Source organism: Ochotona curzoniae, unplaced genomic scaffold (genome assembly GCF_017591425.1).
Source record: "Ochotona curzoniae isolate NIBS_2020 unplaced genomic scaffold, NIBS_Ocur_1.0 contig_4148, whole genome shotgun sequence".
Taxonomy (NCBI): Eukaryota; Metazoa; Chordata; class Mammalia; order Lagomorpha; family Ochotonidae; genus Ochotona; species Ochotona curzoniae.
Window position 1 is genome coordinate 650,396 of NW_024466146.1, and position 288,358 is coordinate 938,753.

General features: G+C 45.6%; 4 protein-coding genes and 4 non-coding genes across 10 annotated transcripts; 7 read left to right on the forward strand and 1 right to left on the reverse strand.

The window, feature by feature from the left end:
- Positions 1–22,192: 22,192 nt before the first annotated feature.
- On the forward strand, positions 22,193–24,828 carry FZD7 (frizzled class receptor 7). Its single transcript, XM_040984403.1, has one exon. The coding sequence runs from the start codon at positions 22,564–22,566 to the stop codon at positions 24,286–24,288; it is 1,725 nt and encodes a 574-aa protein (XP_040840337.1). The 5' UTR covers positions 22,193–22,563; the 3' UTR covers positions 24,289–24,828.
- Positions 24,829–64,541: 39,713 nt separating this feature from the next.
- KIAA2012 (KIAA2012 ortholog) lies at positions 64,542–186,333 on the forward strand. Its single transcript, XM_040984387.1, has 22 exons — positions 64,542–64,625; positions 65,790–66,074; positions 83,682–83,841; positions 85,811–85,966; positions 89,907–90,049; positions 91,182–91,344; positions 92,255–92,397; positions 94,783–94,951; positions 98,543–98,686; positions 103,651–103,827; positions 121,429–121,497; positions 127,088–127,164; positions 141,014–141,151; positions 150,476–150,545; positions 173,698–173,782; positions 175,363–175,504; positions 177,496–177,607; positions 179,278–179,609; positions 182,728–182,948; positions 183,434–183,606; positions 184,378–184,594; positions 186,195–186,333. The coding sequence occupies exons 1-22, from the start codon at positions 64,542–64,544 to the stop codon at positions 186,331–186,333; spliced, it is 3,399 nt and encodes a 1,132-aa protein (XP_040840321.1).
- Positions 186,334–188,934: 2,601 nt separating this feature from the next.
- On the reverse strand, positions 188,935–217,624 carry SUMO1 (small ubiquitin like modifier 1). The gene is made up of 5 exons (XM_040984450.1): positions 217,450–217,624; positions 200,023–200,097; positions 197,635–197,712; positions 194,038–194,109; positions 188,935–189,742 (listed from the first exon to the last, which is right to left on the reverse strand). Exons 1-5 carry the CDS (start codon positions 217,459–217,461, stop codon positions 189,674–189,676), a joined length of 306 nt encoding a protein of 101 aa, XP_040840384.1. The 5' UTR covers positions 217,462–217,624; the 3' UTR covers positions 188,935–189,673.
- A 17,815-nt stretch (positions 217,625–235,439) lies between these two features.
- NOP58 (NOP58 ribonucleoprotein) lies at positions 235,440–266,272 on the forward strand. 3 transcript variants are annotated; one of them, XM_040984452.1, is made up of 15 exons: positions 235,440–235,657; positions 242,638–242,714; positions 244,525–244,577; positions 250,247–250,368; positions 252,109–252,245; positions 255,467–255,531; positions 256,619–256,753; positions 257,358–257,503; positions 257,986–258,112; positions 259,516–259,679; positions 261,305–261,439; positions 261,753–261,814; positions 263,738–263,889; positions 265,106–265,245; positions 265,754–266,272. In XM_040984452.1, the coding sequence occupies exons 1-15, from the start codon at positions 235,613–235,615 to the stop codon at positions 265,802–265,804; spliced, it is 1,611 nt and encodes a 536-aa protein (XP_040840386.1). In that variant the 5' UTR covers positions 235,440–235,612; the 3' UTR covers positions 265,805–266,272. The 3 variants fall into 3 exon arrangements, with proteins under 3 accessions (XP_040840386.1, XP_040840385.1, XP_040840387.1); XM_040984451.1 differs by having other exon boundaries at positions 263,738–263,871; XM_040984453.1 differs by lacking the exons at positions 235,440–235,657; positions 242,638–242,714; positions 244,525–244,577 and adding an exon at positions 244,590–244,902 and having other exon boundaries at positions 263,738–263,871.
- LOC121159460 lies at positions 244,063–244,148 on the forward strand. Its single transcript, XR_005884376.1, has one exon. It is a non-coding gene; the product is annotated as a small nucleolar RNA SNORD70 (small nucleolar RNA).
- On the forward strand, positions 244,681–244,767 carry LOC121159459. Its single transcript, XR_005884375.1, has one exon. It is a non-coding gene; the product is annotated as a small nucleolar RNA SNORD70 (small nucleolar RNA).
- Positions 257,561–257,646, forward strand: LOC121159462. Its single transcript, XR_005884378.1, has one exon. It is a non-coding gene; the product is annotated as a small nucleolar RNA SNORD11B (small nucleolar RNA).
- On the forward strand, positions 258,249–258,332 carry LOC121159461. The gene has a single exon (XR_005884377.1). It is a non-coding gene; the product is annotated as a small nucleolar RNA SNORD11 (small nucleolar RNA).
- Positions 266,273–288,358: the final 22,086 nt, after the last annotated feature.

The following is a 288,358-nucleotide window of genomic DNA, read 5'->3' on the forward strand; positions in this document are numbered from 1 at the left end:
GTAAAATCTAAGCATCACTTCCCATCCGCTTGTAGCTCCAAAGTACCATTTGGAGCTTTGAGAATAAACAAGACTCAAGAATCTCTCTTGTCTTCCCTTACTACAATGTCTAGCTCTCTCTCTTTTATACAATTTATTTTTGTTTCATTTAAAAGACAGAGAGATAAAAGGAATTGTTCTTCCATTGGCTGGTTCACTCCCCAAATGCTCACCTTGACCAGGCCAAACTCAGAAACCCAAAACTGAATCAGAGTTTAACACATGGATAGCAGAGATCCAAGTACTCGAACCATCATTTGCTGCCTCCAACAATGAGCATTCATTAGCAGGGAATTGGATAGGAAGGGGACTAGCCAGGACTTTAACCAGACACCCCAGTATAGGATATGGGTATCCCAAGTGGTGACATAACTGCCAAGTCCACCCCCAATGTTGAGTTCTTAAACAACTATGCCTTTCATTTTTACGGACATCTGTTGTTTGTGTCTGCTCAGCATCCAGTCCCCTCTCTCTAGTCAGAGCTCCTCCTTTGCCTTTGGGAAACAGTCACTCCCCAATGGATGTAATCACAGTGCATCTTTTATACCATTCCTAGCTAGGCTAGGTCAGAAACACCACATCAGAATTTCAATCTGTTTTTTTAAGGCTAGGAAGGTTATTATTATTATCTGAAGAGCAGAGAAAGAAAACATACTCCCATCTGCAAGCTTATTCCCCAAATGTCTTTAATGACTAGGGCTAGACTAGGGCCAAAGCCAAGAAATAATCCATGTATCCCATATGGATGGAAGGAACCCAATTGCCTGAGCTATCTGAGCTCTCTGCATTCCAGAGTTGTATATTAGCGGAAACTAGAGTTAGGAGCTAGAGTCAGGAATTGAACCTCAAGAACTCTGGGATAGGGGATTGTAAGCATCTGAATTGGTGTCTTAGCCTCTAGGCTAAATGTCCACTCCCTGCAGTTTCAAATTTGAATGGTCTTCAAGTGATCAGAAATCTACTGAAACTATAGAAGGTGAAGAGGTCCTGCAGCTCTCATTCCTGTGCCCTCTCAGCCTGTATTTGCTGCTTTCCTTTATTTCTATGAGCTACCAGTATAAACTTACAGTAAATATGTTTTTGTTTAAAATAACTAGAGCTAGCTTCTGTTGCTTGCAATGGAAGTCCTCTAACTGCTACACACATACCTTCCAAAAAAGAAAAAAAAAAAAGTCCAGGTCACTAAACTAGGAAACTAAAATAGAAATTTTGGAGGAAAAAAAAAGTCTTCAAGATCTAATCCAATTCTTTTTCTTCTCAGACTATCTGACCCACAGAAGCACAGTGGCTTGACTAAAATCCTACCATTGGGTGGTCAAAGTCAAACTTGGCACCAGGAGGCCCAGCTTCATATCTAGAAAAGCTTCTGCTTTTCCACTCTATTTCCTATCCTCAGATCTATGCTTCTAAGGTTATTGCCATGGCTACTTTTGTGTTACACCAGGGGAATTGAATAGGTGAGACAGAAGACATATAAAAGAATTTTTAAATATTTGTGGAAAAATAGAATTTAAAGATGTTTATTTAGATGCAAAACATTTTTGACACACATATGTACAAATTATGGCTTTTCCTAATTCACATTTTCATAAACTTTATAAAGACCTCTCATACACAGATTTTACATTTTTTGCAACCAAAAAAATTTTTTATTTTCATTTTCCATGAACTTTTTGAGCTACCCTTATATTAAGGACATTAAGCCTAAAATATTTACTACCTAGCCCATTACAGAAAAAGTTCTCTAATACCTGCCATTTCCCATAAATAAATGAATAAGGGTGCTTGTGTTCCAATAAACCTTCACTCCTTGTCTGTAACTCTGCCTTGCCAATAAAAATAAAGAAACTTTATTGATAGGCACTGACATGTTAACTTTATAAAATTTCCAAGTTTCTCAAAGAAAAATTCTTCCGATTTTGTATAAAGATTTGAAAATGTACACACCATGAACTATATAAAAACATGTGGCAAACAGAATTTGACCTACAGGGTACAATGTACCCACCCTTGGTTCACATCAGTTTGAGTTATAATTTCTGCTGCTTACAGTTAAGTGTGACCTGATACAATACAGTCACCCATGTATTTGCTGATTGTTCTCTATGTATGAGGCATATAACTAGGAGTAACAAACAATTCAACTCCTTCCCCTACCCATGAACTTCACAACCTAGTTAGGGATTCAAGGGCCTCCACAGTAATCACCACCATTATTAAGCACCTATTCCAGGTGCTACCCACGTTGCCCTTTAGATGAGTTATGTCATTTGTTCTTCACTAACAATGCTATAAAATGACTTATTCCCATGTGACAGATGAGGATCGTGAGATTCAAAGAGAACCTGTACCTGGATCCAAGTCAGTTGACCAGCAAGTAGTAGAACAAAGACTTGCCATCAAGTTGGGCTACTATGAAACCTGGGGTTCCAACCCCTGTGCCAAGGGAACTCTCTCCAGTGGGCCAGTTGGGACTCCCATCCATGCCAGCTTCCCATTGTCCTTCACCTGTCCCTCTCATCCAGTCTTCCACCCACAGCAGGATACACAGAAACACTGCTCTCACTATCCCAGGTCATCTACTCTCTACCTTCTCCTTCTGCTCACTCACCTTGTGTTTAGGGTATAAGATTTTGATTGTTACTTGTCTTTTCCTGATTGCTCGGTCTTTAAGCTACACATCAGCATCAGCTTCTTGGCAGTACTTAGAGGCAAATCGGCAGTGAATTCCAGTCTAGTCAAAGTTTAAGACTGAAGGAGACAGCAGACAAAGCAAGATGCGATTCAGAACCAAAACATGCAAGGTCTGGGCCCAAAGATAAACTCAGACAATAGTTAAGGGGGCCATAGACATTGTAACATATGAGAGCATTTGGGAAACACACTGAGTCCTCCTCAATATGGAGAAAAGGTAAGGCGGGGAGCGGGGGAGAATTACATCCATTCACTTATTCAGAGACAGGCAGAGTTCCCATTCACTGCTTCACTCTCCAAATGGCTAGGGCTGGCTGAATTGGGAACCAGGAATTTAACACAGGTCTCCCATGTGAGCAACAAGGGCCCATCTATTTGAGACATCATTTACTGCCTCCAGAGTCTATATTAACAGGAAGCAAGAATAGTTTTGTTTGTATGTGAGATTTTTTTTCTTATTGGAGAGGCAGATTTACAGAATGGGGAGACAAAGATCTTCCATCCATTGGTTCACTCCCCAAGTGGCCACAACGGCCAGAACTGAGCCAATTTGAAGCCAGGAGCTTCTTTCACATTTCCTTGCCGGTGAAGGGTCCCAAGGCTTTGGGATATCCTTTACTGCTTTCCCAGGCCACAGGCAGGGAGCTGGATGGGAATTGGAGCAGCCAGGCGACACCCATATGGGATCCTGGCACATGCCACTTGGCCATCATGCTGGGCCCAGAAGGCAGGAATAGGAATAAGAAGACAGCTATCAAATACAGGTATCCTAATACAGAGCATCTTATACACTATGCTAACTGGCCTTTAAAAAAAAGTATTTGATAACAAAGCACAGCCAATTTAGACTGATAGAAAATTAATTATGTGAACATCTTGATAAGAGGACTGTCAGTAAGCATTGAATCCAAATAAATATAGAATGCAGACTAAATCTCTGAAGAAACAAACTAGATGCAAATCAGAATGTATACTCTACAAACCCAAACAAATTTTAAAAATCAGAGCAGTACCAAAAATTGGGAGTCCAAAAGAATGAAAGCACTAAATCATTTTATAACTCAGAAAGAAGTCCATCCAAACCACTCACTCAGCATTTCCATCAATTTTTTTTTAAAGATTTATTTTATTTTTATTGGAAAGGCAGATGTACAGAGAGGAAAGACAGAGAGGAAGATCTTCCATCCAATGATTCACTCCCCAAGTGAGCGCAACGGCCGATGCTATGCCAGGGTCCAAAGCCAGGAGCCTCTTCCGGGTCTCCCATGTGGGTGCAGGTTCCCAAAGCCTTGGGCCATCCTCAACTGCTTTCCCAGGCCACAGGCAGGAAGCTGGATGGGAAGCGGGGCTGCCGGGATTAGAACCTGTGCCCATATGGGATCCCAGGCGTGCAAGGCAAGGACCTTAACCACTGCGCCACCACGCCAGGCCCTCCATCAATTTTTATTACCTATTGTATCTTTCTAGTGCTGCAGGACAGTGGTGAAGCCACTGCTTATGACACTGACATCTCACATCACAGCGATGGCTTAAATTCTGGCTATTTCACTCCTGATGCAGATACCTGTTAATGCACCTGGGAAGGCTGCAAAAGATGACCCAAGTCTTTGGTCCTAGCTCCTGGCTTCAGCTTGGCCCAGCCCGAGCCATCGCTACCATTTAGGGAATGAATAACTGAATATAAGATCTTTTTCTCCCTTGTTGTTGCTCTCCTTTTGAAAGAAATAAATGTTAAAAAGAGAAGAGGGCATTGTGGCACAATGGGTAAAGCCACTGCCAGTATGCCATATGGAAGTGGGTTCAAGTCTTGACTGCTCCACTTGTAGTACAGTTCCCTGCTAATCTGCCTGGATCCCTGCACTAACATGGAAGACCAGAAGGAACTCCTGACACCTCACTGTGGCCTGGTATCACAGTTGTGGCCTACTGTCACCAGTTATGCCCCCGCCCCCAGCAGTTGTGACCATTTGGGGAGTAAACCAGCAAATAGATCTGTCTTTCCCCTTCTCTCCACAACTCTGCCTTTCAAAAACAAAATAAAAAGCAAGAAATATATCTTCTCATTCAGGACCCAATATTTGAAGTTTATTAATTTCACCTAAGTTTCTTTCTTGTATTAAATTCAGGTAAAACCAAGCCTATTATCTTAATATTTTAATATTTCAAATGTATGCATACTATGATCATGGTACTATGAAATTAGAGAAAGGGGTTTGGAATACATATATCAAGTATAATACACTGGTTATTTTTGGACAGTAATAGCAAAATGGTTAGCTTTTTAAAGATTTATTTATTTGAAAGACAGAGGGACCGAGAAAAAGATGAAGAGATATTCCATCCCCCGTTCTACTTCCCAAATGCCCACGACAGTCCATGCTGTGTTAAGCCAAAGCTGAGAGCCAGGAACTCCATCCAGGTTTCCAATGTGGGTGACAGGAGCCGAAGTGCTTGAGTTATCATCTGCTGCCTCACCAGAGCATTAGTAGGGAGCTGGATCAGAGGCAGAGGAACCTGGACTTGAACCAGCACTCTGATATGAGATGCTGGCATCCCAAGCAATGACATAACCCTCTGTGCCACAGTACCTGCTCCAGCTAATTCGTCCATGTGTGCCAAGTACTGTGTTATATTCCTTACCGTGTTTCTACACATTTATTTGTTCAAACACTATCAAGAGGTACATACTATCAGCACACCATTTTTCAGATGAGGAAAATAAGGCAAAAGACTGCTTGTTGGAATTACACAAAAGGTCAGTGGGAGTAGTAAGAGCCAAATCTGGGAATTCAGGTTCCAGAGTATGTGTTCCTAATCACCACCCAGTACAGCTTCTCTGCACAAGGGTGCACACATCATTTGTGGCTTTCCTTGTACATGAATGCTTAATTGAGGAGATGTGTCTTTTTTAAGTCATTACCAGGAACCATGCTTTGGTATACTGAGCAAAGCTACTGCCTGTGATGCTGGCATACCATATGGATGTCAGTTTGTACCCCAGCTGCTCCACTTCTGATCCAGCTCCATGCTAGGGGCCTGGGAATAGCAGAGGGAGATGGCCAAGTGTTCAGGCCCATGCTACCCACATGGGAGATCTCGGTGAGGTTTCTGGCACATGCAAAAAATTCTGGTTTCAGCCTTGCCTTGCCCTGGCTGTTAAGGTCATTTGGGGAGTGAATTAGTAGATGAAAGATCTCTCTTGCTTTCTCCCTCTCTTTATCTTTCAAATATATATAAGTAAATCTTAAAAAAAAAAAAAAGTAAAGACATTACTAATAAAACCAAAGCACTCCTTTTTGGAAAACAAGATAACTAATCTCAGATATTGCCAGCCCAAGAGAGTGGAATCCAAACCATCCTGCCTTCCCGTCTAATCTAGGCCAACTTCTTGGAACAGGTATGATTGTGACACGGTGGGGGGTGGCGGTGGTGCTGGTAGCAGAGGAAGCTTTCACAGGATTAACTCCATAACAACCAGCCCAGGCTTTGGAATAATAGATGGACAAAACAGGAACAATGATCGTTGCAAAAGAGCGATTAGAGATTTGAATCAACCTATCTGTGTTTTATTGGCCATGGGCAGATTAGCCTGAGGAAACAAGCATGCTAACCATCACCTCTGGGAGAGAAGAAATTGTGCAATAAAACATGAGGTCCCAGAGGGCACAGGCATAGGCTGCCAACCATCCTGTACCCACAACCTGCACACATGACTGAGTGCTACATAGAAGGCTGATGGTGATGAACATCTCCCAGGATGATGGAGGAACAGCTGTTGGTGGCACCTGGGGATGGCACTGACCTACAAGTCCCCATCTCTCTTGCCAAGATTCTAAAGTTCTCTTGTCATTGTCCCTTATTCACCAAAAGAATGACTAAAGGGAAGAAGGAGAGGAAATGTCTAGCCCCAGAAAGAGAGGGACAAAGCAAGTTAATAAATAAAACAAGAGCCTGAAGGGAAGAGCTGCTTTGTCAGAATATAAATATTTCCCTTCCCCTTTTATCTTTAATGTAGTGTGAGAAGCTTATTAAAGAGAAACGCGGCATGGTCCCCGGGGCCGGCGCACCAGCCTCTCGGGGAGCTGCCTGCAGAATGGCTGGCCCAGCACTAGCCTACCGGTGTAAGCTCAAAGTGCCCCAGCAATCAGGAAGGGAAGCCGTTGTGGTCATTAGGATGCTTATCTGGATGGGCCGGGTGTCAGGTTATGTTAATGGCTGGCAGATGCTGAGAGACAGAGCAAGACTGTGCAAAGGTTTGGGCCGCATTCTGGGACTCCCGCTTTTCTCTCCATTCTGTTGGCAAAGACAACATCCAGATTCAGACAAAGGGGAATTTGTCCAACAGGGCAGAGCTGCATACCTCCCATCTCCCAGAAGATAGCCAGCATGGGCAGTCCCACAGCCACCAGAATCCTGCAGCACAGGAGATGTCAACCTCTTAACAGCCCTGCAAAGAAGCTGATTCACTGAGAGTCTGCATTGAGCACAGGCTGGCTGGCACAAAGTCTTGCCCATGCCAGGTGCCCCAGGAGTTTGAAAGCCAAGAGGCAGGGACTGCATAAGGCTGGTATACTACCCAATCTGCTGGGCCTGGTCTATGTGACTTCAAATGAATGAATGAACACATATATTTGAACACAAGGGAGGTTTTTTTTTCTCCAGAGGATCTTCATTGTTAGCCAAGATTTGGTTTCTGCCCAGCCTGGGGGCTGTCACATGGTTACCAACCCTTTGGAAATAGTCAGCCATAGGATTATGCAGGGATAAGCCAGTCGCCAGGTGCTGCCCTGGGTGCTCTCATGTCTACCTGTCACATACCTATGCCGTTCTGTCCTCAGCCCCCAAGGTAAGTAGTGGACAGGAGAGACTTTTTCAAATCTGAAATTCCAGCTCTTTTTCTTTTCTTTTTTTTAAAGATTTATTTTATTTTTGTTGCAAAGTCAGATATACAGAGAGGAGGGAGAGACAGAGAGGAAGATCTTCTGTCTGTGGATTCACTCCCTAACTGACCACAACGGCCGGAGCAGTGCTGATCCGAAGCTAGGAGCCAGGAGCTCTTCCGGGTCTCCCATTTGGGTGCACAGTCTCAAGGCTTTGGGCCATCCACGTCTGCTTTCCCAGGCCACAAGCAGGGAGCTAGATGAGAAGTAGAGCAGCCAGGATTAGAACTGGTGCTCATATGGGATCCCAATGCGTTCAAAGTGAGGACTTTAGCAGCTAGACCATCGCGCTGGCCCTTCCAGCTCTTTTTTCTAACAGGATTAGGATATTGCTTTATTCTTTCTCTTCACGAGGTCAGCCTCCACATCAGACCCCTACGCACCAATATAAACATTCCTGCTACAGAATCTTCTGCACACACACACACACCATTTTCTGCTGTCTGTCCTGCCCATTTGGACATCCTTTTGGATTCCATTCTCACACTTTTTGCCTTTTCTATTAGCCCCATCAGGTTGGGATAAAGACTAGGCCACAAACCAGAGGGCTCCAGTCACTGCTATTTCACTGTGTTCCCTGCTTTCAGGACCAATGCCGTCAAAGGGCTGTGTCTATGTTATGGCAAGTGTGGGGTGCGCTGGTGGTGAGCCACTCCCCCAGGGAATACTGCACCCAGCTTCGAAGTAGTGCCTCCTAGTTGTTCACAATCCCTGATTTATTATTCCATCTCCTGCTTAAGCCCCACCCAGCTTCCCTCTGCTGCAGCCTGCATTTACTTTGGGGGCTTGGAACCTTGAGAGGGCCTGTTTCCAGGATTCTCACCAACGGTGTGGAGGGGGAGGCTGGGGGCAGGCTGGCATGCAGGTGTCTGAGGGGCGGCTGCGTGGGAGCAGGATTAAATGCATACTGTGCAGATCAATGGAAGCCTCAGGGAGGCCAATTTCAGTTCAATATGATGAAGGACTTTCTGACAATTAAAGCTGTCCAAACCATTCCATGGGAACCTTTACAGAGAGCCGCATCTGCAGGGTTTCAGGCAGAGGTGAGATCTTTCCAGGCAAAGAAGCTCAAGAGCCCACGACACAAAACCCAACAGGTGTCCAGTGTAGCCAAGTGTCCTCTCCAAGTTCAAATCCCAGCCCTCACAGATACTAGCACCATATAGCAGCTGAATTAGCCTCTCTAAGTCTTCAGTTTAGCATCTTAAAAAAAAATGTAAATGAAGACAGAGAACACAGGCACCATAGTGGGCAATTATGAGGGTTTTTAAATGTTAATCAAAAAGCAGCTGGGTTTTTTTCAACAGTAGGATGGTACCCTAAGCCTTTGGGTACCAAAAGCCATTACTGGGTTCTAGAAATTATCAAAGAGAGGCCACCAATGTTCTCCTTCTATGATCTAGAACAACAATCTTGTAATTAATTGGTTTGGGTGTATTAAAAAGTCATCTGGCAGGGCGTGGCACGGTAGCCTAGTGGCTAAAGCCTTGCACACACCGGGATCCCACATGGGCGCTGGTTCTAATCCCTGCAGCCCTGCTTCCCATCTGGCTCTCTGCTTATGGCCTGGGAAAGCAGTCAAGGATGGCCCAAAACTTTGAGACTGTGCACCCACATGGGAGACCTGAAAGAGGCTCCTGGCTCCTGGCTTCGGATTGGCACAGCTCCAGCCATTGTGGCCATTTGGGGAGTGAATCCACAGACAGAAGATCTTCTTCTCTGTCACTCCCTCCTTTGTGTATATCTGACTTTCCACTAAAAAAATAAATCTTAAAAAAAAAAAAAAAGAACAAGTCATCCGGCAGCCTTTATTCAAAGGGATCAGGAACTAGGATCACCAAAGACCATGCATTGGGGTCTGCAGCCAAGGCTGGCTCCTGTAATTGTTATTTTACATACACACATAATCACACACTGCAGTGTCTACGCGCTCAGAAATTAGGATGAGGAAACCTATGTTAAACCGACAAATTTAACTGCATAAGGTAAGGAAGCAGAAAGCAGTAATTTATGTATACAACAAATAAACACCCTATGCAAACATTCTTGGAAATACAAATAGCATTTGGACATGGACATTGTCTGCTGGGGACTTGCCAGGTAGCAAAGAACTGCTACCAACCCTCCCACCTTACTAAAGTGTGCAGTGTAAATCTAGAAATGTTCTGATGTTCACAGACTCTGCAAATCTAGAATGTTCTTAACGGGGGAGGGGATGGATGTCGAATTAGCTTGTGATACAAATGAAATGGTCAGCGTAATAATTCAAACAAGGTTGAAAGATGATGGTGTTGAGTCATGTTAAAGGATTTAAGGGAGACTTAACTCTGTTCCCTCTTTTGCATCAGAAGTTACATTGGTGAATTCTGGGTACCTATCGCCCATGAAAGACAGCAAAAGGTGTTTTATGTTGGTTGGTTGGTTGGTTGGTTGATTGATTGGTTGATTTTGTCCTCCCCCCCACTTTTATACCTAGCACAATCTTTGGTTCTGAAAACCCTGTGACTAAAGGATATTTCTCCTTTGGGTGTCAGCATCCAGAACACGGAAAGCTAACCTTCCACTCAACAGCCTCTGTGGCCTGCAACAATTCATAACATCCAGCGGCTATCCATCATTATAGTCCATCATTAGAGACATTCAGATAAAAATGCAACTTTGCTTTGTCCCTGCCTTTCCTGCAGCCAAGCTACAGCATGCATGCTGAGAGCCTTCTGAGGAAGCAGCTCAGCTGCCACCTGCCTAGGTCTAACAGCCAGCTTTCCACTGTCAGCAGTAATGATTATTCTTTATTGAGCACTTACAGCATCGCTGGTACCAAGTCCATGATCATATCCCACTTGATCTTCACAGTCCCAAAAAGCAGGTGCTGTAAAAGGTTATCACCCATTTTATAGATGAATAAACGAGGTCCATAAATGTAAAGTTGCTCATCCGAAGTTCCTTAACCAACAAGCCACTGAACCAGGATTGAAATCCACAAAACCTGGGCTCTCAGACATGCCTCTACAGAAAACGGAGCAGGGTGGCCAGGATACTAAAAAATAAGAGCTTTCAAAAATGGCCACCAGAGAAACTCCTGTACCACTCCTCTCAGCCCACTGAGAAGTGTGACACAGGCACTGGGGGAGGTGGCCTCCACACCTGGCCCAGCCTCCCACTAGCATACTGGCCCTTTCCCACCCTCTGGGACAGCTGGCTGCAGACCAGTGCCAACTCAAGCAGGGCCCTCCCATGGAGGCTTCCATGGAAAACACAAGCTTGCCCCATCTGTTTGCTCTAAATTTCTTCCCCCTTCTTCCTTTTCCACAACTATTTTCTCTTCAAAGCAAGAACTGGCTTACACGGATTTGTTCTTTTACTTAGCACCTGTGTGCCCTTGGGCCTGGCCAGATCTTGGTTTCCCCAGCTGTACAAGTTGGACGAAATAAAGCGTAGCCACCTTAGAGGGTTGCTTCTGAAGATAAAGATGCAAGGAACCCAGGTGGAGGATCTAGCACTAGCCCTGCTCCTGGGCCACACTTGCAAGATGGTAGCTACTAACACAAATAGTTCCAGCTCTGACGGACATACACTGGCTGACTCTGTACCACTCAGCTGGCAGCCCCAGCCCTGGGTGCCCAAACCCCACAAGGCCAATATGGTCCTCAGAACAAGGGCTTTAGAACAACAGGCCGGACTGGTGTCTCTACAGCCAGGGGAAGAGGAGGAGTGAAGTTTCGCAGGGAAACCAAAGGCCCGTTTGCTGGAGTGACAAGTCTGTCGCCTGCTTACGTTTATCTCTCCTCTGAATCTTCCTGGCTGTTTTTAAAACTGCCCCCTCCTCCATTTTGGTGGCACTTCACAAGTTTGTCCGACGACCAGCCCACACATCCAAGGCGCTCCCCTGCAGCCAGCCCTGGGCAGGGGAGTAGAGGAGGGAGTGTCAGGGAGGCAGTCCTGAACCCTCTTCTCATGCTATCCTGACAAGGCCCAGCTGTGAAGATGGCCTGTGACCCACCAACCACAAACAGGGAGAGCACCAATTCACCAGCTTTCTCATGGGGCTGGCAGACACTCATCTCTCTTGGCCTTCCACAGTCATCTGAAGTGAGCAGGAAGTACAGAAAATATAAACAGGCCACTATGGGCAAGGCTCTTGGATAAAGTAGAGGCCCAGGAGGCTAAACCTGAGAATCCCAGTTCCAGTTCTTTCTGTAAGCCTTTTGACAAACCATTTCACCATCCTGGGTTGTGGTTGTCTTTTTTTTTTTTCCCCACCTCTAAAATAAAGGGAAAGCATTACTGAAATCTGAGATTTCACCTGAAAAATAAATCCCTGAACTACATTTTTTAATGCTTACTGATTCATTTTTATTTCTTTGATTCACACCCAAATGGCCACAAATGACCAGGTGTGGGCCAGGCTCAAATCAGGAGCCAGGAATTCCATCCAGTCTCCGCTATGTGTAGCCCGGACTCCAGGAGTTGAGCCAGCATCTGCTGCTTTCCACTTGCCTTAGCAGGAAGCTTGGATGGGAAGTGGAGATGAGAGTGGATCCTGGGAAACCTAAGCGGCAGGACTTAGCATGCAGCACCACAAAACCTGGCCCATACTTCAACTCCAAGCCTCCTTTCTCACTCCCAGGAGATGCTGGCTCCTAGCCCAGGGCCAAACACCTTCAGTCAATCATTTTGAGACAGACTTGAAGTAATCACACACAAAAAAGAAAGATTCAAGTATCAGTCAATCGCAGGGGCATACATTACCAGCATCTCCTAGAGTATTGCACACAGGGCATGCTGCAAATGCATTGTTTGCAAGTAAACAAAGGCCATGCGGGTAAAACTTGAACTGCGCCCTATTAATTCACTCAAATCAGTCTTGGAGCATTCACTCTGCTTCTCATTGCAGTGTTACTGCACCGGGCTTTAAACACCTGTGACCACTTCTCAACAAAGTATAATTGGAGATGGAGGTAGGGAATTAGATGCAGAAAGAGTTCTCAAAAGGTTAATGAGAACTTGGTTAGCAAATAAAGGCTTTTCTGAGGTGGCATGGTAAGCTAAGCCTCTGCCTGTAACACCGGCATGCCCTATGGATGCCAGTTTGAGTCTCAGTCCCAGGTATTTCACTTTTGATCCAGTTCCCTCATTATGGCTTAGAAAAGCAGCAGAGGCTGGCACAACTCCAGGTCTCTGCCCCTACATGGGAGACCTGGAAGAAGCTCCTGGTTTCTATTAGGCCCACCTCCAGCCATTGCAACCATTTGGGGAATGAATCGGTGAATGGAAGATCTCCCTCTCCTTCTCTCTTGGTAACTCTGCCTTGCCAATAAAAATACGAAAAAAAAAATTTAAGATTTTTTATTAACAAAACAAAGATTTCTCATTCACTCTCTTTCCCCGCCTTCCTCCTACTCCACCATGCCCTGACTTCTGATAGCCAGTTTTTTTTTTTGTTTTGTTTTGTTTTGTTTTTTTTTTATGAAAGTCGCCTTAACCAGCCTTACACAGTCAAGGTCAAAATTCACACCTTCCAGCGGAGGATCCAGATAAACTGGGCAGGTAAGACTCCAGGCAAAAGAAGGTTGCAGCCAAGACCTCTCTCTTCACCGCCCCCTCAACTCCACTTCAGGCTGCCACTTCGCTCAGGGACCCCACCAGGTGGCTCTGGCCTCAGGTGAAGCCGTTCTCAAATTAAATCACAAAAAGGGACTGGCAGTCTGTAATGATCTGTGTTTATTTAGTAAATGGGTTGATTGCCCTCATTTGGGCAGATGAAGGGTTCATTTCCCAACGCAGAGCGAACTGATTTCTTGAAGGGCCACCCCAGATAATTAAGAGGAAAAAACAAAATTCAAACACCTCCCCCACCCCCCAGCCCACCCACCCGCCCCTTCCCAGCCACTTTGGCCTTTCACTGGCCTCCCTGCCAGGTAGCCACAGGCCGGGGGTTCACCGAGGCTGGCAGGAAGGATTTGGTAAACAAAGGCTTAGGAATTCTTTAGGTGCCTTTAACTGACATCTGGCAAATTCGAGATCAAGTAACAGTTTCTCCTCCTCCTTCCACTACCCCCTCGCCAGCTTTGAAAGGCAAATGTTTTTGAGGTTTGTGTTTTCTCCCATTCATGGAGGTTTTAATCAAGTGGAGTCAAACCACTTTGTCTACACCTTAATTGAAGGGCCTAGCTCTAGAGTTCAACATGCTATTTGTAATAATAGGGGAAGATGCAGGCAGAGGAAGAGAGAAGGGGGAAAGGGGGCTAAGTGGAAATGTGAGAGGGGAGACAAGAGACAGGCAAGTGGCCCTCAAGGGTACATTCCAAGTGGGACCAGCAAGCAAACCGCAGCCTCTGAGTCCAGTTCAGGCTTGGAACTGCCCAGGCCCCAGCGGCACTAGGAAGAGACCAGATGGCAAACAACTAGCAAATCCCCACTGGGAGAAGTCTTCACCAGGCAAGGAACTCCTGCACTAAGCCAGGGGCTATCACAGAGCCAGCCCCCTGGGCCCACAGAGCTGAGCCAGCCTGCACAAGAGGCTCAGTGGCTGGGCCGAGGTTGTAGATGTCCTCTGCTGCTCCCGCCCCCGCACCCCGCCGTGCCTGAACCTTCTACCACTGGAGCCTCTCTGAACACAAATGCCCCAGGGGCCCATCTTGCAACAAACAGACTTACACACAATAGGCAATCCGGGAAGACTTGGTCCGTATCTCTCCCAAAGTGATACTCATACTTTCACCTTGTCTTCTCACCAGCTATTTCAGATCCTGGCTGCATTTTAGATTCACCTGAGGAACTTTTAACAGACTCTCCCTGAGTGAGGCCCAGGAAGTGGGTTTTGGGAATTAAAGTCTACCACCACCCTCATCTGGGTTACCTTACATACTGCATCCTTGGAGCCACTGAATTGAGTCTGTAACCCAGGCTTATGTCAGAGTGATGCACCATTTCCACCTGTTTGGCTTGTTTATCACTCATGATCCCAGGGTCTTTTGTTTCTAACTAGTCTTTCGTCATGCTGCATCTCTGCAAGTTATATTTCATCTGATTGGTGAGTTGCATGATTTGACTCAGAAAAGCACGAAACTTCAAGAACCTTGCAAGTGAGCTGGTGAAAGAAACTGAATGTTGATGACTATCTACTGTGTGCCAGGCACACTATGACAAAATAGAATGAGGTTTTGCTGTAAAGCATAGCAACATTGAGAATTCTGTTGGCTTAGATAAGACAGTAATTCAATCTCATATTAAAGAGTCCATGGTAGGCTAGCAAATGTGAGGGAACCAGGATCCTTCTAATATTTGCCCCATTACTGACTTCCCATGGCCAGAACACAGTGATTGCCATCAGGGAGAGTAGAAAATGGGATCTTAGATCCCAGCACAACAGCCTAGTGGCTAAAGCCTCACCTTGCATCCACTGGGATCCCATATGGACGCCAGTTCGTATCCCGGTTGCTCCACTTCCCATTCATCTCCCTGCTTGTGGTCTGGGAAAGCAGTAGAGGAATGTCCAAAGCCTTGGGATCCACATGGGAGACCCAGAAGAGGCTCTTGGTTCCTGGCTCCTGCCTTAGGATCAGCTCAGTTCTGCCATTGTGTCCACTTAGGGAGTGAACCAGCAGATGGAAGATCTTTTTCTCTGTCTCTCCTCTCTGTAAATCTGCCTTTCCAATAAAAAAAAAATACATTTTAAAAAAGAAAAAAAAAATTGGATCTTTATTCCAGACAGTCACATGTCAAGCTAAAGACTGGCAGCCTGTATCACTTTAGAAAAAGAGGAACATGATGTTGGAGGCCCCAGCCACGCTTCTGTGGCACACTGAGCACTTGATACAGGGTTCCTGGACCTTTAGAGGTCATTCTTGTCTTGCAATACTTTGGCAATCACAATTGGCTCAACATCAACTATGGTTCTGAAGCAAATTTCCTGATTCATGACTCTTAGAAAAAGAGGAACATGATGGAGGGGCTGCCTGCCTGAGCCTTGTTGGTCAGCCCTGCATGAACGCCTCTCTCAGCTGAGAGCTGATCCTTTAACTCAGCCTCCTGAAGCTGTGAGCCAGCTGCTCCCCCCAGGGTGGGGTTAGGGAGACTCAGAAAACACTTATGTTTTCACCCTCTTTTAGACTTGGCACTGTGGTTGATAAGGTTCTCTTTAGTTCTAGCAATAGGCAGTCAGGCAGCTTCTCTTATGAGGGTGGGAGGATTCTGAGGAAGACAGCTAGGAGACAGCTCCTATGGTCCGGACCTTTTGCCTTCTGCTTTTGAAACAAGCATTCCTTCTCTCCTTACCTCATTCTTCTCCCTCACCCTCTCCTTCCTCCTTTCCTCTGCTATCTTGTTTTTCCCTCTATTTCTGAGACCATCACCTTATTGCTCTCCACTCATGATACCTTAGCCTCCCAGTTCTCATGACTCCCAAGCTGCTTTTGCTTCCTGGCTTCTGCTTCCTCCCTTCTCCAATTTCTGAGCTTCCGCAAGTCAATTATATACCCAGATCCCCAAATAAAAGTATCTAATAAGGTGACCACTCCGTGTCCAGCAGACACACTGTGGGAGGAACAGCTGTTCCATTTCAGGATAGTCACTGTGAACTTGTAGCAACCCAACATCACATCATTCAACCAGCTCCACTCTTGTAACACACACACACACACACACACACACACAATTTTACTTCCGTATGGTTCTTATTATTTCCATCCTTGAGTTCAAAATATAATTAAGTAGAGCAAGGGACCGTATGCTGGACTTCAAGGCACTCAACAAAGTAGCTGTGACATGATGCCTTGCTTTGGAACATAGTTGGGATCAGTGGTTTCTAAACCTGATTAATTCACAAGAATCATCTAGTGACTTTTACAAATTACACCCCATCCCCCAGTCTCATGCCAGAGATTTTAACAGAACAGGTAAGAAAGGGGATCAGCCTTCCTAAATTTCCTTTTCTTCCTTCCTCCTTTCTCTCCCCTCTCTCCTTCTCAGGTTCTCCTAATGATCAGCTTTAGCTCCCATCTGTACTCTTCTAGAAGGTTCCTGGGGGCTTTCATCACTATTGAGAGCATGGTTCCTGCAGTTTCTCCTGGTGCTTTGCTGACTGCCATAGCCTATCAATATCCTCTTATAGGAAAAGCCTGGTATATCATCAAAACTCTACCTGCCCCACATCCCCTAATTTCCAGATTTCCACCAGAACTATTTCTACAGTAGGAATTAAATTGTCCCTTGGGAAACTAGAGAAAATAAACAGACTCTTCCAAGTGTAGTGTTTGAAACCTCTATAGATACACACTATTCAGGGGATCATGACTAACCTGACTTGATATCCCAAATCTGGAAATTCTAGTCCATCATTACAATTTTGTAAGGCTTTTGATTAGACATGGCGCAGGCACGGAGCTGGGCTTCCATCTGCCTTCCCATAAGGATACTGGTTCAAGACGCAGCTGCTCCATTTTCCATCCAGCTCCCTGCTTGTGGCCTTGATAAGCAGTAAAAGATTGCCCGTGGCCTTTGGACCCTGCACACATGTGGTAGACCCACAAGAAACTACTGGCTCCTGGCTTCTGATCAGTTCTGCTTTGGCAGTTACAGCCACTTGGAGAGTAAACCAATGAAAGGAAGACCTTTCTTTCTGTCTATCCCTCTCTCTGTAAATCTGCCTTTCTAAAGTAATCTGAAGAAGATAATCTCTAAAAATCCAAAGGTGTTTCTGAGCCAAGTGTTTGGGGAACTGGTTATGTGCATCTTTTACAAATTCCGAGTTCAGTGATATTACATGGGCATGAAATTGGCCTTACACCACAGGAACTGGCAGATGTAAAGATCAGGGCCTCTTTCCTAGAGAACTGATGGTAAACATTTATGAATACAACACTGTTAAACAAATAAATAAATAACAGCTTTAGCAAAGAGCCAGAGCCACAAATTCCAAGGCTAACTTGGCCTTTAGTTTTATTTCCACGCTTTGCATCCATGTAACCATACAGGAATCTGACCATGTATGTAACCATACAGGTGATTTTTTTTTTCTCAAGGACCACAAAGTATATTGTAAGTACTATGCCATGAATTCTCACAACACACTGGAGGAATAAGGCACACACTGGAGGGGAATGAGGGAGGTTAAGTGACTCACCAGGGCCAGAACATGCACATGGATGGTAAAAAGCAGAACAAAACTAGTTTGCATTCACCTCCTCTGTAGGTGTGAGCAGTGTGGTGAGGCAGGTTAATCTGTTGTTTCGGACATCCACAGACTATATCACAGTGCCTGAGATGGAGTCCTGTTTGCTTCTGTCTCTGATCCAGCTTCCTACTAATGTACCTTAGAGGCGGCAGGTAAAGGCCCAAGTAATTGGGTTCCTGCCAGTCACAAGAACAGGATGGAGTTCTTATTTCCCAGCTTTGGCTGGCCCAGCCCCAGTTTTGCAAACATTTGAGGAATGAACCCACGGATGACAGCATTTCTCCCACTACCTACTACCTGTAATGTAGTCACTCTACTACCTGTGTGTCTGTCTTCCCCTGCCCCCGTTATCACACCGCCTTTCAGATGCCATATCATGAGTTGCTTCATGAGAGGCTCACATGGCAAGGAACTGATTTGACTGATAACTGTCCATATCCTTGAAGCAACTGTAGATCCAATCAACATCACCGCGCTCTGTGACAGACCAAGCAGGAGGCCCCAGCTAAGGACACACCTTCCTGACATACAGAAACTATGGGATACTAACTATTCATTGTTTTAAGATCCCAGACTTCCAGTTGTTACACTATAATCCATTTTTAACAAAATGCTCAACAATAAAGAGGTCAACAGATCTAGTGGCCAGAACCTACTAAACAAAGCATCTCTATAGAAAGGGACCCATACTCCTCCAGTAATGAAAACATGGCTCTCCCGGTCTTCAATCTGGACACTTCAGACATTCAGAAAACTTCAAGCTGTTTTGGGGATAAGAATGTTCCCCTCCCAAGGAATGATCAACACCCTACAAAACAATGAGCTCCAATTAGTGGCAACCTGCCATTAATTGACTGAACATTCCAAGTCCTCAAGGTCAAAATGGTCTGGTAAGGGAGGCTGGAATGAGAAGCCCTGTTAAAAGCTAAACTTTCTGGTCATACATGAGTCATTCTTGCAGCTTAAGAGTTTCATTACCACCACACAATTGTGGCACTAAGGAGGTGACCATTTTCAAATCTGACCTGACATCAGAATGTAGATAAACCTGGGATGTGGCCAAAATAAGTAGCATTTGGAAAACCGGAGCCAATGAATACCAACACTTTTCTGTGGAACTCTATGAACAGATGTGAAGAAATAAAGGCCTATGTTATTTTAAAGGGCAGGGAGGACTGGAAGTTTTTTGCTGCAGACAGTTACAAAATTTTCCACCCTGGGCTCTCCAAAGAAGACAGGAATGAGTGGCTTTGGGGGCTGGGTGTGGTAGGCATTGCTTGGAAATAAAGAATTCAGCAGATCCTGGACAGAGAGCACACCAATGTGGCTACATCTGTTGTGGAGCTGCAAACACACTATTTAGCCCCTTATACTGTGAATTGACTTGTTATGATATATTCTCCTTCTTTATGCCTTGAAATCACAGCATTCTATTCCACGCAAAGCATGGATAGCTATGGTACCCACTCACAATCAGCAAAGTCTAATTTGGGGTAGTAATTTTACATGAAGGTTTAGGGGGAAAAACCATCTTTGAAAACAAAACAATCTAAAACAATTTCTCTTAGTGCATATATTTGTGACATTTACCATCTGGGATGGGGTTTCTGTATCCTCTGTGCAGATTTTTTTTTTAAAAAAATATCTCATTCATTGTACTTTTAAAGGCTCTCTTTTCTCTTAGTCCCCTTACACTTAACAGCGGTGGGCTTTGGGCTGCAGCATGAGGAGTCCCCGTTCATCAGCTACACTGGTTGTCATTGCACTAGAGACAGCATTTTAGCTGTCAGTTTTCGTTTTATTGACGACAGTGCTCGCCATGTCTCCCTCCCTAAGCAGAGATAACTTAGATCAGTGGCCTGATGAATAAGCACGAAAATCTGATTCAGAAAGGGTGACTACCCTGAGGCTCACGGGGAGAGAAAAGGAACTTGAGGCTCTACCATACACACTCGCAAGGACAAAGCAAAGGGGCCGCATTGTCTTTTAAACAGCCCCCTCTCACAAAATAGCAACGCTCCCTGAGGTTAGGGAACCAAGGTGATAGTTAAAGGAAAGTGGGGTGGGGGGATCCCGTATTACTACTCCTTCATATGACCTTGAGGCAGACATCCCCTCTCCTCCCCCGCAAAAAAACAGTCTGAGACTGAGGGGAAAGTGATGCACGGGAGTGAGAAGGACACTGTTCTGTTTGGGAGAGGGCGAGGAGGCCAGCAGTCTGGCAACCTCGCTGGATTCAAAGCCTGAAGCTCTGTGGATGGATCGGCAGGAGTGGGAAGCGACAAAGAACCGTCAAGTGGGCAGGCTGCCCAGCAGACGTCAGGGATCACAGAAGACAGAGGAAATTCGAGTCTGCTATGGAGGGAACTCCGATGAACACGGTTGAGATTCCAGAATCAGAAGCCGCGCACTGGGGTCGGCAACCTCAGCCGCCGCCCGACTCGGTCAGAAGCTCCTGGGACCCTCGCCAGAAGAAAGAATGGAAAGCAAGGGGTTCTACAGAGAAAGAGCGGCGGCGGGGGCTAGCTTTTCTTCCCCACCCCGATTCTTCCTCAGCACATCACTTACGTAACTTGCCTGCAAGGGATTCCTGGCATCCCCTGCTGCCCCCCCAAAAAGGGGAGAAGCCCCCTCGCCACTTCCGACCCCGCCAGCGCGTGAGCGCCCCCGAGCACAGTGCAGGAGGCAGATTTGTTCGAGAACAAAAGAACGCTTGCCAATCAGGACGCGCTCCCGGGAACAAGGGGGAACCCCTCTTCGGGGATTTGGAAACACTTTTCTTCTTCCCTTGAGCGATCGTACTGGTGTCTGACACACGCATGGCAACTTTTCTGGGCAGATTCCAAATGCTAAATCAGACTCTTCTCCTTCAACGAAACGGGCTCCCCACAGGCCGCAGGCCCGCAGAAGTTAAGGAGCACCGGGCCACCTCAGAGGCTGTGGGAGGCGGTGCGGAGTGTTCCGAGCACTCGGGCTCAGGTTATTTTCATAACTCCCCCCCACCCCACCCCCCGCGCCGTCTCGGTCTCCTTCTGCCGCGCTCCGGCCACATCAGCGCGGCAGACGCTGGGCCCGGCCGCGCGTGCGGGCGGAGCGGCCTAGGACCCGGGCCCCCCCTTCCCGGCTCTCTCCTGGAGGGTCTGCACTTCCTGCTGCTTTCCCGCGGCCCCCTCGGCCAACTCCGGTTTCTCCTCTGAGGCCGCCCCTCCTCCCCTCTACAACTCGGAGAGGAGGAGGGGAGAGGGGACCGCGGCCTCACGCGGTCTGTTTGGGTTTGGGGTGGAGCGGGGTAGGGGGCTAAAAAGCCATTCTCAAGACGCGCCCCCTTCACATCCCGTCTCGAACCGCACCCTTAGGATTCCGCTGCCCCGAGCCCCCCTCGGCCAAAGCCCACGTTTTCAGCCGGGACCGGGACTGAGGTGACTCCGGGTTCCAGTAGTTCCCCGACCCAGGCGCGGCGTTCTTCTCAGCTCTCCCAGGCAAAAACCCTGTGGCGAACGATCCCTTCTGCCCAGGAGTGTGTATTCAGTGCAGTTAAAAGAGGGACAAATCTTTCACGTAAACTCTCCTTCTGGTGCGTTTTTCTCCCCCTGAGTGAATTCAGGGTAAAAGTTTTTTCCAACTTTTCCCTCCCGGTCCCCCGCCCCTCCCCTCAGGAATCCGCCCAGAGCACCGCAGTCACCGTCCCCACCCCGTTCCCTCGCCCGCCCCTTCCGACTTCCACCCAATCCGGAGGCGACTCCAGAGAAAACAAAGACTGCCATTGGGCTTCTAGGGGGCGCGGGCACCGCCCCCCGGAGTGGTTTGTGAATGGGGGGAGGGGAGGGGGCGGGTCAGCCGAGTCCCGCGAGCCCGACGCTTCTTCAGGCCACCGGCGCGGCTCCCAGGCGTTACTCGGCGCTCCTTCTCGGCGGCCGGCGGCGGCGGGCGGGCGTCGGGACTCCCGAGGGCCAGAGCTGCGCGAGGCCGGAGAGGCCGAGCTCAGGCTGCGGGCGCAGGGGGCCCTCGCTGCTTCAGACGCCGACGGACTGCGCTCCCCCACACGAGTCGCCGGACTCCAGGCTCTGAGGCGCCGGTGGGACTCCGCGAGAGCCAGCCGGTGGGGCTGAAACTTGGGGCCGAAGAAGGGCGCGGGGCGTGGAGGAGGAGGAGGAGGAGGAGGCGGCGGCGGGGAGCCGAGCCTCGAGGCGAGGAGGCGGAGCAGCACCTCCGAGGCGGCGGCGGAGACGACGGCGGCGGCGGCGCCGGCCCGGGCCTGGTGGGGGCCGGACTTGGTGCGGGGGGCGTGCGCGTCACTGTGCACTGGGGCCGGGGGGGGTGTCGAGAGACTTGGGCAAACTTTGAAGGGGAGCCGGAGACGCTTGTTGCTCCTCGCCGCGGAGAAAGAAGCCGCACCGTTACGTCTCGGCAGAGAAGGCCGGGCCGCCCCCTCCAGCTCCGCGCCCCCTGCCCAAACCGACGAGTTTGGGGGACCCCCGGCGTCGCGCGGGTGCCGGGCGGAGGCGGCTGCGGCGTCCCCGCGGCTGGCGGGCCTCGCCCCCGCGACGCAGGCACCCCAGCGGCAGCGCCCTCGGCTCCGCGCCGCCCACGGCCCGGCCCCGGCGCCTGGAGGACTCTCATGCGCCGGGCGCGGCGGCGCCTCTCCGCAGCCAAGCCTCTCCCAGCCGCCTCGTCTCACTCCCTAGACTGAGAGCGTTGCTGCACTCGGGGCCGGCGATGCGGGGCTCCGGCGCGGCCGTGTCACGTTCGTCCCCGGGCCTGTGCGCCCTGCTGCTGGCGCTGCTGGGCGCTCTGCCCGCGGGCGCCGGGGCGCAGCCCTACCACGGCGAGAAGGGCATCTCGGTGCCGGACCACGGCTTCTGCCAGCCCATCTCCATCCCGCTGTGCACGGACATCGCCTACAACCAGACCATCCTGCCCAACCTGCTGGGCCACACGAACCAAGAGGACGCGGGCCTCGAGGTGCACCAGTTCTACCCGCTGGTGAAGGTGCAGTGCTCGCCTGAGCTGCGCTTCTTTCTGTGTTCCATGTACGCTCCCGTGTGCACCGTGCTCGACCAGGCCATCCCGCCGTGCCGCTCTCTGTGCGAGCGTGCTCGCCAGGGCTGCGAGGCGCTCATGAACAAGTTCGGCTTCCAGTGGCCCGAGCGGCTGCGCTGCGAGAACTTCCCGGTGCACGGCGCCGGCGAGATCTGCGTGGGCCAGAACACGTCCGACGGCTCCGGGGGCCCGGGCGGCGGCCCCACCGCCTATCCTACCGCACCCTACCTGCCGGACCTGCCCTTCACCGCGCTGCCCCCAGGGGCTGCGGACGGCAGGGGCCGCTCCTCCTTTCCTTTCTCGTGTCCCCGCCAGCTCAAAGTGCCGCCCTACCTGGGCTACCGCTTCCTGGGTGAGCGCGATTGTGGCGCCCCGTGCGAGCCGGGCCGTGCCAATGGCCTCATGTACTTCAAGGAGGAGGAGAGGCGCTTCGCCCGCCTCTGGGTGGGTGTGTGGTCCGTTCTATGCTGCGCCTCAACGCTCTTCACCGTGCTCACCTACCTAGTGGACATGCGACGCTTCAGCTACCCAGAGCGGCCCATTATCTTCCTGTCGGGCTGCTACTTCATGGTGGCCGTGGCGCACGTGGCGGGCTTCTTGCTGGAGGACCGCGCCGTGTGCGTGGAGCGCTTCTCGGAGGATGGCTACCGCACGGTGGCGCAGGGCACCAAGAAGGAGGGCTGCACCATCCTCTTCATGGTGCTCTACTTCTTCGGCATGGCCAGCTCCATCTGGTGGGTCATCCTGTCCCTCACCTGGTTCCTAGCGGCCGGCATGAAGTGGGGCCACGAGGCCATCGAGGCCAACTCACAGTACTTCCACTTGGCCGCGTGGGCCGTGCCCGCCATCAAGACCATCACCATCCTGGCCATGGGACAGGTGGACGGGGACCTGCTCAGCGGGGTGTGTTACGTGGGCCTGTCGAGCGTGGACGCACTGCGGGGCTTTGTGCTGGCGCCGCTCTTTGTCTACCTGTTCATTGGCACGTCCTTCCTGCTGGCGGGCTTCGTGTCGCTCTTCCGCATCCGCACCATCATGAAGCACGACGGCACCAAGACCGAGAAGCTAGAGAAGCTCATGGTGCGCATCGGCGTATTCAGCGTGCTCTACACCGTGCCCGCCACCATCGTGCTCGCCTGCTACTTCTATGAGCAGGCCTTCCGCGAGCACTGGGAGCGCACCTGGCTCCTGCAGACGTGCAAGAGCTACGCCGTGCCCTGCCCGCCCGGCCACTTCCCGCCCATGAGCCCCGACTTCACGGTCTTCATGATCAAGTACCTGATGACCATGATCGTAGGCATCACCACCGGCTTCTGGATCTGGTCGGGCAAAACCCTGCAGTCGTGGCGCCGCTTCTACCACAGACTCAGCCACAGCAGCAAGGGGGAGACTGCGGTATGAGCCCCGGCCCCTCCCCCGCCCGCCTCCCCCGGAGGGGGAGGGAGACTGCTGCTGGGGGCTTGTTTGGGTCACCCCTCGCCCCTAAACCCCCAGCCCAGAGAAGTGACCTGGGTGGGAGTTATTTACAGATTTGGGGGAGGGAGTTTGGAGGGGTTGGGGTAGGAGTAGGAGTTGGAAGGGAGACCTAGGTGGAAAGTGGTTTGGACAAAAAAAAAAAAAACACTTGTGGCCAAGACTGAGGAAGACGATGATGATGGCGATGAGGCCTCTGATGCTGTGAATGGTGAACGGTATGGCCGGCCTGGGCCTCAGCAGACTGACACTAGTAGAGACTTGTGGGGTTCCCGGCTGCGGGCCCAGCGGGGCCCAGGGCTGTCCCCCGCTGCAAGGCAAGTGGCCTGTCCTCACTGCGGTGAGGCCTGGGGGAGAGGCGCAGCCCCCGCCCTGGCCGGCTGCTTTGTTGAGAAGAGGGAGGGCCTCCTGCAGCGTTCTTGTCAGGCGGTGGTCAAACCATAATCTCTTTTCACTGGGGCCAAACTGGAGCCCAGATGGGTTAATTTCCAGGGTCAGGCATTACCCTCTGTCCCTGCCCGCCCCCTCCCGCCTGTCTGTGCTCCCCGACTCCTTTCAAGTCTTGTAAACCGAGAATGTGAAAGTACTGGGAGGCCTGCCTGGCGGAATCCTAATGTGAAGATGCGAAGGAAATGACAAGAAGGTCTCAGGACGAGCCCGGGGTAACGGAGTGCTTGGGGACATTCTGCTACTTTGTCATCTTTTGGGGAAAGGCAGGAGACTGAAAAGAGGGTGTTTTATTTCCTTTAGGACCCTGAAAAGATGTGGTGACTTGTTGCTTTTCAAAACAGGAATGCATTTCTCCCCCCAACCCCCACTCCTGTCTTTGTTGTAAGAGACAAAAGAGGAAACCAAAGTGTCTCCCTGTGGAAAGGCGTAACTGTGAAGACCGCAACTTTTACAGGCAAAGCAGCGCAAACCTGAGGTTTCCCTTTGGTTGTTAATTTGGTTGAGATAAACATTCCTTTTTAAGGAAAAGTGAAGGACGGTGTGCGTCCACACCCGGTTCAGCCAGAGGTTCTGACTTGGCTGAAGGAAACCTAAGGACGTTTTATTGTTTGTTTTAAGTCAGTTTAATTCAGAACACATGATCCAACAAGCTCTGCTCACATGTTCAGGGAAATCTGCCCCTTCGTTTCTTCCTGCTATAAGCCTACGTGTAGGTTTTCCAATTCCCCCCCCCCTTTCTGATTTGGATCCTTCAAGATAAAAGGAAAAGCATCATGCCCTTCAGCATCATAATCAAAGAAAAGATTTTCTTAAAAAAAAAAAAAGAAAAAAAGCTAGGGAATCAGTTTATCTATTTTATCCTGGTTTCATAAATCTGTTTATAGAACATTGAGTGTGTGTGAGAGTGTGTGTGTGTGTGTGTGTGTGGACCCCGCCTGCCTCTGCAGTTGGATGGATGTAACTGCTGCAGAAATGCTGGCAAACAGAGACGAAAGTTTGAACCCGGGACCCGTTTTTTATAAAAAGTCATTAGAAGAAGGTAAACTTCAAAGTGATCCTAGAGTTCTTTGAAATGTGCTGGGAGACTTAAAATTTATTCATCTTAAATCATGTACTTTCTTTCTTGGTAGTAGAACTCAGATTCTTTTGCATAATGGTGTCAATCTGAGCAGAGAATCATGGGAGTTAACCTTCCCCCCCACCTTTGACACTACCCTCCAATCTTGCAGGGCTATCCTGTTTCTTAAATGCCAAATCAGAGGGTACTGCCTACGGAACAAGTTACTTGCGGTACGGAGCGCTCAGTTGAGTGGAGCTGCTTCCATATTCAGCAGAGAAAATGGTCTTGTGTTTCAAAGATTTTCATAACTGTCTCGTGTCAGAATTTTTAAACTCCCGCTACACCAGTTTTTATCAGCTTTTGCGTTATATCTCTTAAGGTGCATGTGAAATTTGTAAAATAGAGACAAGTGCAGTATGTATATTTTGTAAATCTCCCATTTTTGTAAGAAGATATATATTGTATTTATACGTTTTTACTTTGGAGTTTTGTTTTGCCTTTGAAAGTCTACAATGAAGCCCCACTTTATCACGTGTACAGATCACAAATAAAAAATTTTTTAAATACAAAGTGAACGTTTATTCAGTTTGTTAGTGAACCGAACTTTGTGTTCTGGAAGGAAGGCATGGAAGGACACTACTGGGTGTGTCCCCCAAGAAAAGGACATAAAAGGATGGTATTGATTGTTGAGGTCTTTTCTCTCTGCCTCTTAAAGCTCAGAGCTTAATGAATGCCTGGACTGTCCTTTATTTTATTTTACTTTTTATGTTGTAGATGTTTCCTGTCTCCCTGCACACCACCCCACCACACACACCCCTAACACCCCTAAGCCTTTTCACATCCTGCCTATTGAAAGTACTGAATAAGCATCCCTTTTAGATGCTGTCTGATCTGCGTGTTTACCACCCTTTGGAGAGGGAGTCTGTATTTGAAAGAGGATTTAAAGACGTTTTTGCTATTTTCTGCTTTTCAGGTGTTGTTTTTTTCCTTGGGGAGAATTCTGTGGGTTTTTTTTTGTTTTGTTTTGTGACTGATTGTTTTTGTATTGTTTTTGTGTCCTAACGTGCCTTATCTAAATTGTTAGCTCAGGTGATGGTAGAGGTTTCCTGAGAAGCATTTTTTAGCTCAAGGCTTCACTCTACCTTCTAGGTAAGCTGAACCAGAGGGCAGGCAGCTCCTTGGGATGGCGGTGACTCAGCAGCTGGGCAGGAATAGACTCCACGCCTGACCCTGGCATGGCCTCAGAAGCCACTGACGCTGCCGTGTCCTCTTGTAGAAGAGGCTAACTTTGGAATCAGATTGGGCAGGGAACCACGGCACTGTCCAGGCGTCTGATACTAAAGCAGTCCCTCGGGGAACTGCTCAAGGCATTTGAATACTGGGCAATTTTCTGTCAGCCTTAGGAGCACGGTATTCACCCAGGAGCCTATGTGTCCCACGGCCTCTTGCCATGGTTTCCCTTGCGCCACGTCGACTGGAAGTTTCTGGATTTTAAAGCACAGCAGAACACAGTCCTGGTTTTGTTTTAATTAACAGGCGCACACACCCGGCTGGCATGCTTCACAACCGCGTGCAAAGAAAACCAGCAGCCCTGCACTTCTGTCCAGGAGGGGGAAGCCACAGGGCCAAGAAGCCCTGGGTTTCTTGAAGATTCCCTGGGTTTCCAACATCACAAAGGCTGAGAAGTCATTGTACCCTAGCAAGAGTGTGGCATCAAGGAAGGGAGGGAAAAAAAACAATAACCTCACTTTAGGTTTTGTGGGGTTTATTCAGTTTTTGCTCATAAAATGACACCTTTTAGTCCGGGAACACTGCTTATGTTTGCTTTTAAAGCAGGTGGGAAGTTCCCAAAGGGTTGCTGTTGTTTTATTTTCTTGCAAATGAACTACTGAAGGTACTCAGGCCCTTCCTCTGGGAGCTACAGGGTGCTCACTCAGACAGCAGGTCAGTGTGCCACAGGGGGAACAAAGCCAGCCTCTGAATCAATTGCCATCCCCTGTGTTTTGTAAGAGAAACGTGATCAGTATAATTCCCTTCCCATCGAGGTGAGCTCTCAGACAGGCAATCCTCATCTAAGCATTCTAGAAGATCCGGGATTTTTTTTTTTTTTAAGCACTTGCATCTCGGGCAGAAAATAGGTGTGGAACAGTGTTTGTGAAAGGGCATGTGTAAAGTTTAAGAAAAACATTGGCAAGAGTTTGGTGTTAATCCCCAGATAAGAAGCTGAAACACTTGTGAAAAATTTCTGCAGTTTACAAAACAAAAGCAGTCTACACAGCAACCCCCTATGGGACACCTAATCTTTTTAAGTTAGGTAGGTGAGAAATCTTGGCAAAAAAAAAATAATAATAATAAAAAGAATGTCCTGTTAACATCTAATCTTTTTAAGTTAGGTAGGTGAGAAATCTTGGCAAATAAATAAATAAATAAATAAAAAGAATGTCCTGTTAACATCTTATCATGAAACAAATAGCTTTTCAGAATGTGCTTGATATACACAGTGATATTAGAACTCCTCTGGGTTGGACCACAGTGGTCTAACAGCTGTAGGTTTGAGCCCTGTAATTATGCTGGGAAAAATCTCTCCTAACTCTGCCATCTTTAATTTCACTGAAAAGGCAGGTAGCTATTTATAGATGGTATATTTTTATATATGCATATGTGGATGGTGAATAGCAGTCCACAGGGCTCCAGGAAATCCTAGAAGGGACCCAAACCACGCCAGTGTGGACTTAAATAAACAAGTCTAGGTCTGTGCTCTTACTTTCTCCTTAGCGGCATTGAACTGATTTCATAAAAACTTGATTTTTCAGTTCTTCTCCATTTGTGACATTTCTTATATCTGAATCTATATTCCTCACATTTCATGCAAAGAAAATAGTTTTAAAGAGTAGGTTTAGAATGGTAGCTCTTTGATAAACCACACTCTATGCCTCCTATTAATATGTGTGTGTTGGGAGAGGCATATAGCCATGCAGAATTTTCTCAATTAGTGCTTCAGTGATGGGAAATGGGGAAGTTGGACCAAGATAACGCTGGCTTATTCTAAGTGAACCTGTTCAACAAGACCAAGGCACCACTACACAGAAGGCCCTCTGAAAGAGACCCAAAGGACGACAGATGAAAGGAAAGAGACCAAATCCACGAAGTAACTCTCGTCGTAGTTCAGAGTGAGGAAGGCATTCCCTGGGGAGGAAAAAAGCAAGTACCTCCACCGCAAGACAGAACCTGGCAAGTATCATATTTAAGTACACACACCATTGGCATGATATTCCCAGGAATTGGGTGGCATTTATTGTTTTTCAAAGCCCCTTTCACAGTCTCTGTTTTCCTCTAGCCTCACAGTTAGCCCAAGCCTGAAATGGGGAGTCATCTGTGCTTTAAAGATAACGGGGCTGTGAGAGGCAAGATTCAGTGGCGCGGGTGGAGGCAACAGTGAGCCTCCTGCCCTGGGTCTGAACCCAGGGTGGGGCCTGGAATCTGCGGGCCAGGGCTCCTGCCCAAGCTGCTGGGCAGGTGCAGCAAATGGGACGACCCATCCAGCAATGAAGAGGTGTCTAGCAAGAAGGTGCTCCCAAGATCCCAGGTTCTAAAAATCCAGTAGGCTCTATGCCCTGGTAAGGCAAAGGCCTCCCGTGGACCCCAGCACCAGTGTTGCAGGCAGTCCCAAGTGGGGGACCTCCAGCTCTCGGCAAATCCCTGTCAAAGCTCTCATCAAATCCCTGGTTGCTTGTCTTCTTCCCCCTGTATAGGTCAGTAAGGTCCACTCTCCAGTTGGCCAACCCAGTGGATGCTCAGTGAAGGAAAAGGAACTTTACTACTGGCCTCTGCAAGTCCAGCTCAAGGGCAAAGTCACCACTGGGCTACTGTCTGCTGAAGCCAAAGCTTGGTGTGTGGCCCTGTCTGCCTGGCTACACCTCCCTCTGCCGGCTCTTGCAGCAAGTGTATTCCCCCAGCTGATAGATCATTTCCCTCAAAACCCAGGGCCTCTCACTAACAGGGATCTTCTCAGGTTGTCTCCAGGACTGTGGCTGTATCTTAGCCAGGTGTGGCCACAGCCTCCTTAGCTCAGCATCTCTGTTGCTAGGGAATTTAGCACCAAATCTGCACTTGTATTGGCTGAAGTGATAGCACAGAGGTTTGGGGTTAGCAGCAGTGATTCTCTCTCACTCTCCCTCTTTAAAAGATGTATTTATTTTTATTGGAAAGTCAGATTTACAGAGAGAAGAAGAGACAGAGAAAGATCCTCCTGGTTCACTCCCTAAGTGGCCACAATGGCCAGTGCTGAGCCAATCTGAAGCCAGGAGTCAGGAGCCTCCTCCGGGTCTCCCATGTGGGTGCTGGGTCCCAAGGCCCTGAGCCATCCTCTACTGCCCTCCCAGGCTTTAAGCAGAGAGCTGGAAGGGAAGTGACAAACCAGGATTAGAACCAGCACCCCCATGGGACTCTAGCGCATGCAAGGCAAGGACCCCAGCCACTAGGACTACCATGTGGGGCCCAGGAGCAGTGATTCTCAAAGCAAGAGCTTTTCTAGGATCCTAAACCTTTTTCCCCGAAGACTTCCTGGCCACAATGTAGATATTGTGCTGGGAGCTATAACGGTGGTTCTGCTTCACTTTGGAGAATCCTTTAGGGAGCTCAAGTTCACCTCTTCAGCTGGCTTCCCTTAACACTCCCACCTGCAATGCTCCTTACACTGCAGTTCCGGTACCAGCTTCAGCCCAGATTTTGAGCAGGGGTCTCTAAGAGGTTAATGAATCAGGAGCCAGAAAGGACATTTAGGAGGCAGGGACAAAAAAGGATGAGGAACTAATGTTCCCTGCAACCCACTCGTAAAGACAGGTGTTCAAGTGATCCCACCCAGTGCTACCCAATGTCCTTAGGAAAGGTGATCCCAAGAATTCAGCTGGGCCTAGCAGATTCCAGGAGACAAATTAATCAAAGGAAAAAGTGGGTGGGGGACTGTATGGTGGGACAGGGAATAGGAATTATTAGCAACAATGGAAGAATGGTAGCATAACCAAGTGCCAATTTTACTTTTCCAATTTCCAAGGGGAACACAAATGACACCCAGCATTTCATTCTAGTTTCCAGGAGTGGAGTAGCCGCAAAGAGGGGTGGCTGGCTCCCTGAATGACTGACTTGCTGCTTTGTTTTTTGTGCTTTTTTTAACTTGCTTAGTTTTTAAAAGTTTTGAATGGCTTTGCAATGGCTATAGACAAGTCTTAGAGCTAAAATCCTGAATAACCTCCAGCTCCAGCAGGTGGATTCTCGAGGCTCTGCAATGAGCCAGATGCCAAGCAAGCCCTGTCTTGAGCACAGTGGCTGCTGGGACCTGGTGTCCTGGGATTGTACCAGGACTGCATACAACAAACAGTGCACCTTGCTGGCTGGGCTCACAAGAGATGCGTGAGGAGGGTACGATAACTTTGTGCTTCACAAACTCTTTCTTCACAGCATTCTCAGGAACTGGCAAATGGGCAAGCAACGTCTTTGTCACATCTCGACAATGAGGAAACCAGGTCTGTGAGGCTAAAAGCAGCACTGTTCTGTCACAAGGAAACCCTGGCCAAGCCACAGGGAGGGATCCACCCAGGTGTTTGGTCATCTTTTCCTGCAGAGCAGCAGGATTTGAAGATGTGTCAGAGGCACCTCCGGGGGCACTCCAGCTACACAAGGTGACCTGGAAAGCAGCGAACTCTAGCCTGTGCCCCTAATCACCATGCCACAAACATTTGCTGAGGTCTTAATGTCTTCCATTCTCTATTATTCTTTTTAATTTACCCCAGAACCATTCCAAAAAAGATGGAAATGATTTACATCAGAACAGAGTGGAGTTCACGAGGAAATTTTCAGTGCTAGTCCCCAGGAAGTATTTTGGGTTTTTTGTTTGTTTTTTTCTTAGTGAGAAGCACAAGACTCATAAATGCTGTTTAAATTCTGAGACCCAAACATGGCTTGTTGCTTAGCTGGCCCCCGAGGTCTGGTAGTAGAACGAGCTTGGGGAGATGATTCCCAGATGCCCCTGCCATTTTTGAGGGATTGGCCTAGAGTCCCTGGGAATCTTCATCCCCATTCCTCTGGTTCTGTCCCTGCTGGTTGCTGCCCTAAAGCCCAAGGCAGTCTCCCAAGGCTAGGCCAGGGGCTCAGCAGGAAAGTTCATGCAGCTGGCACATCAGGGCAGGCTGCCTTCCCCCTGGAGGATCAATGGAGTGGGAACAGGAGGCAAATGAACCCCAGCCCCACAGAAACCTGTCTCCAGTGCATGACAGAAACCATTATTGTTCTCACTTCACAATCTCTCAGGAGGAACTTCTGGGATCCTAACCAGCCTGTGAGTCAGACATTGGCTTAACAGCTTAAGAGGGAGCTTTGTGAGTGGCCTGCCCTATGCACCCTTCTAATAAGCCCCAGTTTACAGAATTGGCCACTGAGGCACAGAGAAATTTGTGTGGCCTTTAGGAAGCAGAATGAGGAATGGGAACTGTATTAGATCTGCTTCCCCTCTTTAGTCAACAAGGAAACCCTTTTAGGGAAAGAGTAAAGAGTTTTAAGAATAGAGTTAGGGCCCGGCGCGGTGGCGCAGTAGTTAAGGTCCTTGCCTTGCACACCAGGGATCCCATATGGGCGCCGGTTCTAGTCCTGGCAGCCCCACTTCTCATCCAGCTCCCTGCCTGTGGCCTGGGAAAGCAGTCGAGGACGGCCCAAAGTCCAAAGTTTTGGGACCCTGCACCCGCGTGGGAGACCCGGAAGAGGCTCCTGGCTTTGGATCAGTATAGCATCAGCCGTTGTGCTCACTTGGGGAGTGAATCATCGGACGGAAGATCTTCCTCTCTGTCTCTCCTCTCTGTATATCTGCCTTTCCAATAAAAATAAAAAAATAAATCTCTAAAAAAAAAGAAGAATAGAGATAAATCTACCTATTTTGCCACTCCTACTCTAAGAATTCATACTCTCTGAAAACCACACTTTCTATTGTCATCTCAAAAATAATAACAAATCAGGAAATAATTTCAGGCAATTCAACCAGAAATCCAGTGCATTTGCAGAGAGGAGGAGCATTATCTTTTCTCCTGAGGCCATGGTGACACAGCGTCTTGTCCCCAGGCCCTAAGCATGTCCCCCTTCTGCATTTATGCTTTTGCAGGCTTATGGATGTTCACTACATGGTAACTGGGCTTCCAAGAAAGGGAAATTTTCAGGCACAGGGGACTCTTAGCAGAAATTGGTAAGCCAGAAACCAAAAGGTTTGCCTGGTTCAACTGTCTACTGATTTGCTGATTAAAAACTGATGTTGGCTACCATCACGGGGAACTAGACTTTGCTCTTCAGTTCATCCAGAGCTGAAGGGAGCTGTGTCAGCTTAGGAACTCTAGATCCACACAAATCAAATCATGCACAGAAGAAGTGGAAATCTGGTGGGGTGCATAGTGTGTCTGCATATCCATGTGTGTGCAGACTGTTTTAAACACAAAAAGATGTGCCCAATGTAATAGCCTATTGGACAAATCCTTACCTTGCATATACCAGGATCTCATATGGGTGCCAGTGCATATCCTGGCTGCCCCACTTCCCATTCAGTTCCCTGCTTGTGGCCTGGGAAAGCAGCAGAGGATGGATGGTCCAAAGCCTTAGGACCCTATGCCCACATGGGAGACCCAGAAGTTCCTGGCTCCTGGCTTCAGATCACCTCAGCTCTGGCCATTGAGGTCACTTGGGGAGGAGTGAACCAATAAACAGAAGATCTTTTCCTCTGTCTTTCATTTTCTGAGTAAATCTGACTTTCCAATAAAGATAAATAAATAAATCTTTAAAATAAATGAGTCAACACAAGGAGTCTTGGGTGAAGGGAGGAGGTATAGCCCAAGCTGAATTTTGCTGATCTCACAGCGGTAAAAGGGGAAAAATACAAAAAAAGCAAAATTTTGATTTTAAAATCTTTCTTGTTTCATCCAAGATTCTTACACAAGCATGCATCAGTCCATTCTGTCAGTTCCCCTATCAACACTGAAATGAAATTGCACAGTTACAGCTGTTACTATTTGAAAGGCAAAGTGACAGAAGGAAAGAAAGAGGCAGAGAGAAAAGAAGGGATAGAAGAAGGGAGAAAGAGAGAGAGATGACTTTCACTGGCTCATTCCCCAAATTCTTGCAACAGCCAGGGCTGGGCCAGGTTAAAGCCAGGAGCCAGGATCTCCATCAGCCACAAGGGTGGCAGGGACCCAAGCATCTGAGCCATCTTTTGTTGCTTTCCCAGGTGCATTAGCAGGAAGCTGCAGAAGTCAGGACTTGAACCAGCACTCTGATATGGGGTGCCAGCATCACAAGCGGTGGCTTAAATGGCTGCAATTTAACAGCAGCCCCTACATTTCTTCTTCTTACCTATTTGATTTGTTAAAAAAAAAAAAATGAGAAAACTTAACCCAGATACAGCTATTTTCACTATTATTTGCATTTTCCATTTCCAAAGATATTTGAATTAGTAAGCAGCACTCTGTTCGGGAAACTCAGTGCCACACCAATTTGCCACCAGCACGGCTAGCGTTCGGACTAGCATGCATATGCCAGGGCTTCTTGTAGCGATCTCCAGAAACCAAATGGTTTGATAAAGCCAGAGGGGCCTCAGGAAAGGAGAACAAATGTTTTCAACCAAACCATCCTCTCAAGTCACAGAGAAGCATCATTTTACTGTCACCCTAAGGGACTGAAAAAGAAGACTAACAGCTTGACTTGGTGAATTCCCCACCTGGAGTCCACTGAGGAGAGTTCCCTCTACAGAGTGGATTCATGTTTCAGTTAAGGGAGGAATCATTTCACTGTAGGAGTTAAGTGAGGCATGGAGGAAATTCAGTTAGTCCACCTCTGATGAGAGGAAGGCAACATATAATTCCCCCATTCACCTAGTGGTTTTTGGTCTACAAGTATACAAAATGTTTGCTTCGGATAACCAAGTCCCCTTTCAGTGCAAGTCCTCCTATTAGACATTTATAACTGCCCAAGTTGGTCTCCCAGGATTACTGAAATCTGTCTGAGCAGTTGAAGTAACTACCAAAAAAGAATCCAAAATCTTACCACTGCTGTTCAATCAGAATGTTACCTATATGCCCTTGTATTATCTTTAATGACAAGACACAATTTCTCCTAGACAGAACACCAGATTTGGATAATTTGGAACATTCAACAGCTTCTGCCTCCAAGACAGTGATTGCAAGGGTCTGTCTCTTAACCCTGGCTATTTGATTTGTAAAATGAAAGAACTAAACCTAGCTACAGTCTTTTGCCTGGGATCAGCCTTCAAGAAACATAGTAGAGCCAGCCTCACTTTCTTTGGGGACACATCTTGTCACCTAAAGATTCTGGAGATATTTCCTCTAACCTAGGCATCCTTCTTAACCTGCTACTGTGAATCAAGAAAAAGGAAGCACAACGAAGGAATGTGGTTTTTAAAAAATCAAAGAAAAACCCCAGTGAGGAAATAGAGCACACATGATAGTGAGAGACAGCTGAATGGAGCTTTGTTCCAGAGCACTTTTATTCAATCATTCTTTTGACGACTATTAATTGACTTCCCATCATTCCTCTTATTCCCTGAACCACAGAGTTACAGTAAGTGGTAGCATTCATAGGGAGTTCTGATGTACCAGAAACATATGTAATGTGTGTGCTAAGCACACTGCACAACTTACTTATTTCTCTCAACCACTATGAGATAATGCTGGTCTTAATACTGTTCTGCCCCTTTTAAAGATTGGGAAACCTTGGTCCAGTGTGATGGCTCAATGGCTAAATCCTCACCTTACAAGCGCCAGCATCTCATATGGGCACCAGTTCATGTCCCAGCTGCTCCACTTTCCCATCCAGCTTCCTACTTATGGTCTGTGAAAGCAGTGGAGGATGGCCCAAAGCCTTGAGACCCTGCACTGTGGGATCAGCTCAACTCTGGTTGTTGCAGCCACTTGGGGAATGAACCAGCAAATGATTTTTCTATGTCTCCTTCTCTCTGAAAATCTGCCTTTCCAATAAAAATAATTTTAAAAGACAGACACTAACACATTAAGTAACTTGCCAAGGACCCCTTGATTTCAACACTGTATAGCATCCCTATTCTTGATATTTCTTCCCAACTATGACTACTGAATTGTTGGTATCCAAAGAATGACCTTGTTTCAGTGATCAGTTCTCCTTGTGATTCAGATCTGTTTATTCCAAGTCATGTGTTACTTGTTAGTGGAAAATTAGATCCTGCTTTTTCCTGACCTATGTTTAAAGTGTGCTAGTCAGAACACCGGGGTGTTACTGCAGGGGTGACAGAGTGTCAGCCACTACTGACAGACAGGAGGATCTCAAGATGGTTCGGGTTTGGTTTCTTTCCTATTTCTTTCTCAGGAGTCCCAGGGGAGCCTGATAGAAGACCTTCACTCCAACCCTGGGGCAAACTGACTCCAGAAGGGCAGGGGCCAAGTCCAGATGACTCACTTGTCTGTGCTTTCCCACTGTCTCCCTCCCCAAGTCCAGTCTCCAATTGGCCCCTGAAGATGGGGAAGATGACAGACACCCTAAGGAGCTTGGGGGTTGCTTGGAAACACTTCTTCCAAGAGTGAAACAAGAGATCACTTGCAGTTGGGGAGACATCTTCAACTCAGCTGTTGAATTGATGGTGCTAAGCTGGTCAAAGAACACCCCACAGTCTATTTGGGCTCCTGCACTCCACAACTTGGGTGCAAGAACAGATATGCTGAAAACTCTGTCAGGGCTGTGGGCAGGCAGCTCACCAACAGAGATAGAAAAGATGGTTCCTTCTAAGACACTTGTATCAGGGGACAGGAGGCAGGTTCTGAGCCAAAAAGACAGTTATGCTATTCCCAATCCTGTCAAGAGTGTGCTGGTTGGTTCCCCCGTGTCCCGTGCAACTCTGTAAGCTCTTGGTGTTTAAGAGGCATGGACTGCTGGAACAAGGTGAATGGTGTGGGGTCTGACAGCTTGGTGCAATCTACTTTCTCTGCCAGAAAAAATCATTCATCCTTGACTCTATTTGCGCCCTCTACTCCTACCTTCAGTCAACCACATTAGAGTCTGGATTCTATCCCCTCAAATCCCCTCCTGTGTAGATCACTGTCATGGTCCCTAACTGATCTTGCTCCTTCTATTTTAGTTCATTCTCTAATTCATCCTATACTCATGCAGAAAGAGATCATGAAAATGTGACTAGGACCAAATTTCCTCCATGTTTAAAATCTCAAAGCATGGAAGTTGGCATGGTTGGCTCATCTGCATGCACTGGCATATCATAGGCACTTGTTTGTATCCTGGCTACTACAGCTCTCTGGCCTGGGAACAGTGGTGGGTGGTCCAGGTCCTTGGGCCCCTGCACCTATGTGGCAGACCCAGATGAAGCTTCTGGCTTGAGATTTGCTTAGTTCCAACCATTGTGGCCATTTAGAGAGCAAACCAGTTGTTGGAAGATTCTCCTCTCTCTCTCTCTTTCTCTCTCTCTGTTTTTCCTTCTCTCTGTAAATTTGCCTTTCAGAAAAAAAATGTCTTATAAAAAAAAAACAACCTTAAGCATGGCCCATAAATCTTCCATGATTTCTTTCTAGTCATCCAGCCTCCTCTTCTACAATTCGTCCAAGGTGGAGAGCACTCTTGGTGCTGATCAGTTACAGTTGCCCTTCTCTTCATGTGTCAAACAAGCTCATTTTTTTGGATGAAAGGGAGAATTTGTAGCTGTTTTAACTGTGGAAAACTAATTAAGCTCCTTGCTGGATGTACTCCAGCTCTCTTGCTCCCTATGGAAATGGGTGAGAATGTAAGTCCAAACGCAAATCAAAGAGAAATCTAGACCTCTGATCCTCTTGCATCATTATAGGAAAACTAAAGGGTTTCAAGAAGGGGCGCTACTGGACATACAAACTCAAAAGTGAAACCAAAAGATTAAGTTTTGTTAGTGCCTAGAGAGCAGTGATGGGTCTCACGATTAGTTTTGATGGATTCCCCCTAAATTTCATGTCCTTTCCAGATCCTTGGAATGTGATCTGGTACAGAAAAAGGAACACTGACGATGTAATCATTTGAATTGAGGTTATATGGAAGCAGAGAGGCCCTTAATCCCATGCTCTTGGACTGGGAGGACACCACATGACAACAGAGACAGTCTGGAGTGATGCATCTACATGGCAGGGGGCACCAACCAACCACAGGAAACAAGGAAGAGACAGGCATGCTTTTCGCCTGCTTTCAGCAACAGCAGGGTCCCACTGACACCCTGGCTTCAGATTCCCTGGACTGTCACGGAATAAGTGTGTATGGCCTGTAATTACCCTCACTTGTGGTAATTTGTTACATCAGTCCCAGGAAAGTAATACATTCAGTACATTTTTGGAGGGGGTGGATACATAAGGGAGTGAACAAATGGGTCATCTGTGCAAACTTATTTGGAACCAAGTATTAGCACTCTTAGAAATGTGATGTACAGATAAGTATGATTTAAAGCTAAAATCACTCTCTCCAGCCCCAGGATACCATAACTGTATTAGAGCTGAACATATGGTCGAAACTCCAAATACCAGCAGAGAAGGTAGAAGCTCTGTTATCCACAGAGTTGGGGAACATAACAAAAAGCGCAGAGATTCTTCTCAAGAAATCCTCGATCTTTTGGGATCAGTTCCCAGGGGAAAAAAATATAAGTACTGGCACCCCCAAACCCACACCCAGTATTTGTAGGGGGGGTTGGTTCCAGGCCCTAATACTCTTGAAGATCTGAAGCTGCTTTGAGCCTGGCACAATGCCCTAATTAGCTAATCCTACCCTTGCAAACACCAAGATCCCACATGGGCACTGGTTCCTGTCCTGGCTACTCCACTTCCTATCCACCTCCATGCTTGATCTGAGAAAGCAGTAGAGGATGGCCCAAAGCCCTGGAACCCTGCACCCTCGTTGGAAACTCAGAAGAAACTCCTGGCTCCTGGCTTTGGATTGGCTCTGCTCTGGCTGCTGCAGCTATTTGGGGAATGAACCAGCAGATGGAGGGTATTTTTCTTTGTCTCTTCTTCTGTTATAAATCTGTCTTTCCAATAAAAAAATGATAAAATAAATCTTTTAAGAAAAATTTGAAGTTGTTCAATCCTTGTATAAAATATAAATACCCTATATAAAATAGGATAGTATTTGCAAGTATTTGCATGTAACCTACATACATCCTCTCTTACACTTTACATCATTACAGATGACTTTTAATACCTGATATGATATAACTGCTATGTAAACAGCCATTATACTATATTGTTTAGGGACTGACATCCAAAAGCCCAAATATAGTCAATTATAGATGCAATTTTTTTTTCGATTATTTTTAGTCCAAAGTAGGTTGAACTCATAGAGGTGGTGGAACTCATACAGGGCTGATACTGTGAGTAGAGCGAAATGAACAGATTGTATCTAACACTTTCTGCCTCTCACTCCCACCACACAAAACTCATTGAATCAAGATTAAGAATTCCCAAATTTGAGGACAGATTTTTGGTGCAGTAGGTAAAGCTACTGTTTGTGACACCAGCATTCCATAAGGGCACCAATTAGAATCCCAGCTGCTTTACTTCGGATCTAACTCTGTTACTGTGCCTGGGAAAGCAGCTGCAAAGGACCCAAGTGGGTTTCCTAAAAGATCTAGAATTCTTTAAGAATCTCTGCGCTTTTTGTTCTGTTCCCCAGCTCTGTGGAAACAGACCTATCTTCTCTGCTGGTGTTTAGAGTTTCAACTGTTTGTTCAGCTCTAATACAGTTACAGGATTCTGGGGCTAGAGAGTGATTTTAGCTTTAAATCATATTTACCTATACATCACATTTCTAAGAGTGCTAATACTTGGCTCCAAATAATTTTGCACAGATGACCCATTCATTTATTACCACCAGCATGGGAGACCCAGATAGAGTTCCAGGCTCCCAGCTTTGGTTTTGACCAGCCCTGGGCTTTGAGGCCATTTGGAGAGTGAACCATTTGTTGGACAATCTCTGGCTCTCCCCACCTCCTTCTATAACTCTGCCTTTCAAATAAATAAATCTTAAACAAGAAGAAAAAAAAATGGCTGATTACAAGATAACTGGTAGAATACTGAATATTTTCACCTTTTCTATTGACTTCCTGAAAACAGAAAATAGATATTAAGTTGCTTCTGCTTTTGAAGTCTGGCCACATTACAACATGAAGCCCTCATGCTTTGGAATAAGCTCCAATGGCTCAACAGGGAATGATGCTGAATGACAAGGGGACCCAGGCCTAGACACGCAGGGGCTTGAATTCCAAATCCTGCTTCCCCATTTAATTCTTTTGTTCTTTCTCTGTGTTCTATTCACTCCCAGCCCATCAAATGTGGACGCTTTTAGGGTCAGAGGGTAGGTTAATGAGATAATGCCAGTAAAGCACTTTGCTCCAAGGAAAGGGCTCCTATGTAAACATGAGATATGATTGGACATTGTCAGGCTTCAGCTGTGCCTAAACCCAGTCATGGTAGTGAGTCCTCTTCCTTATCTACTGTTTGGCCAAATTGGGCCCTTTCTCTAAGACAGAGAGTGTGGGAGGTCTTCTGTTGGCTGGCGTGGGGACTCTGATAAGTGGCCCCTATCACCTCCCCTTGAGCAGTGCAAACAGATAATTTGACTGCGTTTGATGAAAGGCGGGTCCTTTGCTAACAGTGGGTCTCCAGGCACTTTGTGTGTATGTACTGAGCCAGTAATCTTCAGGGAAGGCTTTCTTTACTGGGTGTGTTCACTTCAATGTAAATTCAATATGAAAATTTATCAACAGGAAAATCAAGCTCACATCAAGTTTGAGTACTGTGCCTTCCTATTAGCTCTTAGGAATGATTTCCCCTCTATTTCTAGTATTCTTGGCCAATTAAAAAAAAAGGGGAGGAAAATATGATACCACTGATCTCCAAAGACATTGGTTTCAGAACTTATTAAAAGAAACAAAAGGAAAAGACTAACTTCTGTAATTAATAAATGGCCAACATACCATCAAACAGAAATATTTCAAACTAAGATACCCTCTTTTAAAAAAGGCAAAAACCAAATAAACAAAAACAACAACAAAAGAATTGCTTGAATTGTATACCAATTTGCAGATATTTTTTAAATCTCAAAGCAATCTTTTTTTCATTGTCACTACTGACAAGGACAGAGTAAACTGAGAGAAGCCACAAGCAGCAGCAATAATTCTAATCAGGGAGGAGATGACCCAGAATCGTCAGCCAGCCCCTTAAGGAATCCCACTGCAAAGGAGAATTCAGCCACAATTACGCACCCTCGAGCCCCCCAAGGGTAGCTGACATAGATGTTGGTTAGCGCTCAGCAGTAACTCAAACCACGTTTCATGTTTCACCAAGTTTCGGCAGTCACTTTTTCTAACCCAAAGGCTGGCCTTTCCAGGACTGTTGCATCCTAATCATGTTGAGTATGAAAACTCACTTCCTTCCTTCCTAAACATAGATAGACCAACTGTTGTGTGAGTAACACATTCTATTATCGGCAGGATCTGTATCTACACCCTTTTGTGACAGATCTCCATACTGTTGGAAGATGAACTGCACCTTGGGAAGAAGAAACAGTTTTTGAAGTGTGAGAGAGAGAGGGAAGGAGGTGGATAATTGTAGGTGATTACATTTGGAAGTTCCTATTTCAGACAAGTTTGGAAGGCATAGGTATGATCCACTCATAGTCTTGCCACTTCTCTTTCTCCTTCCAGTGGACGAAATATTTAACAGTTACTCAGAACCACTTTAAATGACCACCAAGTCTAGCCTTTATGCTCTACGTATTTATATCACAAGCTAAAGTATGAAGGTGAGATTGTTTTTAAAGATTTATTTATTTGAGAGGCGGAGTTACAGAGAGAGGAGAGACAGAGAGAAGTCTTCTATCTATCTTCTGGTTCACTCTCCAAATGGCCACAATGGCTGAGGTTGGACCAGGCCAAAGTCAGGATCCGGGAGTTTCTTCTGGTCTCTCAGGTGGGTGCAGGGTCGCAAGGACTTTGCCCATCCTCTGTTACTTTTCCTAGCATTTGCAGAAAGCTGGATCAGAAGTGGAGCAGCCAAGTCTGGAACCTGCAACTATATGGGAAGCCAGCAGCACAGGTGAAGGCTTAGCCACCTGAGCCATGGTGAGATGTTCCAAATCTTTTCCTCTCTAAGTACTGTGTACTAGCAACACCCATGCCTCATGAAAATGGAGTAAGGATGAAGGAAAAACCACCCCAGGAGGCTTCAAAAATGACATACATTGATGTTTAAATATGCCTTTAACATGTACCAAAAATTGTTCTGATTGCAGGAGAAAATTAATTAAAGTAGATGAAAAGCTTCTAATCAGATTTATTCTATCTGATCACATAATGAGATCTGGCTTTCAGGCCATTCTAACACATTTATTTGAAAAGGAAGAGAGATCATTGTTTATTGGAATGGCAACAATTTAGGTCTCTTTAATTGACTCCTGGTGTGAGTACCTTGATGCCTGCTGTTCTCTAAGAGGTCTTATAGAAAGTTTCCAGAAAAAGTTCACATTCCAGGGCCAACTTTGGAATCTACTTTCCACTGCAACTCAAGTCAGTCATCACCCCTATTAACAGCTGCCAGTTTCCACAGGGAGCCTCACCAACCACCTCCCTTGTCCTGGTACAAGGGACCAGGTGTGGAATTCAGCACTGAGCTGGCCCATCATGATAATGGAGCATATTTCTAAAATCCTACGTTCCCAAGGTCACCAAAGATTGTGACTCTAACAGTGATGGCTTGGAATCAGCATTGACATCCTGAAATTAAGTGAGCCAGAGTGAGGCAGCAACGAAGTGGGAGGAGCTCAAAATATGTCTCCTCCCGGTGCTCCCAAATGCCCCAAAGTAGTATTGCAGTTGCTTGCAAAAATTAAGTACATTTCATAGGAACTTAGTAAGGCATAAAGTAAAGCCATCCATAACCTCCAGTTTTGAAGTTCCTCAATACTCCAAGTTCCAATAAACTGACATTTTCTTTATGGGAAACTTGAGGGGAACAGACAGGTAGAGACTGAAAGTCCTGAACAGAAAGTGGAGATTGTAAAGTCTGATTCAGTCCTGAAATCCTAACTGATGTGTGCCCACACCTTCTCCCTCTCTCCCCCTTCCCTTGGTGTGTAATTGTGACTGAATTCTCCTTTGCAGTGGGTTTTCCTAAACGATCTGGGTGATAATTCTGGCTTATCTTCACCCTGATGAGGATTATTGCTGCTGCTATTTGCAGCTCCTCTCAGTACACTCTGTCAGTGGTGAGAATGAAAAAAAAAAAAGATCGGTAGATGGGAATTTCAATAAGTTCATGTGAAAATGTAACTGAGGGCCTGGCACAGTAGCCTAGTGGCTAAAGTCCTCACCTCGCATGCACTGTAATCACATATGGGCACCTATTGTAATCACGGCAGCCCTGCCCATCTAGCTCCCTGCTTGTGGCCTGGGAAAGCAGTCAAGGACGGCCCAAACCCTTGGGATTCTACACCCATACAGGAGACCCAGAAGAAGCTCCTGGCTCCTGGCTTTGGATCAGTTCAGCTCTGGCTTTTGAGGCCACTTGGAGAGTGAATCATCAGACAGAAGATCTTCCTCTCTGTCTCTCCTCTCTGTGTATCTGATAAAATAAAATAAATTTAAAAAAAAGAAAATGCAATTAAAATATAAATTTCATTTTTTTAGCATAAGTTTTATCAAGTTCAAGATGTTTGGGGGTTTATTTTTTAATATTTTTTAAAATTTTTATTTCAAAGTCAGATTTTACAAAAAGAGAAGCAGAGATACAGAAGGTCTTCCATCTGCTAATTCACTCTCCAAATGGCCACAATGGCCAGAGCTGAGCTGATCTGAAGGTGGGAGCCAGGAACTTCTGGGTCTGCCATGTGGGCACAGGGTCCCAAGGACTTGGACCATCCTCTGCTGCTTTTCCCAGGTCATAAGCAGAGTCAGGGATGCTGGCACCATAGGGTGGAGGATTAGCTTCCTGAAGCATGATGCCATCCCAAGATGTTTTTCTGAGCTATAACATCAGTTACTTTATCCATTCATAAGGAATGGAGGGTTCTGGGCCTGGCATGGTAGCCTAGAGGATAAAGTCATCACTTTACTTGTGCTGGGATCCCATATGAACACCTGTTCTAATCCCAGAAGCCCCAGTTCCCATCCAGCTCCCTGCTTGTGGCCTGGGGAGGCAGTCAAGGACAGCTAACAGCCTTTGCGAACCTGCACCCACGTGAGAGACCAGTAAGAGGCTCCAGGTTCCTGGCTTCAGATCAGCAAAGCTCTGGCTTTTGAAGCCACTTGGGCAGTGAATCAGTGGATGGAAAATCTTCCTCTTTGTCTCTCCTACTCTCTGTATATTCAACTTTTCAATAAAAATAAAATAAATCTTTAAAAAAATATTGTACCATAAAATTCAAAATTTCAAAATAAGACTTTAACAACAACAAAAAAGGAAATTGCCTCTGATTTTTTTATGTACGGAGGATTAGTAGTGTATTTCCATAGTCAGAGAAGTAAAAGCATTTAGAAGTAAATTCAGTGCTTCTGTAAACTAATTGTAATCATGTTCTTAATGAAGACAATAAAAAGAGGTGTTATTTAAAAAAAATAAAATAAAATAATGGAGGGTCCTGGGAATTTTATTTATTTGTTTGTTTGTTTGCTATTTTAAGCTAAAGAATCAAAAGGAAGCCAAAGGAGCCAACTCAGGATCATAATGTAAATGCCTCATTCTTTCCTATAGAAACCCTCACATATTACCCTTGTTTGAGAAGCGAGCAGGGGCACCATCATGGTGAGGAAGAACTCTCTGGTGACACCTACCCAGATGTATTACTGCTAAGCTTTGTCTAACATTCTTAAAACATTCTCTTTCAAAAACAAGGTTATCATTGTTTGGCCTTGTGGAAAGTCAACAAGCAAAATGCCTTGAGCCCACCAAAACCTGTTGCCATGACCTCTGCTCTTGACTGTTTTACTTCGGCTTGGACTGCAACATCCCACCTCTTGGTAGCCATTGCTTTGATTGTGTGTCATCTTCAGGATTGCACTGATAAAGCCATGCATCCTCTCCTGTGACAATTTTGAAAAATTCCTTCAGGGTCTTGAGCCCATCTGTTGAAACTTTCCATGGAAAGCACTCCTTTGCACTGCAACTGACATGAGTACTACAACACTGGTACCCATGGAACAGAAAGCTTGCCCCACTTTAATTTTTCATACAGAACTCCGTAAGCTGAATCAAGTGAAATGTCTGTGGTGTTGGTTATTGTTTCCTCTGTAAATCATGAGTCCTCTTCAATTAGAGCATGAATAATATTTTTTTCTCTGTAAATTGATGCATGGTTGGGATGCTACCAAAGATTTAATCTTTAACATTGTCTTATCTTTTCTAAGTTAACCTTTTTTCAACTGTTGATTTTGGTACTAGTTTGGGGAACATGCCATTGTTTCCATAAACTTTTTGTATAATATTGATGATTTTCCCTATTCTTCCACCCAGTCTCCATTGTCAATATGATCATTGCTTTGACTTCAATTTTAACACAATTCACACTGCTCAGACAGGGGCTATTTTAAAACTGTTATGTTATTTTTCTATTCTTTTTTTTTTAAATAAAAGCTTTTTTTTTCATGTTTATTTTATTTGAAAGGCAAAGTTAGAGATGAGAGGAGAGGAGAAAGAGAGAAGGAAGGGAGGCAGAAAGAGAGAAAGAAAGAGATATCTTCCATCCAGTGGATTTCCTAAATGGCTGTAACAGCTGGGTCTGGGTCAGGCTGAAGCCAGGAGCATGGGGCTCCCTCCAGGTTTCCCATGTGAATGTAGGGGCACGAGCACTTGGGTCATTCTCCGCTGTTTTCCCAGATGCATCAGCAAGAAACTCAAGGGAAATAGTGTTGCTGAGACTCAAACTTGTGCCTATATGGGATGCCAGTGTTACACGTGGCCGCCTAATCTGTCAGGCTACAACACAAACCCATGAACTCTTACTCTTTGTACTGCCTCACACTAGCTATTGTTCAAACATGCTATAACAAATTAGCATGAGTTTATTTTGGTGAAAAAGATCCATGCATGCTTTTTGTAATATATACTTTTCCATAAACTTTTTTCCAATATTTATTTATTTATTTATTTATTTATTTATTTATTGGAAAGGCAGATATACAGAGAGAAGGAGAGAAAGTTCTTCCATCTGCTGGTTCACTTCCCAAGTGACTACAATGGCCAGAGCTGAGCCAATCCAAAACTAGGAACCAAGAGTTTCTTCTAGGTCTCCTACACGGATGCAAGGCTCCAAGGTTTTAGGTCATCCTTGACTGCTTTCCCAGGCCACAAGCATGGAAGTAGGTGGGAAGTGGAGCAGCCGGGACACATACTGGTGCCTATATTGGATCCCAGGGGATATAAGGTGAAGATTTAGCCACTGAGCCATCCTACCAGCCCTTCCATAAACATTTTGAAGACCCCACTTATAATAAGTGCTTTGTTTTTCTGTGGCACATACTATGCCTTGACTAACCCTTGCAACTACCTTGCAAGGCTAACAGTATTATTCTATTATGGAAAATGATTTCCCTAGGGATTATATAACTGGTCTAGAATCCTGGGGCAGTTTAGCAAGTAGTTAAGTCTGACTCAGTCTACTGCCATCCCAGAGCACCACGGATCAGTCAAGCCAATTGGGGACCGCAGTGGCAGCCAATTATCCCTCAGCCAATTATCCCTCTCAAAATCATTCTCTATTTCCTATAGCTCACTCACTCACTCACTCATCATTCACTCTCTTATTCTTCTCTCTCAGGGACCTCCTCCTCCTTGTTTTGTTTTGTTTTCTTTTTCCTCTCCAAATCACCACCAAACAACTGTCAGAACACACATCCCTAGTTGTCCCACTTCCATCAGTTAAAGATGAAACAGGAACCCCCCAAAATTTTTTTGAAAGAGAGAAAGCAAAGTCTTCTATACACTGGTTCACTCCCTGCCCACAACAGCAAGGCTGGGCCAGGTCAAAGTCAGAAGCTAGGAACTCAAAACTGGGTCTCCCAGGTGAGTGGCACGGGCCTAACCACCTGAGTCATGACTTGCTGCCTGACAAGTGTGCATTAGTAAAAAGCCTGAATAAACAATGGAGCCAGGACTCAAACCGAGGCCAGGATGGGATATGGACATCCCAAGCAACACCTGAAGAGCAAGGCCAAATGCCCACCTCCACTACCTTCTTAAAGCACAAAGCCCATTTCATAGTCCTCTTATTGGCTCACAAGCTGCAATTGCTCTGGTTTCTATCTACTCACCCATACTCATCTCTCCCTACCTTTTCCTGGCCTATGTCCTCCAGCCACACTGCCCTCCATCCAGCAATCAAATTCACCAGGCTCTCCCTCATCTTGAGGATTCATTCTAGGAATGCTGTTCCCACTGTCTTCTTCCCCTAGCCACACAGGTTTCTTATCTGTGTATGGGTCTTACTTAGAATGGCATATATAAATAAAGATGTATTTATTTTATTGGAAAGGCAGTTAGAGAAGGGAAGAGATAAATAGAAAGCTCTTCCATCTGCTGCTTCACTTCCCAAATGGCCACAATGATTCAAACTGATCCAATCGAAAGCCAGGTACCAGAAGCCCCTTATTGGTCTCCTAAAATTGTGCAGAGTCCCAAAGCTTTGGACCATCCTCCACTGCTTTCCCAGGCCATAAACAAGGAGCTGAATGGGAAGTGGAGCAGCTCAAACACTAACTGGTAGCCATATGGAATGCTGGCGTATGCAGGTGGAGGATTAGCCAACTGAACCATCGTGCCAGCCCTAATTCCACACATTTTTATTTTTTCTTTGTATACTGTCTGTTACTCTATCCAGGCTCCTAGCATAGAATCCAGCACATACTGTATGTCCCAAAAATATTTGTCAAATGACAACAGGCTACCTCCATGAATCATTTTATTTCTCTTGACACTATGGCTACAACAACCAAAATTAAGCATATCTGATGTATTCTTTCAAAAATGCCAATATACAGAAAGGCCAATATGTAATTAAAGGAAAAAACTCATGTCTGGTGACAGAAAGTAAAAATTTCAGAAATATACTTCTTTGGGACCAGCATTGTTTCTGCAATGTTTTAATGATGAGTTTGTGTCAAGTAGCCCTGGGGACTCTGAACTCTCGAAGAGCTGTAAAAAGGTTTTGCTTATATTTTATATCCAAAACACAGCACTAGTGCCTGACATGACCTGATCCATAAATGTTAGGAAGGCAGGAAAGGACAAAAGGAGAAAAGAAAAAAGGTAGAGATGGTGGGAGGAATCTCCAACTTCTAAAAAACGGTGGTAATTGGGAATGGGTGAAAAACAACACAAAAAGTGCAGATCTGGGATACTTGCTTTGCATCTCTACAAGGATTGGGATCCAGGAAGCAAATACCAAGACAGGAACAGAGGTGCACAAGATTTACTGGGGGAAAACACCTGTAGAGAAAACAGAGGGAAGCAGGGAGAGCATCTGGCTAGACACAGTTTGACCCACACAGGAAGGAAGGCAGGAACCACAGTCAGCTGGAAGTCTCTGAGATGGCAATGTACATGGTCCTAATGAAGTTTTACAAGGCCACCAGGAGTCCTTGAACCATCACCCATCAGAGGAGTCCCACATCTGAGGCATCTCCAAAGATAGCATCTGCCTGCTGCAGTACCTCAGTCATCCATCAGGTGCAGCCCAGTGGAAAGCTTCCTCTCAAGACAAACGCCTCAATAAATTTCAGGCTCCAACACTCCAGTCAATTTTGTTCCTCACATCTGGAAACCTATGAGGTGCTTTTTCATGGACACACACCCTGTCTCTTCTCTTTGCCTATCCCCATGTCATTCCTTTATCTTCAGCATCCATCAGAAGGCCACATGCTCCTCTGCTCTGTTCTGCACAATCTTTAAGGGGGCCATCACCCCTGAATTTTCAGAGTATTTTCCTCCATATTCTTAGAGTATTATCCCACATCTGCACACCTCCTATCTCGCATTATTTTCTTACAACCCTTTCTTCTTCGCACTGTGAGTGTTGGATGCAACATGCTCTGGTACAAAACCCCTGAAAACTATTCTAGAAGAGTACCAGTGTGGGGATGGAGTTTGTTCACTCCATTTATTTACTTCTTCTGAGCACTGGAATTTGAGCCTAAATACTCAGGTTGGGCCTCATTTAGAGATCTGCTTTATTCCTTTTATTCTCAGACCTTTATTTGTTTACATTTCAACATTTCTAAAATTGGGATGCTGCTTATAACTTATGTTAAAAGAAATTTGCCACCTGCTGGCAAGAGAGTAAGTTGAGACAGAGTTATTGTTATCTGCCCATGGGAGGACTTAGCAAGGCGTATTTACAATAAGTGAAGCAAATATTTATTGCTGAAGGCATGACTGCCCTTTCATGTCTTCTAGCAAAACAACAGCAAAGCACATCAGGGGACACTGGAGAAGAACTGTCAGACCATAAAATGGGCACTGTAATTATGTGCAATAAAAATTGATGGCTATCTCAGGAGAAATAGCAGAATTTAAAAAATTTGGTATAATCAACTCACTAATTTGCAAAGTCACCTTCGGGTACCAAACATTGTTCAGAAGCTTTCTGGGTGACTTTCAAAAGAAGCTGTTTGCCTTCTAGAAATGAATAATCTAATTAAGGGAAGGACAGAACTTCAAGTTTCAGAAAAAGGAGAAATACAAATAAAACGCCGGGATCTACAATTTGCCTAACAATTAGACTGCCTTACCCAGAACTCTGAGGCAGTGCAGATCACTAGCCCTGGGGATGAAAGACAGACTCCCCAGGATGCTCTGCCACTGCCCACAAATTCCCAAGAATTCATAGGCTGAAACTGAAACAGGCTGATTCTCAAACACTGAAGGGAGGAGAAAGAATATATGGGTAAAGACATTTAAAAGGGGGACATTTGGCATAGAGGTTAAGATGCTGCTAGAAACACACACATCCCACATCAGAGTGCCTGGATTCAAATCTTGGCTCTGCTCCCAATTCCAGCTTCCGCCTGACGTGCCTGCTAAGAGGTAGCAGGTGATGGCTAAAGTGAGTATGTCCAGCCACCCATGTGGGTGGCTTAGACTAAGTCCCAGGCTCCTAGTTATGGCCTGGCCCAACCTCAGCTGCTGTGGGCATTTAAGAAATCCAGCAAGTGGAAGAAGCTCTCTGTCTTTTCTGCCCTTCAAATAAACAGAAATAAAACTTTTAATATAACATTTTCAGTCTTCCTATTTATTATAATGGTGGGCCTCCCCTTCAAAAATGTTATTAAATTAGCATATATTTAAAAATCAGTAACAATTTCAAAATTGAGGAACTCGGGTAGATTGGTTTTTCAACTTTCGATTTTAGATTGATTCCAAAAGGATTTGTTAAGAATAATGAAATCTGGCCCTACGCCATAGCCTAGTGGCTAACATCCTCGCTTTGCATGTGCTGGAATCCCATATGGGCACTGGTTCATATCCCAGTTGCTCCACTTTCCATCCAGCTCCCTGCCTGTGGCCTGGGAAGGCAGTTGAAGACAGCCCAAAAACCTTGGGGCCCTTCACCTGAGTAAGAGACCTGGAGGAAGCTCCTGGCTCCTGACTCCAAATCAGCTCAGCTTCAGCTGTTGTGAATTCTGTGTCATTTACAGCATTGACTTGCCAATGCTCAGTATATGTATCACAATCCCATCTTCCTGGCCTGGCTATAGAAGACATCACTAATCATCCATGGGACTCTACAGCCTAGGACCCCACAAACTGATTCCCAACCAAACATTCAAGGCAGCCTCTGCCATCAAGCAGGATTCAGTGAATCTGAAGCCTATTTGCCATTGCTATGCCATATTTTTATATAGACTTTAATTCCAAGAAATATATAAGGGGTTCTAACATTTAGGGTTTTTTTATCAACCCCCAAAATTAGTGAAAAGTCACAATAGTACAGCCAAAAGAACAGTTTGGGGATCAATCTGGAATTCTTTTGGCAGAATCTGGAATTTGGAAGTCTATTGTTTTATATTGCTTTGGATGACTCCATCATGTTAGTAACCACAAAAAGTTCCTTGTTTATATACTTATGTAAACTTTAAGTACCATGACTTTCTCCATTGATATATTCAGGAGATGTTCTGTTATTGACTATTTTACTAATGAAAATAGCTGTGAAATTTCATAAAATTTAATGCTCTAACCAAGAGTTCTGTCTTTATTCTTTTGATCTTTAAACAGCATGCTATCCTTTGTTGGGAAAGGTAAGAATCACTTTCTTCTTAGAGACCAAGCTCAAAATGAGTTCCCCGTTTCAGAATACATCGAAATTTCCTGTGTTACATCATCAAGATTCCCCTGTGAGAGAAGTGCAAAGTATTCTTGTGATCAAGCCACGTCCTCTGTTACGTGGGTTCAAGCTGCCATTGTCTTACTTTACCTTACCAGACTGAGAGCTTCTTGAACCATTATTTACTTACTGATCCATTTTTTGAAGATTTTTTTTTTTTATAGTAAAGTCAGATACACAGAGAGGAGGAGAGAGGAAGATCTTCCGTCTGATTCACTCCCCAAGTGATCGCAACAGCTGGTACTGTGCCGATCTGAAGCCAGGAGCCAGGAATTTCTTCCAGGTCCCCCATGCGGGTGCAGGGTCCCAAGGCATTGGGCCATCCTCGACCACTTTCCCAGACCACAAGCAGGGAGCTGAATGGGAAGCAGGGCTGTTGGGATTAGAACTAGCACCCATATGGGATCCCAGCGCTTTCAAGGTGAGGACTTTAGCCATTAGGCCACCGCACCGGGCCCTTGTAGATCCATTTTTAATAATAATTTTAAAAATTTGATTGATTAAGACTCACTTGGGAAGGACTCAAAGGGGAAACAAAATATTCCTCAGGTCCTATAAGCTCTCATATTGATGCTACTTTGTAAATTGGCTCCTGTAACATATCTGACCAGCATGTGATGGTACACCAACACCAGTCTTTACCCTGTTACACAGACAAGCCTGGGGGTAAAATTCAGAGACACCATCCCAGCAGTGGGTCTCTGCTTGCTTCCACAGCTCAGCTCAGCTTCCCAAGCAAAGCAGTCACAAGCCCTGTCTCTCAACTGTTGACTTTCTCATGGCATCTCAGCACCACAGCCCAGCTCTTGGGAAGCAGGCTTGAGAACACCCACACAGGGCAGATAGCCAAACCCAAAGCCAAGAGTTCCTACCAATGGGACCATGGACAGCTAGACCCAAAGTCAAGAGCTCCTTCTAATGGGATTGTGGATAGCCAGGCCCAAAGTCAAAATTCCTATTAATGAGACATTTTCATTTCCTCACTATACTCTACACTTAGATTTTTGTTAGTATAAACACATGAGATAAAACTTTTCTTTAAAAAAAAAATGACAAGGAGTGGTTGTTTCGCTGAGAAGTGAAGACAACTGCATCCCATATTAGAGTGGTGTGTTTGTTGCTGAAATCTGGCTACTGAATTCTGGCTTCTTGCTAACAGATCCTGGGAGGCAGTGGTGATGGCTCAAGTAATCGGGTGGGAGACTTGAACTCGCTTCCTAGCTCCTGGCTTCAGCCCCAGCCCTGTCCTAGCCACTGCTCAGAATTGTAGAGTGAATCAATGAATGCGAGTATTCTCTCTCTCAAGTAAGTTTTTAAAAATTCAATAAAATCAAATTTAAAAGGCAGACTGAATTAAATGGGTTGACACAGGTGAAGTGAGAGTGAAGCCTGCTTCTTCCTCACTTCTGCTTGGTTGCTCTCCATTGTATTTATTCCCCCAGACAAAACAAGAAAACTCAGAGATTCCCAGTGAGAGACTTCCCATCTTTGTGAGACAGAGAAGCTAAACAGTCCACGGAGAACTGCTTTTTCCTGCAATTCTCAGCCAATCTGGAGCTGCTGAGACTTCTCGGGGAAGGCTGGAACAGCCGCCAGACTCCTGAAGTCTTAAGGCAGGCTGGCTCCTTCCCCGGCTTGTTGCTGAGTGCAGACAAGCCTTCCCACAATATGGATTTCGTTGTCAGAACTCTCAGCTCAGCACTGCCCCTTGTCAGAGCACACAGCCACAGTTCCATCAGAGATCAGCCCCGGAGACAGACAGTCATGAATCACAAATACTCATGGATTTCTGCCGAACAAAGAACGCCAGCTCTAGGAAACTTTCTGGCCCTAGTCTTAACTCTTATCCAGTGGAAAAGCAGGTAATTTCCCAGTAGCCTTGTTTAAAAAAAAAAAGCCACAAAAAATAACAGTGCAAGGATCACACAAGGCAGGTGTTTTCAACCGACCTCACTTGATCTTCTTACGTCCACGAAATGCTATTTTTCATACCAGCTGCATCTTGAACACCGAGTTAAGATGGTGATTAGTAGTGGTGGTGGGCATCTCAGTAGGAGCTTTCTTAAGAAGAAAGGGCTTTGATTGAGCCAATGAAAGCTGTTGCCAGGGAACCAGATGCCATGAACAGGCCACTCCAGCAGCGCAAGAATACAAGCCGGGAGTGCTGGACTGAGCATTAAGTGTACTTGGCAGCTGAGTCCTACAAGGCCTGTTAACCCTTTGTGCACCTAGCTGTGTCTAGACAGTGAGTCAAGAGAAGGATTATCGTAAAAATCTGAAAAGTCATGCAGACTCCTGCTTTGGTTGCTACCCCTGGAACACACCGTTTCAATGACAACCTCCCTGCTTGACTAATATGTCCCCTGGGCACCTGCTGCTGGCATGCAAAGTGAGTATGAGCCAGGGCTGGCTGGGGGCTCAAGGCTCTAAGGAGGGCGCTGTTTGTGTCTGATCATGCTTGCAGTGACACTCAACTTGTAGCTGAGTATTATCTGGTCTTTTGGCTCCTGGTTATCCAGGTAGTTCTGCTCTGTGACATAAGGGACAAATACTTTTTATTTTTGTTAAAACAAACAAACAGACAAATTTATCTGTTCGAAAGGTAAAGTTACAGTAAGAGAGAGGCATCTTTCATTCACTGGTTCACTTCCCAAATGGCCACAACAGCCAGAGCTGTTTGAAGCCAGGAGCCAGGTCTCCCAAGAGTTCAAGCTCTTGAGCAATCCTCCACTGCTTCCCCAGGTCATTACCAGGGAAATGGATTGGGAGTGGAGCAGCCAGCTATAAACCAGAGCCTACATAGGATTCTGGCTTTGCAGGTGGTGGCTTAATCAGCTATGCCACAACATCAGCCCCCAATATCTCCTTTTTCCTAGAATATGTACTTTTAAAAATCATCTTTTAAAAAAAAGCAGAGTTACAGAGAGAATCAAAGGGAGAGGGAGAGAGGAAGGGAGAAAGAGAGAGAAATTTCAATCTCTGGTTCACTCCTCAAATGGCCACAGCGACCAGGGCTGAGTCAGGCCAAAGCCAAGAACTTTTTCCAGGTCTGCCATGTGGGTGCAGCATTCCAAGCACTTGAGCCATCCTTCACTGCTCTCCCAGGCCACAAGCAGGAAGGTGGATCAGAAGTAGAAAAGCTGGAAATTGAACTGGTACTGTAGGCAGAGGCTTAGTCTGCTATGCCAAGGTGTTGACAAGCTCCTGGCTTCAGACCCAGCCCAGCTCGGGCCACTGTGAACAAGAAGGTTAAGAATTCTCTGTCTCTGTCATCTCTAACCCTCAAATTTCTTAATGAGCAGTAAGTCTGAATAGATAACATAATGGCAAAAAAAAAAAAAAAAAAAGAAAAGAAAAAGCGTTCAAATCACTAATCATTAGAGGGATATAAAAAAAAGTGAGGGGGCCCGGCGCGGTGGCGCAAGTGGTTAAGGTCCTCGCCATGCACGCCCGGGATCCCATATGGGCGCCGGTTCTAATCCTGGAGGCCCCGCTTCCCTTCCAGCTCCCTGCTTGTGGCCTGGGAAAGCAGTCGAGGACGGCCCAAAGCCCAAAGCTTTGGGAACCTGCACCCGCGTGGGAGACCCGGAAGAGGCTCCTGGCTTCGGATTGGCATAGCATCGGCCGTTGCGCTCACTTAGGGAGTGAATCATCGGATGGAAGATCTTCCTCTCTGTCTCTCCTCTCTGTATATCTGCCTTTCCAATGAAAAAATAATAAAAATAAATCTTTTTAAAAAAAAGTGAGTTATCACTTTAGTTAGAATGATTTTTATGAAAAAAAGCCACTGTGGAAAATGATATGAAGATTCCTGTAAAAGTAAATAGAATTACCATATGATTTCACTATGAGTATAAATTCAAGGGAAAACAAATCATTCTGCCAGAAAAACGTCTGCTACTCCATGTTTATTGCAGCATTATTCACAATAGGCAACAAAAGAAACAACCCACTGATGAATGAATGGATAAAGAAAATGTGGTACATATACAATTGACAGAATATCATTCAGCCATAAAGGGGATGAAATTCTGTCATGGATATACCTGGTGGCTATTATGCAAAGAGAAACAAGCCAACATAGAAATACAAATATAGTCTCACATAGGTGTGGAATTCAAAAAGTTGATCTGGGACTGGTATTGTGAGGTGGTGGGTTAAGTCACTCTTGTGACCCTGGCATCCCACAAGGAACTTCAGTTTGAGTCCCAGTTGCTCCACTTCCCATCCAGCTCCCCGCTGATACGTGGAAGATGGCTCAAGTGCTCGGGCCTCTGCCACCCATGTGGGAGGCCAAAATGGAATTGCTAGCTCCTGGATGTAGCCTAGTCCAGCTCTGACTATTGCTGTCATTTGGGAAGTGAACCAATAGATGAAAGATCTCTCTCTCCCCGTCTCTCTGATGAATGAATAAGTGCATTTTTTTCTGAAGTTTTAAAATTTGATCTTTTCAAAGCTGAGAGTAGAATAGTGGTGGGAGCAGCATTGTGGCATGAGTTAAGCTGCTGCCTACTGTGCCAGTATCCCCTATAGGTGCCAGCTCATGTCTTGGCTACTCCACTTCCAATCCCGCTCCCTGCTAATGCACTTGGGAAAGCAATAAAGATGGTCCAAGTCCTTGGACCCCTGCTCCCACATGGGAGACCTGGATGAAGCTCCTGCCTATCTCCTGGCTTTGAACTGTCCCAGTTGCGGTTGTTGCAACCATCTAGGGAGTAAACCAGTAGACAGAAGACCTCTCTGTCTTTCCTTCTCTTTGTAATTCTTTCAAATAAATAAACAAATCTTAAGAGACAGAGAGATTGAGAGAAAAAATGATGCTTATCAGAGGCTGGAGAAAGTAGAGGGGAGGGCAGGATAAAACAAAATAGATATAGTTTGATAGAAGACAGTTCTGACATTCTAAGACACAGTACAATGACTATAGATAACAATAATGTTCTACATTTTTTAAAAGAAAGCAAAAAATTATTTGAATATTTTCAATATAAAGAGATAACTGATTGAGGAGCTAGATATCACTGGCTTAAACATCACACCATATATACAAATATCAAAGTACCACATGGGCCTGGCACGATGGCTCAGTGACTAAAATCCTCTCCTTGCACACACCAGGATCCTATATGGGCACCAGTCTGGATCCTGGATGCTCCACTCACTTCCAACTCCGTACTTGTGGCCTGAGAAAGCAGTCAGGAACAGCCCAAAGCCTTGGGACCTGCACCCATACAGGAGACCTGGAAGAAGCTCCTATTCGCTTCGGGTCGACTGGTTCAGTTTCAGCTATTGCAACCACTTGGGGAGTGATTCAGAGGATAGAAGATCTTCCTTTCCGTCTCTTCTCTGTAAATCTGACTTTCCAATTTAAATAAATCTTAAAAAAAAAAAAAAAGAATCCATGCAGTCGCAATGAATGACATCTGCTTGGACAGTCCCTGCCCCTGATGGTGCCTATACAAGCTTGCCACTTTTACCAGCCAGATGGTGATTAATTTTCCCTGTGTTATGAAAGAGCCAAGAATGTATGACTTTCATTTCTTCTACACACTCTCTCTCCACTGTAAATGTAAAGGTTTGCAATTACAGTGAGTGCTCTACTAATACAATGAACTGTTCAGCAAAGGCATAATTAAATATTTTAGATTCCCAAAGTAAATCCTTCAGAAAGATCTAAAATAAAGAAACTTCCAGTTCTGTCCTGAACGAGACAGGCCATGTGGCCATAATCTACACATAAGGAGAAAAATTAAACAGGGAGTAAAGGCTGACATTTCTCCTGTGCTATGATTCTAGAATATTCCTTATTATTTTTTGCATTTTCTTTCCTTACACTTGACTTTGGCCACATGAAAAGCTAACAGTACTTTCTAAATAGACCACATACTTATCTTTAGCAAATCTGTGTTTCTTTCAACAAGTTAAAAGGCTTGTATCTTCCTCATTTTTAGTATTTGCATCTTCTGAATCTTTGTATATTGAGCCTTGGATTGGTGGCAGTCTTTAGTTTATGGCTGAAAATTTTGTATTAGAGGCAAATTACCAGCTACTAAAATGGGCCTTAACTTAATTCTCTTCTTCCAAGCATTTTTTCTTCTCTCTCTACTTTATATATCTAATTATTTATTTTTTATACTCAAGAGGCAAAGCAAGAGAAAGAGAGACACAGAGAGAAGGAGAGAGAATCTTTCATCCATTGGCCCACAGCAGCCAGAACTGAGCCAGGTCAAAGCCAGACCCTGGAACTCCATCCAGATCTCCCATGTGGGTAGCTGGGGCCCCACAACTTGAGCCATCATCTGCTGCCTCTCAGGCACATTAGCAGGAAGCTGGATGGGAAGCAGCGGAGCTGAAAAGGGGCCCTGATTTGGGGTGCAGGTGGGCGTCAGGAATGCTCCAAGTGGCAGCTCAATCTGCTGCACCCACCCCTCCACAGTTCTTTCACACCATCTCAAACACAATTATGTGCCTCTCTAGGTGTGCTAACAAGCAAACAGTAAATATTCATTCAGTTGTTACTTCTACAAAGGGTGCAATAGGGAGATAACAAGAATTATAAACCACAGTCCCTACATTCCAAGTAATTGGAGGGTATAATATACAAGCAAATGCAAAGACTCAAGATGCTACAGCTTATTATACCCATGTCTCATATTATAAAATGGTTATGCTTTAGGCCTGGCGTGCTGGTCTAGTGTCTAAAGTTCTCACCTTGCACGTGCAGGGATCCCATATGGTTCTAATCCCGGCAGCCCTGCTTCCCACCCAGCTCCCTGCTTGTGGCCTGGGAAAGTAGTCAAGGACGGCCCAAAGCCTTGGGACACTGCACTCATGTAGAAGACCCAGAAGAAGCTCCTGGTTCCTGGCTTCAGATCAGTTCAGCTCTGGCTTTTAAGGCCACTTGGAGAGTGAATCAGTGGAGAGAAGATCTTTCTCTGTGCTTCTCTTCCTCTCTGTAAATCTACCTTTTCCAATAAAAATAAATAAATCTTAAAAAAAAAAAAGGTCATGTTTTGACTCTCCCAAATAACTTGTCTTTATATGAGATAACTACTAGTCTCACTCTACTTTCCCTGTAATGCAAGAGGATAGATGAATACAGGAGCAGGCACTGTGATATGCAAGGTTGATCCTACTAGAGGTACCTACATCCATATTGGGGTGTCGGTTGGAGTTCTGGCTCCTCCACTTTGAATCCAGCTTTAAGCTAATGTATCCTGAGAAGCAGCAGATGATGACTCAAAAGGTTGGGCCTGTGCTACTCATGTGGCAGACCCAGATACAGTTCCAGATTCTTGTCTTCTACCTTGTCCAGGCCTGGCTGTCGTGTTTCTTTCTTCTCTCTCTTTCTCTTTCTCTCTCTCCCCTCTTGTTCTACCTCTCAAGTAGATGCAAATAAGCAAAATATACTTTTTCTGAAAAAAAAAAAAAGATAAAAACCATTTCTGGGCTTCCCTTGCAATAAGATTTTGCAAGGTAAAATGAAGTGACGGAGTGTTTGGAGGTGGCAACATAGCTAGGTCAAGGAGCCAGTGCCCTGTGACCAGCTTAGAGACTGAAAGTGCTGCCATGGTAGCCACAGTTACGGCTGCCTTCTGACATCAGAGGAGCAGCCATGATGGAGCTCCTTATGGAAGCTCACTGCTCTACTGTAGATGTGTACTGGGCAACAGGCTGGAAGTAGAAACAGAATGAGATTAGGTCCCTTTTCATCTCCAGTCCCCTGAGTGATTTTGTGTAAATCAATTAAACCTTCTAGGTACTGATCTTTGGATAGCTAGAGCTACATGAATGACTCCTGTTAAAGATTTTCCCCCCAAATAATAGGATTACTAGAAAATATAGTCACACTTTTTCTTAAATGAGGAAGAGAATGTGACACCTGCCCAAGGACCCCTTCTACAGAGTGGCATCCAGTTACCAAGCAAGGGGAAACAAGGGGGAAATTCCAGAATGCACTAGGGATGTGGCCATTGAATAGCATCAATTTTTTTGTGCTTGTTTCATGTGGTTTCTATTTATTTACAGACTGCCATGGTTATTCATGATGCTCTACAAACCATGAAAGCAAGGTCTCCACCCTATAGAATTTACAGTGCAATTTAAACAGACACACTGCATGGGCTGACAGGTCAGACATGCCAGGGGATGGTGTTGGTGTTGTATAACATGGGTGTGGAGGGTTTTTTCTTGAGTTATAAATACTTTCCAGTTACAAGGGCCTTTCATCTGGGCTCCCCAAGCACTTTAGAATAGCAATAACCTCGATTGCTTTCTAAATGCACTTTCCATAAACTGTTGTGGCGACTGAGTAAATGCTTTTAAATGTCTATTAATTGATCTGTGGATCTGTTCATTGTCTGTATTAAACAGCAAGGATGTAAACACGATGGCTGTCCAGAGATTACAACCCCACAGAGGCTGGGTAGCCTGGCCACAGCCTTGGGAGGTTCAGAGGGATGCCCGGGTATTTTCCCAGGAGAGATGCTCACTTAGAATGATCACTTCCTGGAGCCCTGCTTCCTCACTTATGGGAAAGTTAACATTTCAAAGTCAAGTGAACTCAGGGAAAGAATTTCCAGCCAGGACACTGGAGTCATTCCTCAGCTAATGGTTCTCATTCAGATCCAGTCACTTCATCAAGTTCTTAGGCTGCTTTACTTTCTTAAGCACCATCTTCTTTCTGTCTCCCTCTCTTCTTTCTTCTTTCCTTCTTTTTTTTTAAAGAAAAAAAAAACTTTTTAATGTTCATTTTATTTGAAAGGCATAGAGACAAAGACAGATCTCCTATCATCTGGTCCACTCCCCAGTTGCATATCACAGCTAGGGCTGAGCCATGCCAAAGCCACAGAACTCAATCTGAGTCTCCCACATGGATGGTAGGGATCCAAGTGCTTGAGTCATCATCCACTGCCTCCCAGGGTGCATATTAGCAGGAAGCTGGATCAGAAGCAGGGGTTCTGAGACTGCATCCTAGGGAATCCACTAAGGGAAACAGGTGTCTCAAGTGGTTCAGCCTATTACACAGTAACACTTATCCTTTGGGCAGGATCTTAACCACTCTGAGCAGTGGCATTTTTTTATTATTATTTTTTTAAAAGATTTATTTTTATTATTTTCGTATTGGAAAGGCGGATATACAGAGAGGAGAGACAGAGAGGAAGATCTTCCGTCCGTCCGATGATTCACTTCCCAAATGAGCGCAACGGCCGATGCTATGCCGGTCCAAAGCCAGGAGCCTCTTCCGGGTCTCCCACGCGGGTGCAGGGTCCCAAAGCTTTGGGCCGTCCTCGACTGCTTTCCCAGGCCACAGGCAGGGAGCTGGAAGGGAAGCGGGGCTGCCAGGACTAGAACCGGCGCCCATATGGAATACCGGGCGTTCAAGGCGAGGACCTTAACCACTTGCGCCACCGCACCGGGCCCTTTTTTTTTTTTTTTTATTGAGCAGTGGCATTTTCAAAATGGCAATATTTATACCTCCTTGTAGATGGTGTGGAGTTTTCACTTATATTCTCACTCAAAGCCCACTTCGCAAATTATTATATTTAATCCATTTGACAAACTGGTTCAAGTCTGGCCCAAGTTGAAAATCCAGGGAGTTTACCCTGAGGTTTTGAGATGAGCATCTTACCTATCCCACATCCATCAGCTTCCAACCTGGAGGGGCTAATGTGGTGGTATAGCAAGGTTAAATTCTCCATATTCAGCACTGGCATCCTATATGGGCACTGATTCATGTCCCAGTTGCTCCACTTCTGATCCAGCTCCCTACTAATGGGCTGGGAAAGCAGCAAAGGATGGTTCAAGACCTTGGGCTCCCTCAACCTGCATGGGAGACTCAGACAAAGTTTCTGGTTTTGAATTGGCTCAGCTCTGGCCATTGAGTTCTTTTGGGGAGTGAAAAAATAGATGGAAGATTTCTCTCTCTCTCTCTCTTTCTTTCTTTCTCAATCTCTCTGTCTTTGTAAATCAGCCATTTCAATAAAAATAAATCTTAAAAACATAAAAATCCCTTTAAACAACTATCTAGAATTTCATCCCTGTTCTGCTTATTTTTTTTATTTATTTATTTTTTATTTTTTTAAAGATTTATTTTTATTATTTTTTATTGGAAAGGCGGATATACAGAGAGGAGATACAGAGAGGAAGATCTTCCGTCCGATGATTCACTCCCCAAGTGAGCCGCAACGGGCCGATACTATGCCGATCCGAAGCCAGGAGCCTCTTCCGGGTCTCCCACATGGGTGCAGGGTCCCAAAGCTTTGGGCCGTCCTCAGCTGCTTTCCCAGGCCACAGGCAGGGAGCTGGAAGGGAAGTGGGGCTGCCGGGATTAGAACCGGCGCCCATATGGGATCCCAGGGCGTGCAAGGCGAGGACCTAACCACTTGCGCCACCGCGCCGGGCCCATCCCTGTTCTGCTTAAAAGATCCCTCCTGAAGAGGAACATCCTTGATGTTTCAACAGGGGAGATGTGATCTCTGGGGTCTTGACCAACACACCTGTCTCTCTCTTCCCATCTATGTCCATATGATCCATGGTGACCATATCAGAAGACCCTGGAAAATGATTTGGACTATACATTTATGGAATTTGGTCTCATCTGCTGTGAGGAAGTCATTCCATGATAATGCTGTGGTTCTGAAGTACTAAATTTAGTTTTTTGCTATATATTTGTGGAAATGTTTCCTGGATGGGGTGTGTGTGTGTGTGTGTAAAGTTACTGTTTTAGTGGTAGGCATTGCAGTCAGCAGATTAAGCCACTGCTTGTGACCCCTGCAACCCATAATTGGAGTGCCAATTTTTGAGTCCCAGGTATTCTGCTTTTAATCCAGTTTCTTGCCAATGCGCCTGGGAAGCAGCAGATGATGGCTTGAGGGCTTGAGTTTCTACCACCCACAGGGGAAACCTGGATGGAGTTCAGGCCTCCTGGCTTCAGCCTGGCCCAGCCCTAACTGTTGCAGCCATTTGGGAGAGTGAACCAGCAGACGAAAGATCTCTTTCCTGTCACTCTGCCTTTCACATATTTTTCAAAATCCCATTTTAATCATTTCAAGGTCACAGTTTAATTGGCATTAAGTGCATCTACATTGTTGTGAATCCATCTCTCAAACTTGTTCATCTTCCCATATCAAAACTCCCACCAATTAAACACTGTCAAACATGTCCTGCCCCCAGTCCCTGGCAACCAGCAATCTGCTTTCTCTCTTGATGAATTCGGCTTCTTAAAGTACCTCACATAAGTGGAATCACATAGTATCTGTCCTTTTGTGCCTGGCTTATTTCTCTGAGCATACTGACTTCAAGGTTCAGCCATGCTAGAACACCTGTCTGAATTCCCTTCTACTCTTCAAGCTGAATGATATTCTATCGGAGGCAGGTACATTCTACTCATTTGTCAGCGGATTTGCATGTTGCTTTCACATCTTAGCTCTTGCGAGTGATGTGCTACTAGACATCTATTTTTATTGGAAAGTCAGATTTGCAGAGAGAAGGAGATACAGAAAGATCTTTCGTCCACTAGTTCACTCCCGAAGTGGCTGTAATGGCCAGAATTGAGCCAGTCAATTCAAAGCCAGGAGCCTGGAGCCTTTTTTCAGGTCTCTCACACGGGTGCAGGGTCCCAAGGCTTTGGGCCATCCTCCACTGCTTTCCCAGGCCACAAGCAGGAAGCTGGATGGGAAGTGGAACATCTGGACACAAACTTGTGTCCATATGGGATCCTGTCACACGCAAGGCGAAGACTTCAGCCACTCAGCTACTGTGCTGGGTCCTCTGCTTTCCCTTCTTTCTGGACAACAGTCAGAAGCAGAACAACCGGATCATACAACTCTATGCCTAATTTTTCAGCAACTGCCATACATGTGCTAAGGAGGCTCCACAACTTTACAACCCTGCCTAGAGTGCCCAAGGGCTCCCATTCCTTCACATTCTCAGTGACACTTGGGTTTCCTGTTAGCCATCTTCACTGTTGGGAAGCAGTATCTCATGGGGCCTCTGCATTTTCTGTGTGGATTTCCCACAACAAATGCAATGTCATTTTACAGCGTGATCTCTATCCTTCCTCAGTGGTTGAGCCTGCCCCTCAGCAAATGGATCTATAAGCAGCTATGTACTTCCTCACAGGGGCCAAAAGGGGGCACTCTCATGAGGCTGCCATGGTAGGTGAAATTGGGAGTTTGCTTTTCCAGGTCAAAGGAGGGTTCTGGGATCACTGACCTTCTTCCCTGTGCCTCTCACAGTGTCCACATCAAAGAGGACCACAGAGCCTAGGCCACAGCAGTAGACAACACAGAGGATGATATCATGAATTACATTTAGCAGCCTGGGCCTCCATTAGAGGACAGCTTAAATTCTAACAACCCAAACACCACCCACCTATACTTCCAAGGTGCCCTCCCCTAAGCTTTCTCCCTTCCCCCACAAATCAGGGATGAGAGCTGCCCAATAGAGAACCAAAGAGAACTGGAGATCTCAACTCAGGTAAAGCAACAATGACATAATGAAGCATTACTAAAGACTTGTCTAGACCAGTGGGGGTGAAGCTGGGAATGCCCAGCTGAGGGAGATACCACAGGAGATCTGAGGTGACCCACATGATGTTCACAGCTAGCTGGCAATGACAATAGAGAAGGCAAGGCATTCTAAAAGCAAGATGAGCACAAGAACAGAACAAACCCGCTTCCTCCTGCCAACAGCCCCCACGACCAGGACTTGCAATAGGAGCCTAGTCCCTTCAGCAGTGTCCCTTAGGCCACACTCCCACACCCCTGGCTGCTTTGGCTTGGCTTTGGCTGGGTTGCAGGCCTTGGTGGCCCTGGGCTGCCATAGCAACCAGGAAACAACCACCTCTCACAATGAAGAGGTTGGTGCTGTGGCACCGGATCTGTAGACGCACGCGGCCCCGTAGCAGAGCAACCAGTGCCCAGGAACAACAGGGGCCCATGGGTGGGGAGTGAGAAGCCGCCCCAGAGCAGCCTCTGTGGAGCTCAGGGAGGCCAGGGATGTGGTTTCTGTTTTCTCTCCACAAAGATCCACACTGTCTAAGTTGTGAGGCTGGTTGTTTTTCAGAAATTGCTGTCAGGTGAGTATGTGTGTATGTGTGTGTGTCAGGGGACAGGAGGGGGATGTCTTCCATAAAAAAGGCCCAGTGTTTGTGGTCTCCTCGAGCTTGCTGCTGAGTTGTGGAAACCTTGAGGTGTGACCAGTGTTCAGCTGTCAGGACCAAGATGAAGTATCCTTGACAAGGGGTGGTCGCAGGCGAAGCATGTTGCCGCTCTCCCTCCTGAGCCGGGGACATGGGAAGTTGGTCCAGAACAAACAGAAGCTAGAAGTCTACTTGGAACCGGAGGTGAGTCTTACAGCTGACTAAAGGCACGCTTTGTGGGTGGGGGTGTGGGAATCATCTGTTTTTTTCCCACTTGGGGATCAGCCTGTGTGTCTTGGTTTGTGCTGTTAGGGAGCAACAAGGCTCTCTCGTAGCTTTTCTGTCCTCTTTCATGAAATTGCCACCTACCTTCTTTCTTTCTCTGGTTGCTAACTTCTGTGGACCTCTGTTGGGACAGAAGGAGACTTCAGATCATCTGGAATTGGGACGGTTTGGTTCAAGACCAGAATTCCCACCTGGGTTCTGGGCAAGCAAATGGCTGTTTGGCTTGCTGAAATCGTGTTCTGTGGTTGAAATGCTGTGTGTGTTCATGCCATTTCGATGGCTTCCTTGAACTTTCTGGAATTCAACCCACAGGACTCATATTTTATACAGGCCAAAGAAAATCTCATTCTAGAAGATTTTAAAGAGGTGGCAAAATTACCTTGTTGTACTGGAATTTTATTTCTTTGACTCCTGCCAGGAATAAGAAATCCATTGGGGGTATTTTGCAAATTTGGGGGTCATACAGAGATTTCCATTGTCATGGTAGTTTGTAGTGTTATTTGACCTTTTCTGTGTTAAAAGATATATAAAGTTTCAAAGGCGTTCTCTCTGGCCAAAGGCATTTACTTACTTATAAGAAATGTAGTTACTTTATAGGCTCACAAATAGCCAAATTAGGTAATGTAACATAGCATGTGGAATGTATAGAAATTCTCCCTGTGTTCAGCTAAAGTCGTGGTGGGCTGGAATAGTTTCCCTCTATTTAAACTGCCAGCTAGTTCGGGTCTAATTTCAAAGTTATCAGCTGCCCTTGATAATTCTGATTACTTACTTGCATACCAGCACACTTTAACTGGCCTGTAACCCCACTCCACCCCAGCTGAACCTCAGGCACGAATGGCTCTCCAGAAAGCTGTAAGCAGCCAAATGGAACTGTGCCCTGGGTTCTATGAATTTTGAGATGTGGAGACAAAAGTTAACTGCTTGAGTAGAGCCGTTATGTTCCATCACACCTTGTGAACAACTCAGAAAAAACCAGGAGCTAGAAAAAAAAAAAAGGCATCCAACACTTCGCACAAGCAGACTTTGCTCTGGCAGAGTCTCCTGTGGGGGCTCAGTCCAAGTGGTGTCTCCTCCTTACAGGATTACTTGAATTGGAAATCCCCAGAAGACTATGTCCTGGCCAGCAGACCTCAGGATGAGGACCATGCCAACCAGCACTGCTGGAGCCTCTTTCTTCCTAAAACATTCAGCACTAGGAAGGGGGCCTTGATCCTCTATTCAGAAGGGTTGGCCCTGTCGGCATGGACACGCAACAGGAGGAGCAGAGGACTCTCCCACCCCAAAGGCCCCAGGAAGAGGCCTGATCTTGAACTGCACACACTCCACGACCTCAAAGAGGCCATCCTGGCATATGGAAGAAAGCAGGTAAGCAGAGCAGGGTCTCGGGTTTGGAGGAAGCATGGGCCCGTGTCTGCACATCCACTTGTGGCTTGGGTACAACTTGTTAGACCTAGCCCTCTATTTCTTCCACAGGGTCCTTCTTTTGGCCATATATGCCACACACCCTTGTCACCAGGATTAAATGAGACAGTGAATGTCAAGGGGCACTGAAAAGCATCAAGCACTGGGTCATCACCACCTTGTGTTTTTCCTTCAGTCTCCAGACAGATTTAGGCCAGCAAACATTTCCTCAAAACCCTGAAATCCTGCCTCCCAGCCGCAAACATCACCATGCACCTCTGGTGGTCTTGGCTTTGTGGTGAGGAGGGAGACATCATTTTAAATATTTACCTCAAGACAGTCAATGTCTGCAGGATAAGCTAATGACTTTTCCCACTCTGAATTTAATGCAAAGGACAAACTCCTGTGTTCGTTTTTCTGACTCACGCTTCCTTGTGCCTCATGGGATCCCTCCCACTGCCACTTAGTGTAACCGCATGTCCTAGCTTCCCCAAAGGCCATAAGACCATCTAAGAAGATAGGTCACTCTAAATCTAGGTTAGAGATGGAAAGTCATTCCCTAGTTTGAAACTGTCTGCTGCCTATTCATTCTGCCCAGGATAAAGCCACAAGCTTCTGACCCCCAGCCATTCATACAGTGGCTTTCTCCTCCACATCTAGTCACGTGTGCCACTGTTGCCAACACCACTTCAACCATGGACTCCTTCAGCTTTTTGCATGTGACTAGTTCATTCCCTGATATCCCACACCCTTTCCTGACCATCCTCTTTCATAACTTCATATGGTTGTCAAACTCTTGTTCACCCTTCAAAACACAGCTCAAACATCATCTCCTCATTGAAACTTTCTGCATTTCCCAAGTTCCCTCCTCTGCGCCAGTTCCATGTCATCATGCATTCAGATTTAGTTCTTCAATCATCTGTTTTTCACAATGGAATAACATCACCTTCAGGGCAGGGAGCATGTCTAAATCATTGCCAGAAAATAGTGGGTATACATGTATGTCTATAGAATAAATGAACTAATCCTACAGGATACTTCCAATGTTTCTTTATTTTTATAGACATTTTAAACTATTTCTTTTCCTTTTATTGGAAAAGCAAAAACAGAGATATAAATGGAGAGAGATCTACCATCCACTGTTCCACATCCCAAATGCCTACAACAGCTAAGGCTAGACCAGGTTGAAGACAGGCAAACAGAACTCCACATGGATTTTTCATGTGGGTGTCAGGGACCCAAGTACGTGAGGCACCATATTTTACCTTCTAGGGTGAACATTAGCAGGAAACCAGACTGAAAGTGGGGTAGACAGGACTCGAACTAAAAGACTCTAATATGAAATGCTGACATCAGAAGCACTAATTTAAGCAATGGATCATACACTTGCTCCTCCATGCTTCTTAAATTGTATTCCAGTATTATTATGGAGAAATTTATCATCTACTCTCACCCTAGGCAAAGGTTTCCACATTTCAAAATAGAGACACTTGAGACCACAACAAAATGCCAAATTGTCTTTTGTCTTAAAAATCAAATATTCTTTTTTGTTTTTTAATTCAGGACCACTCGTGTGGCACAACACATTAAGATGCTGTCTGTGTTGCTAGCATCCCACATAGGTGCTGGCTCAAGTCCCGGCTACTCCACTCTTGATCCAGGTTCCTACTAACGTTTCCTAGAAAAGCAATGAAGATAGACTAAGTCCTTGGGGCCATCCAGAAGAATCTCCTGGCTCCTAGCTTCAGCCTGGCACAGTCCCTGCTGTTGTGCTCAAACGCCAGGGCTGGGCTAGGCTGACGCTAGATCTTCCAGATGGTTGCAGGGGCCCAAGCATTTGCAATACCTTCCACTGCCTTTCTAGAAGCATAAATAGCTCTGGCTTAAAATAGGTTTGTTTGTTTGTTGTTTGCCCCTTCTGCAGAAACAGAGGTGCTAAGTGACTTGCCCTAGGCCAAAAAGCTGGTAAATGCCAGGATTCAAACCTGGAATCTAGCATTCCTTGCATTTTACCTTATTGTTGTTGGACTTGGAAGTAGTTCTAATGGCTCCAGATCACTCTGACTGATCTCAGCCTGTCAGCTCTCAGAGCCTTCCTGTGCTCGCTAATGGGGCTAACCACAGCTACATATAATTCCACAAATCTGTGTGCCAACTACCTTGAGACTGAATTCATCAATGGGACCTCTGGCGAGAGTGGAGAAGGAAAGGGGGAAAACCAGAATGTTTCCCCTTCTTACTCTGCTGCAAGTGACAAGTGCATCCACCTTTCTTCTGAGGTTCAGGTCCCCACAGACAGGCCCAGTATGTCCCCCGAATCCTCCCTCTGTCCTCATGGGAGACTCCAGCTCCCCAGTGTTATAGATCTCAGTGTTGCTTCACCCTCTGGTGCCTGAATATGCCAATCCCCAGTGTAACCAATTCTCTAAATACCTTCTGTGTTTCAACATGTAGAGTGGTTTTTGTTTTCCTGCTGGACACTGACTGATAGGTAAGTTAACTTCCTGCTTAGCGTAGGAGTATCTTCCACAACTCTCAGATACTTGTCTAGGTGCCTACAGGCTTTGGACAAAGGGGAATCTTACTTGTTTATATAGTAGATGAGTCCATTTTTTTAGGACAGCTTCGTTTTTGGTTTGCTTTAGTTTCCATGAAAATAAGTTCTTCTCTTCCCTTGGTTCCACCCATTAGATTATTAGCTCAAATTTGTATAAAACAGATGCCATAGTCTAAGGGTATGGGAAGTGAAATGGCATCGAACCAGAAAGGAAATGTTTGTAATAGTAACAGGATAGGCCTTTAAAACTAGGGGGTATAGATTAAAAGAGAGGGGCAAGAATTTAGTAACAGCAGTCAGGTCACTGTTTGGGACAGCTGCATCAAACAGTGGAATCCCTGGGTTGAAGTCCCTGTTCTATTTCCTATTCTAACTTCCTACTAGTATGCTAATACACTGGATCTACCCCACCTCTGGCTTTGGTGAGCATCTGGGGGCTGACTCAGCTGATGAAAGATTAATTGTTTGTCTGTCTCTCTCTCTGTGTCTGTCTCTCTCTCTGTCTTTCACTAAATAAATAAGGAGGCAAAGCAATTCAAAAGGAATGGAAAGCATCAGGTAGTTTGTGAAGATGAAAATCACAGACTGGCAAAGAATTTTTAAAATCCTAACACTCAGAGCTGGGAGGGCAGTGGGGAAAGCCAAGCTTCACAGATTAAAAGCACAAAATCACATGATGTTTCTGGAGGGCGGTTTGGCAAAATCCTAAGAAGGGTTGGTGCTCTTTGATTTAGCATTCAACTGCTGTGAACTTGCCTTAGGAAACAGATTTATGCCCAGGAACATTCACTAGAGGATTATTTATTACTATGCAAAACACTGAAAACAATAAATGTCCAACAATGGAACACCAATTAAATGAATTGCTCACATAATAGATTTTGGGTCAGGCAATAAAGTCATGTATTAGTCATAAGTAATGCAAGAAAATATACAGAATGTATTTTCTTAATCCAGTTACAAAAGAGTATTCATATAATAAAAATACAATTGTTCACTAGCAGTTTTTGAGCAGTTAATATATTTCTGCTACTTTTTCTGGTGTTTACCAAATATAATTCATTTATATTTTCCCACAATCATGGGGAACAGTTACTGTTAGAAGTCCCATTATAAACCTAAGGAAACTCAAACACAGATAGGTTGAGGAACTCACTCAAGATTATCCAGCCAAGTAGATCATTGTATCAGAATTCAAGACCATATATCACAGAAAACATCACCTCTCAATACAATTTCAATTTTTAAAAAATTAAACATTTTACTAAGGATACATACCTCCATTTTAACTGTGGTTTAAACCATGGTGGTTGGGATTATAAATCATGTTTTTACTTATATATTTATTTTTTATCAAACATAAATTTTTAAAGCCATGGAATTTAATTTTTTTACTTACTTGAGAGGTAGAGAGAAAAAGGGGGGGGAGGAAGAAAAAGAAAGACAGACCTCCCCCACACTGATTCACTCTCCAATTGACCACAAGGGGCCAGGAATTAAGTACAGGTCTCCCACATGGATGGTGGAGACCCAAGTACTTAATCCATCATCTGCCTCCTCCCAAGGAGTGCCTTAACAGGAAGCTGGACTTGGGAGTGGAGCTGAGACTCAAACCCAAGCATTTCAATATGGGGTGTGGGCCTCCCAAGTGGCAGCTCAACCACTCCATACATAACATGTTCACCCAAGCTATGGGATTTTAAAAATAAAATAAAATCCTACCTCTTTGAAGAAGATAGAGTGAAAGGTAAAAGCATGAGGAAGGAAAACAGAATAACAAACAGTATGAAATGGAGCCTACCAAAAACAACACCATCTGTTTCTCAAAGCCAATATTTCTTTGTCCCAAAAGCATAGTGCAAGTGTTAAAAAGTTCCCTACTGAAACTATGGAGGGAGGAAGGGGAATATATCATGGAAAATAATAATTAAAAATAATAATTCTTAAAAAGCCCTCTTACCCACAGTAAAAAACAAACAAAAAGGCCAAAATGGGAAGGAGAAGCCAGAAAGCCAGAGCAGAGGAGGGCCAACCAACATAGTAGTGCTGCTCTGGCTGGATGGTGAAGCAGGAAGCAGGAATCAGGCAGAACTCAGGCTTGGGTCAGAACTCAGGCTGGGAGAACACAGGCTGCCACAAAGAGAGGCAAGCCAGTGTTCCCCACGTCCCACAGCACCTCCAGACAGCTGTGTGGACCTGGCAGCATGCATCTGGCCACTCTTAAACTCACTTGATGGCCCCGCTTCTTAATCAGCAGAGATACACGTCAAGTTTAGAGATCAGACGTCAGACTTGTCAGGCTTCTGGACAGATACGTTGATGGTAGTGGGTCAGTTTTTTAGGGAAAAAGGAACTTTTTCAACACTGTCAAAGTTATTATCCTTCTTGTTGATACCCTTAGTTCACTCACCTTTCCATTAGTGAGAAATCAAATGGTGATAAAACCTAGATAGTCATCCTATGGGTTCTTTTCTAAGTGAGAGTCTCAGCCATACTCTTAAAGTATAGCAGAAACATAATGTGTTTCTCAATCAGAAACACCAAATAATCTTCACATTGTTACAGTATTTTTTGCTCTCATATTTTTATTTGTTTTTAAAACTAATTGCTTATTTGAAAGACAGAGACAAGAGAGAGAGGGAGATAGAGAGGTTGATCTTCCTTCCATTAGCTCAGTCCAAAATGCCTACAACAGCTGGACTTAGCACAGCCAAAACCAGAAGCTAAGATCTTCATTATATATTGCTTCCCAAGCACATTAGCAGGAGGCTGGATCAGAACAGAAGCCTGATTCCCTCTAGGAACTCTGATGTGGATGCTGGCATGCCTAGCAAGAACTTAACCAGCTGCCTCATAATGCCAACCCCTGCTAATCTTAGTATTTTATAAATATAGTAGTATTTCCTAAACGTCTTTCTTAATCCACTTGAAGCTACTGCAATGGAATACCACAATTTGAGGTAATTTTTAAAGGACAGACATTTGTTTAACTTACAGTTTCAGAGACTTGGGAATGCAGGGTCGTGACACGGCATCTGCTGAGCATCTGGCAAGGCCTTCTGGCTGGATCATAACACAGTAGAGGGCGTCACACAGCAAAGCAAAGGAAGTGTATCAGCTCAGGTCTCTGTTTTTCTTCCTGTAAAAGCATGAAAGTCATCATGGACTCCCTATCCCCATGACCTCATCTAACCCTAATAGCCCCCCAAAGGCTCCATGTACAAATGTCGTTAACATATGAATTTGGGAATTGAGTTTCCAACGCATGAACTTGTGAGGCACACATTCAAACCATAAGTTCAACACTGATAAAATACTACATTAAAAATACTTCGTTTTAAAATTCAACTAATAAGGCATGCCACTTCTCCATTCTGTTGAAGAAGAAATAGGGTTTAGGTAACTATAGTGGATATCCACCCAGGTTGTATTGCTACTGCCATCCTCATTATAAAGTAAGCTACATTTAAGAACTGCGCTAGCTTGTTTCACAGCATAGTTCCCCACTCATTCTGCACTGTCTAATTTCTCCCTACATCTTAATACTAAACACATTTATCCTTTTGGTTGATGTCTCAAGCCAAGATCCTCAGGTTATTATTTTATCAAAAAAATATTATCAGGAGCATAAATATATCTTTTGAATTTAGCTCATTTTTCCAACCTATATATTGACTCATCACACAAAATAGAAAATACAGAAATGTATGAAAAACAAATTAACAAATTATCAATTATGTTTATAAAGATTAGGAGGAATAAGTTTCTTTGAAAGTATTTCTCAAATTGCCCCCTATTCAGCAGACAGTATTCCTAAGACATGAGAAATGCTATGACAACCATTAACCAAGGGTTAAGTGAGTGCCAAGGTAGCAAAGAGGAGAAAGGGTGACACTGTCAGGTCAAAGGGAATGTCACTAATTGCTAATGCTGGTAAATGCCAGGCATTTCTCTGCACCTCATTCAGTCTGCATGGGCCTATGAGCTAGGTGCAAGCCCTACCTCCATTCCATAGCACAAACTGGGGCTTGACAAGAACTCATTTGCCTCAAGTGCACACATATGCAGTGCAGCAGGAATTAGAATGCAGGCAAATGATTCCCAAGCTCCATGCTCAACCCCTAGGAAGTATGGTTGTGAAGACCCTAAATGCCTCAGAAAATAAAAAAGTATTTCTCCACTCCCAGTAACACGTTTTTCTTTAAGATTTATTTATTTTTATTGGAAAAGCGGATATACAGAGAGGAGAGACAGAGAGGAAGACCTTCCATCCGTTGGTTCATTCCCTTAGCGGCCACAATGGCCAGAGCTGAGCCAATCCAAAGCCAGGAGCTTCCTCCAGGTCTCCCACACAGGTGCAGGCCCCAAGGCTCTGGGCTGTCCTCAACTGCTTTCCCAGGCCACAAGCAGGGAGCTGGATGGGAAGTGGGGCCACCGAGATTAGAACCGGTGCCCATATGGGATCCTGGCGCATGCAAGGCAAGAACCTCAACCACTACACTATCGCACCGGGCCCAATAACACATGTTTTTACAAAGTGGACTGGGGTCTTCCAACATATCTCTCAAATACTTCATAATTCTAAAAAAGCAAATCGGGTTTTCATTAAAATCAATCTGAGCTATGGGTAGCATTTGCATGGTAAGCTGTATATATGACCCAGCAGGCTTGATTTTGAAGGCTTTGTGTTCTTTATCTATTGATTTCCTGATATAACTAACAAATAATAATTTTAACAATGGCTAACATATATGTAGAATTTTCCATGTATTGCTTATTATATCAGTGGTCTAAGCCCTTCGATGTATTGGCTCATTTAATCCTTACATCAGCTTTATAAATATGTACTTTAAAAATTTTCATTGTAAGCACACCATATGTTGGCATTAAGTATGTTCACAATGTTACACAACCTTTGCTACCAGCCACTTTCAGACATTTTTCATTTTCCAGAACCAAGAGTCTCTACCCTTTAAACACACTAACTTCCAAATCCCCCTTCATCCCAGGCTCTGGCAACCACTTTTCTGCGCCTGTGCATCTGACTGCTCTAAGTACTTGGCATGAGTGGACTCATACAATGTCTATTCTTCGGAGACTGGCTTATGTCTCTAAAGTATCTGTCTTCAAAGTTCATTCATGCTGCACCATGTTTCACAATGTCTTTCCTTTTTAAAGCTGAATAATATTCCCATGTGTGTAAATTGGGCTGCTGTAACTTTTTGGCTCTTGTGACTTAATGCCCTAGGAGCGTGGGTGGACAAGTATCCGTTGGCATCCTTACTCTTAGTTCTTTTGTATTTTTCTGCAGGAATGAAGTGACTAAGATCACAGGGCAATTCTATTTTTAAGACTTTCAGGAGCCACTAGGTTGCTTTCCAAAGCAGTTTTACTATCTTGCATCCCCACCAGCAATACACAGGGGCTCCAATTTTTCCACATCTTCATACTTGTTATTTTCTGAGTTCTTTCTTGCTTTAAATTTTGCAGTAGCCAATCTACGAGTGTGAAGTGGTCTCTCATCATGGTTTTGATTTGCATTTCCCTATTGACAAATGACAATGACCATCTTTTCATGTGCTTATTGGTCATTTATGTCTGCATTTTTTGAGAAATATTGGTTCAAAACCTTCATTTTTAAAAAAGATTTATTTATTTTTATTGCAAAGTCAGATATACAGATAGGAGGAGAGACAGAGAGGAAGATCTTCCATCCGATGATTCACTCCCCAATGACCTCAACAGCTGGCACTGCGCCAATCCAAAGCCAGGAGCCAGGAGTTTTCTCTAGGTCTCACACATGGATGCAGGGTCCCAAGGCTTTGGATCAACCTCAACTGCTTTCCCAGGCCACAAGCAGGGAACTGGATGGGAAGTGGAGCTGCCAGGATTAGAACCAGCGCCCATGTGGGATCCCAGCGCTTTCAAGGCGAGGACTTTGGCTGCCAGGCTATGGCACTGGGCCCTTCATTTGTTTTTAAATTAGATTGTTTTGTTGCTATTGAGTTATAGGAATTTTGAACTATTATAAATACTAATCTTTTAAATGGTTTATTTTCATTTTTATAAAAATGAGATCAAGAAAGATATCTTTCATCTTCAGGTTTACTCCCCAAATATCCATCAGCAGCCAGGTCTGAACTAGGTGGAAGCCAATAGCCTGGAATTCTGTTTCCCATGTGAGTGACAGGGACCTAAGTAATTAAGCCATCACCTGATGTATTCCAGAACTCAAAACCATGCACCCCTATATGGAATGCAGTCACCCCAGAGGCATCTTAACATTGTATCAAATGCCTCTTACATATTAATCTTTTATAGATATAGACTTTCAAACAGCTTCACCCCTTCTACGGGTTATCATTTTACTCTGTTGACTGTATTCTTTGAAACAGAAAAGTTTATAATTTTTATGAATTTCACTTTTTTTCTGCTTGTTGTTTTGGTGTCACACCCGAGAAATGTTGCCCTTAAGTTTTATATTCTAGCTCTTATATTTAATTCTTTGTTCCACTTTGAGCTAATTTTTTTAAAAAAGATTTATTTAGTTGAAAGTTACACAGAGAGGGAGAGATCTTCCATCTACTGCTTTAATCCTTAAATTAATGGCCAGGGCTGAGCAAGGCTGAAGCCAGAAGCCTGATCTGATTCTCCCACGTGGGTCTAGAGGTCCAAGCCCTTGAGTCATATTCTGCCACTTTCCCCTCACCATTAGCAGGGAGTTGGATTAGGAGTGGGACAGCTGGGATACAAACCAGTGCTCACATGGAATACTGGAGGTGGCAGTACCCACTACACCACAATGCCAGCCCCCCATATTTTGAATTAATTTGTATGTATGTTGTAAGGGTCCAATTTCATATTTTACATATAAGGAATATACTCTTGTCAACCTCGTATGACAGAAAAAGACACTGAGGTATGCATGGGTGAAGCGATTTCACCAACGTCACGCAGCTATAAACCATGAAGACAAACCCGGGCGGACTGCGTTCTTAAAGGAAACGGGGTTTCATTTCAGCTATTGGCAATTCTGGCCCTTGAGCCTTTATGTCTGTGACACACAGCGGTTCAAGTCTTTGAAGCTGATGGGTTTAGTCAGGAATCAAGCCTCATTACAACATTGCCTTAACGAGACAAACGCAAGCCATTTCGTGAGGCACTTCTTTATGGGCCGGAAGCAGGAGCGCACGGTCGCCGAGGGTATCTCGTAGGAGAGGGATCCTCTTTCACAGACATGAAGCCCACGCGGAAGGGCTGGCTGGGAGACGCCATGTTGGCATAATGCTGAACCTCCTCAGGAGGAAGCCTTTTCTGGCTCCACCGCTGCCAGCGGCCTCACAACAACCCCCTCGCCCCCTGCCCCCACGCTACTCCAATTACACTCACCTGGCAGACGCCAGGGCTGGCTCCTGTCACACCTGCACAGGTGTGACAACAATGAGCCGCCGTCCCTCTCAGTTCTGAGGCCTTTGCCAGACCTCAGGAAGCCCGCCAGCTCCGTTCCCCGCGGCTTCCCGGCGGCAGCCAGCGCCTCGGGGCCCCGGGTGGGGAGAGGCCCCCGCCCCGACGGGGTCCTCCTCTCAGCGGAGGAGCCGCGAGGGGCAGCGGGGACAGGAACCGCCAGGGCGAGGCTCTCACCTCTCCAGTGCCGGAGCGCAGTCTGGCGAGGAAGGCGGGAAGATATCCCCATGCACTTGACTCGAGGAGCCTCGACCTGAGAGAAGCTGGGCTGCCATCTTGGAACGCGCTGTGCAAATGTAGAGAAGATGAGAGCTTGTGACTGTTCTGACCAAAAAAAAAAGTCTAAAGCGGCTTCCAGGAGGGGCTACGTGAGGCATGGACAGCAGGTCAGCAGGTCAGGGTGATTAGGCACTCGGGGCGGGGCAGGGGGGTGGGGATGGGGGAGAAGGCTGCCACTGAAAACACGTGAAGAAGCAACTGAAGGGTGATTGGTGGGGGGTACTGCTGCACGTCCTGGAATGTGTGTGTGTCTCTCTGTCCACCTCTCTGCTTGACCCCTGCGCACAAAGCTTGGGCCAACCTCTGCAGTCAGGGGACAGCTGGTCTTCCAGGCCTTCCTGGGCACTCTGGCACAGGGCCACTCCCTGTCTGCTGGGAGTGAACGCAGTGCCGCCCCCTTCCATCCTGCCAGTTCCCCGGGCAAAGAACGGTGTTGGAGACCCCATAAGGCAGCACATACAGTGGAATGTGGCTCCCAGGTCACTCTCCAGGCTAATTACTCCGGTGAATAATCCGAGAAGAAACCTGTAGCTGGAGGTGACTGACAAAGGCCAAGGTGAGCCTGAGCAATTCGCGCCCATCGGCTTCAGTCAGCCTCCTTCCTGCGACTTGCCTGTTCCAGAAACTCTCTGGCTCTCCTCTGTCTCCTTTTATGTTTTAGAGTAACATTTGAGCAGAGGGTGGGTGAAAGAAAACCAGGTGGTTGTAAACATGTTTTCTGTTGATAAAGGTAACCTTAGCTGTGTTGCTGAAATCTAATTTCATAACAAAGAATCACCTGTAATCTTATAGCCAGTGTCGGCACTTTGTTTTGTCCCAGTGTTTCCACTGTGGTTATGCATAAGTTAAACACACTTTTGTGAGGTTGTGACTGTAACATACATGCCATCTTAGATCTGGTCTTTTTCCACTTGAAATATCACTTAACATTAGAATGAATAAATAGATTTGCCCCTGTTTCCCAAGAGCTTTGCCTTCTCCAATGTGATGTGACTCTACTTACCAATTTCACAAGCAGTTTTTGAGTTGAGAGAAACCTTTGAGACTGGAGAAAAATGAGAAAGCACAAAACAAAGAAAAAGAAGCCATAATGGGCAGAATAATGTATCACTACCACCACAATTAGCTACTTCCTAATCCTTGGAATTTGTGACTGTTAGTTACATGGCAAAGAAAAGGTCGATGGAAGATGAATAAGGCTATATCAATTACAGGCCTGAACCTGGCTCAATGATCTGAGTTTATTTGGATAGGCCCAGGGCAATGACAGAGATCCTTTAAAGTAGAAGAACCAAAGAGAGAGCAGCATGAGAAGCTTCAACCCAGTGTTGGCAGCTGTGGAGATGGGGGATGAGGACAAGGAGCATAGACTGCCAGTGAACACTGCAAGAGGGCAGGGACTGACTTCCCCTGGGGCCCTTGGAAGGAACACAGATCTACCAATACCTCGGTTCTAGCCCAGTGAGACCCTCTCCAAATACCAAGTATGTAGTACACTTCAATTACTATCCAGGGGGACTGGTTGCCCAAGACTGATACCCAGGGATGTCCAAGTTCCATCTATCAGATAGCACTGCATTTGCATAGAACCTAGGCTCCCGTTTATGTGAAAGCATTTCTAGATGACTTATAATGCCTGGTATAAATGCTCTGGAACAGACACAATTGCTAAAACAAAATATTTTCCACCTGTGTTTGGGTGAATTTCCAACTGCAAAACCCATGGGTATGGAAGCCTGACCAACTGGTTTGTTACAGCAGTGACAGGAAATGAATATGAGGAATCTTCTGAAAGTTCATGGAAAATGCACATTATTAAGGAAGTATTTTTGAGTTTCCCTTTTTTTTAATACCAAAGTAAGCTTATCATTTTTATTCATTTTTCCATGAGCTGGCTAAAGCACCCTTTTAGAGAATACAAAATCAGCTTTCAGACTCAGCAACAACATATGGACAAAGCCCAAACTCCAGGCCAAGAAATTCTTTAACTCTGATTGAACACCCCCTGCACCATTGAATAAGCTACCCAGTCAAGCTGCAGGAACAAGCTGATGCATATGCAGAGACAGGTCAGTTGAAAAAAGCTTGGCAGGAAAGAAACAAGATTCTGCTTCACCTAGAAGAGGCTTTAGGGGATCTTAGTCCTCAGCTTAGTCCCAGGGCCTAATGCAATGCCTGATGAACAGAAAGCTCCTGCCAAATATTTATTGTGTGAAAAAGGGAAGGCTGTGGAAGTGTCACTTAGCTTCCTTGTCCTCTCTACAGTCCTCACTTTTATTTCCTCTGGAAAAAATTCAAGACTACGTGGGGGCCAAATTGTCCGGATTCTTTGTCCTTGAAGTGCTGACCACATAAATTGTCAAGATAGCAACAGATGCTCCATGTTTGAATATCAAGTATTCATTTAATTTATAAATTCCTAAAAAGCAAAACCCATTGAAAAATTGGTTTTGTGTTCTTTTATCTGATACTCATTTTATTTCTTAATCATTCCTCTGTCTCCTCCATCACTTTTTGTCCAGTGCTTCTTCCACAGCTCTTGAATCTGGAGCTGCTCACCTCTTCAAATTCACATGCTGCAGCTCAAAGCAAGAGGCTTCATGACTGTCAGCAATTACCAGTGGCTTAAGTCAAGCATCAGCACATAGCTTCCTGGCCAAATCTTGCTCACCATTTTTTTGTGCAAATAGTTTTACTGGAATACAAGCATGATTATTTGTTTACCCATTGTTTGTAAGTATTGTTGCACTACAGGGATAGGTTGAGTAGTTAAAATAAAAGTCACAAGGCCTGCAAAATCCGAAGTATTCATTATTGAGGCAGATGTTGTGGTACAGCAAATTAAACCACAACTTGTGGTTCTAGCATCCCATACTAAAATGTGGATTTGAGTCCCAGCTACTCCATTTCCAATCCAGCTTCCTGCTAATATGTCTAGGAAGGCAGTGGAAGATGGTCCAAGGACTTGGGCCTCTTCCAGGGGGAATACCAGGATGGAGTTCCTGGCTTTAGTCCATTCTTGGTTATTGTGTGGCCACTTGGGGACAGAATCAATGAATGAAAAATCTCTCTTTCTCATTCTATCTCTCCTGCTCTCTGTGTTAACATGTCTTGAGTAAATAAATCTTTTAAGTAATATTACCTAGTTCCTAAAGATCGCCAAACCCTGATTTATACAATAAAGAGATTTAATTATCTCTAGGGTAGTATTCTCTTTTTTCTTGTTACTGTAACAAAATGCACGAGACAGACTAACTTTATAAGGCAAAGAGGTTTGCTTATTAGCTCACCATTTCTAGATCCAAGGGCACAATGCAAGCATCAGCTCAGCTCTGGTGAGACCTTCATGATAAATGGCAGGAAAGCATGACAGAGAATGGTCACTGTGCCTAACAAGAGGCCTGAGAAGCTCGGAAGCTAAAGTACCCTATGTCTCCCATTGACCTGATGGCTTCACATTGGAATCCCTTTCATAAAGATCCTCCCACCACTGCCACTCTGAGGACCAAGCCTAAGGACCTGCCACATCCATCCCAGAGTTTGGAGACAGGGCTATCATGCTTGACCAGTTGGCATCCAAAGTCATAGAGGACTTGAGTTCTGTCCATTTCCTCCACCATCCTTGGAATGTTATAATTTTCCCCCTGGATTCTTAGTGCATGCTGACATGATGGCTCTCAGGCTTTCAGAGACCCTGTTTGGGTTCAGAGCAGGAAGGAGCTAGCAAGACATCCTTGCACAGCTGCCCCTTGTCAAAGAAGCAAGGATGCCCCAGCAGCTCCTTAAGTCTCATGGGTCACAACTAGGTCATGTTGTCCCTTCCAGCAACCATGGAGTCTGGGAAAGCCAGTGTCTGGGATATCATAAAACTGGGAGATCTGTTATCAAAAGGAAGTGAGGATAAGGCATGTTGTGGCAGTAACATAGTCTCCTACGCACTGACTAGGGGGATAGAGAAAAATTCCAACATCTTTTGACCGCCTCCTATGTGCTAAGTATTGAATATGCGCTTTACATCCCTTAGCTAATTGAATCCATCCACTGTGGACATTAAGTGAAATTGGAGAGTAGTGAAGTTGCTTAAGGACACATACCCCACCACGGTGGGATTGATCTCACAGCCTCTGCTCAGTCTTCTCACTGGGTTCTCCTGGCATCTCACTGGGAGCGTGGGAAATGAGAAAACACTTCCATGTGTATGAGAAAGATAGGGAGGGAAGGCCAGAAGGAGGGAAAGACAGATTGAAAAGGGGATTTAAAGGGCTTGGGGAACATTAAATTTATTTTGGTGCAAGAATTTTTGATATCTGTACGTAGCTTCTTTTTCGTAATAGGTGTTTTCTGTGAACTTTTTGAAGACCTTTCATATTTCATGTATACGATCAAAAAGCACCACGATGCAAGGAGTCTGTAATGCAGATAGTAATATCATTTTGGCAATTGACAAGGGGTGAGGCTAGCATTAGAACTACTCATTCAGTAGGGCATGGAGTTCTGAGTGATGCGCAGACCCTGTTATGTGTCGGACTGTATGAAATCAGACTCTTCTGGTTTTTGTTACAAAATTCACAGATTTCCCCCACCTTAGCTGCTTTTTTAGAGAGAGATTCTGAAAGGTCCCAAGGCTCATCCCAGATCCTGAAGTCTCTATGAGGCAGAACAGGCCTCAAATCCAAACATGCTGGTCCTTTCCAGGCTTTCTTACCAGACTTCCTACTTCTCTCTCTTGCTCACACTTTCTGGATGTACTTGGTGTTCCTGCTCTGTGCACTTTTAGGCTCTGCAGGCCTTTAAGCCAGCATAGATTTGGTAACTATGGATTGGTTTTCAGCATGTCAGAGCCATCGAAGCCCTGAATTAACCAATCCTGGAACTCACCACCCTTTGGTCCTCCTGCTATAGCCCATAATCAATCACCTTTTTCATTGCTTCAGCTTGTTGATTCATGTCTTACTGCATCCCAGCATGTGAGGAAATGCTAGCCTCTCCAGCCTTATAGTATCTATCATCTGGGTCACCTTACTGAGGCCCATGCTTTGAAATCATTTTTGCTTCTGGCTCTGATGTCAAGCTGGTTCATGGGGTTAAGTCCTGGTCCATTGATGGAATGACAAGTTCTGGAAGGTTAGGAAGGCTTGCACTAATACAGATTTTGAAGCCCTGGATTCCAGTTCCAACCCCTCAACTGACCAGCTGAACCTTTTACTCTGTTATGCTTTGAATGTGTCCTCCCAAGTTCATGTGCTGGAATTTAATCCAACACAGCAGAGGACCTTTGAAAGATGTTTGGTCCATGACAGCTTTGCTCTCGTAACTGAAGAATGCTGTTGCTATAGGAGTGATTTCTGATGGAAGGATGTGCTTCACCCATTCCTTGTGTAAGTGTGTGTACATGTGTTTGCATGTATACTCTTGTCCTACCTCCTACCATTGGATAACACAGTCCAAATGCCCTCCCTTCATTCAGACCCCTTGATCTTGGACTGTCCAGTCTACAAAATCAAGGATGAAATCAATCTGTGTTCATTCTGCTATAGTAGGAAATAACAGACTAAGCTCTCCTCTATATTCCCAGTCTATGTTATAGCCTTGGGGGGGGGGGGTGCTTAACCAAGCGTAATGAAAATGAGTTTTAGCTCTTGTGCCAGTTCCTGCTTGCAGATCACTTCCATGCAGTTTCAGAGAATGTGTGCTGCATGTTTCCATGATGTGAAGTGCAAAAACAGGAAAAGTAGTGCATGGTGCTAGAAACCCAGATAGTGACTGTGAGGTGGCTGCGAGAACACTGGAAGGGGCATGAGGGGGCTTCTGGGCTGAGAAAGTGTTTTCTGTGCTGGTTACAAAGCTATATGCAATTGTTCTCCCTTTCTCAAATTTACCTCTAGCTCTGTGCATGTTCTGATTTATAAATTATGCCTTAATTTAAAAAAATTTAGGAGCTGGCACTGTGTTGTAATATGTTAAGCTGCTGCCTGTATTACTGGTGTTCTGGTGTTCCAGTTCAAGTGTTAGCTGCTACAGTTCTGACCCAGTTCCCTGCTAATGTGCCTAGGAAGGCATCAGAACATGACTTAAGTCCTTGGGCCCCTGCACCCATGTAGGGGACCGAAAAGAAGGTCTTGGCTCTCAGCTTCAGATTGTCCCAGCTTTGGCTATTGAAGCCATTTGGGGAGTGAACCAGTAGATGGAAGAGTTCTCTCTCATGCTATAACTCTGCCTTTCAAATAAAAGTAAATAAATCTTAACTCCATTCTTAAATAGCTGCAACAGCCAGAGCTGTGCTGATCCAAAACCAGGAGCCAGGAGCTTCTCCTGGATCTCCCACATGGATGCAGGGGCCCAAGGCTGAACCATCCTCAATTACTTTCACAGGCCACAAGCAGAGAGCTGAACTGAAAGTAAGACAACCAGAACACAAACCAGCACCCCCACATGACATACTGGCTCTTTAGCGGAAGATTAGTTTGCTGAACCACCACACTTGCCCCTAAAAGTTTTACAGGGAAAAGAGATTCAGATCATGTTTCATTCAGCAGCCAAGAATGCTATGATGGATTAGTGATGTCTGCCATTAGCAAGCAGACAGGTGAGAGGTGTCAACATAGGTACTGTATGCTTGCCATTTTTATGCTTAGCCAATTAGCCCATGGATTTCTGCGTCACTTAAGTGGTGGTATTAATTCAGTCCATTCTAAAGGATTACAAAGAGGTATAGGTTCTAAGGATAGTGTAAATCCTTAGCCACATGTAAAATGTTATTATTCACAGTGACTCCCCACAATGTCATGGCCAGTGGGGTAGGGTCCCCCAAAATTCTTTGCAGTTGAAATGAAGAGCAACAGGGCCAGTTAGTCTCAACATGCCAGGTTTTCCCTGAACACAGACATGGTTGTCTGTTGTGTTATTATTCATCTTACAAACATTTGAGTGCCAACATGCATACTGGCTTTCCCATTGCCCTCCAGGGCCATCTTTGAGGGCACTAAAATCATTTCCACAGGCATTTATCCTGCCTTAAGGGTTTATCTCAAGATGGGGGTCTGGAATTTTTCATTTCTTCTTCTCCTTCCAATTACAAATCTGTAGGGGCCTTTCAGAGCTTCACTCTGTGGACTCTTGGTTTATGTCTGTTAGCTGAGACTATTTTTGGTGCCTTCTGGCACCTTCCAGGACTTTCTGGGTTACTGTTGAGGATTGTGCTACCCACCCCCCCATCATTGGGACACTCAAGGCTCAGCAGTGATGCTGTTTCCTGACCGATGTCCCTACAGAGGGAGGAGGACAGAGCCTGGCAACCGCACCTCTACTTCCAAAGCCAGCCAGACAGCCAGGCCCGGCGGCAGATCCAGCCTGGGTATTCAGCCAAGAGATACCTCCGAAACCTCTTGCGGGCATGGCCCCCAAACACCATGTACAAGTTCCAGTGTGCAGGTCAGTGGGGAAAGCAGGGCAGGGGGGCCCTGAGCCATCCTACCTCACATTCTGGTGCAAGACAATACTTCCTACCAAGGACTGAAACATCAAGATTTCAGACTCAGTTTGGGGTTAAAGCAAGGTCAAGGTCCCCATACCTGGTCACTTCATAAACCTCTATCACTGTTCTTGCCCCTTTCCTATTCCCCATCCTTGGGGAAGAAGGACAGTCTAGCATCTTGTTTTCACTCCCTCTTTCCAGACTCCACACCTGAACCTTAGAGTATTCTTCCCATCATCTTTCCCCAGTCAGAGGCCTCAGGGGTCTTTCAGCTCAGTCTCACCTTTTAGGAGATGAAAGAAAAAGAAGTCCAATGAAGCAAAGTGAATTGTATCCAGGGTCATCCAGCCAAAAGTAGAACTGGAACCAAAACCCAGAGCCCTCCCACACCCACAGCTCAACATCGCCGCAGCATTCCCTAGTTCTCTCCATTCAAGGTGATCTCAGGTCTTCCAGGAAGTGGCAGTGTTAACATTTCCTGCTAGGGACTCTGCAGCACAACCCACATGAGAAATGGACACCACTCTGTTGAACGGAGACCCCAGATGCTCTCCGCAAAATGAAAACAGGAAGTGGTTGGGAATTAGAGCTGCCAGATTTAGCACAGGTACAACCATACCCACCCCCAGTAACACTTGCAATGTTTAGAACATACTTCTACCAGAAAAGTATTCATTGTTGACCTGGAATTCAAATGTAACTGGGCACTCTGTGTTTTATTTGGCAAACCTACTGGGGATGAGAATGGGGGAGAAGTAAGGTTTTCCAGTACTGGCTTGGTTGTTTGCCATTTCTTCAGCACCAACAAATAGGCAGGACCACAGGAAATAAATAATCCTCTCCCAGTCACTGGTGACTTGAAACAAAATGAGACCTGGGCTTGTCTGTCAGTCCCACAATGATCAGCAGCTCCATTTATTTAACCCTTATGAGGGAGAACCTCTTAAGCAAACATGTGCTTACCTTGGGTGTGGTAAATGGTGAATGTGCCACTGCTCCCACAGAATGGGCCCAATGACTTCAACAATGGAGGCCCTTAATGGCATCAGTAAAATCTCAGACCCCCTGCATGAGAATCTTGTGGCCCCTTCCGTAGAAAACATGTATCCTAATGCATGGTTTAAGAAAAGACTTCCATGTATGCATTCTCAGGCTTCTTAACATCCTTCGTCTCCAGAGCCCCTGTTGAAGGTGAGGTCCTCAGGCTGGGGTCCAGTGGCCCTTGCCTCCCTCTCCCGCCATAACTCAGAGCTCACTGCCTTGTGATGCTGTTGTGTTCCCTGACCCTCCTTTTCATTCCCAGGGTGAGTCCTTCCCACCCTTCAAGGCCACCATGTCTTTGACAAGGGCTTCTCTGACAACACCAGTCTAGAATGAGCTCCTATTTCCCGGCTCTGTATCATGCAGATGTTCAGGGTAAAAAAGTTGAGCCTGGTGCTTTGTCTCTGTAGTAGGCTATGAGTGTGTTGTATCTCTCCTACTGCCTGTAGGAGAGAGACCCATTGATAAGTCCTCTGCAAATACCTGGAAGATGGCGCAATTGAAAAGGCTGTTGACCAGGAGCCAAGAAAAAAAAGTGGATCCACCCACCCTCACTGGTGTCTCCTGTGAAGTGGGTGAGCCTCGCTCCCACCCCACATGGAGCAGCTATGTGTCTTCCTCCAGAAAGAGCCACTGCTCAGAAATGGTGATGTAGGAGCAGCACGCAAGTGGCACAGGACCAGAAATGCCCAAGGTGGTAGAGGGAGAAGCATCTATGGGTTCTATTTGATTTTTTTCCCCATCCATCCCATATTCTAATTGTCTCTCTTATTGAGTGCTATCCAAAGCCAAGGCTAGTACAGGTGGGAATCCTTGTCGTTATTGCCAAGACCTCTAGGTTAACAACCGGTGTTTCTCCAAGTAACTCCTGACATATCTCTTCAGGATACATCAAGGACTCTGTGCTGCTCCAGGACAGTCAACCTAATGTACCAAAGAATCTCATACCTCAACAAGATCTTTCAGGTGTACCCCCAAAATACTACCTCCTGCCTGTCTTCCCTCCACTTTGGAGCCAAGAAGGAAAATCTCTTAAACAAGGTACATGTTGATCTTATGACAAGTTCTCAAATATTTGTACTATTTTTTAACAATGTATTTATGTATTTGAAAGAGTCACAGAGAGAGAGGGGGTGGGCAGAGAGAGAGAGAGATCTTCCATCTGCTGATTCATTGCTAATGGCTAGGGCTGGGCCAGGCAGAAGCTGAGAGCCTGAAGCTTCTTCGGAGTATCCCAGTAGCTACAAAGGCCCAGTCATTTGGGCCATCTGCTGCTGCTTTCCCAGGTGCATTAGCAGGAAGCTGAATCTGGAGTGGCTGGATTCCAGCTGCCACCCATATGGGATGCCAGTACCATAGGCAGCAGCTTTACATACTATGCCTCAGTGCTGGTCCCTGGATTTTTAAAAATTAGTATTTTTTAAATGTTTATTACAGAGGTGGGGAGGTTGCAGACCCATGTGGGCCTCTGATTAGGGTGGAAAGGGTTGGAAGAGGGGGAAGATGAGTAAGAGAAATGTTTCTGTCTTCCCTCCCATGTCCATGGGATGGGGGTGTTGGGGGATAGAAGAAGTTATGCCACTCCTTGTTGTCAGACTACATTAATGCCAGGTGTTCCCTGGATTTTTTTGAAGTTGTATTTATTCAAATGAAAGGCAGAGTGACAAAGGGAAACATGTTTTTCCATTTGCTGAATCACTCTCTAAATGGCCATAGCCAATATCAGACTAGGCGGGAACTAGGATCCCAGAATTCCTTGTGGGTCTCCCACATGAATAGCAGGAACCGAAGCTATTGGACCACCCTCTACTCCCTTTGCAGGCACATTACCTGGAAACTGGTTGGGAAAAGTCAAACCAATACTTTAATATGAAATGTGAGCAAGCAGCAACTTAACCAAATATGCCACAACACCTGCTCTAGAGTTTACATTTTTAATATCTTAAATTAAATAGGAGTTCCCCCAAATTAGGTCGAGTCTGGATTTCATGTTCCTCATCTGTAAAGTGAGAGGATTGGTTAGTCTAGCACTGTGCAATAGTACTTTCTGCAATGATGGAGTATTTTATCATTACCATTCAATATAGTAGGAATTTAGCTTCATTTAGCTTTTGAACACTTAAAAATATAGCTTATGCAACTATCTGTGAAACTGAATTTTTAAATTAATTTATATTTAAATAGCCACATGAGGCTAATGGTGCTCTGCAGGACAGCTCTGGTCTAGATGAGATGTTAGATAATTTCTTAGTCTTTTCCTCTTCATTATTCTTTAATCCTATGATTTTTATGGCAATATTATGTGAAAAGTTTTCTGACTTTGAAGCCAGATATCTGTAGCAATGGCATTCTCTCATTTACAAAATGTAAGATCTTGAGGAAGTCACTAAACCACCTTAAGTTTCTGTTTATCTACTGTGTCGATCTTGGGAACTTGTAGCATTAAAAGCCAGAGTTACTTTGGGGAAAGAGAGGAGGAAATCACTGGAAAGGACAAAGCTGAAAGCATTGGCTGTTAGCATAGCCTTGAGAAAAGAAAAAAACAGGGATTAGCATAATATAGAAGTAATCTTTATGGAATGAATAAGGAATTTTCTAAAAACCATGGTAGTGCTTGATCAAGCCTAGTCTTTGGTGGGGAGAGTCAGGTCAGAATTAGGAGAGGATCTGGCTAGGTGAAGGAATAAAGAACATGGCAAGTCCTCAGAGCTTGGTGCCAGCAAGCACTCCAGCCAACATGTGTGGTGTGAATTGTGACTCTGGCCCCAGCACTGTCTGTCCATGTGAAGGATGCTGGCCAGGCAGTCATAGTTTTCTTTCTAAGTTAATGCTCCCATCTGTACATCCGTCTTTATGCACTTGGCTGGTGTGGATCATCAGCTCTTGAAGCCAGTTGATGCTGGGCTCCTGAAGAAATCAAATGGCCTCATTGGGTTGTCCCTGTGTGAGAAGCTGCTGCCCTTCCCCAGATGGCACACTGTCTGCCCATTGCCTTATCTCCTCTTTCTTTGCAAAATTACTGTCTCCAGTTAATATCCTTAAATGTTGATGCCTTAGGATTCCAACACACCATTGAGGTTAGCACTGCCTATGTTTCTGCAGCTGGTCAAACACTGCCTGTCTTATGGACCAAATGGTGACATATACCAAGGTCACAATCAGGCCGTAGACAGCCATGGTGAATCCCATGGTCACCAACACAGGAGCCTGGGTTGTGTGACCTCCCTAAGCCTCAGATGCCTTGTCTATAAAATAAAACGAACACTCCCACCTTTACCTCAAGGGCTGTATGTGGGAGTAAAGCAGAATGATGTGCCATACCTGGCACATAGTAAGTGCTCAATAAACATTAATTACAGACCTTCCTAGCTTGTGGCTTATAAGCATAATTACTAGCTAATTGCAGCGCCCAATTGTCCATGATCACAGGGGCCAAAGACATGAAGTTTTAAAGAAGTAAAAGAAGCTGAACCAAGAAGCTGTAACTGGAACCCTGTCTGGTTGGCATTGATTTTAACTTTATAGCCCCTTGACTTCTCTCTCCTTTCCAGATACTTAATCTCGAGAAGTAGGAAGAGTCCTGGCTTCAAATCCCAGATCTCCTAACCATGTGATGTTGGCCAGGTCACTTCCGTTCCACTCTGTACACCTGCAAAATGTCAGTAATGAGATCTGGATTCCTTATTTGGATGATCTGAATCCATATTTGAGATAGAAAGAAACTGTCTTATGGTCCTCTTTCTACAACCCTGTTTTTATGAAGCATGAACAAATGAGCCCAGTGATGTTTACTGATGAAAAAAACTATCAAAGTTTGAGAAGTCTATCTCCCCTTGGCTAGAGCCAAAGAGCAAATTGTTTCTCCATTTTCCCCTGCTCCTAACACTCTCTTCCTCCAGCCTGAGATGCATTTGGTTCCCAATGCATCTGTCAAGGAATGGTAGACCTGGAGTCTGATGGACCCCAGAGGATCATTATGTAGTACCTTACAAGGTCTTTAGTGCTGGACACAGGACTTGGAGCCCTTGTGGGGGCAGGCCCAATGTGACCCTGGGCCAGCTCAGATTGAGGGATCCCCCATGCCTGCATCTCTCCTACCAGTTCTCTTGGCAAGACTTCCAACCCAGAGAAACCTTGAGCAGCCAGCAGGGGGATGGAGAGAGAAGGGGTGAGAAGGAGGAAGAAAGGCTACGAGGAGCAAGGAGGTCCGTGTGTGAGCATTGGAGGCTAGACAGAACACCCAGGTGGGCATGATAAAGAGGGCAGTGTGGGAGGAGGCTGGCTGGGGGAGAGGAGGAGGAGCTCCTGGCAGCCCAGTGCTCCCTCCCCATGACTTCCAGAGCCCCCAGTTGACAGCAACCTACTGGGAGCAGAGATGCCCCTAGAGCTTGGCTGCCAACAACAGCAGGTTTGCCACACTGTCTCAGCCCCAAATCCACCCTGAGTGAGTGCTGAAAATAGCTGCAGGACCCCTTCAGCCATCGATGAAAGATTTGCTAACCACACTAGAGTCATCTGTTGACTCAGATCCTCCCTGAGGGCTGCCAACGAAGGAGTTGCGTTGAGGCCCGCCTTGCTGCTGCATTAGGCAGAGGTTTCTCCACCAGCAAGCAGCCTGCAGCAGACTGGGCCATCCCAACAAAACTCAGCAACCCTCACAGTAGGCAAAGGACTGTCACATTCACATCCTATTTGAGCTCCAGAAAACTCTGCAAGGAAACAAGGGCCGGCGGTCAGTGTGCCCATTTTACAGATGAGGAAACTCTCTGAGAGAGACCCACCCATGAGTCTCTTGATCCCCCACTGCGGCCCTGCCTCCACTCCAATCCTTCCAGCCCCAGCTGCCACTTCCATGCAGGTGCTTTCAGAAACAGCAGGCAATAGAAGGAAAGGAACAAGGATCTTTAGCTCAGAGAAGCAAGCAGGGAGGCAGCTTGGAGGCAGCAACAGCACTGAGCTGAGCTACTGTTCACCTTTGCAGGTCACCAGGGTCTGCAGGAAGGGGAAGCTGGGTATGGAGGATGCATGGAGCAGGACTCTGGCGCTGACAACCACAGCAGTCAGGGGCCCTCCAGGCTGCCACTGAGGAAGCAGCCCCAGCAGGAAGAGGCACCCCGAGCCAAGGTACTGCATCCAGCATCTGTCATGCTCTTCTTGGCTTCAGGTGGGATTCTCTCTGCCTTTGCCATTTCCTGGGGTATCCAGAGATAAGAAAGGAGATGGGATCCCTCAGACCCCCATCTCCTAAAGTGTCATCTGTGAAACCTTGGCACTGTTCTTTGCTAAAGGGACCTCACAGATTTTGGGGAAATGCTGCCTTCTGCATGTTCCTTCCAAGAAGTCTCTGTGCATGTTTAGATATGGAGTCCCTCAAAAAGATTCTGGGGGTAACATCAGTAGCTTGATTTGTTTAACTTGGGACTTTCCAGAATGACTTACCCCAAACACCACCCTGACTCTTCATCCCATGTGGGCCACTGCTGTGGTCTTATCCAGGGAAAAGAACTGTTGGCCTTAAGCTTGGAAAAGATAGATTTGAATCCTGTTTTATTTACCAGTTGTGATGAGCCTGCACAAGAAACCTAGCTTTGAGCATGAATGACCTTTTCTGCAGAAGTAGAGCTGTTGTGACATACAAAGGGACTTCAAGACACTCAAGGAATTCAAAGATAGATTTGTTTGGGTGCCAAAAAATTGATATCCATGTATTTTTGTATATCTCATAAAGTTACCATGAGAACTAAAAGAGTTAAAATGTGGAAAGGCTTCATGAACTGCAAAATGTTTGTTGTATGTGTGGGCATGTGTGTGGATATGCAAGATAAGTTGTTCATGAAACAAAAAATGTGAACTTGCTTGACTCATGAGAAGGTCCTGTGCTGAGCAGAGCAGGAATAGAACAACCACATGGTTGATGGGGAGAGGAGGAAGACGTTTTATGATGGATGACAACAATGAGACCAGCATTTCATTTTGATTTAAAAATCATTTTTGCAAGAAAGCATTATAGGTCAGGTATGATTAAATGTCATTCTTTCTAGCAGCAGTGTAGGAAGTGTTTTATTGTAATAAATAACATCAAAGATCTTGCTATGGTATGTTTGCTATGGTATGCTTGCTTGTCTTCTTCCAAGGCTGTGAAAGCCATTTCACCCCTTGGAACCACAGGTCTAGCCATGAGGGATGACCATGAATGGCACCTGAGTGCTCTGTTTCTGGCCCTCTGTTTACAGCATTGTGTATCTGTTGTTTCTAGGACACGTCAGGAGCATCCCAGGAAAGCCACAATGAAAAGCCCCAGCAGAACTCCAGAACAGCCTCCAGCCAGGCACACATCCATCATTCTTGGCTCCTGGGCCCCACGTCCCATATTACATACTATGGAGGTGCCTTTCCCAGTCGGAAGGCAGAGCTTAGGGGTAAGGAGCCCTGTGTCTCACACTGTGATCTGGGAAAACCTACTAGTGCAGAGTCCATCTAAGAATGCTGAGATATGCTGAACATCACTTCCTTGGGCTGCTCACCTTAGACAGTAACAGAGTCCAGGGTCTGGCGCAGGCTAATTCTCTGCCTGCTGCGCCAGCATCCCATATGGGCACTATTTAAGATCCAGCTGTTCCACTTCCAATCCAGCTTCCTGCTAATGGCCTCAGAAAGCAGAAGAGGAGGATGGTCCAAGGTTTTGAGCCCCTGAACCCACGTGGGAGATCTGGAAGAATCTCCTGGCTCCCAGCTTTAAATCAGCCCACCTCTGGCCATTGCAACCATTTGGGGACTGAACCAAAAGACCTCTCTCTCTCTCTCTCTCTGTAACTTTAACTTTCAAGTAAAATGAAATAATAAAAATAAATCTTAAAAAAAAGGAAGTAACAGAGTCTGAATGGGCTTGGGAATGGGACTCCGTCAGTCTCCACCTTGCTTCATGCTTCACCTTGCCCATTCTTCAACCTTACTGCCTGGGTTCCAGTTATTCTCCTACTTCCTAGCTGCGAGCTTGGGCAAACTACTTCTGTGAAGGTATTGTGGGAATTGACCAAGTCAATACATATAAAATATTTTGTATAATTCTTTCCCCTATATCTGTCTCTTCATACATTTTTTTTATTATTATCATTCTCTCCATCATCTGACTCAGCTAATAAGAACACAAATGTCATGAGACCGGGAGTCCCTGTGCAGCTGTCCCAGCCAAAGCCACCACTGTCTGTGCTCTAGGAACTCTGCGTGCCTTTCTTCCCATCAGCCAAAAAGGGATCTAAGTTGAGTGTCAACTTCTTCCCCCTCCAGACCTGCAGCTAATAAGTTCTCCTTCCCATCCTTTTTCCACAGACAGAAAAGAGATTGTACAACTCCGCAAGACCAGAAGTGGCCCCCTGTTAGAGGAGCCCACAGCTGAAAAATTCCATTTCCCTCCCATAGCATCTGCCACTGGTTTGGAGAAGCACACCCCAGGGGAAGTAAAGAAGAAAAAGGTATGTGTGAGAGAATGGGTGTGACTTATGCCCCCTAGACACACAATCATACAGAGGGATGTCTCAAAAGAGAACGTGCTTCTCCAGCTTCTCAACTGGCTGGTGGAGCTCGCATAGAGCTGCAGTCATTTGCTTGAAGTTAACAAAATGGCAAAGAATAAGGATCTGGGCTGTCCCTAATTCCACGTTAAAGCCTATGTGCTTATCATACTCTCTTGTGGCAACAAAATCCTTTGTTCTGCTGAGGGGTTGGGAAGATCTGTAAACAGGCAAGGACAACACCATTCAAGTTTGTAAGCAACTGTCCTGGTCAAGCAAGGTTTTGTTCAATCACAGAGTCCTTGGGAAGCACAGGGTAAATTCTCCAAGTTTCCTAACCCCCTACTTCTTAGAGATCTGCTGAATTATCTCTGGCCTACTTCTCCCTTGAAATTCTGCAAGAGTCTTTAGTAGCTTAGAGACATCAGGGGTGAATAGAAGCAAGCAGGGGTGCTGGACTCTTTTGCCCCACAGCAACTGTATGAACATGAACAGAACCTCTTGCACCCCTGAGCCATGGTGTCCTTGTCTGCACTCAAGTTATGCCAACCTCCTAGAGCTGACAGGAAGCTGAGAAGAGGCCATGGGTGTTTAGGAAAGCATTTTATGTCTGTTGGAGAGCTACGGCACTGGCAATGAATCGTTAGAATTCTCATCATCCCAAGTGTCTCTGAAGGAGCCTCAGGTACTCCAGGAGGTTTAGGCACCAACCAGTACAGGAGGTTGCTTTCAGTGTGTTCAGCATTTTCCCAGAGTTCCTGTATTTGAGCTAATCTGAGTCTTTTCATCACATCAGAAATGTCCTTTGGGCCAGAAATAAAATGCAGACCTGACTTGCCAGAACCGGCATGGGCCTAAAAAAAGCCCTCCTCCTCATACCTGGGCCATCCCCGAACAGAGCCAAGCTCACAGGAGAGGCATCCCTCCCCTCAACCCAGGGATACGGTGCCCGAGGAAAGCATCATTTTCCACTGTATTAAAACTCTATGTCAAGTTTTAATTAGAATTAAGAAATTAAGGCGTGGCTTGTGAGTCATACCTCACACAAATCGTCTGAGATTCCGCACAGACTTCTCAAAGCAAACCTTGTTCAAGAAAACACACAAGGTCAGCATTCAAGGAAGGGCATTTAGTGGGCAGCTGGCACCTGGGCAGTGAAGGTCTCCAAGAACATAAAGATCCTATGTGCATATGTTTGGTTAATCATTTTTCTTAATATCTCCAAATTACAAATATTAGCCAGTTTTATTTGGTTGAATTTCCTTCCTCCATCAACTTTAAACACACACAATGCTAATGTGTGTTTCTGATCACTTTTTTTTTTCTTTTTGGGCACTGAAAAAGTAGAGATGGTTTTATGTTTTCCTTCTGTGAAATGCAGCTCTTTGAAACCTAGCACACATACACATTTCATAAAGCAATGTTCATGTGTTTGAAGGTGCCAATAAGAGAAATTTTCAGCCACTTCTAAATGATTAGTAACAGGAAGTATACTATCTCTAATGGCTGTCTATCTTTCTCTATTACAAATCCATATACATTGTATGTGTGTGTGTGTGTGTGTGTGTGTGTGTGTGTGTGTGTGTAGGGACAGAACAAAATCTTGGCCAAACTAATTGCTGATTTTGACACACAGTGCTTCTGTTTCAGCTGTGTTCATATAGCAAGTGAGGAGAAGCTTAGCTTTGTTGCCAGTGGCTGTTTTGGCTGTTAAACCAACAAGAAAGGAGACTCTCAAAGTTTATGTACTTATCACTTGTGGCAACAATAATCCAAGTTCCAAATACTATTGTAATTATGAATACGAACTCAGTTACTCCTCTCCACAGTCTTGTGAGGCAGGCATTATGCTCACTCCTGCTTCACAGAGGAAGGGCAAAGGGCCTGGAGAAGTGAGCAAATCCGGACTCATCTAGTTTCAGCCACTTCTTACCTTAACAGCTGCATGTCAGAGTTCCGCACTTGGCTTGTTGCCACTCACCAACAGAGGCTGTGATTTCTCACTTTGAGTACACATAGCTGGGATCAGCTGTGTCTTTTTTTCCACCTTTTGTCCATTTCCCTGGCTGCAGGAAAAAGGCTCTCTACCCTTTCAAGACCATTAGATTGATCATGTTGGTAAGGCACAGAGGAATCAGAGGCCTGAGTAACACAGGACCTATGCCATGCTCCCAGTAGACCAAGCAGCCCCACCAAAGCCAGATGCAGGTTCCCAACTTGCCAAGTTCTACTTCTTCCAGCTGCTCCTGGTGTAGAGGATATGATAAGACTGAGTATCATTTACTACTTGTGAGCAGTGGGGTTTTGATACCTGACATATTGGTTTTGTATTTCAATTTTTTCCAGGTGCCCAAAGCTTTGAAATTACCTCCTATCTCTGAAGACCCATGCAAGGTCCTATTGCCTTTGAGGAACCAGCTTAAATCCCTTGAACCCCCAATAGAACTCTTCATTTTTCCAGTGGAGATCCACTTCCACACCCGACACCCACCAAAAGACAAAGCCGTAAGAAGAGGTAAGTCCCCTGTGAATGGGTGTCCCCCTGGGGAAACTCAAGTGGTCCAGAAAGGACTGAGATTTGGGGTCCTGCCAATCCATGCTGCTCGTAAATCATGGCTCACCTTCCCTAGATTCTTCTCAGATAATGTTCCGAAGGAAGGGGAAAAAAGGGTAGGATAAAGAAATAGATCTACTCTGGTCACATTCACTTCCATTTTTAAAACAAAGGGCTTGTTTTGATTTGAGAGATTGATTCACGGGGACACAAAGAGAGGAAACGACAGAGAGGTCTTACATCCACTGGTGTATTCTCCAAATGGCTGCAATAGAGAACTGGGCCAGTCTGGGAGCCAGAGGACTCTTCAGGGTCTCCCACATGGGCACAGAGACCGAAGAATCTGGGCCATCCTCCACTGCCCACCCTACTATGTTAACAGGGAGTTAGATCAAGAGTGGAGCTGCCAGAACTCAAATCAGTGCCCACATGGAATGCCAGCACCACAGGTAGGGGCCCAATGTGCAATGCCATGGCACCAATCCCCCACTTCCATTCTTAAAAATATTTTTTTGAACTTTTTATTAACCAGTACTATTTGCTGAGCTGTGAAAGAGAAAGGAAAATAGGCATACACATAAATGAATTTGGCGCACTGTGAATATGAAAACGGTGCAAGAATATTTCGGTCATCATGAACCAGATTCCCACACACACAAAAAATAAAGTAGGAAACAAGACCACTATCCCTGAAATACAAGCCAGTTAAGGGTTGGGGGCGGCAAATGTTGGCAGACATCTGGGATTATTTCACTGCTATAAGTAAGCAATGAATTTAGCTGAATTTTCTGACAACTAAGGTGAAAAGGATATTTGGATTTTCATTTTATGAAACAAAGATTAAAAAAAAAAAAAGCTGGTCCAAAGCATCATTTTCCTGCTGTTCTTCTGTAAGGGGTCAACACTACAGTAGTTATCAGGGTAAAGAGATTTTGTATTTCCAAGTGAGTTTCTAAGATATTTGGGGCACAAGCAGAATCAGTTCCAAAGGGGAACTTGGAGAGGCTTTCTCAACAAGGCCTCACCTTGTGTCACAGGAGAAATGGTTTCTGACTTTCCTGTGTCATTCAATCCAAAGTACCTTTTTCTGAAATACATCCTTGAGCCTTGCATTCTCTGAGAACTCAAAGGCAAAAGATGACTTCAGTTACCAGGGCAGTCTAGTAAAATTTTCTAGAAGCTTCAACAAAAATTGTCACTGAAATTTTAAGAGCTTTGACTCTTGGAAATCACACACACAGCCGTTTCATCTGCAGCTGCTTGACATTCTCTCTCTCTGAAAACTGTGCCTGACTAGGGTAAGAGCAGTCCATGGACAGGGCTCGAAGAGAAGAAACACTCCACATCTTGGTTGTTGGGCACAAGTTTACATCCATCAAAACTCTGCGAGCTAAACTCTTCAGATCTGTGCGTTTCATTCTGAGTTTACCTTTCAGAAAACTTGGTCAGACCTTTAAAAGAAGCACCATGGTGCTTTAACGTGTACACCTTGTTAGTGTCCTAGTATGAGGAAGCCCACAGATCCATCAGGAGCCTGCTGCCACTGAAAAGGCAGTTTGTTAATCACAGCCCAGGAAGATGGGGCTTGCCACACCAGGCAAAGTCACATGGGGCAGCATCAGGCTCTGTTAGCTGGAGAAGGGAAGGAGAACCTGGGTGAGGGCCTTGGTGATAGTTTTAGCAGAAGGAATAGGTGAGGCAGGGAATATAAACTAAGCCAGGTTAGAGTTGGCATATGGTATGGCTGTGGTTCTCTGGTACAGATCCTGGGGTGATTGGCATACAGGGGTATCAGCCCAGAAATGTAACTGTTATTATTGAGGAGGTAGCTGATGATGAGGGACTCTAGATTGGTTGATTGGTGTTTACATGTGTGCTCATAGATGAGTCATCTCCTATCTCTAGGAGTTGGCTCCCGTGGGTAAGGGGGGTGAGTGGAGGGAGGGGCAGAGGACCACAGTCACCTCAGGGTCAGTTAAATTCCAGATGTGAAAACATCACGATGAAACAGATGTCATATGGAGATAAGGCTATTCACAAGACTGGGTTAAATCTAATTTTTTTTTTAGATTAATTGATTTTTATTGCAAAGTCATCTGACAGAGAGAGAGACAGAAATATCTTCCGTCTGATGATTCACTCCCCAAGTGACTGCAATGGCCGGTGCCAGGAGCTCAGATCCTCTTCCTGGTCTCCCACACGGGTGCAGGGTCCCAAGGCTTTGGGTCATCCTCAACTGCTTTCCCAGACCACAAACAGGGAGCTGGATGGAAAGCAAAGCTGCTGGGATTAGAACTGGTGCCCATAAGGGATCCTGGTGTGTTCAAGGCAAGGACTTTAGCAGCTAGGCCATAACACTGGGCCCAAATTACTGTTTTTGACACTGGTGTTATGGCACAGTGGGGTCAGTCCCTGCATATGAATTCCTATTTTTCCTTCACATTCCATGTGGGTTCCACTTCTGATCCAGCTCCATGCCTGGGAGGACAGCAGAGAATGACCCAATGGCTTGGGCTTCTGCTCTCCATTTGGGAGATCCAGGTGGAATTCCTCACTCCCAAACAGCGGATAAAGAATCTCTCTCTCTCTCCTTCTCCTTCTCCCTCTCCCTCTCCCCCCAACTCTATGGCTGGCATTATGGCATGGTAGATAAAACTGTAGCTCACAATGCCAGCATTCTGTATGGGTATATGTTCATGTCCTGGCTGTTTCACTTCTAATCCAGCGCCCTGTTAATAGCCTGAGGAAAGCAGTGGAAAATGGCCTAAGTGTTTGGGCCCTGCCACCCACATGGAAAACCTGGAAGAAGTTCCTGGCTCTTGACCCAGTGCTGCCCATTGCAGCCTTGTTTTCCATGATGACTTTTACATGAATGTCACAAGATCCTCATGAACCAGATATTTTATTTTCTGAAGTTTTAATTTTTCTCTTTTTTAAAAGCTTTTTAAATTTTTATTTGAAAGGCAGATTTAAAGAGAGAACAAGAAAGACACAGAGAGATCTTCCATCTGTTGATCCGCTCCCCAAATGGCTATAGTGGCTGAAACTAGGCAGTCTGAACCCAGGAACCAGGAGCTGCCTCCAGTTCTTCCACATGGCTATAGGATCCCAGAGCTTTGGAGTATATTCCGCTGCTTTTCCAGACCATAAGCAGGAATCTGGATCAGAAGTGGAGCAGCCAGGAAACAACCTGGCTCCCATATTGGGATGCTGGTGGCACAGTGTGAGGCTTACTCCGCTAAACCATGGTGCCAACCCAAACCAGATTCTTAAAACTTGTAGCTACATTCATCTTGCCATCATGTCATGAAAGGAAAAAATTGGAATAAAATTCAAAGAAAGCTAGCTGAGGGGTGGAGAGGGTGCTTCCTCCCCTTCCTTTCCTCCACAACCCTCAGAAGCTTCATGCAAACTGAGGAAAGCCAAAATCAAACAAAATCCTCAGCCAACTCCAGGACCAGCCAGATCAGAATTTGTCATCAGGGCATAGGTCCCAAATGAAACATCATATCAATACGTCAGTGACAGTTTTGCTTTCTCTGTTTCTCCTAGGTGCTCCATGCTCTGAGTCAAAACCAGAAGTGGAAATGGGGACCAGGTCTGCACAGAGGCCTCCCCTGAAGCAGGCCCTAAGACCACGAAAGTTAAGGGTGCATCTCCCAGTGGACACAAGCAGGGCCATGCTCTCACCTCAAGGTAGCTGCTCCCACATCCCACAGCAGTTTGTGAAAGGACACACAGCACAGCACTTGAGGGTTGTCAGCCAAACACAAGGCTGAGAGAAAGGACAGTCCATCTCCAGCCTCTTGAAGTGGCTTTTATTCAGGCAGCCACTGCCTCAGCCAGAGTGCTGGAGTAAAGTTAACTTGATGACTGTGTTGTAAATGATTCAGTCATGAATTCATCCCCCTGGTAGTATTTTCTAGTTGCAGGTATCAAAAGATACCAACTTTATTAAATATTTTCTGCATGCCCTATGATTAATCCTGTGTTTGGAAACAGTGGAATTTGATTCCCAGTCTGTTGTGGGTAGGTAGTCACTAAGCAGTCCCAATAGCAATGATAGCTTTCATGCCCTTTTTTTTTTAAACTTCATGGAAACACTTGAAATCATAGATGCATCCAAGTGTCTATTTTTATGTGTTAGATCAGTTGGAAGTAATGGGCTGTCTTTGGAAAGCTCCCAGTCTCAGAAAGCTGAGCTTCTTTTCTGAAAGGTGTGTGAGGCAGCAGGCCCATCCTGTCAAGTGACCTCTGATGGGATGCAGAGGGATAGAGTCCTCCTTCCCGGCCAGGCTCAGCTCTGAACTTCTAACAAGCAACATCTTGGATATGCTTCATGACAACCCCAGCAATCTGAAGCCCTGGCAGAGAAGCAGTCTGTGGATGTCACACAATTCTGAGTGGCCTTGAGAGGACCAGAGCTCAGGCTTTGTCATGCCAGAGTCTGTGTCCTTCACCATTATATTGCATGGCCTTTCAAAAGAAACAAGTTGGTAAACCCAGGTCAGGACATCCTTGAAATATGTCTGTTTTGAGAACATCCTTTGGTTCCTGTGGCAAAGGTTAATTTAGTCTGTCTCTCAAGTCAGTTAGTCCTCTGAAAGACTTAGAAGTTTCTCTTTTTTACAAAATCCAGGTATGGGCAGAGGTCACAGTGTGTGCCAGTAAATAAGAAAGTGGCTTTCTCATCTGTGGGCCTAGGCAGGCAGGTGCACAGCCGGAGCCATGCAGTACAACAACAACACTCTGAATTCCATCCTTACTGTTATTCATCTTGCCCAGCTGTGCACTTGTTTTGAGCTGCCAGGCCCACCCACAGGGATGGAGACACCAGCTAGAGTTTGTCTCTTGCCTGTGTGGCAGGAAGAAGGTGGCCTAAGAAGTTCCAGAGAACTTGGGGTAAATTTGCATAGTATGTTGACTCAGTCTAGTAATAGACCCATAAAGAAAGAGATTCAGAGAAGCAGGGATTTTCCTGGAAGTTGTTCACACATTGAGGTCCCTAGTGCAAGGGTATTTAGAGTTAACAAGACAGGCTGTGCCATCCCCTTACAGACTGGAGTCTTGTCCCTGGATTCTACTGGGCACTACCACCGAGGGCATTCTCTGCCAGCCCTGGCATCCTGTTTCTCCCTGACATTGCCCTAACAAAGCTCTCTGCAGTAGCTCTTGCTTCTGCAACAGGTCTCTGCTGCTCCACCATCCCAGTCAGGTTGTCTGAAACCAGGCCTCAGAACAGAGATGGAGACCTCACTGTCTTCACTGTCTCCATCCACGCGGCTGACTGCATGCCATGCAGTGACTGTGGCTTTCCATTGTGTATAATACACACAACTGGCAGCTTTCTTCTGTGGGTGTCTGCCAGTCACCCACTTCTAAACCTACTTCTCCCTTTTTTTTTTTTTGGCTATTAGCACTGACCCTGCTTCTTGGTACTTATTCTGTTGGCAGCATTTTGTCACTATAACAAATACCTGAACCTAGCAACTTGGGAAACACAGAAGGTTTATTCTGTGATTAAGGTTTATTCTCATGATTTGGAAGGCTCGTGGTGTAAGATCAGGTAACCCCATAGGTCTGGTGTCTGATGAGGGCAGTGGATGACCAGCAGCAGGCAGTGGGAGAATCACATGGTAAGTCAGGAAGCACACACAGAGGCCAGGATTAAAAACCTACCCTCTCAAGAGAACTGGATTCTGAGGTACGCCCCCAATGACCTCAGGACCTCCTAGCAGGTCCAGTTCCTAGACACTATAATTGGGTCAAGCCTGTACTCTAATTCATGGTTCATTATCATTAATTATTAATTACCTTAAGATTTTGGGGACCAAGCCTTTAGCACATATGCATGTGGGGGCCAAACTAATATTCAAATCATAAAAGATATCACCTAGCATTGCAGTGTAGATGGCCACATAACTGCTCATTCTATTACTTCCCTGACCCCAGACCACATAATTGTCTTCTTTGGGAAAGAGAAGGTAAATGAGTGCCACAGCATTTGTACAGCAACCTGGGCTGTCACTGTGGGGACCCACATGCCTCTGCCAAACTTTGGGCCAGCCCTGCTGAGAACCCAGGCATTCCTCAGCCAGTGCAGGTGTCTTATGTGTGACCCCTGTGGAAGTAAAGGCCAAGGCTCCTACCACCCCAGCCATGACAGACTGTCGGCTGCCACCCTTGCCTGTGTTGAGGGTACCCATGATGGACATGCATCCTTCTAACTGAGAGAGCGTCTCAAGCCCCACTGTCATTGCCATTGATTACAGTGGAACAAGACACAGGGAGTCCCAGCCATTGCTGCCACCTCGGGAGTGAAGCAACAGATGACAAAACTCTATCTGTAACTCTGTTTTTCAAATAGATAAATCTTAATCTTAAAGCATATATACACACAACTAAAATGTCAAAAGTGTGAATATCAATGTAAAGACATGGAAAATATGAAAAAGCAAAGCAATAAAATGCCCCTGAAGTGTAATAGTTGTTTCACAAAAAAGGAGACAGAACTGGCCAACAAAAATGAAGAAATATTTCATATCACTAGCATTAGGGAAACCACAGGAGATATCATCTCATTACAGTTAAAGTGATTGCCACAAACAAGAAAATAATACTTAAGAGGTTGCAGGAAAAAGGAAACACTTGTTTGCTATTGGTGGAAATAGTATATTAGTACAGCCATTTTGAAGAATAGTTATGAGGTTTCTGAAAAAAGAGAGAGAGAAAGAAAAAATAGATTACTACATACCAAGCTATTTCCCTACTGAGGAGAGATGGAGAAAGATTTTCCATTCGCTGGTTCACTCCCTAATCTCTAAGGAACCAGAACTTCTGGGCCTCCCACATGGGCAGAGACCCAAAGAACTGGGCTGTCCTCTGCTGCTTTCCCAAATCATTAGCAGGGAGTTGGATCAGAAATGGAACAGCTGGACTAAAACCATTGCCCATATGGAATGCCAGCATTGAAGACAAGGATTAGCTACGCCATGCTACACCACCACAGATATATATTTAAAGAAAATTTACCCAGCCTATCAGAGAGATAGCTCCACTCCCATGTTCATTTATGTACCAGAAACAATGGTCAAAACATGGAATCTAGCAAGGTGTCCACTGTCATTGCATGGATTAAGGAAATGTGCATAATGGCACATAATGGCACTGTTCGGCCAAAACAAAAGGAAACTCAGACATTTGCAGCAAAGTGAATAGAACTTGAGGCCATTATGTTAAGTTAAATAAGGCAGAGGTATTAAGAGAGATACTATATTTCTTCTGTTAATATGGAAAGTTAAACAAAGTCAATTGATTTCTAGAGGCTAGGAAGAGTAGAGGCTGAGGAGTACAAGGAGGTTGGATAACCAGTACAAAGCACAGTTATTAAAGTAATGCATTCTAGTGTTTAACAGTAGTGAGTCAGTTATAGTTCACAATAAAGTACTATATACTGTAACAACTAACTGAAAGACAGGAGCTGGGAGACTCCAAACATGAGAGATAAGGAACTGAAAATAATAATTGACATTTGATCAGGTTCCATTGTGCACATATGTTTAAATTTGGTACAGGAGCTCACAAAAATACGTAACTATCACTTTTCTGAAGATTTATTTTTATTTGAAAGGTAGATTTACAGAGAGAAGGAGAGACAGAAGGAAAGATCTTTCATCCACTGGTTCACTCCCCAAGTGGCTGCAACAACCAGAGCTGAGCTGATCTGAAGCCAGGGGCTTCTTCCAGGTCTCCTTCCTGGATGCAAGGTCCCAAGGCTTTGGGCTGTCCTCGACTGCCTTCCAGGGCACAAGCAGGGAGCTGGATGGGAAGTGGAACAGCTAGGACATGAACCATTACCCATATGTAATCCTGGTGCTTGCAAGGTAAGAATGTAGCCAATGAGCCATCTTGCTGGGTCCATCCTAAAGCATTTTTAATTAAAAATTGTGTCTGTGCTAGTCATATGCAGCCTCCTTTCTCTTGCCATTATTCCCTAAACAATACAGAATTAAAACTACATGGCTTTTATTGTACTCATATAGGTATTATAAGTAACTAGAAATGATTTAAAGCATGCAGAAGAATGTACAGAGGTTCTGTGTAGATAGTGTAGAGAGTTATAAATGAAACTTGAGCACCCATGGATTCTGGTATTAGTAGTAGAGGAACATTCTGGAATCTGTGCTCCACAGATACTGAAAGGCAGCTGTACTTTGAATCCTGAGGAGGAAATGTGACCACTGGCTCTGTGGTCAGAAGCCAGCATTCAATGATCCCATGAGCGCCCCAGCCGGGGTCTACCCTAAACAGAGCTTTCCAATTGGAGGCAGGAGGCATCTGCAGTCTCCCCATCCCTCTTTGGCTTGCTTCCAGGATCCGAGCCTCGATATGAGAATACCTCCCTGCCACTACTCAATCCTTTCCAGTTCTTGGCAGTTCCCCAAAGGAAGGGTCACCTGCTGTTCTGGCCAAGAGTAATTTAATCTTGACCACAGGAGACATCCAGTCTGCTCCTTGGCAAGACTGGGCCAGAGACAGACTGGAGAATGGGTGATGCTAAACACAAACAGCCATCCCCTGGCCTAGAAAAGAGCTATGTTCTCCCTCCTGTCAGTTCAGAACTTATCTCACTTGTGTTTGTGTCCCTTCAGCTTTTGAAGATGACAGTGTTCCATCCCAGAATGTGGCCTCGCTGGTGGAAATTCTACCCCTGATTAACAGGAGAAAGAGTCCAGGGAGCCAGGGGACATTGGACAGTCCCAGGACATCCGGCCATAGCAGCCCCAGGAGTGCCACAAATATGAGACCTCCGGCAAGGACACTGCTAACAAAACAAGGTAATCATTCCCCAGTGTGCAAAGATGTCCCTAACCTACTGGCTCATATGCAGCTTGTTCTAGAGTTGCAAGGCATCCATGATGAGATTTCCCATTGCAAAATGGGGAACCAGAGTATTTCCAATAATGCCAGCCAGATGCCCACTCGCCATGCATGTTCTTAAAGATTAGTACATGTTCTGTGGGCCTGCTGCACCAACATGCATTGCCAAGCTGTGCTGGCCTCACACCTGGCAGCAGCATGTGGTGACACAGCTCTCAGTGTTCCAGAGCAACCTGTGCTACTTGGCTGTTTTAGGCCTACTCAGCCCAGAGCATGATCCCCCTAGCCCAGGGCAAGAGCCTCTGTGACCCTGCCAGTAGAAAGAGTCCCCAGAAGGAAGTCACTTTCCAGCCCAGGATCCAGCAAGAGGCCCATTCACAGAGAGGGAAGGACCCTGGGTTTCTACTACCTGCCCTATAACTTAGCCTCACCTGCAGCTGAAGAGGGGCCTGAAATGCTGATACAACCCAAGAGGCCTCTCTGTGAACACAAGAGGACCTGCGAACCACTAGCAAAATAGATAGCACAGCCCAACACAGTGGCGCAGTGTTTAAGGTCCTCGCCTTGCACTCCCGGGATCCCATATGGACGCCAGTTCTAATCCCAGCGACCCGCTTCCCATCCAGCTCCCTGCCCGGGAAGGCAGGTGAGGATGGCCCAAAGCTTTGGGACCCTGCACCCGCATGGGAGACCCGGAAGAAGTTCCTGGCTCCTGGCTTCGGATTGGCATAGTACCGGCCATTGTGCTCACTTGGGGAGTAAATCATTGGACAGAAGATCTTCCTCTCTGTCTCTCCTCTCTGCATATCCACCTCTCCAATAAAAAATAAAATAAATCTTTAAAATAAATAAATGAATAAATAAAAATTTTTAAAAAGAAATAGATAGCACATCCTGCATCTCGGACTCACCCAGGGACAGGAGCCCCTACTGTTTCCATCACCCTCCTCACCGACACAGCACGTAAGGTTGAACTCTTGTAAAAAAATAAGTGAATCCTATAAGTCACTAATCCCTTACTGTGTTTGCAGCTTTTCCGTTTAAGGCTGAGATGGTCCAAATCCAAATCCAGTCCCGCTCATTCCCAATTCTCTCCTTCCTTCTCTAGCTTCTACATTGGAAGCCTCCTTTCACAATGTCTCATACCCTTTGCACTCAAGTGGCTATGATGCTGTTTTGATTCTGATAGACAGAAATCAAATTTGAGGTGCTGCCATGTCAGCATTCACAGTGTTCCAGGAGGTTGCACAGCCCAGGGCAAATGCTGCCATGCACACCCACACAGCTTCTGGGCATCCTGGGGCAGAGAGAACCCAGTCAGAACAACTTGTCAGGGTCATTATGACAAGAAGACAGCTAGAACCTCAAGTGATATGGTGGCAGCATGCATATATGTAAGTGAACATGTGTGTAAGAACATGTATGTCTCTGAGTATGTTACAGTGTCTCTGAGTATGAGTCCAGTATGTGCGAGAGTGTGTGGTTGAGTGGTTGACATGTTCATATAGACACATAGGCCTGTGAATGAGTGCCTGTGTCAACATGTGTCACTATTTATGTAACAGGCACATATGTGTGATTATGCAAATGAATGGACATGGATGCATGTGTATACTAAGTATGTATACCTCTGTATGGGTAGATGTGTGTTTGTATTGTTGCAAGTTGCACACTGGTGCCTTTGTGGTATGTGAGTGCATGTGTGTGTATTCACAGAAGCATCCACTTTAGCTCATGGCCTGCCCACTCCTGACCCCTTTGTCTTGGAGAGGGAAAGGGACGTATGGTGTTTGTCCCTGGTTCTTCTTACAGACCTGAAATCCACGGCTTTTCCAGAGGGATGCAAGGTCCTTTGTTGTCATAGGGAGCACCTCTGGTAACACTGGGGAATTTGTTTTGATCCTTATGCTCTATAAATTTTAATTTATTTTTACTTATTTGAGAGGCCAAGAATGCCAGAGATTCCCCATCTGCTGACTTGCTCCCCAGTTACTGCTAACATCCAGAGCTGGACCAGGTTGAAGCCAGGAGCATGCAACTCAGATGTGAGTGATAGGAATCTACTGACTTGAGCCACCATGGTGTGCATTTGCAGGCAGCTGGGATCAAAGGGGGAACCAGGACTTGGACCCGCACCTTCTATATGAGTTACAGACATCCCAAGCAGAATCTTCACCACTGAGCCAAACACTTTCCTCAACAACTGAGTTCTTGCCAAAGAGATGACTTGGGGCTAGGCCCCTAGACAACCTATGGAGGACCAGTTACCAGAAAAACCCAGTGAGTGAAGGATTCAAGATTTGTATTGCCAAGCCCTCAGAGACAAGGAGGATGGGCTGAAGCCCAATATTTATAAAAACTGTGCATCTGCAAGAGTGTTTCTTAGTTTCTGAAAATGTGGAGGTATAGGCTGGATGGCCCACTCAGAGAGAACCTGTGAGCTCTGCAGGTACCCTCACGCACCCTGCTGGTGTCTCTGGCCATCTGCTGCTTATCTATAACATCTTTTACCGTAACATAGTCCATGTGTTTCCCAAGTCCTGTGAGCCACTCTTGTACATTACCAAGCCCAAGGAGAAATAGAATCCAAATTCATGGTGGCCCATCAGGTAGATGGGTCACAGCCTGAGGATTGTGGCCAGCATCTGAAGTGGGGGCAGTCCTGTGGAACCAGGCAGCACTGTGGGAAGTGAATTAGATTGGGAGACCATCACCTGGCAGCATCTGCTATCATGGACAGCCCTTCAGTCTGTACACAAGATGGAGGCAACTCCAGCATCCTTCTCCTCCAGGGCCCGACCCTTTGCAGTCACTGCACAGTGCTAGCAATCTGGTCCCCACAGCACAGCTGGACCTACTTGGTGCTACACAAATGCATTAGAGAGAGAGGGACAGTGAAAGAGGGTGGGGTGGGCAGGGAGGTACTCTGGCCAGGTGCACCCAGGTGCTCCTGCCAGCTGAGCCCTGGCCTTGAGGTCCCCAGAGGGGCCCCCTTTTGCCAGCCCTTCACTTAGGCATGATTTAGGCCACACTGGCAGCACGCCTTTCTGCCCCTCCTACCTGACTCACAGAGGATAGGATCTGAACCATGGCCCTGCTCCGTCACATCCCTGCTCCCGTCACCCTGCCCTTTGATGGCCTCTGAGCAAGCACAGCAGCATTCAGGCACCTTGAGCTCAACTCCTGACCTGCACAGCTGTTGATTCTGCCTATGTACTGCTTTTCCAGAGGAGCCCAGAGAGCCCATGCTGGAATGCTGCAGGCCAGACCCTCCTGGAGAAGATATCTGCCCGTGCCCCCCAGAGCCAACTCTAACATTGGAGCTGCAGCCAGGAGAAGGTAAGACTCTACCACATCCCAGGCCAGCCTTGCTGCCAGAAGGCAGAAGTTATACCTACAGCTTCCCAAGTTTCCATGCAGCAGAGACTTCATTAAAACCAGATGTGAGCCGCCCACTTTCTCCCCTTCTCCCGCCAACACAGAGGTGCCTCTGTAGTTCACACACAATCGCCCACTGTTTGCACAACAAGTTTCCTCTTGCTGGAGCATCTGGGGAGAGACACTCCCGTGCCATAGCTGGGAAGAAGTCTGCTTGCCATGGCTCTGTCTTGATGAGAATGATAAAACCCTGTTGGTGTTTGCCCAAGCTAAACACTACTGTTTTCTCTTCTTTCCACCTGCCCTGCTGAGCTGGAGGTGGCTAATTGGTAATCCAATCAGGTGCTCTTGTTCTGTGCATTGGTTCATTGCTGTGAATCATCTGGCTCCTGGCAGAAAGCAAGGCAGTTTCCAAAAACTCTCCTGGCAGGTTCACTTTTTGGAAACAGGATGCTGGCTCTGGGCAATAGTCATTTTGCAAAAGGAGGAAAGAAATGAAGTCAGAGGATGATGAATGTCAACCACCCAGAAACCAGCCTGATGCATACACATGAGTTTGTCAGCCAGTAGGCCCTTGGTGAGAGAAGATGAAAAGCGGCACTGATTTGGAGGGTTATGTCACCACTGGCTTCATAAACAGCCTGAACTCTAAACCAGGAGACCTAAGCAGCCCTGGCCTGTCCTCTGTGTGCCCAGGCCCTAACACTGCCGGCCTTACCCCTCCCTGCACCCCTTGAACCCCCTACACCCCTTTGTCTAAAGAACCTCATCTGAGAGGATTGGCTCCCCCACAGGCAACTCCTGAACTATCGCTGCATTTGATATCTTGTCCATCACTGTGGAATAAACCTCCTAGTATACAGATTGCCTGGAAGTGCAATACATTCAGTTCCCAATTCACTGTCAGAGAAATCCCATCCCTACTTGGGTTTTGCCATGACCGGCATATAAAAATATCTCAGTTCTAAACTGGCGGAAGCAAGCGTTCGACAGGTGGAAGCCAGCATCAGTGTGACACAGCTGGTACAACAGCTGGAAAGCAAATGATTCTGGTCACCTGCTGCCCATTTGTCCACTGTGTTCCAGTTGAAATAGTTCCTCTTTTTATAAAGCAAAAGCCAGCAGCAGTAGAAGAAATATTTAGCTTTAAACTTGTGTCATCATTATCAGCATGATCCAACGCTTCTGTCACTTCAGTATCCTTGGCACCTATCACAGCCCTTGACATATACACAGCAGCACCACAGCAAATGTTCATTGAGGCATCTTTCAGCCACTTCCATGAGAAAGACACACAATGAGAAATAAGATATGTGGTGAAGAAATGGAGACTTGCCTGCCCATGGACAGTGTATTTAATCCTCTTTGTCTCTCAAGTCTTTTGTTTTTGAAAGAATTATTTATTATTTTTATTGAAAATGCAGATTTAAAGAGAGACAGACAGAAAGATCTTCCATCTTCTGGTTCACCACCCCTCTTACCCCATGAATGGCCAAAATGGCCAGAGCTGGGCTGATCTAAAACCAGGAGTTTCTTCCAGGTCTCCCACATAGGTCAGGTTCCCAAGGCTTTGGGTCATTCTCCACTGCTTTTCCAGGCCACAAGCAGGGAGTCGAATGGGAAGAAAAGCAGCCAGGACATGAACCGTTGCCCAAATGGCATGTATAGTCAGAGAATTAACCAATTGAGCCATTGTGCCATGCCTTGCATCTCCAATCTAAAGGCATCCGCTACGTACTTGCTGGATAAAGGAATCAGCAATCAGACAGCTACTGACCTCTCTCTAGTATTCCTTCCATGTACCTGTGAGGTGACTTTCAGTCATTGGGAAATGGATGGTGTCTTAGAGGATACCGAAGGATCTGAATCCCACGTCTCCTTGTGAGAATCCACAGAACAAATCTAGCTTTCTGAGAGTCTATAAATGGGAAAGGGGGAGAAGAGGTTGTTTTGGTTTCTAGGTGTATTGCAAAGGATTTCCACTAATCACACAGGCTCATTGGAGCTCCATCAGCTCAGAGCCATCTTGATCCCCTCTCTGACTTCTCCCAGTTTCATCTCCCACCATACTCAAGGTCACCCTTTCCATCCTTTTCACGATTTAAACATTCATTCACCATTCTTTTCTCTCCAAGCTTTGGAGAAATAGTTGCCCACAAATATTTAGAATAACTTAAAGAGACATTTTTCCGTTAAAAAAAGGCACCTGATATCACAGCACTGCCTAGCCAGAGCCTCGTTGTGTTTCTCTCTCAAGCCCACATTTGTGGTTATTGCATTTATTTGCATCTGTTTTCTGTTTAGCTCCCAAATATATGAGTCCCAGAGAATATCTTATCTTTATCTTATGTCCAAGAAATGCTTGTTGATTGACTGGATACCCCAGGTGCCACCAAGGAAAGTTCTTTGAGGATTATTGTTGTGTTTTGTTTAACCCCCCCAAAAAAATTGTACGTAGAAGAGGTAATATGATCTGTCTGATCTTCCTGAGACTTTCAGACTCTGTCAACAACTATTTGGAAATAAATTCTTGGGCAATTAGGTCACGGTATCTTGCGTTCAGACAGCAGAGAGAAATGAATACAAACCTTCAGGAGAAGAAACAAAGATGTGAAGACTGGAGTTGGAACTGGACTCTCTTGGTCATGTTGGGATATTGCACCAATTAGAAAACTCAAAGGCTCCAGAAAGGAGAAGCTGACTTGGAAGAATGCAAGTCAGAACATTGGACATGCTCTCTGCATTGCTTATTCTCCCCGCAGATACTCCGTCTGTCATCACAGTCAACAGTGCCAACAATAGAGAATTTTTGTCAGCAGTGCCTTTACTCAGAAGTTTTCTTCTTTCAAGAAATTTAAGAAATCAATGCCAGTGGTTCAGGTTGGGACTTCAGGTCACATGGAAATATAAATTCCTGGTCCCTTTCAGAGATTCTAACTAGTATTTATTCTTGTCCTAAGTGGTTTTTAATACTCAGGATGTTTTTTTATTTTTTTTTTTTAGAGGATGAAGGAATCATTTAATCAGCATCCTTCCCTCTTGCAGCTTGCTACTCTTTCTTGGTGTGGTAGCTTGAAAACACACTCCAAATTTTGTGAAATATCTCCCCTCAAAAAAATACATCAAGGGCTAGCATCATAGCATAGGAGGTTAAGCCTCTACCTGCAGTAGTGACATTCCATGTGGACACTGGTTCGAGTCCTGGATGCTCCACTTCAGATCCAGGTCCCTGCTAATGTGCCTGGGAAAGAAGTAGAGGATGGCCCAAAGCATTTGGCTTCTGCAATCACATGGGAAACCTAGAAGAAGCTCCAGGCTCCTGGCTTCTGTCAGGCCCGACTCTGGCCATTGCCAGACCAGGATATGGAATGTCCATGCAGGTCTCTCACTGAAGAATTTGAATCATCATCTGCTGCCTCTCAGGGCCAACAGCAGGAAACTAGATGATAAGTGACATACCTGGAACTCAAACACACACTCCATGGTACCATAGCATCCATCCATTTATATTGCATTGTGTGTGTGTGTGTGTGTGTGTGTGTGTGTGTGTGTGTGTGTGTGTGTGTGTGTGTTTGGAAACAGTAACACAGAAGAAGACACACAGAGCTTGTCCATCTGCTGTTTCACTGACCAGATGGCTGCAACAGCCAGTGCTGGGCCAAGCTGAAGCCAGGAGATTCATATGAGTTTCCTACATGGGTGGCAGGACCCCAAACACTTGAGCTGTCTTCCACTGCTTTTCTCAGGCCATTGGCAGGATGCTGAATTAGAAGTGGAACAACTGGGACCTGAACTGGTGCTCATAGGTGATGTCTGTATCACAAGCAACAGCTTTACTCACTGTACCACAACACTGGTCTTGAGTCCCTATAACTTTTTTTTAAAAAGATTTATTTATTTTTATTGGAAAACCAGATATACAGAGAGAGAAGAGACAGAGAGGAAGATCTTCCGTCCAATGATTCACTCCCCAAGTGGCCGCAATGACTGAAGCTGAGCCAATCCAAAGTCAGGAACTAGGAGCTCTTCTGGGTCTCCCATGTGGGTTCAGGGTCCCAAGGCTTTGAGCTGTCCTCGAATGCTTTCCCAGACCACAAGCAGGAAGCCGGATGGGAAGCAGGGCCGCTGGGATTAGAACCAGAGCCTATATGGGATCCCGGGGCACGTGCAAGGCAAGGACTTTAACCACTATGCTCATACGCCAGGCCCACTGTTCCTATAACTTTGATTAAAAAGTGAGAACCTAACCTCCACTCCCACCCCCCGAGTGTGAGTGTGAAACATAATGATTCACTTCTAATAAATATGGACAACAATTTGTGGTGTCTGAGACTGGAACATAAAAGGCACTATGGCATCCCCCTTGCTCTTGGTTTACACACTTGGAAAACCCAACAGCCTAACAGCCAGGGGCCTACATGGGAAGGAAGTGACAGCCTCTGCTAGCCTCCAGAATGGACTTTCCAGGTTCCTGAGCCAGCTGCCTTGAGCAGTGATGCTCCATGGTCACTGAAGTCTTCAGATTAATGTGATGCCACCACCTTGGGAGACTCTGCACCAGGACCACATACCCACATCAATGCCACAGGACCCATGTGAGGCACAGCTGAGGGTTAATGCTATAAGTGACTAGGTCTGTGGATAATTTGTTCTGAAGTCCCAGAACACTACAATGCTTTGTGTCATTTCTGAATGGTCTGTGACTTGGTAAACAGAAAGGTGAAGGGTCATCTAATAGGTCACCTGGTCCTAAACTACTCCTGACCTTTGCTTTCCCAAAGCATCATGTGGATCTAAACAGTGTTTGGAACACATTTTGAAAGATGCTGTACTGATGCTTTCTACGCTCATGCAGCTCTAACCCTGCATGCTTCCAGCCATGCCCCTTTTCCTAGGGAGACTCCAGAGCAAGGGGGAATGGGAAAGGACAGTTCTATTGTCAAAATCCTAAAGCAGGATCTCCACCATTGAACCACTGATGACTGTTCTTGTTTTCATACTCCAAATATTAGTTCTGAATCATGGTGTTCACAATCCATCTGTCTCTGGCTGGGAAGAAGCAGAGGAGGGTAGGAGGAGGCCCATGTGGTAATGATTCCCATGGTCCCTTTTGCCAGTCAGTGTTGGTTAAGAACCCATAAGAAATTGTGTTGCCAAGACATTTCTTGTTCCTGTGACCTCGGGTCAGATGTTCAAATTAAGAAAATGTGGTTGCCTGTAGTCATTGGATGCCGAGAATTTCTTTTCCACATGCCTGTACCAGAAGGCTAAAAACTACATTTCCCAGATAACCTTTGCAGCCGGGGTCTGGATGCAAATGACGTTCTGCCAATTAGATGTGCTTGCATGAGATTTGGAGGGCAGAAACAAGGCAGGAAAGTTTGGGGCCACTTACACTGCTGGCACGCCAGCTCCCAAGGATGGGGGATGCCGGAGGAGGTAGTCGCTGTAGTTTCTAGCTCTCTGCAGTGAATCCATCTCTCCAGGAAATGACGGGATGGGCTGTTCTGTGCAGAGCCCAAAGCATAAGCTCCCCTGACAGAAATACTGAGTGTCCCACAAGGCTCGGCCCCTGGTCAGATTGGGCTGCTCACACCTAGCGCAGTGCTGAGTGGCTCCAATGAGGCAAGCTCTGCGCCTGGCCTTGATCTGAGTGCACTTGAGAAAGAAGGTCCACTTCCTCCCCACACGAAGCCTGCAAGGCCTCTGCAGCCTGCACTGGCAAACCTTCCCATGGCAGCCAGCACAGAGCTACTAGAAAACACTGAAGACACCTTTCTTTCCTTTGACAAACACTTCCTGTGGTTTCCCTCCACACAAAACCTCCCGATTCTTGTTTGGCTAAGACAGATTATCATTTCATAACTTCCAGAGGAAAAAAAATACAAACTACTTTATTCTTGATCCATAATTCCTTTTTAAAAAGATGTATTACTTATTGCAAATGATATCACTTGTATCTTTTTTTTTTTAAGATTTATTTTTATTATTGGAAAGGCGGATGTACAGAGAGGAGAGACAGAGAGAAAGATCTTCCATCCGATGATTCACTCCCCAAGTGAGCGCAACGAAGCCAGGAGCCTCTTCCGGGCCTCCCACGTGGGTGCAGGTTCCCAAAGCCTTGGGCCGGCTTCGACCGCCTTCCCAGGCCACAAGCAGGGAGCTGGAAGGGAAGCGGGGCTGCCGGGATTAGAACCGGCGCCCATATGGGATCCCGGGCGTGCAAGGCAAGGACCCTTAACCACTTGCGCCACCGTGCCGGGCCCATCACTTGTATCTTTTTAAGAGAATCTGTGAGACTATGAACAGCACAACTGTTGCTTTTGCTCCATTTCAAAGAATCCTGAATTTGGGTAGGGTCTAGGTACCATTTTCATTACCATTCAAACAAAGGGAGAATTTATCAGACTTACTGAGAGCTCCAGTAGATAAAACAGACTAGAGCAGAGCTGCTGTGCCCCTCCCAGCTCCCCTGTAGACCAGTTTTTCCTTTGCCTCTTAAGATGATTTCAGATTTGAGTGTAGGGGCTGTCTACACAGGACCACTTGAGCTGAGGGAGCGCCACAGCTTGAAGGCCTCACTTGAGAGATAAGGATGCTGAGATCCAGAGAGTGTGACTTGCATATACAGCTTCTGCGCAGAATGTCCAAGGTTCTCACCCAGGTCGCCCTATATATAGTTGGATCAGAGCTCACCCAGGCCTCGGGGACCAGCTCCAGTCCCACTGCCTGGGAATGCCTGAGCCGATCATCCTTAATGCCTGCGCCTCTTACCAGGTACCCCCTCACTTCCTTTATCTTTTTATTATTTTAATTTTTTTAAAGATTTATTTATTTATTTATTTATTTATTTATTTATTTATTGGAAAGTCAGATATACAGAGAGGAGGAGAGACAGAGAGGAAGATCTTCCGTCTGATGATTTACTCCCCAAGTGGCCACAGTGGCCGGTGCTGTGCTGATCCAAAGCCAGGATCCAGGAACTTCTTCTGGGTCTCCCACGCGGGTACAGGGTCCCAAAGCTTTGGGCTGTCCTCAACTGCTCTCCCAGGCCACAGGCAGGGAGCTAGATGGGAAGTAGAGCTGCCGGGATTAGAACAGTGCCTATATGGGATCCCAGGGCGTTCAAGGTGAGGACTTAAACCGCTAGGCCGTGCCACTGGGCCCCTTTTTAATTTTTTTTTACACTTTTTAGTTTTCTTTCTCCTATGTTTAAATTTGCTGTAGATTAATTTCCATCCCCCCACATCTACTTCATTTTTTAAAAAGACCTTTTCATTTTTACTGGAAAGTCAGATATACAGAGAAGAGGAGAGACAGAGAAGATCTACATTCATTGGCTAATTTTCAAAGTGGCCACAGCAGCCAGAGCTGAGCCAATCAGAAGCCAGGAGCCTCCTCCAGTCTCCCCCACAGGTGCAGGTTTTGAATTTTTGAATTATGTGGTACTATTTCATATAGTCTGGGATTCCCCGCCCCCCAAACTCCCACCCCCCGACAGATTTTCCCCATTTTACTACAGTAGTATAGTCCTTTATAAGGAATCATAATTCCATCAGTCTCTTATTTAAGTTTACCCTGACATTGCTGGTACAATGTCAGATAGTCCTGCATCCCATTGTCTACACATGTCCAACAGTTTCATTGGGCATCCATCTTTCATCTGGAATCAGGGATGCATGTTACATTATACCCCTAGATCTGGTCATGGTAGACCCCAGTACTCTATCACCATACATTTCCATAATTAAGTAGCCATGAAATAAGGTCAGCAACTGGTATGAGTCAAAGCAACAGCCTCAGCAACAACAACAACAACAACAACAAATTACAGCACCATGATAAAACACGTCACTGAGTAACCAACACGTGGGTGACAAAAAGGAAACACAAAAGTCTCTTGGGAAAAATGATGCCACCATGTAATCCATGAGGCAGCAATGGATTTGACAAGAGAGAAGGAAGTATTTGGAATAAATAAAACTGAAATTAAAAACATCAAAACACGAGGGATACAGCCAAAACAAAAAGCCCAGTATGAATCAGATTATTGAAGTTACACTTTCCATGCTGGTTTCCTTATCTAAGAGAGAGCATATGGTATTTGTTCTTTTGTGACTGACTCATTTCACTGAGCATGATGGTCTCTAGTTGGGACCACCTAGTTGTAAATAGAATAAATTCATTCTTCATAATAGCTGGATAATATTCCATGGAGTAGGTGTACCACAGTTTCTTTAACCACTCTTCCTTGGACACACATCTGGATTGTTTCCATGTCTTTGCTATTGTGGATTATGCTGCTGCAAATATAGGGTTGCAGATCCCCTTCTCATATGCAGATTTCACTTCTTGGGTATATTCCTAGGAGCAGGAAATCTCAGTCACGTGGCAGATTTATTTGCAATTCTCCAAGCAGCACTCTCCATACTGATTTCCACAGTGGTTGTATTAGCCTACACTCCCACCAGCAGCGAAGGAGGGTGCCTTTCTCCCCACATCCACAGCAGCAGGTGTTATTAGTTGAGTTCTGAATATAGGCTAGTCTCACTGGAGTTAGGTGGTACCTCAACGTGGCTTTCATTTGTATCTTTCTGATGGCTAGGGAGCCTGAGCATCGTTTCATATGTCTGTTAGCCATTTGAATCTGTTCTTTTGAAAAATGTCTGTTCATTTCCTTTGCCCATTTTGTTACAGGGTTTTGGTTTTTTGTTGCTGTTTGTTTGTTTTGCTGTCCCTGGATTTCTGAAGCTCTTTTAAAATCCTGGATATTAATCCCCTGTCACTTGTGTAGTGTACAAAAATTTTCTACCATTCTGTTGGTTGCTTCTTCACTTTGTTAATTATTTCCTTTGCTGTACAGAGCTTTTTAGTTTGATGTAGTCCCATTTGTTCATTTTGGCTTTGATTGCCTTTGCTTTTGGCATCTTTTCTAAGAAGTGTTTCCCTGTTCCTATATCTTGGAGTGTATTTCCTAAGTTTTCCTTTAATAGTTTTATGGTTTCTGAGTATAGATTCAGGTCTTTGATCCATTTAGAACTGATTTTCGTGTAATGTGACAGGTGTGAGTCTTGCTTCTTAGTTCTGCAAGCTGCTATCCAGTTGTCCCAAGAGCATTTGTTGAATAGACCAGGTATTTTACCTGGATTGTTTTCTGTTTTCTTGTCAAAGATTAGGTGAGTATACATGTGTGGATTTCCTTCTGGTGTTTCTATTCTGTTCCACTGATCTTCTTCTCTGTTTCTGTGCCAGTACCAGACTGTTTTGATAACCACTGCTCTGTAGTATTTCTGGAGGTCTGAAATTGTGATTCCTCCAGATTGATTTATATTCTTCAGGATGCCTTTGGCTATTCATGGTCTTTTGTGATTCCAGATGAACTTTTGTATTATCTTTTCTATTTCTGAAAAGAATGTTGTTGGGATTTTGATTGGGATTGCATTGAATCTGTGTATTACTTTTGGTAATAAGGTCATTTTGATGATATTGATTCCTGCAATCCAGGAACATGGTAATTTTCTCCATTTTTCAAGGTCTTCTTCTATTTCCTTTTTAAATGTTTTATAGTCTTCCACATATTTAGTTAGCTTAAGTCCTAGGTATTTAAGATTCTTCTCCTCTGTTTTAAAGAGGACTATACTTACAACTTCTTTCTCATCCATGGAATTATTTGTATACACTAGTGCCATCGACTTGTATTCATTAATTTTGTATCCTGCTACCCTGCCAAAGTCTCTTATGAATTCCAGTAGTCTCTTGACTGAGTCTTTTGGTTCTCCTACATAGAGACTCATGTTGCCTGCAAATAGAGATAATTTCATTTCCTCTTTTCCAAAATAAATAAATAAATAAATCTTTTTTAAAAAGGATATCACTGGAGCTGAAAGAAAAAAGGTTCTCGACAAGTGTGCTTAAGTACTTCAACACAAAGTACTGAACACCTACCATGTACTAGGACATGAAAGGATATTTTTGGGGCAGCAGAGACTCGGGCACTGTGATACGTGTGTCATCCCATTCCATCATCCCAATAACCTTACGGAGGATTTTCATTCTCATGTCATAGGTGAGGAAGTTGAAACACAGGCAATTAACCTACCTGATAAGGGCAAGGGTAAGATCTTGGTCCCAGGCCTGTCTATTCTCCTTACCCTAATTCCGAAGGCTCACATTAGGCCTTGTGACATCTGCCCTCAGGGATCTCAGACAGTTCTAGTGAAGGGTTGTGTCAGTCAGCTTTTCATTACTGCAACAAAATGACCGAGATAAAGTATTTATGAAATAAAGAGACGTTTATGGAACTCCTAGTTTTAGAGTTGGAGTCTGCAAGGCCTGGAGCAGGCTTTGGCTCTGGGCAGGGGCCCATGCAGACAGAACAGGTACACAAGAAAGATCCCAAGGTCAGCTGGGTGGCTCAGAGACTGGACCCAGATTCAGCTTCTGTAACAACCCTCTCAAAATATCCATCTCCAGAGGGCATGTCCGGAAGAATGAAAGGACCACACAGGCCCCACCTCCCAAAGGTTCTACCCCAGGGATGTTCAAGATTCAAACTTGTATCCAAATTGTAGAACTACCAGGCTGTAAGAAATGAGTGCACAGCCAAGACCTAAGCAACATAGCTCAGGGCATTCAGTGAATGAAGGAAGGAATGATTAACTCCAGTCCTGGAGACTAGAAAGGATTTTTGCAAATGAATCTTGATTTGTACTGACCTTTGAGACTTCAGTAGATATGGATCAAGAGGGAAGGGGAGGGAGAAGCATGCAGCTGAGGGACCTGCAAGAACAAAGACAAAGAGGTAGGAAAGTGGAGCATGTGGGAAACAAGCAGTAGCCCAGTGTGAATGAGTAAGAAAAGAGCCTCATAGGGGCAACTGGGCCCAAAAGGCAGGTCAGGGCCTGACCAGAGACTGCCTTGTGTGCCAGTGGAGAACCAATATGATGCTTTTTAGACAACAAGGGATGACATGTTTGAGGAGAAATGTCACACAGCCCAGTGTCCAAGCAAGAGGAATGGCGGAGAATTCTGGCCACAGCAAAATCACCCAAACAACAGCTGATGAAGCCCTGAATGGAAGGCAGTGGGCAAAAGGGAAGGTCCCCAGAGCTGCTAACTTGAAACAGGCTTTCAACCATGTTCCTGGAATCCCAGCAACCAGTGGCCGCCCTGCTGGTGTTCACCACACACCACTGGCTTCTGCTCCTATCTTTGATCTTCTACTCAGGGTCCCTTTATTCCCTTTTTACTTTCAGTTAAGCAGATTACTTTGGGGGAAGGGATTTGTGTGTTGTCATTAAGATAAAACAATTAAGGTCCAGGAGTCCACATGTCCCTCAGAGAAACACCCATGGCCCATGGCTCCGGGGGCCTCAACTCTTTTTTTTTTTTTTAATATTTGTTTATTTTTATCTACTTGAAAAAGGCAAAGAGGGAAAAAGATTTTTCTACTTGCTGGTTTATTCCATAAATGCCTGCAAAAGCCAAGGCTGGGCAAGGTCAAAGCCAGGAGGTCAGAACCCCATCCGAGTTACCCACATGGATGGCAGGGTCCTTGAATACTTGGACCATTATCTGCTGCCTCCTAAGATGTGTGAACAGGAAGCTGAGTCAGAAACAGAGGAGCTGGGACTCAAAGCAGGCACCTTGACATGAAATGCAAGCATCTCAAATGATAACCTCACCCCACTATGCCATGCACACCCACCCTCAAGCTCAAATCTCCACCAGTACCCCCCAAAATAAAAAAAATGAAACTGCAGTGTCCTGGGCCTCTTGGCTGGTAGCTGCCATGTGGTTGTTCTCTGGCTTGTGTGCAGTAGGGCGGTGGCTGAACTTCCAAGCAGACAACTGTGGCCAATCATGGCAGTGCTGAGGCAGATCTGACAGCAGCTTTCTCGGGAGTTGTGAGGCAGTGATGGAAAGTGTTTGTCTAACCCTCCTATCCCCTCTCGCCCAACACACACACAGGGTTCTCTTTCATGACTGTTTGAGCCTCGCTTTTCCCTTTCAACCACCGACCACTCAATTCTTTGAGGGAAAATTAACATTCATTATGCAATTTATCTCTCTCCTTTTAATCCAGAGTGTCTGTCTCCAAGGTCCCTACTCAATAATTAATGTTTGTTCTCATTTTCCATTCTCCAGAGCATCTATTCTTGAACTGTAGGGTCAACAATTAACACGAATTATGGCTTTTCCTCTCTCCAGTGTTGGCTCTCAGAATCCCAGGTTGCCGGCTCAGCCTGGTACTGTCGGGTACATGTGGGCACCTGTGTGCATGCCGAGACAGGAGCGTACCAAGAGGCAGGCCTTCCTAAGTCCCACAGCAGCCAGGAAGATTCAGGAAATTCAAACATCCTTTTTTGGCAACCTCTCTAGTATATTTGTTTTCACTATTGAGATGTGTAGGCAAAAACAAATACATCAGCTTGGAAAAAGAGTCTGGAAGTTCCCTGAATCTTTTTGGCTCTGAGCTTTATTTTGCATTTTCTGTGATTTTGTCTCTATTACTACCTGCTTAATACTCTCTTCCCCCCTCCCCAAATTTTCCTTCAAAAACTGCTCTTCCAGGACAGGGGTTATGGCCGTGTGGGGTTAAATTGCCACTTGGGGTGCCCATATAACATATCAGACTGCCTGGGTTCAAGTCCTTCCTCCATTTCCAATCCAGCTTCCACCTACTATACATCTTAAGAGGCAAGAGATGATGGTCCTAAGTGCTTGGGTCCCTGCCCCCCACATACGAGACCCAGCTGGAGTCCCTGACTCCTGGCTTCAGGCTGACCCAGTCCTAGCTAATGTATACCTATGGAGAGTGAAGCAGCAGATACAAGAGCTCCATGTGTCTCTGTCTCTCTGCCTTCTCAAAATGTTTTTGAAAATGCTCTTCCGGTGGAGCACACTCAATGGACTTCTTAGCAAGTGCACCTCCCTTACCTGTCTCTCTCAGGTCTGTCATCCTCACTCTCTTTAGCGTTGCTTCAAGTCACATTCACTATGATTGACTAGGACAGTGAGGAGAACACTTCTCACCCTGGGTGACTCGAACAAATCACATACACACACATACACAGAGTCGGGGCTGTAAAAATGTCTTGTAGCTGGAATTCGATGAGGTTCCTCCTGAGTCCCCTGGCCCAGTCCCCGCTGGAGCCGGGGCTCCTATGCCATCTGTCCCTCTTGCCCCCACAATGGCTGCAGACTCCAAGGCCCCACACACCACACATCTGCTGCTGTACAGATCTGGGCACCTCCTCACAGCTTGGCTCAAACATTAACTGTTTCATGCTCTTGCTCTGTCAGAAGTTCCCCTGGCAGGATTTTCTGGCCCTGCCCTGTTTCACCTTTAAATATCATTCATAGAAACATTATTTCCCTGAGTGCGTTTTGAAATCCTGCATCAGCCCTCCCTCCATAATGATGCTAAAGGATTTTGAAACCATCCAGCTTGCTATCAGGCTTAAGCAAGCAGGCATCTACCTTGAAGCCGGAGATGGATGACAGCCCACTGTCTTGGGAAAAGAAGGAAAGAAGTGGTTTTTCAAAAGATGGTTTCACCTTATCATTATAATTATTATTTATAAAATGAGTAGATTTCACACTTTCCTAGAGCCAGATTTACAAGCATGGGGATTCCTCCCTCCCCAGCCCACCTCCTCCTTCCCTGTTTCTGCCCTCCACCATTATTTTTTCCAAATTACTATAATAGCATATTCATTTGCTTCACATAAATAAACTTAACTTTGTAGTATATAAAGACTCCATGACATACAAGCAGAGAAAGAAGAAAATTATATAAATAAAGCAAAATAGAAATGGGAATCCTGCTATTACGAGTGTAGGGGCTGTGTACAGCATTTAATTCCCAGTAAGCTAATCTCACTCACAGGGATTATATTTTTGTGCTCTGTGTATGAGTTGTTATAGCTCCGAGAGGATATATGATATTTGCCTTTTGAAGACTGACATGTTTCACCAAGCATAATGGTTTCCAACTGGGTCCATTCTATTGCAAACTGTTAAGATTTCATTCTTTTCCATGGTCGATAGGATTCCAGAGTGTAATTTATAGCACGTTTTCTTTATCCAATCATCAGTTGACCAGCATCTGGGTTCGTTCCATAGCATAATTACTGGGTTTCACATCTTTGAATTAAGTTTTCCATTTTGCTTTTCAGCCCGTGAATCTGTCAGCTCAAGTATCAACCATACAGAGCAAGGATTTAGTATTCAGTCATTCCTGAAAGGTAAGCTTTTCTCTTAGAAAAATTGCCTCTACTTATTGTCATTTGACTTGCAAGTGTGTTATTTCACATCTAGTTCCTCCTCTGGGCTTCCCAGATGGGTACAAGAACCCAAGGACTTAAACTGTTTTCCTCTGCCTTCCTAGGCCATTTTCAGGAACCTGAATTGGAATTGGATTCACCAAGACTCTATCCAGTGCCCATATGGGATGCTAGTGCTTCAGGCGGAGACCCAGCATGCTATGCCATAGCACTACCCTCCACCCTGTTTGTTTGGATATAACATTGCTCGGAACATGCCTGATGTTCCCAAAATGAAGTACAAAGAGCAGTCTAAGATATCTGTCAGGGCAAATGCTTGGTGCAGTGCTTAAGACGCTAGCTGGGAAGTCTGCATCCCATCTCAGAGTGCTTGGGTTCAAGTCCCAACTCTGCTCAACTCCAGCTTCCTGCTGATGCACACTTTGTGAGGCAGCAGATAAAGGCTCAAACAGCCACTTGTCTGGGAGACCTGAATTGAGTTCCCAGTACCTGGCTTTGGCCTGACTTAGCCCTGGCTACATTGAGCAGGAGACAGCTAGCTCTCTCTGTCTCTGCCTTTCAAATAAACAAAAACAAGTAAATTTTTTAAAACATCTATTCATTAGAATAACCTGTATGGCTCTTTACAAGTATTTGGTTTTTTTGTTGGCCACTTGGCTTTAATGAATGCTTACATAAAAAATGACATCTAAATTTAAAAATAAAAAGCTATTTAGGGCCTGACATGGTAGCCTAGCGGCTAAAGTTCTCTCATGTTGCACATGCTGGGATCTCATATGGGCACTGGTTCTGATCCCTGTGGCCTCACTTCCCATCCAGCTCCCTGCTTTTAGTCTGAGAAAGCAGTCAAGGACGGCCCAAAGCCTCGGGACCCTGCACCCGCATATGAGACCTGGAAGAAGCTTCTGGCTCCTGGCTTCAGATCAGCTCAGCCCCAGCTGTTGTAGCCACTTGGGGAGTGAATCAGAAGGTGGAAGATCTTCCTCTCTGTCTCTCCTCCTTTCTGTGTATCTGACTTTCCAATAAAAAAAAATTACCTAAGAAGTCAGACACACATATCAATTGTCATTTTACAAAAGCATGAGGGAAAAAAAAGAACATTTTAAACAGCCCTAGAAAGCAAGTCAGCCACTAGAGTCAAAGAAGGAAGTAAGAGAAAGTGGCCTACCAAGTTGATGATTCTATGCCCACAAAGTTTTATGAATTGCTCTTCCTTTTTTTTTAGAGTCTCATTAAGAAGCTCAGGAACTCCCTTCTTTTCATTACCCTCAGTTTCATGGTAGTCACAAACCCAAGGAGTCTTCAAATGCTCAGGATGCGTCCTCCCCAAGGGCCCAGGATTGACGGCTCACTAGTTGCACCTTGTGTGTGGTGTGTGAGGGGTTGGGCATCCCACAGTGAAACATTTTAGACAAACCTGGATTTGTTGGAGGGGCAGAGGAAGTTGTATGTCACTGCCATCTCTCAATCTAGAATTAGCTTTGCAAGATTAATTTTTCTCCAAATGATCAAAAATGTAATTCAATAATCAGCAATTCATCGATGTGATTTTCCAAATCAACCGTCTAGATGTTTGTGTTATCTTCTCATTAAAAACCATAAAGAAGTTCGGGCCGGGCGCAATAACATAATGGTTAAGGTCCTCGCCTTGAATGCACCAGGATCCCATATGGGCGCCAATTCTAATCCCGGCAGCTCCATTTCCCATCCAGCTCCCTGCTTGCAGCCTAGGAAAGCAGTCGAGAATGGCCCAAAGCTTTGAGACCCTGCACCCGCATGGGAGACCCAGAAGGAAGTTCCTGGCTCCTGGCTTCAGATCAGTGCAGCACTGGCCATTGCGGCCACTTGGGGAGTGAATCATCGGACGGAAGATCTTCCTCTCTGTCTCTCCTCCTCTCTGTACATCTGCCTTTCCAATAAAATAAATATTAAAAGAAAAAAAAAACCATAAAGAAGTTTGAGATGTTTAATAGAGATTTTTCATCCTTCTACTTTCTCTGACTTCTTCCACATGTCTGCCTGTGGTGTGGGCTGTTAGAGGCCTGTGTTCACTTGAAAGTCAGTAACTAAGAACATTATTTTCCAGAAATTGAGACCACTCTGTGACTCAAGTTGTATACCTTTGGTCCTTTTTTTTTTTTTTTTTTTTTTACTAAATAAGAGTGTCTACTCTCACCTTTATAGTATCGGTTTGTTTTCTTTTGAGAGATAGGGAGACAGACAAACTCCCCCCTGTAAGCAGTTTTATTGCCCAAATTTCTAGGACTAGCCCAAAGCCGAAGCCAGGAACAGGAATGCAATCCTGGTCTCCCACATGGTGGCAGGAACCTGATTCTATGAGCCAACACCACTGCCTCCCAGCGTGTGCACTGGTGGAAACTTAAGGCCGGAGCTGGAGCCAGGAACCAGAACAAGTTACAGCCGAGCCCTCAGCCTCCTCCCTCGATCCTTGATCCTATTGTGAATTTTAATTGACGGCTTCTCAGGCAATTGATATATGTATATATATATATATATTTTGCCTCCCAACAAAACAAATTCTGGCATTTAGCTTGGCTTCCATCTGGGGCTTGGTGAACAGCCATGCACCTTCAGACCTCTCCATAAAAAGTCATTTATAACTTGGGAGAGGAGTTGGTGTTCCCAAGGCTCAAGCCAGACCCCTGAGACCAAGCTAGCCTTGGTCTGAAAAAACTATTATTTCAAACTAGAAGACAAACAATGCCTTTGCCTTTACTAGGCATTTCCTTATTTAAATTCAGATTGACTCATACTTTCTACAACTGTCCACAAGGCTCCTTAATTGGCGCTCCCAGTGATATGTGTGTAACCTGGAGATTTTCTCAGGTCTCTAGCAACTGTTTGATATGCTGTCTCACTCTCATACTCATCCAGGAAGATTTAAAGGGAAAATATGTAGCATAAACAGGGTCTTAAATCTTGTCCCAAGAATTTGCTAATGACAGTACCGGAGGCCATCTGGGGTCTCTGTCATCTGCATTAAACAAACAGAATCAAAATTTATTAGAACCCTACACACACTCTATAGGTCAGAGGTGTCTTGAGTCACATCATATAAAATAAAGTATTTTTAGATATTCTTAAGAAAAGGTCAGCAGGACTAGAATTATCCTTTTATAGCTAAGCTTGTAGTGGAAAGAATTTTTTGGTAACAATCTGACATTTGAATTTGTATTTTCCATTTGTGACCCCACGCACAAAACTATGGAGGTACCCGGGCTCACATGTAAGGCCTTTGCATATAGGCGTCTGTGCCAAGCTATGAGAAGGCTTCCTGAGAATGGTCTGGCAGCAGACGTGTCCCCTATCTCCTACCCTAGTGATGGACCATCAAAGGAGGTGCCACTCAGAAATGGCATATGTGACAAAGACCCTAAAGAGGTTGATTTCAAGGAGCTTTCCCAGTGTAACCAAGTTGGCCATCTGGAGCCTCCTGACCTGCTGTTCTTTCCCAAGAGCTGACATGCTCAGGTGGCCCACCTGGCCTGATAGGTAACTTTCTGGAGTCAGATTATCTGACATCAAATGAGACCCCCAGAGTATCCATTGCCAGGAGACTTAAGTGTTCTGGGACAATAAAAATAATAGAACTGTGTTTCCGATGTCCTTAAAACAAGGCACAGTAGCAGCTTGGGAATTAGTTCACACTGATTGAAGTGGAAGGAAGCTGAAGGGGCTATATTCCACCCTAGAATCCAATGCTTTTTAAGTAGTGAGTGTTTGGTGAGGCATCCCATGATGTGGAGGAGGCAGGAGAGGTTTAGGATGAGGCACCATCAAGGAAAGGGTCATCTCTGAAACGGCCTGGTTATCTGGTGGGAGTGCTATCTCCTTGCTAAAAGCCTGCGGTTAGATGAATGCCGGCATTTGAAAATCTGCTCAGGCCGGCCGGTGGGCCGCCGGGGAAGGAATGCATTTTCTGTTTATCTCTCCCATGGCATAAGCGTTCATCACAGGCCATGAGCTTCTCGCTTCGGGCCTGAGTTGAACAGTGTGTGCTCTGTGGCTGAGCACACCCTGACTCCTGAACAATGAGCATGAGCTGGGCCCTGCATTCACAGCCCTTTGTCTGGGAGGGTTGATAGCGTAGTCAGTTTCTTTGACCTGATAACGGGTGGATCCTGCCATATTGTTCCAAGAGGAAGTCTGACCACTCCCGTTTGCTTGCGCTCCCAGGAATGCAGTTTGAGTTGTATCTCCTCTTTGACAGCTTGGCCATCAGTACATTCCCAAGGTCTTGACCCAAGAGATGGAGAAGTCCTAAGTGATTTTTCAGTCTCCTATCTAAAAATGGTGTTTATGTTTCCTGAACTCTGGCTGACTGATTCATTCTCCTGGTGTTACAAGCACTTTCCTCCTGCATTAGAATTTATAAGTTTTGTTTCTAAGAGAGCCATGATTCCTTCCAAGCCACAGTGAAGTGAACCACATCACAACACAATTCTGCCGGGCTGGATCTGTCCAGAAGATGGCCTGTGGCCAAACAGCTGTGACATGGCAAGCCCAAGTGAGGCTGTAGAGGAGATGGCAGGATGTGGAGGGGAGTGTATAAGACATCTGGGTCCTGGGTCCTGGCTGGGCATTGTTTCATGATGTGGCATTGAGCCAACAGCATGAACTGTTCTCTGGGCCTCAGGTCAAGAAGACCCAGAGACAGAGGGCATCAGAAGCTCTCACGAGAGCTATTTAGGAGTACCGGTTATGGACAGAACTTTTTTGTTGAACACTGGTTCCCTAGAAGGGACTAAAAGCCTTGTCAGTTGGGGCATGTACCTAGTCAAATCTTAAATTTCCCCTGATAATTTGTTTCCATGGGAAGGGGAGACTGCAGTAAATCCTATCTTCTCAAACCATCAAGTTGGCAGCCTTGGGCTCACCAGGACCTCACCAGGGGTACAGCTCCTGGTGCTAGGTACTCTATGCTGCAACCCTCAGCACAATGGAGCATTCCAGGGGGTGCATGCCAAGCCCACCTCGGGTCTGCGTGGCACATGCCTCATAGCCGGACCCCTGAACCCTGCAAATCCCTCATCCCCTGCACGCCCCGCCCAGCCCCAGCTTGGCCTCGGGCTCTGCTTGGTATTCCTGCCTCTGCTGCTGCCCTCTCCGCTAGCAGGAGAAAGGCAGATCTCTCTATCTGGAAGGTGGCAGGAGTGTTTTGCCACTTCAGTGGAGTACGAACATACAAAATTTATATCTACCAGCATCAGCAGATTTTTTTTCCATCAATATTTCCTTTTTAATTTCAGCTTTATCTGAATTTTAATAGCACAAAGGATTTACTCTGATTTTTTTCAAGACCAACTGAAACCAGAAATATGTCAATCCAAGGAGAAGGTTTGAGTGTGCTACCTGTACCTGTAGAGGTGACAGCTGTCGCGTGGGTCCTTACTGACAGAGGTGTCAGTGTGTGTAGACGCCTTAATGTGCATATACCGGCCATGTAGGTATATGATAGAAATAAAAATCCATGAGACCTAGAGCTGAAGACCTTACTGCATTTTCTCTCTGATTTCTTTTTCCCCCACAGCAGACACTGAATCCAAAAGTAATCTCCACATGACTCTGTCTGAAGCCTCGCCTCTGAGCCCGACAATGGAGATGCAGGTACAGGATCAGCTCTGAAGGAGCCTGAGACTTCAGAATCCAGACTCCTGGGCTCTAGTCCCAGCTTGCTGTGTGACCTCCGTGGGGCTCTGGAGGGAGGCCTCTCTGGGCCTCACCTGCCTAATCAGTAAAATGAGGCAATTAGACGACATCATCACAGTAGTTGTTTTACTCTTGAACTTGGGATATCTGAACTTGACTTAGCGTAGTTTTCTGTTATCCATGGGAGTGTGCTGCAGGCCCTGCAGGGAACGCCTAAAACCATGAAGAATATCTAGATGCCTGTATGCTATGTGTTGTCTGAGACATCCAGACTTCTCACTTATTAAAGAACGCATTTTCTGTCCCCTCTCTGGCATCTCCAAGCTGCCAGCTTCAGGATTCAGGCACTCTGAGGCCACTGTTTAGTAAAATAAGGGTTACTTGACCACAAGCCCTGCGATCCCTTGACAGTGGATCTGATAAATGAGAAAGCCACCAAGTATCCATCGGGCAGGTAGCACACAGGGCAGAGGGATGACTCATGGCCTGAATGGGACCCAACAGGACAGCCTAAGACTTCACCGGGTAACTCAAGATGGCACACAATTTAAAGCACGTCGGTTATCTCTGGAATTTTCCATGGGCAACTGAAATCACAGAAAACAAACTGAAGGCCAACCAGGCTTGACTTTTGCAGGAGTCACATATCAGGTCAGGAAAAAAAAACAAGGCGAAGGTCCTGCCTTCCGTTCCTAATGGGAGAGGAGATTAGCCATCAGGAAAAGAGAGACAAGAATAATCATGAAGAAAGAAAGAAAATGCTTCCCCCGGATGGGTTAGGAATATCTATGAGTGGTTCAAAGGCCTGTGCTCACAAATATTTATAAGTGTGTGACTTCATTGGCAGCTTTGAGCCTGTCTTCAAATTCTCTTTAGAAAGGGCCCTGGGGGAATTCCTAGAGCCGCAGCCAGGGTCTCAGAAAACCTGAGGCGGGCGCAGCCGCTTGGCTCCAGGGACCTCCCAGGTCTCTCCCCTTGTTGCGTGACAGTCTCCAGGCCGCCCTCTCCACTCCTCCTTCAGGCCCAGTTCCCTGCTGCACATCATACTCCGCCTTTCTCCAATTCCCTCCAGCTCATGACTAACGGGAACTTGTTTTTATCCGTGTGCCTGACCTGGGTCCTAAGGTTCCAGCTGGACGCCCACAGTGGGCAGGCCAGGTCCCCTCTGAGGTCAGACACAGACATGAGTTTCCCTCGCTGCTGCTAATGGCACACAGCCCCGCACTGGCACCCAACAGGCATCCCTGCGAGGCTGTGGCAAGCCTGCTGGGCAGGGGTGGGGACCTCTCTGGGCTGAGATGGGCCTAGTTCCCCCCAGAACCCGAGAGTCTGCTCTAGTCCCTGTCGATTTAGTGCCTTCAGAGAGAGGCCTGGCAGGACAGGCAAGGGTAGAGGACACAGAGGTCCCCACAGCCCAGACTCAGCGGGCCAAGCTGGGGGCAGAGCCAGGGGTCTTCCTGGCCTCCCTCGCCCCCTTCCTTGACTTCTCCAGACTAATGGCCCTTTATTAGATTAATCACTGGCCTTGACTTTAACTACTTCCTCAACCTACTCCATGCAAATGACTAATTTCATGTTTACTATAAAGCATCTGGAAGGGATTTAGAAACAGCTCTCCGCCTAGCCAACTTCATTCACTTCCCTGCCTTGATGGGCCACAGGCGAACGCCACAGACTGCTGTCCCGGCCAGCCCCACCCAGCTCCATCCAGCAGCAGGCGAGGGCATGGCATACCGTGGACCTTTGGGGGGACCAGCAGTGGCCACTTCTGCTCCCTCTTTCCTGTAGGGAATCCCCACTCCACATCCCCTGCCTCCTGTCCCCATCTTCAGGGGGTCTGTCTAGCCCTCCTAGGGACTCAGCCCTAGAAAATGCCTTTTTTTTTTTTTCCTTTATCACAGTGCCGGCTGCGAGTAGGTAGGATAAAGGACACCGAGATTGCAAAGGTGCAGGATTTTGATATCGCCATTTTTAAGGAGAAGGCGCAGGCCTAAATACGGAAAGCAGTGTCTAACCGCGGACTTAGCCTAAGACACTGGGTCCCTGCAGTTGCCCAGCGTTGCAGGCCACCTCCGGGTGCCCCCTGCTGGTGGGACTGGAGACTGCGGCCCGGTCTCCTGGCTGCAAGTCTGGAGCCGGCACTCCAGATGCCCAAGCACGAGGGTGGCAGGGTCCCCAGGCAGCCCTTCCACGCCTGACCCAGGGACCCTGGCCGCAAGACCAAGGGAAATCCGGCAGCAGCAACTGAATCAGCAAACTTCCCGGGAGTTGAAAGAGAGGCTGAAGTTGGTAGGGGGAGAAAGGGGCGGGGTGGGTGAGGGGAGGAGGGGGAAGAAAGCTACAAGGGAAATGTGGAGATGAAAAGAGCAATGAAAAAAGAAAAAGGAGACAAGCAGACGTGTTTCAACTCCAAGCTCCCATTTCCTCTTTCAAATGAACTGCCTCCCCACTGTGACCAGAATCAAGTATTTATGAAGGTATTTTTTGCATGTTAATAGCTGCACGCAGAGCGCAGCCAGCTCTAAGTCCTGGAGGTACAGTGCCCTTTCTTTAATGCAGGTCTTCCCAGCTCCTCGCCCAAGGTGCTGTTCTCCCTCGGATTTATTTTTCTTTCTGCCTTGTGGCTCCTCCTCAGGCCTTCCGTTTGATTAAGGGAAATTAGATCCCGGGATGGCTTCTGAGTTGAGTCTTGCTCCTGCTGGGGTCGCTGACACCCACTGCCAGACAAGCTGTTCCTCTTCCAAGGGCTTTTCCGTGTAGAGGCTGCAGGGAAGGGAAGGTGACCAGCCCGTGAATGGCATATTGAAAGTGTCAATGAAAACTCCAGAAGGATACCTGAACATAGCTATGGCCGTGCTGGAGAGAGATGCATTGACTTGTACAGTTACTACCTATACACAGCAAAGGTGACATTCCATTTCAAAATTCAAACGTGCAGACAGTCGGAAAAATAAGCAAATGACATAAGCAATCCATGTCAAAAATAAAATGAAAAAATAAATAGGGAAAAAAGTGTTCCTCCCAAGTAGCGGTTTGCATGCCTACTGAGGCAAACTAAAGATGCTATTTTTGAACTTGAGATTGATGCTTCCTCCCATGCTTTTAAGTGGTAACACCTGGTGGTGCCAAGGTCTGGGTGAAACTAGGACACTTCACACAGTTCTGGCAGATTGTCATTTGGAGCAATCCATTTGCAATGCAACATGGCAGTATGACTCCTGAACAGCATTGAAACGTGGAAACGTCCCCACATCCAATGATTCCATATTTCTGACTTCGAGGATTTATCCTAAGGAAATCATTGAGTAGGGGAGGACTAAATGAAGATGTCCATTACAGCATTATCTATAGTGGAGAAAGATTAGGAAAAGCCTAGCGATCTGACTTTGGAGGAATGCAGCCTTGATGCCAGCACATCCCTCTCCATGAGGGGTTTAATTCAACCAGGAGAAAAGGAGTTATTGGCCATTCTGGAATCTGATGTTAAGGTAATTATTTAACAAAGAGTTCCTTGGTCTCCACTCCTCCGACATTTTGGCCCACGTGTTCTTTGCTCTGGGAAGCTTTCCTCTGTGTTGTAGGAGGTTGAGCAGTATCTTTGGCCCTCCCCAGTTTGATACCATCCCCAGTGTAAACATCAAACATGCTTTTGGACCTTGTTAAATGTACCCTGGGGAACAAACCTTTTAATATTTTAATATTTTAATATTTTAAAAGTGGAAAACAAAGTAAGTCAGTTGTAACTACAGTTATGTAAAAAGAGAGAGAGAGAAAGGAGTTCAGCTGTTCTAACTAGAAATTATGGATGGGTTGGGTTGAGCATTTGCATTTTATTTAGCTTTTCCATTGGTTGCCTATTTTCAAAATTTTCCGTTTGAGAAAAAAGGGTAGCTCCTGAGAGGAGCTGGTTTTAGTTGAAGTCTAGCTTACAAAGATCGGGCAATCACAGCATACCAGCATACAGCAAATATGCAATACACAGGCTCAGCCCAGCCCTAGCATGATGGGTTTTTAAACTGAGTACTGCTAACATTCACTAGGTTTTTATTACGCTGTTGAATCGGGCAGTCAGAATTTGCCTTGTAAGGCTCTCACTGTTTGTTGTTTTTTTTTTTCTCAACATTTTGCTCCTCCTGTTTCTGCCAAGTTTTGAATCTCAGTGTGAAGGTGGCTTTATATCTATGTCAGCCAGGGACCAGAGCAGCCAGAGCCACTGACCTGTAGGAGTGTCAGGCCAAAGAAATGGTCCATAAAAAAAAGAAGTAGTCTAAAAAAAAACACACACACACACACAATCTTCATTAGTTTTTCTAAGGATCTTTCTTTAAAATGAGAAAGGAAGCATCTCACCAGTTTTCACATTATGAGTTTTCTCCCTCTGTTCCAGCTGTTTCCAAGTTAAGGAGAGTCAGCATCCTTTCCCACGTGCTTTATCTTAGGTTCTGTGTGATGGCTTGGTGGAGCAAAGGCCCAAGACTTCCATTAGAATGGAATCATGTCACCTCTTCACACAGCCACTTCTGTCTGATCTTATTCTATCTCATGAGGTCAGGTGTCATAAGTTTGTGACAGTAGAAAGTCATATGCCATCTTATGTTTCCTAAATATGCTCTCTCGTTGGATTTCAAAGAGTAGTCTGCAATTGTACCACACTGGGATTTAGGTTGAATCAGCCTGTGTTTACCCCATCTGTTGCTTGATGGTTTGACAGGTAGTGTTCATATCCCTCTCAGCCTTCCTCCTTCAGGACCACCCCCCCCCAAAAAAAAACCACCTGTAGATACATTAGTTTTGGGTGCAAGTGTACAAAATAAACTTTTGTTTCAATGTCTTAAGTCATACAATCTCTTGCTCCATTTAACTGTTGGGTTATTGTCTAAAAAAACAAGGTACTAGGCTTGGGCAAGCTGTGGACTTACTTATTCTGCCTCGTTCACATTTGTGTCTCTTGTATCCAGTTCCTGGCATGTGGTAGTCATGCAAAAACAGCCAATCAATAAATCTTTGATTGCTGTTACAGTAATGTCCTGGCATGCCCACAATTCTCTAAGTCAGATTATTTCCAGCAACAGCAATGGGGTGAGGGTAGGGGGGTCAGCTGACATTTGACTGACAGCCCCCACAATCTTTTTCTTTTCTTCATATTATTATTTTATTTTGATGATCTTTACATAGGTGATTAGGGCGCAAAGGGTCAAGGGCTACAGGGAAGTGGGTAAGACCGTTGTTTCCACATTCTCTCTTTTTCTTCCTGTATCTGAGGGAAGAGAAGAGATAGAGAAGCCCCTCCAACCTCCCAACCATCCCACGGTCCTCAATGTGGGGCATGCTCCAACGGTCTTGCTCAAGTGGTTTTGATAGTTCAGCAGTTCTAAATTGCTGCCAACCTCGCCATTCCAATTACAATGGAATCTTTCCAGAAAGTACACACGATCCAAGAGTACTTCCAGGTCTTTGTTGTCTTCTGTGTTTCTCTGATGTTACTATAACAGAACATCCGAGGTCTGGTACTTTACAAAGAAAAGAGGCTTAGCTAGCTCATGGTTTAGGAAGTTGAATGTCCAAGATTGGGCAACCTGTTAATTTTGCCCCTGGAGAGGGTCCCATGTCAAATGATAGCCTGATGGGTTCCTGCTGACGGGCTCACAGGGTGAGGCAGAAAGCCAGAGAAGAAGGAGACCCAGACTCAGTCTTTCCTCTTTCCTACCTTTGCTAGCCCAGTGTGAATTCCTTCTGAGTCCCACGAAGCCTGGACTGTTACAGCTTCTGCTGCCTCCCAGCATCACTGTACTAGGCCACACTTCCAGCTCTAAGCCCTCGGGGGATCCAGTTGTACACATTTGCAGTTGTCACTGGCCTTCTTCTTGGAGTTGTTGGTGAATCTTGGAACTAGCATTGGGCCTCAGAGGGGTGCCTGGAAGGATTGCCTGTCTGCCTTTCCCCACCAAAAGTGTTCTTTCCTCCTCACCCCTCCTTTGCATGTCATTTGTAAAGCCAGCTTTTGTTAATACAGCCTCTGGTGCCAGGCAGGTATATGCTACCTCCAGCTCTCCCCTCCTGCTTTTGTTGTAGAATTTGATTTCAACACTCTTCAGCCATCTAAGCAAACCTCATTTTTCAGTTCAACTTTGCCCAGGGAATCACTGTCCATCTCCACACTCCCTAAACGGAGTGGGTGTTGGGCACAGCAGCTGTTACTGGGAGTGCCTGCAGCAGAATGCCTGGGTTCAAGTCCCTAGTCCAACTTCCTGCCAATGTGCCCCCTGGGAAACAGCAGGTGACTCAAGTACTTGGCTTGCTGCTACCCATGTTAGAGACCTGGACCAAGTTCCCGTCCCTGCTTTTGGCCTTGCTCTACCCATGGCTGTTGTGGTTATCTGGGGAGAGAACCAGTGGATGGAAGACTGGTCCTTATCTCTCTCTGTGTCCTTTTCTACCTGTCAGATAAATATTTTTTGAACACTTGAGGAAATAAGTGAAAGAGGTTTATTTTAATTACAAAATCGAGGCTTTTATTTGTTGAATTTTCACATCTATCATGAGACTGCTGAGTGCCAGTGACACACAATCCCAGCCTGTTTCTTTTTAGTTAAGGAAAATATTAAACCTCTATGACATACAGAGGACTTTTTTTAAAAAGTATTTATTTTTATTGGAAAGTCAGATATACAGAGAGAAGGAGAGACAGAAAGATCCGTCCAATGATTCACTCCCCTAGTGGCCACAATGGCCAGATCTGAGCTGATACGAAGCCAGGAGCCAGGAGCTTCTTCTGGGTTTTCCATGTGAGTGCAGGGTCCCAAGGCTTTGGACTATCCTTGACTGCTTTCCCAGGTCACAGGCAGGGAGCTAGATGGGAAGTAGAGCAGCCGGAACAAGAACTGACACCCATATAGGATGTCAGTGCTTACAGGTGGAGGATTAGCCAGTTGAGTCATCATGCCATCCTCTGGAGAGAACTAGTTTTGTAAAGATTTACTTCTTTTTATTTGAAAGGCAGATTTACACAGAGGAGAGATGAGAGAAAGAAGAGAAAGACAGAAATCTTATGTCTGCTAGTTTACTCCCCAAATGGCTACAGTGGCCAGAGCTGGGCCAGTCTGAAGCCAGGAGCCAGGGCTTCTTCTAGGTCTCTCACATGGATGCAGGGACTCAGACACTCAAGCCATCCTTCACTGATTTCCCAAGTCATAAGCAAAGAGCCAAATCAGAAGTGGAGTAGCCAGGAATTGAACTGGCACCCATATGAGATGTTGATACAGCAGACAAAGACTTAGCCTCCTGTGCCACAGCTCTGGCCTCAGAGAATTATGTTGGGGACTCCATGTACTTAACAGAAGCTGTAATATTTATGTCTTTAATATCTGGAGAGTATCTTTTTAAATTATAGTAACAACTGATTTTTTAAGATGTATTTATGTATTTGAAAGAATTACAGCCAGAAAGACTGAGACAGAGATCGAGAGAAAGAGAGAGAGAGGAGGTCTTCAACCTGCTGGTTTACTCCCCAGGTAACTGCAATGGTCAGGGTTGGGCCAGGCTCAGACTAGGAGCCAAGTGCTTCCTCTGGGCCTCCCAGGGGCCCAAGCATGTGGGCCATTTTTTGATAATTTTCCTGGGTGCATGAGCAGGGAGCTGGATCAGTGGAGCAGCCAGGACTGGTGATACCGGCAGCAGCGTTATCAGCTATGCCACAGCACTGGCCCCAGCTGATACTTTTTGAGGTTTACTATGTGCTGGACTTTACATTGTCTTCCTTAACTCTTGTGACATCCTGGGAGGGGCGTGCAGTTACTGTCCCCAACACACAGATGAGAAAACAGGTGTCAAGACCTACAGGGCCCATTCGCTCCAGACCTGTGTGTGCAAAGAGCCCTGGTGACTTGGGAGTCCTGTTAAACTGCATTGAGATTCATTGTCTTCCTTCCTGGCTGGGTGGCCTTCAGCAGCTTGCCTAACCTCTCAGAGCCTCCATTTCCTCTCTGTAAAAGGAACACAATCCTTGCCTCGGGAATGACAAGGATTAGGTGCCACAGCCACAGCACTTGGGAAAATACCAACACGAGGCTTAGCACTTGGCAGCCCCTATCCTGGATAACAATGTTGGTTATCACCTTGTCCTGCTATTGTAGACTTGTGCCTGGAGCATGTGTACAGTCTAAAGGCTCTACCGAGGGAAGAAGGAGATTGAAAAGCAGGAAGGACTGCGAAAACTTTGAGCCCATCTACCAACCTTCTCCCCTTCCCCCCTCCCCAACTCCAAGCTGCCCCCTCCCTGGTCTGGAGCCCTAGCTCTGGTTCATCACTTAGGATTCTGCCTAGTAAAGGTAATTGCTTAAATGGTTCTGCCTGTACCCTGGGGAGCTGAAGGCCTGGGGAAGAAAGGGAGGCAGGGAATATGAGCCAGGTCAAGGGGTCCAGCTGGCCCCACCCCAGGGCACAGCTGCCCATGAGGGGGTAAGAGGGCAGAAGACAGGACGCCTGATAGAGAAGGCAGGGCAGTGAAGGGGGCTTAGCGGGGACAGGAGAGAAAAGGAAAGGACATTTTCTTTTCATCCAGCCCACTGTGGTGCCAGCAGCACTACAAGGCTGATTCAACTCCACTTTCTGGCTAGATTACAGGCTAGATCAACACTGGGGGCCCACCTCGGAATCAAAGCACCACAACGACATTCTCTTCTCATGCAACCAGGAGCTTTCAAATGCCCACTTTACAAGGGAATCGGTTTCCAAGGTGAGCATCCCTTGCCTGTCAGCGCTCAGACTGGAAAAGCCAGGTCAGGCCCAGCACAACAAGGAAGTCTCACACCTTGGGGTTCAGCCTGGGGTCCCTTCCCGTGCCCCTCCCTGAGAACAGCAGGTCGCTGCCTCCCTTGGGGCACAGGAGATCACTCTTGGCTCTGAGTTCCTCCCCAGCTCCTGCTGATCCAGAGAGAACTCCGCTGTGTCCACAAGCCTATAATTAAACGGAGGACTGTATCAGCTAGCAGCATGGCTAAGAACCCCTCCCAGACATGGTCCATGTCCCGTCGCTCACAATCTCCCTAAGGGCAGCAATGACTTGGCCCCATTTTCATGGTAGGGAAGCTGAAGTCCAGAACAATGACTAGCATGGCAAGAGCCACCAAACGCAGTCCCTGGCGCTAGCTAGGACTAGACATTTGCTGCATTGCTTGGCTTAGGCTATTGCATGCCAGCTGCCTTGCTGACCCCTCAGGGGAATGGAAAATCTCCTTCCATAGAGCAGAGGTGTGAAAATGGCTGCTGACCAAACGCTGTCTCCACCCCGCCTAACTAGAGGAGCCTCCTGCTGCACCGCACCCACCTCACCACCACATTACTTTGCAGCTTTAAGAAGTGCGCCAGGGGCCCACAGGGAGTGGCCAGAGAATGGTTGGGGCACCTTCAAGCTGCATGGGGCCCCAGGAGAGCTTGAGGTCCCCTCTGCTCTCTGCAGGGGCTAAGCCGGCAGGTGGGGGGTTAGAGTGGAGACCCTGAGTGTGCCTCATCCCCCTCCCAAGCAGCTTGAGGTGAACAGTGCAGACAGAACCCCCATCCCCACCCCGGCCCACCATCACCCTGCCCTCCTTCAGGCATCCTGACCACAGCAGAACTCCAGGTGCCCTCCAGCCCCACCCCTGCCCCTTTCTGCTGCCCACTTTTGGGTGCCTAGGCTGCCATGGTCAAGAAATAGCAAAATCTGAGAGAGCCAGAGCAGCTTCTTGAGCTGTCTGCCCTTGCCAGGGGCTGAGAGAATCCCAGCCCCACTGCTTCCTGTCCCCACCACACCTCTCTCACTCCCCCACCCCAGCTCCATCCCAACCCCATCCCACACAGGCTGTGCAACTCAATTTCTGAGATCTCTGTCCCTGCTGGAACCCCAAGGGAGATGCAGAAACACTTCTGGCCTAAATGGGGAGCCTGGTTCCCAGAAGGGAAACCTGATTCTTCCCTTTATTTGCTCATAGAGATACACGTCCTGTGTACGCCCATGCAGGGGCTTCAGTGGCAGCCTCCTTCCCGTGTACACTATTGCCCCAAGACTAGCACTAGTCCACTCCTGGCCACAGCAGCCCTCCTTCCCTCAGTGGCCTCCCTGCAGCCCAGCCTGCCCACAGGTTCCCAGGTACTCTTGGCAGCTCGCTCTCCAGCAAAAAGAAGCTGTGAGCTGTGTGGGAGGCACTTGGCTAGCCAGAGTGTTGCCACGGCCTTAATGAGGGACAATAGCTCTTCTTGGAGCCATTAAGCGGCAGCTACAAAGATGGGGAACCCCAATTAGAAAGGAGTGGGAGAAGGAAAGGGGGGAACCTGCAGGATGCCTCCAGCACAGATCTGTATCTTTGGTGGTTCTGTGGGGCCCATGGGTGGGGACCTAGTCTTGAGTTTGGAACCTCATGTGCTTCTTGTGGCGCCAACCCTGGCAATGGCCCTACAGAACACACAAGCTGGGAAAAAGAGGAAAACTGCTGGGGAAATAGGGTTTCTTCCAAGACTGGGGTTTAGCTCTTAGAGTCCAAGCATAAGGAAGGAAAGGGGAAGGTACCCATTTAATCTGAGTGGAAGTCCTCCAAGGTGCTACATTGTGTGTATGTGTTTATGCACAGCTGATAGCTCTCTTTTGATGGCTCAACTAAATCACATGATGTTTACAGCAAGATAATAATCCTGGATTTTCCATGGCTCACTCGGTCAGAGTATAAGATTAGCTCTTGAATTCATTAACAGTTGTCTCCTTTTAAATGTCAGATAACTTTTTAAATGCCAAGCGCTTGCGCAATGCCTTCTGTGCAATCCAAATCAGCTTTACCAAATTAGCTCATTAATCTTTATTGTTTCATTTACTAAAGGGAAAGGCTCCCAGGTGTCTTTAGCAAAGCATAAAAATATTAAAGTATTTACAATACCTTGCAGGTGAAGGGATGAGTTTTGATGCTCTGCTAAACATTTCACCCTTCCATCAGTTTTTTTTTTTTCATCATTCCCACGAAAATCTGCACATAAAAGGAAAAAAAAAAGTATTGGCATCTCTGTTTTCTTCCGGCTTCCTTCTACTTCACCTTGTTTTTCCATCTCTGTCCTCTGCCCACAGAGCCCTGGACTTCTGGCCACTCTCTGTTCTGCTGTGCTAGGTCTCTGCATACCCAGGAGTGTCGGGTGTGGCGGCTCAGCCACTCAGAAAGCAGGAGGGACGCCTCCCAGAGTCAGGGATGAGGTCCAGGAGGCCAGGGCAGAGTCAACCTAGAGGTCAGGCGTTCTGCTTTCCTTTGCAAAGAACCCCTGCCTGGGTTTACCTCCAAGTGAACCGCCCACAGGGACCTGGGCTACACTGATTGCTAAACATAGATCTACCCATGCCTGGCTCCCTCTGGTCATCCAGCCCTCTGTTCCAATGTCACCTCCTCAGACAGACCTTCCCTGACCAGCAACAGGCAGGTCGCCACCACTCCCCACTGCCCTTCACCCTGTCACCACTGCGTTGTCTTTCTGGACTAGCCACTGTCCCAAGTCATCCCGCCTATGTCATTTGTCCAACCCTCACAAGGCCACTCAGTACATCCCAGTGTAACGAGTGAAGAGTCACCATGCCCAAGCCTTCCTTTCCTGGTCTCAGTATTTCTATTCTTATGCCTTTTACCATCACCTCCAATCCTCTCTCTCTCTCTCTGTTTCATGTTTTCTTTCTTCCCCACAACCCCTCCTCCTTTCACTGTCTTTTTTTTTCTAGAACACTTGAGCACAATAAACACAACCAGCACTGTACATTCTCCCAGCTATAGTGCCTTCTCTGAAAACCCCATCCAGCTAGAATTGATGGCCTCCTGGACATCGGGGAGATGAGCCATCCTGGCGAGGGAATTGTTTCACAAAGATTTATAGTTTGAATGGTTTAGAAGGACTGCTCTGAGAGCCCCTCTACTCCCCACTCCTCCATCTGGGCCCACGCCCCAAGCCCGTAAGGAGTTAAAGTAATTCCAGCCAATGCAATGGATCCTGGCTAGGCCTTTTGTTCTTGCAGCCTAACACAAAATCTTCTCCTGGGGATGATGCAGAGATTTCCTTCAAAACAGCATCGTCTGATTGCTGTTATTCTACTCAGTGATTCATGCGTGGTTGCGAAGGCTAGAAAGCTTGGAATACTTTGATTCTCACTTGGACCCAACTAAGCTTTCATTTGGTCTACAAGCAGGGAGGGGCTGCCTCACTCCGACAAGTTTATCAGATATACAGCTGGGATGACCCAATACGGGATATTTATGTGTCCGGAAAAATCCCTAGCCACATTTCGAAACAAAGGAAAAGGGTGTGGATGCTCACTGGAATCATGGCCGCCTGTGGGACCCCCGCCAATGGCTAATGCATCACCAACACTCACAAGTAACAGAAATGTAGCGGAAGGGAGAGCTTCAGGCTGCCTGGAAAGATGGCCAGCTGAGAGCTAGCCTTCCAGAAAACGGGGACGTGGCCAACTACACACCCAGGGTGATTGCAGGGAACATAGCAAATCCAGCATCTTTGGGAAGGAGAAACACACACACCCCACTCCCCTACCATCCTCACCGCGCACCGCCCCGTGAAGGCAGTGACTATGGTGGGGCTCCTGTCTCCGGTGCTCTTCTGTTCTGCAAATGGGTGTCCAGTGTGTGTGTCCTGGCAGTTACTGCCAGGGAGGAGGGTGTGGGAGCAGGAGAGCTGGGCTGCCTGCCTCAACCCAGTGGGAAGGAGAAATGGCTGCTCACCCTCAAGGACCCTTGTGGCAAGGAACAGAAAGCGCTCAGGTCTCTGGGACATCTCAGGGGCCCAGGCAAGCCAGAGCTGAAGGCTGAGGAGGTGCTGAAGGGGAACAGTGTTCCCCACAGAGGAAAGAAAGGAAGGCCTGCCCCTTTGAGCTTCTCTTATGTGCTAATTCTCACCTTCCTTCCCTAGCCAGTGGTTAGGCGTGCATACTGCAAGGGCAGGAGTGTTCACCTCCTGTCAATGTGGACTTCACTATTCTGCCTGGCCAAGCACATGCACCCTGCTCAAGGTGTGCAGTGACTGGCCAAGGCAGGAGAGAGAGTCCAAAGCTGGGCAAAAAGGGCTTGGTGAACCTTGCAAGCCAGCTGGCCTCCTTCCTGAGGGCTTTCAGTAGGAAGGGGACCTGGTCATTTGCATTTTGAAAAGATGCACTCCAAAGAGCAAACCCTTCCCCCTTCTCTGCCCCCCCTCCCCTCCCAAGCTCCTCTGCTAGCCCGTTCTTCCTTCCTATCCACGCCACTCACTCAGTCAATCTTCCTTAAGCACCCCTCACAAGCTCAGCTCAGAACTAGCCCGGAATCTTGCCATACCTTAGCTTCACCCAGGTGGGGCAGTAAGCATGAGGGAGCCATAGAAGCATCCCAGTGATCTCACTGCAAAGGGAGGCTTAGGCAGATATGGGACGTGACCACTGCCACATATGCAATAATGGCTTTAGGCAAATTGCTTAACCTCCTGGAGCCTCCCAGTTTCCTTATCTGTGAAAATGGGGGTAACCATACCAGCCTCCCGGAGTTGTCATGAGGTTTCAAGGAAATCACTCCAACCTGAGACCCTCTCCCCACTTTCCCAGGTATTAATTATTAGCCAATCTCAAATCTTTCCCTCTGGTCCACCCCCCCGACACACACACACACACACACACACTACATCCCGGATGGTACAAATTGGTGCGGTTATTAGCGTTCCAATGGTGAAGAATTGCTTTCTATAAATATTGGGGGCTGCGGGCTGCTCTGGTTGCACCAGGTAGCCTTCCTGTGAAAGTTGAGCTCTCTGCCTGTCTTCACAGGGAGCCCAGCAGTCCTTGGAGGCAGCGGCTCAGAAGACGGGAGAGCCTCAAAGTTGTATAAATAAAGGGCCGATATGTTCAAACAGCAAAGAATTTTCCACGCGCAAGCTGCACATCGACATGACGCCGTTCCTGAAGGTGGTCTCACACTGAGCCGACGAGGGGTTTTATAGACACAGACACAGGAATGCCAGTTAATACACTTCTGCATGGTACAAAAAAAAAAAAAACAGCCTCAGAAGTCCCCCAGAGCTCTGGCTTTATCAGAAGGGACAGAAAATAGGCAGTCTGTAGCACATGAAGAAAGAACAAATTAGGACAGTAATCACAGCCAGCCATCGGGGACAAATCAGTTGGGTGTCTGGTTTGGGTGGCGGGGGGGACATGGAACAGAGAGGAGAAAGAGTAACTTTGAACCGCCTCATGGCACTGGCACATGGAATTCATTTGCTCTCATAGTCGTTGAAATAATGGGGTACTGCTCTACCCCTGCAACTCGGTCGAGCCGGAGTCCCACTGTGGGGAAGACAGATTCTTCTTGGTTTAACTATTTAGAAGTCGTCAGCTGCGAATTCTCTTCCAGGAGGGCTGGTCTTGTCTTCTATTCTCTAAGAGCTCATTGATCTCCTAAGCTCCACTTCATTTCTGCGTAAGGGTACAGAGGGTCCCTGTGGGGAGGGTGCCGTTTGTCTGTCTTTGCAAGCCTGCCTCCTGCACTGGTACATGCCACATGAGAGGTGCCCGTTGGCCCACCCTTGTCATCCCATAGTCCTTTGATTTAGGACCCCCCTTCTTTGCCTTCCTCAGAGGTTCCTGGACTGGAAATAAGCAGCCATAAATCACTAAGGGGACCTACCCAGGCCTGGAAGGACCACAGAGCCTTCCTATTATCCCAAGGGCCACCATCACAGGCCTTTGATCAGAAGCGGCTCAGACAGAAACAGGGAGAGGTGACCAAACCCTTGTGGAATTCCTGATGGTGGTGCTAGCTAGCAAACTGGTGGGAAGAGTGCAAGTCTTAGCATCAGGCTTTAGACCTCAGCCAATCCAGACGTCTTGGGTTTACCTTCTCAGGGCTTCCCCCATTCCAGTTTCACAAGGTGTAGCTTTGGTCAACAGCCATGCATCTGCCTGAATAGCCTGTTTCTCCACTGAGCCCTGCTTTCCTGGGCTTCACTCAGGGAGGCTTCTCTCCAGCAGGACAGTCTGGCAGCAGCCCTTCTTCCCCAGGTTACTCCAGAGCAGGAAGCTGGACCTCCTGGCTCCCATGCCCAAGCCCAAATGTAGCATCATTGGCCCACCCGGGAGCCACACAGTTGTAGAATAGGTGTCTCACAAAGGAAATAGGGCCTTAAAAGTGCAAAAAAGAAAGAATCATTCTGAGCAACAAGACAACTGATGTTTGTTTCAAGTATTCAGAAAGATAATATGGCCAAGCTCTATTACATCAGTGGAGCCCTCCCAAGCAATAGATTCGTTCTTCCCTTAGCACTTAAAAGAATGATGGTTGATTTTTTCCTGAAGAGGTGATGTCATCTCCTGTACTGTTCATTCATAGAACCAGTATTTGAGCACCTGCTACTTACTACGTGTCTCGCACATGCTGGGTCCTTGGAATACATCAGTGAACCAAATAGTCCGGGAGGCCTGACTTGCCCTAGGTTAGTGCAGCAGACAGACACTGAACAGATCATTAAAGTGTAGAGCATCTTGACAGTGACAGTTGTGCAGATAGGGATATGAGATTTCTACTTACAGCATCCAAAAACCGTAGAATTCAGAAAAGGCAATTTTACAATAATTTTTCAATGCAATTTGTGTTCACCTTTTGTTCAGCAACTTTGACGCAGCACTACAGGAGGGAAGGGAGTTGTCATTTCTCAGCCCCATTTTCCAGCCTACCCTCTTGAAGACATGGACATGATCATGTAGTATGACTCCACAGGGCTCTCAGAGCTTGCACTCAGCCTCCTATACCCCTGGTCAGTCCCTGGCTGAGAGGCCACAGCTCTCTCTGGGGCATTCAGTGCTTACAGCTCTCCTTATGTGGCAGCTCCCAGGTTCTCAAGGATGGCTTGGAGAAAGGCAGTCTTGGGGTCGTGCAGGCAAGGACAATAAATGCAGAGCAGAGCACATGGGCTGTCCTTCCCCTGCAGGGCTGGGCAAATGCATGTCATCCATATGTTTCATTCATGCATCTCCTGCCCATCCACAGAGCACTTTATTTTTGTCTGTGTACAGATCAGAAGCATGGCATGTCACAGGTGACAGCACACAATAGGAAAGATGCAGATAGAGGAAGGAGATGGGAAAAGATGCAGATTACCGTAACTGCAGCTTTCTGAAGCTCTTGTTGCATGCCAGGCTCTGAGTTTCATATGCATGCACCCACTGAACTCTTGTGATGAATGAAGAAGCAGATGCCTTTGTCCTGTTTCATGAGAAAACTCAACGGTCAGATCTTTTGGTGAAGATGCAAGTTGCTGCATGGCAGAAACAACACTCAAAGCCAGGCAACCCAGCTCCGGAGCCCACACACTCAGTCCAAAACCAACAGCTAACAGATTTCCAACTGGAATGCAGCCAGCAGAAGCACTGCCTTCCTTGTCAACCAAGCATGCAGGCATCCCTCAACACTACCACCCCTGTGCATGCGTGTCTGCAGTCAGCTGGCAGATTCACTGAAACTTGGAAGTCTCTGCTAGAACTCTGAAGAGTTGTCTCTCGTCTCTCCAAGATATCATCCATTTCCCTTTAGCCAGCACGTATGGAGCATAGTCTACATATCAGACATGTGCTAAGCTCCAAGGATTGCAAGCATGGATCATCTCCACCCTTGACATTCTGAAGAGCCTATGTTCTAAAACTGAACAATGAAATGAGCCATATCAACATAGGAGGTGTGGAAGAGGTAGGTAGAGGTGGCTGTGGGGGAGACTCATTCATTTCTCACTCAATCATTTCTCAGTTGCAACATATGAAGTTTAAGAACCTCCTTACAAGGCCCAGCACAGTGGCTTAGTGGACAAATCCTCCTCCTGCAAGTGCCAGGATCCTATAAGGATGCCGGTTCTTGTCCTAGCTACTCCATTTCCCATCCAGCTTCCTGATTGCGGCCTAGGACAGCAATAGAGGATGGCCCAAAGCTTTGGGATCCTGCACCCACATGGGAGACCTGGAGGAGGCTTCTGGCTCCTCAGATCAGATCAGCTTCAGCATTGCGGCCACTTGTGGAGTGAACCAGCAGATGGAAAATCTTCCTCGGTGTATCTCCTCTCTATAAATCTGCATTTCCAAGAACAATAGATGAATCTTAGAAAATAAAAAAGCAATAGAAGAACCTTCTTAGAGCACTGAAGGCAACATGACTCGTCCATGTTAGAGGACACCCTGCTTGTATCAGGCATAGATTTCAGTAAACATAACTGATGCCAAAGGGACATGGGTTATGCCCAATGTGAGGAGGTAGATATGAGTGTCCTACCACGCAGCTGTCACAGGCAGGCACATATGGCCTCAGCTGCAGGGTGGGCAGAGAAAACTGCCTGAACATGGGCATGAAAGCTAGGTATGCCTGCACTTAAAGCATGGAGCTGCCTGTTTTTGAGTCAGATTGGTCTCGGGTTTTGCCCAGGCAAGTAAGTGCCAGTACATGGCAGCAAGCACACAGGATGGCTGCCACTGCCACTGGGTCTTGGGTCACTTCAGGGATGCACCACATAGGTGGTAAAGACTGAAAGCAACCCGGAAATAGTGCTTGGCTTTGTGGTCCAAAGATGGAGGGCACTGCTGCTGAGCTAAGTTCTGGTTCCCAGCATCATGGAGACTTGCTTTGTTGACTAGCTGGCAGACAGTTATAGAGGGATCCTGGGCTGCTCGCTGGACCTAATGAATCCAGGAGCACAGTATACCATTTCCAAGAAAGGGCCTCGGGTTATCGAGTCGGCTGCATTTCCTAACAGAGGCCCGGCATTAAGTGGTGCATTCTCTATCTTAAGGTGCCTGACCAGTAGTTGGTAAAGCCCGGGCTTTCTCTGACCCTGAATGACCTTGTCGCTCCCTAATAAAGCAGAGATAATAATACTGGGACCTCCGTGCCGGCCTCTCACCAGTGAGGTGAGCCTTCTATGAAATCAGCATTTTCAAAGACCGTTCACATCTATAAAGAACTCAATTCACAAGGGAGAAAGGAACAAACAGCCACTGATGCCTGCCACGGGCCAGGCCCTCACAGATTGAAGATCATTTCATCTTTTCACCCGCCTTTCTGGTTACTGTGCCAAACCCCACGGTGCAGATGAAGAAACTGAGGCACAGAGATCGTCGGAGACATGGCTGACAGCGGAGGGAGCTGGGATTTAAAGCCACAGAGCCCGAGGCACCTGCTGTCTCTGGGATCTATCTGCTCGATTCCTAGGAAGAATTTAATTACACGTCTTTGTTCTGCCTTCAGAATGCGATACGAAAACTGAGAGTTGATGATGTATTTCCATCTTGATCTCACACAATACCTTAGGATTCTGCCAATTTTCTTTTTTCACTAAAGACGAGCCACGGGGCCTGCATGGTAGCATAACAAGTTAATCCTTAATCTGTGGCAGCAACATCCCATATGGGCCATTGGTTCATGCCCTGGAAGTCCCACTTTTGATCTAACTCCTTACCTATGGCCTGAGAAAGCAGTGGAAGATGGCTCAGGTCCTTGGGTCCATGCACCCACATGGGAGACACAGAGAAGTTACTGGTTCCTGGCTTCAGATCAGCTCAACTCTGGATGTTGCAGCCATTTAACTAGTGAACCAGTAGATGGAAAATATCTGCCTCTGTGTGTGTGTCTTTCTATCTCGGTAAGTCTGCCTTTCCATATAAAATAAACAATTTTTTTAAGTCCATGAGGTCTTTTGAAAACTTACACCACCTGAAGTTGATACATTCAAATGGGATATGATTTTCTTCCATTATTAAGAGAGCATAGTCGTTTATGTGTGTGTGTCATGCAATCTGTTACATGGAATTTCCAAAGGTATCTCCCTGGCTAAGCCTTCCAGGAACTCAGTGCAATCTTTGGCACCACTCCCATTTCACAGACGAGGAAGCTGAGCTCCAATGATAAGTCATGCCAACTAGCTGGAGACAGGCTGGAATCCCTCCTGTTGATTTCTGCATCCTGCACTACTCTGACCTCTGGGTCTCTCTAGGCTGCTGTGGGCCTGGAGTTTTCGAGGGATGCTAAGTGTGATGGTAGAGGTTTGGATGGTGGGATTGGGGGCAGGGGACAGTAGACAAGCTGAGATTCAGCTGTTCAGTAACCACTAGGATACACAGCATGTCAAGTGCCTAAGTTAGGACACCTGGACAGGATCTTACTCCCAGCAGCTCTAGAACCAGCATTCGTATGTGCAGTTGGCAGAGTAACAGCCTCCCCCTGCTCCGGCCTGTTAGACCGCGCTGCCGTGGGTGCTCTGTTGAAACCTAGTTTAGTCCTCCCACTGGTTTGCCAACACTCTTCAACACTCTTCACCATATCCCCAAGACCTTCCCACTATCAACGATGTATTTTTCTTCCAAAGAAAATATCTTTTTAAATGCAGAGTTAAAAAAAAAAAAACCTACAAGCTGCAGCTTGCAAGATGTGGGTCTTATCAAATCCCCACTGCCCACACATTACAGCCACATGTAAGTCTCCCTCACCGACATGGCTGCTTCCTCTGCTGGGAACAGGTCTACCTTCCCTTTGCTGCAAGGCTCAGCACTGCCTGGCAGACACCTGTTATTGTCTGCCTCCATATTTGTCACACTGCATGGCCACTGTGAAATTTCTTGTCATTTCCCCAGGGGTCAGGGAGCTCGAAAGACACAGATCTGTCATCTTTGTGTGCCCCTTGTGGTTGGCATGATGCAGCAGGCCCTCTATAAAGCTCGTCAGCTGGATGAACAGAAGATGGATGTTAGTGAGGTTCCTGTTACTGCAATGAAATACCCGAGGCCATTAACTTTATGCAGAAAAGGGTTTACTTACAGCTTTTGAGGTTTAAAATCCCAGATCAGACAAGGTGGGCATTGGTTTGTCCTGGAGTGCAATGGGGCATGAGTGTGTGTGAGTGTGTGTACATCACCATATGTACCTCCCACCATGCACCACTACCCCCCCCACACACACACACACAGGTCCTGCTTCCTCCCAGTAGCATGCCCTAGGGACTCCACTCCTAATCCTGGACCCTTGGGACACCTAAATTATCTAAACCACAGTGAAGAGCCAAGCGACAGAGCTAGAATTTACATTTTCACTCTCTCCATTTCACCCTCTCTCCAGCTACTGCACGCTCAGCGTTCCTAATCTGAAAATCCCAGACCTCTTGAGTACTGTATGACTCAAGTGGAGAATTTCACATCTGATCTCACACTGCAGTCAACACTCACAAAAACCATGGTACAAAGTCACCAACGCACCATGTGTGTAAAATGTTTATGAGATGGAAATGAATCCTGTGTTTAGATTGGGGCCCCATCTCCAAGATGTCTCATGTATATGTAAATGTTCCCAAATCCATGAAATCCCAAGTCACTTCTGGGGACAGCATTCAACTTGTCTTAGCGCTGTTCCAGTCACTTGGGTTGTGACTGCATTCGTCACTCATATAAAAAAAAAAATGACAGGATTCTGTTTAGCTTTGGTTTGTTAAATCCAAATTTTGAGTCTGAAAGAGTCTCAGCAGCTTTTAAAATTTTTGAGTATAAAACAGGGAATGTCCCAGTCGCTCAGTTCCCTCAGACAACCTCTCTTGCCAGGGCCAGGCTTTCTGCAGCTGTGCGATGCATGTTTTCATGGAAGCAAACACAAATGCACATTTTCTGCACATGTTTGCACATTAGACACATTGTTCAGAATCTTACAATTTTTTTTTTGGCTTGGTGTTTCCTGGAATTCTTTCCATATTAATCCATAAAGAAAAGTCTATTTCTCTTGAATGGCTACATAGTATCCCATGGTATAAATTAGCAAAGTTTTCTATAGTCCTCAGTTGAAAGGCATTTAGGGTTGTTTCCAATCTTTAGTAATGAATGGATGCGCTTCAATACAAATTGCTTCACACATGTGTTCATATAGCTCAAAAGTAAGAGGTTTTTGATATTTTTCTAAGCAGCATATAGCTAAATGGATAGGATATCAAATAAGGATTTTTTTTCCTAACAAATATTCAACTGAAGATTCTTTCCGGATCCCTAACTTTTTCTGCCTCTATCTTCCCGACTGGGAAATGAGACTGTGAGTCATTTCCAAAGGAGCAGGAAGGTATAGGCATTGGTGCAGAAATGGAGTCACTGCTGGGGACACCTGCATCCCAGATGGGAGTGCCTAGCTCAGGGCCAGGCACCTTGCTTCCAGTCCTGCTTCCTGCTAACGCACATCCCGGCAGGCAGCACGTGATGGCTCAAGCACCTGGGTCCCTGCCACCTACATGGGAGACCCGGATGGAGTTCTGGTCTCCCGATTTCAGTCTAACCTGGCTCTAGCTGGCTGTTGCAGGTGTTTCAAGTGAACCAGCTGATAAAAACTCTTTCTGTGTCTGTCTCTCTCTGCCTTCCAAATAAAATGACAATAAACAAATTGATAATTTTTTTAAGTACATGAAAAAACATAATTAAGTGCTAAGTTTATTTCAGTGCCAAAAAAAAATTGCAATCCCATTTTCAGAATGCACGTTTTCCATGAATTTTTGAAAGATGGCCATTGTTCTTGCTCCCAGAAGCTGGTAGATAGCTTTGAGTTGCTGAGACTCAAGGTTTATCCTTCTGGACTTCAAAATTCCTGCAAGGGATGAAGCCTGCTTCTCTCTTTTCATCCAATTTCCTTTCAGATGAAAAAACTTTATAAACAGGGACTCTCAAATATTTGTTCTCTCTTCCAGGCTTTTGCATAAGTAATTTACTGTGACTGAGGCAAGTTTCCTTGCAATATTTTTTTTCCTTAAATATTTCCATTTCTTCTAAAATGGATCTGGTTTATGCCACAACCAAATTGGCTTTGTCTCCAAAAGGAGAAGCCCAAAGGAAGGAAAATTATTGACCTACTGTAGCTTTTGTACATCAGTGGCTCACACTAATCAAACCAGTGAGCAGCATCCTGGGTAAAAAGGTGGCAAGGGCAGGAAGTCGGAGGGGCCTAGGGGCTAGGAAAGGCATGACCCCTCGCAATGTAGGATGGCACTTGGTGAGAGAGCAAAGCTGTGATTGTGTCTAGAAGAGCAGGGTGACCCAGCAGAGATGCCCAGAGCCCTGCATGTTACAGGCCAGATGTGTCACTGTGGCTGGTGGGCTGAGTGACATGAGGGAAGCCTCATCAGATGCATGGTGCTGTTCTGGGTCACCAAGTTCACCTGCCATGCCACCTAGGCTGCTAGGAAGCTGTTCCCATCCCAGCTCCATGTTGGATCACCTCAGAAACTTCACCCCACTTCCAGAGTCTGATTTTGCTTCAAAGATTTATTTTATTTTCATTTGAAAGGCAGAATTAGAGAGAGAGAGAAGGACAGAGAGAATCATCCATCTTCTAGTTCACTCACCAGATGACTGCAATGGTCAAAGCTGGACCAGAGCAAACCCAGGAGCAAGAAACTTCTGGGTCTCCCACGTGGGTGCAGGAGTCCAAAGATCTGGGCAGTCTTCTGCTTTTCCAGACCAGAAGTGGAGCAGCCAGAACTCGATCCATCGCACATATGGGATGCCGGCACCGCAAGCAGAGGCTTCGTTTCAGCACCAGCCCCCAGAGTCTAATTTTTTTGTTGTTTTGTATCACGTTGAGGGAATCATGTTGTTTCATAAAGTCCTTAAATTATTTGAATGGGTGGCCAGGGTTGAAAACTGTTACAGAGACTTCTGGGTGGTGACCCTGTGGTCAACTTGCAAGCTGCAGGAGAAGGAAGACAGCACCAAATGTTGAGGAGAGATACAAGCTGTAGTCCCTGAGGCATGCAGCGAAGAGCCTGACTGACTCCAAAGCACCTGACCCCGTGGCTGCCTGTCCTCAAGCCTCAGTGCCTTCCATGGGTCCTTCAGGCAAAGTTCCAAGTCCTAACCTGTGGGCAAGACCTTTGGAGTCTGAAACCCTGCCCCACTCCCCATCTCTCAATCTGCTCCAGTCATGCCAGACTTCCCAGGGATTCCAAGAGGTGCCCTGCTTCCTCCTGCCACCTGGCTCTTATTCCCACCACCCAGTAAACTTCCACCTCCTCTGGACCACCATGCAGATCAGTGAGGCAAAGACCCATCACTTCAAGTACAGCCAGGAACCTATCAGTAGCTCCCTGAGGCCTCCCTGCCCACTGCAGGTGGAAAATGGGGACCAAGCAGATGGAGCAACTAAGAAAGCTGGGTCCCTTGAACCCGGGGCCTGGAGTACAGCAGCACTTGCAGTTGTTGGGGGTTCTCATTGTTGTCTGCTGTGTGCTAACCCAACAGGGCAGTGGAGAACTGGGCTCTCAGGACGAAGCAGGAGGACCCCTTGGAGAAAATGACCCAAAAGGCCAAGGTAAGAGGCAGTCGGGCCATGGTAGGGGGCAGAGCAGAGTGGGGGCATACTGTCAACGCAGCCATTGTCTAATAAGTTCTGTTGCCTGTTGGGGTAGGGCAGGAAGTGGAAACATGGTCACTGATGGGAGGATCCCTTGCCTGCCAGCTATTGCGAATTGATGGAAAAGAGAGGAGACTTTGGGGCTCTTAGAGACAGCCACCGCCAGGCATTTGCACCTCTCTTTTCGACTGAGGGGAGAGGGGAGGGGAGGCGACTTGTCTATGATATGCATGAGGGTCCAGCCTATGAAGGACATGACCTCTAGACACCCGGCCTATGTCACCCACAGTCCTGGGTAGCGAGGGCTTCTTGGTGCTGCTTCCTCCCAAACAGGTATCGTTGCATCTGAGGCTATGAACTATTGGGTCTGGAGCCTCTGGGTATTTTGTTCTAGTTGACTCCCCAATCCCTGAGGTAGACTCTGAGCCCTTTCCTGGGGACACCTAGATGTGCTGTGTAAGGCTTCTTTTGACTTGACCCAAGTAGCCAGAGAGACTGGAGGTGGCCAGAAGCAGGGACTGGACAGACCTGGGCTTGTTCCTGCTGTACAGATGCGGCCAACAGAGCTCTTCTGGGGACTCCAGCTGGTGCTGTGCACCTGAGACCTAGGCTGCATCCACCAGCACAGGACCCCTTTTCTTCCTTGGCTCTCCCACTAAAGACAACACCATGGGACCCCAGTAGACTAGCAGCAGCAATGCTGGGCTACTCGATTGAGAGCCTGGGCCCTGGCGTTGAGCTGCTTCTGCCATAACCTCTCCATGCCTCTATGACTTCATCTGCTCACAATCTCCCCCTCGTGAAGTTGCATGAGGAACAACGAAGTAATACACATCGAGTAGGTATTAATGAGTATTCATCTTGCATATCGCAGTGAATACATGTCTACCCTCCCCAGTCACTGTTGACCAACCTCTGAAAGATCACTCAGACTCCCTTTATCTCCTCTTGACCCTGGTGGACTTCGGGAGACCAAATAGGCAAATGAGATTTTGCCTTAAACTTGATCTTTTTCTGTTTATTATCTGCTTCTTTTCCTTCCCATTGAAGTCCTAGTCAAAAATAGCCACATTTTATACCAATTTTTACATGTTTACTTATTTACTGGAGAGGCAGAGAAACAGAGGAAGAGAGCAGCCAAGTTCATACACACTAATTCACTCCCCTTCATGGCAACAATGGCTGAAGCCAGGAGCCAGGACCTGGTCGGGAGACAGGAACCACTGCAGGAGCCAACCCTGTTGCCTCCTAGGGTTTGCATTACCAGGAAACTGGAGTCACAAGCCGGTCACACCCAAGGACTAACGGGCATCCTAAACAGTATCCTGCCAAGCCAATGCTCTATCCCCCAACACTACTTTTTAAACACCTCACTGTTTCTGGATTCAGAAAGGGAACAGGCAGCTTGGCAAAGCAGTTAGGATGTCGCTTGGGACCCCACATCCCTTATCCGACAAGTGCCTGCCTCTGCTTCCAGTTCCAACTCCGGGCAGCAGCAGGGATGGCTCAAGTGCTTTGGTCACCTCCATTATAATTAATTAATTTTTTTATATTGCAGAGACAGAGTTACATTAAGAGCACAGGGAGGAGAGGAAGGGAGCGAGATCATCTATCCCCTGGCTCATTGCCCAAGCGGCCACAACAGCCAGGTTTGGGCTGCTCAAAAGCCAGGAGCTTCCTCCCAGGTCTCCCATGCTGGTGCAGGGACCTAAGGAGCTGGACCAACCTCCACTGCTTTCCCAGCACATAGGCAGGGAGCTGGGTCAGTTAGTGGAACAGTTGAGACTTGAACCAGCACCTATATGGGACACAGGTGCTACAGGCAGAGGTTTACTCTGTTCTACCACCGTGCCAGCCCCTGTAGTCTCCATTTTCAAAGCTGAGTGACACTTTCTAGGGAAATGCATTCCAGTCTTCAGCTCATCCCTGTTGAAGTCAGACATGCAGAAAGTGGACACAGCCGATGCTTCCAGGTCTTAACCAAGTACAGTGGAGGCTGCAGGCAGCACAGAATGTGGTGAAACTAAGCAAGGACCAAGTCAGTCAAGACAGGCTTCCTATCTCATGATAAAAAGGCAGTCTCTGGCTGAGTTTCCAAAAGGTTGTTCAGACAATTTTCAGGGCCATGAAATGACACTGCAGAAAATTAAAGAAGGCATTTGCCTGTCCTGAATGATAAATGCTAATGTTTAAAGAGGATTTCAAGTCTTTGAAGAAATTTTTTAAAAAGAGGAAGTACCAAGGAATTTAACTATTTAAGGATCACTTTCTCCTCCCAGAGCTTTAAGGCTAGTTGTCATGACTTTTTTTCCTACGCTGAATTGGGCTGTAATCTTCCAGGTTAATCATAAGCAGCCAATAGCACCTCTGGTTTTGGATCTGGTGAGAATTCTCCACGCAAGCTTTACCAAGACAGCTCAAATCTGAAACCTCCAAGTAGACAGTGATTTGGGAAATACCTCCTGTTTTAAGTACAAAACTTTCTCCCAGGAGAAAGGGACATCTCAATTCCTGCCTCCGAGGCCCAGCGTGCTCCAACTTCAGCATATATTAGAGACACCTGGAAGGTTTCTTTGGCAATGCACCCACCCCACAAGTCTGTTTAATTAGGTCTGGGCTGAGGTTGGGCAGTTGGTGTTTTAAATAAGATCCCAGATGACTGTGAAGCCTGGCAATCCCTGGGAGGCCCCATGGATGGCCCCGCTAGTTGGGTCTCGGCTACCCACATGGGAGACCTGGCTTGAGCTCCTGGCTTCTAGCTTTCACCTGGCCCTCACTGGGCCTGGCTCCTAGTATTTTATTTCTCTGAATTGGTCAGTGACTCAATTTAATCTATTATTTTGAAAATAATGGAGGGGGAGGTGAAGGCAAGGGGTTGATGAATAGGTGCTATTGGAAGCACCTTCACTAAGACTGAGAGACTGAACATGGGGCAAATATTTGGCACAATGGTTAACACATAACTTGGGCCACCTGGAAGCCAAGGTGGAGTTCCCGAGTTTTCGTCCTGATCCTGTTCCTAGCTTCCGGCTAGTGCACACCCACAGAGGCAGCACGTGACAGATCAAGTGGTGGGGTCCCTGCCACCCACGTGAGGCCTAGATAGCATTCTTAGTTCGTGGCTTTGGCCTGGCCCAATCCCAACTGTGGCAGGTACTGGGGGCATGAAGCAACAGATGGACGGATCTCCCTCCCAATCTTCTTTTAAATAAACGGGAAAAAAAACTCTTAAAAGTACTGTTAATGGGGTCTGATTGCCTGCATCCCAACCACAGCCCCAGCACGTAGGCAGCATCTCTGATCGTCCCCCTTCATCTGTACACAGGAAACACTAGTAGTTCTTGTTTTGTGTGGTTGTGACATGCAGTAGCTGATCCATGTGACCACGCTTGGAACAACAGCTGTCAGTCACAGCTGAGGTGCCCAGGAGAGGGCTTGCTCTCCGTCTGGGTTTGAACCTTAATTATCATAGCCGCAATTTGCCCCTTGTCAGACAAGTTTTGTTCTAAGGCAGTCACAAAAGACTTCTTTTGAAACCAGTCTTGTTTTAGGACTCATTGCTTGCGCTTGGGAATGCATCTAGTCCTTTACTTAAGTCCAGGTGGGGGCAGCAGACCCAAAAGGAACAAGGCCTCCTACGGCCTGCAGAACAGGAGACTGATGCCAATCATGGACCCACAGTTGCCTTTGTTTATAAGGTTGAGTGATTTATCAATCTGAATTAGAGAGCTTCTATCGACTGGTTCACTGCCCAACCCCCTCCCTCCTCCACAATGGCTGTAACAACTAGGGCTAGGCCAAGCTAAAGCCAGGAACCTGGAGCTTCATCCAGGTCTTCCACTTTGATGCAGGTGCTCAAGCACTTGAACCATACTCAGCTGCTTTCCCAGGCACATTAGCAGGAAGTTGAGTTGGAAGTGGAGCACCCAGAATTCAACCCAAGTGTCACAGGTGGTAGCTTTACCCACAGCACCACAATGCTAGCTCCTCAGGAACTGCACACCACCCTCTGCCCCCATCCTGGGTTCTTAGCCAGCTCCAGGGGAGGCTGGGAGAGTCCGTATACCATGCTAAAATTGGGTGGGAGGGGGTCTGCTACCCAAAGGGGAGAAGCAGTGGATGTCAAGGGTCAGCTAGCAGCCTCTACCACACAAGCCAGGTGCCGCTGTGCCAGATGTGACCATTTCCCTGTTTCACTCCTTAGGCTCAGCCTGTCTTGTCTGTCTGAATCCAGTGCCATGCCTGCCTGGCTGCCAATTAAGTGGCTTGGCCAAGACAAGAGGTGGGAGCACCCCCACATCCTCCATTGCTGGTCTTTATGACATCAAGGCAAGAGGAAAAATAAATATCTCTTGCATTTGTGAAAGTGCCTTATAACTTTTAAAGGTACAAAGCCCCGGGGGACTCCAGGAGGTATAATTGCCATGGACACTAATGGGAGCTGCCTTGGGAACCAATGAAAATCGGCCCCTAGTTAGGAAGCAGTCAGCTTGGCAGACTCCTCATTGCACGTCTATATCTTGATGATGCCCCTCCCTCCCTGAGAGCCCTAAGTCAAGTTCACATGTGTGTGCCAAGTAGCCACTGATGTTAAGAAGGCCTAGTAAATGCTCCACGCATGAATGGCTGAATGAGCATGCTGAGAGTTCACGAGACTCAGGGGTGTCCCAGCCAAGTTCCCTATCCTCTAGCACCTACGGTGAAGGTGTCAGCTTTGGCTGTGACTCACTCTTGTGAAGCGTCAGAGCCTGCAGGAATTCCTGATGTTGCCACAGTCCTGCATCCCGACAGGTTCACAGCCACTAGCCAGGAGCTGCATCTCCAGCCAGACTTGGAAGCAGCCAACAGGGGTGGCGCTGGCCATGGCTGGGGGAGAAAACAGGCTGCTGGCCCCATCAGCTGGTGGGTTAATGAGTGGCTGGGGCACCAAGTGATCGCATCACGGTGCAGCTGGAAGTTTTACAAGAATCGCTTGCATAAAGCCGTTCTTGCTGGAAGCCAGAGACTTGTTAGACAGAATGTGGGGTCTCATCCAGCACTGCCCTGATTTAAGAAGCCGATGAGGTGATTCATATGCCCATTATGTTCTTGAGGTTCCAGAGACCAGGGCTCAACAACCTCTCCTTTGAGATCTGTAGTCCCAGGCTGTTTCCCTTTGCCATAAACCATGCTTGACCTGGGTAATCTCAAGGGCCCCATCCCACCTTCACACTCGGAGCTTTTGTGACTGGCCAGGCCCGCCTGAGACAAGCAGTAGCACCAGGACACCAACCCCCCAGGGACAGCCAGTCCACCATATTCACTGTGATCCTACAAATAAAGTTCAGCCCCACCCATCCCGCCCTGGGGGAACAGTGACATCGACAGGGCTGTGATGGGATTGTGACTGGGCTCACCAACACGTGCAGACAATGAAATCTCAAAGACTTGAATTAGTGGTGCTCTACAAACTGACCACTAGGCCCAATTATAGGGATTGGTTGGGTTATTGGGGGTGTGCCCTCAGAAGGTTGTGGTTACAAAAGCTGCGTTGGGAGTTCCCGCCCTCTTGCCCTGGCCCTCCCTGTGATTGGTTGGGTTGCTGCGCATGTGTCCTTGGCAGAAGGTGGCTATAAAAGCTGAGTTGGGGGGGAGGGTCACTGCCCTCCCTTGCCCTGGTTCCGTGTTTGGTTGGGGGACCTGCTCTGCTGCTTCCAACAGTCAACCCAACTGGTGGCATCACACGCCATCTTGCACTGTGAACTTCCAAAACCGTGAGTCAAAATAAGCTTCCTTCCTTTGGTTGGTGGCTTGTCTTAGGGACAAAAAGCTGGCGAATGCAGGTAGCCCAAGAGGAGGTCTGCAGTCCTGCTGCCTTGTGAGAGCCCTGCCTGTGGGGCAGCAGCAGAGAGTGAGGCCCAGGGGCGGAGAAGGAGGGGGCACTGCTTTGCCACCACCTGCCTGTGAGGCCCCAGTAAGCTGCTGGCACTCTCCAGGTATCCTCACCTGAAATGAGTAGAATACACTGCTTCTCATGATTCAGTAGCCTTGGGTTTGCTTCTTGAGGGAGAGAAGCCGAATGGAACCAGAGAGGCCTACCAGGTCTCTAACCTCTGGCGACCTGCAGTAAAAGTTTCCCTCATGTCACTTAGCTAACAGTAGCGAAAGCAGGGCCTAAGTCCCAACCTTCCCTGGTTGGACGAGGCAACTTCCACACAGCTGCCCCCACCTGGGAGGAGGATCCTGGCACGAGTGCAGGTGGTTCCAAGGCAGGGTGATGAGCCCAGAACACAGAGGCCATGTGAGCCAGCCTAAGGTGGGAGGGCTTTCTGGAAGAGGTGGGCCATGCGGCAAAGGAAGGACTTTAGTGAACCAGAGTTGATGTAGCTTGCAGGCCTCAGGACAGGGGCAGCTGTGCAGTCTGTGGGTACCCAGCCCCAGGCTGAGCCTTCTCTGCAAAGTGGCTCAGTCGGCTTTTCCAGAGGAGTACCTATTGTCCCTGTATATCACAGAGGCACACAGATGCTGGGCCTGCATCACTGAGCAGGGATGTTAGCGAGGTCCAGGGCCCTCCCCAGCTGAATGCCTCCCTGGCTGGTGCCAGCTGTGAAAGAAGTGTCCATCTGGGAGTGCACTCACATGAAGGGGGAGGGGCAGCAGAGATTTAAGGAATGGCTGTGCTCACTCCCTAAGTGGAGAAACCTGAACAGAAGCTCTTCAAGCAGGGCTTTGAAAGAGAAAGTGGAAAAATATTTAAGGACAAAATGGGCCGGTGGCGGCTGCATTTGCAGCCTGGGATGCCACCTCGCCCTGGAGGAGCTGTGCCTTCCACACCTAGGTGGCGATCTGCAGAGCCGGGAGATGCAGTCTCCCAAAGGCAGGCAGGAAGGCAGATCCTGCAGAAAGGTGAGAACAGGTGCACCCCAGGAGCGCCACCCACGTGATTTAGCCGTTTCTGTTTCCGCAGACTCCCTGTGGCTTCCACACCTGGGCCCGTGTGGGGTGAGAGGGAAGTGACTGTTGGCACTTACTCTAAAGTGAGATGTGGGCTTTGGTGCTTTGTGTATGTTTATTTGGCTTCATCCCTGCTGGCTCCCTGTAAAGGAGCATGCCCAGATGAGGCTCAGAGAGAATAGCCACGCAGCCAGGGAGTGGAGGAGCTGATACCAATCTCGGGTTCTTTGGCTCTAAAGCCCTTAGCACTTCTATCATTTTCTTTCCTTTTTTTTTTTTCTTTGTTTTTTTTTTTTTTTTGAAAAACATATTTACAAGAGAAGGAGAGATAAAAAGAAAGCTCTTCCATCCACTAATTCACTCCCCAAGTGGCTGCAATGGCCAGGGCTGAACCAATCCAAAGCCAGGAGCCAGGAGCTTCTTCCGAATCTCCCAAGCGAGTACAGGGTCCCAAGGCTTTGGGCCATTCTCAACTGCTTTCCCAGGCCACAAGCAGGGAGCTGGATGGGAAGCAGGGCCACCAAGAAACAGACTGGAGCCCACATGGGATCCCAACGCATGCATGACAAGGATTTGGCTATTAGGCTTTCACACCAGGGCCAGCCTTTGGCTATTTAAGATTTGTAATACCACCCATGCGTTTCTAATCACAACATTAAGAATGTTTTCTTTATAGGAGACAGGTGTTTGTTTTGGTGGTTAAGGTGCCAGGAAAGGTAACTTCATGCCACATCAGGTTGCTGAGTTTGATAGCTACCTCTGGTTCCTGACTCCAGCTTCCTGCAGATTGGACCCAAGGAGGCAGCAGGTGATGGGTCTAGATATTGGGTCTTGGCCACCTATGTTGTAAGAATTGAATTTCTATCTTCCTGCTTTAGCTGTTGCAGGCTTTTGGGAAGTAAAGCAGAAAATGGGAGCTCTCTTTACCTGTTTGTTTCTGCCTCTCAAAATAAAAAAGAAAAAAAAGTACATATTTATTTGCAACACAAAGTCACATAAAGAGAGAAACAGCTCTTCCATCCACTGGTTCACTTTCCACAATGACTAGTTTTGGACCAAGGTAAAGCCAGCAGCTCCCTCGGGGTCTCCCACATGGGTTATGGGGGTCCAAACTCTCAGGTCATCTGCTACTTTCCTAGGTGTGTTGGCAGGGATGGGAAGTAGAGCAGCTGGAACTCAGCCAGCATGCATATAAGATGCCATTATCACAGGCGGTGGCTTAACCCTCTGTACCAAAATGCTGTCCCCAACATAGCCTACTTTAAAAAAAATTTTTTTTTTCAGTTTGAAAGGCAGAGTTGGAAAAGTTCATGCACTGATTCACTCCTCAAATGGCTACTTGGCCAGGGCTGAGCCAGGATCGAGCCAGGAACTCCATCTGGGTCTCCTACATCGGTGGTCCCAAAAACTCGAGCTATCCTCTGTTACTTCCCTAGGCACGTTAGCAGGGAGCTGGATTGATAATGGAGCAGCTGGGACTCAAACCAGCTCCCATATAGCGTGTTAACTCATGACAGCCAGCAGTTTAACCTACTGTGCCATGGTGCCAAGTCCCAGGACAGCATTCTTGAGCCAGTGTGAATCTTGGAGATGATTTGGAATCTCTAGAAGTCATGGGTGAAGGAGCATGAGGCCTACAAGTCAGAAGAATTATGCATACAGCAGATGACCAAAACCAAGGCTCAAAGCGCTGCCTGGGTTGGTGTGGCTCCAGTTTGGTGCAGCTGAGTTTCATTCCAAGCCTTCCCAGGAGAACACTCCAGCTCCAGGAATAGACAGCTGTGGAAGAAGCGAGGCTTGTGATGGTCCAGCCAGCTGGAGAAGCTGCCCTCAAACTGTGGACACAATCAGGAGTCCAGCAGGTGGGGTCCTGGATCCTGGGCTGGGCCACCTGCCAGCGTCTACAGCATCAGGATAGACCAGGGCCCTATGCCCTGAGCAAACCCTGCCCCAACGCAGCCCTTCCCAAGGCCCTGTTAGTTATAGACCACAGCACTGGCCTGAGCTTTCTATGTTTCTTACTAGAAAGTGTGCGAAAGTCTTCCATAGCAGAGGAGGAGGAAGTAGGTGAGCCCTGAAGCTGTCTGGTTCCTCCCCCTCAGCCTGGAAAGCCCCACAAGCACCGGGGTCCTGGAACCCAGCTCATGTGGGCCCTGAACTCATCAAGCAAGCAGCTAAAAAACCACAAGCAAGGGCAGAAAGAGGAAGGATAGAGGCCCATTTCACAGACACAAAACTTCTGAGTATTAGTCAATCAGACCTCTCTGTAAGCTTGTATTTTACAAAATAACAGTAAGCTGACTCCATGTGACTGATCACAGGAATGCAAAGATCTAACATTTGAAAACCTGTTTATAACTTGAGTTTACAATAACAGGTTCCGGGGTATGAGGGTGGTTGAGGCTCTTCCTCTAAGTGGCCTTAGGGGAATCTGTGAATTGTTAGGATTTCCTGATTTTTTTAAAAAAGATTTATTTATCCTTATTGGAAAGGCGGATATACAGAGAGGAGGAGAGACGGAAAGATCTTCGGTCCGATAAGTCACTCCCCAAGTGAGTGCAAGGGCCGGTACTCACTGATCTGAAGCCAGGAGCTCCTCCAGGTCTCCCACGTGGGTGCAGGGTCCCAAGGCTTTGGGCCGTCCTCAACTGCTTTCCCAGGCCACAAGCAGGGAGCTGGATGGGAAACAGGGCCGCCGGGATTAGAACCAGTGCCCATATGGGATCCCGGCGCGTTCAAGGCGAGGACTTTAACTACTGCACTATTGCGCCGGGCCCAGGAGTTCCTGATTTTAATAGTGTCTGCAAAAAAAACATACAGTAAGCATCCCATTTTAATGTAGAACTTTAGAATCCTGCTCATTGGGCAGGGACTGGGACATCGGTGCCCTGGCTCACATTCTGTTTGACATAGAGCGTTACTTCACAGGAAATCTGGAGCTGGTATGGTAGTCCGCTGGACTAATCCTCCAGCTATGGCACTGGGATCCCATATGGTTCAGTCCCAGCTGCTCTACTTCCCATCCAGCTCCCTGCCTGTGGCCTGGGAGAGCAATAGAGGATGGCCTCAGCACTTGGGCTGCTGCACCCAAAACGTTGGGAGACTTGGAATAAGTTCCTGACTTCTCAGTTTAGACTGGCCCAGCTCTGGTTTTTGCAGCCATTTGGGGAAGGGAATATCTCTTTCCCTTTCTCTCTGTATCTTTTTCAAGTAAAATGAATGAATTTTTAAAAAGATTTATTTTTATTGGAAAGTCAGATATACAGAGAAAGGAGACAGAGAGGAAGATCTTCCGTCTGATGATTCACTCCCCAAGTGAGCGCAATGGTCCGTGCTGCGCCAATCTGAAGCCAGGAGCCAGGAACTTCTTTCCCGGTCTCCCACGCGGATGCAGAGACAAGCAAGGAGCTGGCTGGGAAGCAGGGCTGCCGGGATTAGAACCAGCGCCTGTATGGGATCCTGGCATTTTCAAGGCAAGGACTTTAGCCACTAGATCACCACATTGGGCCCAAATAAATGAATTTTTAAATTTTCTTAAATATTTAATTATTTTTATTACAAAGTCAGATATACAGAGAGATGCAGAGAGGAAGATCTTCTGTCCGATGATTCACTCCCCAAGTGAGCGCAACAGCCGGTGCTATGCCGATCCGAAGCCGGGAACCTGGAACCTCCTCCAGGTCTCCCACACGGGTGCAGGGTCCCAAAGCATTGGGCCGTCCTCGTGGCCACAAGCAGAGAGCTGGATGTGAAGTGGAGCTGCCGGGATTAGAACCAGAGCCCATATGGGCTCCCGGCGTGTTCAAGGCGAGGACTTCAGTCGCTAGGACACACCGCTGGGCCCAATAAATGAATTTTTAAAAACAAACTCTTAAAATAATTTTACATGGGAAATCCAAGGGACTCTGTAGTTAAACCTTTAAGAGATAAAAGAATTCCATGAAATTATTAAATATAAGCAAAAGCCGTTATGGGAAAGCATAATGCTTTAAGACATAAAAGGCAGGGGCAGGCCGCCAATTGGGGAGTCCACGTGCCTTACTGGAGTTGCTGATTTTGAATCCTGACCCAGCTTCCAGCACAGCAACCCACAGATGCTGACTCGGGGAAGGCAGCCGCTGGTGGCTCGGAGTGGAGCCCTGCCACTCCCTGGGGGATCTGAGTTCTAGTCTCCTGGCTTCGGTCTGGCCCCAATCCCAGCCTAGAGGGCATTTGTGAAGGGACCCAGAGGACTGGAATATCATCCCGGCTTACACTCTGCCAGATGTGCTGTCCTGTGTACCTGCTCACTTGTGCTCTTTTAAGTAAATAAGGCACAATGATTAAAAATGGCCATAAAAATAGTTGTTGTTTAAAAAAACCTCCAAACCTGCCCAAAGGTTGTCAGAGCAGCGCAGTGACTAGCCGTCTCTTGGCCGCTGTTGCCCTCCGCCTCCAGCACCTTCCTCTCTTGCATATTATCAGAGTACATTTGAGGCTCATTATTTTACCCACCCACAATGGGGATGCCTCCCTGAGGGATAGGAAAGGACTTTCCTGACATTCTTTTTATAATAGTATTATATCTAACATTAACACAATCATTTAATCTACTTGAATATCCTATTGTTCTAATTGTCTCCTAATTAGCATATAACTGCTTAGGAATTTGCTTAAACTCTTTTGGCCTCAATTTATAGGTTCCATTCGGCTCTCCCCTTTTAATTTATGTTTAGGAAATTGGGTCACTTGTCCTGTTGGGCTTCCTATAATCAAGGTTTTCTGATTACAGCCTCATAGTGTTATTTAACACTATTTCCTGCAAGCTAGGACTTGGGACTGGCGCCTTGATCAGCTTCAGGCCTGCCTTTTCCCCGGGCCAAGATCACAGCAAGGGCACCGTGCTGTCCCATCAGGAGGCGCTCTGCTCAGGTAGCTCTCTGTGAGGCAAGCAGCTGCGCATGCTTTGGTGCCTTAGCAATTGTTAAGCAGGGCCCAGCACTGTAGCCTAGCAGCTCAAGTCCTCACCTTGAACGCGTCAGGATCCCATGTGGGCACCGGTTTTAATCCTGGCAGCTCTATTTCCCATCCAGCTCCCCGCTTGTAGCCTGGGAAAGCCGTCAAAGACTACCCAAAGCCTTGGGAACCCTGCACCCATGTGAGAGACTCAGAAAAGGCTCTGCGCTCCTGGCTTCGGATCAGTGCAGCTCTGGCCATTGCAGCTGCTTGGGGAGTGAATCATCAGATGGAAGATCTTCCTCTCTCTCTTCTCCTCCCTGTATATCTGCCTTTCCAATAAAAAATAAATAAATCTTTTAAAAATTATTAAGCATTCGGGGAGAGCATAGTGGCATAGCAAGTTAATCCTCCAGCTACAGCACCAGCATCCCATATTGTTCAAGTCTTGACTTCCACTTCTGCACAGCTGCCTGCTAATGATCTGGGAAAGCAGCAGCAGGTGGCCCAAGGCCTTGGGCCCCAGCACTCATGGGGGAAACTGGAAGAAGCTCCTGGCTCCCAGCTTCGGACTGACCCAGTTCTGGTTGCAGCTGCCATCTGGGAAGGAAACAGTAGATGGAAGAGCTCTAACTCTGTCTCTGCTTCCTCTTTGTGGCTCTGCTTACACACACACACACACACACACACACACACACACACACGTAAAATTGCTAATTATAATGAAATTTGCTTTTTTTTCTTCCCTCACGAGTTGGGAAACTCCTCATCCATTTAGCTAACCAGTAACACTATGTGAGTAGGTGGGACAAAGGATACATAGTCTATTTATAGTTTTCACAGCAAATCTTTGCTTCCCATGACATCCTCCCATAACAACCTCGTTACTTTTAAGAATCCTTGCAAAGTTATGGATTAAAATATGTAAAGATATATTTTAAATATGTTATATGTTATAATAAGCCTACAAAAAGGTTGTATGAGACTTTGTTGAAGAAATTATAAAACATTAAGTGTTGACCTGAATGAATATAATGTACTTTTTTTTAAAGATTTAGTTATTTTTATTGGAAAGACAGATTTACAGAGAAAGAGATAAGTTCTTCCATCTGCTGATTGACTCCCCAAATGGCCACAATGGCCGACCCAAAGCCAGGAGCAAGGAGTGTCTTCTGGGTCCCAAGGTTTTGGGCCTTTCTCTACTGCTTTCCCGGGCCACAAGCAGGAAGCTGGATTGAAAGTGGAGCAGCTGGGACACGAACCAGCACCCATATGGGACCCCAGTGCATGGAGATGGAGGTTTAGCCAGTTGAGCCCTTGCACCGGCTCCTCCACAAAATGTCCTGTATGATACTCTACATAATATTCATAGGTCTGACTCTCACTGTCCTCAAACAGATTCTCCCTACAGCTCAATCTTGAGGCAATTCTGCTTTTGAAATTCTCAATAACTTTTCTGGTGAGACATAAGTTGATTATAAAATTCACACAGAAGGGGTTGCCATGGCCTGAAGATTTGTGTCTGCCCCAAATTCATGTGGTGGAAGTGAGCCTTTCAGCAGCGACGGAGTCCCAGAACGAGATTGGGCCCTCATCAATGCAGTCCCTGAACTGCCTTGACCTTCAGCTGTGTGCACACAGTGAGAAGGCACCCGAGAGCCATCCGACTCTCCCCAGACACCTTGCTCTCCAGCTTTGCAGCCTCCCGAACAGTGAGAAATGCATTTCAGTTTTGTCCTGTGTTTCAAGAAGATTGATTTATATGAAAGGCACAGTGGCAGATCTCCTTAGCCCCTGGGATGACTGCAATGGCCAGGCTGGCCAGCCCCAGGCCAGGAGCCAAGAGCCCCATGATGACCTCGCAGGTGGGTGGGAGGGGCCCAGCACGTGAGCAGGAGCTGGTTCAGAGGCTGAGCAGCTGGAATGCAACCCAGGGCTCTGATCTGGGATGCTTGCATCCCAAGCAGTAGCTCAACCCTGTGCGCCACCACACCAGCCTCCAATCTCTGTTCTTTATGAGCCACCCAGTTTATGACATTTTGTTACCAGCAGCACCTCAAACAGAGTAAGACAAAAGCCAGTGCACTTTAGAAGAAAGGCAAAGCGGGAGAGGCTAGCCTGCCAAATACTAAAAAACAAACTACATGAAGGGTGATAAGGATGATTGCTATTGGCTTAGGGATAGACGAAGAGAACAAAAAATCCAGAAATAACACACTGCTAGGTGGAAAATTGATACATGGCTAAAGTGACATTATAAAACTCCAGGAAATGGTGAGCTTTGATTCATTATTTAATTTCGAGATAGATGGTTATCCAACTTGAAAGTCCTTTCCTTGCAAAACATTAAACATTCAGGGTTGAAAAAGCAACCTGAAGTGGGCTATAGTTCAGCGTTTAAGTTGCTCATATCTCCTATGGGAATACCTGGGTCGGATTGCTGGCTCCCAGCTGTACTTTCTGCCACGCAGCACTGACGCTCTAGGAATCGCCTCCGTGTGGCACACCTGGACTGCGTGCCTCGCTCTTAGCTGTGGTCCTGCTTCTTGCAGGCATTTAAGAACGAGTTCATCTGCTCGTGTGTTCTCTCTCCCTGGATTCTTCTACCTTTAAAAGGGAAAAGGCACAGGGCCAACATTGCAATCCAGTCATTCCAGCCACCACCTGCAAGACTGGCATCCCATATGGGCGCAGTCTGGGAAAGCAGGGGGTGAGGACTCCAGTACCAGGGCCTTGCCACTCACAGGGCAGACCTGGAGTTCCAGACTTCTAGCTTCAGCTGGGCCCCATTACAACTTTTGTAGTCATTTGGGCAGTGAATCAGCAGATGGAAGACCTTTGTCTCTTTCTCTGGGACTGCCTTTTACATATTTTTAAGTTTTTGACAGAGCAGCATAGACAAAGATAAAAAAAATCACAGGAGCATATAACCAACTAAGAATTTGTTTTGACAGCTCAGCAAGAATTTCTTCAGATAGGGGAGGAAAATGCTCGAGAGTGTGGAGGAAAGCTGAGCAGATGACATGAACAGGCAACTAGCAGAAGAAACCTGGATAAATTACCACGCAGAAAGTTCAACCTTGCTGCTGATCAGAAACATCCAAATTAACAAAATATCATTTCAAGGCCTATCATAGCCTAATGGCTAAATCCTTGCTTTGCATGTGTCGGTATCCCATTAATGCACAGGTTCATGTCCTGGCTGCTCCACTTCCCATCCAGCTCCCTGTTGCGGCCTGGGAAAGCAGTCGAGGATAACCTGAGGTTTTGGGACCCTGCACCCATGTGGGCTACTCAGAAGTTCCTAGCTCCTGGCATCGGGTCACTCAGCTCTGGCCATTGCATTTGGGAAGTGAACCAACAGATGGAAGGTCTTTCTGTTAGTCCTTTTCTCCATAAATCTGAACTGCCTTTCCAATAAAATAAATAAGTAAATAAATACTTAAAATAACAATAAATGGCAGATACATGGACCCTAACAGTTCCAGTCCCATGTATGCCTTAGAGAAACTTTCATGTATGAATAATATGTGTGTGTTGTCTATAATTATAAATAGAAATTGTGTCAGCATTATCTATAATCATAAATAGAAATGGTCAAAATTTCTATCAGCAGTAAAACAGATTTAAGATTATTTTTATTGAAAAGGCAGATTTACAGAGAGGAGAGACAGAAAGATCTTCTGTCTCCTGGTTCATTCCCCAAGTGGCCGCAATGGCCAGAACTGAACCGATCCAAAGCCAGGAGCCCTGAGCCTCTTCCAGGTCTCCCACATGGGTGCAGGCTCCCAAGGCTTTGGGCTATCCTCTGCTGCTTTCCCAGGCCACAACCAGGGGGATGATGGGATGTGGAGTAGCTGGGACACAAACCAGTTCCCACATGGGATCCTAGCACATTCCATTGAAGATATAGCCACTAGGCTATCACACTAAGTCCAGTGAAACATATTTTTAAAAAGATTTTTCATTTATTTGAAAGGCAGAGTTACTGAGGAGAGACAGAGACTCTTATACTTACTGGCTCACTTCCCAAATGGCCATGGCTGGGCCAGACTGAAGCCCAGGAGCTAGGACCTTCCTTTGGGTGTCTCTCATGGGTGCAGGGGCCCAAGCGATCTTTCCCAGGGAGCTAGATTGAATGTGGGATGTCAATGTCACAGGCAAAAGCTTAGCTTGCTATGCTACAATGCTGGTCCCTAAAGCAGATTTTAAAAACTGTCATACTTAAGCTATGAAATACCATACAAAAGCTTAAAATAAGTGTTAAAATTGTATTAGCAAAGGTTTGTCTCCATACATGCTAAACAAAATCAAGTCGCAAAAGTGATACCATCTATATTAAGGTTTTTTTCTTTTTCACCAGGGCGTCACTATATTAAGTTTTATTATGTAAGCTAACACTATATGTTCATAAGTGCATTTATTCATAGTAAAGACAAAAAAGATATGAAAAGTAATACATATCCAATTTAAAAGCCCGAGTTCCCCTGGCAAGAGTGGGGGCAGTTAATGCCATGTGTCTGCATCTCTTTGGAACTGGTGCAACAAAGTCGAGCCTGGGTAGCTCACTAGGAACAAAATAAAAAATGTCACTCCACCACCCTGGAGGTGGGAGAGCCCAGCCTCAAGGTGCCGACGTGCTGAGTGTGCCCCTTCCTGCATCCACACCTGGGAGCAGGTAGAAAGGCAGGTGTGTCCTCCCCTGGCAAACAGCTGAAAGAATGAGTCCACTCTCGCCAACCCCTCTTATCGCACGTGAGTCCAGCCACGAGGGCAACCTTTCAAAGTAAGATTTTCTTGTTTGAAAGACAGAGGTGTAGAGAGGGGAAACGAGAGAGAAGGATCTTCCATCTGTTGCCCACTTCCCAATTGACCAGGAGATGCAGGGCTAGGCCAGCCGGGTGCCAGGCGGGTGCCAGGCGGGTGCCAGGAGCCTGAAATTCTATCCAAATCGCCATTGTACTTTCCTCGATGCTTTAGCAGGAAATGGATCAGAAGTGGAGCAGGCAGGACCTTTGGGGGCTTAACCCCCTGTGCCCCTATAGGATATTTTGGATACTCTGTGCCTTTAAAATATTTTATACGTTTTTTTAAAAACATAGGGCCCAGAAGAATGGTTCAATGGCTAAATCCTTGCCTTGAAAGTGCTAGGATCTCATATGGGAACCGGTTTGTGTCCTGGATGACCCACTTCCTATCCAGCTCCCTGCTTATGGTCTGGGAGAGCAGTCAAGGATGGGCCAAAGGATGTACCTGCTTGGAGACCCAGAAGAAGCTCCTGGCTCCTGGCTTTGGATCGGCTCAGCTCTGGCCATTGTGGCTGCTTGGGGAGTGAACCAGCAGATGTGAGATCTTTCTTTGTCTCCTCTCCATAAATCTTTTCAATAAAAATTAAAAAGCCTTTTTTTAAAAAATGTATAGTTACTCAAAGTACTGTTCTGATTTCCTGAAATACTTCCTGAAATACTGGGTTATTTTACAAGGAACAACAATAACAAAAATCTCCTTTCTATGATCTGCTTTCCAAAGTTGACTAGGTTTCAAAATGGTGAAATCTGCTTTTGGAAAAGCCTCAGCTTTTGTCAATACAAAGGCGCCCTCTGCTGGCTCTGCTGTGCCTTGTTCCTAAGTTTGAAACAACTGCAGAGTTGTGAAACTCAAGGCTGAGGCAGTTTTCTCCGAGCCAGCCCAGGCTGAGGAAATCCTCCCACAAACACTTCAGTAAGTTCTCCTGTTAATGTTGCGGGGTTATCCATGACAGAATAAGTTCTGAGCTGCAACTGCATCAACCTGCCCAGTGAGCTCAACCATCTTACGAGTTACCAGGGAGTCTGGAGGTTGATGAGACGATGAACGCCTCCTGAATGTTTGTGAATGGCAGCATGGAACCCACACTGCAGAGAGACCCTGGGAGTTTGGGGGCCGCAGTCACTTGAGTCCTGGAGAGCAGATTAGCTACAGTCTTGAGGGAGTGGATGATGTTAGTGGGATGCTGGATGCATGCTTTGTATCACTTTCAAATGAACAAAGCGGAGGAGGAATAACGACGCCAGAGCTCTGAGTGCTCAGAGGGAGAGACAGGAGAGAGCCTTTGTCTCAGCATCGTTTTAAGGGTACAGAAGCTAACTTAGGGGTGCATTGTTACACACATGTCGTGCCACTTGGAGTGCCCACGTCCCATGCAGGAGTCCCTGGAGTCCAGCTCGGCTCTGCTTTTAATCCACATTCCTGCCAATGTGTGCACGCAGAGGCAGCAGCTGATGGCTCAAGTGTTAGGGCCCTGGCACCTGTGTCAGAGACCTGGGCTGAGTTCTGGTTTCCTGGCCCTGGCCTAGCTGTTGGTGGGCATTTGAGAAGTGAACCATTGGATGATTTATATATTTTTTAAAAGATTTATTTTATTTTTATTGGAAAGGCAGATATACAGAGAGGAGAGACAGAGAGGAAGATCTTCCGTCCGATGATTCACTCTCCAAGGGAGCACAACGGCCGGTGCTATGCCAATCTGAAGCCAGGAGCCAGGAATTTCTTCCGGGTCTCCCACACAGGTGCAGGATCCCAAAGCCTTGGGCCATCCTTGACTGCTTTCCCAGGCCACAGGCAGGGAACTGGATGGGAAGTGGAGCTGCCAGGATTAGACCTGGCGCCCATACGGGATCCCGGGCGTACAAGGCGAGGACCTTAACCACTGCGCCATCACACCGATGGCCCGATTTACATTTTTTTAAGTGAAAATTAAAAAATAAAACTTAGATTGTATCCTGTATGACCAAGATATGGACAAAGGGTAAATCTTTTAATAATGTTCCATATGAGGGTCTTTATAGACTTAAAAAAAAATCTTACTGCTTTTCATTTTTTATATTGCATGTTGGCCAAATTGTGGGTAATACTAGCCAGAGGATGATATATATTGTTGAATATTTACTTATATGGGAAAGTTCTAATGATATAGAAGCTTAAAACTATATGTGCCCAAATTGAGTTTATGAAAAGATGATTTTGCTGATACATGACAGTAATTTCACTAAAATACTTGCAGGAGTTGCACTGTGGGGTTGGGGTGGCCATGTGTTGCACTATTTGGGGCCCCTGATTTGTCTCTAATATATTCCCTGCTGAGTTTTTAAAATACTTTATTGAGGGATAATTGACACTTTTTAAAGCACTTTTTAAAACTGTACAATTGGATAAGGTTGGGCATAAATGTATAGCTCTATGCAGACAGCCCCCGGTGCACTAAAACACGGACCGTGTCCAGCACCCTCCACGGGCCTCCCCCTCTCGAGGCCCTCCACGCCCAGGCAGCTGCTCACCTGCTCTGTCGCATTCTTTTACAATTTTGAGTAAATGGAATCATTCCACATGCTTTGTCTGCTGCTTTCACTCAGGTTAATAAGAATCCTGTGATTTATGCTGTGCTGTCAGGTGTATCGAAAGGCCTCTCCTCCTTTACCACTGGACAGCACTCCTTTACACAGTAGGGCTGTGTGCAGACCCAGTTCACCCGTGGATGGATATGTGGGCTGTTTCAAGTTTGCTTTTTTTTTACCATTACTAAAAGCTGCCCTGACCATTTGCGTTCAAATCATTCTATGAATGTGTGCGTTTCATTTCTCTTGGATCAGACACATAGGAGAACAGGTGAGCAATCTGGCATGTACATGTTTAACTTCTTGGGAAATTGCCACTCCGTCTTCTCGAGCGGTTATGCCACTATGCCTGGCAACCAGTAATAGATGAGAATTCAGGAGCCCAGTGCGATAACCTGGTGGCTAAATCCTTGATTTGCATGTGCCAGGATCCATATGAGCACTAGTTTATGTCCTGGCTACTCCGTTTCCCATCCAGCTCCCTGCTTGTGGCCTGGGAAAGCAGTCGAGGACAACCCAAAGCTTTGGGACCCTGTACCCATGTGGGAGACCCAGAAGAAGCTCCTGGCTCCTGGCTTTGGATCAGCTCAGCTCTGGTCACTGCAGCCACTTGGAGAGTGAACCAATGGATGGAAGATCTTTCTCTCTGCTCTCCTTCTCTCTGTAAATCTACCTTTTTAATAAAAAATAAATATAAATCTTTTATTTTAAAAAGAGTACGGATAGTTTTGTGTTGCTCATAAGAGGTTTTTTTTTCATTTGGATGCTTATTTATGATTTTCAAATTTTCTGCAATGAAATACAGCTTCCATAGTCACAAAAAAATTGTTTAACTGGAGCACGCACAGTAAGGCAGCCTGTTGCCATGCACCAACGGGGTCTGGAGAGTCTCCTCCCAAAGGAGCCGGGAGGGCTGGCTGTGCCACCTGCAGAAAGTCCCCTTCAAATAGAAATCACTTATGGGAACACAGAGTGCCAGAAAAACAGATTCCCCATCCACTGGTTCAACTTGCCAGATGTCCACACCAGCTAGGTACCCAGAACTCCATCGGGGTCTCCATGTAGGTGCAGAGCCCCAATCATCTGGGCCACCTTCACTGCTTTCCCTAGGCACTTTAGCAGGGAGCTGGATGGAAAGTAGAGCAGCCAAGACTCAAACTGGCAATTCTAATATAGGATGCCAGAAGCACAAACAGCGGCTTAGCCCCCTAGACCGCAACTCCAGCCCCAATATTAATTTTGTTTGAAAGAGTCCAGGTAGTGGGGGTAGAAACAGAAAAGTCTCTGCTGGTTCACTCCACAAATGGCTCCCACAGCCAGATCTGGTCCATTTATCTGGTTCTCCCACATAGGTGTAGAGGCCCTAGCATTGGGGCCAACTTCTGCTGCTGTCCCAGGCCTAACACCAGGGAGCCGATGGTGAAGTGGCGCAGCCGGGACTCCAACTAGCACTCATATGAGATGTGTCACAGGAAGCAGCTTTACCCACTATGCCACAATACCGGCCCCTTCCCTAACTCTCACCTTTACATCAATTTGCTTTTCAATGCTATAACCACACTGAGGCTGTAAGAAAAGGTTAACTACACACAAGCCTCCTCTTGTTCTAGCATGTGTCTCCTTGCTCCTTGTCTGTTTCAGCCCTTATCCATCCAGAGTTCAGAGTTCTTACACACTATTCTGTAGTCTATATCTTTATCTTTTAAACATTTATAGGCCCGGTGCAACAGCCTAGTGGCTAAATCCTCACTTCGCATGTGCTGGGATCCCATATGGGTTCGGGTTTGTATCCAGCTGCCCTGCTTCTCATCCAGCTCCCTGCTTGTGGCCTGGGAAAGCAGCAGAGTGTGGCCCAAAGCCTTGGGACCCTGAACCCGCATGGGAGACCTGGAAGACGCTCTAGGCTCCCAGCTTCGGATTAGCTCAGCTCTGGCCATTGCAACCATTTGAGGAGTGAACCAGCGGATGGAAGATCTTTCTGTCTTTCCTCTCTGCAAATCTGAGTTTCCAGTAAAAATAAATAATCTTATATAAATATAAGATTTTTATATATAATTTATTATATATGATTATTTTTTATATATGAGTTATTATAAATATTATGGCAGAATTACAAAGAGAAGGAGAAACCAAGGGAGAGGGCTCTGCTGACTCACTCCCCCAGATGTCTGCGATGACCAGGCTGGCCCAGGCTGAATCCAGGAGCTTCATCTCTCACATAGATTCACAGGCCCAAATACTTGCACCATCTTCAGCTGCTTTCCTGGCCGAATAGCAAGGAGCTGGACCAGCAGTGCAGCAGCCGGGACTCGAGCTAGCCCACACCTGGATGTCAACACAGCGGGCAGCAGCTTTACGTGCTACGCCACAGTGCCCACCTCTGTTCATCTTTTTTAAAGATTCATTTGAAAGAATGATAAAGAGGGAGACACAGAGAGAACTCTATCTTGCACCTGCTGGTTCACTCACCAGAAGGACCACAACAGCCAGCCAGGGCCAGGCCAGGGCCAGGATGTGGAATTCCACCCAGGTCCCTCATGTGGGTGGCGGGAGCCCAAGCACTTAGCCATCACCTTCCGCCTCGCAAGGTGCATGAGCCGGAAACTAGCTGCGAAGCCGAGGGGGACTAGGACTTGGCCCAGTGCTCCAGGGTGGAACGCCTGCGTTCTCAACAGTGGCTTAGTCCAATGCATCGCATGGCTACCCTAAGTATATTTTTTTAATGCATTTTAAAAAAAAAATAAGCAGTCCTCAACTGCTTTCCCAGGCCACAAGCAGAGAGCTAGATGAGAAGAGGCACTGCCGAGACACAAACCAGCACCCATATGGGATCCCAGCATGTACAAGGCAAGACCTTTAGCCACTAGGCTACTGCACCAGGCCCCCTATGTAGCTTTATAAAGAATTTTGTTTTTTTTAAGATTTGCTTATTTTTATTACAAAATCAGATATAAAGAGAGGAGAGACACAGAGAGGAAGATCTTCTGTCCGATGATTCACTCCCCAAGTGAGCGCAACGGCTGGTGCTGTGCAGATCCGAAGCCAGGAACCTGGAACCTTCTCCAGGTCTCCCACACGGTTGCAGGGTCCCAAAGCTTTGTGCCGTCCTCAACTGCTTTCCCAGGCCACAAGCAGGGAGCTGGATGGAAAGTGGAGCTGCCGGGATTAGAACCAGAGCCCACATGGGACCCAGGCGCGTTCAAGGAGAGGATCTTAGCCACTAGGCCACGCCGCTGGGCCCTATAAAGAATTTTGTGCCAACAGTTGTATCATAAATTATTTTCCAAAATCTCTTGTGAGTTATTACCAAATTAGTAATTATGACACGTTAAGTTTGTTCCCCCCCCAAAAGCCTGTTATTCTTTCTAAATGTTTCCTATGATGAATACCCAGGAGTGGAATTTCTTGTCAAAGGCTAAAACATCCCAAAGGATGGGATAATGAAAGGAGAGGAGAGGAGAGGCGGGAAGGGCGGTGGAGGAGAGAAGAAGGGCAGGGTTGAGAGGCTGAGAGCAAGCGGGCTTCTTTTCCCTGGCTCAGTCCACCTCTGTCTGGGTCTACCACACACCTGAGTAGTAGAGGATGCTGGGCCAGCCTCTGCTGTCTGCGCAGGCGCATCAGCGCCTGGATCAGCCAGCTGGTCCACTGCACGCAGCTGCCTTCACGCACAGCAGCACAATGGCTCCCCCTACAGGCTGCGCTGATGTAACGGTAATGTCACTTTGCCAGGTGCCAGCCGCAGTTTGTACTTCCTGTGCATCCTAGCTTGAGCGCCCCTTGTTCTGACTTGCAGGATGATCTGCTGTCTGATTTTCTCCGGGATGTTCTGACCCCACTGCGCTGAGGGAGGATACTCTTTGTTTTCACAGAGCCTGGGGCCGTGACCCTTGACCCTCTCAGCGCTTGCCTGGCTGAGCCCATCCAGACCCCTGTGGCCGATATTGTAAAAAATACGTAAGTGTTCGAAACAGCAGCGCCAAGGACTTGTCTGCTTTCACTGTATTTTTCTTTCAACAATTTAGCTTCTATTCCCCACCACCACCCCCCGCCGGGACACATGAGCATTCTCAGCATGTTGGGACAGCTAGAATTAAGAGAAACAGATGGGAATGATTAAACTATGATCTACTGCATTGTGTGGCTGGGGTAGGTGGAGAGCCGAGTGCAACTCTGACATGCGGAAGCAGCTATGTCTGTAACTTTGAGGTTTATTGAGAGGCCTGGGAACCTGAGGTCAACCTGCGTCTCTGTTGAGCATTCACTCAGCTCTGGGTGATGGACCCGGAGAGGCAGCTGCAGCAGCAGATGCTAACGTGTCTGCCCTGTGTGCTCCCTGGGAGCTCGTTGCCCCAGGTGCCTTCTGGCTGCAGCACCAGGCGTGATCTTCCCTGGCTCCCCCTGGAACTAGAGCCCATCATGGCCTCCCACGAGCCTCGGTGGCTTGAGAAGCGGCCCACACCTTCCCAGTGCAACAAGGATTGCTGCTGGGGTCCAGAGCTTTCTCTTTCTGCAGGAGCAGAGAGGGAAAGGCACTTGCATGACCCAGACAGCCACTGGGGAAATGGTGCTGTTTGGTTTTTTTCCATTTTATTTTCATAGGGAGTAATTTTTCACAATGAGTTTAACAACACCCCAACACCTCCCCCCAAATAATAAAGAAATAAAAATAATTTTGGAAAACCCCAGGAGGACAAATATATATATAGGCACTCCATAAAAGTCATTATAGCCATTGAGCATAAATTTCAGACTTGACACAGGCACTCCTGAGCGTGAGCGTTTAAAAAGCAGAAAAAAAGGCAACACACTCAGGCTTGTCGTGTTCGCTGGTCGCACACTTGTTCCTTAGGGAAGAGCAAGGTTTGCTAGCACTGACGTCATCAGGGGGAGCAGGGGTGGTTAATTGGGTGACATTGAAAGATTTAAAGACTCATATATTTATAGGAAATTGCACTTACCTCATTCAACAACTATTTCTCAAGTTTCCACAGCAGGGCCCTGAGCTGGCATAGGCCCGACTGAGCTAAAAGGAGAGACGCTTGGGCACAGGCATGGCACCAGGTACATGCACACTCCTGCTGCCGCCACCATTAGCAAGACCAGAGATGGTATTCAGTGGCCTTCTTACCCCCCCGGAGCACAGCGTCCATGACAATAGTTCCACAGCTAACAGCCTGTGACCTTCCAGCAACCGAATCTGATCTAGAACTCAGAGAGCATCAGGGAGTGGACAGATGTGTTGCATGTTCCTAAGACAGTTTTTTCCTTCAGGGTTCCTTTCCTTTTTCCATGGAAGACATTTCAATTAAGTCACTCTGCATCATCTAATGAATCCCACACTTGAGGGATTGCCCTTGAGGAAAGCCCACAGGACAAAGCTGATTTTGCAGGTGTTGAGGGAGATGGCTGGCTGATCCTGTCAAGTGGCCTATGCAGGGCCTGGCAGAGAGCAGGGGCTCAATTAGGGTCACGTGCCCTCCTCCTTTCCCACCAGGTCTTTCTAACTCACTCCCATTGGTCCGTTCTTTCCACAGAGGCAGGGATAGCAGCAATGTTTCCCACCTGCCCAGAGGACTTCCCAGACACAGACCTGATGCACCAAAGCGCTTGGGCAAAGCGGATGCATCTCTTCTGCCAAGACTGTCCAGCCAGCAGGCACCTGCCAGCCCCAGACGTGTGAGTGAAAACACCCAGGAGTCCCATCTGAAAACCCTCCCCAGACCCCAAGCAGGCCACCAGGTGCCATGGTGAAGACTGCTCACCATACAGACTTTCGGGACTTCCAAAAATTCATGGAAGGTGCATATTTTGAAAACTATGCATGGGTTTTTAAATTGTTCTGCAACAAAATACACTCCTGTTTTCATTCCACTTTCCATGAATTGTTGGAAGTACCATTGTATAAGATCGTCTGTCAGAGTGGCCACGGGTGGGGCCCAGATCCAGCCTGGATTTGCTCTCCAGGTCTTGTCCTGCTATGTCCTTCTGCAGGATGGGGTGTCCATTTCCAGTCCCTACAAAGATACCAAGAGGGTAGCATGACCCTCCTCTGCCATCTGCTCTTAGGAGAACATCTGTGTGGTTTCAGTGCAGGAGAGAAAGCAGAGACTAACATGGCTGTCACCATCTGCCTGAGGTTTCATGGAAGTTAGTAAATGATGCAGCAATGAATAACACTGGCTTTCACTTACAACACGGGTGACAGGAGTTTGGTCTAGTAGCTTAAGCTGCTGCTTGGGATGCCTCCATCCTACAGCAGGGTGCCTGGGCTTCAGTCCCTGCTCCTCTCCCAATTCAGCTTCCTGTTCGTACACATCCTAAGTGGTAGCAGATGGCTCACATACATGGTTCCCTGTCATCATGTGGGTGACCAGATGGAGTTCCTGGAGCCTGGCTTCAGCCTGGCCTAGCCTCAGCTGTGCAGGCACCTGGGGAGTGAACCAGCAGATAGGTCATCTCCCCCTGTGTTTCTCTATAGAAAAATATTTATATTTGGATGGATACGTATATATTATTTGGATAATATATAATATAATGTACAAGATATATATATTTGGATAATATATATATATTTGGATGGATGGACGGATGGTTGGACAGATTGACATCTAGATCAGATATCAGTTTCTCTTTCTCTATGTATACTTAGAGAAAGGCATCTCCCTGACTTTCAAATAACATAAATGTTTAAAAATCAAAATACTCAACCTTAGGGGTGGCAACATCAATTTATCAAAGGTAAAAACTGCTTCACTTTAATCTAGCTCTGTAGGTCACAGATTTGGGGATTTTTATTTATTTTTATTGGAAAGGCAGAGCTACAGAGAAAAAATAAAGAGAATATTCCACCCACTGGTTCACTTTCCAAATGGCTGCAATGGCCGGAGCTAGGTCAGTCTGAAGGCAGGAGCATGTTTCAGGTCTCCCACGTGGGTACAGGGGCCCAAGGACTGTGAACCATCCTCTGCTGCTTTCTCACGTGCATCAACAGCTGGATAGGAAGTGGAGCAGCTGGACTCAAACCAGCACCCATTTGGGATGCCAGCACTTCAGGCAGAGGCTTAGCATAACATACCATAGTGCTGGCCCCTGTGGGTCATAGTTTAGCTTCCCCATAAAGTATGTCATTTTTTCTTTCTCCTCCTATAAAACTAATCCTGGAATTTTTTTCCTAGAATTATTTTTAATGATAATTTACTTGTTTTAAAGGCTGAGTTAGAAAAAGAAATTTTCCATCTGCTGTTCTACTCCTTAAATCGTATCAGCAGGCGGGCCAGGGCTGGGCCCAGCCAAAGCCATGAGTCGGGAGCTTCATCCAGGTGTACCACCTGGGTGCAGGGGTCCAAGCACTTGGACTACCTTCTGCTGCTTTTCATAGGCCATTATCAGACAGGTGGATCAGAAGTGGAGGAGCTGGGACTCAACCCAGCATCAACAGGCAGCCTAACCCTCTGTACCACATGTCAGCCCCAGCTCCCAGCACTTTGTAAATGCTGAATCTTCAAATCTCCCAAACGAGGTCCACAAAGAGTGACTGTCCTGCTGGATTTGGAACCCACACAGGTTCCCTTCAAGCCGTTCCTTCAGCTTGGCCGGCAGTCTTCCTCTGGTGGGTTTTTTGGTGTCCTGCATGAATCACAGTTCCCTTCTTTATGTCTCCCCTTCAGGGGAAGGAGCTGACTGCCAAGGTCAACAGAAGAAGAACCCAGGCAGACGAGAGCCAAGCCCCAGGAAGGGAGCAGGAGAAAAAGGCTCTCAGAGGAGCCGAGGCTGCTGTGGGTAAGAGAGCGTGTGTGTGAGGAACAATCCAGAAGGCTGCCAGAGCGGGGACGGGGGACCAGCCTGCATCTGAGCATCGTGGTCTCCCCATGTCATTAGAGGAGGCCCTAGAGACCTGGGGTCATCCAGCTGCATTGGAGCATATGTGATCTCATGGAATCCTCCCAGCACCTCCATGAAATAGGAGTCACTACGACCACACGCAGCAGCTGAGGCTGAAAGAGATTGGGTGACTTACACATAGACCAAATACAGCAGGGTGGTGAACCCACTCCTGGTGCATGCTCTTACCACTGCCTTGATGGACTAATACCTGAAAAACTGAGCACCTGTAATCCCAAACTCTGAAGTGTGAAGGATTCTAAGAATCTGAAAATGGGAGAACTGACGTTATGCTGCAAACAGGAAATCCCAGACCTGCCTCCCGGGACAGATCATAGTCAAAATGTAGATCACGGTCAAAAAGGTGATTTCACCGACAAGGCAGACTCGCTTTGCAAAGCACGATGCTAACTCAGTACCTGGTTCTGACCCTGACCCCAACTTCCTGCTAATGCAGACCCTGGGGGGCGGAGTTACAGAGAGACAGTATCTTCCATCCACTGGTTTACTTCCTAAATGGCCACAATGACCAGGGCTTGATCAGGCCAAAGCCAGGAGCCTGAAACTTCTTCCAGGTCTCCCACATGGGTGCAGGGTCCAAGTACCTGGGCCATCCTGCGCTCCTTTCCCAGCACACTAGCAGAGCAGCCAGGTTTTATCCCATATGGGATACCAGCATTGCAGGTGAAGGCTTAGCCTGCTATGTCACAATGCCAGCCCCTGGATTTTGTCTTTTGACATGAGTCCTATTCCCCAAGATATTTCATCATATAGGCATAAAGAGTAAAAAAAAATCTAAAATCTGAAACTTTTCTTTCCAAGTACTTTGGATAGTGGACATTTAGCCTGTCTGTCATACCAGAACATTGAGGAGCGATGGCATCATGGACAGGGACCGGACGTAACCTGAGCTCTGAGCAGTCCTCCCCACCCCCTCATTCCACCTCCGCTGCACCTCACCAGGGAGTCAGAGTCCCGTGCTGCTGAGGACTTAAGCTGTCTGCTTGGCGCGCAGGCCCTCCAGCCAGAGCACATGCTGGAGGGGGCACTGCTGGCTACCCTCCGGGCCCTGGTCTGTTTTCAGCATTTGCTTTGTAAACTGAACTTACATGTTTACAGCCCACAGCTTGGGCAAGACTGGACAAAGGTAAATTCTCGTAGTCCCCAGAGCTGCACCAGGAAGAGTCCTTAGGGCCACAGAAAGCTTTGCCAGGTTACAGGGCCACAGACGCCAAAGGCTATATCTTCCAGCTGAGCCTCTGGTCTCCTTGTGCAAAAGCCTTGTCCTCACCATAGAGCAGGGTGAAACAGAGCTGTTATATTTGTGCTGCCAAGGACAGTGGGCCCCAGTAGGGATAAGGCAGTTTCACAAAGTGTGGTCTGAAGAGTACTCTTAAAATACATGGGGTGCTTGCAGATACCCCCTGGGACAGTGTGAGAAGGTGGGGCTCAGGACTGTACACCCTGGATGATGCCACTGCAGGTGAAAACTCAACAGTTGCCATAAGGGGTGACAGAAATGGCATTCGCCTAAACCTATACCTCTGTCCCTAATTGTTCTCCCCCAGGCAAAACAAAGCCCTCAAAGGCTGAAAGGAAATCGGAGCTCACTTCCAAAGCCAAAACAGCAGGTGTGAAGAGGGGCAGGCCCCAGAAGGCAAGGGATGTGGAACTGGCGGAGTTAGCTGGGCCTCATGGCCCCGACTCCAGCAGAACAGAAGACACAGGCAGAGGCTGCTTCTCGGCCAGCCCCATCTTAGACGGCCCTTGGCTTGCTCACAAGTATGACTTTCCGGAAACCCAAGTTTCTCTCGAGGGAAGATCATCGCCCAGCCAGGCCACAGCTGTTGCTGGTCACGTGGACCCTGAAGGAGAGAGAAGCCCGGAGGAGCCACTGCAGGTAGACTGGCTATTCCCACCTGGGGCATCTTCAGAGGGGAAGGAGACAGCCCTCAAATTGTGTTGCAGAGACTGGACTAGCCGTGCAACACACTGGTTCTCTCTGTTCCACTCTGGTTAACAGACTTACCGAGTAAAGCACTCAGACCTAATCAAGGACACGGGGTGGTAGGGTCCCACTGCCGTGATGCATCCTAGGAGGCCCTGAGAGTGCCGGGGAAGGCCTGGGCAGCCCGTGCAATGCAGGAAGTGGGGGCCACACCGTCTGGGAGAGGCGCGCTTCTCCAGGACACAAGGAAAGGGGGGCTGAGTCCTGGGATGGACCTGGGGCTCCCTGAGTGCTTGCCTGCCACAGACTGTGGAAATACCTACTCTCCTCAGCTGCCTCTTGGGCATCCACAACTGGACCCGAGGCAGCTTCAGTACAAACACTGGCCTTCACTAGGTGCTTTTCCATGCCAGAGCCGCTTTGTTCCAGGACCTGGATTCTCATGTGGAGGTCTGAAGAGAAAAGCTGACGGTTAAAGCAAACTACCCTGAAAATCCCTACAGTGCAGAGAAAACACACCACTCAGATATGTCCTCTCAGCAAGACCAGCAGAACCTATTTGCCTCTGGAACAGGCTACTGTTCTGTTTTCGTTATTTTTTTTAAAGATTTATTTTATTTTTATTGGAAAGGCAGATATACAGAGAGAGACAGAGAGGAAGATCTTCTGTCTGATGATTCACTCCCCAAGTGGCCACAACGGCCAATGCTATGCCGATCCGAAGCCAGGAGCCTCTTCCGGGTCTCCCACGCGGGTGCAGGGTCCCAAAGCTTTGGGCCGTCCTCGACTGCTTTCCCAGGCCACAGGCAGGGAGCTGGAAGGGAAGCGGGGCTGCCAGGATTAGAACCGGCGCCCATATGGGATCCCGGGCGTGCAAGGCGAAAAAGAGGACCTTAACCACTGCGCCATCGCGCCGGGCCCTGTTTTTGTTATGTTTTTAAAAATACTTACTTGCTTCTTTGAAAGGCAGAGTTTACAGAGAGAAGTATCTCATCTGCTGGTTCACTACCCAATGACTGCACAGCCAGGGCTTGGCCGGGTGGAAGTCAGGAGCCAGAAACCCTACCCAGGTCTCCCATCCATGGCTGGGGCCAGCTTCTGCTGCCTTCCAGGTGAATGAGCACAGCAGGGAGCTGACCAGGAGCAGAGCAGCCAGGACTCGAATCAGCACCCATGTGGGATAGTGACATGGCTATGTCAGCCCCTATATTTCTTCCACTGAAATAAAGGTGTGAGTGGCATTTGGAGGCATTATTTTAAAGAGTATTTTAAAGTCCCACTTCCAATCCAGTTCCCTGTTAACACGTCTGGGAAAGCAGCAGAGGATGGCTCAAGGCCGTGGGCCTTGCATCCACATGGGAGAACCTAGAAGCTCCTGGCTTTGGGCAGGCCTGGCCTGTTGCAGCCATTTGGAGAGTGAACCAGTAGATGGGAGATTTCACTTGATCCTTCTCTCCATGTAACTCTGCCTATCACTTTTTAAAAAGTGACTTGAAACACTGAGCCACTATAGTTAAGCTCCCATGAGTCAGCTGTGTGTAGTGCACCTGTCAAATCGCTGGTGTCATAACCACACCTGGCCAGCCCAGCCCTGGCCATGGCAACCATCTGGGGATGCGAACCAACGGAGAGAAGATACCTTTTACTGTCTCCTCTGCTACCTCTGCTTTTTAAATAAAGAAATCTTTTTCCTTTTTTAATGTTTTATTTATGTTGGAAAGGCACATTTACAGAGAAGAGAGACAGAAAGCTGTTCCATCCACTGATTCACTCCCCACGTTTCCACAACAGCCAGAGCTAAGCTGATCCGAAGCTAGAAATTGGGAGCTTCTTCTGGTTCTCCCATGTGGGTGCTGGATCCCAAGACTTAGAGCCATCCTCCACTGCTTTCCCAAGCCATAAGCAAGGAACTAGAAGGGAAGTGGAGCAGCCAGGACATGAACTGGTGCCCATATAGGATCCCAGCACTTGCAAAGTGAGGATTTAGCCACTAGACAATTGCACTGGTCTCATAAATCTTTTTTCTTGAAAAAAAAAAAAATAAAAGGGCCCGGCGCGGTGGCGCAAGTGGTTAAAAGTCCTCGCCTTGTACGCCCGGGATCCCATATGGGCGCTGGTTCTAATCCCGGCAGCCCCACTTCCCTTCCAGCTCCCCGCCTGTGGCCTGGGAAAGCAGTCAAGGACGGCCCAAAGCTTTGGGACCCTGCACCCACATGGGAGACCCAGAAGAGGCTCCTGGCTTCGGATCGGCATAGTATCGGCCCGTTGTGCTCACTTGGGGAGTGAATCATCGGACGGAAGATCTTCCTCTCTCTCTCTCCTCTGTGTATATCCGCCTTTCCAATAAAAATAATAATAATAAATCTTCAAAAAAAAAAGTTTTAAAGATTTGTTTTTTATTGGAAAGGTAGATATACAGAGGAGACAGAAAGATCTTCTGTCTGATGGTTTACTCCCCAAGCAGTTGCAATAGCTGGAGCTGAGTCAGTCTGAGGCCAGGAGCCCAGAGATGCTTCCAGGTCTCCCATGCAGGTGCAGGGTCCCAAGGCTTTGGGTCATCCTCAACTGCTTCTCCAAGCCACAAGCAGAGAACTGGATGGGAAGTGGAGCTGCTGGGATTCAAACTAGTACCCATATGGAATCCCAGCACATTCAAAACAAGGACTTCAACTGTCAGGCTATTGCACTGGGCCCAAAATAAAACAAATCTTGAAAAAAAAAAAAACAAAACCAGAAACTGAGGTCCGTCCATTCAATCCGGGTCTCTCACATGGGTGGCAGGGACCCAGGTACTCGAGCCATCTTTTGCTGCCTTCCCAGGGGCTGCAATTCGGAGGAAACTGTGATAGAAGCCAAAGCCACGGCTCATTCTGAACCCAGGTACTCCACCATGGGTATCTCCATTACATGTCCAGGTGTCTGGCCCCACGTGCCTTATTTCAAGGAACCCTGCTAACAGCCCCACAAGTCAAACAGTATCAGGAGAAGTGCATTGTGCTCCCCAAATCCCAAAGCAAAGGTTAGGAGGGTGATGTCTGTTCCTTGGGCTGAGTGCACTGTGTCTTCTCAGGGCCTCCTCCCTAAGAGGGAGCAGCAGCAGGCGCAGGAGCAGGTGCTGGCTTCCAGGGACAGGCTGCGAATGGAGAGGGCAGAGAAGAGGCGGCTGGAGGTGGAACGGAAGAGGAGGGAACAGGAGGAGCAGAGGCGGCACCAGCAAGAGGAGCTGGAGAGAGCAGAGAGGATGAAGGAGGAGCTGGAGCTGGAGCAGCAACGCTACAGAGAGGAGATCCGGTGGGTCTAGCCTCCCCCCACCTGCCCCAGGGAGACCACGGCCATGTCAGGCAGCAGAAGGTTGGCACTGGCCTTATGAGGGGTGCAAGAAACCACAGGCTCCTTGTCCCCTCCTCTCTTCTCCCAGGAACAACTGAGATAGAAGATGCAGAGTCTGGCCCATAGAGTTCCTAGAGATGGGGAGGCTCTGAAGTGGCATCCAGCAAACACTGGCTGAACCCTCGCCCTGTGGCTATGCCATGCAGGCCCCACCAACCTGTGGAGCATGAGTTTCAAAAGTCCACTGTGTAAGAATGGGGACATGAAATTTTGAGGACTTGAGACCCAAGAGCACAGAGCTGACTACCGAAACTTCCAGGCATCTGGTCCTTGGCTCATCCATCAGGTTCTAGCCCTTTTCTGCACTCCTGGCTGCACCAGGAGCCTGTAGGTGGCCACACTTCCCTAGCATGCTTGTCTCACAGGGGAGGCCGGTGTTTTCTCAGCTTAAGGAAACAGAGACTGGAGGAGCAACAGCAGCAGCAGGAGGCAGCGGCAAGAAAGCAGCGGCTGCAGATGCAGGTGGCCCAGGAGAGAGCCCGACAGCAGCAAGAAGAGTTCCGGAGGAAACTGCGGGAACTACAGCGGAAGAGGGAACAGGAGGAAGCCGAAAGGGCTGGTGAGAAGATGCTGGGGCCCCTTGCTTCTGTCCTTGGGCACAGGGATCTGCATCCCTCTGTGGGCCATCATTTACTCCTAGCACCTAGGGCTGGTGTGTGAAGCCCTGTGGATGCACATGCTGGTTTCTTCCAAAGTGATGACTTGCGGTGACTGCACAGTATCTTGAGATCAGACTAAAGTAAGACTGACCTGAGCCAATGACTCCAGGCCTGCTCCCAAGTTCATAACCTCCTGAATAGAGACCTCCCTGTCCACCCTTTGGGGCCACCAAAACTGGAGCCATCGCCCTGCCCCCTGCTTCCTTCTCTAGCAGATGGGCACAGGCATCCAGAGAGCTTCCAGTACATTCTCTCCAGCCCGCTTTGTTTCTTCTTTTGTTCTTTCTAGCCTGGTTTTGGGGGAGAGAGCAGGAACTTCAGCAGGTAAGACGACAGCCACTTCCTGCTTCTGCCTCTCAAATGCTCACCTGGGCGAGCACCAAGTTTTTCTGGACTCTGATTTTATACTAGTCCCCACTGCCTATCACACCATAAACACAACAGGCTCTGGAAAATTCTCCCCCAAATCTACAAGTTGCACAGTACATGGGACACAGCAGGTGCTCGATGGACTCAAATTAGTGAATTACCTCTGCCCTCCCCTAGGTAATCACAGAGGATCTCTAAGTTCCTCACAAGGAAACCCTAGGAATCAAACTGGACAGTTAGAGCAGCAAATTCCTTTTCCCAACGATGCCCCCTACCAAGTCCAGCCCTTGTCTGTTCTGCAGAGGCCGAGAGGCAAAGGCAGAAGGAGCTGGAAATGCAGTTGGCAGAAGAGGAGAAGCGCCTGATGGCAATGGCTGAGGAAGAACGGCTGGACTACCTGAGGCGCAAACAGGAGGCAGAGGAGCAGGCCGCGCGGGAGGCCGAGCAGAGGCGGCTGAAGGAGGAAGTGGCAAGGCTGGCTTCGGAGGAGGCCCTGCAACAGGCCCAGGAACATGCCAGGTACTAGGCACTTGGGGTGCCTATTTAGGGTTTAGTAGCCTGGGCACAGCCCTTTAGACAAGCAGCCTCCCCACTCCCCACAGGCATGGTTTGCTGCAGACATCACAAGTTCCTTCGCGGTGTGGAGAACTTGCCTTGGCACTTTAGAGCTCATTTAGCTCAGTCTTCTGGTTTCCAGATGAGAAAAGCCAAGTCCCAAGACAGGATTTGGATGAGGGCCAAAGGGAGAATTGGGGGCACCCCACAACTAGACCTTAAGACACCACAATTCCAAACCCACTGTTCCTCAAAGTATTGTGTACCATGGGCCAAGCACTGCTAGCTTCTGGGAACTCCAGAGTGAGCAAGACAACGTCTCTTCGCCCATGGTGTCTATATTCAGGGAGCGGGCATGGACAGATGCTCATTATTCTTCAGCTAGCAACAACGAAATACTACACAGAAAATTTAAAACATGCAATAGGGTAATAGAAACTTATTTTAGACTGGTTTGTCACAGCAAGACCTCTCAGAAGAGGTGTTACATAATGAACTCCTTGAAGGATACGGAGCTAGCCCCATAAATATCAAGAGAAAAGCGCTCCAGCAAATGGAGTGCACAGGTTCAAAGAAGTGACACTAGCATGTTCAAAGGATCAGCCAGCAAGGCAGGGAATGAAGTGATCAAGGCACAGGAACTGTGTCCACCTGTGGTCAGGAAGGTCGGACTAGATCTAAGGACGCCTTGTTAGAATACACGGGACCGACACCTTCCTCCCCCTCCTCCTACAAAGTCATTGCATTTTTTTCCATGAACAGAATTTTAGTCACTTGGTCTCTACTGACCCTCTAAACACTAGGGCCTCTGCAACTGTTATACTGGGAAATTGCCCTCCTCGGTGAAAGCAAAGGACAGCCATTCCCTTTCAGAACCATCAAAACTGAAGGGTCAGAAGGTACAAGCCCAGGGGTGGGGAGCGAGGATTCCAACCTTCACCATAAACACGTTTTCCCATAAAATGTGCTTTCCACAACATAAACAATCTAAGAGGATACTCATTAGGCGACTAGGAAAAGGCTACCAGAACAACTCTGCTACAGTTTATCACTACCCAGAGTTGTTCCTCAGCTGTTGAGTACCACAAAATGGATTATCAAAATATTAATTTCAGAATTACACAATCCATGTCCTGTAGCAAGCTATCAAGAGGTCTCCCTTTTACTTAAAAAAAAAAAAAAAAAAAAAAAAAAAGCCACTTTAGTGAAAACTGACCAGAAAAGCAAGGACATAAAAGCAGAGGCAAAGCCTGATACAGCCTGATTTGACTGAGGAATGGAAGCTGGTGGCAACTGGCCTTACTGCCTCCTGTGTGACAGGAGTCCAGATATGCCAGGCTGCTCAGCCAGGGCGCCTGCCACCCTAACAATGTCAGCTTTGGTTTTCACAAGGCTCATGACAATCAATGCATCTTTTGTGAAGTTACTAAATGAAGAGTACAATCCTTCACTAAAACCAAAGAACCACTGGCCCAGTCTGATGAGCACTCAAACCAAACTCCCGGTTTATAACAATTTCTAGGTTGCTTACCCATGCTGGTAACTGGGGTGGTTCTCTCCTCAGACAAAGAGCTGCTTTGGAGAAACGTCGTCTTTTCCATCAAGAACTCCAGAAGGAAGCCAGTGGCCTGCAGTGGACACACAACATCTCTCGACCCTGGGTTTACTCTTACTTCCAGTTCCTACAAATGCCCAGACCTTAAGACTAGCAGAAAACAGAAAAAGTAAGTGGGGACATACTTGCTTTATAATCAGATTCTGTCCTGGGCCCAGTCTGGTTCACCTCAACCCACAGCTAAGATGTTCTCTGCTTTGTAACCTCCTTTCCCACCACCTCTCCAGTACCACGCTTCAACAGTCACTTCTTCACTCAATCCTTTGCTTTTTAGAAACACATAAATAGGTGCCTAAAACTGCCCATGACTTCATAATTCGCTTTAAGCAGTAAGATGGTCTCAGGATATTCAAGGTGTTTCACTTTCATGTGTCTGAATAAGCTAAAAGTAGCATTTTAAAGGCAAACAGTAATTTTCAATTTGCTGAGAGGAAGTGATTCATACTCGTTTATTCGCATAACATTTATTGTAAATCTCTTTATAAAGCAAAACTAAGCCATTTCATTCTAAGAATCTAAGATTTAATGTCTATTTAAAACAAAGTGTTTATAAATCCCTTGATGAACAGAGTTGCTTCATGAGATTCATGTCCTCAGACTGCAGAGCAGCGTTGGGAAGATACCTGAACAGTCACATGTAGCTAAACAGTCTGTCGCACTAGCCACTTTTTAGTGCTCAATGGCCAGACATAGTTGGCAACTACTATATAACAGAGACTTGCATTAGCAAAGTTCTATGGGACTGAATTATTCTGGAGCCCTGAAAATTAATTTCTTTTTTTGTACCTTCCTGTGCCTTGAAGAATCAGTGATTCATATAATTTCCCCATCTAGGGGTGAACATTTGGTACAGTAGTTAAGACACTGTGTGGGACACTCATGTGTCAAACTGGAATGCCCAGTTTGAGTCTCAGCTCCTCCACTTCTGCCCAGCCTCCTGCGAGTGTACAATCTGAAAGGGAGCTGATGTCTCAGGTACTTGACCTCCTGTCACCCATGAGAACCATGTGGAGTTCTGGGGTGTTGGCTTCAGCCTGGCCCAGCCCTGGCTGTGCCAGTTATTTGGGGAAGTGAAGTAGGAGGCAGAAGATCTTGCTCCCTGCCTTTCAAATGAAAAGAGGACCAAAAGAGTGTTAAATAAGATAAAATAACTGAGCCTAAATTCTCCTTTGGCATTACTGTACTTCTTTATTCTCCACAGCTAAGAAGCCGACAGGTAATCTGCTCTAACTTTTCAATAATATTCACAGGCATTTACTTTCTAAAGATCTGCTACAACCCAGAAATTGTACTTATTTTGGATTCTCTACTGCTATTATTAGACCTGCTTAGATCTGATGCTTACTTTAACTCCTTGTTTTTAGGTAAGATGAAGTAGAAATAAAATGAAAATACACAAAATGCTAGGTATCAATCCTGGTGAATTTAAATACACAACTTCAACCTTTTCAAGCTTGCCAACCCTACTGGAACATTCATTCAATAGTACTTCATCAGATAAGAAAAGAGCAGCTCAAACAACCCAAGAACAGAATAAGCAAAGAAAACATCCTTGTGGGGAAAATTACCATTATTCACTTTATTTTCTCCCTCCTATTACAATCTCAGATGTTCTAGTCAAGGACGAGAGAAAGTAGCTATGCCAAATGTTACTCGAGGTCTTTCCAATCAGATACCCAGCAGTACATTTTTGCCATGAAACTCCTGTTTTATGAGCTCTATAATACCTGATAAGCATTTGTAAGGCAAACATAGCAGGGTGCAATGCAATCTGAAGAATGAAAAACTAAAAACGACTCCCCAGAACTTAAGTAAGTGCCACCACCTAAATGCTAACAGCCTTCATACACTTACAGTCCCAAACAGAATTAAAGCTAGCAATTCATGCAATGTGGATTAACTCAACTAGCCAGTGTGGTTTGTTATTCAATCTCTCAACAGAAGTACACAACTCAAAAGGGTTTTTTTTAAAAAACGGACCTAATTCCTAATCACTAGAAAAGAATATAATTGCCAGTTTGAAGCTTAATTTATACAACTAATTTTTCAACTACAGTCAAACATAAGAATGTATAACATTGAGTGAATCGGATTTTCAGCAGGTGACTTGAATAGCTGTAAGTTTGTAAAATGCTTTCAAAATATGTTCAAGGTCAATTCTCTAAAGTACTCTGCTGACATTCTATTAGGAGTAAAATGAGCTGAGTTATGTCTGTATAGGTATACTGAACTTGATTCATGAAAGTTAAGAGGAAAAAATCAAGTCCTCTGATAAGAACAGACTAATGTGTGGCATTTTAATTTCACAGTGTTTAGATATTTGACATAAAGAAAAGGAAAATAAAACATACCAAACCTTAACTAAACAGAATGTCTTACAACTGCTGAACTGAAATAACCAATATGAATCAATTTTTCGTGTGTCCATTTATTCAATACGATTGAGTAACTATTCCATACATGTACCATATAGGAATATCAAGTTGTTAAACAGAACTCTGAGTATTTTGAAAAGGTATTGTGGCCTTAATTAAATCCTTGGTTGAGAAGGCACTTCAGTAACTTTCAGTGCTTCAGAGTTATTAACACCACTGTACAGTACTGGAGAAAATCCTATGTGCAAACAATTTCCAGTATTATACAAGAAAACCTTTTCTGTTCTTTTCAATTAAAATAAAATAAGCAATAGTACGGTTTTTACAAATATTGTTTATTTTAATGAAGCTGGTACAGACAACGTCCATTTAAAACCCATATCCCAGGCCAAAAAGTACAAATAAAATCAAAAGGAGCAGTGTTCTGTTGTACGCACTTCCGCATGAATAATTTTTTATTATCTGGTTATGAAAACCAGAACTTTTCTGGGATCTTCTGACAAGGTTTTTTTTTTTTGAATCTTAAAATGCTTTCTCTTCAAGTGATGCCATCTTTGGAGTTAGTCATTTCTTTCACCAAATCTGTCATCTTGACTCCAATCTGATCATCTTTTGGTCCAGATCCTCAGATTTTTAAAAGTAGCTTCAAGTTAAAGGTCATTTTTCCACAGTTCCATTCTCTGAAAAACTTCCATCTCCCACTGAAAGTCACAGTCCAGGAGTGAAGCCATCACCTGGCAGAATCTCAGGGCCAATTAGGAACACTGGCGTGGGTCGCTCTTACTTAACCCCACAAGCCTGAAATGCACAGTCCTGAAGGAGGAGGCCTCTGTGTACACTGATTTTACAACAGCGGGCCCGAGGGAGGGGCTAAGGCTTGATCACCCAAGATCAGCACAAAGGAAACAATGAGCAGTGAGCACTAAAATTCAAATTACCAGATGTTTGAGAGAGATGGGGTGCCAGTTTTCAATGCCATTTTGAACACATTACAAAAGAACTATTTTTAAAAATAAAAAAGGATTAAGGGAAAAGCAAAAAAATAAAAATTATCTAAATCGTTGAATGACCACCTGTTTGTTCCTGATAAACTTCAATCACATCTTCTTCCTCCATTCCCAGCTGTAAGAGGAAAGAGAAATGAGTAAATATAAAAACATTTAAATATTCACATTTAATATTTTTAAATGAGCTCTAACTAGGTAGCCACCATTTTAAAAGCACTGAGGTGCAAATGTGACCCACAGTTACACCCGGAAGATTTGAGCTTTTCTTAAAAGATTTTCAAGATCTGGCTTCCTAATTCTGTGTACTCACTCCTCTTTACTCACCTGAATCCATGTGACTGCCATATTCATTTGCTGTACACAACTGAAGTGTCTTTGACAAGTATATTAAAGTTGGAAATCTAATGAAAATCAATCGCTGAATGCTTTGGTTTTTAAAACACATTTTACTTTTAAAAGCATTTAAGTTTTTGTCTCCTTCCTCAAAAAAGAGACCCTCTCATTGGTTCTCTCCCAAATGGCTCTGATGTCCAGAGCTGGGCAGATCCAAAATCAGGAGCCAAGAGTTTCTTTGAGATCATCCACATGGGTGCAGGGGCCCAAGGACTTGAGCCATCCTCCGCAGCTTTCCTAGGCCTTTAGCAGGGAGGTGGATCAGAAGCAGAACAGCCAGGAATCGATTTGGTGCCTGTATGATATGCCAGTACCACAGGTGGAACATTAGCCTACTATAACAAGATACCCAGCACCCGAAGTGTCCTTACTTGACAGAATACCATCTCTATTAAAAAAAAAAATTAAAATGTGATTTATAAAAACAGGGTCCTGGGCCTGGCACGGTGGCGCATGTGGTTAAGGTCCTTGCCTTGCACGCCCGGGATCCCATATGGGCTCCGGTTCTAGTCCTGGCAGTCCCGCTTCCCTTCCAGCTCCCTGCCTGTGGCCTGGGAAAGCAGTCGAGGACGGCCCAAAGCTTTGGGACCCTGCACCCGCGTGGGAGACCCGGAAGAGGCTCCTGGCTTCGGATCGGCATAGTATCAGCCGTTGCGGCTCACTTGGGGAGTGAATCATTGGACAGAAGATCTTCCTCTCTGTATATCCACCTTTCCAATAAAAAAAATAATAAAAATAAATCTTAAAAAAAAAATAAAATTCCTTCCTTTGGGGCCATCACTATGGTATAACAAATTAAGTTTTCACCTACAGTGCTATATTCCACATGGCCACCGGTTCTAACCCCAGCTGCTTCATTTCCAATCCAGCTCCTTGAATATAGCCTGGGGAAACAGCAAATAATGGCCCAACTGCTTGGGCCCCTGAACCCACATGGGGGACCCAGCAGAAGCTCCTGGCTTCAGACTGGCCCACCCCCTGGCAACCTTTTGGAAAATGATCAAATAGATGGAAGATTTCTCTATATCTCCCTCTTGCTATAGCTGTACCTCTTTCAAATTTTGAAAATAAACTTAGTGCTCATTAAAAAATACTTGGGGGACCCGCGGCGTGGTCTAGTGACTAAGTCCTTGCCTTGAATGCACTGGGATCCCATATGGGCACCGGTTCTAATCCCGGCAGCTCCACTTCCCATCCAGCTCCCTGCTTGTGGCCGGGGAAAGCAGTTAAGGACGGCCCAAAGCCTTGGACCCTGCACCCATGTGGGAGACCTGGAGGAGATTCCTGGCTCCTGGCTTGGATCAGCACAGCACTGGCCATTGTGCTCACTTGGAGAGTGAATCATCGGACGGAAGATCTTCCTCTCTACCTCTCCTCCTCTCTGAATATCTGACTTTGTAATAAAAATAAATCTTTAAAAAAAAAAGGATTGGGATGAAGAGAAAAATAAACACACACACATACAATAAGCCAAAGTAGCAAAGTGTTACATAGGTGGATCTGTGGAAAATACATGCATAACTTCTGTACTGCTGCAACTTTTCCATAAGTTGGAAAATTTCCATTAAAACCAAACATTAGAACAGAGTGATTTGAAAGGGCCACAACTGACCAATACCTTGAAGGTATTCAGACAATTTAAACAATAACAAGGGATACAGTGGATAAAGCGATTATCACCTTCACCAAGTATCCAAAGTTAACACTGGCCATAACAAGACAGACGGACATCCTGTACCCTCAGATGTGGTGATACTCAGAAGTACAGAACTTCCTGGGGGCAAGTGTAAGACAGCTTGGGACGCCTGCACCTCACAAGAAACCAGGGCTTCAAGTTCTGCCTCCTGCTACAGGCACGTCCTAGGAGGCCACACACCATGGGCCAAGCAAGATTTATTTATTTTTATTGGAAAGGCAGATAAACAGAGAGGAGGAGAGACAGAGAAGATGACCTTCCATCCTATGGTTCACTCCCCAAGCAGCCGCAATAGCTGGAGCTGAACCAATCCGAAGCTAGGAACCAGGAGCTCCTCCGGGTCTCCCATGCGGGTGCAGGGTCCCAAGGCTTTGGGCCATCCTAGACTGCTTTCCCAGGCCACAGGCAGGGAGCTGGATGGGAAGTGGGGCCCCTGGGACTAGAACCGGCGCTCATATGGGATCCTGGCGCATGCGAAGTGAGGGCTCCAACCTTTACGCCATTGTACCAGGCCCTCTATAAAAGGGCAGGTATGGGGTTAGGCACCGGAAACCTGAGGTTCCACATCAGTTCCATATCAAAGAGGCCACAGAGGTACAATGAATGGTCAGAATGCATATTTTGGGTGAGTCTGGTTAAAACATGGATAAAATCTACCTTAATTTGCTATCCAGTAATACTGTGTCTCTGTTAAAAATATAACTGAGCTATTGTTAGGAGATAATGTAGAAATGTTTAGGGTCACATCTGCAATGCTCAGCGGTGATGACGACACAGATCACAGCACATATGTGATGAACCCAACGAAAAGGTATACAGAATACAACACTAGTCTCAAAATTCAGTAAATCTGAAATGCTTTCTAAGTAAATCATCCCCACATTCAGAATGTTATTTTGTATAAGGTGGAATCTACGTACACACACACATACATACACATTTTACTTCAAGATGCCTCTATTTAGCGACAGGAGTTGGGATATATAAGAAAACAGGTTATGCACAATAAAACAATTGAAGACACAAAAAGACACTGGGCTCCCGCTACCCTTATCAGAGACCTGGATTAAGTTCTCAGCGCAGCCTAACTGCAACCAGAGATCCTGATGGCATTCAGGAGTGAAGTAGCAGCCAGGAACTCTCCTCTATGTCTGTCTGTCTGTCTCACTCAATTTTTAAAAATTTATTTACCCAGGCCTGGTGGCGTGGCCTAGCAGCTAAAGTCCTCGCCTTGCATGCACCAGGATCCCATATGGGCGCCGGTTCTAATCCCAGTGGCCCCGCTTCCCTTCCAGCTCCCTGCCTGAGGTCTGGGAAAGCAGTCAAGGATGGCCCAAAGCTTTAGGACCCTGCACCCACGTGGGAGACCCGGAAGAGGTTCCTGGCTCCCGGCTTCAGATCACACAGCACTGGCCGTCGCACTCACTTGGGAAGTGAATCATCAGACAGAAAATCTTCCTATCTGTCTCTCCTCCTCTCTGTTTATCTGACTTTGTAATAAAAATAAATAAAATCTTAAAGAAAAAAATTTATTTACCTGAAAAGTCAAGAATTATCAAGAGTGAGAAAGACAGAGAGGGAGACACAGACATTGCACCTGCTGGTTCACTCCCCAAAGGGTCAAAATGACCAAAGCTGGGTCAGTCCAAAGCTGAGGGCCAGAGCTTCTTCCAGGTCTGCCATTTGGGGGTACTGAGGCCCCAGGACTTGGGCCATCCTTCACTACATTCTCAGGCCACTTGGCAGAGAGCTGCATCAGAAGCAAAATAGCAAGGACTCAAACTGGCATGCATGTGGGAGGCTGGATGCCAGTTTAAAAAGTATAGGGCCAGCGCTATTCTACAGATAAATCCACTACTCACAATTTCAACATTCTAAACGGGCACCAATTTGGGTCTCAGCTGTCCTGCTTCCTATCCAGCTCCCCAATGGACCTGGGAAGGTAGCAGAGGATGGCCCAAGTGCTTGGGCCCTGGCACAACCCACACAGGAGACCAGAAGAAGCTCTAGGCTTCCACCTGACTGGGCAGGCCGTTGTGGCCATTTGGGGGGTGAATCACTGGATGGAAGTTCTTTCTCATTATCTCTGTAACTTAGCCTTTCAAATAAGTAAATAAATCAACAAATAAATAAGAAATGTAGTATGTGCCCTACAAGACAACTTAAGTACTCTATTCCCAGCTTTCACCTCTTTTTATTGACACTTTGAAAGTATTCTGTAAGTTCAATCCCCAAGATTTATCTTCCCTCTGGCAAATAAAGTACCAAACTGTTAAAAAGAAACTTAAAATCTTCCTAATTCAGAAAGAAATTATACTCACTTCTTTTGGAGTATGATTATCAGCAATTCTCTGACCTTCGAAGAGAAACCTGAGTGAATTCATTGGAACTCCCTAAAATGGGTTAAAAAAAAAAGTATACAAATATTATAACAGGAACTTTGAGGCACAAAAAATAAGCATGAAAGCTTTACACAGAACATTAGACAACTGATGCTATCATACTTACCATATCCTGAGCACCAACTGTTTGCTAAGCTACCTTGGTACCAAGTATTTTACCATAATCACTGACATTCAGGACAATGCTAGGAGGCAGCATCGCCTTATCTTTATAGCTAAAGAATCCGAAGCTTGAAAAAAACACACAAGCTAGTCAAGAATTTAAGCCCCAATCTCCTCCTAAGCCTGTGTTCTTGATCACTACTCTACATTCATTTCCTCCTAAAGCTTGTGATCTGACAAGAAACACGGTGGCACAGCCAGTTGTACTATCACCTGCAAAGTCACTATCTCCTATCAGAGCGCCTGTTCAAGTCCCTGCTGCTCTGCTTCTGATCGAGCTCCCAGCCAACAGATGTGGGAAGGCAGCAGAAGTTGGCCCATAATTTGGATCTCACTGCCTCTAGAGGAAGATGTGGATGGCATTACTGGCTACTACCATCAAACCATGTGGAAAGTTAACCAACAGATCTCTTTCTGGGCCTGGTGTAATGGCTCAATGGCTAAATCCTCACTTGCAAACGCTGGGATCCCATATAGGTGCTGGTTCATGTTCCAGCAGCCCTAGCTCCCATCCAGCTCCCTGCTTATGGCCTAGGAAAGCAGCAGAGGATGGTCCAAAGCCTTGGGACCCTGCACTCGCATGGGAGACACAGAAGAAACTCCTGGCTCTTAGCTTTGGATTGGCTCTGCTCAGCCCAGGTCATTGCGTCCACAGAGGGACTGAACCAGCGGATGCAATATGTTTCTATCTTTCCTTTTCTCCATAAATCTGATCTGCTTTTCCAATGGAAATAAATCTTCAAAAAAAATTATTTGTTTCTCTTTTTATTTTGACCTTCAAATAAAGTGTATTTAAATAAAGTTTTTACAAAAACCAATTTCTAAAATACAATGGCAGAATTACAGGTTAGCATGGTGGCATAATGGATCATACCACTCCCTTGATACTAGTCTAGTATCCCATATGGGTGCTGGTTTATGTCTAGGTACTCCACTTTGATCTAGCTCCCTGCTAGTGCACCTGGGAAAGTAAAAGATGAACAAGGGAGTGGGCTCTTACATCCGAGAGAGAGATCTTTGATCTGTTGGTTTGTTTGCTAGATGGACATAATCAGGAGCCTCACCTGCCATCTCTCAAGTGGGTGCAGGGACCCTATCCCTGGGCCACCTTCTGTTGCTTTTGCTAGGCCATTAAGCAGGAACCTGAATGAGACGTGGAGCAGCTGGGACACAAACAGGTATCTATACGGGATGCCATTGTCTCAGCAGCTAATTTACACTCTGCTTAATGTCAGCCACTAGATATTTATGTGCAACTTTTCAATATTCCACTCAAATACATAGTTTAAATTTTTCTATTCCTTATATATCATTAAATCAAAGAAAAACTGATATTTGTAGAAAAAGAATATTTCTAAAGACTAATGCATACATTCTGAAGCATACAAAGATACTTAGAAGAGACTCTACAGGGCCTGGCGCAGTAACCTAGTGGCTAAAGTTCTCGCCTTCTTTGCACTGGAATCCCACATGGACACCAGTTCTAATCCTTGCTGCTCCACTTCATCTAGCTCCTTGCTTGTAGCCTGGGAAAGCAGCAGAGGATGCCCAAAGGCTTAGAACCCTGCCACTGCATGGAAGTTCTAGAAGTTCCTGGCTCCTGGCTTCAGATTGGAGCTCAGCTTTGGCCACTGCAGCAGCATGGGGAATGAACCAGTGGATCTTTCTCTCTGTATATTTGCCTTTCCAATAAAAGTAATTTTTTTAAAGATTTATTTATTTTTATTGGAAAGGCAGGTTTATAGAGAAGAGAGTGTCACAGAGAAGATCTTCAGTACGATGATTCACTCCCCAAGTGAGTGTAACGGCTGGAGCTGCGCATATCCAAAGGAAGGAGCACAAAGCCTCTTCCAGGTCTCCCACACAGATGCAGGGTCCCAATGCTTTGGGCTGTCCTCCACTGCTTCCCCAGGTCACCAACAGGGAGCTGGATGGGACGCTCAGAGCTATCGGGATATGAACCAGCACCCATATAGAATCCCAGTGCATTCAAGGCAAGGACTTTAACCACTGGGCTATCATGCAGGGTCCAACAAGTAAATTTTTTAAAATGTGATTATACATTAACAAGACTAAACCGATAGTTTAATTCTTTCCCCAAAACAAGAGCCTTCAATTTAAGGTAGCTTTGTGGTTTAGCTCTTTACTTCACACTGTTTCTCTTCAACAGTCAGTTCTCTATTTACAGAGTGAAAAGACTGCATCAATTTTCTTTACAGTTTGAAGGATTAAAATAATGTATTTCAAGTACGTACAACATAATGCATACAATGAGTACATGTTCCTTTCCATAGGTGAAGTTCCTCTCAGTTTTAGCACCCATCAAAATTATTACTAATCTGAATTGGCTGAGTCTCATTTAACGAGATTTTACTGAGTTTAACAATTAAAATCCACATAAAGAGACAAAACTGTGACATAACACTAAAAAACACTTTCTTCTGACAAAAATTACTTTGTATTAACAAATTTCAACAAAAAAGCAAACCTTCTAAACTTATGAAACCTATAATACATTAATATCATGTGAAATAATTTAAATCATGATTTCACCTAAAAAAATATTTATAGTTATATAAAATTTGTTCCAACTACACTTATTTCTAAAATCTACCTTATGATAATGATGATAATGGGTGCTATTCACTGAGCACGGCTGGGCAGCAGGCAGAGCTTTACACAGGCTATTGCATTTCATCTCTAAGACATAGTGCTAACACAATATTAATATTTTATTAACAAGAACCCAAAGCACATACTCGTTAAGTAACTTGCCCATCACAATAATGCAGTCCAAACTTACACAGATTAAAGAATTAGTTACTGGCCAAATCACCTAGTACATGAAATCACAGAATCTGTGAGGATTTGATGTTAAAAAATTAACAAGATTTTCTTAAGAAATTTCTTTAAACAGAGAAAATTCCCAGTTTTGCCAAATGCAATTAGCAGTCACAGGTACTATTGTGCATAAAGACAACCTGCTAATAATATCAGTACCTAAATTTAACGATGACTGAACACCCACAGTTGGAAGCACAGGGAAATTTCAAGTAATCCCCAACAAGTATTCGCCTTTAGTTTTATAGACACTAGAAAGACATCAAGATGGAAACATTCACTTGAGATGTCTTGGCAACTTGGATTATTCTTCAAATTAGTTCCACATCTTAAGAATTCAAACTTTGAATCAGGCCTCAAAAGAAAAAAGGCAATTAAATAGAAGAAATGATAAAATCAGGGTATTTTCTTGACTTGCTAATGGTGAAAATAAAAGGACCTTTTTTTGGACAACCGTCAGTAAAAGAGAAATGTGTAACAAAACACTTTATTTAAAAATCACAATACACACACCTGTCTTTGACAGTATGATTCTTTGAGTTTCTTGAGATGTGTTGTCATTTTCACTTTGAAGTGAATCTCACTGCTGTCCTAAGGGGACAAGAGGGAAATAATTATCCTCCTTTGCATAAACTATTTGCTTTGGTGGAGCGAAATTTAATTACACATATATAGAGCAATGAGAAACATAAAGCTTAAAAAAAAACCATAAACCTTGATATCTATATTTTTCCACCAAAACATGCCTAACATTTCGAACATTATAATAAGTGTATAAATATTAATTATTATTATTACTCAGCGGCAGGCATCATGGCACAACAGGTGAGCTACCCTGCAGGACTATCCACATCAGCGCGCCACGTGAGTTTCAGCTCCTCCGCAGGTTCCCGTCCAGCCTCCTGCTAAATGTACCCTTAGAAGCAAGAGATGATGGGCCCGAGTGCCTGGGCCCCTACACGCAGGTGAGAGACCTGATGGAGGGTCTGGCTCCTGGCTTCCAGACGCTTTGTAGGCACTTAGGGAGTAAACCAACAAACATTCAACTCTCTCTCCCTACCCTGTGTCTATCCCTCAAATAGCTAAAAGTAAACTTTTTAAAGACACGAATCATTTTCAAAGTGGCTCTTACCTATTACAAAAAAAAAAAATTAACAAAGATATTATCTTAGGTATTAAAATTATCAATACAAGTAAAAAGTCTGTACGTCAAGGAACGCATCCTTCCTTACTGCACACCTATTCTATCTGTCAAAAGATGAACTATCACAGACTCCAAACAGCAACCCCAAAACGAAAAGTACTCCCTCCCAGTGAGGTATCGGAGACACAGGCCACTAGCCGAGGGGGAAACACTCCTCCCGTAACAGTAAAACGAACAACCACACGACTCTGACCAGCTCATCTGGAGGGCCACAGACTGCTTTCCTCTACCTGCCTGCCTAGCAAATCACAGCACATATATATCTATACACAAAATGCACTGGCATGCTATATAATTTCACCCTTACAGATATAGATCATGTTTACAAATCTATATTAGCAGAAATGTCATGGCTTAAAATTTTTTTTTTAAATGGGAAAGTCAGATATATAGAGAGGGAGAGAGACAGAGAGGCCATCCATCCACTGATTGCACTCCCCAAGTGGCCACGTCGGCCAGAGCCGAGCCAAGCCGAGCCGAAGCCAGAAGCTTCTTATGGGTCTCCCACGTGGGTGCAGAGTCCCAAGGCTCTAGGCCATCCTTGACTGCTTTCCTAACCCACAAGCAGGGAGCTGGATGGGAAGCAGGGCTGCCAGGATTAGAACCGGCAACCATATGGGATTCTAGTGTGTGAGAGAACTGTAGCCACTAGGCTATCATGCTGGGCCCAGCTTAGAACTTACTTAAAGAAAGAAAAATCTTTTTTTCCCCCAAAGGCAGAGTTAGAGAGAGAGAGATCTTCCATCCACTGGTTCACTCCCTAAATGTCACAATAGCCGAAGATGAGCCAATCCAATGCCAGGAGTCTCTTCGGAGTCTCCCACATGTATACAGGGGAACAAGGACTTGAGCCATCTTTTGATCCAGGGAGCTCAATCAGAAGTGGAGCAGGTGGGATTTTAACTGGTGCCAACATGGGATGCTGGCACCACAAGTGCTTAGCCTACTATGCCACAGCACTAGCCCCAGAAAATCTTTTATTTTATTTGTTTTTAAAGATCTATTTATTTTTATTGTAAAGACAGATTCAGAGAGAGAAGGAGAGACAGAGATTTTCCAACCACTGGCTTATTCCACAATTGGCTGCAACAGCTGGAGCTGAGCCAATCTGAAGCCAGGAGCCAGGGCTTTTTCCACATATCCCCTTTGCAGGCACAGGGATCCAAGTCTGTGGGTCATCCTCTACTGCTTTCTCAGGTCACAACCAGGAAGCTAGATGGGAAGTGGAAGCTAGATGAAATGCAAAAGCAAACAGCAAACAACATGAACCTGCACCTATATGGGATCCCGGTGGTTGCAAGGCAAGATTTTCACCACTAGGCTATCGTACCAGGTCCATAAACAAAAATTCTATTTTTAAATAACTTGACTTTCTTCAAAATTTAACATTTCTTTTATTTGAAATAAAGAAAGAGAAAGAGGCTGACTCTAAGAGAGATCTTGTATCTATAGGTTCATTTCCCATATGTTGCTAACAGTCCCCAACCGGGCCAGGCCAAAGCCAGCAGAGACCCAAACATCTGAGCCATCACCACTCCCAGCCAGATGCTTTAGCCAAAGCAGGCACTCCAGCAGTTCACCATCTCTACAACATCCTCCCAACTTGTCCAAATCCTCTGAAAGATAAAGCATTATCTTTCCTATGCACGAGAGATTATTCATTCTTTGGAGAGGCAAAGAAAAATAATAAAACTCACCTGTCCAATGACTTTGAGTTTAATATATTCTCCTTCCTTCTTATCCCCTAAGTCCTCAGTTGAAGGTTTTGCCTCCTAAAAAAAACAAAAGTACATTTCAACATAAAACTTCCTATATTTTAATTACTAAAGTTATAAATATCTATTATTTTCCCTCATAATGCAAAAATCCCTGAGAATACCAAGAGCCTTATTTTCCCTACCAGTCAAGCAAAAGATGGCCTACAAAGTACTATCCCATCACACTTCAACAGCAACCAAGAAAGGGATGTCTTGGTCATATTCGGCAGGAACGGTCTGATTTTTACCATGCATCAAAATCACCTGCGCAACTTGTTAAAACAAACAAAAAAAGTGCTGTGCCCCACCTCATGTTTTAGTCACTAGGTCTGGTGTAGAGCTGACAATTTGTTCCTAACAAGTTCCCAGGTGGTGCGGAAGCTTTCTGGACATGGTTGTCTTACAGTCAGTCCCCACCATGAGTCTTAGCCACACCTAAAGGCATCACTTTCTTCTCACTGCCTATCCTGAGTCAACAGTTAAAAGAAACTGTACCGGCAAGTACAAATTAAAAATATTTGCACAAATAAAGGCTATTTGGAAAACAAAAGCAAACAGCAAACTACTGACCTAATGCTCAAGTCAAACAGTTTTATATTATCTATTCTTTTTTCAAACTACTCATTTATTTATGTGGGAGAGAGAATAACAGACAGGGAGAGATGGAGACATGGAAGGGATTTCCCACCTGCTGACTCACTCCCTAAACACCCAGAGAGCTGGGAACAGGCTGAAGCCACAGCTACAAACTCCATCCAAGTCTCCTACCTAGGAGGCAGGACCTCTCCTGGGCCATCATCTGCCGCCTCCAAGGCACTGAGCAGGGAGCTGGAGCAGAAGCAGAGAGGCAGGATCAAGCCAGCACTGTGACATGTGATGGGGGCCCTCGGAGCAGCAGCTTGGTTCAGTGCACAACAAGGCCTGCCCCTTTCCCTATTACTTTTTTTTTAAGATTTATTTATTTTTATTGCAAAGTCAGATATATAGAGAGGAAGAGAGACAGAGAGGAAGATCTTCCATCCGATGATTCACTCCCCAAGCAGCCACAACAGCCAGAGTTGAGCCAATCCGAAGCCAGGAGCCAAGAGCTTCCTCCAGGTCTCCCACGCAGGTGCAGGGTCTCAAGGCTCTATGCCATCCTTGAGTGCTTTCTCAGGTGACAAGCTGGGAGCGGATGAGAAGTGGAGCCTCTGGGATTAGAACCGGCACCCGTATGGGATCCTAGCAGGTTCAAGGCAAGGACTTTAGCTGCCAGGACACTGTGCCAGGACCCCCCTATTACTTTTAAACTATGTGAGGTACATATTCAAGATTAGAAGTTAAGGCTTGGCTGGGAAAAAATTAAGGGAACTGTGTTAGAATCAGGGAAAAAAGCATACCCTGACAAGCAGGAAGAGGGAGACTGCAGGGAGAGACAGAAAATCAAGAAAAGGAGGCTACAAAATAATTCAAATAAAGGAATTTTGAAAGCAAAATTAATAACTACAGAGTCCAAAACTTCACCATGAAGTATCTCAGTAAAAACAGAAGTACCTTGAACAATCTCCCAAAAATGTGGTAAAAACAGCTTTTCCAACAAGTACTCCATATACTTTTATTATTCAGACTTCATAAGAATATAACCATACTGTATTTTACAAGTAAAATAAGCCATTACTTATTTATCTCATACCAGTGACTTAAAATTACTAAGCTTTATTATCATCATTATTACTATATTGTAAAGGCAGATTTACAGAGAGGAAACAAAGATCTTCCATTCCCTGGTTCACTCCCCAAATGGCCACAACTACTACAGCCAAGCTTATCTGAAGCCAGGAGGCCCATTGGGGTTCCCATGCAGGTGCAGGGTCTCAAGGCTTTAGACCATCCTTCTCTGCTTTCCTAGGCCACAAAGCAGGGTGCTGGATCAGAAAGTGGAGCAGTCAGAACATGAAATAGCACCCATATGGGATACTGGTGCTTGAAGGTGGAAGATTAGCCAAGTAAGCCAGTGCAAAGTCCTTTAAACATTTTAATATTTAAAAATTATCAGGAGACGGTGCAGTGACCTAGCAGCTAAAGTCCTCGCCTTGAATGTGCTGGGATCCCTTATGGGCGCCAGTTCTAATCCCAGTGGCCCTGCTTCCCATCCAGCTCCCTGCTTGTGACCTGGGAAAGCAGTACAAGACAGCCCAAAGTCTTTGGACCCTACACCTGTGTGGGAGACCTGGGGGAGGTTCCTGGATCCTGGCTTCAGATCAGCGCAGCACCAGCCGTTGCAGTCACTTAGGGAGTGAATCACTGGTCAGAAGATCTTCCTCTCCGTCTCTCCTCCTCTCTGTATATCTGATTTTGCAATAAAACTAAAACAAATCTTTATTATAGGTACAGACAAAATGAACTTTCACTGAGACAGTATTTCACCTGAAAACCAGTATTTCACCAGAAAACTGTCTTCAAACATAATCTCACCACTACATTTCTATTCATTTATATTCATAATGTATAGCTGTTGCTGCTTTTTATGATCTAGAGAGCGAGACAGCTTATTCCGGACAGTGAATGGCAGTAAACAGCAGCCAAGCTGGGAGTCCTGCATGACTGGAAGGGGCAGGTGGGGGGATCGCTTTGTGGAAGCATCCTTGCAGCAATCCATCTACAGCTACAGGGGTGATTCTACTGCTGTGCTCCTAGACAGGGTAGCTATAGCATCTACTCAGAACAGAAACAATGCTCTCCCCTCCCCAATCTAACACCCACAGCATTTCAGAACCCTCCTTCCAAAGTACAGCTTTTCTGATCAAAGCACACATGGGGGCCCAGAGTGGTAGCCTAGCGGATAAAGTCTTCTCCTTGCAAACACTGGGATCCCATATGGGTGCCAGTTCATACACCAGCCACCCTGCTTCCCATCCAGCTCCCTGCTTGTGGCCTGGGAAAGCAGTCGAGGACGGCCCAAAGCCTTGGGACCCTGCACCCCTGAGGGAGACGTGGAGGAAGCTCCGGGCTCCTGGCTTCTTATCAGCACAGCTCCAGCCACTGCAGCTGCCTGGGGAGTGAAACAGTCAATGGAAGATCTTTCTCTGTCTCTCCTCCTTTCTGTAAATCTGCCTTTCCAATAAAAATAAACAAACCATAAAACACACAGTCTTCACCATCCAGCAGCCATTTCCTCCAACAACACTAAAAGTCTCGTTTTCTTCTCACTATTCACTTCACAAACCCAAGAATTCTGTTAAACCAGACCATTTGCTGTTTTGCAGACATGTCCATTAGCATCCTTCCAGTACAGGTGCTTTTATACCTCAGTTACCTAGAACACAATATCCTCTCTCTCACCCTCTCCTGAAACCACCTCAGGGGTATCTATTCCAAACTTAAATGAAATCCAATACTTTCAAGAACTATTCTATAACTGCAACACTCCACAACCTTTCAAATAAAACTAGTATTATTACAGCTGACACGATGCCTCAACGGCTAAATCCTCACCTGGCAAGTGCCAGGATCCCCTATGGGTGCCGGTTCATGTCCCAGCTGCTCCATTCCCATCCTACTCCATGCCTGAGGCCTGGAAAAGCAGAAGGGGATAACTCAAGGCCTTGGCACCCTGAATCCCTGTGGGAGACCTGGAAGAGGCTCCTAGCTTCTGATCAACTCAGCTCCAACCATTACAGCCATTGGGGAGTGAATCAGTGAATGAAAGAGTTCTCTGTCTTTCCTTTTCTCTGTAAATCTGCCTCTCTAAAAAAAAAAAAATTAAAATACATATATATAGATATACATATAGCCTTAAAACTAGTGTGGTGGCTTAGTAGGCTAATTTTCCATCTTCAAGGCCAGCATCCAACCTGGGTACTGGTTCTATAGCTCTGGCTGTTCCACTTCCAATCCAGTTCCCTGATAATGGCCTGAGAAAGCAGGAGGATGGCCCAACAGCCCATTGCCGTGGGTCCCTGTACCCACCTGAGAGACTCAGAGGAAGCCTCTGGCTTTGGACCGGCCCAGCTCTGACAGTTGTGGCCATGTGGGAAGTGAAGCAGCAGATGGAAGATGAACTGATGCAATTCTCACTTTACCTCCCCCCCTCCCTTCCCCTCTCTGTAAAATTTTAAAAATAAAAAAATTTACATGTATGGCCTTAATGCACTGATATCATCCTCACTTCCACTCCCAATCCACTGGTTTATGCCCCATTTCACTTAATTTTCACTTGACATTGCTCTCACGAAGGGTTCCCAGTTGGGACTCCCTATTGTTAAACCAAACTGACACTTTCAAGTATCTCTCTAAAACGACACTAATAACTTCTGGAAAACGCTTTACCTTTGACTTACAAATTTCATTTTCTCCTAAGTCCTTAAATGCTGGTCATCTCCTGAACCCCATGTCTCCAGCCTCTCTCTCTCATTTCCCCAGGTGGGTTAAGCTATTGTTTTAAGGACTCCTCAGCTACTAACAACTCAAAATTCTTCTCTCCAACCTGACTTCTCTGAGTTACCTACTCATTTATCCAAGTTCCCAAATTATCTACACCCAGATATCACAATGTTAACATGTCCAAAGATAAATGCATTTTTTAAAGATTTATTTATTTTTATTGGAAAGGCAGATATACAGAAAGGAGGAGAGACAGAGGGGAAGATTTTCTATCTGATGGTTCACTCCTCAAGTAACCACAATGGCCGGAGCTGTGCCGATCCAAAGCCAGGAGTCAGGAACTCTTCTTGGTCTCCCACACAGGTGCAGGGTCTCAAGGCTTTGGGCCATCCTTGACTACTTTCCCAGGCCACAAGCAGGGAGCTGGATGGGAAGTGGAGCCGTCGGGATTAGAACTGGCGACCATATGGGATCCTGACATGTGCAAAGAAAGGACTTTTAACCACTACGCTATCACGCCAGGTCCAATAAATGCATTATTTTTAAGCTCCTGTTGCTTTAATCTTCTTCCCAAAAACCAAAATGAAAACAAATGGTAACTCTTTAATTCCCACTTACTGTAAATGCTTACCACATACTCAGCTGCCCCAAACAGACACATTGGATTACTTCTGGGTGTTTGCACCTTTCACCACTCCTCACTCTGACAATGCTCTCAGTGGCTCCCAAGCCCATCCCATCCCTGCACTCCACTTCATTCCATGCAGTCACTGTTGCTCACGAACATTACTGCAGCAGTATGGACACTCCAAGTCTTGCTTCCTTCAAATAATTTACACTGCCACCAGAGTTTTCTGTTTAAACTGCAATCTGATACGTTCAAAATCTTCAGATAAACTCCTACTGACAAAACACTGGTTTCATGGTGGTTCCAGCTTAGTAATGCATCTTTATTCTCCATTCTTCTCTTTGAAAAGATCATATTGTTCAAGTCCATCAACAAAGCATCTTCTTATCTTTTTATCTCTGTACTGATCAACTCTACAACCTATTCCCCTATGTAGACCACTCAAACACTACAAAAAGATCGCTCTTAGCAGCGTTGTGGTATGGAAAGTTGACCCACCACCGGCAGTGTCAGCATCTCTTATGGCTCAAGCCCTCACTGCTCTAATTCTGGTCCAGCTCCCTGCTAATGTGCAAGGGAAAGCAGCAGAAGATGGCCCAAGAGGTTGGCCCCCACCCACTCACATGGGGAAATGCAGCTGGAGTTCTGGGCTTCTGGCTTTGACCTGAATCAGGCCCTGCCACTGTAGCCATTTGGAAAACCTACCAGCAGATGGACGATATCTGCTTGAGGCAGATAAACAACTGCCTTAAAAACTGATTTTAAAACACTAATACATTTTTACTGTAGCAGATTTTTATTTTCCCTACAAATTTACAAGGGTCAGGTTCAAGTATTTCCAACTTTATAATCTCTGTAATGCCAAGCACAATTAATAACAGCACTATTTTCCTTATCATGCCACAGAATCTTACGCTTCAAACCTGTATACAAGTCACATTTTTTTTTTAAAATTGGAAAGTCAGATATACAGAGAGGAGGAGAGACAGAAGATCTTCCATCCACTGATTCACACCCCAAGTGGCGACAACGGCTGGAGCTGTGCCGCTCTGGTCAGGAGTCAGAAGCCTCTTCCAGGTCTCCCACGCGAGTAAAGGATCCCAAGGATTTCCCAGGCCACAAGCAAGGAACTGGATGGGAAGCAGGGCTGCCAGGCTTAGAACCAGAGTCCATATGGGATCCCACTGCATGTAAAGCAAGGACTTTAGCACTAGGCGACCACGCTGGGCTCAATAGTCAATTTTAACAAAAATCTTTTCAGTTTTTTATATTCATAGCAGGGCATTAGAGATAACTCCAATTTCCTAACAACAAGTGAACACTTGTGTTTGAACTTCGACTATTACTTTGAACACAGTAACAGTCATGTTACTAACTTCATGTTTAATGTAGTCTTCCAGCTTCTGGCTGGTACTTTTTCCTCTGACAAAGTAGCCTGGAAATTGAGAAGATCCCAGACAAAAAAGGTCAAAGTTTGTCTGCAGTGATCTCCATGGCTTTTGTGTGCCTCTTTCCTTCTCCTCCCTCTCCAAAGGAAAGTGTATAGCGCACTAGTCACAAAACAGTGCAAGCATTCAGCTCTGGGCCTGGGACGCTAGCTCATCCAAGAAAAGAGAATCCAGGGAGGACAGGCTGAATCAGCTGAAAAGGGTCCACAATGCCAGAGCAAAGACACCGGTGATGGAAAGAAAACTGAGTGTGCATGAAAGATGAATGAGCCTACTGAAAACTTCTCCATTTTCAGCTCTGGATCATTCACAGTGCAAACCCTGATAACTGCAGGGGCAAAGGGAACATACTAGACACAACATACTACCAACTTGGAAACAATGGCTGGATATGCAAAAAGAATTAGACTGGAAAAGATAGAAAATAAAACAATTCTTGCAAATGTATGAGATTAATAAGAAGGGTTTTATTGTGCCATTTCAGTCAAAAAAATAAATAAATAAAAGACATTCACAAAAACTGTGGCAATTAGTTACGTTGACAATTCAGTCCCAGGATGTACCATTTATCCACCCTTAATCCATCAAATGACCTTCCAACTACACAGGGATTGTTCATTCTCAGGGAAGAAGGATCCTGGGGAAACCTAAAACCTACAGTCCAACTCTTACTCGATATTACAAATTATTACACCATTTTTAGCACAGGCTAACAGTATGGTGATTTTGTTAAAACATCTTTTTCTTTGAGACATGCTGGAACATTTACAGATGAAATAACACAATGGGATTTTTAAAATAACATACGATGCTGAAGATAAAAGTAAGACAGGCCCAGACAGCTACACAGAATTCATTATATATATATATATTAAGTAAAACTGCATTCAGCCAAGGGTAGGTGCTTTGCCTGTCAGTTAAAATGTGAGTTGTGACACCAATATGCATTCTCAGAGCGCCTGGGGTCAATGCCTGGTACTGGCTCTTGACCCTTAGCGTCCCACTAACACAGAACTTAGGATGTAGCAGTGACAGATGGAGGAACTGGGTCCCTAACACCCAGGAGAGAGACTCAAAATGAGCTCCTAGCTCTGACCCAGACCCAACCATTGCAGGTATTTACGGAGCACACTAGCAGAGGAATACTTGCTATCTCAAATTTTTAAACAAAGTTTCAAAAAATTCTACATACATCAATTTATTCATTCCCTAATGAAGAAACCTTGAGAAGGACTAAAATGGACATTCCTAGCACTTATCTGCATTAATCAAAGATAAAAGTCTAATATTGACAATAGTCATTTCCTTCTTATTTAAATGGATTTACCAAAATCTTAAAAACATGAAACTCAAGTTATACTCTCATCCTCACCCGGCATTATGTTCAAACTTCATTAGATAGTACTAGAGATCTGGAACAGAACTGACCAGATTGAACACCGTAACTGCAAGGTTGAAGTGCAGCCTGTCAAGATACTAGGCCTGTTTATTTACATTCAACACTCCACTGTGGTTAAACACTTGACAGGCAGTTTCTCAGGCTTTAAAATCTGCAATTGAAAATGTTGTCAGTTGTGTAAACTCTGAGTCTTGAACACAGGCTTATGCAAAGCCTGGAACTGGCTTATGTATAAACAAAAGTATTAACAGAACTGGAAGTACTATTCAACATCTATGTTCCCTTTCTTCCTTTTTTTTTAAAAAAAAACTTTTAATTTTATTTTTAATATTTTTTAAATAATTGAAAGACATGCACACCCATGAGCATCTCAGATTAGGGTGGGGAGGGCTAAGGAATGGAGGAAGGTGGGTGGGACAAATGTTCTAATTTTTTGCCCCTGTGTCTGTAGGGAAGGAAGGAGCAGGGATCAGCCTTACTTCTACACATAACAAAAGGTGTAACTTGTCCAGATTAAAAAGCACATGCCGGGCCCGGCACGGTGGCGCAAGTGGTTAAAGGTCCTCGCCTTGCACGCCCGGGATCCCATATGGGCGCCGGTTCTAATCCCGGCAGCCCCACTTCCCTTCCAGCTCCCTGCCTGTGGCCTGGGAAAGCAGTTGAGGACAGCCCAAAAGCTTTGGGAACCTGCACCCGCGTGGGAGACCCGGAAAAGGCTCCTGGCTTCGGATCGGCGTAGTATCGACCTGTTGCACTCACTTGGGGAGTGAATCATCGGACGGAAGATCTTCCTCTCTGTCTCTCCTCTCTGTACATCCACCTTTCCAATAACAAAATAATAAAAATAAATCTTTCAAAAAAAAAAAGCACATGCCCAGTGGTCAGCACTGCAGGGCAGGCTGGTAAAGCCACTGTCTGCTGTGTTGGCATCCCACTTAAGCCCTGGCTGCTCCATTTCTAATCCAACTCCTTGCTAATGCACCAGAGAAAACAGTAGATGGCCCAAATAGTTGGGCACCTGGATTCCAATGGGACACGTGAAGACGCTCCTAGCTCCTGATTTTGGACTGACCCAATACTGGCAATTGTGCCCATTTGTGGAGTAAATAACAAAGTGTATAAAACAACAGCAAAGGATCTCATGTGGGCCCCAGTTCTAATCCTTCCCACCCACGTCCTTCCCTTCCAGCTCCCTGCTTGTGGCCTTGGAAAGCAGTTGCAGATGGCCCAAAGCCTTGGGACCCGGCACCCGCGTGGGAGACCCAGAAGAAGCTCCAGGGTTTGAACTGGTCAGCTCCAGCTGTTGCAACCATTTGGGAAGTGAATCAGTGGACGGAAGACCTTTCTGTCTTGCCTCTCTGTAGATCTGGATCTGCCTTTCCAATGGAAAAAAAACACATCTTAAACTAATAATAATAATAAAAAAGTCCCAGTGTTTTTTATCATTTTGTGATTCAATGCTGGTCATAACATACAGTTAACATTCTCTTTTCCTTTGCCTCTCCCTTTCTCCTGTCAAAAACACAGAGCATCGTGCACACACGCATGTGCGTGTGTGTGTACACGTATGGATACGCCTGTACCCATAGGATGAAAGGCTATATTATGGGTACAAAAGGAAGACTATGAAAGCTTGCATTGTCCCACCAGCTCTTGGCTACTTCCAGAATTTGTTTCATGAGAAAAACTAACACCCTACTTGTTTACAATATCAGATATGCCATTACTCAGTACAAAAGTAATTCTGCCACAGAACGTTATCTTAGGCGCAGCACTATGGCTCCATCGGCTAAGGCATCCCCTTTGGGTACCAGGATCCTAGCGTCCCTGTGCTCCACTTCCAATCCGGTCCCCTAAAAGCTTTAAAAATGACTGGCCCCAGAGAATAGTGAGTTTAGAAAGCAGCCTCTCTGGGGCTTTTCCCTCTGTTTCTTCCCTGACCCCAGATACAGAGGAAAAAATGATATTAGTGTGGAAACAATGGTATTACCCACTTTCCTGTAGCCCTTGACCCTTTGTACCCTAATCAACTAAGTAAGATTATTTAAAAAAAAAAAAGAAAATAGAAAGCAGCCTCTCTTCCTTCAGATTCTCATTAGGTCAGAAAAGGCAACTGCAAAATGAATAGTCAGAAGAAGTCACAAACATGACACATCTTAAGTAGATATGTCATGTTGCAGGTATATCCAGTTCAACTATAAAATTGAAATACTAGGGGCTAATGTAGTGTAGCTCGTAAGGACTCCACCAGTAATGCCAGCATCCCATACGGGTGGCACTTTGAGATCACAGAGGTGCTCCACTTCCGACTCTGCTCCCTGCTAATGTGACTGGGAAAGCAGACGTCCCGAGTGCTTGGACCTCTGCACCCATGTGGGAGACCTGGAAGAAACTCCTGGCTCCTGACATAAACCTGGCCCAGCCCCAGCCACTGGGACCATTTACAGAGTGAAGCGGATGAAAGAACTCTAGTTCTCCTAATCATTCTATAATTCTGCCTTTCAAGTAAACTTTTTAAAAATTGAGGTGCAGGGCCATGGCTCAACAGGTTCACTCTCTACCCTGTAGCACAGGCATCCTATATGGGTGCCACTTCATGTCCTGGCTGCTCCACTTCCCGTCCAGCTCCCTGCTTGTGGCCTGAGAAAGCAGTACAGGAAAGCCCACAGCCTTGGGACCCTGAATTCACATGGCAGACCTGGAGGAAGCTCCTGGCTCCCGGCTCCTGGCAACAGATCAGCTCAGCTCCAGCTGTTGTGGCCATTTGGGCAATGAACCAGTGTTTGGAAGACCTGTCTTTCCTCCCTGCAAAACTGCCTTCCAATAAAAAAAAAAAATCTTCCAAATAACTACTAGAGTCTGTTTAAACTTTTACCATAAGACTTTTTAAAATATAATTATTTATCAAGAAAAATATAATTATTTTAGGATATTCCAAAATAGAATGCTATAAGATGCCTTAGGAGAAAATAACTTAAAACAAATCCAATGTCCTAGAAGAAATAAATTACTCAGTTTTAGAGTCGAAGTTATCAGGTGTATTGCTAATAAATATAAAGATCAAGACCATTCCACTGCAACCAACCCTTCCTCTACAGAACAGATCTCGGAATCTGAAAAAGGAAGGTAAGAACAGCTGCTTCATGCTCTCAGGTGACCTTCTATCGTAAGGCCTACAACGGTGCTGAGAAAACAGTGACATTCAATAAAAACATGTTGAATACATTAACCTGACTGTTCATTCGTTCAAAAAAGAAAGTAAGAGGAGCTGGCACTGAAGCACAGTAAGTTAAGCACTGCCTACAGCACCAGCATCCCACATGGGCACTGGTTCCAGTCACAGCTGCTCCACTTCTGACCCAACTCCCTGCTAGGAGCCTGGGAAAGCAGTGGAGGACGGCCCAAATGCTTGGGCTCCTGCACCCACGGGAGAGCCAGCACAAGCTCCTGGCACAGTCACAGCAGCTGCAGCCATTTGGAGAGTGAACCAGCAGACAGGGGACCTCTCTGTCTCTAAATCTGTAACACTGCCTTTCAAATAAATAAATCTTTAAAAATTAGTATTTTTTTAAGACTTGTTTTTTACTGAAAAGGCAGATTTAAAAAGAGAAGGAAGAGACAAAGAGGATTAGGCAGCTGAGCCAGTGGTTCTTTGTTTATCTGAAAGGCAGAGTGATAATGTTGGGTGAGAGGAAGAGCTAGATACCCACCTTTCATCCACTGGCTTACTCTTCAAGTGCCTGCAAAAGCAAAGGCCAAAGTCAGGAGCCCAGAACCCCATATGGGTCTCCCACATGGCTGGCAGGAGCACAAGCATTTCCGCCATCATCCGTTCCTTCCCTAGATGCACTAGCAGGAAGCTGGATTGGAAGCGGTACAGCCAGGCCTCAAACCAATGATCCAATACAGGATGTGGGGCCCCAAACAGTAATCTAACCCACTGCATCAGCACACCTACCCTGCTTCATAATTTTGAAATTACAACTACTCAACTAGTCTTTTTTGGTTTTTTGCACAAAATTAACGTTTATTCCAGCTTTGTGTCATATTCCGGGATCCTTCACCAGTGTTACATAAGGAAAAAACAAAAAGACAAAAATAAAACAAATGAAAACTGAAATCAGAGTCACTACTGTTATCAAATACGGAAACAAACTAAAATCTAGCAGCCATCCCCAACTAACCTTAATGAGGACTCTAACCATAACAATCACATTCAGTTTTCACAAGACAAATTTTGTATGGGTGGGGAAGGTATTTGGCCTGTCGTTAGGATGCCCATCACAACGCCAGCATCCCACATCAGAGTACATGGGTTCAGCTCCCAGCTCTGGCTCCTGGCTCTGGCTTCCGGCTGATGCATGGACCAGGAGGCAGTAGTTAACTGGTCTTTCGTCACTCATGTGGAAGAACTGAACTGCCCATCTTGCTCCTGGCTCCAGCCCCAGTCCAAACTGGGAAGTGAATCAGAGGTTTGTACTTCTCTCTCATTTTTCAAGATTCATTTTTCTTGGAAAAGTAGATTTACAAAGAGAAGCAGAGAGAAAGATCTTCCAGCCGCAATGGCCAGGGTGAGCCGATCTGAAACCAGGAGCCAGAAGCCTCTTCTAGTCTCCCATGTGGGTACAGGGTCCCAAGGCTTTGGGCCATCCTCTACTGCTTTCCCAGGCCACAAGCAGGGAGCTGGAAGGGAAGTGGAGCAATCAGGACACTAACCAGAGTCCATCCCAGTGCCTGCAAGGCGAGGACCTTGTCCACTAGGCTATAGCACTGGGCCCTTTTATTTGTGTTATTTTATGACACTCTATATGTCCAGTATCCCCTAGCAGCAGGACAAAGAGTATTATCACTCCTCTCCCATGGGATGAAATGCCTAAAATAGGCACCAGCACTGCAGTGTAGTACACTAAGCTTTGGCCTGCAGACCCCACAGGATCTCATATGGGTGCAGGTTTGTGTTCTGGCTGTTCTGCTTCCCATTCAGGTCGCTGCTTATGGCCTGGAAAAGCAGCAGAGAATAGGGGAAGTCTTTGGGTCCTGCACACATTTGGGAGACCCAGAAGGAGCTTCTGGTTCCTGGCTTCAGATAGGCCGAGTTCTAGCCTTTGAAGTCTTTCAGGCGGGACGTTAACCAGCAGATGGAAGATCTCGCTCAGTCTCTCCTTCTTTCTGTAACTTTTTTTTTTTAAGATTTATTTATTTTTATTGGAAAGGCAGATATACAGAAAGGAGGAGACAGGAAGATCTTCCGTCCAATGATTCACTCCCCAAGTGAGGGCAATGGCCAATGCTATGCAGATCCGAAGCCAGGAGCCAGGAACTTCTTCTGGGTATCCCACGCAGGTGCAGGGTTCCAAAGCTTTGGGCCATCCTCAACTGCTTTCCCAGGCCACAAGCAGGGAGCTGGAAGGGAAGCAGGGCCACTGGGATTAGAACCGGCGCCCATATGGGATCCCGGCACATTCAGGGCGAGGACTTTAGCCACTAGACCACGCCACCAGGCCCAACTCTTTCAAATATTAGATAAGTAAAATCTTTAAAAAGAAAAAGGTTAAAATACTGATATTACTACCACAACTCAAGTAACAGCTACAATTTAACATACATATGCTATGACAGAATAAGTGCTTGAGAACTTTAATATGTCATTTCCTGGTATTCTGTTACTTTAACCTAAGTTATCAAGAACAGTAAACATCAACAGAGAACTATAAAAAACACCAGGAAGAACCGTATCACCAAAAAAAATAAATGTGGTAGATTAAAGGAAAACTTCCCAATGAGAAATAGAATCTAATATGGCTCTCTCTGGGCTGACCAAAAGAATGCAGAAGTGAGGGTCCAGCGCGACAGCTTAGTGGCTAAATAATCCTCCAGGCGGCCAGGATCCCATATGGGCACCGGTTTGTATCCTGGCTGCTCCACTTTCGTTCCAGCTCCCTGCTTGTGGCCTGGGAAAGCAGTCGAGGACGGCCCAAAGCTTTGGGACCCTGCACCTGTGATGGAGACAAAGAGGAAGTCCCTGGCTCCTGGCTTCGGATGGGCTAGGTTCCAGCCATTGTGGCTATTTGGGGAGTGAACCAGCAGATGCAAGATCTGTCTGCTTCTCTGTAAACCTGCCTTCCCAACAAGAAAACATATTAACAACAATGGAAAAGTACAGAAGCAACTTCCAAGGCTAGGCCTCTAGGCCAATCCTAGGCCTCTCGCTATTTCTACCCAAGTTATATTAAAACATTCACTCTCAGTGAGCCTTGGACTCTGCTTCAGAGTGTAGGTCAGGTCCCAGGTACCCCACCCCCAGTGATTCCAGCTCCTGGCCACTTGAGTCACCCTGGGCGAGGCCCAGTGCACTGAAGAAAAGAGACGATTCTAACTCAGAACCATAACAAAATTGAAGATAATGAACAAAATAAAAGACTATCTTAGTTAGTAAAATTAACAAATTAAATAGCAACTGGTAACCAGAACTACAGAAAGCTTCCAAATCTTAAACTAAACATAAAAGGAAATCATTCAATCTCTTTCTAGAATGGGATTGGGGAGAGCGAACCTCTTTGTTGAGGATTCAGTTAGGCTGAAGCAAACAGTCGTACAATTGTTAGAATTAACAGACAACTGCAATCCAAGCCAAACCGGATGACTGGATATTTAGAAAATTTGTTGGTACAAATTATCCTTACCCTTTGAATATGATCATGCCTCTTGCTGTAACATGAAGTTAGGCTAGCACTTTCTGTTAACTGTTTAAAGAATGGTCCTTTACATTTTGCAGGGACCAAGTACCCTCATGCCCAGTACCTCATAAGCCCTTTCTACTCCCCACCAACACCAAAACACACACACAAACATTGAACATTCTCAACAATTTCCACGGCTTCTCTGCCATGAGTCTAGGTCCCTCCCATTTAGAAACAGTTGATAAGATTATTGATAATGGTTCCAAGATTCACTAGCACAGGAACTGTTAAAAACCTATTTCACCCAAATTTCAAAACTAATGATTTTTCACTACTCAATAGACAAATCTTCAATTCAAAGTTCACCTGTTTTAACCTGAAAACTATTGGTCAACTTCATTTTCCTTGCACCTCATTAGAGCAGCCTTAGAAGACAAACATATTACTCTAAAAGAACTTGTTTTAAATCAAGGTTGTTCTCCAGAAGCTGAGGTTCAGTTTCACTGACTTTACAGTGGTAAGGTGGGATCCTTGCTCTCACGTACAAGCCTCTTAAAGTCACCTGCTTAGCTTCACTATCTTTAAATCTCTAGCACTGAACTTAAACTGGACCCTACCACTAACAAGCCCAGTCAGTAAAGCAACAGCATCAAGCTGTTCATTTCATAAACTTTCATATGCTTAAAAATCGTTTAAAACGCCATAACCCTTCTGTCAGGGTAGTTCTACCTATCGACAATTACAGTACTAAACATTGAAACTGGGCCCGGCGCGGTGGCGCAAGTGGTTAAAGGTCCTCGCCTTGCACGCCCGGGATCCCATGTGGGCGCCGGTTCTATTCCGGCAGCCCCGCTTCCCATCCAGCTCCCTGCCTGTGGCCCGGGAAAGCAGTTGAGGACGGCCCAAAGCTTTGGGACCCTGCATCCGCGTGGGAGACCCGGAAGAGGCTCCTGGCTTCGGATGGGCATAGCATCGGCCATTGCGCTCACTTGCGGAGTGAATCATCGGACGGAAGATCTTCCTCTCTGTCTCTCCTCTCTGTATATCTGCCTTTCCAATAAAAAAAATAATAAAAATAAATCTTAAAAAAAAAAAAAAAACATTGAAACTGAGAAATGTTTTTAAATATTTACTCATTTCCATATAACAATAAACTTGTTTTTATTTCAAAAATTTTTCTTCAAAACAAAATTAATGAGTGGCACTGTCTCACACTTTTGCCAAGCTGTTTAATGTCTGGCTTAATAGAAGGCAGCTGGATTTTCATATCTGCTTCCACTTTTCAGTCTGTTGCAGCTATAGCACTAATCGGGTGAGTTTCCAGAAAACTCCAATTAGCAATAATGAAAGAATAAGAGTGAAAGGGAGCATAGCAACAGCTCCGCCCTCAGACACCCGGGAAGGAATGTTTGTGCCCTGTGTCCTTTATGTCTCCCTCCTACCACCTGACTTCAAACTCTCATCTGCCTACAGCAACTTCCCATGCGTTCTAGCCACTCGTAAGCATCAAAATAAAAGGCTGGTGAAACCAAGCTTTTACACCTGTTCCTTCCTCCCTGGTAACCAAGTAAACAACTATCCAGGGAGATATTTATAATGCCATTCCCACAGCAACTTGGGAATTAATCGAGATTATCAGGAAACAGATCTATCCAAAACTAGACTTGTCAGGCTTTAAAAAAAAAATACGTGGGTACATTTTGTCCAATAGCACAAATCGGCAAGAAACCTCACTTGCTCTCACCAAGCTGTACAAAACTGGGTTAAGAGCCAAGGGAATTCTTGTGTTAAAATTAAAAGTATGGGTACTTCGTGGAGTTGCATGAAAAACCGTTTTCTGAATAACCACTGCTAAACAAGTAAAAAGGCCAAAAACATTCATCCAAGTGAAAGCGGACAGAGCAAAGACCCAACAAGAACTTTAAAAAGTGGCCATTAACATTGTTAACAAAAACAGTATGAGCAAGAAAAATGTAGCAAGGGGGCAAAAAAAAAAAAAAAAACACTACCAAAACCGAGCGTAAATCTCAAGGATACTTGTAATATATAACACGTCAAGGGAGCACATCGCAGGAATGGGCAACTTCCGACAAAGGCTGGGCAACACAAAGTTTTCCTATCCTTTTCCTCCAAGTCATCTTCAGCCGCTACGTTTTCTTTTTTCTCGCTCTAGCAGTTTTGTTCCACGTTGTTTCTGAGTTATTCTGAGTGTTCTCTCGCAACTGAAGGCATGAACAAATGGGAAAGTACAGACGAGAGGGACAGCTCTGCACCCCCACACCGGAACAAAAAAAAACTAGAGCCGGAGCTGCCCGGCCCTAGCCGCTACCCGCACGGAACGCACCGTCCTTTCTAGATTCCCAACATCAGATAATGTCTCCCTCGCCGCCCAAGCAGTGGGGTGTGGGGTCCAGCCCCCTCGCCAAGGCCTCGGGAGGCTCCTGGTCAGGGATCCTCTCCCGTTACATAACCGGGGCCTAAGGCCTGGCTTTGGGAGCAGGAGCCGGCCGGATCCCCCGGGGCAGCCTCGGGAGGCGGTGGGAGTGGGGCCGGGCACCTGGTCCACCCGGGAGAAGGCAGCGGCCGACGCCGGGGAGGCGCCGGGGCCCGGGGCCCGGCGAGCGTGGCCGGGCAGGGGGGCGGGCCGGCTGCCGCGGCCCCGCGAAAGGCCCCGACGGCCCCGGGCCCCGCTCGCCGCCCTCCCTGGCCGGCCCACTCCCCTCCACCGGCCGCTCCCTCCCCCAGGCTGCGCTCCCCTCCCCCGCGCCTCCATCCCTGGGGCCCTCGGGGAAGGTGGACCTGCGGGGCTCAGGCCCGACCACCTCGGCCGCGGGGCTTCCAGCCCGGTACCTGGTCAGACATGGTGACGGCGGCTTTCCCCAGGGCTTAGGGGACGGGGCGGTCTCCGTACAGCAGCGGCCTCCGGCAAGCACAACCTCGCTTCGGGGTTTACAAATCCTTCTCCCCGGCCCCACAGCACAACACCGCGGCTGCAGGGACTTCCGCTATGTGTCGCGTCACTTCCGCTGGGCTCCGGGGTGGAGGACTGGGGAAAGAAGAGGAGAGGGGCAGGCGGGAAAGTGAGGCGGTGGGGGGCGGGAAAGCGACGGCCGGGAAGGAGGGAGGGTCCTAGAGAGACTACAACCTGCGGGGGAGAGCTGGAAGAGCCGCCCCTCCAAGCCCCGAACGCCATCCCCCAGCGGGGACGGTCCAGGCTGGCCCCTCCCCCGGCAGCGTTGGAGCCGAACGGACCGCACGGACTCCTCCCTCGCCGGACCCTGCGCGCTTCCCAGGACACGGCCGGGCCGGCTCTTTTGTCTCCGCTCCCTGCCTCACCCGTCCGCTTCCCTAGAGACGGGGCTGGAATGCCAGCGCCGAGAGGCCCTCCTCTGGCCGCCCAGCACAAGACCTTGTGGAAAAGCATGGACGCGCTCTGGACGCTGTGAACTGGAGCGGAGGAGCGGCCGATCCCCGAGCCCTGGGACCGGTGTGGAGTTAAAGGAGGAGCCCACTCCTGTTTCTCCTTTACGATACAACGGCCCTGATGGCGTAGGCAAGTGATAGGGGGTCGGCTGGACGGCCGCCCGGGAGAGAATAGATTCACTGAATCTCTATCTGACGACATCAGTGAAACGAATGTTTTTTAAAGATTGATTTATTTTCATGGGAAAGTTAGATATACAGAGAGGAGAGTCACAGAGGAAGACCTTCCGTTCGCTGACTCACACGCCAGGTGGCCCCAACGGCTGGAGCTGCGCACGATCCGAAGCCAGGAGCCTGGAGCTTCCTCCAAGTCTCCCATGCAGGTGCAAGGTCCCAAAGCCTTTGGGTCGTCCTCGACTGCTTTCCCAGGTCACAAGCAGGGAGCCGGCTGGGAAGCTGGCTGCCGGGATTAGAACCGGCACCCAGATGGGATCCCCACATGTGCAAGGCAAGGACTTTAGCCACTAGGCTACGCGCCGGGCCCACAACATAAGTGAAACTAATTTAAAATGGATTCAGGGTCTGTAAGAGCTAGAATTATTAGGTGAAACACTTCACTTGGGTAAAAACACACTCGGAAATCCCACCACTTGGTTGAGACCAGCACTTGTTAGCATAGCCAAAGGAAAAAAATTATGAATTAGATGTTATCAAAATTTAAATCCAATTTTTACCGTTAAGAGAAAAACTGTACATGGAAAAAAATACTTAAAAACAATATGTCTAATAAAGATCTAAGATTCAGAATATATAATGATAGTTTTTAAAAAGTCAGGAAGCTTTACAATGGACAATTGAACAGGCATTTGTCCAAAGAAGAGATATAAATGGATGTGAGAAAATACTTAACATTGTTAGTCATTGAGGAAATGCACATTAAAACCACAAAGAGATAGCACTTCATACCCTCCAGGATGGCTATGCTCAAAAAGATGCTAATTGGGCCAGGCACAATAGCCTAGTGGCTGAAGTCCTCCTCTTGCTAGTGCCAGCATCCCATATGGGGCGCCACTTCGTGTTCAGGCTGTCTGACTTCTGATCCAGCTTCCTGCTTGTTCCCTGAGAAAGCAGTCAAAGACGGCCCAAAACCTTGGGACCCTGCACCCATATGGGAAACCCAGAAGAAGCTACTGGCTCCTGGCTTCGGATTGGCTCCAGCTGTTATGGCCACGTAGGGAGTGAACCAGGAGATGGAAGATCTTTCTTTCTCTGTAGATATGTCTTTCCAATTAAAACAAAGTATTTTTTTTAATAAAAAGTAATAATTGTTGACAGGGATGTGAAGAAATAAACCTCCTACCTTGCTAGTGGAAATATGTTTTGGAAAACTGGTTGGTAGTTCGTCCAATTGAGTCAACATATGACCCAGGAGTTCCACTCATGGGTGTGTACAATTAAGAAAGCTGAAAACATAGGTCCAAACAGAAACATATTTTGAAATATTCACAGCAGCATCATTCAAATGGCCAAAACAGGAGGCCTCAAATAACTCCCCTCCCCATCTCTGATCCCTCCTTTCACTCTCCTTCTCCCCCCCCCACTTCCTCCCCTCCCCCTTTGCTGCTTTCAGGAGCGTTCACCCACTGACCCTAGCAGGCTCACTCGCTCGCTCTCCACTCCGCTACCAAGGTCATATTATTTTCTTCTCTGCCTATGTGTCCCTCTTATAAAGACTCTGTGATTAGAGCCCGGCGCAATAGCGTAGTGGTTAAAGTCCTCTCTTTGCGAGCGCCCGGGATCCCATATGGGCGCCAGTTCTAATCCCGGTGGCCCTGCTTCCCATCCAGCTCCCTGCTTGTAGCCTGGGAAAGCAGTTGAGGACGGCCCAATGCCTTGGGACTCTGCATCCATGTTAGAGAGCCAAAAAGAGCTCCTGGCTCCTGGCTTCAGGTCGGTGCAGCACCGGCCGTTGCGGTCACTTGGGGAGTGAACCATCAGAAGGAAGATCTTCCTCTCTGTCTCTCCTCCTCTCTGTATATCTGCCTTTCCAATTTAAAAAAAAAAAAGACTCTGTGATTACACACTCAGAAAAACCAGGATATCTTCCCCATGTCAAGTTGTGCAATTATCTACAAAAGTCCCTTTGCCATGTAAAGTAAAAATTCACAGGTTACCCTGAGCATTAGAGAGCATATTTTGGGGAGAAGCCTGACTTAACCTACATAATTAACTTTTACCATTAAGTCAAGGAAAGTGAGAGTGGCTTTGGTGAAAGTGGTGCTTTTTTTTTTTTTTTTTTTTTTTACATCTCCAATGCATCACAGTGGAAAATAAAACTGTCACTCTATAAGCCGTGCTAGCAGTTTAGCAGCCATTCCTTTAACATCATCAGTGCTAACCTCAAGCTAGAGAACAAAGCAAAGGCATCTAGGTAATCACTATGAAAATAGCTTTGACTTTGTATACCTCCTGAAAAGAGCTCTAGTCCTCCATCAGTCCACAGATCATATTTTGAAAACTATTAAGTGGGCCCGACGCAATAGCATAGCAGTTAATGTCCTTGCCTTGAACACGCCAGGATCCCATATGGTCGCCGGTTCTAATCCTGGCAGCTCTACTTCCCATCCAATAAAAATAAATAAATCTTTTTTTTTTTTTTTTAAAAAAAAAAAAGGTTCCTTTGCAGAAAACCTACTAGACCACATTATTTCAGTGACTGAATCCCTGGAAGAAATGGCATTGGAAGTGGGGCTCTTCAGCAGGGAGAGTGAGACTATCAGGTGCAGAAGCAAAGAGACAGAAAGTAAGTCTACTGCATCAGTGATCTTGAAGAAAAAAGCAACGTAGGAGTTGGATGATATTAGAGATGTGAATAGAGATATGGGTGGTTGATTAGATTCTGGCTTACATAAATTGTTATAGTGATATCATTTACAAATTGATAGGAAACCTTGGAGAAGGGAAGTAAGTTTTCAAAGGAAAAATAAATTTTAGACAGACGTGTGCAGTCTTGGAGTCCACCGCAGGGAAGGATCCAGGACACACAGGTTTCTGATTTTAACCACTTAAGGAAACCTGGGCTGAAGATAAGAAATTGTAAGCCATTAGCCTATAAGCAACGGAGGACATGGTAAAAATGTGTTGAAAGACAGACCCTCCTTTAAGTACTGTCATTTACTGTAAAGTACTAGTACTATTCTCCCCTTATAGAGAAGAGACTGAATGACTCTCCCAGGTAAGTGATACACTCGGGATCTGAACACTGGCGACTTGACTTCAGATCAGCTAAGCCTCTGAGATTCACAGAAAGCCCTAGAAACTGTCGTCTTCCCTCGTCCCCTGAAAAATCACTCCAGAATAGACCGCAGTGATCTCGGGGGCTTATTTCATACCCCAAGTGTGTTTATGACAGTGAGAGCATGGTTTGAATTTGACATTTCAGAGGAAAATTCTGAGTGATAATTTTGAATATGAGTGACTAAAGGGTCATGAGAAATGAGAAACTAGAGGAATACAAGATTAGCATGTTGGATAAGCTATTACGTAGAAATTGAAGTCACCTAGAGGGAAGCAGGACTTGGGATTATAGAATAGCCAGTGCACCAAGGGGTGAGTTTGTTGGACAGCCGCACAGGAGGATAGGTTACTAAATTAAAGAGAAACAAAAGCAGAATTAGAGGGACTTGGAAATGTGAAAAACTTGCCCTAACATTTCTCAAGTTGAAGATTCTTGGAGAAATTAAATTGAAATGTAACCTGATTGTCTGTTATACATCTATGACCTCTGCCATGCTCTTATGGTAATATCCCCCTTCTCATCTCGAAGGAAGGAATGAATGAAGGAAGGAAGGAAGGAAAGGGGAGGGAAGAAGGGAGGAGGGAAGGAAGGAAGGAAGGAAGGAAGGAAGGAAGATAGGTAGATTCATAACGTGCTTTCCCACATGAGTATGGCACTATGAATCAAGTCTGGTACTCACAGAGAAGCTGGAACAGCTGCTTGTGACATGTGCAAGAGTAAAGCCCTATCTATGGGAGTCTTGGGTAATCTGAGAACCTTTATAAGAGGTAAAAGTACAGACAAAAATAAATTAGAAAGATTGGAAGACTGGTAAGGAGATGTCCTGTATTAGAAGTTTTACTTCCTTATTTCGCCTTGATGCCTTCCAAGAGCAGAGTGGCAAATGCAGAGGTATGGACATATTTGCCCTGGCAACGGGCTCCGTAACAGAACCCAGGCCTGGGTTCAAGGCCGCTCTGGGTCCTGACTCCAGCTTTCTGCTAATGCGGAACCTGGGAGGCAGTAGGGATAGTTCAAGTGAATGGGTTCCTACCTCCTATATGGGAGAACCAAATCAAGTGTCTGGCCCCTGGCTGTCGGTACAGGGGCTATAGGCATTTCAGGGAGTAACCCCGTAGATGAAACATTTCTTTCTGTAGATCTCTCTGTCTCTGACCTGAAATAAGAAAAATAAATATTTTTTCAAAGATTAATTTATTTTAATTGGAAAGACAGCTCTACTTACAGAGACAGAGAAACCATTTGCTGGTTCACTTCCCAGCTGGCTGCCACAAAGACCAGAGCTGGGCCAATCTGAACCCAGGAGCTGCGAGCCAAGAACTTCTGCATCTGCCATGTGGGTGGAGGGTCCCAAGGCTTTGTGCTGCGAGCTAAGGAGTTGATTAGGGCTGTTAGGCTGGGCAGGAACAGGAACTGGGCTTGTGGCTAAAAACACTAGACTAATTGAACTCATTTGTATCCAATTTCCTGGCTAAATTAGGAGGGGGTCGGATAGTATATGAGAAGAGGTGAAGGAGAATAGAGACTTGGCAGAGACTTAATGCCATCACTGGTCTCCTGTGGGTGCTTCATCCCCCGACCCTCTCCCTCTCCATGTTACTGGCTCTGTTGGTCGCAGCAGCTTTGGACTGTCCTCTACTGCTTTCCAAGGCCACAAGCAAGGAGCTGGGTAGGAAATGGAGCAGTCATAACACACACCGGTGCCCATATGGGATCCCAGCACCTGCAAGGTAACAATTTAGCCGTTGAGTTAGTTGAGTTATTACATCGGGCCCAGCTGCTCCACTTCTGATCTAGTTCCCTCCCAAACCATTTGGACAGGCAGCAGCAAAAAATAACTGAAGTCCCTTGGTCCCTGAACCCACATGGGAGATTTGAATAAAGCTCTGGCTCCTGGCTATGGCCCAGCCCTGGATACTGTAGCCACTTGGGGAATGAAGAAGCAGATGGAAGATCTCCTTTTTTTCTCCCTCTCTGTAACTCCAACTTTCAGCTAAGTGTTTTTCTCAAAAAAAAGGAAAGAAAATAGTAACTGTGCAAGATTAGAAATTCATGTAGGCTACAGCCTCCACACTCATGCTTTCTGTTTGGAAAGAAATCAGTAAATGGAAAAGATAGTTTTGAAAACTGAGCCAAGGAAGAGATATGAAGGGCCCAGTGTGATGACCTAGAGGCTAAATCCTTGCCTTGCATATGCCGATTTCACATAGATGCTAGTCTGTGTCTTGGCTGCTCCACTTCCCACCCAGCTCTCTGATTGTGGCCTGGGAAAGCATGGGCCAAGGCCTTGGGACTCTGCACCTGGGTGAGACTGGCTTAGCTCTAGCCCACTCAGTGGCCACTCAGGGAGTACATAGGCGGATAGAAATCTTTCTCTCTGTATCTCCTCTCTGTATATCTGACTTTTGAATAAAAAATAATAGTTAATTTTTTTATAAAAAGAGATGTGGAATGAAAATTTTCACTTCTTACTGTAATTCTTTTCAACCTAAACAATTTTTGCTTTCTTTCCCCAAATTTTTCAGTGGACATATTTCCCCATTGCTATTTTGTCCTGCTGCTGGTCCTCACAGGAACTTTTCCCATGAATTTTGTTTTGTTTTTGTTTTTGTTTTTTTCCTGGCTAGCCTCTGTAGCAGTTCACTGAAGTCTTTTATCATAGAGGTCCCTCCATCTTAAGAGTTTCTGTTTCATGAAGAAAGAGACTATTGATCTTCTGAAAGCAAGCCTGGGACAAGTCTTCCCTTTTAAGCCACTATGTGTCCTGCTGACCGCTTTTCCTTTGTATAGATCACACCCTCCATAACCCTAAAGAGGAAAGCCCAAAGTCCCACGCAGCCAATAGAGGCAGTTCAAAGTCTACCACTCTCTGCAGGTAATTCCCCAGTTTCCTTCCTCAGGCTCAGAAGTGATTTTTTTTTTTTTAAAACAATCTGGTGACCTATGAACTTAGAAAAAAAAAAAAAAAGGTATTCTGCCCAATACAGATGCATACCCATGACAATGCAACCAAGAGAAATCTGTGAGGAAGCCTCATTCTCCAATACAGAACGGAGGTATACATTGAGTATTCTCTAGAGCATGGTATTTCCAAAATCCATCCCTTCTCGCATAAACGTGGTGGAAGCCCCATGTCCATGAGTGAGTCGACTCTGCTGCAGGCTGTTTCATACTAGCCCACTGTCCCACGAGGACACTCTCACTCCACGCACGCGCCCAAATTCTGTGCTAGCCCATGGTCTGCATGCATGTCCTCACACTCCACTCAAGCACTGACCCCCTCGTTGGTCCTCTGCTTCATAGGATACCCTCCTTACCCCACTAAGGCTGCGACCTTCCCATCCACTTGACACCTTGTGGACATTTATTCAAGTCAACTCCATCCAGTGAATTTAGGATTGAATTGTTCAGAAGAGAAAAAAGTGAAAGGAAAAAGAAAAGCTAAAAATCTTTCTTAAGTATTTTCTTTAAAAAAAAAAAAGAAAAGAGATTTATTTTTATTCAAAAGGCAGATTCATAAAGAGAAGGAGAGTTGGAAAGTAAGATCTTCCATTCACTGGCTAACTGCCCAAATGATTACAAAGGATAGAGCTGAGCCAATAGAAAGCCAGATCCAGGAGCCAGGAGCTTCTTCCAGGTCTCCCATGCAGGTGCAAAGGTCCAAGATTTTGAATCGTTCTTCATTACTTTTCTAGACTACAAGCAAGGAGCTGGATTGAAAGTGGAGCAGCTGGACTCAAACTGGCACCCATATGGAATACAAGTGCTTGGAGGTGGAAGATTAATCAGTTGAGCCATGACCTGTAGCACCAGCATCCCATATGGGTGCCAGTTCCAGTCCCAGCTTCTCTACTTAGGATCCAGCTCACCACTAATGACCTGAGAAAATCAGCAAAGGATGGCACAAGGCTTGGTTCCCTTCACCCATGTGGAAGACCTGGATAAATCTCCTGGCTTCAGCCTGGCCCAATCCTCACTATTGCCACTATTTGGGGAGTGAATTAGCACAAGGAAGATTATTTTCTCGGTCTCTCCCACTCTATATAACTCTGCCTTTCAACTAAATAAAATAAAAAAATAAAAAACAATTGCTTCTTCCTTTCTACGTATCTCCCCGCTTTAGATAATGACCTTTCTTTAGATAATGAACAGCATGTCTGTCTTTTTTTTTTTTCCAAGATCTAAAAAAATTATTTGAACACAGAGCTACAGAAAGAGATGGAAAGACAGAAAGAGGTTTTTCATTTGCTGGTTCATTCCCAATATGATGAAGTCAGGAGCTTCTTCCAGGTCTCTCACATAGGTTACAGGCATTCAATCATGTGGGCCATCCTCTGCTGATTTTTCCAGGGCATTAACACGAATCTGGATCCAAAGTGCAGCAGCCAGTACTTAAACGTGTGCCCTTATGGGATACCAGCACTACAGGTAGAAGATTAGCCTAAGAAGCCACTATGCCAGCCCCTTAACTCTTTTAATAAAAATAAATATTTTTTTAATCAAATGGAGTACATAGCCACAGAAATAAAAGTGAATCATTACAAAAGCTACCAATCAGGCCCGACACAATAGTTAAATGGCTAAGTCCTCACTTTGAAAGCACATATGGGCACCAGTTTGTGTCCTAGCTATTTCACTTCTCATCCAGCACCCTGCTTATGGCCTGAGAAAGCAGTGGAGGATGGTCCAAAGCCTTGGGACCAAATATCAACATGGGAGATGCAGAGAAGCTCCTGGCTCCTGGTTTCGGATTGGATCACTTCTAGCCATTGTCACCATTTGGGAAGTGAACCAATGAATGGAAGATTTTTCTCTGTCTCTCCTTCTCTTTGTAAATCTGATCTGCCTTTCCAAGAAAAATAAATAAATCTTAAAAAAAAAAAAGGCAATCTTTTTCAGAGAGGGGGTAGGCTTTTCTCATCTTTACACTGAAAGAAAACCTGTAACATGAGTTTTCCAACTTCGGTCAAGGGTTAAAAAGAAGAACTCAAAACTCACCAGTTAATTACGGCAGTTCCAGTTCTCAAAGAGTGTTTTCTGTTCCTAGATGCATACGGTATTTTAAAAAATACTTTAAAATGTATATTTATTTGGAAGATAGAAAGCAAGTAAAAGAACTGCTAGGCACTCTTTAACTCCCCTCAATATCTGTAACAGCCTGAACTAGACAAGCCAAAAACCAAGATATGGGAATACATTCCAGGATTTCCCACATGTGTGCTAGGGACCCAGGTACTTTAGACATCATATGCTGCCTTCCCAGCGTTTGCATTAGCCGGAAGCCGAGCCAGGACTGGAGTCAGGTACTCCCATATGGGATGTAGACACTCCAAGCAGCTGCTTATCCCTGTGCACCACAGTGCTAGCTAGCAGTCTTATCAAAGCAGTCCACAGCCAGGACCTGAGCCTTATAAATCAACACATCCACTCAGAGTTCATTAGTTCAGAGGAAATGGCTTATTTTGTTCCAGCTCACAATTCACTGAGGGCTGAATAAAACCAGTCAGAGATGAGACTCTGTTGAGCTGCTTTGTGTGGTTAGGCGATACACCTCACCAGACGGCCTCTGTGTTCTCAAAGTAGACTAGCCTCCAAACTTATTTTTGGTAAAGACTTATTTACTTTAATTGGAAAGATAGATATACAGAGAGAAGGAAATACAGACAGAAAGATCCTTCCATCTGCTGTTTTACTCCACAAGCGGCTGCAATGGCCAGAGCTGAGCCAATTCGAAGCCAGGATCTTCTGGTGAAGAGGCCCACATCTTTGTGCCATCCTCAACTGCTTTCCCAGGCAAAAAAGCATGGAGTTGGAAGGGAAGTGAAGCAGCTGGGATGTTAACTGGTGCCTGTATGGGATCCCGGCACATGCAAGTCGAGGACTTTAGCCACTAGGCTATCATGCTGGGCATGATCCCAAACTTTCATTCAGGAAATACTTTAACCCAATAGGAATTAGAGTAAAACAGACACCTTGTATTAGCACAGGAACCAGGGGTTATAGTGAAGGAAGACTGTGAGGCTCATATGAGGACTGATCTGATGGGAGGAAGTTCTCAGGAGATGCTGGCTGAGAGGACCTAAGAGGAACCTTCATGCATCCAACTGCATGAGCCGGAACAAGTAAGAACGATGGATGGTGGAGCAGGTGGTGGAACTCCCAACCCCCAATAAATGCCCTAATTATCTGTTTCCTCTGAGCACCCATGAACTCTAAAAGGAATAAGCTATGAAAAAAGTAAAACATACTTCACAAAAGACCACACCTCTAAAGACAAATCAGGAGACACAAAAGCTGCTTCCCTGGTGACCAAAAGCAAAAGTCCCTGAAAGCTTATAGTGTGCAAAAAGTGAGCCAATAGTTGCACTCAATAAATTGATCCAGAGATGGATGGCACTGCCAGCGGATATAAGAGAAATGAATTACAGACCTCTAGGCAGCAGGCCAATCACTGTGTCCCAGGGGCCAGCACTGTGGTAAGGCAAATAGAATTGCTGCCTGTGATGCCAGTATCTCATATGGGAACCTGTTGGAGTACTGATGCTCCAATCCTGATACAGCTCCCTGCTAATGTGCCTGGGAAAGCTATGGAAGATGACCCAAGTGCCTGGGCCCCTGCATATGCATGGGAGACCAAGAAGAAGCTTCTAGCTTTTGGTTTCACCCTTGCCCAGCCTCAGCTGTTACGGCTACTTTGAAAGAGTTAGCTAGCAGATGGAAATTCTGTCTTTCTCTGTCTCTCTCTCTCTCTCTGTCTCTTGCTTTCTTGCTCTCTCTTTCCCCTCCCCATCCTTGTAACATTGCCTTCCCAAAGAAAATTTACACATAAAACTTAAAAAAGGAGGAGGAGGGAGCGTATCTGGCATGATTGGCTAAATCCTCATCTTGCATGCACCAGCATCCCATATGGGCACAGGTTCATGTCCCAGCTGCTCCACCTCCCATCCAGCTCCCTGCTTGTGGCCTTGGAAAGCAGTCGCAGATGGCCCAAAGCCTTAAGACCCTGCCCTTGCATGGGAGACCCAGAAGAAGCTCCTGGCTTCTGGCTTTGAATCACCTCAGCTCCAGGCATTGCAGCCACTTGAGGGGTAAACCAGTGGATGGAAGATCTTTCTCTCTGATTCTTCTCTTTATAAATCTGCCTTTCCAATAAAATAAAATGAACCTTTAAAAAGACATTAAAGCAGGGCCTGGCAGCATGGCCTAGCGGCTAAAGTCCTCGCCTTAAACACACCAGGATCCCATATGGTCACTAGTTCTAATCCTGGCAGCTCCACTTCCCTTCCCATCCAGCTCCCTGCTTGTGGCCTGAGAAAGCAGTTGAGTATGGTCCAATGCTTTGGGACCCTGTACCCATGTGGAAGACCTGGAGGAGATTCCTGGTTCCTGGCTTCGGATCATGTGCAGCACTGGCTGTTGCGCTCACTTGGGGAGTGAATCATCGGACGGAAGATCTTCCTCTCTGTCTTTCCTCCTCTCTGTATATCTGACTTTGTAATAAAAATAAATAAATCTTTAAAAAAAGAAGACATTAAAGCTATTATAAATAAAAATATTATATACATGAGCAAGCCACAGAAGTTCAATTAAATGGGGGTCATACACAGTCACTCCAGTACAGTCATGATGTTCTGAGCACATCTGGGATACACTTCCACCTCAGCACCTTTGAACACGCATCTTCTCTGCTGTGCATGTTCTTCCTTTGGATATCCTAACTGCTGATTCCTTACCTGACCTCTGTCTCTCCTTCTCTCTGTATATCTGCCTTTCCAATAAAAATAAAATAAAAATCTTAAAAAAAAAAAAGAATTTGCCCCCATGCCAGCATCTGCCAGCTGATGCTGTGGCAAAGTCCAACCAACCCAAACCTACTCTGACATGTACCAGCAGGTATAGTCTGCCCAGCCTGGCTTTCCCCCAATCCAGTTTATATACAGACCAACAGGTGTTATAGCCCTGCTCGGCCTGGTCTGCTCCCAATCTCAGCTCTTACACTCACCAGTGGAAGTAGTGGCCCAGCAGTGGAGCCCCCTGTAGTCCCTCTACTGGGTTCGCCCCTTCTCCCCCTGGGTCTCACGTGTGCTGGTTGGGCGCTGCAGCCCAGTCTGCCATGGTCTGCCTCACCTTGGCATTTGTCAATGGGTGCTGTAGCCTGGCCGGACCTGACCCACCCTCAGTACCAGCTTATGCTGGTGGGGAATACAGCCTAGCCAGCCCAGCCAGCCCAAAGGCCTGGTCCTAATGTGAACTGGTTAGTATTACAGCCTGATCTGGAATGATCCTCACTCCATTCTGGCTCTCAGATTCGCCAGCCGGTGATATGAATTAGCCCAGCCTGACTCGCTCCAGACCTGAGCCAAAGTATGCCTGTGGGTACCATTCCTTGACCATGGTCTGGTCTGCTACTTTTCTTGGTTCCTGCACACACCTGCAAGGACTGTGTCCCACCAGAGGAGTTCCCAAAGCCCCAGCATCAGAACCTCTCCCAATGCCAGATCTTGCATGCAATGGTGGGTCCATGCATCAGCCCTATTTAGTCCACTTCCTGTCCCAGCAGGAACAGTAGCCTTTCCTGATTGGCCCTCACCCATTCCGGTTATTATTGGTGGGTGCTACAGCCCAGTCAAGCCTGGTCCACACCCAGACAGAGCCAACATGTGGCTCTGCAGGGGCAGTGACCTAGCCCAGCCCATCCTATACCCACCCTGGTTCTCACAAGTACCAGTAGGTGTTGGAGTGTAGCCCAGTCTGGCACACCCCAGACCCAGTCCACACCCATGCCAAAGGTCATTGCAGCCATGTCCAGACCAGATCGCAGCCCCTACTCCGGCCCCCGCGCTCACCAGTAAGAACCACAACCCGGCCAGGGTTGTGTCCTTAGCTCCCCAACCTAGCCTGATCCTAGCCAGATCTCGCACATGCCAGTGATTGCTCTGACCCATCTTGGCATAGCCTCTCCCCTGTCTTGGCTTTTGCCTTAGGATGCTGCAGCCTAGCCTGGCCCAGTTAGCCCACAGTCCTAACTCTCACTGGCAGGTGCTGGAACCTGGCCCTGCTCAACCTGCTCCCATTCCTGGCTCATGCAAGTTGGTAGGTGTGACAGCTTAGCCTGGCATGACTTGCACTCCATCCTGGTTTCTGCACTTGCCAGTGGGTTAGTGTTTGCTTGGCCCTACCCCGTCCACCCCCTTCCAAAATCAACTCACATACTTGCCAATGGATAGATCTACCTTACCCAGCCTGTTCAACACCCACACCTGGACCACGTGCTCACCAGTGGGAGCTATAACCAACCAGAGGAGTTTCCCAAGTTCCTCCATTAATTCCACTTCCAGACCCAGATCTCACATACGCCAACAGGTGCTAGACCCTTACCTGGCATGGCCTGCCCCATCTGTCCCAGCCTTTGCATGAGCTGGTGGATGTTGTGACCCAACCCACCTTACACCCTGTTTAAAGGTGCTCATGCAGGTGCTGCAGCCTGAACCTGCCTAGCCTGTTCCTAGCTCCAGTACCTGTGAGTGTCCGTGAATTCCATGGTCACACCTAGCTCAGCCCATCACCATCCCAAGTCTTAAGCTAACCAGCAGGACTTGTAATTCCATAGGGTTGGGCCTACATATCTCCCACAGAATCTATCCCTGGATCTGGTTCTCTTGCGTGCTGGTTGGTGTCGTGTCCTACTGTCACCCGTCTGTCCCCTGATCTGACATTCACTGTCAGGTACTGGGATCTAGCCCTGCCAGATAGGCCCTCAGCCATAACTGGTGTGGCCTTGTGTGTGGTGGTTAGCAATGTTCCATGCTAACAAGCTCAGCTCAGGTCTCCCATGTAGGTTGGTGCATTGATCTAACCCATGAAGTTCTTCTGGTCTCACCCCTCCAAACCACCAGGTCTCAGTGCTCTCGCTTATCTGCAAGTACAGTGGCCTTGTCATTGGAAGTCCCTCAGGAGTTAGTCCTCACCTACAAGATACTCCCAGGATTGTCTCCCTTACTGCATATCCCCTTGCACCTTTGCCTAATCAATCCACAATTTTTTTTAAGTTTCATCTTATTTATTTATTTTTAAATATTTATTTATTTTTATTGGAAAGGCAGATAGACAAACAGCGAAGAGGAGAGACAGAGAGGGAGATCTTCTGTCTGATGGTTCACTCCCCAAGCAGTTGCAATGGCTGGAGCTGAGCCAATCTGAAGCCAGGAGCCAGGAGCTTCTTCTGAGTCTCCCATGCGGGTGCAGGCTCTCAAGGCTTTTGGACTGTCTTCAACTGCTTTCTCAGGCCACAAACAGGAAGCTGGATAGGAAGTGGGACTGCCAGGATTAGAACCGGCACCCATATGGGATCCCAGCACATTCAAGGCTATGCTATCGCGACAGGCCCCACTTTATTTTTTATTGAGAAGTCAGATAAAAACAGAGGGGGAGAGACAGAGAGGAAGATCTTCCATCCACTGATTCATTCCCCACATGGCTGCAATAAAGGGAGTGGAGCTGAGCCAAAGCCAGGAGCCCCAAGGCTTTGGGCTGTCCTTGACTGCTCTCCCAGACCACTAACAGGGAGCTGGATGGGCAGTGGTCTGCCGGGAGTAGAACCACTGCCCATATGGGATCCCAGCATGTGCAAGGAAAGGGTTTTTTTGTTTTTGTTTTTTTAGTAGCCAGTCTTTGTCTTATTTATTTATTTATTTAATAATCTTACATAGTTGATTAGGGCACGATGGGTCAAGGACTACAGGAAAGTGGGTATGACTATTGTTTCCACACTAATATAATCATTTTTCCCCTGTATATGGGGTCATAGGAGAAACAAAGGGAGAAGCCCCACCCAGCCTCCTACCCATCCCAGGTCCCTATTCTAGGGCATGCTCTGAGGGTCCTGCTCAAGCAGTTTTGATAGTTCAACCGTTTTGAATTGCTGCCCATCTTGCTGTTCTAATCACAATGAAATCTATCCAAGATGAAATCTATTGGCTGACATAGTCTCTTCATGGTTGGGGTTCTGAGATCAGCAGTTCAATAGGAAGAGATCTACAAAGAAACTTCGTCTGAGGCAAGGCAAGGATTTTAACTGCTAGGTTATTACACCAGGCTCCAATTCACAATTCCTGTGCCCAGGAGTTTATACGTTCTCCAGCCCAGCTTTTGGAAGCACAGTGGGTGGTGTGCTGGTCTGGTGTTCTGCCGCGCACCAGGGCACATACGCTGGCCTGGAGCCTTACCCCTCCACACATCCAAGACCCACTGAAGTCTCCAGGCCTGGTTCACCAGCACATGAGAGCAGCGTGCTGACCTGGGGATCTTCCCTACTCTCTCCTTACCTTACCCAGGACCAAACACATGAGGAAATCCCCAGGTTCACTCCACCTGCCTGGAGGTGAACTCCCAGGTCCCCACATGCCTACCGCTGCTATACTCTTTGTCCTTCCTGGCCCCAAGCCTTCATCCACAGGCTCTCAAGGGTTCCCCACCTCTTCCCCTTGGCTGGAGCACACAGGCACCTGAGAATGGCAGTGGGTCACTGCCTCCCGCCTCCCATACTAAAGGTTTAATGAGATTCTATTTCTTGAGTAGTACAGCATAATGCTCTATATGGATATAGGAAAGCGTAAAATACAGACAACTCTCCAGCAAATGTTAAGGAAGTTAGACAGAAAAATATCTTGAAGTTAAACAATATTGTAAAACCATCTATCCTCCTCTTACATCTATCCATTGCTTTCTCTTGTCTTACCGATCACACTGGACTACGGCTACAGGTGTAATCAGTTGTGCTGCTGTCTTCACCCTAGACCCCTCCACACCTTTGCTATAGGTGGCTGTCAGAGAGCCACCGTCATTGCATGAGAAGAGAATTTCAAACATGAGACAGAAAGCAGCAGCAAACATGCTAGTGAAACTTCAAATAAAATTACTTATTTGAAAGGTGGAATTATAGAGATAGATCTTACAGGCAAGAAATAGAGCTCTTTCATCTGTGGGTCCATTCCTCCAAATGACTGTAACAGCCAGGGCTGGGTTAGGATAGTTAAAGCCTGAACATGTAGTTCTCCCAAGTAGTTGCAGGTGCCCAAGTACCTGGGCCATCCTTTTTTGCTTTTGCAGAAACATAAGCAGAGAACCTATATCAGACATGGAGTAGCTGGGACTCAAACTGGTGCCCATTTCACAGTGCAGGCCGAACTAGGAAAATTTTTCTTTTAAATATTTCTTATTTGTTTATTTTTATTGGAAAATCAGACGTACAGAGAGGACAGAGAGATCTTCCATCCTCTAATTCACTTCCCAAGTGGCTGCAACAGCTGTAGCTGAGCCAATTCAAAGCCAGGAGCCAGGAGCTTCTTCTGGGTCTCCCATGTGGGTTCAGGATCCCAAGTCCTTGGACTGTCCTCTACTGCTTTCCCAGGCCACAAGCAGGGAGCTGGATAGGAAGTAGAGCAGCTGGTACGGGAACCAGTGCCCTTATGGGATTCCAGTGGATTCAAGGTAAGGACTTTAGCCTCGAGGCTACCACACCAGGTCCCAGAGTAGGAAAGTTTAATCAAAAGAATATATCCTATGGGCCAGCATGATGCCTTTCTTAACTGGTCTTCTGCCCGCAAATGCAGGCATCCCATATAGGTTCCAGCTATTGTAGACATTTAAGGAGTGAACCAGCAGATGGGAGATCTTTCTCTCTGTCTTTCCGCTCTCTAAATCTGCATTTGCAATAAAAATATTTGAAATAAATAAAAATATCTGTCTATATAGGTGATATATATCTATATATAAATACACCTAACAGATCAGGTAGACAGCTTTATAAAGAACTAAGAGCCAAACCTGCTTTAGACTGTAGAGTTTTGTTTGAAAGACAGTGATACAGAAAAAGAGAGAGAAACAGAATTTATCTATATGGTCAGGAGCTTGAAATTCCATTTTTTATCCCCAGTAAGCAGCAGTGGCCTAGGTACTCATGTCACCTGTTGCTGCTTTTCCCAGACACACTAGCAGGGAGCCGGATCAGAAGTGGCATGGCAGGGCCTTGAACCAGTGCTTACTTGTGATGCAGCCAGCAGCTTATCTCAACACCCAATGTTCAGCCCCCTATAAATGAGTGTGGCCCACCATTTTTTCCTTCCTCTTTTTCTTCTGGGATATTAGTGGATAGAGGTCTTTCTGGGCGTGAAATCTAAGAAATTGCTCCCAGGACATGACTAGCACAGGGTCCCGTACCTCACACACCACCTTTGCAGTAGGGTCCAAAAGATTGCCCTGAACTGCCCTAGGGAGCAAGGTGGGATTGACCTTTACATGGTTCTAGAACATGAGCAATCCTTTTGAGCACAATTGCCGGTCCAGCTCCACAGTCTGCCTCTCCATTTCTTAATTCATTCAGGAACTCAGAAATTCCCATTTTGATTCTATAGCTCCTCTCACATGCTTAAGTTAATTCCTACCCTGCTCCTTAACATGTTAATTTCCTTCCGCTTTTAAAACGTATTTTCATTAATTTAACTAATTAATTTATTTATATTTGAAAGGCAGATTTTACAGAGAGAAGGACAAGAGATCTGTGCTTCCCACAGATCCACTCCCCAAATGGCCGCTATGGTCAGGCTGGTCAGATGCCAGCAGCCAGAAGCTCCTTCCGGGTCCATCACGCGGGTGCAGGGTCCCCAGGACTTGGTTTATTCCCCCTGCTTTCCCAGGCCATAAGCAGGGACCCGGATGGGAAGTGGAGCAGCCGGGACACGAACAAGAGGCCACAGGGCTTAGCTTGCTGCGCTACCGCGCCAAACCTTTCCCTCACTTTTTCCTGTTATTCAGTCCAGGATTTCCTTTCCACTCCATCCCAGGATGGGGATTTTCTGTCAAGAATTAGTAAGGCCGGACAGACGACACTCACGAAGATGCCTTGCAAACACCGCCGCAGCCATGACTTTATTGCGCATGGCCAGGCGACGTGACACTCGGCTCCACCGCTAATAGATCTCGCGATGTTTTGGAGCTCCAACTCGCCCCCTTTCGGCGGGAACATTCCGGAAGAGGTGGGACGCTCAGCGGCAGGCTGCTGTCGGAAGTGACGTCAGCTTCCCAGAAGCCGTGGCGAAGGAGAAGCGCGTTCTGGTGTCCCACATGCCGTACTGTGTAGCAGCTCCGGGCTACGCGGTGTGATTCCTGTGGGGGAGACGTGCGCCTTCGCGTTTTGCCCGTCGCGGCCCAGCGGGCTTTTGGGGCCGCAGGTTCGTCTTTGTTCGTCGATATCACGGTGTGACGGGCGCTGCGGCCCCCTGAGCCGGCTTCACCATGCTGGTGCTGTTTGAGACGTCGGTCGGGTACGCCATCTTTAAGGTAAGGTGGGCGATGAGCCGTGGGGGCGGGGGAGACCCGTTTGGACAGGGAGAGGAGAGGGTGCCTCCAGGGGAGGGTGGAACTGCCTAGGGTCGCACGGGTGCCTGGTGGGTCCCCGGCTCTGCATGAGGACGGGTCAGCGGGCGCCGCTAGGTGAGCACGTGGCCCCGGCGTGTCTGCGTCCCAGGGTTTGGCGCGGTTCACCTGTGAAGACCGATCGAGAACTTCAGGGGGACCTGGTAGAGCGTGCCGTCTTCCCAGGGACGCTGGATTAAGCGGGGGACCGAGACTGGAAGGAAGGACGTTATTGCGCGAATGTGGCAGGGTCGGCTTGCTGAGCCTTGGGGCTGGTGGGGGAGGGAAGCTGGTAGAGGGATTTCGAAGGTGGAACTGAGAAGTACTAAGGTGATGGAGCGAAGATGTTGTGGGAGATCCCGCGGATGTAGGGCTGGGGCTGTGGGAAGCTTGGACGGTAAAATGCAGCTGTGTACATCAGGCAGTTCGATGTTTCAGATTGGAAATCTAGGGGAGGAATCGGGGCTGGCGGTAACGATTTGAGATTTGGTTGTTTCTTTAGGGGAAGTTTGAAATTAGCTTAAGGATTCAGCCAAGCAATGGCCGGACCCCGGGTTCTTCCTGTAGTGCGTTGAGGTATCCGAGATTAGGAGGCAGCCTTGCCTATCTTTCCGAGGCTTGAAACCCGTTATTAACGGTGTTGGCAGCTTTAAGGTACTGTCAGCAGTAGTTACTTTTAGAACTCTGCAGCTTGTGTATTTCACTTTTTTTCAGTTTTCGGGAATTTTACCTAATGATGTAGATTTCTGCATATTCTGTGAGCCGGTGTGGTCTGTCAGTATTTTGAGTCGGGATTTATCAGTGAATTTTTTTCATTATAACTTCATCGTTGTTACCGATCAACACGTTACTGTTCAAAATTAGGAATTCTTTATGTAACATCGAATATTGGATGAGTAAGTTGTGTTTCAATACCGAAATGTTGATTGATGTGTAATTGGAGTTGATGTTAATGCTTGCTGAGTAAATAGACACAGTATTTTAGGATTAGATGGTAGTGCTTGGGCGATGTTATGAAAAAACAACAGTACATTTAGAAACAAGTGTGACAGTATGTGAGCTAAAGCAGGTGGAAGTGCACCTATTGTACAAGGTGATTAGCGTCCCTTTTCATAGTTTGAAATGCACATATCAGATTATATTGGTTCCTTGAAAACCATTGTTTGAGAGTGCTTTTTTCACCTCTAATTAGGTGTAGGGTATACATGGTTATAGATTCAAAAAATGAGACTAAAGTTTTATTGTTCACTGACACGGTTGTATGTTGTCATGTTATGACACATAGGCTAAGATCAAGACAGCCTTCGTTCATGCCAGACTTCCAGCTGTGGTTTGGCAGCACTAGCCACATACAGTTATTTGCCCTGCAAATGCGGCTGGTGTGGCTGTGGAAATCAGTTTTTATTTATTTTTTAAAGATTGATTTATGTGACTATTTGAAAGGCTATTGTCACAGAAAGGTTTTCAGTACACTAGTTAGTTCCCCAAATGGCTGTAATGGCCAGAGCTGCACCAATCTGAAGCCAGGAGCCAAAAGCCTTCTCCAAGTCTCCCATACCGGTGCAGGGTCCCAACGCCTGGGCAATCCTGGACTGCTTTCCCAGGCCACAAGCAGGGAGCTGGATGGGAAGCAGGGATGCCAGGATTGGAACCAGTGCCTATAAGGGATCCAGGCGTGTACAGCTGCGAGGCCACCACTCCAGACCCAGATTTTAACTCATTTAAAGCTTGTATTGTACAGTGTGGCAGTGTTATAACGTTTTTTTTTCCCTCAAGGTTTGGAATAATGGAATTGATGTGTATGTCAAATATTCATATTTATTATTGAGCAGGATATTACATGCTGTGTAACTCATCTCATGTTTTAGCAAGATTTGTACAATTTTGCAGTCAGTTTTACAATCCAGTTTTTTTTTTTTTAATTGGAAAGCCAGATTTAGAGAGAGAGAGGTAGGTAGGTATTCCACCCACAGATTCACTCCCGAAATGGCCACAGGGGCTGGAGGTGGGCAGGTTTTGAAACTGGGAGGCTTTTCCAGGTCTCCCATGTGGGTGCAGGGACTTGAGCCGACCTCTGCTTTCCCAGGCCATCAGAGGGAGCTGGATCAGAGGTGGAGCTGTTGAGACCCACCTGCAGCTGTAAGGGATGCCAATACCAGAACTGCAGGCAGAGGCTTAGTGTGATACCTCAGCTTTTTCTATAGTTTTGTTCTAGAAATTTCATGTTAGTGGTATTTTAGTATTTTGTAGTAAGTTTTTTTTTTTTTTCCACTTAGTGCTTTGGAAGTTAATCTCTATTACAGGTGGTTTTTTTTTGGCAGTTTACATTTTAAACTGTTCATTTATTCATGCTCAGATAAGTTTCAGAAAACATTATTTGCCCCTTCTGTCTGAAGTAAAATTTCAACATTAACTGTTTGAATAAAACAAAATTTCAGGTAACCCATTAAAATGAAATTGGGCAGATGTTTTTTGGTATGTGGCAAGTTGGGGCTCTTTTTGCTGTAGATTGGAGGGTTTGTTTGTCACTGTCGCCAACCCCTGTGTGCTGCTGTCACTCCTGTTCCGGTCCACTTTGGTGTTAGAACTCTCCTATCCCCACTGCGTGCTTGTGAAGCAAATTACAGCATTTAATCTTATCTGTAAATATTGAGTATGTGTGAAATATGGACATGATTTGAAACCAGCCATTAATATAAAAGTTGTGTTCAGTGTGGAGGCCTAGTGCCTAAATCCTTCCTCGAAACCACCAGGATCCCATATGTGTGCTGATTCATATCCCGGCAACTCCACTTCCCATCCAGCTCCCTGCTTGTGACCTGTGAAAGCAGTAGAGGGCGGCCCAAAGCCTTGGGACCCTGCACCCACATGGGAAACCCCAAGGAAGCTCCTGGCCCTGGCTTGGATTAGTTCAGCTTTGGCCTTTGTGGACACTTAGGGAGTGGATGGAAGATCTTTCTGTCTCTCCTTCTCAGTGTAAATCGGCCTTTCCAATTGAAAATGAATGATTTTTTTAAAAAGATTTATTTATTTTTATTACAAAGTCAGATATATAGAGAGGAGGAAAGACAGAAAGGAAGATCTTCCGTCCGATGATTCACTCCCCAAGTGAGCGCAGTGGCTGGTGCTGTGCCAATCCAAAGCCAGAAGCCAGAAACCTCCAGGTCTCCCACGCGGGTGCAGGTTCCAAAAGCTTTGGGCTGTCCTCCACTGCTTTCCCAGGCCACAAGCAGGGAGCTGGATGGGAAAGGAGCTGCCGAGATTAGAACTGGCTCCCATATGGGATCCCGGCGTGTTCAAGGGAAGGACTTTAGCTGCTAGGCCACGCCACTGGGCCCGATTTTTTTTTTTTAAAAAAAAAGACATTGTGGCCTGATACAGCTAAAGTCCTCGCCTTATACATACCAGGTGTGTCCTGGCAGCCCCACTTCCCATCCAGCTCCCTGCTTGTGGCCTGGGAAAGCAGTCGAGGACGGCCCAAAGCCTTGGGACCCTGTACCCCTGCGGGAGACGTGGAGGAAGCTCCTGGCTCCTGGCTTCAGGTAGGCACAGCTCATGTTGATGCAGCCATTTAGAGAGTGATTCAGTGGACGGATCTTCCTCTCTGTATGTCTGACTTTGCAACAAAAATAAATCTTTTTTTAAAAAAATTTACGGATAGAGTGAGAGGGAGATCTTCACCTGCCTGTTATTCCCCAAATGGCCACGAGGTCCAGAGCTAGACCAGGTCAAAGCCAGGAGCTAGGAGCTTCTTGCAGGACTCCCACGTGAATACAGGCACCCAACACTTGGGCCATCTGCTCTTTCCTGGCTATTAGCTGGAACAACAGTGGAGCAGTTACCACATAAAGCAGTGCAATATGATGTGCTCGTGTTGCCGAGGGTAGTTTTATCCACCATGCCACAACACTTGCCCCTTAAAGTTATAAAATTCAGAATTGCATTTTGTATATAAATGCTTCCAAGGTTTCTGTGAGAAAATCTGCAATTAAAAATGTTAGAGAGACGAATATTGTGGCATAGCAGTTCAGCCACCCCCCTGCAGCATCAGCATCCCATTTGAGCACTGGTTAGTGGTCCCGCTGCGCCACTTCCTATCCAGCTCTCATAATGTGCCCTGCAAAGCAGCGGAAGATAGAGTGCTGGGATCATGAGTTCCAGCTCTTGGCTTCCAGCCCTGGTTTTTGAGACCATTTGGGTAGACCTCTCTGCTCTTTCTCTGTTTATCTCTTCCTCTCCTTTACTATGCCTTTCAAATAAAAAGCTGAGTATTAGAAAAATGTGTAGATAACTGTAAAGCAGAAGGTGTGGTGGTATCTCATTTTGTTGTGACTGCCTCCGACATTAATGTTTTCCCAAAATGTTGCAGCTTGGTTTTGTTTCGTTAGTCATAGGAAGGTGTTAAAGAAGTTTGGATGGGCTGAAACACTGTGATTTTCTGGCATTTCCTTTGCTGTTTTAACTTTAGTTTCAGAAGGTTGATAATTACAAATATTATCGTTAAAGTCTAAAGCTTCATCACTATTATTAGCTTGTATATTTTGGTGCCCTATACAATGCTTAACAGTTGTTTATTTCATTCTTTATTCCTCTGTTGAAGATTAATTTATTTTTATTGGAAAGTCAGATATACAGAGAGGAGAAGAGAGAGGAAGATCTTCCATCTGATGATTCACTCTCCAAGCAGCCACAACAGCCGGTGCTGCACAGATCAGAAGCTGGGAGCCAGGAGCTTCTTCCTGGTCTACCATAGGGGTGCAGGTTCCCAAGGCTTTGGACCATCCTCAACTGCTTTCCCAGGCCACAAGCAGGGAGCTGGATGGGAAGTAGAGCAGGGCCAATGCAATTAGAATGGTCACCCATATGGGATCTCGGTGTGTGCGAAGTGAGGACTTTAGCTGCTAGGCTACTGTGCTGGGCCTGTTTGGTTTATTTTGATAAGCTTTTCTAGTTGTGTATATGTATCGAATCTAGCTGTGTATGGTATCAGATTTAGACAAAGCACGTTCTTTACTCATTTGATAAACTAAAGGTTTTCTACAACTTGCAATATCGAGTTCCTCTCATTGCGAAAGAGTGTATTAGACTACAAGGAGATAATAAATATTTTTATGTGTTCTATAAAAGTATTTATCTACAAGGTGTTTTTAATTGTTTGTAGTGCTTGTGCATGCTTTGTGTCATTAAATTTCATATACGAGTTCAGCCTGCTGTCAATTTTAAGACATGGGGGTATGCAGTGGCTCAACTGGCTAATCCTCTGCCTGTAAGTGCCGACTTCCCATGTGGGCTCTGGTTTGTGTCCTGGCTATGCCACTTCCCCTCCAGCTCCCTGTGTGTAGCCTGGAAAAGCAATAGTGGATGGCCCAGAGCATTGGGCTACTGCCACCTGTGTAGAAGACCCAGAAGAAGCTCCTGGCTCTTGGCTTCAGATCGGCTCAGCTGTGGTCATTGTGGCTATTTGGGCAGTGAACCTGAGGACAGAAGATCTGCATCTTCTCTCTGTAAATCTGTCTTTCAAATGAAAATGTATTAAAACAAGACATTTGAGGTTCAGATGTGGTAAATATGTAGGGTGGATGCGTTTTAGGATTGGTTGCATCTTGGACATTTGACTAATCTCAGGTGGATTGATAAGGGTGTAGAGGACAATGAGAATTAAAAAAATTTTTTTTAATTTATCTTTACTGGAAAGTCATATTTACAGAGAAAGAGAGACAAAGATCTTCTGTCTGTGGTTCACTCCCTAAGTGGCTACAGTGGCCGGAACTGAGCCGATCCATTGTGGTTTATTTGGAGAGTGAGTCAGTCAGTGTACACACACTTACTCTTTACTTTTCAAATAAATATACAGTCTTTTATTTTTTGAAGAAAGTAGTTGATAGTATCTGTCAACACAAACTGTGCAAATCCTAGATTATTAATTCTACTTCCAGTAACTTTTCCTACAGAAATAATATATATGCGTATACAAAGTATTTCCTAAAACATTAAAAAAATAGAAATATTTTAGATATTAGTAATGACTATTCTACATTGCAATTCTAGGTGGTTAAGCCCTCTAAAATACACTTCTGATAAGTGCGTTTTGCTGAAGTTTTGCATTAAATGTTACCACAAACATCCCAAGAGTCTTAAAGGATCTATACCTATAGATTAATGACAACGGATGATTGATTAGCTATCCCCTCTTTTTTTTTTTTTTTTTAAGAATTTATTTATTTTTCTTGGAAAGGCGGATATACAGAGAGAGGAGAGACAGAGGAAGGTCTTCCCTCCAATGATTCACTCCCCAAGTGGCCGCAATGGCTGGAGCTGAGCCAATCCGAAGCCAGGATCCACGGGCTCTTCTGGGTCTCCAACACAGGTGCAGGCTCCCAAAGCTTTGGGCCATCCATGACTGCTTTCCCAGGCCATCAGTAGGGAGCTGGATAGGAAGCGGGCCGCCGGGATTAGAACCAGCACCCATATGGGATCCTGGTGCGTTCAAGGCGAGGACCTTAACCAATATGCTATCTCACTGGGTCCTATCCCCTCTTTCTGAAGGATAGAGTTGGAGAGGAGGTACGAGAGAGGCTTATCATCGGTTGGTTCACTCCCCAAGCATCTACGGTGGCTGGGTTTGGGTCAGACTGAAGCTCAGATCCAGGAGTTTCTTGGTTTCCCATATAGATGTAGGGCCCCACCTTTACCTGCTGTACCACAGTACAAACACCACCCTCTTTTCTTCTTTATTTTAAAATTTGTCACAGATATAGCTTAGAATTGATGGTATATATAAATGAGAAATTAGCTTTCTGTTTTAGTGAGAAAAATAGCTGTTACCACTCCATTCTGCCTGTATGGTTGTACTTGAGGAGTTAAGTGACTTTGTTGTTTAAAGCATACTTTTTTTTTAACCTCAGGTTCTAAATGAGAAGAAACTTCAGGAGGTTGACAGTTTGTGGAAAGAATTTGAAACTCCAGAAAAAGCAAATAAAATGTAAGTAATCTTGAAAATAATGATTTAGTAAAAGCTTATTTGTCTTGCACGTTTTTTTTACTGTTTCAAGGAAAATACTGTTATGGTTATAGATGTTTCATGTGTAATATAGAGTATTTCTAATAGTTTTGTTAGTTGCATGCTGGATTGAACAGCACCCCAGCATTCCTATTTTACAGGAGATTTGGAAGCACAGATTAGGAGTTAAGTATAACTTCTTCTTGAAAGGTTGTTAATTATTCGAAGCATGGAATGATTTGTGCTTTCTGCTATTCTGTTTTATAAGAGAACCAGCAAGATGTGGGAGTTTCTCCTTGGCATGAGATGCAGTGTAACTTTGCCCAGACTATGCCTTGAGTGGTGGGACATAGCTGACAGCTGAACAGTTGAATTAGCTCATTTGGTGAATGTGGTCTATCCATGAGGCCTTGGCTGATCTGCTTGATGCTTGTGGCTTTGGGGAGATCCATATCTAATTATGTTCATTGATGCCAGCGAGTGTTTGATAATTAACCTGTTGCTGCTGCTGGCACTAAAGTAGGATTCTTAATCTCATGGGGAGTGTTAAAACCCAACTAAATGGTAAACGAAGCAACTACAGAAACAAAACCATGGAGTTGTAGCATTTGCACAGATAAATATTCTACAAGAGCCTAAATACGTCAGTGGTGATGCTGCTGATACAAGTAGGGAGTTGAACGAACTTTCAACCCATTTAAGTGTGTTACTTAAGGAACCACCCCTGTGCTCCCTTACTACTTAGGAAAACTTTGTTATTTTTTTTAAAGTTTTATTGCAAAGTCAGATTTACAGAGTAAAGGAGAGGCAAAGAGAAAGAATCTGCTGGGTCACTCTCAAAGTAGCTGCTATGGCCAGAGTTGAGCCAATCCAAAGCCAGGAGCAAGCAGTTTCTTCCAGGTCTCCCTCCTGTATGCAAGGGTTCCAAGGCTTAGGCCGTTCTACTCTGCTTTCCCAGGCCATAGCAGTGAGCTGGATGGGAAATGGAGCAATCAGGATACAAATTGGTGCTTATATGGAATGATGGAAATGCACAGGACTTTAGTCACTGGGCTACTGCGTTGGGCTCAAAGGAAACCATGTTTAAAAATATCACTATACTTGGCAAATGGAAGACTAGTTTTTCTTTTATTATGATTGTTTAAAAGGCTGAGTTAGATATTCTGTTGTCTGATTTCCTTCCCACATGACTGCAATGGCTGGGACTGGCCAAGTCAAAGCCAGGAGCCTGGAATTCTTTCCAGTCTTCCATGTAGGTGGCAGGTGACCAGGAATACAGACTGTCTTCCACTGGCCCCAGTTCTTCTTTTGAAAGAGTTACATGCTTTGATTCATTGTTGTCGATGATGTATTGTTGGAACTGAATCCAAGTGATCTGACTCAAGCATTCGTCACTACCACTGAGACAGCAATGAATTAACTGGGAAATGTTGCCGTGAACTTAACATATCAGGAATAAAAGGGGTTAACTGGAATCTGATCTAACTACATATATATATATGTTTTTTTTTTTTTCTTGAGTGAATTTTATGCTATATGTTAAAACTCTTCTGTGTGTTCCTTACTTTTGGCCTAAGTTACTTGCAAACTTGTTCAGACATTACTGGCGTAACATTTGGAAAACTTGGTCATGTTATAAAGAAGTTGTAACCTTGCCCTGACAACCAATGGTAGACAAATTTCTGTATTGGTGTGTGCTTTGAAAAACATTCAACACTGCTTTTCCAGCTAGGTAGCTTTTGCAGAAATCAATGCATGCCCATAACTTGGTTCTTTCTCTTTTTAATTTTAGAGTAAAGCTAAAACATTTTGAGAAATTTCAGGATACAGCAGAAGCCTTAGCAGGTAAAGTTAAAGATTAGAGCTTTTTGTTTTGTTTTGCTTTTGAAAACTGGTTATTGGTTTGCTTGTTGAACGGTGTTTGATTCAGTTACCTGAGTTAATCTTACTCAATGTTGTCAATGATGCATTCTCAATGGAACTGAATTTAAGTGATCTGACTCAAATTCGTCACTACCACTGAGACAACATTGAGTTAGCTTTTTTCACCATAGGGCTGTTTTCCCTCATGCGATGAGAGGTGAGCAGTGGTTAATTTGATCTCCCTGTGGAAACCAATAGCATAATGCTGAAGCACAATTCAGTAAAAGCTCTTCTGCAAGGGACCAAGGTAATGTGGGCAAGTGCACGGCTCTCTTGTCATTGGAGTCCAGGAATACAGTTGAGAAACGCTATAATCACGATTGAAAACTGTTAGCCGAGAAAAATCAATAGTAAAAAGGAAACTAAAAGAAGTTCTTTCAGTTGATTGGCTGGCTGCAATTTTAATAAAAAGGTGCTGAAAAGCTCAAGAATTTTGTTGATCTAAAAGGATGTGATTGTTTATCCTTCAGCTAGATTTATAATTAATTATAGTAGACCAAGTGTGGGATAAAATAGCAAGGACAGATATAAAATCCAAATTATTAGCTTCTTGGTTTCTTAAGTTCTGAATCACAGACCGGTTAGTTGGTAGTGTAACTTGAAAATAAAAAAGTATGAGGAAGACTTATTTTAAACTAGCCAAGATTTTGACAAATGTAAGTAATTGTATCCATCCATGGGAGGGATATAGTTTCCAGTGTGAAGACTGGGAATCCAGCTAAATATTCTGGAACACTAACGTGCCTTAGCAGAGGGATCAGCTGAATGTAGACCCAATTATGGGGCCTGTTTCTTTATTCTTTACGAATTATTATCTGGGGCTCCTTCACCAACACATCAGCAGTTACAGCCACATAGGAGCCCTAAGTATGGGTGAAATCACAAGCAGGATTGTATTAGCCATGTTTTAGCTGTAGGGGGTGCTGTCTACATGAAATACATTAAGAACAACTGGAATTTTGAAGAGCTGTAGCACTGATAATTGGGCTCTTGTAAATTCCTTTTTCTTCTATTTGGGACATTTCTTTCTTAAAGATACAATTTATGGGTCCGGCACAATATCCTAGTGGCTAAAGTCCTTGCTTTGCATGTGTCGGGATCCCATATGGGCACCAGTTCTAATTCTGGCAGCCCCACTTCCTATCCAGCTCCCTGCTTGTGGCCTGGGAAAACAGTCAAGGCCGGCCCAATGTTTTGGGACCTTGCACCCACGTGGGAGACCTGGAGGAAATTCCTGGATCCTGGCTTCGGATTGGATGAGCTCTGGCCGTTGCAGCTGCTTGGGGAGTAATCAACAGATGGAAGAGCTTCCTCTCTGTCTCTCTACCTCTTTGTATATCTGACTTTCCAATAAATAAATAAACCTTTATATATATATATATACACACATACATATATACATATGTATATATATAAAAATCATGATTTATTTGAAAGACAGTGACAGGGAAGAAGTAACAGAGAAAAATTGTCTTTTTTTAAGATTTAATTATTCATTTGAAAGGTAGAGAGAGGAGAGACAGATCTTCCACCTGCTATTTGACTCCCCAGATGGCCCATTGGCTGGAGCAGGTCCAAAGCCAGAAGAAAACAGCTTCTTCTGGGTCTCCTGCGTGGGTGCAGGGATGCAAGCACTTGGGCCATCCTCTACTGCTTTACCAAGCAGGACAGTGGGAGCTAGACAGGAAGTGTAGCAGCAAGGTGTTGAACTGACGCCCATGTGGGATATCATACTGGAATCACATATTTTTTAAAAGATTTTTTTTTTTTTTCATTACAAAGTCAGATATAAAGAGAGGAGGAAAGATAGAGAGGAAGATCTTCCGTCTGATGATTCACTCCCGAAGTGACCAGAACAGCTGGTACTGTGCCTTTCCAGAGGCCGTAGCCAGGAACTTCCTCCAGGTTTCCCGCACAGGTGCAGGATCCCAAAGCATTGGGCTGGCCTTGACTACTTTCCCAGGCCACAAGCAGGGAGCTGGATGGGAAGTGGAGCTGCCTGGATTAGAACCGGTGCCCATATGGGATCCTGGTGTGTCCAAGGCAAGGACCCAAGCCGCCAGGCCACGACGCCGGGCCAAGATTTATTTATTTTTATTGGAAAGGCAGATATACAGAGAGGAAGAGAGAGAGGAAGACCCTCCATCTGATGCTTTACTCCTCAAGTAACTACAACGGTCAGTATTGCGCCAATTGAGCCAGGAGCCAGGAACTTCCTCCGGGTCTCCCACGCGGGTGTAGGGTCCCAAGGCTTTAGGCCGTCCTCGACTGCCTTCCCAGGCCACAAGCAGGTAGCTGGATGGGAAGTGTGGCCACTGGGATTAGAACTGGCACCCATATATGATCCCGGCAAGTTCAAGGCGAGGACTTTAACCACTATGCTATCATGCAGGGTCCAATAACTTTTTTTTTTTTATTTCGTTTATTGGAAAGACAATATACAGAGATAAGGAGAGACAGAGAGGAACGTCTTCTGTCCATTGATTTACTGCCCAACTGGCCCCAGTGACCGGAGCTGTGCCAATCTGAAGCCAGGAGCCTCTTCCAGGTCTCCCATGCGGGTGCAGGGTCCCAAGGCTTTGGGCCACAAGCAGGAAGCTGGATGAGAAATGGGGCCACTGGGATTAGAAGTGGTGCCCATATGGTATTGCAGTACATACAAGGTGAGAATTTTAACTACTAGACTACCTGGCCAGGCCCAATAACTTTCCTATATTGGTTCATTCTCCAAATGGCTGCAATATCCTGGACTGGGCCCTGCCCAGTCTAGGAACCTGGACTCTGGGGCTCATGTACTTGGGCCATCTTCCACTTTTTTCTCAAGTACGCTATGGGATACCAGCATTGGAATCAGCAGCTTTACTTGTTGCACCACACTGCCATTCCCCGTTGAAGATATTTTAGACCAATCATTTTATGTTGAAAATAGGGCCCGGCACCGTAGCCTAATGCCTAAAGTTTTGCCTTGCACACACTGGGATCCATATGGGTTCTGGTTCTAATCCCCGTGGTCCTACTTCCCATCCAGCCCCCTGTTTGTAGTCTGGGAAAGCAGTGGAGGTCGACCCAAAGCCTTGGGACCCTGCACCCACATAGGGGATCTGGAAGAGTCTCCTGGCTCCTGACTTCAGATCAGCACAGCTCTGGCTGTTGTAGTCACTTGGGGATTGAATCAATGAACTGATCTTTCTTTGTGTCTCCCCTCCTCTCTGTATATCTGACTTTCCAATAAAAAAGTAAATCTTTTAAAAAATGTAAAGATGAATGAGAGTTCATTCGTGAAGTGGGTTTTTTTTGTTGCACTTATGCATTTATTTACCTATTTTCTTTCATTGTGTTTGAAAGGCAGACTGAAAAAAGAACCTGCATCCACTTCCCCTAAAGGATAGGCCAAGCAAAAGCCAGAAACCTAGAACCCCGTGTGGATGCCAGGGTCTGGGAATACTACCATTGTCCTTTGCAGCCTCCCAGGATGGACGGAAGCAGGAGGATAGGTTGATAGCAGAGAGGGAAAAAATGACAGAGCCAGAAGTGAAAGCAGGCGCTCTGCGATGAGTCAGTGTTCTGTACCAAGCACTCACAAGTTAGTATTAATAGCTCCTCTATCGTCCACATATTGTTGTCAGATTTGTGCTTATCACTTCAAGCTTGTCATTTAATTCTTGACACAATCCCAGAGATCTGAATCATTGAATTCCCCTTTGTAACTTTTTTGTGTTCTGTGAAACAGGTAAATGAGAAAATTACAAACTAGGTGAGAATTTAAAGTCAAACCACCTCAGCTTAAGTTTTGTGAAGATAGAGGTTGTATCATAGTCAGAACCTTAGTTTCTAACACAGTAGTGATAATAGTAAATATTTCAGTATAAATGAGAAAGACTGAGCTCTTTCAAGAATCTAATAGAAATCTCTACAGTGCGTGTTCCTGTTTGTACCATAAAAATGAGCATCACTAAGAAGGCAGAGTTCTTTCGTAGGAATCAACTTCCCGTTTCCTCTATATGGCAGTTGGGACATGATAAAACCAAGGTAGCAGTAGTTGGCTTGGTACATGACTTCATCCATGTAGTTTTGGGAAGAATCTGAGTGTGTTATGTCAAGAATGGGTCTTAGTGGCTGGAATTCATTTGCCATTTATGTGGAAAAGTTTATTTTGAGTCCTCGTATTTTTTGTATTATGTACCATAATTAACTATTTTTTAAAGAAAATGTATTATCTCATTTCAAAAATATATCTTTCTCAGGGCTGATCTATCATATTTTGTCTTGGGAGACATTAAATACGAAAAAATTTTTAAAGGAAAAAGTATAAATGTAAGAAAGGATGTAGAATATACATTTTATGTTTAAGAAATACATTTTTTAAACAAACCGCTTATTTTAAAATTACTTTTATAACCTTTACATAATTGATTAGGGCAAAAAATGGTCAAGGGCTATAGGAAAGTGGGTAAAACCATTGTTTCCACATTCCCTCCTCTTTCCTTTCTTTTATCTGGGGTGAGATAAAGGGAGAAGCCCCACCCCACCTCCCAAACATCCCAGGGTTCCCAGTGTGGGGCATGCTCTGAGGACACTGCTTAAGTCGTTTTCGTAGTTAAACAGTTCTGAATTGCTGCCGATCTCACCATTCTAAGCACAATGAAATCTCTCCAGAATCCCCTGGCTGAAGTAGTCCATAGATGATACTGGAGATTAAGAACAATGAGCAAGAAGTTGAATTTTAATACTTTAATTTTTGGAGCATGCATTTGGTGTGGCAGTTAAGGTACTGTTTAAAACACTCACATGTCATATGGCGGGGAGTGCTTGATTTGAGTCCTGGCTCTACTTGCAGTCTTTCTTCTTGCTAATTTGCACCCTAGGATGCAATGGTGTTAGCTCAAGTACTTGGGTCCAGAGCCCCTATGTGGGTTACTTACCTTGAGTTCCCCATGTCCTAGGCTTATAAAACACAAATTACCTCACAAGTTATGACTTTTCTTCCTGCCAGGCATACTTTAACCTCAACCAGAAGCCAGACAAATGTTATCCCCAGATGAAAGTTCAGAAAATGGAAGCATTGCTCTAAGGAAGAATGAGAGGTATAAGTTAGTACATTGTTGATCACTGGAGGTTTACAACTCATCTTTGTTGGAGATTATATACATAAGCCCGTGGAGCACTCTGGAAGAGCTCACTCCGTTTGCCGATTTTAATATTTTAGCATGTTTCACAATCTAGAGCATCAAGCCAGTCTATCTAATGTGACGTAGGAAAGCAAATCTGTCTTCTTTGAGTAGATGATTTCTAACAGTTCATAATTCTCTGAGACCAGGAGGTTTTGTTTAGCCCAGAGGAAGGAACCCTGAGCTTGCTTCCACCCCTGGCTCTGGTGAAGAAACAAGGGTAGGTCAGTGGGGATTGTATAGTGTGCACCTTTACACGTTTCAGAAGCAGTGTAAATTTTGGCTTTTTCAAAGGGCACATTTTAACCATTTTATTTTTGATGATGTTTGTATAGCTCATTATTATTTTTATTTTTCAATTTAAGATAAGCCATCACAGTTAAAATCTGAGTTAACTCTTGTTTCTTTTTTTTTCCTGAAAAGCATTCACAGCTTTGATGGAGGGCAAAATCAATAAGCAGCTGAAGAAGGTTCTGAAGAAAATAGTAAAAGAAGCTCATGAGCCTCTGGCTGTAGCTGATGCTAAGCTGGGAGGAGTCATAAAGGTAAAGTCATGGTTTTTTTTCAGGCCTGCTTCTTAGAGCTCTTGTACAACTGACTTGAAAGTTTTGTCTTTGTAATAGGCTGCTTATCATAAACCTTTATCCTTGTTTTTTTCTCCTTTAGGATAGACAATAATTAATTTCTACTAAAATAAGTAGAATGAAGCACATAATTATGCTTATTCATTCTAGAATTAGCATTTTAGAAAGAAAGCAGACCTCTTAAGTATTGTATGAACTAAAACATTCTAATTCCATATCAGTGTAGCATATATACATTATGTACAAGAGTAACAAAGTCTGAGAATGTAATTTAGATATTAGTGCTAGAGTGAATGTGTACATATGTGTTAATCACAGTTACAGAAAGATGTGTTGCTGAATGGTGAGTTTGTTGTATCCACGTTTTTTCTTTGCAGCTTCTCAGTTTTAAAAGTATGCTTGTGATTTGTGTAAGAATTTATGAACTGGGGCCCGGCGCGGTGGCGCAAGTGGTTAAGGTCCTCGCCTTGCACGCCCGGGATCCCATATGGGCGCCGGTTCTAATCCTGGCAGCCCCGCTTCCCTTCCAGCTCCCTGCCTGTGGCCTGGGAAAGCAGTTGAGGACGGCCCAAAGCTTTGGGACCCTGCACCCGTGTGGGAGACCCGGAAGAGGCTCCTGGCTTCGGATCGGCATAGTATCGGCCCGTTGTGCTCACTTGGGGAGTGAATCATCGGACGGAAGATCTTCTTCTCTGTCTCTCCTCTCTGTATATCTGCCTTTCCAATGAAAAAATAATAAAAAAAATTAAAAAAAAATAAAAAAAGAATTTATGAACTGCTAAATATTGTTCTTAAGCATAGTGAAAAGTATAATTTGCATGTTCATTGTATATGTAAAGTGAAATTAAACTATTTAAATCTTAAACACTCTTTAAAGGATTGTGGTAGAGTGGGTTAAACTTGCCTAAAGCAACAGCACTCCATCTGGGCACTTGTTTGCGTCCCATTTGCTCTATTTCCCATCCAGCTCCTTGCTGGTGTTCCTGGGAACGCAACAGAAGATAGATGGCCTGGTGTGTAGGCCTCTGCACCCATCTAGAAAATCCAGATTCTACCTGGCTGGAGACAATCAGCAGATGGGAAATCTCCCTGCCTGCCTCTGCAACTGCGTGTTAAATAATTTCTTAACTTATAAAAGTGATCAATGTGTATACATTACCATGTGTATGATTTTGGAAATAATTAAGGGATGCTGTATTGTAGAGAAGGAGCCTGTTATTTGAATCTTACTCATTTAATAACTGGTTTTTTCCCATTTAGTAATCTTGTAAGTAGTTCTTTGTAAATATTTCCTGTGTGAAGTATTTTTAATTAGGTATTCATTTATTTTCACCTACTGAAAAACTAGAAGAGAGAATGAGCTGCTTTCGAGTCTCCCATGTGAGAGACTTTGGCCATCTTCTGCTTTCTTGGGTGCATTAGCAGGGAACTGGATTGGAAATGGAACAGCTGTGTCTGTAAGGGGTGCTGTGGTTGCAGGTGAAGTTTAACGTGCTATGGCACAACGCTGGTGGGCTTGTTCTTTTATAGCCTAGTTTGTACACTCAAGGTGTCTTCGGGGGAGCTTATATGTGCTCAGGTGTAGCTTGTAGAGACCCATTACATTTAAAATTTTGTCAAACAGATCACGTGTTTAATGCTATTTTAATATCTGGTAATTCCAGCAAATTTTTAAAAATAGAAATGTTTTTGTTCTTGTAGGAAAAGTTGAATCTCAGCTGTATCCACAGCCCTGTTGTTAATGAACTCATGAGAGGAATTCGTTCACAAATGGATGGATTAATCCCTGGGGTAGAACCACGTGAAATGGCAGCTATGTGTCTTGGATTGGCTCACAGGTAAGAATGACTAGATATTACAGGTTTGTTTGTTTGTTTGTTTGTTTAGATTTATTCTATTGGAAAGATAGATATACAGAGAGGAGGAGAGACAGGAAGATCTTTCATCTGATGATTCATTCCCTAAAGGACTGCAACAGCAGGTGCTGTGCCTATCCGAAGCCAGGAGCCAGGAACCTCTTCAGGTCTCCCACACAAGTGCAGGGTCACAAGTCTGGGCCATCCTTGACTGCTTTCCCAGGCCACAAGCCGAGCTGGATGGGAAGTAGAGCTGCCTGGATTAGTAGAACCGGCACCCATATGGGATCCCTGTGAGTTTAAGGCAAGTACTTTAATTGCTAGGCCACCATGACGGGCCTGAAATTAAAGTTTTTTTAATCCAAAAATGTGTTAGGCACTGAACTAAAGATACCTGTAAGTGTTAAATCTGCACCAGCCTTATTAAATAGCTGATGGTCAAGATCTGTGTAGCTAGTGGGGATCCGCACATGGACCTACATTCTGATAAGCTCTGTGTAGAATTCCCAAAACTGTCCCTCCTAAGTTTGAATTTCCCTTGGAACAGGCATTACTACTTTGCTATGAAATGCTCTGTAATGAAAGTGAAGAGCTAAGGGCAGACTGCTTCAAAGCAGTGCAGCCTGGCTCCTGACTGCAGTTTCCTGCCAAGCCTGGGAAGCAGTGGTTAAGGCTTCTAGAACTGGGTTTCTGCCGCTCACGTGGAGGTGTTTGTATAGCTCCCAGCGTTTGCCTGATGGGCCATTATGGGCATTGCAGGAGTAAGCTTGGAAATGACAGCTCTTTCTGTCAGTCTGTTCAGTGAATGAATAAATACTACAGTAAACAAAGCTGTATACCTGTAAATGTAAAGATACACAAACTCATGAAAGGAACTGAAGTTGCTGAGATGCAGAGGTAAGAGCAGAATATACAAAGGTCTGGAGGAACATGGTAGTAGGCATTACAAGTAGGAAAACTGTCAAAATCCAGAGCTGTGATTGATTGGTTCAATCACTGCAGTCATGTTTCCTTCGCAACATTTGATAATGACCCCAAATGGAGGTAGAGTTGATCAGCCAATAACATCTGTGGGGCAAGGTCAATGATATTTGTGAACATGGGCAGCTCCTACAACTATCCCAGAAGTACTCACAATACTGTTTCTGGATGTTAGAGTGTGACAGTTAGGTGACATAAAGCATCAATGTGCAGGAAAAAAAATCATTAGCTAGTATGGCTGTTGCTAAATTAGGTAGTAGTATTAACTTGTTTTTCATTCATACACAAACTAAACGTTGCAGAAATACAGGCTAGTGGCTGGCACCATGGCTCAACAGGCATCATGTGCCAATATCCCATGTGCATAACAGTTCATGTCCTGGCTGCTCCACTTCCCATCCAGCTCCCTACTTACTTCATTGGAAAGCAGTGGAAGATGTTCCAGTTACTTAGGACCCTATACCCTTGTGGGAGAGCTGGAAGAAGCTCCTTATTCCCAATTTTGGCCGTTTGGGGAGTGAACCAGTAGGATGTTTTTTCCCTCTTTTGTCTTTTCTTCTCCCTGTAAATCTTTTTTTTTTTTTTAAGAGTTATTTTTTATTTTTATTGGAAAGGCTGATATACAGAGAGGAGAGACAGAGAGGAAGATCTTCCATCCGATGATTCACTCCCCAAGTGAGCACAACGGGCCGATGCTATGCCGGTCCGAAGCCAGGAGCCTCTTCCAGGTCTCCCACACGGGTGCAGGGTCCCAAAGCTTTGGGCCTCCTCTACTGCTTTCCCAGGCCACAGGCAGGGAGCTGGAAGGGAGGCGGGGCTGTCGGGATAGAACCGGCGCCCATATGGCATCCCGGGTGTGCAAGGCAAGGACCTTAACCACTGCGCCACCGCGCCGGGTCCCCTGTAAATCTTTTGAATAAAAATAAATAAGGGGCCCGGCGCGGTGGCGCAAGTGGTTAAAGGTCCTCGCCTTGCACGCCCGGGATCCCATATGGGCGCCGGTTCTAATCCCGGCAGCCCCGCTTCCCGTCCAGCTCCCTGCCTGTGGCCCGGGAAGGCAGTCGAGGACGGCCCAAGGCTTTGGGAACCTGCACCCGCGTGGGAGACCCGGAAGAGGCTCCTGGCTTCGGATCGGCATAGTATCGGCCCGTTGCGCTCACTTGGGGAGTGAATCATCGGACGGAAGATCTTCCTCTCTGTCTCTCCTCTCTGTATATCCGCCTTTCCAATGAAAAACAATAAAAATAAATCTTTAAAAAAAAATAAATAAGTATTTATTTATTTTTAAAGAAATGATCTAGCAGGATGTATATTTCAGAATTTTGGTAATGTACTTCTTACTTAGTGAATCTTTCTAATTAGAAAACTAACACAATGTAATTTGAAAAGCATCCAGAGACCAGTGTGCTTCATTCTCCCAAATGCTTACCGCAACCTGACTAGACTAGCCTGAGACCAAGAGCCCAAAACTCAATCCATGCCTCCCACTTGGGTGTCAGGAAGACAAATACTCGAGCCATCGCCTGTGGACTGCCAGACTGTAGCAAGTAGCTGTAATAAGTGTCAGAGCTAGCTTAAAAAAAAAAAAGACACTTTTTTATAGATGAATATTTATTATTAAATTGTGAAAGCAAAAGCTCATTCACATTTTTCCACTCAACAATGGGAGACCGAATACAGATTGTATTTGCAAAGATTTTAAGAACACATAGCAAAAAAAAAAAAAAACAAAAAAACGTGATTCTGGTACACAGTGGTACTCTCAAGGAAATTCCATAATAGTTGCTGAAAAATGCAGTTTTTAAAAGGTGTTAATTTGGGGCCCGGTGGCATGGCCTAGCAGTTTAAGTCCTCGCCTTGACGCGCCAGAATCCCATATGGGCGCGGGTTCTGATCCCTGCGGCCCCACTTCCCATCCAGCTCCCTGCTTGTGGCCTGGGAAAGCAGTCAAGGATGGCCCAAAGCTTTGGGACCCTGCACCCGCATGGGAGACCTGGAAGTGGCTCCTGGCTCCTGGCTTCAGATCGGCATAGCATCGGCCATTGCACTCACTTTAGGAGTGAATCATCGGATGGAAGATCTTCCTCTCTGTCTCTCCTCCTCTCTGTATATCTGACTTTCCAATAAATAAATAAACCTTTAAAAAAATGTTTTTTTAGAAGTGTTAATTTAAGTGCTTTTTCTTAATACTGCCTTAATGACTTGCTATTTTCTGTTTACAGCCTGTCTCGGTATAGGTTGAAATTTAGTGCTGATAAAGTGGACACAATGATTGTTCAGGCTATTTGTAAGTATGGTATATGAAAAATCTAATATGCTTATCTTTGTGAAATTATCTTATTATTGAAGCTATCTTTTTTTTTTTAATTGAAACTGTTTAAGATAATGCTAAGAAAGATCAGGGCTGGGTGTGATGGCTCATTGGCTAATCCTCACCTTGAAAGCACTGGGATCCTGTATGAATTCCTGTTAATGTCCCAGCTGCTCCATTTCCCTTCTATCTCCCTTCTTGTAACCTGAAAAAGCAGGAGAGGATGAACCAAGACCTCCTGACTCCTGGGCTTTGGATTAGCCCACTTCTGGCCAATGAAGCCACTGGGGAGTGAACCAGTGAGTGGAAGATCTTTCTACCTCTCCATATATTTGGGTTGTCTTTGCAATAAAAATAAATCTTCAAAAAAATTAGCTAGAATATGAAATGAATGGAAGCAAATTGGAGAAACACTACAGCTACGTAGAGTAAACTAGCCATAATTTGACTAGAGATAATGTGAATCACACTAACATATAGGCCACTTTTTTTCTACAAAAAAAGTATATTGTTATGTATTCACTTTTTGCTGCTTGGCTCTGTAGAGGGTTATTATCCCACCCAGTGATTTTTTAGGAACATTTTTGTCCTTAGTTTCCCAATTGTAAAAGTTGTGTGCTAGCAAATCTCTCCTCTAAATATGTTCCCATAAGAGTGTTTCTTTGAATTTTATTTTTTTAAAAGGCAGAGAGATTGGGAGAGAGATCTTCTGTGTGCTGATTTATCCCTAAATGGACACAATGGGCTATACTGGGCATGCTGAAATCTGGAGCCCAGAACTCATTCTGATTGACATGAACCCAAATACTGAGCCATCCAACTGGATGAGAAGCAAAGGAGCCACAAGGCCCTCCCCTTCTCTCCGGAAGAGCTGAGTCGGGCATTCTGAGTAACTATGCCTGTGTTCATAGCAGTAGCGTTTATAGCAGCCAGGTGATCAGGCAAAACCAAAGACTTGGCTCTGGGATTTCCTCCTTCTATGACCTCAATGCCCGCCTGCCCTGATTTGCCCTATATTGTTACAGTAGTATTGTCACTTAATACCTGTTGTTTTAATCTACAGCGTTGTTGGATGACCTGGATAAAGAACTAAATAACTATATTATGCGATGTAGAGAATGGTATGGCTGGCATTTCCCTGAATTAGGAAAAATTATTTCGGATAATTTGACATACTGCAAGTGTTTACAGAAAGTTGGTGAGTTATTTGTGTATTTTCTTAAGGCACTGAAATGAACTGAATTTGATTGAATCCTAAAAAATGAATTAAAGTAGATTTTTCATGAAATTCCCTGGGTCTTTTACAAGTTCTTTGTGTTTTGGGAGATGTGAGCATTTAATGACTTAGACTTCAGAAACAGTGCTTCTGACTTGGCTTTTGGTAGGTTATGCGACAGAGGTTCACTGATTTGGGAATTTTTGTTGGTCTTGAATGTCAGCTGAGGAGTGTTAGTCACTAAGAGAGGGAGCTGTGGACGTGAGCAAATCCTGAGCATTACCAGCCCCACTTTCAGTCCAAAATTCTCTTTTTCAGTTTTGTTAGTCTTATGCTGTCCTTTCTCAAGTTCTTATTGGGTATTATGTCGTAATTTTTAGTTATTTTTTCCAGTGAAGATGGAAGATTTTTGTCTCTAAAGGAAAGCCTTTACCTAAGTACAATACCAGGGCAAACTTGTTCACTTTTTGTTTTGTTTAGGCATCCTTTTCATTGGCTTATCTCTACTTTTTCTTTTGAATATTGTGGCGGATTTTATATAATTTGTTGAAGAGTGATTCTCCTTCATCCTCTGCAAACACTATAGGCGATAGGAAGAACTATGCTTCTGCTACACTTTCTGAACTGCTCCCAGAAGAAGTTGAAGCTGAAGTGAAAGCAGCTGCAGAAATATCTATGGGCACAGAAGTTTCAGAAGAAGATATTTGCAACATTCTGCATCTTTGCACCCAGGTCAGTTAGCCCTGTAGAAAATCTAGTAGTGATACCAGCTCTGTAATACTAATTTTCTGATGGCAATGATGATTCTCCCACTTGGGTTCACCTGACAATCTAAATATGAGGGTGTTCAGTCACTACCTCATCTGATGCCATCTTAGTTTCAAGGACACAAAGGCAAGGAGAGATAAAGTAACAATTTGTGTAAGCATCAGCTATTAATCAAGAATCCATTGGCATTCAAGGAAATAAGGCTTATTTTTTTGGTATAGCCTGTACTATACACAAAAATCCTAAAAATAATGACTCAGTGTCTAACCTTTGGAGTTTTGAAACATAAGAGCAATATTGAAGAAATTATTGAAGAGTGGAATCAAGAATAAATCTACCCAGTGTTGAGCAGCTGGTCTTTGATAAGTCAGGACTCTCCTAATATTGAAGCTGTGTGAATCTGGTATTTTTTCCCTTATTTGTGACTTCTTTATTCTCTGTACTAGGTGATTGAAATCTCTGAATATAGAACCCAGCTCTATGAATATCTGCAGAATCGCATGATGGCCATTGCACCCAATGTCACAGTCATGGTCGGGGAATTAGTTGGAGCACGGCTTATTGCTCATGCAGGTGACGCTTTTCATGTGATTTATAAATTAAGTGTTTGGGTTTTTCTTATGGCTTTTTATTTTAAATCTTTAGTTATTAACAATAGTTTAGTTGATAAAAATAGGTAAGTTGCATATGGGTGTGGGCTAAGGACCAAGTGTTCAATGATGATATTTGTTTGTTTGCCTGATTTCCTTTTGGATAATGAAGGCATCTTTAGTCACTACCTCTTCTGAGACACTTACGGTCCATCGTTAGAAGCTTGTTACAGTTAATTGGAATAGATTCAATGTATAGTTAAATTTTCTGATTCTGATGAAGGTATTACAATGCATTCATCTGGGTATTTAAGACTAGTGTGGCTTTATTAACTGTATTATTTTATAAAATTTTCAGTTAGCTGTCCTGGGTTGTAGGTCTAGAATAGTCTAGGATTCCTGTACTAGCATAGTGTATTGCATGAAGTTGCCACCTGTGTTGCCATCGTCCCATGTGGGTGTTGACTCCTGTCTTGGTTGCTCTGCTTCCATTGAGCTCCCTGCTATTTGCCTGGGAAAGCAGCAAAAGACCACCCAAGTATTTGGACCCATGTCATCCATGTGGGAGAACTGGAAGAAGCTCCTGGCTTCAGCCTGGCACGCAGCTTTGGCTGTTTTAGCCATTTGGGGAGTGTACCAGCAAATAGAAGATCTTTTTCTCTTCTGCCGTTCACATAGCTAAAATGAATCTTAAAATTTCATCTGGTATTAATTACACTGTCTTTTCTACATCTCAGGTGCAGCAAATCTTGTAGCACTATCAAATACACAGATTGACAGAAGTCTGAGTTTGTTGCACTTAATAACACATCAGTAGGGTTTGAGTCCATAGCATTGATGGTGCATGTTTTCTGACAGAGAATGTTCTGTGTAACAACCCAAACAAGCAGTCTCTTGCTGATTAGTATGCTGATAGGTGCAGCTCTTCATAATTTGTATCTGAAACAATTGGAAGTTTGGATACTTAATTAGGTTCTACTGAAGTATCCTTAAAAATCTGATTATTTGTATTTATACTTTTTTTGTATCTATGGCAATTAAATATTTTAAGTCCCAAATCTTAGTAAGTGCTTGGATTTTTTTTTTACGTGTGTGTGTGTGTGTGTGTGTGTGTTTCTGTGCTCATGGAATGTTGAAATGTAAATGCCATCCTTTGGGCAAATCACATCATCACACGGATATTAAGCTTTGGCTTGTATTAATGAAGGAATAACAAATGAAACAAGGATTATCTGGGACTTCTGTACTACAGAATTCTGAATTGTAGGTAATATTTACTTATATGGCAGCTGTAAAAATGATACTGAAACATGGCCTGAGGCTTACCCATGGAGCTTTGAAATGTTTGCAAATGTGTTTTTTCTACCTGCTTCCTTCTTTTGGTAGGTTCTCTTTTGAATTTGGCTAAGCATGCAGCTTCTACAGTTCAGATTCTTGGAGCAGAAAAGGCACTCTTCCGGGCCCTCAAATCTCGACGGGACACCCCAAAGTATGGTCTCATTTACCATGCTTCACTTGTGGGCCAGACAAGTCCTAAACACAAAGGGAAGGTGAGATGCAGATTTATTTGGAAAGGCATGAACGTTAGAGGGAACTGGATCAGAAGTGAATATCAGGCCTGGCACAATAACCTAGTGGCTAAATCCTCACCTTGCAACCGCCAGGATCCCATATGGACACTGGTTCTTGTCTCAGCGGCTCCACTTCCCTGATTTTAACCTGAAAAAATAGTCGAGGATGGCCCCAAGGCCTTAGGATCCTGTACCTGTGTGGAAGACCCAGAGAGGGCTCCTGGTTCCTGGCTCCTGGCTCCTGGCTCCTGGCTCCTGGCTCCTGGCTCCTGGCTCCTGGCTCCTGGCTCTGGCTTTGGATCAGCTCAGCTCTGGCCATTGCAGCTCCTTGGGGAGTGACCCAGTGGACAGATGCCTCTGTCTCTTTCTCTCTGTGACTTCCCCATAAAAATAAATCGTAACAAGTGGAACAGTCAGGACGTGAACTTGGCACGCATGTGGAATGCTGGCATTACGGACAGAAGCCTAGTTTGCTGTGGTGCTGGCCCCGTTTTTCCTGTTCTTCACTGTGTAACATTATTTTTGTGTACTGTCAAAAGAAATTGTTGTAGGTCCTGTTAAAACTAATTTAGGATCCCTGCTGTGACATACCAGTAGTATTCACTGTGGCAAGTTCTAACTGCATTCATGAGTGAAACAATCTGACATTCACTCACTGAATCCTTTTTATTTTTCACTTAAATATTAATTTCAAATATTTCTTTGAAAGAGTCAGAGGAGTGATAGAGGAGATGAAGAGGTCTCCCATCAACAGATTAGCTTCCCAGTGTAGGTTCAATGGCCAGAAGTGGACAGGTCCAAAGCTAGGAGCTTGTGTCGGCCTCCCACATGAGTGCAGTCGCCTACGAACCTGGGTTGTCTTCCATTGCTTTCCCAGTCTGGGAGCTGGATGGAAAATGGAGTATCCAAGACCCCAGGCAGTGGCTTTTCCCATTAAGTCTTAGCACTAGCCCACGTTGAATCCTTTGATAAATCTTTATGTACAATGAATAATTCAACAGAATTTTCTAAAATAAAAGTTCTGTAAAAAAATGTTTATTATTTATCTGGCAATGTGGCTCAGTGGGCTAAGCCACTGATTACCATGAACAGGATATCATATCAGATTACCTGTTCTAGTTTGGTTGCTCTGTTTAGAGAAATCAATGGATGGTTCTAAGTAATTGGGCTCCTGCCACTCACTTGGGAGATATCTGCATATGTGTGTCTTTCTTTTCAATAAAGTTGATGAAAAAGAATTTTCTTCAAAAGGTCCATAAAAATTTTTAAGACTTTGCGAGAGGATAGATTTGCTTTAGAATAACTCTAGGATGTATTACTAGTGTCATTGAATAGAAACTAATGGAAGGCACTGGAATATTATGAGCTGCTTTCACATATGAGCTATTGTAAGTTCTTTCTTATTCACTGAACCATTGAGAGTGAAAAGTAACTGTTTAGCCATTACTTGCAACCTGAAAGTCAAATGGTAGGTGACCTGAATTGTGCAACTCATAGAAATCCTGGGAAAAGTGATGATTTTCTGCTCCCCCCCCCCGATGTAAATTATTTCTCATCACTTTTGAATATTCTTTGATTTCTTCAAACTTTGTGTTTCCTATCAGATTTCCCGAATGCTGGCAGCCAAAACTGTTTTGGCTATTCGTTATGATGCTTTTGGTGAGGACTCCAGTTCTGCGATGGGAGTTGAGAATAGAGCCAAATTAGAGGCCAGGTTGAGGACCTTGGAAGATAGAGGGGTAAGACCCATATCCTGCCCATTGCGAATGTTACCTGTCGAAAGTTAGGGGATTGGTGGTAGTTTAACTTCCTTCATCTGCTAAAAAGTAATGTATGATCATGCACTGTAGTATGCTCAGTAAAATTTTGTGTGCCTGTTCAATTTCTCTTATCAAGAATTCATGTATTATTAAACAGTGCTCATATCATCAAGATATGGCATCAGAGGAACAAGAATTGTTACTTCTTGCTGGCCCACTGATTTACTACACAATGTATTATAAAACGATTATGGCTTAGAATTTTATTGGTATTTTCCCGCTCTCTTTTTAGATAAGAAAAATAAGTGGAACAGGGAAGGCATTAGCAAAAGCAGAAAAATATGAACACAAAAGGTGAGTAAATTTAGGGAAGGCTGAATTAATAGTTTCTATGTGAAATTTTAGTTTTTAATCTTCTCTAAATTATCAAATGAAATATTTACAAGCTTTGAGGAGTATGCATTTCTAGAGTGGCTGAATTGAACTGTGTATTGTCATTTTATATGTCCTAATTTTTTTTCCCTTACCATGTAATTTTCCATACACATTTTGAGTTTTAAATTGCACACACATACTAGTTTGAAGAAATTGTTGGTAAATATCTTTCTTTAAAAAATTTTTTTTATTTGGAAATTGGGGAGGGAGAGGGAGAAAAAGAATTTTCCCTCTTCTGGTTTCCTCCCAAATGGCTCTAACTGTCTAGGTCAGGCCTAAGCTCCTGAACCATTTTCCTCCAGCTTTCCTGGTGCCAGGACCTGGATCAGAAGTGGAGCATCTGTCATTCATACTGGCACTCTGATAAAGGATGCTGGTGTTTGCTACTCCATGATACACCTCCCAGAAGTGAATATTTTTCTTTTCATGTTCCCCCTACAGCATGAAGTTTGTTCAGTTAATCTACAGTGAAATCCTTTTTTTAAAAAAAGACTTAAAAGACTGAAGACAAATGTAAAAATGTCTCACAAGTATGAAGTAGTTAGATGTGTCTATCAAATTAACAGAAGGTTTATGGGTAAAGGGTTCTGGTTATTAGTTGGAAGCATTGTTCAGTATTGGTGAAATTGTGATTAGTGTGGTAAAGCTCAATTTGTCCGTTTTATTTAAATGTGTTTTTGTGGATGGTAAAATACGTATCGCCAAGAAATGCTTTCGTATGTTCTGCAAAATTAATGTAACTGTTACATGGGCATCAGCATTTTCTTTGTATCTGTTTTTCCCTTCCAGGTTTGCTATAACCACCCTATATTGTTAAGGTCTCTAATTCACAGTCAACATTGGAAAACTGTGAATCTTTGTTTTAAAAATCATTAATGCTTTTAACCCCTAAAATTATATAATTCATCTACTGGCACACATATGAAAATAAAATGATCTGCAGCACTTCCCTTCCCCCCAAATTTTATTTGAAAGGCAGAGAAAGATCTCTTGTCTTCTTTCTCATTCCTTCTCCAAATGACTGCAACAGCCAGAACTGTGCCAGGTAAAAGCCTGGAACTCAGTTGAAGTATCCAATGTGGATGGTAGGGACCTGTGTAGATGCACCATCCATTGCCTGCTGCTTTCCCATTGCAACTTTAGCATGATGCTGGTTCAGAAACAGTGTGGCAGGGACTCTGGTGTGGGACACGGGCATCCCAAGTGGCAACATAACCATGGTGCCATTTGCTAAGCTACCTATGTTGTTTTAGTTTCCTGTGCCATTATGCTTGTCACTGTTAGTACTTCAAAGGACTAATTTTGAAAATCAGTTTGCATTTTCGACACTGAATATTTCAATATTTTCATTCTGCTACATTAGAACTGAAGGAAATACTGGGTTTTAGGGAAAAGATATCCATGCCTATTAGGATCTTGTGAAAAGGGCTGAATGTATTAAACTGACTTAAATTTTTGTTATGTTCTTTCATTTCATTACCTAATGTTTTTAAAAGTTGTATTGATTTAGTTTCCTTTGGGTTAGTCAGTTATTAAGAGGTTTCTCCATTCATTTTCCCTATTTGCTGATTGTCTTCCTGTACAATAGTAACTACATTGATTACTAAATCAAAATTCACTTAGCTCACCACTTCTTGAAAGTGATTGACCTACTTGAAAAATATCAATGCTTTTATCTTTTGGAAACTATTAGTCTTCATAAACTACCCCAAAGCTACTAAAATGAAACAGCATTGTGTGCTTATGTAAGTATTATCTACTGACATTTTCATTACATCTCTTGAGAATTTTTTCAGTTGCAGGTGTTTGTAGAGATTCTCTAAAGCTCTTTGACTCTTTCAGTGAAGTGAAGACTTACGATCCTTCTGGTGACTCCACACTTCCAACCTGCTCTAAAAAACGCAAAATAGAACAAGTGGATGACGAGGGTGAAGTTACTGAAAAGAAAGCGAAAAAGGCCAAGATTAAAATTAAAGGTGAGTTTGAATGTTTTGGTGTCTCTTGAATTACATACTTGTAACCACTCTGATCTCTTAAAGAATTACAGATTTTGTAAGCCTTAAAGAAATAGTTGTTTTGCTTGGCTGGGAAGTGTTAGGATATTACTAAGCATATCCGACTTCAGAAAGAATCTGACAAATATTCTTGAACATGTGGCTTTGGGTATTAATACTAAGTGTACCAAAACTCAGTTTTTACTGTAAAGGTTATAATATTGGGAATGAAAGTAGGAACAATAAGCATGTCCTTACAAAATGCTTGCTGGCAACTTGATAATTTACTCAATGTGACTTAAGAATATAATAATTTTCTTTATTGTTTCTCTTATGAACTAAAGAGTGGCATACTCAGTAGCCTGGCTTGTTAATGATAGTGGAAAGGTGCCCACCAATGAGGGAGGGGCTCTGTTGAAATTAGGGTACACTTGTGTTTTTAGCATATTCACATTACTCTAGCAGGAGTAGCACATTAAAGCAACGAGTGAGTGATTAACTTGGTTTCTAAGTAACTTATTGGTCAAAAGTGGTCATTTTACTTCTGTACTTCTACTTCTACTGAAAGCAATCAGATCCCTAAATTCTTTAGTGACATTTGAAACACCAACTTCCAGATTGATGTCAATTCTATATGCAATGGGCTTTTCAAAGTTAACATGCCTATGTGCTTGTCATTCCTAATCTGTCATTCCAAAATTTTCCCTGTCTCAGAAATAGCAGCTCCAGACGTTCTTGAATTTATTTCTTGCTCATTTTACCCTAGTCATACTGGTCTTGCTGGTCAAGCCTTAAATTTGCCTACCGCCTCAACAGACTCCCAGAAATTGGGATTCTACTGTTTATTCTCTACCTGAAGAATAAGTGCATATTTCAATTAATGTCCTCACTTTGCTTGAGTGCCCATATGTACTGCTGTTCCCCAACTGTTCCCTTTCCAGCTTTATTTTTATCCTTAGCATTGTTACTTACCATCATTGAATAGGCCTCTAAAATCAATACAGTTTGTAAAGGGAGTAACAGCTTATTGTAACAGACGTATTGTAGTTGACGATAGAAAGTAGAGGGATTATGGCAGTCCTCAAAAGACTTTTCCAGCTATAAAATGAACATAATCCATTGGATAGTTGACCAGATTAGCAGAAAAAGATTTAGGGTTTGGGGAGTGATGTATGATGTTGATTGATTGTTACGTTTTTACACTGACCCTGTTCAGTTGAAGAAGAGGAAGAAGATAAAGTGGAAGAGGTAGAAGAGGAAACTCCTGTGAAGAAGAAGAAGAAAAAGGATAAAAAGAAACACATTAAGGAAGAGCCGCTCTCTGAGGAAGAGCCGTGTACCAGCACAGCAATTCCAGTATGTACTCACGGGTGGGGGCAGGTTCTACTACCACCCCTTTCTTTTTCTTAAGATCATTTTTATTTGAAAGGTAGATTTTTACAGAGGGAGATACTTTCCATCCAATGGGTCACTCCGCACATGGTCACAAAAGCCAAAGCCTGGAGCCCCTTCTGGATCTCCCACACAGGTGCAGGGAGCTAGATGGGAAGCATAGCAGTCAGAACACGAACTGGCACCCAAATGGGATACAGTGTCACAAGTGGACGCTTAGTTGGCTGCACTGTTATACTGGCCCTGGACTCTCCTTATTTTAATCTTTTCCTCTCAGGAATCAATAGGCATTTAATATTTTTATGATTTCATTACAATAATTGGTTTTGAGAGAGGTAAAGAATATGTCTATATTTCAAGATTGCCCCAGTTTGTTTTCAAGAGAATAAGTTTTGTACTTTATAAGAAAAAAAGTTAATACTCGGCTATCCGCTTGCAGCTTTTTCAGAATATTTTTGTTGTTTGCTTTCAGAGCCCAGAGAAAAAGAAGAAAAAGAAAAAAAAGAAAGATGATGACCAATAGATGGAAACTGTCATTCTCTCACCTGGATACATCACGCTTCCATTAGGAATGTGCCAGAGATGCCATCTGCTATGTTGGGGAGGTTGAGTAAAACAAAGCAAATCATTCATCTATAGCTTTTTAACCCAATCTGTGTCTTGTCATGCATTTGTTAAACTTATTATATTATTTCCTAGAGTCTTTGGTAAACAAATAAAAATATTTTCTTTGTATTTTGAAGCATTTCTGTGATCTCTTTCCATGTTGGATCGAGAGTCTTTGGACTTACTTGGCACCTCGTGATTGCATTGAACATTGTAGAAAAATTGAACATTCAGAATTATTGGGAGTTAGATTGAAAGTTGAACTTTCAGAACTTGGACCAATTTCAAAATCTCACTGCTGAGTTTCTCTTACCTTCTCTCAGTATTTTTCCCTCTTATCTTTCTGCCTTTGTACTTAAAAATAAAGATTTGTTTCTTGTTCAAATTTTGGAGTTAGGTGAGCAGAACTTTTTGCTATTTTCACAACACAAGAAAATGTGCTTATCAGTTTGTAATTTAAAAGGTGCAGCTAGATAATTCTTGATTCTATATGTGATTTAATTTTTAAAGTAGCCTTAAAATGCTGTGCAAAATTATCTTGAGCAATAGGTAATAAAGGGAAACAAGATGAAACAAAACACAGTATCAGTGAAATTAGGTGTAAACCAGACTTAGAGTATCAGAGATAATTTTGTAATTCTGTCTCTGATAGTGTTTAATAAGAAAGCAGTAATGAGATCCTACGTAGTCCTTACAGCCATGTGTTTCATAGATGAGCTAATGTTGTGCCTATCTTTGTACTATCAGCATCAGGAACCCACGTCAGTACTGGGATTATGGACTGGAGTGACAGCAGTTTTGAACTCTGTCAGCTTTTCATGTGCATACAACCAGCAGCCCTACTTCAGCTTTCTTTTCTGTAATCACAGTTACTGGTTAGTTTTACAGGGTTTTGCAGAAAATGAGATGACAGAAATGATTACAGATGTGAATAGATTTTATTTCTTGGTGATTATTTTGAAGTAATGGTTGATAAAATGTAGCCATGTTTGGGCAAAAAGCTGTGAGAGAGCATTGTCATTTTATGTTACCCAATAGATGGGGATGGGGCAGTGGCAAAGAAAACCATTATGTTTTAACAACATTAGTGGAGAATGACCCACACACCTGAAAACACTAACTAGTAAAGTGCCCATTATGAATAGCCTTCTATGGATTTGATGAGAATGAAGTAAAATCTCACTGCTGTAAGTTACAGAGAGATCTTCAGTCAGCTGTTTACTCACTCAAATGGCCATTATGGTTGCAATTGGGCCATGCCAAACAAGGGAGTCTGGACCTCAGCTCGGGTTCTCATGTGGTTGGCAGGGGCCAAAATACTCAGGCCATCTTCCTGTGCTTTCCTAAGTGTGATAATAATGAGCTGGCTCAAAAGTGGAACATCTAGGACTTGAACCATTGGTGTCACCTGCCTTCATTAAAAGGGCAAAAATTGTAGCTGTGTAAATACTGAATGAAAAATATGTTCCAGGTTTTTTTGGTGCTAATAATGTACTGGTTTTAAAGAAGTGCTTTGTGATTTCGGTTTGAAATGCTTAGCTCAAGTTCGTTGTCTATTTGTAGTTTTCATTGGTAGATTCCCTTACAAGGCTTTGGCTAAGCTTTCACTCTTCCCACCTCAGCATTACTTGCAGTTCTCTGTCTCAGAACTTTTGTAGAAGACTGGCCTTGACGAATTCTCTTCAGTACAAGTGTTGCTTCCGTAAGGCCATTGTTGAAAACTCGGCTCTGCAGGCACACTTCGTGTGACATCATGGGTTATGCTGCTGCTTAGGTCCTACATGGGCACTGGGCCGTTCCAGGTAGTCCCCTCCCTGTCCAGCTCCCTGCTGGTTCTCATGGAAAAGCAGCAGAAGGTGGCCTAAGTGCTTCGGCGCTTCCACCCATGTGGAAAACCCCAGTGAAGCTCGACACTACCCTGACCCTTGAGGCTTGGGGTGGAGAGTGAACCAGTGTATGGAAGATCTTTGTCCATCCCCCCTCTACCTGTAACACTGCCTTTCAAATAAATAGACACAGCTCTGGCCCGTCCGTTATTCCAGCTGTGTAATACTCAGAAGAACCGCCCACTGAGCCAGATGTAACTGACGCACACAGGAACTCTTCTGGGACTCCTGATAAAATATAATTGTGACTCAGGTCTGGGCTCGATGCTGAGGCAGTGCTGGATGAAGCCCTGTGCTTAGGGTGACACACGGTAGTCAGAGAAAATAGCTTAATTGATATGATATGGACCAATTCTTTTTTATTATTTCCATCCCCAAGTAGAGGCCTTCTGTTCCCTTCTTACCCATCACTAATGTCTCTGGCATGGAATAGGGTGCTAACACCTTAACACCCCTAGGTTTCTGTGTTCCTTAGACAAATGAAAAAAATGCCACTTTAATTGCCTGCTCTTTGAGAATATTGCCAATTCTGAAGGTCATTTCTGCATTTAACCTCTAGGTTTTAGACTCATAATTCCGTTTTTAATCTGCTTTGTCTTTTGGACACAATTCAGCACTTGTTTGACTTTTTAATTCCGAAAAGTTTTGAGTCTGCTTTGTTGTTCAAAATGACAAACTTTGAGTATTTTAGAATTTTGCTTTTCTTTTTAACCTTTATTTATTTGAAAGTCCGAGCTGAATCTTTTTCTGCTGATTCACTCTCCAAATTACCTAAGAGGCAGGACCTAGACCAAGCCAGACCAGAGCCAGAGCTTCAACAACCTGAGCCATCTTATTCAGTTTTCCCAGGCTGTTCGCAGGGAGCTGGATTAAAAATAGAGCAGCCAGTTTCTGATCTAGCTTCACGCAAATGGCCTGGAAAGTGGCAGAAGATGGCACAACTGTTTGGGCCCCACTACTCTCCTGGGAGAGCTGAGTGAAGCAGTTGGCCTCAGTCTGGCCACTGGTTGTAGTCACCTGGGCGGTGAACCTGCAGCCAGTTTCTGCTTTGATAGGTGATGGCAGCAGGCAAGGGTTTGCATTTTTATTAGTTCCCAGCTAATGGTGGTTGAGGAGACGGCACCTTGAGCATTGTGCTGTTTCCTTTCTTTCTGGCTCAGCTGCGAGAACCTTCTTTGGTGGGAGTGTCCCACACCAGCACCTGGCCTCTGCCACACTGATTTGCTGTAGGTGTTGAGGGGTCTTTAGGGCCACACAGTCAGCTGTGGCCGTTCTCCAACAGCAAAATGTACGTATTTACAGAGACAGACTTAACTGCCAGTTCTTTTCTGATTCTTGTTTTGTATTAAAAGGAATTTTGAAAGAGGCACATGTGATACGCAAACCATAATTTATCCTGATTCCAAAACACAAAATATCTTGGGGACAGTTCAAGACATTCCAAGGCTTTGACTTCGGTTCATGGTAGTGGTGGACTTGGACTTTTTGATGATGTGGTTTTGTAGAAGATACTTGCCTTTGGGAAAAAAGTAGCCTGGTGGCTATTTTCGGAAGTGCTTTAGCAAAATCTGTAACTAGAACATAGAGGGCAAAATGTTAACAATTGTTAGAACATGTAACAGTTGGGGATGTGGATGTCCATTTTGCCAGTCACCCATTTTTCTTTTCCTAGATATTTGAAACTATAGTAAAAGGTTTCCTTTTTTCTTTTCCTTTCTTTTTAAGCCAAAACTTAGCTTTATATTTTGCTTAGTTCTGAGTTCTTTCCATCAAACATTCTTGATCAGCAGCTAGTGGGGATACCCATTTGGGACAGGCAAGTAGGCACAGCCTATATGGGATCAGCCCAAAGGCACCCGGCAAAGCAGGTCATTTCCCCGCTTGCTGGATCATGCCCTTGGCAAAATCACCCTGTGCCCTCTCTCAGCCTCAGTTTCTTTATAAAGTGGAAATAATGATGTTTGCCCTATGTGTTCCAGAGAGCCAGCCATTCTCTTCTGAACACTAGATGATGATTCCCAGCCTTCCTGGCAGTTGGATGTGGCCATGGGACTGAGCTGAACTGCTGGCAGGTGGCAGTGATGTACCTCACTTTGAGACTTGTTCCATGAGAATGTCCTGCTGCACCCAGTGCTGTCTCCCCTGCTCACTGTGGGTTCAAGCCAAGAGCCAGGAGCTTTTTCTGGGTCTGCAACATGGGTGCAGAATCCCAAAGCACTGGGCCATCCTCAACTGCTTTCCCAGGCCACCAGCAGGGAGCTGGATGGGAATTTGAAGCAGTTTGGACAAGAACCTGCACCCATATGGGATCCCAGCATATGCAAGGCAAAGGATTTAGCCACTAGGCTATCACGACAGACCCCTCCATCCGGGTCATCTACATGGGTTTCAAGGGTGCAAATATTTGTGACATCACAGACACAATAGCAGGAAGATATACCAGAAAAAAGTGGGATGCATTTTCAGACACTCCAACGTGGGATGTCAGCATCCCAAGTGGTTGGCTTAACCCACCCTGTCATGTCCACACCCAGAGGAAATGTTTTTAACAGGTACATTTTTCCAAAGAGGAAGGAAACTATAGCATTGTTTACAATAATAAAGCTAAACAACGACCATGTCCCGTAAGTATGGCTCAAGGATCATATGTCCAAAAAATTCAACCATTCAAATACATAAAAATCTCCTGGATAGACTCTATAGTTGGAAAAGTCAATTGCAGAAGAATGTGAAACTATTTGTGTCAAAATTTTGATAGGATATGTATTTTTTCTCCTTGGACCTGTGTGCAGGAAAGCATGCATGGAATAGAAATTTGGGGAGAAGGTGAGCAGGCAGATTTGGTTTGTCATTCCTTTCTCTACTGTTTCCTTTTAAAAAGTATGCCTTATTTTCACATGTACTATTTTCATTTCTTAAAGACAATAAATGAAGTTACAGATGGGACTGCAAATCTAGGATACCGGTGATTTGTTTTGCTGTTGGTTATTTGTTTTTTTTTTTTTGGTGAAGACCATGATGGCTACATACTTTTTGTTAATTTTCTGATTTTTTTGGGCGTGGTGGTGCTGCGAGGAGGTTGTGTTTGCTTTTTTGGTAGTCTCCAGTGTAATCACTAAGGCTTTATAATAAAAAAGCTAGGTGGAAAGTGGAAAGACAGATCTGTCCTCTGGTTCACTCCCCAAGTGGCCGCAGTGGCTGGAGCTGAGCCAGTCTGAAGCCAGGGGTTTCTTCCAGGTCTCACACAGGTGCAGAGTCCCAAGGCTTCGGGCCATCCTCCACTGCTTTCCCAGGCCACAGGCAGGGAGCTGGATGGGAAGTGGAGCAGTCAGACAGACTGGCACCCGTATAGGATTCTGGCTCTTGAGGAGAATTAACCAGTTTTAGCCACTGAGGCCTTAAACAGATTATTTGAGATTAATCAATTTCTTGAATATGGTCCTCTGCAAGCACTAAGTTACTGTTCTTTATACTTCAGGCTAATAGATCAACCAAGATGATAAGATTTCCTCATTTATAGCAGAAAAACTAGAATCACAGAATTATGGTGACAAAATCGTAACGCTTTAATAACAGAAGCAAAGTGCTGTCAATTCTAAAATGCAGCTTTATGCTGATGAACTGATTTTAAGAGTTTTTTTTTAAAGATTTCAAAGTACAAAGTAATATGAATAAATCTACTAGTTACTCTTCATTATTTTAGTTATATTTATTTTGGTTCTCCTGGTCTTCCAGCTTTCCTCAACCTCTCACCAATTCTTGGAATGGGAGTTTCCTCGTCTCCAGTCACAGAGGCTTTCCCACCCTCTGGAATCTAGTGACTGGCTGGCCAAAACATGACTCCAATTGTGTTCTTCTGGAGGAAATCCTTTCTTTCACTGCCAGGAATTCAGGCTCCAAACTGGGGGTGGCAGGAGGCGGAGGTTGGTGCCCTGCCAGATAACTGCCTTTTTCCCTTCGGCCCTCTGTAGGCGACTGGCTGGAGCCCTAGGGCTAACAGCCGCAGGCCAGCGGGGTCCTGGAAGGGAGGGACTGCACGGGTCCTGGGAGGTTGAGGTTAGTTCCTTCTCCATGCCCGGAGGACCTCACCGAACAACTTCAGCCCCACTCTCATGTCTTAGGGGAGCAGACGCATAAATCCTGCTGCTCTCAGGTCTCTGTGTGGTACCCTGTCATGGAACCTTTTCTTTCCTCTAAACCTGAGGCTGCCAAACCGTTTGTGCAGAGGACAGGTAAATATCGTGGGGCTTCACAGACCGATCTGTATGGGACAACTTGGCTCTCACTGTGCTGTGAAAGCCACCCTAGCCAATACCAAAGCAAATGAGTGCAGCCCCAGGTGTGGACATAAAAGTGTGAATTTTGTTTAATTTTCATATTTCATGAATTTCCCCCATCCAACCACTAAAATAGCCTGTTCTTAACAATTGCCTCCTGCCCCTTTTTTTTTCATGTGGGTATGATACAGTTCCATAGGCTCTTGGATTTCCACTCTCCAAATTCCCTCTCCCTACTGATTTTCTTTATATTGTTACAATAGTATAGTCCTTCAAAACACAGTCGTAAGTTCCTCATTCTGCTTTTTAAGCATATCCTGATATTGTAGGTATGGACAATGGCAACGAGACTAGCATGCTGTTGTCAAAATACAGTCAACGGTTTCATCGGGAGTCCATCTCCGGTCTGGAAGTGGAGATGCACACTGCCCTGCATCACATCTTGACCTGAGATGTGCCTCTATTAAAACAGCATTTAAGCTCTTGATAGTTTGATGAGCCCCAATCCCATTTTGACAAAGTCCTTTGAGGGGAGGAGCTGGCTGGACTCCTCACCCAGGCTTCCGTTCCCCTTTTCCGGTTTTGTACACTGGCCTCCCAGGTTTTGCTTTATTAGATAAAGGGTTCCATGGCCAAAAGTTTTAAGTCATTAATACAGCCAAAATTCCTTCTTTTGGCAGCTTCATCAGCCCATTTCCTTTTGTGTTTCGCAGTGAAAAATGGGGAGCAGTTGGTTATTCAGCTCAGCTTGGTATTAATTTTTTTTTTCAGCTTATTTTTATGTGAGAGGCAGAGGCGGCACAATATTATTTGCTGGTTTATGCCACCAAATGCTCACCACAGCCAGACTGTACTCCAGGGAAACTCAGGCCGGGTTGCCCACACAGGTGGCGGAAATGCAATTCTTTTGAGCCGTTACAGCCAACTCCCAGAGTCTGTATTAATAGGAAGGTAGAATTGGGCACTAGAGCCTAATATGCTGCTATAATAGGCTCTGCCACTATGCCACATGCCTGCCCCTGTTACCTACCTCATTTTTAGAATGTCTGAAGCAACTCATTAAGGAATGGGAAAACAACTTTGAGAGTGTTAAAAAGGGATTTCCAGCACTTGGTCATCATCTGCTGCCTTCTTAGGTACATTAGCCAGGAGTTGCATCAGAAGCAAAGATCCAGGACTTGACCCAGTACTCCATTTGGGAGGCTGTTGTCTCAAGCAGTGGCTTAACTCACGGTGCATATGTTGACCACTCCACTCCTGCCCAGACCATCTTGAGTGGACAAGAAGCAAGGTGGGAACCTTGACTGCTTTCTGTAGCTACAAGCAGGGAGCTAGAAGGGAAGCTAGGTTCCCGGGCACCAACCAGTGCGTGCAAAGCGAGAACTTTAGCCACTAGGCTACCGTGCTGGGCCCACAGAGTGCAACTTCTATAGACACACTGTAGCCACTCAGGAGTAGTGCAGATTCACCATATGACCTCAGTGTAGTCTATGAATGTTTCCCTGACACCCACTGTCCACATCAAACCCCAGAAGGCCCTGGCCCTTCCCCTCCCTGTCCTGTTCCCAAGCTCCTTGTCAGTCCCTCAGCCATAAGGCTTGCTAGTTGCAGTCTCACTCTAAAAACCAAACTCTGATCTTGAACAAATACAAAACATGCTGATTTCAAAAGTCACTGAAGTTTCGACTCCCAAGTGCAGGGTGTCACTGCCACCTGATAGTCGGCCTCCTGCTGGACGGGCTAGAGTACGAAGCTATCCGCTCCCTGTGAAGTCAGCTGTGCATGCTTCAGCCTGGATTCTAGAAACAGGCACCCAGACCCAGGAGCACTGCAACTTAGCGCTAAGTGAAGTGTCACAATAAAATGCTGAGGGACAGGAGTTGTAATGCGACTCGTTCGGCAGCTGTTAGGCAACAGAAGACAGTCCCAAGTACTTGGGTCCCTGTGACCCACACGGGAAACCTGGAGGAGTCCCTGGCTCCTGGTTTCAGGCTGGCCTTTTCACAGATTGGTACGCCCAGGACGGAATTCCACCTCTGCACCCATCCAGCTCCCTGCTAGTATGCTCCATGGGAGACAGCCAGTGATGTACTGGGCCCCTGCTACCCACATGGGAGACCTAGATGAAGTTCCTGGCTCAGATGTGGCCCAGCCCTGACTGTTGCAGGCCTTTCGGGAGATTGGGCCAGTAGATGGATGAGGTGTCTCTCCCTCTCTCTCTCTGCCTTTTAAATAAAAACAAAGGAAGAAGCAAAGCAAAATGGAAATAAACTAGGGAAGAGAGTTTTCAGTTCTAATCCTGGAAGCCCCTGTCATCATCCCCGTTGCTGGGCCACATGCTGCATTGCTGCAGATTTCTCCTTTCCTGGCCCTCTGCTTCAGTTCTCACTCTGAAAGCCATCCTCCAAGTCAAGTCATCTTTCTATACGTGTAAGGTCCTGCTACCAACCACCTGCATGTGCCCCATGGTAAACGTGATGAAATGAGCATGACATCACTTCTGCAGTTTTCCTAACAAAAATGCAACATCTGAGTAGAACCGTGAGGAACTTCTCGACAGACACAAGTGGAAGATCATTCTACAAAAGTGGCTGCACTTTTCAGAGCATCCAGGTTGTTTTGTGTGAAGAGACAGAGGAACTGGTCCGGATTAAAGAATCAGAGCACTACAATGCTCTGTCCTGAGTTGGGCCTGAGATGGGAAGCAAGTGGTGGGAAGCCAACTGAAACTGGAACATGACCTGCAGATTAGATAATTGCATTGTCCCAGTGTTAGATTTCCTGATTCTGACCAAGTGTGCCCTTATCTAAGGGAATGTCCTGGTGTTTAGGAAATACGTGAAGTGTATTTAGGGGTAAAGGCACATTGTTGTCTGCAGCTAATGGTGGAGTACAGCATCTCTGTGCGTAGGAAACAGAATGATAAAGACGAATGAGTGCAAAAGTCAAACAGTTGGTGAATTTAAGTCAAGGGCACATGAAAAAGTTGCCTTTCCCAAAGCAAAGTGATTGACCTTGCTCACATTTTGTTTTCTCTAACAGCTTCCCAGACACGAAAATGAAACCTCTTAGGAGGACTTGCAAGCTCCCTGAGACGGGCCCTGCCCATTGTCTCCCGGCGGCTCCTTCCGTGCAATGCTGCACTCACAGGCTTGCAGCACATTGTTCTTGCCTCAAGGTCTCTGCTTCCTTCTAGTTGAAATATGGCCACAACTTTTTGATCAATGACAAATCACAGTATATCTGACAGAGTTCCCCAATTTTAGTCAAGCTCAAAAGTTCTTTTGCTGGATATTTTTCCTGGGCCTCTTGGATGTGTAGTCAGAGATAGACTTACCATTGTGTGACAATGCTTGTTCAGGCCAGGGGCACATGTGGTAGGTTGTACCATGTAGGGGTGTGTGAGTACACTCCACACTGTGTGTTCAGTGGTAAGCGCCGACCCATTTCTTGGAACACGCCCCTTTCTTCCATGATATGCAAAGGTGCTCTTCTTTTGGTACACAGGATTAATTTAAACTACCTTCCTTTTGCTTTTTTTTTTTATTTTTTTTTTCTCATTTACTTGAAAGGCAGAATGACGGAGAGAGGAAAAGAGAGATTTTCCATTCTCTGCTTCACTCTCCAAATGGCCATAACTGCTGGGGCTGGACCAGGTTGAAGCTGGGAACCTGGAAGTACATCCAAGTCTCCCCCATGGGTGGCAGGGGGCTGAGCGCTTGGGCCATCTTCTGCTGTCTTTCCAGGCACATTGGCAGGGAGCCGTGTTGGAAACACAGCAGCCAGGACTCCAACTGGTGCTCCAGCTGTGCCACAAAGCCAACCCCTGAGGTTGTATTTCTTGTATTACCTCCAAAGGAGCCTTCCCCAGCCATCTTTCTAACATTCCCCTGTTCCTCCACCCCAGACTCTTCACACCTCATTTCTTTGCCACCGATGTCTGCCTCCTCCAGTGGGCCATACATCTCCCAGACCAGGATCCGTTTTAGCTGTGTATCACCCTCCCTTCTGTGTCTGGTTCAGTATAACAGGTGCTGTTTAGTGAAAAGGGAGTGAATGAGTAAGTGAGCAAACGCGGAAGGAGATGGTGAGGAGAGCAGGGTTAGTGCAGGAAGTGGACCTGTCAGGGCGCAGTCTGGAGTGAGAGTGGTTCAGTCCCTGGCATGCAGCTAGGGAAGTTTCTAGAACCATGAACTCAGCCAGTAAGTAGCTGTGAAGTACAGAGCCAATGATGCTGAAGAGGAGGAAAGGGGGAGTTTGTTGTTTTCCCATTTAGGCATTTGCTTCTACTCATCTTGGAAACAAAACAGTATTTAAGTTTCTGCTGCATTCCTAAACGCTGGAAAATAGCCCAGGGCGGCCCAAACCCTGACTTCATTCATAAACATTAAAAAAAAATCTGGGTTGGGGGAGGGTGGGAAGAAATTGTACTTATGATCTAACCATAGTAAAAAGAAGAAAAAAAAACCTCTTTGACTTCCACTGGTTGGGTATTAATGGAAGCCTGTTATCTTCAGAACTGTACTTGCGCTGCCAAGCGGAGGAAGGGAGATTGCAGAAAGCTCCATCTGCATAATCAGGTGCCTGCTGGCCCTTCCCAAACTCAGAGCCCCCTCCAGCGGGCTCAGAGCCCCCTCCAGCGGGCTCACCCCCCTGCTTCTGGGTGCCCTCAGGCTAGCATGAGAAATCAGTGGGAAAATGTTCCTTTAGATGTCAAATCCTAGCTTCCGTTGGAACACTGAACACGGGGACAGATGAATAAAGCTGCGGGCAAGGACAGGCAGCACTGTGTCCCTTCTGTGGACACTTGCAGCACTTCCTCATAAATGCATAGCCTGCAGGTCTCAGGCCAAATGCTAGCATGCTCTGCCCTCGAACAGCGCTTATGAAATGGAGGAAGCCTTGCCAGGGGTACCTTACCCACATGGCCTCTTTATTTCTTGCCAGAGCCACTTGCAAAGAATTTAAAGTACATTTTGTTAACCTGAGGCTCTTCCCTCCAAAGAATGACCTTTTATCTTGTTTTCTATAAGAGTTTTATAAAATTAAAAAACACTTTGTTGAAGATAATATTAGATCTCCAGAAAAATTAGAAAGACAGCAATAAGAGCTGTGGAGAGCCTCGGCCCAGTTTTCCTGTTACCAACAGATGTTACTGGTCGGATGTTTGGTGTTTTGCTCACTGCTCCCCTGGGATGAGAGGATTTAGGGAAGAAGCACTCCAAAGTGAGGTGGCTTTCTCGGGGTGTCATGGGAGATGACATCCAAAGGGCAGCCACGACGGTGACCTTCCTCGCCAGGGAAGGCAGGGCCACCCACGTGTCCACCCTCTGTACGGTGACCATGTCGTCCTTTCTGTAACCCGTCCTTTGAAAGCAAACCATAAAGTCCAGCCCACTGCACAGGCTGGAAAAGGGAGCTAGGTGCAAAAAGGAAGTCTAGCTAGTCTAGAATTGCTCTAGTCTAGAATTGTCCCAGCTGTGGTGGTCTTCTGGAACTTCATCAGGTTAGCTCCTGTGTCATTTTCCCATGTTCTCATACTTGGAAAATTCCAAAAATGTATATGTGAAAGATAATCACTTATCTTTAGAGATCCTTTATTTTTTAAAAAATTGTATTTATCTATTTAAGAGAGAGACAGGCAGAGAGACATGTGTCATCCACTGGTTCACTTCCTAGATGCCTGCAACAGGCAAGGTGTTGGCCAGAGGGCCGAGTCGGCGGGCACCCAAGGCTAAAGCCAGGAGCCAGGAACTCAATCCAAGTCTCCCATGGGAGTGGCAGGAAGTCAGTGACTTATGACATCCCTGCTGCCTTGTGGAGCCTTCTATGGCAGGAAGATAGAAGCAGGAGACCATGGGCCTGGAGTGATAGCCTAACGCCTACAGTCCTTGCCTTACATGTGCTGGGATACCTAATGGGCACTAGTTCCAATTCCAACGGCTCTGCTTCTCATCCAGCTCCCTTCTTTGTGGCCTGGGAAAGCAGTGGGGGATGGCCCAAAGCCTTGGGATCCTGAACCCGCGTGGGAGACCTGGAAGAGGCTCCTGGCTCCTGGCTCCTGGGTTCAGATCAGCTCAGTTCTGGCTGTTGTGGTCACTTGAGGAGTGAATCAGGGGATGGAAGAATCTCCTCTCTGTATCTCCTCCTCTCTGTAAATCTGACTTTCCAACAGTAGCAACAACAACAAAAAGAATCAGGAGTGTTGAACCAAGTCACTGTGATGCATTTAATCCCTGCGTTAAACACACACACCTTGGACACCTGGTTCTTCACACACATGGAATTTGCAATCCCCAGGGAATGTGCAACAGGCTCTAAGAGAACACTTCATTCTAACCAGGGGAGGCAAAGGAGGTAGGTAGGGCAGGGAATCCAGGTGTTTAAAGGAATGAGATCAATGGGCCCAGGCATGTCAGCCACAAGGAACAGCTGCTGCTATTCCAGGTCTCTTGGTTCCACCTGTGGCCAAGATGCTCCTCTTCTTGTTTTTGCTTGAACATTGGCTCTTCCTGTGCGTGGTTTTGGCCTCTTCGGCTGTCTCGGGGCGTTCTTGCCACCTTCCAAGCCAGACATGATACCTGCTGCTCCTTCCCTGGATTCTGCCACAGGAAACCCAGAAGACACGGAACTTTTAAAGCAAAGGTTTTCTTAATCTGATTGTGCTGCTATTTTAATGATTACTGGTCATTATAACTACTGTGTTGTTAAAAAAATTTTTTTTAAAACAAGTAGGAATTCATTGTAGGAAAATTCAGTCAAGAAGTAAATAAAATGTGCATAAACTCACTGTGCAATGATAATCATTAATACTTATAAAAATGAACTAATCATTAATTAATGCTTTGATACTTTGCTGTGCTTTTCTCCTTTCTGGTGTGTGTGTTGCATGTGTGTGACTTGCCAGTATATTAATGTTTTTCTCATGTTGACATGTGCATACTAGATACTCAACTTACTTTCTACTTTTTGCTGTTCTAAATATGTCTTTATATAGTTAAATTATTCATCTGTGCCATAGCAATGAAAACAAGCTTATTTCCAGATGGTGAAAGTTTGCAAGGTCTTTACTGAACTTTCTAGGTCTTTACTAAAATCACCCAGCATGATTTAAAAAATTTATTTATGGTACCTGTGTTAGAGCCTGTACCATAGAAAATGTCAAAGCAGTTGAAGAATGATCTTTGCTTATGTTGCAAAAATGGAGCCAAAAGACATAAATCTGAGGCAACATACAGTTCAGTGGGACAAGGTATGATGCAGGGGTTTGGCCCTGCGGAAGGAACTCCAAAGAGGAGAAATGATGAGGCGCGTGGCCGAGGCCGGTGTCCTGTGCAGCAAAGACTGTTGGTGTTCCCCAATGACCGTGATCTTCTCTTCTTCCTGGCTCACAGCCAGAGTTTGTTTTCCAGCTTCCAGTGCAGTTAGGCGTGGCCACGTAGCTGTTCCGACCCCTGACTGTGTGAACACGAGTGGCCAGCTCCACTCCTAGGCCCATGAAAACCTCTGGAGAACCATCCTCACGGCTTGGCCTTCCCTTCTGCTGAATGGAGAAGATAAAGAGGACCAGGAAAAGGGTGAAGCCACAGACAGAGGCAGCCTGGGTCCCCGGATGGTCACACGGAGAGAGCCCCTCCTCGCCCTGTTCTTCTCCCTCCCCTCTCTCTCTCGGCCTCGCTCACGCGTTCCCTCTCTCTTCCTTCCTCTCCTCCTACCTCCCACCAACCCACACTGGACTGTGAACAAGAGAAATAAACTTTATTATGTAAAAGTACTGGAATTTCAGGGGTTATTTATTACCAAAGCTTGGGTCCCTGGCTTAGCAAGCACACGACAATGGGTAGCCTTGAGGAGTAGTTCTGCCATCCCCTCTTCTGCCCAGATGGGAGTGGGTCTGCATGGTTTAGAATTCACATTACTCGGAGAGGTCTGGCCTTTGCCCCTGGGACCTAGAAGGCCATCTAGAGGCCTCTGGAACGTTCTGCCCACTGCCTGATAAAAGTGTCTTTCTTTGCCTGGGGCTTTGGCCGACAATCTAAAAATATGATTTGGGACAAGGGCTCTGGGTCTTACACACCAAGAGGGGTTGAAGATCAAAGATATGAGCATGGCCCCAGGAGGGGTCTGGACTGCCGTCAGTCAGCCATATGAACAGCACGTGTCTGAGTCCCAGCAAATGCTCTGACCACCAAAGACTCTGGTGAGCCTCCCTGGAGGGCAACACAGTATGTTCATTGTCATGTGTAGCAGCCAGGAGGAGGTGGCCCCATCCATGAACCCGCAGGGCTGGGTGACCAGGAGCACTGTGTTTGAGCTTCTGCTATGCCCTGGCCTATGGATCTCTTCCCTGGTGATGTTCCTTTATGTCCTTGCTCTGCAAAAACAGTTAACTGTGACTCAAACAGTTTTGGGTGGCTTCCAGGAATCTAGAGAATTATCAACTCTAGAGTGATTTTGGGAAACCCCAACCTTCTAAGTGGCTCCAGAAGTGAGGGCTGTCTTGTAGGGACTGTCCCTTGATCTCACAGTTTGACTAACCCTGGGTATTGGCTCTGTTGTGGACTGAACAGGTCTTAGCGCTTCAGACCTACACAGAAGTTTGAAGTCCAAAACCTTAGAGTTAAGTGTGGATAGAGTAGGGCCTAGTGCTGTGGCCTAGCAGCTAAAGCCCTTGCCTTGAACACGCCCGGGATCCCAAATGGGTTCCAGTTCTAATCCCAGCAGCCCCACTTCCCAACCACCTCCTTGCTTGTGGCCTGGGAAAGCAGTCGAGGACGGCCCAGTGCCTTGGGACCCCGCACCCACATAGGAGACCTGGAGGAAGCTCCTGACTCCTGGCTTTGGATCGGTATAGCACCGGCCGTTGCGCTCACTTGGGGAGTGAATCATCGGACGGAAGATCTTCCTCTCTGTCTCTGCTCCTCTCTGTATATCCGACTTTCCAATTAAGAGTAAATCAAGGAAAAAAAAGAAAGAAAATACATTTAAAAAAAAAAAAAAGTGTGGATAGAGTAATGGTGGAGACTTGATTTCATTATGCCCCCTGAGGGACAGGCCTTCTGGGAAGGCTAGCTCTGAGAAGGTGGCCCTGCCCAGAAGGTTGGTGATTTAAGCCAAGTTCACCCTGACTTTTCCGCTTCCCAGCTCACTGTGTTATCATTTCTCCAAGTTCTGCCATGACCAGCCTCCCTCACTGTGAACCCCCAAACTCTAAGTCACAGTCAATCTTCTCAAGAAGCTCCTCTCCAGTGTTTAAAGTGATGAGATGCTAACTAGTTGACCTCGTAATGTATACTCAATGAATACTCTATGACCTTCTGCTTTGGTCGTGGTTAATTGGACCCATTATGGGTAACACCCAACACAAGATCATTCAGTCATATTCTCCTGGAAATGTGAACCAAGAACTAGTTCCTTTATGTTTAATTAATGAATACAAAGGAAAGAGATTTCATGTATTTTACATATACAATTTGAAACACATAATGTTACTTAACACCCTTGCTACCACGCTTTTTCCTTATTTTTCTTTTCATTTTCGATGACATACTGCCAATTTAGTTTATAATCACAAGCTTCATCCTCCATTAGAGAATTATACAAGTAGTAAGTAGAAAATCCACTCTCCCTCAGGAGTATAGACAAGGGGTACCGATAACAAGCAAACCTCAAAATCTCAACTTCATTCATTACATTTTTAGTACTTTGCATATTAGCAGAAACTGGAGAAAATATGTTATCTGTCTTTTAGGTACTGCCTTATTTCACTAAGCATAATGGTCTTCAGTTACATCCATTTTGTTGCAAAAGAGCATTTTATTTTTTATGGCTAAGTAGTATTCCTTAGTGTGTATATATCACAGCTTCTTTAGTTTTTTTTTTTTTAAGATTTATTTATTTTTATTTGAAAGGCAGAATTACATAGAGGGAGAGAGAGAGAGAGAATGTGTGTGTGTGTGTGAGAGAGAGAGAGAGAGAGAAAGAGAGGGGATCTTCAATCTGCTGGTTCACTCCCCAAATGGCTATCATGGCCAAAGCTGAGCCAATCCAGAGCCAGAAGCCAGGAACTTCTTCTGGATCACCCACATGGATGCAGGAGCCCCAGGTTCCCAGCCATCCTCTTTTGTCTTCCCAGTCCATAAGCAGGAAGCTGGATCAAAAGTGGAGCAGCCAGAAAAAAAAAGTGGAGCAGCCAGGACATGAACTGGTGCCCTTAAGGGATACCAGTGTTGCAGGGAGAGAATTAGCCTGTTAAGCCACCATGCCAACCCCACAGGAATATTTGTAGAAGTTCATGGAAGGATAAAATTAAAAGTTAAGTTCGTTTTCATGCAAAAAAAATTATTGAATCCACGTATACTTTTTTCATAATGCTTATTTTCCAGGAGCTTCTTGAAGATCCTCTTATGCACAAATTTCAACATTTCTTGCACCAAAATACACATGCCTTTTCCAAAAAATGTTTTATTTATTTATTTTTTCTTATATTATTTTATTTTGATAATCTTTACATAGTTGATTAGGGCACAAAGGGTCAAGGGCTACAGGAAAGTGGGTAAGACCATTGTTTCTGCGTTTTGTTTTGTTTTTTTTCGCCTGTATCTGGGGTTGTTTTATTCATTTTACTTGAAAGAGTTACAGAGTAAGGGAGAGACAGAAGGATCTTCCTTGTGCTGGTTCATTCTTCAGATGGCTGCAATTCCCAGAACTTGGTTGGTCTGAAGCTATGAGCCAGGAGCTTCTTCCAGTTCTCAGGTGTGGGCACAGGGGTCCCAGGCTTTGGGCCATCTTCCGACGCTTTTCCAAGCCATGAGTACGGAGCAGGATCAGAAGTGGAGCAACTGGGACTCGAACTGGCACCTATGTGAGATGACAGTGCTTCAGACAAAGGATTAGCCTACTAAGACATCACATCATCTCCTAAGTGTATCTTATTTTCATTTTCCAGAAACTTTTTGAAGAACCCTGTATCATAGCAACCACTACTTCCAAGGATCTCCATCCTGCTGATTTTGGCTTCTTGACCATGAACTTTCCTCTACTCAACAGCCATCATGTTCATCATTCATATCACATTTCTTCTCTCCCTTCCTCTGGTTTCAGACTCACTTGCTCGTGTATTCTTTCTCACTAAACAAACTGTGCACGCATATGTAATTTCTGAAGGTCATCTTTCCCTTCAAGATTTACATGGTGTGATCAGGGGTGAGGAGACACAGCGTAAGGCAAGAAGGACTTGGAGAACAGGGAAGCCGTTGCTGAGGCCAGATGGTGGAACTGTGGATGCTGAGGATGGGTGTGACTCTTGGTACTGCCTCATCACATATGAGGGATGCAAGGCCCCGAAGGTGAAGCTGGGTCCATGACTACAAAGCAGGTGACTCTCAGGATTTCAATGCTGTAACTTAATCGCTATGATGGTAGCATTAAACGATGGGACCTTCAAGATGTAACTGGGACATCAGGATTGGTCCTGGGTGAATGAGATGAGGGCCCTTCTGCAGGAGATTTTGTGCAGGGTTGGGCCCTTTTGCCTGTGTGTCAGGCAACCAAATGCCAGGCTGGATCCTGAAACTAGGCTCTTAGTGTAGTCCTGATGGACTTGCACTTGGTCTACCCAGCCAATGGAATGGTGAGAAATCAGTGTCTTCTTTATTCCAAACATAATGTTTATTTGTTGCATATAAATTCTGCCTGAACCCAGGCCCTTCGGTCTCACCTCCTAACCCACCCCCAACTCCCACCCATCCCACAGGAACGCTGGAGCAGCTGCTCCACATGTAGAATTTTCCCTTCACAACATATGTGCTAACCCCGAAAGTGACACGCACACGCGAGGTAGGTGCAGCGTGTGAAGAGGATCCATTCTCCCGGAAAAGTCTAGAAGGGTTTCACTGGGAGCCAGTGTAGAATAACCAGGATTTGAAAGATGGTTAAAATTTGCTCTGTAAACACAAAGTGAAGTTTTTCAAAGTGCAGGGAATGAATTTTATTTAACTGTAAAACATTTATTTTGAAATATCCTACTTAACACATTAAGAACAATGATAATTTTTAATATAAAATAGCCTGAGGATAGGTTTTAGTGATTGACTGAAGGTTGTAGGATTGCATAAAAAAACCGGGAATTCCAAGACATTTGACTGAGCAGTTAGCTCACCAGTTGGGATACTGCTTCTCATACTGTAAGGTCTACGTTTGAGTTCCAGCCCTGCTTCTGATTCCATCGTCCTGTTAAAGCACACCCTGAGAGGTAGCAGGTGATGGTTCAGGTGGCTGGGATCCTGTACCCATGGATGGAAGACTCAGATGAAGTCCCAACTCCTAGTTCAGCCAGGCTCAGGTGCTGCAGGCATTTGGGGAGTGAACTAGCAGATAGGAAGTGTTCTTTGGCTCTCTCTCTTTCCCTGACAAGATCTCAAATATGGGGCTGTGGTATAGCAAGTAAAGCTGCCACCTGCTGTGCCTGCATCACACACTGGCACCAGATTTGCATCTCTGCCAAGAATCCAGCTCCCTGCCAATGTGCCTGGGAAAGCAGCGGAAGATGGCCCAAATGCTTGGGCCCCTGAATCCTGTGTGGAAGACCCAGAGGAAGCTCCTAGCTCCTGGTTTCAAACTGGTCTAGCTCTAATGATCGTAGTCATTTGAGGAATTTTCTAGTGGGTGGAAGAGCTCTCTCTCTCTCTTTAATTCTACCTTCCAAATAAATTAAATAAATATTTGAAAAATATTTTAAATACATACCTACATACCTAGTTTTTCAAATTATTCTGGGTTTCTGGCAGAAAGGAGAGGTAGAGATGGAAGTACAGAGCTAACTGCTAATCTCAGAAAAGATGTGGCTTAATGCTGGAAAAGTGTTTGGGAAGCACTTGTTTGTTCTATGACACATCTGCCAATGATGTTCATCTTTAGGGAGAATGAAAGATGCTAACTTTTCAAGACTGATTTATGAATGGCTGTTCCAAGGTCAAATAATAGTGGGGCAAGCTTTGGGTCCTGCAGTTAAGACACCCACATCTCACATTGCACTGGCTGCTTCTGCTCCCAATTCCAGCTTCCCGTGGATGCACACCCTGGAGGCAGCAGGCTGGGCTCCGGTGATGGAGTCCCTGCCACTGACACGGGTTCCCAGCATCAGCTTTGGCTGGGCTCAGCTCCAGTTGTTGCAGATATTTGAGGACGGAACCTGTAGGTGGGAGTTCCGTCTGTCTCTTTCTCTGGGTCTCTGCCTGTCAAATATACAAATTTTTTTTTCTAACAGAGCAAGAATAATAGTTCATATTTAAGCAGCAGAGGATAGCTCCTGTCCCCAGACACTTTTACCCACATGGGCAGCTCCTGGGTCCTGGCTTCCGATAGCTCATCTCTGGCTGTTGTAGCCATTTGGGCGAGGAACCAGCAAATGGAAGATTCTCCTGTCTCTCCTCTTTCTGTAAAATCTGCCTTTCAAATAAAAATAAAGAAAGAAATCTTAAAAAGTTTTTTAAGGGTCCAGCGCGGTGGCCTAGTGCCTAAAGTCCTCGCCTTGAACCCACCAGGATCCCATATGGGCTCTGGTTCTAATCCCGGCAGCGGCAGCTCCACTTCCTATCCAGCTCCCTGCCTGAGGGCAGTCGAGGACGGCTCAAAGCCTTGGGACTCTGCACCCAAGTGGGAGACCTGGAGGAAGCGTCTGTTTCCTGGCTTTGGATTGTTGCGGCTCACTTGGGGAGTGAATCATCGGCCAGAGGATCTTCCTCTCTGTCTCTCCTCCTCTCTATGTATCTGACTTGCAATAAAAATGAATAAATCTTCAAAAAAGTTTTTTAGAGGAAGAATATTTCAAATAACAGGAAATTCAAGCAAAATAATGAAGAATCATAGGGTTCTGAAAACCAAAGGCTAGCCCATGCAATGCTGGATGATCGGTTTTGAATTTCCTTGATTTCCTATCAAGTTAAGTCCTGCACAGACATTGAGGTTCACCCTTATTTATGACTTGGCTTGAGTCACAGTTGATCCCACAGCTTAAGTGCGCTGTGGGTTGGTTTCTTCTCACCTCTTTCTGTGGAGATTTCCCAAGTGAGTAGGTGTTCTTTGCTGAGAGGAAAGCTGCTAATAAATGCCTAACAGGGAGCAAAGTGTCCTTGTTGCTTTTTCTCAGGAAAAGTTTTGAGTAGCCAAGTACGAAAGCTTGAATTTTTTTTAATGGTATTTCATGTGAGTTAATCTCTGTATTGCTTGAGCATTATTCAATTTTATCTTATTCAAGAGTTCCGTAAACCATGCGGAGGTCGGGCAGGGTACTTCTGAGTCATATCCTCCTACATGAATGGTGTGCTCATAGTTTTAGGATTCTTGAATGAATAAAGCGTGCCCAAGAAGACTTCCTTTAACTCTGTTATCGACATCGGAGTCTCAAACTTTATGGATATTACAGCACTGAGTTCTAGCACTTGGTGGCAATAATATGGAGAAATATAACAGTTGGTTCATTTTCTGGGAGGCAAGCTTTTCAAATAAAATGTGTCAACATCTGTCAAGTTTCATTTTTTCTGTCCTTAAAATATTTTAAAATTCTGAAGGCAAAATTAAGATTGGAGATCGCAGAAAACTTGCAAAGTGCAAAAATTTAAAGCTGAAAGTTTGAAATAAACAATGAATATAACACCTGAAGACAGCTGTTAGTAACATTTTTGATATGTTGCCCTCCAGTTTTTATTCTTAATACATCAAAAATAACATACATACAATTTTACACTCAGTAGAAACATATTTTACATTCTGTGAGTTTGTAAATAATCCCAAGATATTAATAGATAGACAACGGTTCTTAATCACTTGCGTCATTGAGAACGCAATAAGCTAGGAACACCCTGTCAAATGCAAATACACACAGTTCTAAAATTCTGCACATATTTTCAATGAGTCCAAGAAAGTTCCTCCAAATATTCCAAATTAAGAAGCCTTGATAAGGATGATTGATATCTACTAAATAATTCCCATGTGCTAGACACTCTTCTAAATATTTTATATGTACTAACTAAAATTAGGTTTTGTCATAACCCTGTAAGGAAAGTGTGTTATTATCTCCATTTTTCATGCAAAGAACTTCAAGTACTGACATGACAGGTTAGCTAGTTAAGTCAAGGTCACACAATTAGAAAATGGCCGAGCTGAAATCTGATCCAGACAGTAGGACTTCAGAATCCATGCTCCTAACCATTAATTTGTGTCAAGTTGAGCAAGTCCAATATCATGCCACTACAATTCCTAGGAGTCCAGACAGGAGGGTCTACCACAGTTTGGAGATTCTTCTGTATGGTAGCATTAGTACAGGCCCAGGAAAAGACTTTGAAGAGTTGATGATCTCAAGATATGTCTTCAAACTTCTTGAGACTCCTCTATATCTTCCCTCCTTGAACGTGGGAGGCCCTCTAATCTTAATTTTTTAAAATCTTTATTTATTTCTATTTGAAGGGCAGAGTTGCAGAGAAAAGGATAGATCCACACAGAAAAAGAGAGTGAGAGAAGGAGAGAGAATGCCTCCATCTGCTGGCCCATTCCTCATATGGCTGCAATAGCCGGAACTGAGCTGATTCAAAATCAGGAGCCAGGAGTCAGATGCCTGCTCCAGGTTCCCCACTTGAGTTCAGGGTCCCAAGGCTTTGGGCCATCCTCTGCTGCTTTCCTAGGCCATAAGCTGGGGACTGGATGGGAAGTGGAGCAGCCAGGACATGGGATAGGACATGGATGGGACATGAACTGGAGCCCATGTGGAATGCTGGTAGCATTGATAGAAAATTACCCGGTTGAGCCATCATGCCAAGGCGTCCTCCCCCACCAGTTAATGTTAAATTTTATGTAAAAATTAGAGCCAAAACAGTCTTGAAAAAGAACAAAGTGGGTTAGAATTCACATTTTGTAATTTCAGAGTTTATCACAGTGATAATAATCAAGTAGTGTGATATTAGCATAAGCATATCTATAAATAACCATGGAAAATAACCGAATGTTTAGAAACAAGCCCATACATGTAGGATACACGAATGAATTACTGAATTTTGTTTGGAAGACAGAAACAGAGAGAATGTTCAACTGCTGATTCACTCTGCAGCTGCTCACAAGGGCCAGGGTCAGGCCAGGCTGCGCCAACAGCCTGAACTCAGTGTAGGCTTCCCACGGTGTGGTAGGGATGTACAACTGCAATCAGCACCCACTGCCTCTGAGCCGTATCAGCCGGAAGCTGGAGCAGAAGCAGAGCTGGCTGTCAAACCAGGCATTCCCCCTTAGGATACAGTGTCCCAGCTAGTGTCCTAACAA

Excerpts from the sequence above, each read along its gene's own strand:
- FZD7 (XM_040984403.1), top strand. The coding sequence starts at position 22,564 with ATGCGGGGCTCCGGCGCGGCCGTGTCACGTTCGTCCCCGGGCCTGTGC.
- KIAA2012 (XM_040984387.1), top strand. The coding sequence starts at position 64,542 with ATGTTGCCGCTCTCCCTCCTGAGCCGGGGACATGGGAAGTTGGTCCAG. Across the intron at positions 85,967-89,906 it reads AGGAAAATCTCTTAAACAAG|GTCACCAGGGTCTGCAGGAA; the intron begins GTACATGTTGAT and ends TCACCTTTGCAG. Across the intron at positions 121,498-127,087 it reads TATTCAGTCATTCCTGAAAG|CAGACACTGAATCCAAAAGT; the intron begins GTAAGCTTTTCT and ends TTTCCCCCACAG.
- SUMO1 (XM_040984450.1), bottom strand. Across the intron at positions 194,110-197,634 it reads AATCATACTGTCAAAGACAG|GGAGTTCCAATGAATTCACT; the intron begins GTGTGTGTATTG and ends AACCCATTTTAG. Across the intron at positions 189,743-194,037 it reads ATAATCATACTCCAAAAGAA|CTGGGAATGGAGGAAGAAGA; the intron begins GTGAGTATAATT and ends TTCCTCTTACAG.
- NOP58 (XM_040984452.1), top strand. The coding sequence starts at position 235,613 with ATGCTGGTGCTGTTTGAGACGTCGGTCGGGTACGCCATCTTTAAG. Across the intron at positions 252,246-255,466 it reads TGTCTTGGATTGGCTCACAG|CCTGTCTCGGTATAGGTTGA; the intron begins GTAAGAATGACT and ends TTCTGTTTACAG. Across the intron at positions 261,815-263,737 it reads GAAAAATATGAACACAAAAG|TGAAGTGAAGACTTACGATC; the intron begins GTGAGTAAATTT and ends TGACTCTTTCAG.